The 288358-nt window shown below is 39.1% G+C and overlaps 3 protein-coding genes across 5 annotated transcripts; 1 reads left to right on the top strand and 2 right to left on the bottom strand.

The window, feature by feature from the left end:
* Positions 1-144877: 144877 nt before the first annotated feature.
* slc17a9b (solute carrier family 17 member 9b) lies at positions 144878-176201 on the bottom strand. 3 transcript variants are annotated; one of them, XM_052031240.1, is made up of 13 exons: positions 175459-176200; positions 169568-169765; positions 165718-165857; positions 160901-161000; positions 158719-158849; positions 158503-158599; positions 154272-154368; positions 153034-153121; positions 151908-151942; positions 151695-151810; positions 151311-151366; positions 150278-150307; positions 144878-146371 (listed from the first exon to the last, which is right to left on the bottom strand). In XM_052031240.1, the coding sequence occupies exons 1-13, from the start codon at positions 175578-175580 to the stop codon at positions 146229-146231; spliced, it is 1353 nt and encodes a 450-aa protein (XP_051887200.1). In that variant the 5' UTR covers positions 175581-176200; the 3' UTR covers positions 144878-146228. The 3 variants fall into 3 exon arrangements, with proteins under 3 accessions (XP_051887200.1, XP_051887201.1, XP_051887202.1); XM_052031241.1 differs by having other exon boundaries at positions 151926-151942; XM_052031242.1 differs by lacking the exon at positions 151695-151810 and having other exon boundaries at positions 151926-151942; positions 175459-176201.
* Positions 176202-191667: 15466 nt separating this feature from the next.
* On the bottom strand, positions 191668-210129 carry LOC127578791 (glucose-induced degradation protein 8 homolog). Its single transcript, XM_052031243.1, has 5 exons — positions 210037-210129; positions 201969-202096; positions 201182-201378; positions 199561-199758; positions 191668-192500 (listed from the first exon to the last, which is right to left on the bottom strand). The coding sequence occupies exons 2-5, from the start codon at positions 202084-202086 to the stop codon at positions 192327-192329; spliced, it is 687 nt and encodes a 228-aa protein (XP_051887203.1). The 5' UTR covers positions 202087-202096; positions 210037-210129; the 3' UTR covers positions 191668-192326.
* A 144-nt stretch (positions 210130-210273) lies between these two features.
* Positions 210274-253535, top strand: LOC127578792 (dnaJ homolog subfamily C member 5). The gene is made up of 5 exons (XM_052031245.1): positions 210274-210632; positions 234034-234150; positions 238308-238521; positions 241286-241460; positions 248431-253535. Exons 2-5 carry the CDS (start codon positions 234044-234046, stop codon positions 248520-248522), a joined length of 588 nt encoding a protein of 195 aa, XP_051887205.1. The 5' UTR covers positions 210274-210632; positions 234034-234043; the 3' UTR covers positions 248523-253535.
* Positions 253536-288358: the final 34823 nt, after the last annotated feature.

The following is a 288358-nucleotide window of genomic DNA, read 5'->3' as shown; positions in this document are numbered from 1 at the left end:
GAATTTTAAAACCTAGCCTTCAACTGATGTAAGGGGAAATAAACCCAAGTGAAGCAGTTAGTTTCAATTAAATCCTAATTATTTAGTCTTTGTAAGCTCCTTGCTCTGCCAAAATGAAGGTCTATGTCTAAATATTTAAGGCTGTCATGACAGAATTACTTTCCTGGTATAAATTATATCCCTTGTGTAAAAAATGACCTAACAATAAGCTTTTTCAAAATAATTTGTAGCAATTAATTCCTTATTCATTCTTTACTGAACCAAATAGAATTATTTGTTACCAGCAATGAATTGAAAAAAAAGATCAGTAGATTACTGAACATCATTAATTTTTCCTGAACTAATTAAGTGGAGGCACCGATTGTTTTCTTTAATGCTGTGAAAGTATTTAACCTTGTATGCCACCAATTTCTGTTTGTAACACTGTTAATGTTCAATCGATGAAATAATAATTTTTCTTTCACTTAACACTCTCACCGAATTTGTCCATACATCATGATTTTGTCTCAAGTCTCCATTACATACCGAAATGAAAACAGAAAGTACTAGGAATACTCAATTGGTCAGGCAGCATCTGTAGAAAGAGAAATGGAGATTGGTTTCAGGTCAGAGACCCTTCCCATCAGTATACTTGTGGACCCAAATGTAATACAGCACTTAGTGGCCAATACCTCGGCTTCCACTGTGGCACAGACAGGAGCCATGTATCTTCTGAATGTTGCAATGGAAGCAAAATGGGAAAGCTCAGACTGCTGCCACAACAGTGGTTTACAAGTGTTCAGAGAGACTTTCAGAATGTTACAGAAGTCACAGAATCATAGAATCATAGAAATAAACAGCACAGAAATGGCTCCTTTCAGCCCACCTCATCCATGCTGACTTTGATGTCTATCTATGCTCATTCCATTTGCCTGCATTAAGTATGTATCCTTTTCCTATCCAAGTACCTGCACAAGTACCTTTCAAAGTCCAGAAATCACTCCTTCAGAAGATTACTGAATTGTCACACCCAGTGAAGGTGCTGGCTTTGTAGGCAAGAACTTCCTGCTCTATATAGACTTTAAAACATCCATCCCACCAATGCCTTTGTCATTGCCTGTCAGTGAGTTAGCCCAGACCACTGGCTCCCTTGCCAGCAAAGAGCAGTGTGCTGATAAACCTTCTTTTGCCAGAGATGCATAATGCTGTTGTTCAAGGCCAAAGTGAGGCAGTCTTCCACTAACCCAGTCTCCCAGCCATGCCATCAGCAAGTAGTGAAAACAACGTGCTTCAATACAATTCACACCACTCATTTTACACTTAACTCCAGAAAGGATAGAATCACCTTGCAATTATTGCAACAGCCAACTCTTTGGTTTGATATTGTGGCCCAATAACAGGTAAAAGATTGCAGCAAAAAATAATCTGCTGGAAGAACTCAGCAGGTCAAACATCTGTGGAGGCAAGGGGATAGTCAAAGTTTCAGATCAAGACCCCGCATCAGGACTGAGTGTGGAGAGGGAATGATAGCTAGTGTATAGAAGTGAAAGGAAGAGGTGAGACAGGCTGGTAGGTGAAAACTGGGAATATCAGGTCAAGACCTTGCATCAGGATTCATTCAGATTCAGATTAGTTTATTGTCATATACAACAAGGTGCAATGAAATCCTTTGCTCATTTGAAGCTCACAGACTGAACAGTGTACATAGTAATAATAAATACAAAAATAAGTACAGTGATGAGTACAAAAACAACAGAATGGTGCAAAGTATAATAGAGCAAACTGAAGAAAGGCAGAAAGAAATGCTGAAGTGACAATATGGAAGAGATACAATTCAGGGTTCGAGAACGTGGCAGCACCACCGGGAAGGGGGATGTGAAAGAGGGGATTGGTTCAGAAGTCTGATAGCAGTGGGGAAGAAGCTGTTCTTGAGTCGGGTCGTCCAGGCTTTCTAGCTCCTGTATCTTCTCCAAGAAAGTAGAAGAGATAAAAAGGAATGGCCAAAGTGGCAGGCATCCTTGGTGATCCTTGACAGTTAGCCTTCCTGATGCAATGCACAGTGAAGATGGACTGGATGGAAGGAATGACGAGCCTGTGATGGACTGGGCAGTGCTTACCACTCTCTGCAGGTTCTGTCGGTCCAGGGCAGAACCATTGCCACACAGGCTGAAAATGCAACCCATCAGGATACTTTCTATCATGCATCTGTAGATGTTCAAGAGAATCTTTGTGGATAAACCAAATCTTCTCAGATGCCTCAGTAAGAACATATGTTGATGTGCTTTATTAATCACCGCATCAGTATGGAGGGACCAAGACCAGAACCAGGAGAGGTTCTGGTGATATGGCTGCCTGGGAACTTGAAGCTGTTGACCATCTCTACAGCAGTTCCATTGATGAGGAGAGGGTTGTGTCCACCACACCACCCTGAACCCCCACACCCCCCACCGTTTCCTTAGGTCAACAACTAGCTCATTCATCTTGATGACAATAGGACCTCGGTTGTTGTTCTGACACCATGACACAAGGTTTGCGATCTCTAACCTGTACTCTGTCTCATTATTGTTGTTGATTCGGCCTATAACAGTGGTGTCATCAGCAAACCTGAAGATCAAATTGATGCTGTATTTGGCCATACAGTCATGGGTATACAGGGAGCAGACCAGGGGACTGAGCACACAATCCTAGGGAGCACCAGTGTTAAGGAAGAGATTGGGTGAAATGTTATGACCAATTCTAACCGACTGAGGTCTGCCAGTCAGAAAATCCAGAAGCCAGTTACAGATGGGATCCCTGAGGCCAAGGTCCAAGGATTTAGTGATGAGGTTATTTGGTATTATGGTGTTGAAGGTTGAGCTATAATCAAAGAATAACATCCCGACATACTGTACATATTCTTATTGTCAAGGTGATCCAGAGCTGAACATAGTGCAAGAGAGAAGGTGTCCTCCATAGACCTATTTTTCCTGTATGCAAATTGCAGGGGGTCTAGATTGACCAGGAAGCTGGTGCTGATGTGGGCCATTACCAATCTCTTAAAACGCCAATGTACAGGAGTGAGAGAGAGGGGTGAGACAGAGGCTGATAGGTGGGAACAGATGAAGGGAGATGACGGGCAGATGGAGCTGGGTGGGGGAGGGGATAGGAAAGGTGAACCAACCGAGAAGGAACCCAGTTGGATAAGTGTGTGGATGATGGCCAGGTGGAACCAGGTGGGGGAAGATGATGCATCTAGAGAACGAGGGGAGGAGGGATAGAAAAGGTGAACAAAGGGAGAAAGAACCTGGGTGGACCAGTGGGAGTGGGAAAGGATCACAGGAGGTGTGGGTTACCTGAAATTGGAAAATTCAATGTTCACACCATTGGACTGTCGGCTACCCAAGAAAAATATGAGGTGCTCTTCTAGTTTGCATTTGGTCTCACCATGGCAGTGGAGAAGGCCGAGTACAGGTAGGTGGGTGTGGGAATAGGAAAGGGAGCTGAAGTAGCACACAACCAGAAGCTCGAGATGGCCATTGCGGACAGAGTGCAGGTGCTGTAAAATGGTCGCCTAGTCTACGTTCGGTCTCACCATTGTCAAGAAGACCACATCATGAACACCGAATACAATAGGTGAGGTTGGAGGAGGTGCACGTGAGCCCCTGCCTTACCTGGAAGGGCTGTTTATGTCCCTAGATGATGGTGAGGGAGGAGGTGTTGCACCTCCATGGGTTGCAGGGGAAAGTGCCAGAGGACAGGGAGGGAAGGGTGGCAAGGGATGAACTGACTAGGGAGACATGGAGAGAGTGGTCCCTGTGGTCCCTGCAGAAAGCAAGAAAGGAGGAGACAGAAACATATAGCTGGTGGTGATATCCCTTTGGAACTGGCAGAAGTGGCAAAGAATGACATCTTGGATGTGGAGACTAGTGGTGTGAAAGGTGAGGACCGGGGAGAGGGTAAAAGAATGGACTGAATCTGGCAGGATACCAGACTGATACGATTCATTGTGCTCCACTTTGGGCGACACGATGGCGCAGCCAGTCAAGCCATTGCTTCACAACACAGGTTCAATCCTGATCTCGGGTGCTGTTCATGTGGAGTTTGCATGTTCTCCCTCTGACCGTGTGTGTTTCCTTTGGGTTCTCCAGTGTCCTCCTATATCCCAAAGACCCATGGGCTGGTAGATTAATTGGCCATGGTAAATTGCTTGTGGTCTTTAAGTGAGTGGTAGAAACTGAGGGATATTGATGAGAATGTGGGGAGAATAATGTAGAACTAATGTGAATGGGTGGTACAGTCTTGGTGGGCCAAAGGGCCTCTTCTTGTGCTGTATTTCCCTATGACTCCACAACAGACTGTATGCTTGCAGTATCCCTTCAGTTTGCAGCTCTGAGTTGATATCTGGTGCAGAGTCAATGGACAAAACACCATGGGAAAACCTGCCCACTCCACCTGCTGTTCTGCCTGTAAAGAATGGAATACACCCAGCTGACTTTGAATAGAGAGCCAGCAAAATCCCTTATTCATCAATGGATGACAAGCTGTTGCAAATAGCTCCAGCTCCAACTTGTATGTTCTGGGTCACCTTGACAATCACCGACAATGTAATGCCCATTCTATGTTTATGGGGCATTTATGACAGTGGCAGATGCGAGATTTCAATGACAATGCCCTTACCGAGGTCCGTTTGCCTTGAGCACTAGTCATATGTGGTTCAGATGGAATAATTGATTCTTGATGCTCACGAACTGACTTAGCTTCCCTCTGGGAGCAGAAATTGCTGGACATTCTCAACAGGTCAAGCGTTACCTGGACAACTGAGTGTTTTTAGCATTTTCTGTTTTTATTTCAGTTTTCTAGCATCTGCAGTTTTTTGGGTTTTCCTCTGACAGCACTTCCCTTCATAATCAGTTTGTGCTCTTCCATCATCCCAGTGTTGCTGCACTCCAAGGCGAATGCCAACTAATGAATTCGTGTCTGGGAGAAACTGGTTTGTTCAGAAGGTTCAGAGTCAAGATAAGTTCCTTCCACATAAGTCACACCATGCACCTTAGACTCAAACTCTAGAAAGAACCAATCACCTATGCAACCATTGCAACAGCGACTGGAGATCAATCAGCAACTAACTTGGAGGAAATTGACTATTTTCTTGAACATGGCTTGGAAACTATCCTTTCTAAAACTGAATGTGTGTTCAGCTGCCTTGGCTTAAGAGGGAGCAGTAGCTGGAGTGTTGAGTTCCAAAATGGTGTTAAATTACCATTGCATCCTGATTGGTGCCATGGTCTTCTGCTGGATATTAGTTGCTTGCACACTTCTGCCCTTGCCAATATGAGGTCTTTGGGACTGGTGCCACAAATATGCATCCATGCATTATTTTGGAACCAAAATGATACCCGTAGCCAAAAAAAATTGTGTAATGATTTCAAAATTTGTATCCTCTGTCTCAAAACTTTTGCTTAGTATGGTGAAAGCTCTCTCTCCTCAAAATTTTGTAACCTTGCCAAGATTTCTCCTTGTCATCTGTATTATTTGCTTTAATAATAGATCCTCTGGCAGAGTTATTTAATTCATCCCCAAAGCAAACAAAATGCAAATGTTGATGAATAAGGATCAAAACATTTCACAGCATGTCAACAATTTACTTCTTTACTAAGCACTTCTAACAAATTGTTTCCAAAAACCTTTGAATGCCAAATCCTTCCCCTTGAAATATAATAAAAGGAAATAAAGTTTTATTTGATTGCACTGGTGTACAAAAAAACTATGCTCATCAGCCCATGAATGGTCAAGAACTCAGGGGAACATTCTCCACTAAAATATTCCTGGAAGCCAGTCATGTTATGAGGATCTTAGTGTGAGTGGAAAAATTCACCCCAAAATTTGTACTGGGAAAAAGAATATGCAAATGATTGTGAATTGACTTACCTCTTTAAAAGAGCTGCATCTTTTTATGAAGGTTTTATGGAGTAATATACTTAAACAATATCAATTAATGTACTTTCTTTCAAAATGGAACATTGGAGTCAAATCCTTAGTGGCAAATAAATTAGTTAAAGAATTAACAAATTGTTATGGAAAGAATATTCCTGTTTTCTCTGAGTAACAACCCCACCTCATCAGTTCTGCCAGCCAAGGTCTAACTTATGGCATTTCCAGTACCTCACTCAAGGTCATATGTCTTTGATACCTGAGCTGAAAGCTTCTGTGCTGTATCTACCCCACCCCACCCCACCATTCCACCTCCCACATCCACCCCACCCCCATTCATCCACACAGGAACAGAAATAGAACCTGGCCCTTGTACTGAGGTGTCAGAGGCAACATGTTTCATATGAGATGCCAAACTAAGGCCCAGTCAGCCCTTTAGGTGGAAATTAATGATAAATGTAGGACCTGCTATACATCTGAGCAGAAGATCCAGCATTGATGATAAAAAGTCAATACAGAGGTGATGAGGTATCAGGCTTATTGGAAGTTCATTTATACTCCTTTCTATAGGATGGGTCCATTGTTGGTATTAGGGACATTTACAGTGGTGGAGACACTGTTGCATACTCTGCAATACTGGCCCTTGGAGCACCTTTTTGATATTCATTAAAACATAAGGTTATTATGTAACACAAGAATAGGGTTCAGTGAAATCAACTGTGGAAGACTACAGCAATGTTCTTCTGGACTGTCAATTGTAGTTACCGGTATTCTGTACTTCGTGGCGCAATTCAATTGAAAGTACACGGATATGTAATAAAATTATCATTGATAGCAATGCAAAGAACAAAGACCATTAAAAAATGAAGGATGTTTTGGGCATTTTACAGATTATAATGCATTAGATTAGAATGAGCAGAAATCTTTAGCTGAAACAAATTATTATTCTCCACTATTTATGTTCTTGCTGAACATTCTCACAACATTTTATTTTTAAGTTTAACCTCACAGAAGCATATTCTTTCATTTTCTGATGAGAATTCAGGTTGTTCTGGTATGAATGTCTTCTGCTCCACTTACTGCACCAAAATTGAATCCTAAACTAAGGTTTTCAGAGAACCCAGCATCAACTGCCACCATGCAATATCACAGCAGCCAGCAAGAAGATTCAAATTTGGCCTCAGGTCAAATGACCCGTCCATGGGCATTTATGTTACAAGGTCTCACTGCAACTACTGAGAGTTATTAAACCAATTTCCATGACAGTTTCTAATCCTGTATTAATTTGAAAACAATCAAACATAGATTGTATTCCTTCATGGAATTATTTCCTCATTAGTACAATTAAACGTCAACACACTGATTGATGAATTTCACTATATTTTAAGAGTGTGAAAAGGTATCATTTCCTACAGCTCTATTAATAGTCACATGCCTGCTCAAAATTTATGTCCTATATATCTAGGATCAGTAATATGTGGATTTACTTACATTGCATTGCAGAATACATTCATCCTGCCTGTAATTTATATACTGGCAAATTCACCAATACAGCTTTACCTCCAGCTGACACTTCCTTTCCAGCAATCCTTCCTGTAGCTGTATATTATGATGCATTCTCAGGATATGAACATGACTGGTAAGTCTAGTATTTACTGCCAACTGTTAGTTATCCTGACTGAGATTATGGTCTGCATGACTTGTGTCATGCCTGCTTTTAGATTGGATCCATACCAACTAAGTGTTTCAAGTTATGTATTTTCATTTTACCCTTCAACCTTCACTTTAGATTAATTTTAAATTATCAGGGGGTCACTTATCACTTGATCCACCTGCTGGCAGTGGACCCAAAACTTGCCTTTTAACATCACCATTAGTCAGCAGCATTACACTGAGCACGGTCTGTTTCCAAAGATCAGCCCATTCCAATAGGTTAATCAGCTTTCTGTGGACAATGATCAGTGAATTCCCTAATCATTTCCACAGGCAAATGGAATAAAAACAAAAATAACCCAGGGTGTACACAATCCTAACTGCTTTGCCTTACACTTGGTTAAAAAAACTCCAACAAATTGCCTCTTCTGAAATGTTGTTTCTTTTTTCCACAGATGCTGCCTGACAAGATAAAAATGCTTAGTTTTTCCAGCATTTTCCATTTTCTGTTTTTTTTTATTATGTCATCGCGCTTTTTCTTTTCCTACCTTTGTAAGTTTAACCTGATGAGTAGATCCCACCACCTCACTATTAAAAACTCATTAGACACATAAAGTTGCTGGTAACTGTCACCATTAAGCCATTTCAACTTCTCCAATCACAGATATTCCCTTTATTCTACATATCCCACCCCCATCTCTTTCATTTCTTTCTTTCCCAGTTCTGATGAAGGGTCACAGAAAAGAAATGTTGACTCTTCCTCTTGTTGCCTGACTTGCTGAGATTTTCCAGCGTTCAGGATACCTATTCAGTGCCCCATTGTTTGGCAATTTGATTTAAAGGAAGCCAGTGCCTCAGAATCATAGACACTTCACTGTGAGTGTGACTGATTGACCAGTACACACCAGCATTATCCAAAAATCACGACTGACCCTGAAGAAAACAATATCTAGTGAGAGGAAGAAAACTGCAGGGAGTATGAAAAAATGAATAACCAAGAAGTTCCTGAACTGTCTTTGTAAAATTAGACTATTCTACAATAACTGAAATCTATGATTGTAGCAAAAGGCAGATCACACAACACCTTTTGGTCTGCCCACTGATCTTGCTGAGGACAACTCATGACCTATGCAGTGTCAGTGAATGGAAAGATCCATAACTTTGGTGCACAGACAAAAGAAGAAGAGTGGGTTTTTAGATAATCTTTTTAGAACCAAGATCATTCGAAAGATTAAAGTAAACCAGCCCTGCTTCTAAAATGTCTGTTTTTAGTTGCATTCCCTTGGTGATGATGGGTGCTTGGATATCAATTTGCATGATGGAACAGTTCACTGAAACTGGTCTCTGATGAATGGCCATTTTATCTGCCATTGTAGGTTCATACTGGATCAACACAAAACTCTTTCTTAATTTCAAAGCATTAGCAGTCAACATCATTTTTTGTTTGTGTGTTAACATCATTACATTGCAAATAAATTTGTGTTGATTGGTAAAGAAATCATATCAATCATTTCAAAAAATCACCTGGAGGCAGTGTTATTTTGTAATGGTGAGAGCAAAAATTTTAAAATGCAGATGGAAGATGTAATTGAGGATCAATACTATATATGCATAGACATTTTGACAGTTTTGTAAGCAGGCAATCAGCAATTACAGAGAGCGTGTTTAATCTCTTTTCATTTGTTGTGATTAATTTTTTATAAATCAGAACCCTCCTATTTACCTAAGACTCTACTACCCCTCTACTGCTTTTACAGGGAGGTGGGATACTTAAGATTGTTAAAGCCTAGAATTCTTGAGCACACAAATTAGATGTAAATGACACAACAAAGTGTCATTAGGTTAACAGTTTACTCAAGATATTCAGGATATGCATGTATTGCACATACTGTGAGTTCTCCTGGGGGCAGAATTTGCCAGAGGAAAACAGCTGACAGACATTTTAAAAGCTCCAAGAAACATTTGAAGGGTCACATTATCATCAAGGGAAGTTAAATAAATAAATTCCTACAGCTTGGAGAATTCTCAACTGTGTAGACCTAGATTCACTGATCTTGTGCTGAATTAAGAAGAGTTTGGCACTGAAGGGTACAGTTCATAGAGAAAAAAAGTCCCCAGGGGATATTTAATGAGGTGAATGCTGTCCTAGTCTGTTTAAGTGCATAAACTGGCATTGGATTCCCAAAAACCCAGCAAAATACTCTAGCTGGAGCCTGGGAAAGGTTTTGGATAAAGTCAATATTATCTCTTTGCTTTTGCATACCAACCTCTGTAAGTAGAAAGCTAAGCTTTACTTAACTTTTTCATCACCTCACCTATTTATGCCACCACTTTAAGTAACCAATTTATCTCCAAAACCCTCTGTTATCCTATTTCATTTAAAAACTTATTATTTTAGTAGCGTGTCTTACTCCTTTCTTCCAAAATGCATTCCTTTAACATTTTCCATCTCAATTTAAGATTTTTGCCTTTCTACCCAACCGACTAGCCTCTCAGCATACATGTCAAATTTGCCACATTCAAAATTTGGTGTCAATAGCAGAGTTCAATGTTGTCCCTTCATTTAGCTCATATGAATGTGGCATTCAAAATATGATGAATGAATTAATGGGACAAACAAATAACTGGATATGATCTAATAACTGTTACAGAGATGTGGTTGCAAAGTAAATAGGTTGGAGATTAAATACTCCAGGATACTTGGAACAGATAGGCAAAATGGAAGCCCTGATATTAAAGAATGGATTAGAGGCAATAGAAATGAAGGATCTTTATTTGGAAAATCAAGAAGTAGAATCAGTTTGAGTGGAGCCAAGAAACAGTAAGGGACATAAAACATTATCCAAGTGTATATACTGGACTCCAAACTGTAATGTATAACTGGGCATAGTATATACCAGGAAATCAGAGGTGTGCAGAATGAGTAATCATTTAGTCTTGGGGAACTTCAAACCACATATAGATTGGCAAGCCAAATTAACATTGCGAGTTTGGAGGACATATTCCTGGAATGTATAAGTGATGGTTTTCTAGATCAGTATGTTGGGGAACCAAAAAAGGAAAAGAATACTTTAGATCAAATATTGTGCAATAACAGGGGTTAATTGATGATGTAGTAGTTAAGGTGTCTTCAGGGATCATAACATAGAATTTTATTTAAAAAGTACAAGTGATTTAGTTCAATCTGAATCCAGGGTCTTAAGTCTGAATGAAGTAAACAATGAAAGCATGAAGTGCAAGTTGACAATAGTAGACTGGGAAACAATTTTAAAAGTTATGACAGTAAACAACCAGTATCTAACATTCAAAGAATTAATACTTTGTTCATGACATATAAAACAAAATAAGAGACCCAAGCGTAAAAGTGGTCCAGCTGTGGTATCAGGAGAAGTTAAAGATAATATCAGATCAAAGGAAAAAACTTATAATGTTACACAAAAAAGCAATGAGCCTGGGGATTGGGAAAAATTCAAAGTTCACCAAAGGAGGACCAAGGAATTGATAAGGGAAAATAGAATATGAGAATAGGCTTGTGAGAAATTTAAAAGCAGGTGGAAAAAAACTTCTACAAAATATGGGCCCCTTACAGAATGAAAAGAAGAAATTATAATAGGTAACAAGGAACTGGTAGAACAAGGATCTGCATCCAAGGGTATTTGGGGAGGTGGCTAAGAAGATAGTGTGATAAAATCATACATCACAGAAACAGGCCCTTCAGCCCACACTGCCTAGCATGACCATCAAATCCCAACCCATAGTAATCCCAATTTTCCTCTCACATCCAGATCAATGCTGCACCCACCACAACCTCCCCCCCCCCCCACACACACAAATTCTCCTGCCATCCATGCACACCAGGAGCAATTTACAGTGGCTAAGTATCACTTGCAGGCCTTTGGCATTTGGGAGGAAACTGGAACACCAGGGAAAGGAAAAAAGTGCAAGCTCCAGGTGGACAGCGTTGGAGGTCAAGATTGAACCAAGGACCTTTGATGCAGCTGAGCAAACTGTGTTTTCCATTGGTTGCATTGGCATCTTCCAAAATTCCATAGATTAAAGAACACTTCCCATAGGTTGGAGGTAGCAAATGTAACCTCTCAATTTAAGAAAGTAGGAAGAGAGAAAACAGAGAACTGTAGAGCAACTAGAACATAGAACATAAAACAGCACAGTGCAGTAGGGGCCCTTCGGCCCACCATGTTATGCCGACCTATGTAAACACCTACTCCATGATCAATCTAACCCTTCCCTCCTACACAGCCCGTAACCTTCCATTTTACTTATATCCATGTGCCTATCTAAAAGTCTTTTAAATTTCCCTATTGTATCAGCCTCTACCACCACCCCCAGCAGTGTGTTCCAGGCACCCACCACTCCCTGTGTAAAAGACCTACCTCTGACATCTCCCCTAAACTTTCCTCCTCTGACCTTAAATGGATGTCCACTGATATTGGCCATTGCCACCCTGGGGAAAAGGTGCTGGCTGTCTACTCTGTCTATGCCCCTCATAATCCTATATACCTCTATCAAGTCACCTCTCATCCTGCATCGCTCCAAAGAGAAAAGCCCTAGCTCGTTCAACCTATCCTCATAAAATATGTTCTCTAATCCAGGCAGCATCCTGGGAAATCTCCTCTGCACCCTCTGTAAAGCTTCCACATCCTTCCTATAATGAGGTGACCAGAACTGAACACAATACTGTGTGGTCTAACCAGAGTTTTATAGAGCTGCAACATTACCTCGCGGCTCTTGAACTCAATCCCCGGACTAATGAAGGCCAGCACACCATACACCTTCTTAACCATCCTATCAACTTGCATGGCAACTTTGAGGGATCTATGGACTTGGACCCCAAGATCCCGCTGTTCTTCCACACTGCTAAGAATCCTGCCATTGACCTTGTACTCCACCTTAAATTTCTTTTTTCCAAAGTGTATTACCAGATTGAACGTCATCTGCCACTTCTCCAGCCAAAATTCTCCCCCCATTTAGCCTGGCATCAGCAGTAGAAAAATGCTGGAAACTAATATACAGAAACTGGTGGTAGGGTATTTCAAAAATAACAATTGGGATAAGTGACTGCAGAGTCAACATGGATTTATAGAAGGAAATCATTTTTGACAACTCTGTTGGATTTTGTTGAGATTATAACTTGCAGAACAGATAAGGGCAAACCTGTTGATGTAATATATTTGGACTTTTAGAATGTCTTCAATAAAATTGCCACACAAGAAATTATCAAACAAAAATATGGTGTGTGTTATTGGGGAAATATAGTAGTATAGATTGTGGATTGGACAGAAAAAAACAGAGCAGGAACAAACAGGTCATTTTTGAGAGGAGGCTGTGACTAGTTGGGTACCATAAGGATTGGTTCTGGTACCATAGTGGCTCACAAACTTAATCAATGATTTGGAAGAGAGTTAAGTGTAACATACCTAAGATTACTGCTGATACATAGGTGACAACATGGGCTATGAAGATGATGCATAGCGGCTCCAAGGGGATAGAAACAAGCTAAATCAATGGGTGAGGATTTGACAGACGGACTATAATACAGAAAAATATGAAGTTATCCACTTTGGTAGAAAACATGCAAAAGTCAAGTATTTTTTTTAAATGATGAGAGTTTGAAAGATATTTGTACTTAAAGGGACTTGGGTGTCCTTGCACGCAAATGATTGACTGTTAGCATGCAATTGGAAGGCAAACAGAGTGTTAGGTTTACTTGGAAGAAAATTAACTCTTACTGCAATTATATAAGGTCCCAGTGAGACCACACCTGGAATCGTGTTTAGAGATCTCATCAGCCTACCAAAGTACTATATACTTGTGATAAAGAGAATGAAACCAAGTTTCACCAGATTGATTCCAGAGATGGGAGGTTTGTCCTTTGAGGAGGGATTCAGCAGACTGGGGCTGTTCTCCCTTAAATTAAGAAAAAATGAGAGGTGATTGCATGAAATTCTCACTTGCCTTGATAGGCTGGATGCAGGGATGACGTTTTCTTTGCATGGGGAGTATAGAAGCAGAAGTCACCACTTCAAAACCATTTGGGACTGATACGAGTGGAAACTTCTTCACCGAGAGAGTGGTGAATCTTTTGAATTTTCTACCCAACAGGGCTGTCAATGTTCAATCATTGACTATATTCAAAAAGGAGACTGATAGATTTTCAGATATTAAAAGAATACAGGGAAATGGAATCAGTGAAGGAAAAAGGTGCAGAGAAAAAGATCAACAATCATACTGCATGGCAAAACAATCAAAAGAGGCCAAATGGTCTCTCTGTACTTTTTATTGTGTTCTTATGTTAATCTGTAGCTAAATTCAATAAACTATGTGCATGAAACTGGAGATATTTAATGTTTTCTATTACTTACATAATTTCCACTAGATTTAAATGTATAATGAAGCTGCCACATTTCTGGTATGTGAGTGTTCTGCCAGTAGGGAAACAGGTCAGGAAAGCAGCAGTAAGCACAGAGCAGATGGAAAGTGGGTGTAATTCCCTGGGCTGAACTCATGCACAACTCTAATCATTTTATTTTCCTGAATTCCTCATTTTCAGAAAAAGAAACTAATGTTTGAATTCTCTGCTAATATCTTCTTCTCTTAAGAAAAAGAATGGAAATAGCAGATGACTTGTTGCTTAGTTTTCAGTGATTTCAGACTTTATGCAGAATTGCCATGCTCAGGCAAGAAGACGCATTGAATACATTTCTTGTAGAAGTTTATGGGTATTTGTTGCAGAGTGTTAACATATCCAATACACTATTAATGACACATTCTAGGCTGTCTCCCCTCAATTGTTTCAGATTTCCTTTTCCTCATGTGGCAGTCATGATCTTTGTTAGGAGAAGAAGTTCAATTTACATGGCCAAATTTAAATTTCATGTTCGATGGACATTTAATTTTACAGCCTAATGTATTGAAACCAGTATAAAAATCTTTGTATTAATACCGACTAACTGAGATGGAGAAACTATGGGTTAAGTAACATGCAGAGATTGTCAACAGCCTGAGATTGTTGCTGGGTAGGAACATATGATCACAAGGATTTTGCATGGAGTTCAAAGATGATGGCTTTGATCTGCCAAATGACTATCTGTAGAAAACTGCAGTTCACCCAGAATGTGATGTCTAATGCAGCACTGCAAGACAATGCTAAAATTCATTTTTAATATTTTATGTAATATCTGTTTATTATATTTAAAAGAAAACACAAAAGGCTTTGGAGATCTGATCACATTAACATCACTCCAGCAAATTTTCATGTTGTTTTTCAGCTATGAGGAAATGAAGATTGTAAATAAACTTAATAAAATAGCTAATCCAAACACAGGTGAAGGTATCACACAAATTTTTTTGCTCAATGTATGAATCCCAGAATAATACTTTGATCATATATACATTCAAATCTGGGGAGGAAAAGTAACTTCCCAGGAACAAAGATGCTGAATATATATGTAGAACTGATATGTCTTCAAGGCTTTGTGTTTTCACTGGATAGAGATCCGAGGCTCAAGTGATTTGATGTCAAAGAGATGTAAATATCAGTACAGCTGACAATCAGAAACAAATGAGTGGATCTGCCAGTTAAATACTTACAGGGTTATTGAGTCATAGAGTTTAACAAAACGGAAACAGGCTCTTTGGCCCAACTCGTCCATGCTGACCAGGGTGTCTTCCTGAGCTCGTCCCATTTGCTTGCATTTGGCCATATCCCTCTGAACCTTTCCTATCCATGTGCCTGTCTAAATGCCTTTCAAACATTGTAATTCTATCTATATCTACCACATCCTTTGGCAGCTCGTTCCATATAACCACCACCCTCTGTGTGAGAAACCTGCCCCTCAGGTCCCCTTTAATTCTTTCCCCTCTGATCTTAAACTTAAACCCTCTAGTTTTAGACTACCCTATCATAGGAAAAAGACTGTTACCATTCACCTTATCAATGCCCCTCATGATTTTATAAGGTCACCCCTCAACCTCCTTTACTCCAGTGAAAACTTTCACAATCTATCCAGTCTCCCCTCATAACTCAAGCCCTCCAGTCCCAGCAACAGCCTTGTGAAATTTTTCTGCACCCTCCCTAGCTTCATCACATCCTTCCCATAATATGACGACCAAAACTGCACACAGTATTCCAGGTCCAGTCTTGCCAATGTCTTGTACAACTGTAACATGACATCCCAACTCTGGTACTCAATGCTCCATCCAATGAAGGCAAATATGCCATATGCCTTCTTCACCACTTTCAAGGAACTATGCACTTGTACCACTGCCCTGTCATTTACTGTGTCCTGACGTGGTTTAATTTCCCAAAATGCATCACTTCGCAGTTGCCTGAGTTAAATTCCATCTCTCATTTCTTGGCCCACTTTCCCAGTTGATCTCAATCCTGTTGTAACCTTAAACAACCTTCTTCACTGTCCACTACATCTCCAATTTTGGTATCATCTACACACTTATTAATCATGCCACTTACCTTCTCATACAAATCATTAATATATATGACAAACAGTAGGGTGATGTCATTTCTCATGCAATACTGATTTGATGCTTGTCCAGGCAACTTTAGCCATACATTTGTACCTAATGCACTGCACAAATCACCACCAGAAAAGCTGGTCTAACTAGCAGGAAGAACCCCCACTCCTGAACTATTTAAAGGGAGCCTTAACTATTTGCAGACTTTTGGCAAATTATGTTGGAGGAGAACTCCTTCGACTTGATGGGGCTGAAGAATGGTATTGGCTTGATGTGTGCTGAAGACTGAAGTGAAGATGGACATCGTTTTAGGGACATTTATTGTATGCTGACCTGGTAGTGATCAGCACACCAGTGAGTGAATGGAAATAAAGGGGAACCTGTATCTCCAAAGCAACCGTGTCCTGGTTTTACCTTCACTTCATTACTGTTGAGTCCAGTATCTGCTTGGGCACAAACCATCATCAGCAATCACTGAACTGCTGCTGGCCACAGATGTCATGGCAGCTCTTCAGCAATGGCCAATGCCTCTCCTCCAGATCACAGTTCCTGGAAGTCCCTGCTACAACTGTGCTTTCATAGAGAGAAAAGAGAATGAGTGTTCTCTGCCTGTGTGATATGCCTCCCATGTTTGAATTGTGTAAAATGAAAGATCCATGTGTATGTGTTAGGATGCTCGTATGTGAGATGAAATGTGAAAGAGCATAACAATGTCAGCTAGGAGTGATGATTGACCGAGAGTGATGTTAGCTGAGTGATTGAGATGTATTGCATGGTGAAGTCTGTCAGTGTAGTATTGCAATTTTTGGCAGATGGTATTCATTTGTGCCTTCACTGACACTAACATGGACCACAGGTGTGAGATCAATCAGTAAGGATAGGCAGCAACACCTCTGTCACGATTATTCCCAACACTGGTTCCCCACAACACTGCATCCTCAGCCCCCTACTCTACTCCCTATACACTCATGACTGTGTGGCCAGATTCTGCTCCAAATCCATCCACAAGTTTGAAGATGATACCACCATAGTGGGCCGTATCTCAAATAACAATGAGTTGGAGTACAGGAAGGAGAAAGAGAGCTTAGTAACATGGTGTCATGACAACAACCACTCCTTCAATGTCAGCAAAACAAAAGAGCTGGTCATTGAAAGGAAAAGGAGTGGTGCACATGCTCCTGTCTATATCAACAGTGCTGAGCATGAGAAGGTCAAGAGCTTCAAGTTCTTAGGAGTGAACATCACCAATAGCCTGTCCTGGTCCAACCACATAGATGCCATGGCCAAGAAAGCTCACTAGTGCCTCTACTTCCTCAGGAGGCTAAAGAAATTTGGCATGTCCCAATCAACCCTTACCAATTTTTATCGATGCACCATAGAAAGCACCCTATCTAGATGCATCACAGCTTGGTATGGCAATTGCTCTGCCTGTGACCACAAGAAACTTCAGAGAGTTGTGGACCCAGCTCAGCACATCACAGAAACCAGCCTCCTCTTTGTGGCCTTGGGAAAGCAGCCAACATAATCAAAGACCCCACCCACCCCGAACATTTTCTCTTGTCCCCTCTGCCATTGGGCAGAAGATACAAAAGTCTGAAAGCACCTACCATAAGGCTCAAGGACAGCTTCTATCCTACCATTATAAGACTATTAAATGGTTCCCTAGTATGATAATATGGACTCTTGACCTCACCATCTACCTCGTTATGACATTGCACCTTATTGTCTGCCTGCACTGCATTTTTTATGTCGCTGTTACTCTTTATTCTGCATCTGTTATTGTTTTACTTTGTATTACCTCATTGCACTGTATAATGAATTGATCTGAATGAACAGTATGCAAGACAAATCTCTCACTGTACCTCAGTACATGTGACAATAATAAACCAATTCCAATTCCTGTCTTAAGAGGTGGAGCATTCAGTCAGTAGTGGTTGGATTCAGTTAGTGTCAGTAATTGCTGAAATTACACTCCATTCACAAATGCACAAAACAATGAAATTGTGTTGGTTGAATGTGGCATTTATTATAATGAGGTGCTCCCATAATTTCAAGGTGAGCTGCACCTTGCCAGTTTGGAACAGGTCCCTCACACATTGTGATTCTAATGCATGTTTACCAATGAGATCAAATTTCTGGGCCAGTGTGGCCCCTCTGGCCTGTTTCCTGGCAACTCTTCCAGCAAACTTCAAGGACCTCTGGAATGACATCCACCACCTGCTCCAGGTACAACACCCCACCCACCCACCCCACACCGCCTCTTATGGGGGCCAGCTAGAAAAAGAGCCTGTGGTGTGTGCATCAGGGCAATCAGCACTGCATTTATCACTGGCTGGATAGTGCAGTTATGATAAGAGTCAGCAGTGCTAAATTTGTGAACTCCCTGGACGGATTGTGTGGGTTAACAAATCACTTCTGCACCCATTTTCCAGCAATATCCAATATATTCCTTCTTGAATTTGCGACATAGCATTGGAGGTTCTGGTCAATGCGATGGAGAGGCAGAGTGAGTCCTCTATCTGTAGGGGCCCCACAGGGCACCCAGGAACCAATGATGTGGCAGTGGGAGGAGAATGCAAAGAGTGTAGCATGCAGGGTTTGGATGCACTGATGGTGAAGGTCAGTGAATGCATCTTCAACTGTTACCAACCACAGCACCAGCCTCAGATACTATGCACTACACCCCACACACCTTCCACAAATTATCTTGTCTTTGTGGTCAATCAGTGCCAGTAATGGTGAACAGCAGACAGTAGCTATGGTTGGAGGTGCTATGGAATGGGGCATCAGAATTGAAAGAGAGGCCTGATGACTTGTTCTCTGACTCACCAGCCAGGAAGGCACATCCTTCCCTTTTCTTTCAGTGGCCCATTTATCCTCCACTGGCTCTGCAGGCAGTGGGAAGGGCTGACTACCATAATTAAGGGGTTTCCATACCAACAGCAGATTAGGTGAATCTTGAGACATGCTCTGCTATTTATAGGAAAGCTCCTCCTGTGTAGTCAAGGTAGGGAAAATATCATTTGAAGATCCCAGTGGATAACTCTATCAGGTTGTAGGCAGCAGTATGGCTTTTGTTGTACACACATTGTCCTTTTGTGTGTGGGTTGCACACTGGAGACGAAAACCAGGTGGTAAGGTATAGGCTCTGTCTCTCACTGATTAACATTGTCTTTGATGTGGTGGTTTATGTGGGGGGGGGGTCCAGCAGACTGGTGCAGAATGAGCAGCATCAATAGTGATCATCATGAAGAATTGACTATGGTCACATACCAGTGGCACTTTCATGGCGTTGTACATCTCTGAATTTTTATATGGCACTCTCAATGCAATGAGAGCAGTCAATGGCACACCATTCCACCAGGAAGACTGCAATCTTTTCAATGCAAAGTGCTCATGCCATCTGTTGCTTTCTTTTTAAATAATTAAACATATCACTGGAAACATAAATAATTAAAAACAATGCCTTTTACCTTACTCCTACCTTTTTTCCCTGCACTGCAAAATCTGCATGAATAATGAATGGCCTTGCATATGCTGTCCAATGTTACAGGTCCAAATGGACCATAAACAGTTTCCCTAGTGTAAGACCCAGGGAATCTCAGCGTTTGTCCTCTCTCATTAAACCCCATTCAGTGGCCAGGAATGGAGCAGATGAATTTCTCCCTCTCGGAAAGGAGCATGTCTGTGAACTCCCTGAAGCAACAGTAAGTGCAAATTGCAAACTGTTGCAGACCCAGATGTGTAAATGATGATGATAACAGCTATTGGCTTTGTGCTTCTGCACCTACTCTTTGGCTGGAGTTGTCACTGCAGCATATAGCATATTTCTCTTTGGACCTCCTTCCTGATTCAGAATCTCTTGACATGTTAGGTCATATCTTTCAATTGGCCAGCATTTATCTGCATAACTGTGAGCAAGTCCAGGACTTCAGCACATTCCTGTCCAAATATGGAAATCCCAAACATACCAAATGTTGCTCTTGCTCACTGTGCTGCCAGGCTTTGCATATTCTCCGCTGTAAAATTCAGCTTTAGATCTGGGTCAGGTACAATGGACATTCCAGAATGAGAATCCAAATGGTGCATGTGGGCGGCAGAAACCACTCAACAGAATCTGGGCTATTGCATTTCCCATCAGTGCACATGGAGAAAGTTGCTCCCTGAAGATCCTTGTTGACGTGACCTCACAGCACCGGTTATTCTCCCCTCCTCACTTTCCCTTTTTTGCCAGATTATCCTCTCTTTTGCCCTCCCCTCAATTTACCCTTTACCCTACAGTCTTAGGGAAATAACAACCAAAGTATCAAAAGGAACAAAAGAGCCAGTAATTGATACACAAAAAGTGCTGGAGGAACTGAGCACATTTTGTATATTACTCCAGATTCCAGCACCTGCAGAATTTTTTGTGCAGCCAATAATTGATGACCCCTTTAAAAAACACAATTGTGATTTCCTCCTGCTGGTAAATGCTGAATTCTCTGAGGGACTTGAACAGGTTGTTAGCTACATCACTGAAGTCCGAATGGGCAGAGCTGGTGTCAGATCTACTTTGTGCACAGATTGACATCATAACGAGTAATCTGCATACCTCTGGCATGTGACAGGATCACACATGCTGATGCCCTTCCCAAAATGGTGACTCATACGATTTATTCTAGAAACAGATGCACACACACCAGACACTCTATTGGAACTAACCTGGCAGCTGGAGTGCTCTGGTGCCAGGCACTAAACAGCAAATTTTGTAGTTAGTTTTGATAAAAGTATAAGCCTTCTATTCTTACCTGTATCTGCATGGAGTAGACTTTAAAAATGTATGGTTTCACAGACCCTAAATCCAGTTCTTGGTGAAAGAATAGTGCATATTCAGCACACTTCAGTGCTTTCTTTTTTATAAGCCATCAAATTGCACCGAAATTGTCTAGTTAACATCTCATACAGGTGGCTACCAATCAAAGTCAGGAGTGTCAGGAGAGCTCACATCTTCCAATATCATCCTCAGGGATAAGATGGCAGTTTGGACTGATCTCGTCCATATAAAGAGCAGTATAGTAGAACTAGCAGCTTCATTATGAAGGGCAATTAAAATGAAACATACTTTTATTACCATACTTTCCATAATGCAGTACAGTAATTATAACAGCAATGTGGTATGCAGATTTCCTATGAGTATATGTGGCAAATAGGTACAATAGGCAAGATTTATATTTTCATCTATACATCCACTAAAATCAGAAACCTGAAAGTATCAAGTGAAGTGTTGATAAAATCCTATGCTAAAAATATCAATTGACTTTAACACATGTCTCTTACCATATGGAAGGCCTTCCTTTTAGATATTCTTTAGTCCTTCTTTTGCCTGTGCACTCCTTTCACCCACTTCCATACATGTAACATTGGGCCTTGCATCTCCTACAGTTTAGTATGGGGCTGATATCTTGCTCCAAACCACCAGCAATACTATTCTTGTGACAAGAATTTTCCTAGTTTTGTGTTGCATAATCGAATGAAAAGCTGCATTAGATGGACATCCAAGTACAGGCTAGAAATTGCTTTATAACAGTTTAGTGTTGTGGGTCACTAACATGATTTGTGGAAGTCCCATAAACACTGACATCTTCAGTTAAAAGTTTCACAGAACAGTGTTATCAGCTTTCCCTGTGTAATCCTGAAATTATGTCAGTTTCTGAATCTGTGTGATGTTCTCCATTGCAAGTTCTTACAGCTGCGGGTGTTTAGCCTCTCAAGTGTGACATCCACTGTCAACTCTTAAAGGGATATGTGTAATACAAGCAACACTCTTCCAGTTATGAGAGAATGTTGCTACTGAATAACTGGATAATGCAATAATGAGAGGTGAGTAGGAGTGTGCTCCAGTGCATCAGAGCAACCAGGCTGATGAATATCAGTGGCCACAGGAGACGTATACATTGTGCATTAGCTAGGCAAACTCTGCAAGGTTGCAGCCAGATATTCTTGGCAAAAACAAAAACAGAAATACTCATCGGGTTAGGCTGCATCTGTGGGAAGAGAAACAGAGTTAATGTTTCATGTCAAAGGGTCAATCCTGATGAATGGTCAGATTGTGTTTTTGTTTTAGATTTCTAGCATCTGCAGTTTTTTTTAATTTTCACATTTTTGGCAAAGAGTTGCCAGAGAGGTCTCTAGTAAGATCATGAGAGAAATCTATGAAAGCCTGTACTTTGGGAAAGTCCACAATGCAAATAAACCTCTTTACTAGCTTTGCCTTTGCCATGGGATTTATGTAATCTCCTGACTGTGGCAGTGAACAGAAAGGTGAGATTACAAACAGCAGCCTGGAATGATCCTGAGGCTAGGAGGCTGAGCATGACCATGACTTGACTACCACAGACAAATGTCAGGCCATATCTGAGGTGACAGAAGGTCACAGATTTCAGCGAGGGCAAAAAATGCAGTCATATTGAGCCTTCCTATGCCATTGCTTTAGGGGACACAGGGTTAGAATAATCTGGTAGTTTTTCATGTATATATAAACTGGCTTTCTTTTTTGCAGACCATTGAAGATGAAAAGTGTCCTGAAAGTGAACTTAGTATGTTTCGGTACTTTTGGCTGTTGACATCATTCCAGTTTTATACTGGAAACAGAAAGCTGATAGGACAAACTAAAATCCTTCTGAAAGTCATGAATTAATTTTTCCAGTGGACATTAAGTTGATCAAAAATGGGCAGAGTGTTGTTCTACTCTAGGTTAAGCCCATTTTTAACCTCACAGAACACTTTTTTTGGAGTGTGTGAAGGAATTTCTAAGTCACAATGTCAGGCACAGCTTCCCATTGAGAATTATGACAGCAGGTTCACTGCTTTCCAAGCACTTCCCAGTAAGGCTGGTTCTTGTAGACGAATAAAATAAATTTCTAATCTTGAACTGTAGTTCCTGCAACCAGCATTATTAGATCCATTGTACTTGTTATTGGAGGAGAACTGGCTGCTCATTGTACATTTTTTATAAATGCTATTGAAGTCAACTAAGAAAGAAAATTGGGTAACCTTCATGCTTGGCTTCTTTGGTATTACCACAAGTGAATATGAACCACTTTATATTTGCTTTGTAAAATACATAAACATGCATGTTTCTATAAGATTATGGAAAGTACATTTGCCTCATCAACTTTCCACCAGTCAACCACTTGCCCAAAACTTGGTGAAAGCAGCAGTTGGAAGGAGAAGGGAAGCAGAGATTCAGGCTGTCAATCAATGCTCTAACATAAGCATTTATCTCAGGGAAGGGGTTTTCACATGGGTATTCAAAGAGGTAGGGGTTGAATCCAGGCAGAGCCAGTCTTGATTTTACTTGGGAATCGAGAGAGACACTTCTATTCCTTCTGACTTCGCAACAGAAAGATGGTGACTTTGTCGTACCTCTGATAGAAATTTCCCAACTCTTTGAATTAAGACTCAACTGACACATTGCTATAATTCATGGTGCCTTCTGATTGAAGTTGGGTTCAGTGCAATCTCCAGGACAAGTTCTGCTGGAGGGCTCAAAGAGAAACTTCCCAAATTTTTTCTTCCAAAATGGCATAAGTTTGTTTTCTTTCCCTCCAAATGTAAGATAACATGTTAGGGACATGACTGCATTTCTGCTTAAGGCGTCTCAACTATGAAACAAACAAAATTGTCTAGCTGGTAGTTCCTGTCTTGTTTGCTCATGTGCATACATTTATGAACTTCCAATGAATTATCATTGAACTACAGTAAATAGTGAAATGGTGGTCAGCATAGTTCTGTTGGGATTGGGGTGCCAAGGCTTAATGCCTACTGTATTCCTCCTGAAAAGAGTGGATTAAAATCCTCACTTTCTTGTAAGCACAAGCAACCTTCAAACAACAAGAGAAAGAAATAAAGGCAGTCACTTTGGACTTTATGGTTGCAAAATATTATATATGTCTCTTGATTAACTTCAATATCTATAATTATGCACATTTGTTAAAAGTAAGGCAATGGTTTTGAAGGCACTGGGTATAATAGGAATTAACTTTAGAAGTCAGCTTAAGTACCAAGGCTACCTACAAGCCATGTCAAAGCAAATTTCCTCATTAGTTTTTTTTCATTTACTTCTTTACATGAGGTATCAGGTCTTCCTCACTTGTAAAATAAACTCTAGATTTTACAGCTTACCAAATTTGTGCACAATATTTAATTTTTCTTCTTAACATCCAAAATAAATTTTTGTTCCCTTACCGATATGAATGGCAATTATTATTCATTTTTAATTGGTCTTGCTGTCTCTGATCAGAATGCAAGTAAGAGTCAATCTTATTGCTATGGCTCTGAATTCATATGTTGACCAAACTAGGTAAGGAAGTGGATTTCCTTCCCCAATAATGAACCAGATGGAATTTTTATCATAATTGGTAGTTTCACAATCGGCACTACTAATACAAGCTTTTTTTTTAACTAGTTCTGTGTTATTCAATTAACTTTTTAAATTCCCCAGACACAATGGTGAGATTTGAACTTATGTCTCTGGATCATTACTCCAGGTTTCTGCATTATTAGTCCACTAAAAATCACCATGCTACTGTCCATTAGTCTTCCAGAAATTATATGCAATGCAAAAGCTTGTGTGGAATTTATCTATAATTTACTATAGAAACCTGCAATGATGAGGTTGCAAAGGATAATATCCTCTGTGAAAAGATTCTTCACTGTAACTCCTCTGCATTTAATTTCATGATGGCATTTTATGTGACTTAGTTATTCAATGTGAACCACAGTTGAAAAACTATGGTTTAGTTCCACGTCATTTAATTCTGTTTAAATATCCTTCATATTGTGCAGAGAACGTTAACTTTCTACCACAAAACAGCTGTGACTTTCACAATTTGATTGACTACAAATATTATTTTGGTGATTTAAATATATGATAGAAATAGTTTTTCATTACTTTCTTTACATATAAAGTTCTATTAAGGATAATACATTGCTCTTCATTACTATTTCTTTCATTTTTGTATCAATGGAATGAAATAATTAATCTTTGTGTTTAGAGAGAATTGTAAAAAGCAGAGCAGTTAACATTTAACCACATTGCTATGCCCTGCACAGATATAGATCAGATGAGGGAAGGATAGCAGATTTCATTTCTATAGGAAAGTAACAATCAGATAGAATCTTTACTACAATCCTGTAGTTTCATAGTCAGCATTACTAATACTATATTGTTATATCATATTATTTAATTACATGAATTTAAATTCTCACTATGAAGGGATTTGAGCTCATTTCTTTTGAAACATTATTCCAGATTTTTGGATTTATATTCCAGTAAGATAATCACCATGCTGCCCTGTACTAGCACTCTGGAAAGTATTACTTTTCATAACTTCACAGTTCTACAACTTTTAGCATATTGGTTTGGAAACAACCCTTTCACCATTGGGATTGGAGCTTCAATGCAACCCATCTAATTGGGTGAAATAATCTTTCTGCACACAGAACCATTAAATAATTAAAATGAAATGTCTTCAAGAAAACTTGAAGTAGCTTCCTGTAAGAGAGAACCCTGCCTGTAATTCAGCATTAATAGGACGAGTTATGAAAATAGATAGACCGGGCAGTGGACATATCGTGATGCTGAATTAGGAGACGCTCTTCAGTAAGTAGAATTGAGCGATTATAGGGTCAGAATACTGGGAGTTTCACAATGTCTCTGCTTGCATTAAACCTTGTCTGGGAGCATCCCATATTATTATAGGATGCACAGAGGAACATACGTATTTGCATTTGTTCTGTATTACATTTCACAATTTTAAGGCTAGTATTCAAACCTAAGCAAAGCAATGTTAGGTATTACACAATTGTAAAACCTTGCAGAATACTGTTGCTGTAAACATCTGGGTAGACCACACCATTGCTGCTATTGCAAAATCCACTCTTTCAAAAGATAAATCTGAAAGCTCTCTCTGCAATTAAGTTCAGGATTTCCCATTCATTATTCTTTTTAGAATGCACATTCAAGACTTGAATTTATTTTTATTTTTGATAGCAGAGTGAAGTAGATGTGGATTCTTCATTTTACAGATAAAAGAAGAAAAGATTCATCCTTTCCTTTGCAGCTATATTTAAAGATACAAACCATGGCTTAATGTGTGACATCACTGCAATTCTCTTTCTGAGCCTGCCATTGTCTAAAGAAATGAAGCTTTAGCCTGTTGGGTACAAATAGTGTTGTGATTTACTGTGACGTACGGTGAATATGTGCAAATCCATTTGGACTGCATTCGTTATTTTAATGAGACAGAGGCAAATCTGGGTTTTGGCCACAAACCCTACAAGTATCTGTAAAGCAGCCTGTTTGTCAATTGCCACAAGGCATCTGACACCGCAGATTTTAATCGCGAATGCTATGTGGCGAAACTTTGCCATGCCCGAAAATCGCTGAGCACAGAGTTCTCGCTGTAAGCAACAAAGTTGACAATGTAAAATGAGCCGAAGCTTTTCAAGCTTCCACCCATAATTCTTCAATATCATTCCAAATGTCAAAGGGTTATGAAATCAAGCAGAACTCATAAACATGCGGCAAACAAAACAAGAAGCAAGCGCAGATGCCTTGCAAAAAGGTCACATTCTATTGGGCAACAGCGCCTCTGGAAGCTCACCAGCCACTGTTTTGATGTAGTATCAGAAATGACAATAAGGCAGACATATCTTACACAAATAGTAATCATAGTAATGGTGTACTCAAGAATGTGCTGGTAGTTGACTTCTGCAGGTACTTGTATTTACAATCCCTGCCATACCAGCTAAAAACAGGTGATTTTGTCTTCCAGCAACTAGGATGTTAATCAGCAAATGACAGGAATAATGATTCATTTTATTAATAAGCTAAACAAAAGAGCCAGAGGTGGAGTGGGGAAGGTGAAGTGCAAATTGAATGCCTTCAGATGGAGGGAACTAAAAGTAAAATGCAACTTGGATGATATATAGAAAATTTCTCTGACAGAAAATCTATTTTCAGAAAGGAAAATTGGGAAAAGACTTGGACAATTAAAGACAGTATTAGATTTGTATATATATGACAGAATCTCACTGAAATTCATGTGGTACTTTTATTGTAACTGGCAGTAGAAGACCATGAAACAGCTAGTAGTGTTATTTATAGATAAACAAATTATTTTAGACCAGAATCTAATCTTTGCAAATATTAAATATGTAAACATCCGGTCAGTTGAGGATTACTGAATTAACTGATAGCATCAACAATCTTCATTACAGGATTTTCTGCTTCCAATTGTAAAGGGATGTTTGCTCTAATATCAACCATTTTATTTTATTTTAACATTATCTGGTCACTTCTGTGATGTTATAATGAAAATGGACAGCACGTGAACTGGATTTTACACTGGGAAAAGTGCTTTAAAAAGTGTAATTGAAGCAAAATAAAAGCTTTTCATCTGTTGGCAGAAAATTGTTACATTTAATCAAGAATGATCTATGTAATGACTTAGAAATTTATTTCTTGTCGATGTATCGGATACTCAAATGGAACTGAACATAAAGTCATAGAGTCAGAAAGTTACACAGCACACTAAACAGGCCCTTCGGCCCAACTCGTCCATACTGAACAAGGTGCCTTCCTGAGTTAGTCTCATTTGCTTGCGTTTGGCCCATATCCTGATAAACCTAATCTGTTCAAATGTCCTTTAAATATTGTAATTGTACCTGCCACTACCACTTTCTCTGGCAGCTCATTCCATATACCCACGACCCTCTGTGTGAAAAGCTGCCTCTCAGGTCCCCTTTAAATCTTTCCCCTTTCACCTTAAACACATACCCTCCAGTTTTAGACTCCCCTACCCTGGGAAAAGACTGAGTCCATCCACCTTATCTATGCTCTTCATGATTTTATAAACCTCTATAAGGTCACCCTTCAGCCGTCTCTGCTCCAGGGAAAACAGTCCCAATCTATCCAGTCTCTCCTCATAACTCAAGCCCTCCAGATCCAGCAACATCTTTGTGAATCTTTTCTGCACCCTCTCAAGCTTAATCACATCCCTCCTAGAGTATGGCGACCAAAACTGCACACAATACTCCAGGTGCAGTCTCATCAATGTCCTGTACAGCTGTGACATGACATCTGACTGTTGTACTCAATACGTTGTCTGATGAACATATCAATCATTACCAAAGATGAGTGAAACATTAGTTATGTCCACAATGAAATACTGACTTGCAAGAGGTGTTTTAGCAATTGACCCATCACAACTAATTACATGAAAATTTACCACAGACATGTTTTTCAGTAAAAGAACAACTGGGCCATATATCCTTTTTCACACATTGGAACATTATGAATTATCACTTCTCATCCTTCCTTCCTCAATTAGTGTACACTTGTTAAACACCCAGAACATGAGTTTAAAGATATTTCCGAAACTCTCTAAATTACAGACTTTTACATGTAAATTTAAATTTTAAAATTTTATTTACAGCGTGGTAACAGGCCCTTCCAGCCCAACGAGTCCGCGCCACCCATTTTAACCCCAAATTAACCTACCCGTACGTACAGCTGCCTAAATATACTGGTGTAATATTTTTATTTATGAGCACATCAGTAGCCTTCCTATGCTACTGCTAAGCTGCTAATGAGTGAAATCTTATACTTTGTAACAAGTAATACATCAATTGGAAAAATTATTGTGGCAAGTCAATGAATGGTGCTTGCCATTAGTTAGAGTTGCTTTTGCTCAATTAATCTCCATTGAATTAAAACAGAAACAATGTGGCATCTTTGCAAAAATCTGGGATCTGAATGGATGCCTGTGTATTTCCTTTACTAATTAGATTTCAGGATTGTGAAATTAATGGTGTAATCAAGGAAGTATAAGGCAGACTAGCTAAATTCACATTAGATATATAAAAAAATCGGGAGAGAAGAGGAAAGACTGGATTAACATAGATTAAAAATAGACTAAAAGAAAATTGAAATGTGATCTAATCTTTCCAACTTCAAAATAAAATAAGAACTCGGAGCATGAATAGGCCATATGATCCCTCAAGTCTGCTGCACCATTCAATAAGATTATGCTTGATCTGGTATAGCTTTCAGCTCCACTTTCCTGCTGTTCTCCATAACCTATGATTTCCCCTATGGACCAAAAATCTGTCTATCTCAGCTTTCAATATATCCAAAAATTCAGGCTCCAAAGCCCTGAGGTTAAGAGTTTCAAAAATTCACAAACCTTTGAGAGAAAAAGTTCATCATCACTGTCCTAAATAGGCAACAATCTATTCTCAAACTACCTCTTAGTTCCAGATCCTCACAGTATCTAACTTGTGAAACTCTCTCAGAACCTGAAATTAAAATCTGAGGGAATGGGATTCCCCTTCACTAGAGGTGTTGGCTGGCAATAATTAACACAGCATTTTGTTAATTAGGTGATTGAAATAAGTAAAATCAAAGTTTGTGTGGCAAGTTTACTTTGCGTTTATTTGCCTCCTGTTTAATGTATTTCACGAAGGAAACAATGGGTCACATGCCATTTTTGTGAAGCTAATAACCGAGCTGTATTCTTAATTTCAACTAACAAACAATCTGCTGGAGGAGTTATTGGGTTGAGCAGCATCCGTTGGGGGGGGGGGGGGGGGGGGGGGGAAGGAATTGCTGGCATTTCAGATCAACACCCTGCCTCAGAATTGAGAGTGGAGAGGGAAGAAACCCAGCACAAAGAGGAGAGGGGGAGTGGTGAGACAGGGGCCAATAGGTGATGGGTGGACTGAGGAGGGGTGAAGGATGATAGGCAGGTGGAACCAGGTAGGGAAAGGGGAGAGGTGGGGTTGGGAGACATTGACAGGTAGATGATAGGAGGGGCCTGACGAAAGAAAAAGGCAGATGGAGCCAGGTGGGGGGAGGGGAGGGTGAAGGTGGAGACGGCTAGGAGTGTGATGTGGGAATACAAAGGCTACCGGTGCTGGAATCTGATTAGTAAGGAAGGTGATAATGGGAACTATTAGGGAGAGATGAAAGGTAGATGGAACCAGATTGTGGGGAGTGGGGTGGGGTGGGGGCGGATGATCCAGTGGATAAAATGCTGGACGGATGTATGGGAAAGGAGATAAAAAGGTGGATTGGAAGAAGAGAGAGAGGTGGAGAGGAACGCAAGAGGGAAGGGTTACCTGAGATTGGAAAATTCAATGTTTATACATTGGGTTGTAGACTATACAGGCAGAATATGAGGTGTTGTTCCTCTAGTTTGCATTGGTCCTCACCCTGGCAGTGGACAAGGTTGAGGACGGATAGGTCAGTGTTGAAATGGGTAGAGGAGTCAAAATGGTATGAAACTTGGAGCTTGGGATGGCCATTGTGGACAGAGTGCAGGTACTCTGCAAAGTGGTCAGCTAGTCCGCACTTGGTCTTATAAATGTAGAGGAGACCACACTGGGAGCATCGAATGGTATAGGCAAGGTGGGAGAGGTGGACATAAATCTTTGCCTCACTTGGAAAGGTTTTTTAGGTCCCTGGATGGTAGTGAGGGAGGAGACGTACTGGCCCTATTGGCCCCTGTCTCACTACTCCACCTCTACTCTTCATATTGGTTCCCTTCCCTCTCCACTCTCAATCCTGATGTGGGATTTTAAACTGAATTAACAATTCCTTTCCCCTCACAGATGCTGCTCGACCCACTGAGTTCCTCTAGCAGATTGTTTGTTGCTTCAGATTCCAGCATCAGCAGTCTCTTATAGCTCCTTCTTAATTTAAATATTTGAAATTCAACTGCCTATACCTAAAGTTCTGCAGTACTTACAGTCAATATTAGTCTGTACTATTTAGCTTTCCCATGATTTTAGCAGCAACTTTTGAGCTTTTATTTTAAGCAAACTTAGAGTTGTCTTTAACCAGAATGGTTAATAGTACAAAATCTAATAAATAAGAGTTCTCAAGATCAATTAGAAGTTAATTGCTACTGGTAACTGAAGTTTTAGATTGGCAGATGTTTGTGAATTTCCAAATTAAAATTTACATTTACATGTTTTTGAAGAGTTTTTAAAAATTTGAAATGTAATGAACTCAGATAAAAATGTTGATTGCTACATAGCAGTTGTTTCCCAAGTAATTATGTACATCCCATTATTTTCCTGCTACATTTAAGGTCTCACTTTGGTTACAACCACATAGCACTATTGCCAAGCTTTTAGCAATGAAAATTATCAGTGCAAATTTTTAAATATTGGAAGCACATTTCAGGTCACATTTTAACTCATAAAATCTGCAAGAACAAATCATAAATTTATTTAAGATTGTAAGTCATTTTAGGACATTTACATGTACAAACATCGATTAGAGCACACTAAGTGTACAGTTCTGTTTGCCACAGTATAGGAAAGATTTGGTAGTAATAGAGACAGTGTAGAAGAGATTCACCAGGATGTTGCCTGGAATGGAGGGCTATAGTTATCAGAAGAGCTTGGATAGGCTGGGTTTATTTTCACTGGAATATAGAAGGGTGACTTCACAGATGTCTATAATATTATGACAGCCAGAGATAAGATAGATAGTCAGACTTTTGCCCAGGGCAGGAGAGGCTAGATCTAGAGGGTTCAAGTTTAAGGTGAGAGGGGAGAAATATAAAGGAGATCTGAAGGGTCAGCTTTTCACTTAGTATGTGATGAACATCTGAAACGAGCTGCTAGAGGAGGTAGTCGAGGCAGATAGAATTACAACATTTAAAAGGTGTTTAGACAGGTATTTGGACAGGAGAGGTATAGGGAGATACAGGCCTAATGTGAGCAAATGGAATTAGTGTAGTAAGGCATCAGAGTTGGCACGGACAAGATGGGCTGAAAGGGTATGTTTTTGTGCCATATGATTCTATGATTCTATGATCTACGAAATGATGCAGCTACCCACATATAATGAAGATGAAATCTACAATGGCTATTTTGTTAGTAATTGGTAGAAGTCATGTAATATTGAAAGTACAAAGAGAATTTTATGAACAAAAATTATAGGTGTCAATGTGGAAATTATTTTCCATTAAATGTTTTCTTAGAATTGTCAATTTCTTTAAATTTATCAATTCAAAAATTTGATCTAATTCTCACCACAGTATTTCAAATGATAACATAGCATAGAACATGCCTAAGCATATTTGTTTTGGCAAAATGTCAAATTAAATTTATTCTTTCTGTTGCAATTGCCAAATAAATGTGTGCAATCTTTTGAAAAATTGATTCCTCACTAAGCAGAGCTCTTTAGTATTTAAAGGCGAATAGTATTTATCTCTTTCAGAAGGTTACTAATGAATTTATCTGGTGGTTCCCTGTTGACTTATTCCTTGTTGTTTTCCACTTTGAAGTTGCTGATCAGAGAAAGTGTCACAATTCCCCATTCAGTAATGTTATTCAGTTTCACCTTGCTGACATTGTGAATGATATCTGCTGTTCAAAATTCCCTGTCTTTTGTTACAAAGCTCAAAGCAAATCTTCAACATGTCATTGAAAGGTGGGGGGGGTGGGGGGAGGGGGCAGGGGGAGGGGGAATTCTACACATAATGCCTGTCTCCATGCAATCATCAGGTATGAATCAAAGAAACTTCTTTTCTGCATCTAAACTCAATGCAGTTCAGGACAGTTGATGAAGATAGTTCATTCCATGGTGAAGTTCCTCCATATTACAACATTACAGAGGGGTGCCCATGGCCGTTAGTCCTGTACGTGATTAGGTTACGCCTTGCGTGAATCTATTCAGTCAGGTTTTTCAGTCGGGTGATGTTAATAGAGACCTTTCTGCTACTACAGTACCAGAAAAGTCCATGTTAACATCACTGATAATGTGCTGCATGACTGTAGTAGAAGTACTCTTTGATCACACCTATCAAGGCCAAAAATGGTGGCATCTAGTGTCTTCTATTATATTATCCTCTTCCCCTTTCCTGCTTCAGCTCATCAGATGCTGGAGTACATCCATACTTTTGATTTCTCTAGTCTTGACAATTCCTACATACCCCTGGTCAATCGCTACTACTTCTCTCCATTAAGTGTCATCCAAAACTCTGGTGCTGTGTCCTATTAACCTATATCCTCCATACCTGCTGAACTACACTCGGTAGTTAGGAGAAGTACTTTAGGGTGACAAGGTGGAACAGAACGTATAAATCTACCTGTGGATTAACTGAATGTTACAGCATAGAACAATGCCATTCTGTCCAATGTTCTTACGGTGATTCTTCAAAGACCTTCCAGTTTGTCTTAATTCTCAGTTATTCACACCCAAGTTAAGTCAAATCAAGTTGAGTTTATTGTCATGTGCACAAGCACAGTGAGGTACAATTAAAGACGTGCTTGCAGCAGCATCATTTAAAAGCAATATTTTCCTTTTCAAGTATTCTACTTATTTTTGTAAACTGCTATAGAATCTGCTTCCACCTCCTTTCAGGCTGTGTATTCCAGGTCATGACATCTCTTTTGTTTCCTCCAAGCTTCTTTTTTCAATCACCTTAATCTGAGATCTCCAGTTGGTGCCCTTCCTAAATGTGAAATCATTTATTCACTCTTTGTCTTATTGAAACCATTTCACACACATTTTTTAAAAAGTGGTGCATGGGGATTGCTGCACAAGAACAGCAGGAATTCTACCTACTTATAGTCAAGGTTCATTGGCCTGGATTTTACCACAATAATCCACTCACCTGCCCCACCTGTGGCAGAGACTGTAAACAGGCCTCATCAGCCGCATCAAAATTCACAGAACATGAATGAAAAGAAAGTCACCCTCAATCCCAAAGGGCAGCTTACGAAAGAAGGAGAACCTAGAATCACAGTGACATTATCAGCGCTCGCTATTGATGCAGAGAACCTGATACAATTGCACATCTGGACAGTGAGGAGCTATACATGCAAGTGTGGACATTGATGTCAACGATACTCTGCTCCTCCACAGGAAGACTTTTACAGTCCTTGTCAATAGACTTAGCAGCGAAATGCCCGCAACAGCATTTGTTGATTGCTTTGATCACTAATTCCCCACTAAATAGAATTGAAAACATTAGGCCTAGTACTATGGGGCTGTGTGCATTTTTAACGCTGTAATAAAATTTTTATTATTGCAGAACAACATCTCTAGCCCCAAAAATATTACAAATGTCAAGTCTCATTGCTTCAAAAGGAAGTTAATTTTGGCATTGAAATTAATTACCTTGTCCCTTGTACCTCCTTCATAGAGTCATAAACTCATAAAGTAATACAGCATGGGAACAGACCCTTTGGCCCAACTGGTTCATGCTGACTAAGATAGTCCCATTTGCCCGCATTTGGCTCATATCCTTCGAAACCTTTCGTATCCATGTACTTGTCCAAGTACCTTTTAAACGTTGTTAACTTACCTGCCTAAACCACTTCCTCTGGCAGCTCATTCCATTTACTGACCACTCTCCGGGTGAAAATGTTGCCCCTCAGGTTCCTGTTAAATCTCTCCCCTCTCACCCTAAACCTATGTCCTCTAGTTCTTGATTCATCAACCCTGGGAAAAAGACTCTGTGCATTCACCCTATTAATCCCGTCATGATTTTATACACCTCTATAAGATCACCCCTCATTTTCCTACGCTCCAATGAATAAAGTCCCAACCTGCTTAAACACTCGTCATAACTCAGTCCATCGAGTCCTGGCAACATCCTCATGAATCTCCTCTGCACTCTTTCCAGCTTAATGACATCTTTCCTATAACAGTGACCAAAATTGAACACAATATTCCAAATGCAGCCTCACCAACACCTTATACAACTGCAACATAACATCTCAATTTCTATACTAAATACCCTGAATGATGAAGGCCAGTGTGCCAAAAGCCTTCTTCACCACCCTGTCTATCTGCGATGCCAATTTCAGGGAACTATGTACTTGTAATCCTAAATCCCTTTGTTCTACTCCACTCCCCAGGGCCCTACCATTCACTGTTGAAGTCCTACCTGGGTTTGTCTTCCCAAAATGCAATACCTCACACTTATCCAAATTAAATTCCATTTGCCATTCCTGAGGTCCACTTACCCAGCTGATCAAGATCCCTCTGTAAATCCTGATAACCATCTTCACTGTCTATGACACTATCGATTTTCGTGTCATCTGCAAATTTACAAAACATGCCTTGCACATTCTCATTAATTGCATTTTCTAACCCTTATTCTATTAAATTTAATTTAAGTATCCTATCTTATACTGCCTGGTTTGGGCATTGTGTGTTTCAGTGGGGCTCTTTCATCGGATTAGCTGAGGGCCTTGTTGTTCCAATATCTGCTCATGCATTTCACAAGTGCTCAAACAACAGGCACAATGCAGGGTCTTGACCCAAAACATCAACAGTTCCTTCTCCCCGCCACACATGCTGCTCAAACCACTGAGTTCCTTCAGCAATTTGTTTTTTTGGAACAAACATTTGGAAGTTTCCTCACTATAGGTGTTTAAATCTTTATGAACAGCTGCCATCAAATTGGAATTGGAATTGGAATTGGTTTATTATTGTCACTTTTACCGAGGTACAGTGAAAAACTTGTCTTGCTTATCGTTCACACAGATCAATTCATTACACAGTGCATTGAGGTAGCACGGGATAAAATAATATAGAATGCAGAGTAAAGTGTCACCACTACAGAGAAAGTGTAGTGCAGGTACACAATAAGGTGCAAGGTCACAATGAAGTAGATTGTGAGGTTAAGCGTCCATCTTATCGTACTAGGGAACCGTTCAATAGTCTTATAACAGCAGGATATAAGCTGTCCTTGAGCCTGGTGGTATGTACTTTCAGACTTTTGTATCTACTGCCTGATGGGAGAGGGAGAAGAGAGAATGTCCAGGGTGGGTGGGGTCTTTGATTACACTGGCTGCTTTACTGAGGCAACGAGAAGAATAGACAGAGTCCATGGAGGGGAGGCTAGTTTCCATGATATACTGAACTGTGTCTACAACTCTCTGCAGTTTCTTGCGGTCACGGACAGAGCAGTTGCCATACCAATCTGTGATACACCTGGATAGGATGCTTTCTGTGGTGCATCGATAAAAGTTAGTGAGTGTCAAAGGGGACATGCCAAATTTCTTTAGCCTCTTGAGGTAGTATAGGTGCTGGTGAGCTATCTTGGCTATGGTATCTACGTGGTTGGATCAGGACAGGCTATTGGTGATATTCACTCCTAGGAACTTGAAGCTCTCAACCCTCTTTATCTCAGCAATGTGGACAGGTGCATGCATACTACCCCCCTTCCTGAAGTCAATGACCAGCTCTTTTGTTTTGCTGACATTGAGGGAAAAGTTGTTGTCATGACACCATGTCACTAGGCTATCTCCTTCCCGTATTCCAACTCATCATTATTTGCGATTTGGCCCACTACGGTGGTGTCATCTGCAAACTTGTAGATGGAGTTAGAGCAGAATCTGGCCACACAGTCATGAGTATATAGGGAGTAGAGTAGGGGGCTGAGGACGCAGCCTTGTGGGGGCAACAGTGTTGAGACTAATCGTGCCAGAGGTGTTGCTGCCTATCCTCACTGATTGTGGTCTGTTGGTCGAGAAGTCAAGGATCCAGTTGCAAAGAGAGGTGTTGAGACCCAGGTCTCAGAGTTTGATGAGTTTGCTTGGAATTATAGTATTGAAGGTGGAGCTGTAATCAATAAACAATAGTCTAATGTTGGTGTCTTTACTGTCCAGATGCTCCAGAGATGAGTGTAGGGCCAGGGAGATGGCGTCCCCCATTGACTTGTTTCGGCGGTAGGCAAATTGCAGTGGGTCAAAGTTTTCTGGGAGGCTGGAGTTAATGCGTGGCATGACCAGCCTCTCGAAGCACTTCATGATGGTGGATGTCAGGGGCACCGGGCAGTAATCATTAAGGCACGTTACCTTGTTTCTCTTAGGTACCGGAATGATAGTGGTCTTCTTAAAGCAGATGGGAGCGATGTCAGTAATCAGCCACATTCCTTCACCAATGATGACATAGCAGTTAGTGCTGCTTCCTCAACAGCTCCAGAGATTTGATTCCCCGGGTGCTGTCTGTGTGGACTTTGCTCATTTTTCCTATGATAGTGTGGGGTTTTGCCCTATATCCCAAAGATGTGGTGAGGTTAATTGAGCATGGTAAATTGCTCTTTAGTGGAGGTAACTGGCAAAAGAACCAAAAGGGGAGTTGATGAGAACGTGAGAGAGAATAAGTTGCAGGATATACGGGAAAAGGAATGTGACTGATGGGATTGTTCTGCTGGGAGCTGGCATGGACCCAAAGGTTGAATGGCCTCCTACTGTGCTATGATAAGTAAGTAAGTAATGCCAGCCAAGTCAAAGTCATTGCCTGGATAGTGTAAAGGAAGTCTTTCCTCTACTCTTTCCTTTATTTCTTAGTATTGCGATATTTGAGACATTGTTCATAATGCAAATTGTCTAAAGTAGTTTCTTAGTTGGAACTCCTCTTGAGTTCCATGGAAAAATTCTGCCAAAATACTTTCTATTTTCCTTTTACATGTGCCTTCTGAGCCCCCATGCATTTTCAGGAATATCTTGTTTTTATTTCAGATTTTCAACATTCAAGTTTTCTTTTATTTCTGACCTTGGCTGCCCCCTATGTGTGAATTTCACCAGACTGTAGCCAAGCTTCATGGAGGAACTCATACTGGCTTCAACACATAACTCATACTGGCAGAATGCTGAGTCTCAGAGGAGAAAAATTAACAGCGAAACCAAATGTATCCTGTGAAGCAAATTGCCTATGCAGTGATACTGCCTGCTGCTGATGGACACTGTGAGAGCAGAAATGATCTTGGCCTGAAGGAGCACAATCGTTTCCTTAAAACACAATGAGTATCAGAATTCAATTTTGAAAATGCACATTTTTTTGAAAATTCCTGCTACTTTTTTTTCAGAATGAATGTCATATACTTGTATATTATAATGCACACTGTTAAAATATGATTTAAGTTACTAGCAATGAAGTTTTGAAAGGAAATTGTTTTTCAGAAATAGAAAGAGCAAAAGTACTATGAATTAATAAGAAAGAATTTTTATTCACCATACAAGACTTTTAATTAGCTGTTCTCCCCTTTAAACTTTAGGGTTTTCTAGTTTTAAAAAAAGGCAAAGATAATCATATTTTACAATCAGGGGCAACATTAATTTGGATATTTAAAAGTATTCAATACTTCTGATTTACATTAACTTCTAGGACAAAGACCTCTTCATTAGGTAGAAATGGAAACAGAAGAACCTTGATATTTTAGAGTTGTTAAATAAAGTTGAAAATTATGTAATAATCCTACACGCATTTACTCATGATCAATAGCCAAAAGATAGGTAATGATGCAGATTATTGCTTACCTTTTAAAATTAAAATAAGCGTATTAAAACCATAAAGCCACAGTTTCAAACTTGTGAGATAGCACAATGCTGCTGTATAATATTTACTGGGAATATTACACTGGTTGTGGAAAGAAGGTTTTAAATTTGTGAATCTGAGCCAGAATGAAAAGTGTCTCATGGTCTTAAGAATATTTCTGCTAATGTTGCAATTTTTATTGAAAATATTTTCATTTAATGGCAAATTAAAGATAAAATATCCAAAAATATTTAATAAAACCAGCTTGAACATGAAAGCTTATGATATTTTCTTTAATATTTTAAAGGACAATAAAACTGACCAAATAAACCATTAAAATTTATGTTTGCTTTGAACAAAGGTCGAAAGCAAACATGAAAAAAAAATCTCATATATTGTCTGTAAGATCATACATTGCATGCAATTCCTATTTTACTTGGAATTATTAGATAAAGATTGGCACCTTGAGTCAATTACAAGCATTTGTATTTGTGCTATAATTGAGATTCTTGCCACTACAGTGCAAAACTTACATTTTTTTCTGAAGAACATACAGTATAACAACTTCGCAATTTCAATGTCAATAAGTGAGGTGCTTATATTTTAAGAATGTAACACAAATGATACATATTTGTAATTTCTGCAGAGAATTGGTTAAAGCAGTCATTATTCATCTGTTGTAAATACAGTGCTCAACATCCATCTTTTATCTCGGCTTTAATCTGTATTCACTCTAGATTAGTTCCACACAAGCTGTGGCTGAATACATCCTGAAGAGAATTAAAAGGCCAAGCTGAAGTTTGCGATGATCAAAAAATGGTAAGTGCAACCACCCTGTCATCTGTTCCACTGGACATTGGATCATTTAGTCTGAACTCAAAAACCCACAGGATGGGCAATACTCCAAAATTCTGTGTGAAATTGACCTTCTGCAGTTGAAGAAGGGAAAATATTCAAAAACATTAGCCAAACCTTTGCATCTGAAGTGAGGAAAGCAAAATTAAAAATGTAATAATCCTCATTAATAACATTTTCTGTGGTGAAATGCTTGGGCCAGATTTTGCCATAAACGTATCAGTGAGGAATGCAATCCTTAGTCTTGTCTGCAAATTATACAATAACATGTACTGAATATGTGCAATTAATCATGTAAATCATTAAAGTTGCTCTCTGAGGTTACCAGCTTTCCCAAAAGCATCCCAAACGTGTCAATGTGCTCACCAATTGTGAAGCTTGATTTTGCTTTACTTTCCTTATAAATATGAAACTCACCAAAAAATCGTTAGGCTTTCTGGATTGCTGTCTAAGTGCTTATCGAGAAGCTTGGTAAGTCTTAGTTGCCATGTAAGCTGGCTCTGAAGATATTCTTTTGCAAATATGGACTCCCCTTCTTCTGGTGTTTAATTATTTCCAAAGGTTGTTTTAAATTTTAAATTAGTACCTGTGTTTGTATGTTACTTTTCATGTGTTTGGAGTATCTTAAAACATTCTACCATTCCAGGTGAAGCAAAGGTTCATGTGCAACCTCATCTACTGCATTTGGTGCTCCCAATGTGATGTCCTCTACATCAGCGAGACCAAGCACCCACTACACACACACACACAGAGTTCACCCACGGGATCCCCCCCACCCCCCATTCCCCACTCCCCCATCTGGTTCCGGTTCCAATTGCCATTCACCTCTCCCCTGTTGGTTCCCATTCTCACCTCCTTCACTTATCAGAGTCCAGCACTGGCAGCCCTGCTTATCTCCCTCCAGCAGCTGTCTCCAGCCTTTGCACTCCCCTTCCTCATGCTCCATCTGCCTCTCCATATATTTCTCTCTCTCTTTGTCTATCTTCATCTATCATTCACTTACCACTGTCTTGCGACTCCACCCCTGCTTCCTCCCCTACCTGGCACAACCTGCCTGTCATCTTAACCCCCACTCAGTCTACCAATCACCTCAGACTCCTGTCTCACCACTCCCCTTCTCCTCTTTATACTGGCCATCTCACTCTCCACTCTCAGTCCTGACGCAGGGTTTCAGCCCGAAATGTTAGCAATTCCTTTCCTCCCACAGATGCTGCTCGACACTCTGAGTTCCTCCAGCAGATTGTTTGTAGTTAAAATGTAGTTACTGCTTTAACCAATTTGTAGACAGCAAGCTCTCACAAACAGCAATGTGATAATGACCAGATGATTTATTTTTAGGTATGTTAATTGAGGACTATATTTTGACAAATTCACCAGAATAATTTCCCATCTCAAATGTCCTGTAGAGGCTGTTGTGGTTATAAGATGACAGGCAGATAGTATATTCCCAGGTGTGAGTCTAGAGAAAGTCCAAAGCAAGCATGATACTAACAAATACTGATGTTGCCCATACATTAATAAAGGAAATATCTGACACCTTATTTAATGTTATACATGAATAAATGAGATCATCATTTTAGTGGAAGAAAGAATGAAAGATTTGCATTTATTTAGCACATTTTGATATGCCTCAAAGTGCTTTGCAGCCATTGAACTATTTTTAAAGTGCAGTCATTCTAGTAACGTAGGTGAGTATTAAGCCTCTTAAGGGATACTAAAATAAAAATAACATCTGTAAAGAGAAAGGGCAGGTAATATATTTCTAACATAAGTCTCTCATCAGAACTGGAAACTGAAAGATATGCCTGTTATTAAATAGAACACTAAACATAAAGGGAGCTCCAGGAAACAAGATGGAAATTAAGAATGAGAAATGCTGATGCTTGTACTGATAAATGCATTTCAGAAACTTGAATTTATTGGAGTGAATATTATTTGTAAAATATTTACCATAGAATATAATTCATATCTTGCTCGTTCTCTTTAATTGTTGGTGTCTTTAGACCAATTTTCAGACCAATTGCTCTTCAGCTTGGGAAATGAAATAATAACAGAGCAGACAGTCAAATTGCTGGTGGTGTGGTGTGGCTGCCCACTGTAGGAACTGGTATTCTCTATTTCTGTTGGAATAGTTCACAATGCCAGGTTTACATTAAGGTTTACATTCAAAATCAACCCTGGTGTTATAGGCTGGATGAATATGGGAGTTCACCTGTTAGCAGCCAGTGAAATAAGAACATACTCAACATGAACAAAACAATTCTTTAAACTTTATTTATACAGCATGGTAACAGGCCCTTCCGACCCAACGAGCCCGTGCTGCCCAATTACACTCATGTTAACCTACTAAACCATACGTCTTTGGAATGTGGGAGGAAACTGGAGCACCCAGGGAAACCCACACAGACACAGGAAGAATGTACAAACTCCTTACAGACAGTGGCAGGAATTGAACACCGATCGCTGGCGCTGTAATAGCGTTACGCTATCCACTTTGCTACAGTGCTATTCTGGTCACAGTATGAATAAAATGCATAATTCAAAGTCCATTTGCTAGATGCATTGCATTTTAAAAGGATTATGTTTAGTAAATTAACACAGAAGTACCTTAATAGCATAAACAGCTGTTATTAACGGTTCTATTTAATATGTGGACTACAGATTTAATATATTAACATTGGAGAAGAGACTGCTGACCCAGGATACTGAAAGCAAAAGTCATACAATTAGAAAGTTTCTGCAGTTAGTTTGGTGCCTCAATAAAAATAACTGTGTGCTTTATGCTGGCAGCAATGCTTCAACAACTTCTGAGCTGTAAACAATTCCTATATGGATGCATTCCTATATGATGTATCTACATAGATACATCAATAAAGCTTATTCTGGTGATACTAATAGACATGAATGGTGTTTCATGGAACCATGCCTAAATAAGTACTTTAAACAGTTTCTTTTTTAAAAAGCAAAATCATGTTCAACTTTCAATATTGATGATACCTAGATATTGCTAATCAGAGACATGTAGACTGCACAAATTCAAACAGATGGTGGAGGCCATTACATTCCCCTATACAATCTTTTCAAAGGGAGCTCCAGCACCATTTGCAAAGGATCTAGCTGCCTTTTGAACAATTACATGTCTCCATCCAAAATTCTGGTAAAATTGTGCTGCCAGACATCTGATTTGAACTTGCCTTTTGAACCAATGGGTAAAATGCACCCTAGGAAACTAAGAAAGGGTCTGCGTGATGAATAATTCTGCTATATCGCAAGTGAATTCCTGTGGCCACAGATTCTAATGTAAGCCCATCTGTGAGCATGCTGTTATCAAAATAGTTTCAGCTGGATAGAATTCATAGATCAGTACCAGAGACTGCTTCATTACATACCCTTTTTCTGTAGTCATAACTCATTGTAAACAGGAACATCAATAAATACTTTGAATTTCAAAAAAAGACAATTCCAGTTGTTTGATTTTGTCTTAAAAGGTCAATCTTGATTACTACATTATCCTTAATGCAGGGAGTTATGACCAAAATATTGAACTTAAAGATAAAATTATTAAAGAGATTTCATTTACAAATCTATACAGACAGAAGTTGAGAATTAAAATCTTTCAGAATTTTTATATATAATCATTTGTGAATGGAGTTGTAAGTTTACTTTCTGTGATACTTCTGCAAGGACAGAGAACAACACAATGAGAATATTGGCGGAAGAGTGTGTCTCCCTTAAGATGGCAAATTATATGCAATGAGAAAGTAAATGAAAGGTAAGATTAATAGCATTTATCATGCCAGTTAGACTTGCAGTTTGCTAATTAAAGATGTTAAGACATGGAGCTAGCCAAGGATCAGTGGATTTTAATGAGGACTTGTAGACTGATTTAGGTCTAATTTTCTCCTTAATAAGGATGGTTTGAAACTAATTTTGGGGGGATGTGACTCCACTAAATCTGATCATTATTGCTGATGCAACTTCACTTTACTACTTCAGGAAACATTGTGTTTAATTAGTAGACCTTTAGCAGAGGGATAAGACGACAGTCATAAAAAAATGAAGAACTTTCAAGGACATTCATTTCATTGAATAGCATTGCTGCAAACTAAATAACTAACAAAACTACACAAATTAAAAGTTAATAACTTTTTCCCCCTCAATTTTTTCCACTTTGCTCTTGTTCTTTCCTAAGGGCACTGCCGCTTGCATGTGGGCCTAGGAACACAAGATATTTTGCAGTACCTTTCCTAAGTATCTGTTCCTCATGAACAACCTGTTGGTGCAACATTTGGTTGTGCACTTTGGAGATGTCACAGCTAACCTGATTTGGGTTTTTATGTGGCAAGCACGTACAGAGACTTTACATTTGAATTTTTCACATAGCAATCAGGAGTGGGATACCGAGCTGATTTTCTCCTCCCTAGTGCAGAGATGGTAAAGACAATTATGGCACACCAACTGAGATCAGCCATCACAGTACAGATGGCCAATCAATATGGCTCAGCAGCATACAATTTCTTGTCATAGGTTCCTGTGATATGGATGATATTGCCAGTATAGTATTTATTGTCTCTTCCTAGTTTCTTTGAGGACATCAAGGAGTGAACTAGCTATCCTTAGCTGCATGTATTAAATGCACAATATCATGGCATATAGCATTAAACATTGGTTCCAGGATTCAGTTCCATTTCAGATTACCTCCATTATTCTGTTGCATGTACCAAAGGATGTAATTCTACTCTGATAGACTACTTCATGCTACAGTACTGGAGAACTGGAGGGCAGACTAGTGTGTGATATCAAGTTTACTTCCTAAAGGACATTAGTGAAATAGTTGCATTGTTAAATTAGTCCATCTGCTTTCTTGCTCATGCCTTCACCTGCAGATGAACATAGAAATAAAAGCAGGGAAGATGAATTCTATTGGCGGCTTGACCAAAAGTTAGTCCACAATCAGGATCGTGAAAAAGTATAATCACTCAATGTGCTTGTGAAAGCTTGTTCTTGGCAAACTGGGTGTTAGGTTTAACTACAACAATAGCTTGTTGACTGTGATGAGCTTTCGGACATCTTGACATTACAAAAGTACAGCATGTTCTTTCTTATTTTCTACAACCAGCTCACAAATGACAATATTTATTGAATTCAATTCTTAAAATAACATGTGAACTTACAAATTCTGGGTCATTAGTCCAGTAGTAACAAGGCATTGTTCTCTGACAGTGCTTGTTTAATAGTCCAATTTTTCCACACACAAAAAATATTTTATGAAGTAATTCTTGAACAGTTTGTAAACAAAATAGCCCTTAATAGTGAGGGAAGAAAGGAAGACTGAGAAGAAATATAAAGGATCTTGAAGCACATTTTTCAATCCTACCTTTATATGTAAAATGTAGAGGTGACAGGAGGATAGCCAAATATGCAAAAAGAGAAGGACTCAGCTATATAGAATAGTTGGTCTAGTGTAGGTTAACAGCATAAAATTTGTAATTCTATATCAGCTAAGTGGGCATTTGGAAATGTGTGTGACAACCAACTGGGCCTGACAAATTTAATCCAATTTTTTTTAAGAAATGGCAGATTAGATAGATAAAGTGAATGCAATAATTGAGGAAAAGAAAGAATTTCAGATGTTTGATAAGATGTAAAAGAGTGTGTTGTAAAAATTCAGACATTGTACGAGAAGTAGAAGCAATAGAAAGTTGGATAAGAAACAGAGACTCAATGTTCTGCCTGGAGGTTGGTGACCAGTGGTGTTCTGCAGGGATCTGTTCTGGGACCCCTGCTCTTGGTGATTTTTATAAATGACTCCGATGAGGATGTGGAAGGATGGGTTAGTAAGTTTGCTGATGATACAAAGGTTGGTGGTGTTGTGGATAGTGTAGAAGGTTGTTGTAGATTGCAACAGGATGTTGATAGAATGCAGAGCTGGGCTGAGAAGTGGCAGATGGAGTTCAACTCAGATTAAGTGTGAAGTGATACACTTCGAGAGATCGAATTCAAAGGCAGAGTACAAAGTTAATAGCAGGACTCTTAGCAGTGTGGAGGAACAGAGGGATCTTGGGGTCCACGACCATAGATCCCTCAAGGTTGTCACACAGATTGATAGGGTTGTTAAGAAGGCGTATGGAGTGTTGGCCTTCATTAATCAGGGTATTGAGTTCAAGAGCTGTGAGGTGATGTTACAGCTCTATAGAACTCTGGTCAGACCACACTTGGAGTATTGTGTTCAGTTCTGGTCACCTCACTATAGAAAGGATGTGGAAGCTTTAGAGAGGGTGCAGAGGAGATTTACCAGGATGTTGCCTGGATTGGAGAGCATGTCTTATGAGGATAGGTTGAGCTAGTTAGGGATTTTCTCTTTGGAGAGAAGGAGGATGAGAGGTGACTTGATAGAGGTGTACAAGGTGATAAGAGGCATAGATCGAGTGGACAGTCAGAGACTTTTTCCCAGGGTGACAATGGCTAACATGAGGGGACATAACTTTAAGGTGATTGAAGGAAGGTATAAGGGGGATGTCAAGGGTAAGTTTTTTTACACAAAGAGTGGTGGGTGCGTGGAACGCACTGCCTGCAGAGGTTGTGGGGGCAGATACATTAGGGACATTTAAGAGACTCTTAGGTAGACACATGAATGATAGAAAAAATAGGGGGCTATGTGGGAGGGAAGGGTTAGATAGATCTTGGAGCAGGATTAAATGTCGGCACAACATTGTGGGCTGAAGGGCCTGTACTGTGCTGTAGTGTTCTATGTTCTATGTTAATAAATATTGCTTCAGGCGGAGATTGAAGGGTCTTCTGACCTGTCTGTACCCATCTTGGAAGGATATGCAGGATTAGATGGAAGTTAAGGATGTAGTTAGTGACAAATGAGAGAATAAAGAGGTTGAATGGATCACTGAAAGTGAAAGAAGTTGTGTACACAAGTGGGAAGTGGGATGGAACCTAGGCAGGTGAAGTGATAAGGGAGTAAACTGTACAGTGTAAAGGGAGCAAGAAGGTAGAGGACAAGAAAAAAAATGAAAGGCGAAAAGGAAAGACGAGGAGGCAGTGAGGTTTATCACTAAAACCAAATGCAAAATATCACATGACAGGCGGTTTGTTTCTCCACTGTATCACAATGTACATCACCATACCTCACACCAGATCAGAAAGAAGTAAAAGCCAGGGTAAAGAGAAGATAACAAAGACAAGCACAAAAAGTAGTGAGTGAACAAATGCAGAAAGAAGTGAAAGAGTGAATCACATTTGGAAAGAGAGGGACCAAGGGAATCAGTTATATTGAAATATGAAAGGGGGTAGCCATATTGTCTAACATTGTTTCCACACCAGTTAGTTATTTTTTGTTTTTCATTACTTTCAGCTTTCCGATTGCATTGTACTGTTTTGCTTTTCACCTAACTGGTTATGTGAGGTTTTTTTTGTGAGAAATGTGGCAGTGGCTCTAAATACTCTAAATCTACATAGAACAGCACAGCATTGGACAGGCCATTCAGCACACGATGTTGTGCCTATCTTGTTGCCAATTTATACTAAATATCCTCCTCCTGTATACCATCCATATCCCTCCATTCCCTTCATTTTCATGCGTCCGTCTAAAACCGTCTTTAACTCCACTACTACCCCTGGTAACTCATTCCAGGCACCTACCACTCTCTGCATAAAAAACTTGCCCCTCACGTCACCTTTGAACTTCCCCCCTCTAACCTTAAAAGCATGTCCTCTGGTATTTGACACCTCTACCCTGGGGAAAAGATTCTGACTGCCTACCCTATCTATGCCTCTCATAATTTAAAAACCTCTATCAGGTCTCCCTTCAGACTCCGATGCTCTAGGGAGAACAATCCAAGTTTGTCCAACCTTTCCTTATACCCTCTAATCCAGGCAGTATCCTGGTAAACCTCTTCTGCACCCTTTCCACAGTCTCCACATCCTTCCTATAATGGGGCGACCAGAACTGCACACAATACTCCAAGTGCAGTCTGACTAAAGTTTTATACAGCTGCAGCATGACTTCCTTACTCTTATACTCAACACCCCTACCAGTGAAGGCAAGCATTAGTCTATATCACAAACAACAGAGGTCCCTGCACCAATCCTTATGGAACACCACTGGTCATGGACCTCCAGTCAGAATAACAGCCTTCCACACCTACTCTCTGCCTTCTATGGGCAAGCCAGTTCTGAATCCAAACTTGCAATTCACCCTGGATCTCATGCATCTCTACTTTATGAATCAACCTACCAGGAGGGACCTTACCAAATGCCATACTGAAGTCCATGTGGATAACGTCCACTGCCTTATCCTCATTAAGCACCTTTGCCACCTCCTCAAAAAACACAATCAAGTTACTAAGGTATGACCTGCCCCACACAAAACTATGCTGACTGTCCCTAAGCAGGCCATGCCTTTCCAATCGCACATAAATCCTCTCCCTCAGTATCCTCTCCAATAGCTTCCCTACCACTGACATGTGGCTCACTGGTCTATAGCTACTGGGATTATCCCTATTTCCTAGCATTTGCTATTACCCAGTCCCCTGGGACCTCTCCTGTTACTAGTGAGAAGGCAAAGATCTTTGTCAAAGCCCCAGCCATCTCCTCACTTGCTTCTTTCAATATTCTGGGATACATGCCATCAGGCCCTGGGGATTTATCCACCTTAATGCTTTTCAGAAGACCCAGCACTACCTCCTCCTTAATCTCAAAATGTCCCACCACATTAGCATGTCCCATTCTGTTTTCACTATCCTCCAAATCCTTCTCCTTGGTAAATACCGACGCAAAGTACTCATTTAATACCTCAGCCATTTGCTCTAGCTCCAAGCTCAAATTCCCTGCTTTATCCCAGAGTGGACCTACCCTCTCCTTAGTTATCCTCTTTTTCTTAATATAAATATAAAATGCCTTAGGATTCTCCTTGATCTGCTCACCAAGGACATTTCATGGCCCATTTTGCCCTTCCTAATCGCCTGCTTGAGAACTTTCCTGCTAACTTTATATTCCACAAGGACCCGATCTGATTTTAGCTTCCTAAACCTTACATTTCCTTTTTCTTCCTGACTAAATTTAGGACTTCTTAGGTCATCTAAGGTTCCTTTACCTTACCATCCTTGTCCTTACTCCTCCCGGAACATGCCAATCCTGAACTCTGATCAGCTGGTCTTTAAACAACTCCCACATGTCAAACGTGGACTTGTCCGACAGCAGCTGCTCCCAATCAATGCTCCTTCACTCCTGTCTTATTCTGTCATAATTTGCCCTCCCCCAATTTAGTACCTTCCTGCAAAATCCAATTTTATCCTAACCCATAAATATCTTAAAACATAATGAGTTGTGGTCACTATTCCCAGAATGTTCACCCACTATCAGGTCTGTCACTTGGTCTGGTTCATTTCACAAAACCAGGTCCAGAATGTTCTCTCCTCTAGTTGGACTCTCCACATACTGTTTTTCAGAACCCCTCTAGGATTCACTGAAGAAATCCCGTCCCATCTAAGCTTCTTGTATTAAAGAAGTTCCAATCAATACTGGGGAAGTTAAAGTCCCCCACTATGACAACCCTGTTGTTTCTGCACCTTCCCATAATCTGTCTACATATCTGTTCCTCCACCTCTTGGGGGCTATTGGGGGGCCTATAACTTAATCCCATCAGCATAATTGCATCTTTCCTATTTCTGACCTGTGGATGATCCCTCCAGTATGTCCTCTCTGAGTACTACTGTGACATTCTCCCTTATCAGTAGTACAACCCCTCCACCTCTTTGAACCGCCTCTCTATCATGTTTAAAACAATGAAACCAAGGAACGTTGAGCTGCCAATCCTGTCCCTCACACAACCAGATCTCTGTAATGGCAGTGAAATCGTAATTCCATGTACTGATCTAGTCTGGAAGTTCATTGTCCTTTCCCATAATACTGCTAGCACTGAAATGAACACACTTCAGCCCATCAGTCCCTCTGTGTTTATTAGCCTGTCCCCTGCTGTCCTTCCTCTCAGTCTTACTTGTCATACCATCTCTCTTGCCCTCAACCAGACCACCTGTAGCCCTGCTGCTGTGGTTCCCAACCCCCTGCCACTCTGGTTTAAATCATCCTGAATAGCACTAACAAACCTCCCGGTGAGGATATTGGTTCCCCTCCAGTTTAGACGCAAACCATCTTGTTTGTACAGGTCCCACCTGCCCCGGAAGAGAGCCCAGTGATCCATAAATATGAAGCCCTCCCTCCTGCACCAGCTCCTTACCCATGTATTGAACTGCACTGTGTATCTATTTCTCTCCTCACTAGCACGTGTCACGGGTAGTAATCCTGAGATTACAACCCTGGAAATCCTGCTTTTTAACTTTCTACCTAGCTCCCTAAAATCACCATGCAGGATCTCATCCCTTCTCCAGCCTATGTCATTGGTAGCAATATGGACCACAACCTCTGGCTGCTGTCACAAACCAGCAACAAAAGAAACACACTGAGCATGATTCAGTGTTAAAAACTATTTTATTAATCACTACTTATGATAATACGTAAAATAAAAGTTTAAAAAAATATTAGTATGTTAGAATTCAAGAATGTTAAACCTCGAACGTTAACCCCAAAACTAAACTCTTCGTGTGTGTGTGTGGCAAAGTCCAAAACTTCCAGTTCCTGAATGGTTCTTAAAGTTCAGTTCCGCAAGCCATAAGGTGAAACATGAGCAAGGGCTTCTTCAACAACCACCGTTGTCTGAAGATAAGATGTAGATGTAGAAAAACATAGAGAGAGTACATACGAAATCCAAATGTTCCACGATGGAACCCAAACGACACTCCAGTGTTTACTCGGTAGTGACTTCCTCACCCCGAAAAGCATCCGAACCGTGGTCGTCCACATACAAATACCTGTTTCCTTCTACAGGTCAGCAACAAAGTGAACTCCACCGGATTACTTCCAACTTCCATACATGGATTTCAGCGGCAAACACAGTTATTGTTTCTCATCCATCGATAGAGAAAACAAGCAGGCTGGTGTCTCTCTCCCTTCTCTCTCTCTCCTTCTTCTTCTTACTTCTTCAACAACGTCATTACGTCCTTTATCTTCTATTGACGTAAGCACGCCCCACACACACATACACACACACTCTCTATCTTAAAGGGACTTTCACTGAGTCCGTAACACCTCCCACCTAAAAAAAAATTTTCCCAAGAAAATTTTAACCGCGCATACAGTTAGTAATGTTAATAATTATCATGCTACACAACTACAGACTATCAGATTAGTACAGATACATGTTTCCCATTTAACATCGGGAAAGACAATCAGCAATCACATTATCTTTGCCTTTAATGTGAGTTATCATGAGATCAAACTCTTGCAAAATTAAACTCCAGTTTAACAGCCTTCTGTTCTTGTTTTTGACTCGGCTCAGAAACACCAATGGGTTATGATCTGTATACACAGTCAATGGTTTCTGAGCGGTGCAAACATATACACTGAAATGTTGCAAGGCTAAAACAAGCAACAGTAATTCTTTCTCTATGGTGGAATAATTCTTTTGATGCTCATTAAATTTCTTTGAAAAGTAAGCTACAGGATGGTCCAACTTCGTTTCAAGGTTCTCCAGGATATTTTGGTTTTTTAGTTTCGATGGAACAATATTTGGTCTAAATTGGCCTTCCTCAACATCAACATCAGGCATTCTAGAAACAACCTTTTCACCATCCACCAAGGCCACAACTGAATCCTTCTCATAATAAGGTTTTAGCATGTTTACATGACAGAGTTGTGTTTTCTTGCGTCTATCTGGTGTTTTGATTATATATGTTAGATCAGTCACTCGAGATTCAATAACATAGGGTCCAGAAAAGCGAGCTTGCAAGGGATTATTTTGGCTAGGGAAAAATACCAACACCTTTTGCCCCACTGCGAATGTCCTAGGCCGAGCACGTCTATCAAAATATGTCTTCATTCTTATCTGGCTTGTTTTCAGATTCTCTCTCGCTAGCTGGCAGACTCTCTCCAACCGAGTTTTAAATTTTTTGACATAGTCCAACAGACTCAAGTGCACTTCCTCATTAACCCATTGCTCTCTTAACAGCTCCAAAGGTCCTCTCACCCTATGTCCAAACACAAGCTCAAAAGGACTAAATCCGATTGACTCCTGGATCGATTCTCTAACGGCAAACAAAAGTAAATGGATACCTTCGTCCCAATCCTTGGTGTTTTCAAAGCAATAAGTCTTCAGCATATTTTTGAGAGTAGAATGAAATCTCTCCAGAGCTCCTTGAGATTCTGGGTGATATGCAGATGATACAATCTGCTTTGCTCCCAGCTCATAGACTATTTGTTGAAAAATCTTTGACATAAAATTACTACCTTGATCAGATTGTATTTCTTTTGGCAAACCAAACAAGGTAAAAAATTTTACAAGAGCCTTTGACACCGTCTTGGCCTTAATATTTCTAAGGGGTATTGCCTCTGGAAATCTAGAAGTGGCACACATGATGGTTAACAAATACTGATTTCCAGTCTTAGACTTTGGTAAGGGGCCAACACAGTCCACAATCACCTTCGAAAAGGGTTCATCAAAAGCAGGAATTGGTTTCAAAGGAGCCACAGGGGGTTTTTGATTTGGTTTACCTACCATCTGACATGTGTGGCAGGTTCGACAAAACATCACCACATCTTTTCTCAAACCAGGCCAATAGAATTGTTTCAAGATCTTCCCTACAGTTTTATTCACACCAAAATGACCACCCAAAGGCATACTATGGGCCAGGTTTAAAATCTCATCCCTATAAACTTTTGGAACAACAACCTGATGAATAACTTCCCATTCCTCAGTAACAGGAACATGAGGAGGTCTCCATTTCCTCATTAACACTCCATTTTTGACATAATATCCAATTGGCACTTTTTCAATCTCCTCACATGAGAGAGCTTTTTCTTTCAATTCTGTCAATTCAGGGTCCTTTGTCTGTTCCACCATAAAATCCTTCCTCGACAAAGACAAATCTTTAAATTCAGGCTCACTGTAAGGATGTTGATCCTCCAGTGAAGACAGAAAAGTCTCAGATAAGGCATCAAAATTTTCTTCCTGTTTAGGACTGTCACAAGGAACCACATCAGACTGCACCGGACTGTCTGTCTTGGCTAATTCTTTAGCTCTAGCTCGAGTCACCGCACATGATGGGTAAACATCTGAATCATCCTCAGACTCATCAATCCTTGGTTTGGTTGTTAACCGTACCACAGGATCACTTTCTCCATTTGCAAGGTCATTTCCCAATAACAAAGAAACTCCTTCCACTGGCAAACTAGGTCTTATCCCTATCTCAACTGGTCCTTCTACGAACTTTGACTTTAAAATCACCCTGTGAAAAGGGACAGACATGGTCTCACCTGTAACGCCTCGTACTAGATTTACTTCACCAGTGTCACTTTCTTCACCAAAATTTAAAACACTGTCCAGCAAGAGAGATTGACTAGCCCCAGTATCTCTAAGAATTTTCACTGGCACCTGGGGTGACTCATCATTCAGTGAAACAAAACCCTCTGATACACACCTCCTCCAACTTTTCCGCTTTTCCCTCTTGCAAGGACTGATCTTTAACAGCATCTCCTAAACCTTTTTGATTTTTAATTGCCTGAAAGCAAGCATTGGGCCCAGCTTCCTTCTTTTTCTTCAAAAGGGCACAATTAGATATCACGTGGCCAGGTTTCCTACAGTAATAACAAGTACGCTCAACAGATTTCTCCAGCCCTGGCTTCTTTTCATCTTTTCCTTTTTGATTACCTCCCAATTTACTCTCCGGTTTACCTGGATTGTCTTTGTAACTCTTTTGAAAGGTTTTAGGTTGTCCCCATTTGGATTTATGGGTTAAAGCATAATCATCTGCCAACCTAGCAGTTTCTTGTAAAGTTTCCACTGCCTTTTCATTTAAATATGTTGTTAATTCAGCTGGAACACATCTTTTAAAGTCTTCCACCAGTATCAATTCTGTCAATTTATCATAATCCCCATCTACATTTTTAGCCAGGCACCATCGTTCAAAACATATTCTCTTTCCATTGGCAAATTCCATATAAGTCTGATCTGCAGATTTCCTCAAGTCTCTGAATTTTTGTCTATAAGCCTCAGGGACCAATTCATAGGCCTTCAAAATAGCTTGTTTTACCTTGGTATAATCAGCTGCATCCTCAACAGACAAAGCAGAATAAGCTTTTTGAGCTTTACCTTTAATCACACTCTGTACCATAAGAGCCCATCCTTTCCTTGGCCAGTTTGAACTCACAGCAACCTTTTCAAAATGTTGGAAATACTGATCAACCTGATCTTCTTCAAACGGAGGGACTAATCGAACCTCCCTGCTGGCTGAAAAACCATCATCAGAATCAGATTCCGAACTCCTACGCTTCATTTGTAACTCATGCTGCCTCTTTTTCTCCTCGTTATCCAGCTCCATCTGCTTCATTGCTAGATCAGCCTCTATCTTCATCTGAGTTAGCTTTTGTTCGGCCTCTATCTTTAACTGGGTTTGCTCTCGTTCAGCCTCTAATTTCTTTTGTTCTCGTTCAGCTAATTTATTTTGTTCTCGTTCGGCCTCTAATCTCTTTTGCTCTCGTTCAGCCTCTATCTTTAACTGGGTTTGTTCTCGTTCAGCCTCTATCTTTGCCAGCTGCACCTGTGCCTCAGAAATTGCTATTTCACTGCCAGGAAACTGTTTTAACACTTCCTTCTCAAACCCCTTCTTTTCCACATAATGGCCAGCTATCAATCTCTGAATATCTGCCTTTCTCATAGACTGCTTTACTTCTGTAAGGTTTAGCCTTGTAGCAATCTTTATCAAATCATCCTTTTTCGCCACCTCCAATCCCTTTTGGGTTGGTGACTCCAAAAATGCCTTAATATCCATTGCTGCTGGTTTCCACACACACAAGCCAATTAAAAAGAATTTATCAAACCTCCCTCAAAAATCTTTGGATTGAATCCCGAACAAATCTCGTCAATCTGGGGTACGATCCCAGACGACACTCGTTAACCTTGGGAACTATCCCGGACGAGCCCCCAATTTTGTCACAAACCAGCAACAAAAGAAACACACTGAGCATGATTCAGTGTTAAAAACTATTTTATTAATCACTACTTATGATAATACGTAAAATAAAAGTTAAAAAAATATTAGTATGTTAGAATTCAAGAATGTTAAACCTCGAACGTTAACCCCAAAACTAAACTCTTCGTGTGTGTGTGTGGCAAAGTCCAAAACTTCCAGTTCCTGAATGGTTCTTAAAGTTCAGTTCCGCAAGCCATAAGGTGAAACATGAGCAAGGGCTTCTTCAACAACCACCGTTGTCTGAAGATAAGATGTAGATGTAGAAAAACATAGAGAGAGTACATACGAAATCCAAATGTTCCACGATGGAACCCAAACGACACTCCAGTGTTTACTCGGTAGTGACTTCCTCACCCCGAAAAGCATCCGAACCGTGGTCGTCCACATACAAATACCTGTTTCCTTCTACAGGTCAGCAACAAAGTGAACTCCACCGGATTACTTCCAACTTCCATACATGGATTTCAGCGGCAAACACAGTTATTGTTTCTCATCCATCGATAGAGAAAACAAGCAGGCTGGTGTCTCTCTCCCTTCTCTCTCTCTCCTTCTTCTTCTTACTTCTTCAACAACGTCATTACGTCCTTTATCTTCTATTGACGTAAGCACGCCCCACACACACATACACACACACTCTCTATCTTAAAGGGACTTTCACTGAGTCCGTAACACTGCTCACCCTCCCCTCTCAGAATGTCCTGTAACCGCTGCAAGACATCCTTGACCCTGGCACCAGGGAGGCAACACACCATCCTGGAGTCTTGATTGCTGGAGTCTACTGATAGATGAATAAATAATTTGACCCCAACACATGCCTGGTTATTGCTGACAAGTTGCAGGTGTCATTAAACAATAAATTCTTGTGTAAAGAAGCTTAAATTGATCATCCAAAGGCAACAGTGAAGAGGATGTTAACTATGACTGCAAGAAAACCAGAAGAACAGCCAATCAGATATTTTGTTCGAATGATGAAAGGTGGTTCACTTGAAACCCTCTCTCTGTTTCTCTCTCCACAACTGCTGACTGACCTGCTGAGTGTTTCCAAATTTTCTGCCTTTATTTCTGATTTCCAGTATCTGTGATTTTTTTTAGTTGTAAGTATTTTGTACAGTTGATTGACGTTCCTCAGTTATAAAGCCTTGATTTGTAAATTTCCTCTCTGATCAGCGATGTTAGATTGCCCTTACGCAATCTGATTGATGCAGACCTCTCACTGCCCCTCCCTGGTGTCAGATTGTCGCCTGACTGATTTATTCTTTCAGTGGATGTGGGTGTCACTGCAAAGGTCAACAATTGATGACCATTCCTAATTGCTACATACTTGAACTAGTACAGTTCTTGTCATGAAGGCAGTCCCAAAGTGTTTCACAAAAAAAATTCCAGCATTGGATGAATTAACATTTACACATTCGGGTAAACCGTGCAATTGTGGACACTGCCCTAAAAGACCTGATCATTTTCTGACCATTTTTCTGAGGCCCACAAAAGACCTGAATCAACCAACGTGGCCCAATCAGTAATTAACAGCATGGTGCCTGGATACAAACTGTGCACGGTTCATTGGGCCTGCCTTCTTTTATTTGATTTAGACATTTCCTACACCAAAAGGAAACTAGCTAATAGGAAAAAATATCCTGCCATGCCTAGAGAAGTTCAGAATGATATCGAGAAGCCCATTGCTGGGTGCTGGAGCCCAGCATTTTGCTCCTAGCATTATGAAAGAGTTCCCTGAAGCATCATATAGTTAGTTAAATGAGCTGACCTTGCTAATTTCAGCTATGTATTAACTGGCAAGAGTCATAGGGTTAGAGAGTGATGGAGTCTTACAGCACAGAAATGGGCCCTTCAGCCCACCATGTCCATGCTGACTTCTTTGCACATCTGCACTGATCACATTTGCCTACATTAGGTATATATCCTTCTATGTTTTGCCTATTCAATTGCCTGCTAAATCTCTCTTAAACACAATGATTATATCTGACTTCATCATCTTCTCTGGGAGCGTGTTCCAGAAGTCAAACATTCTCTGTGTAAAAAACTTTCCTCTCAGAACCCCTTTAAAACTCCTCCTTCTCACCTTAAACCTATGCCCTCTAGGTTTTGATACCCCTACCATGGGAAAAAGATTCTGGCTATGTATGCCTCTTGTAATTTTATATATCTCTATCAGGACACCTTTCAGCCTCCTTTGCTCCAGAGAAAACAAGCCTAGCCTATTCAGTCTCTCCCCAGAACTGAGGTCCTCCAATCAAGGTAATATCCTAGTGAATCTCCTCTGCACACTCTACAACACCGCCACATCTTTCCTATGGTTTGCTGAGTGGAACTGCACACATTGCTCCATGCAGTCTAAGCAGTGTTTTGTAAAGTTGCAACATAACATCCTAAATTTTATATTCTATGCCCAAACCCATGAAGACAAGCATGCCATAAGCCTTCTTCATCACCCTACCTACCTGTGTATTTGAACTATGGATCTGAACAAGGTCCCTCTGTTCATCAACATTGCTTAGCATCCTTCTATTTACTATATATGTCCTATCCCTACTTGACCCCAAAATTCATCACCTAACATTTGTCAGTATTAAATTCTATCTGCCACTCTGCCTAGCTTTCCATCTGACTTGTATCCTGCTGTAGACTTAGATGACCTTCCTTGTTATCCACAACACCACCAACTTTTGTGTCATAAGCAATTTACTATTCATACCTCCTACATTCACATCCGGATTGTTAAGATATGTCACAAACAACAAAGGTCCTGGCACTGAAAGCTGCCTTGGAATTTATCCACCCTTATGCATCACATGATATCTAACACATCCACCTTCTTAACATTGACATGCTCCAGGCTATGAACATACCCCTCCCTGAACTCACTGTCCTCCACATCCTTCTCCTTGTTGAACACAGTTGAGAAGTATTCATTTAGGACTTCACCCACAGCCCCTGGCTCCACACATAGATTAACCCTTTTATCTCTAAGGAGACCCATTCTTTTCCTGGCTACCCTCTTTATCCTGGCAAACTTACAGAATGTCTTGGGATTCTCCTTAATCTTACTTGCTAAGGATATTTCATGGCCCTCTTTTGCCCTCCTAATTTCTTTCTTCAGTTCACACCTCTATATTCCTCAAGAGACTCACACTCACTTGTTTCCAGTTGCCTATACCTTCCTTATGTTTCCTGATCATACCTTCAATATTCTTTGTCATCCAAAGATCCCTTATATTGTCATCTTTGCCTTTCACCCTTATCGGAAAATATTGGCCCTGAACGCTTCCTAACCCTCTGATAAAACACTCCCACTTGTCAGCTATCATTTTACCTACAAGCATCTGCTCCCAATCTACTTTCACCAAGTCATCTCTTCTGTTATTGAAATCAGTCTTCTGACACTTCTTTCTGCTATTAGCTTGTACATGTGTGGAAATCTGATTGTACATAAATGGAAATCTGTTAAAAGCAGGATCTATACTCCAGGAAAGATTCAGTGCACTACTTCCGAAGCTGGAGGCGATTGTAAGGAACCCATAATGTCCCTTTGTTTCCATGGAGTAGTGGAAGTTCTTTTTAAAGCCCAAAGTGGAAACTTGGCGCTGGAAATTTAATACTGGAAGGAACCAAATCTTATATTAACTGAGATAAGGAGATGGAAGGCTGAAGACACTTCCAGTGGGATTTTTCTCTTTAGACCAATTTATTAATTCCTGATCCTGAAGGGATAGTTGACAGAGGCCAGGTAGGAAGAAGCTGCAAATCTAATGTCTCAGAAACAGTGGCCAGATGACTTAGCTAATCAGGTAACTAGTAAAAGATTTTAAAGAATTTTTATTTTTCTCACATTTAGGTCACTTTAATTAGAAAATGTGATTTGTTTTATTTTTAAAAATACTGAAACGTAAAGTCTCATGTAAAGTCTTGCCTTAAACTGTTCTTTTAAAGGTGTGGGTAGCTTTGGGGTGTTAAGTGGTAATTCGCTCAAAGTGTATGGTTGCTTAGACCCCTTTCACCTTACATTGTTACTGTCAAAATTACAGCTGTAACAGCTGTGAAGAATCACTTGCTTATGATTAATAATTATTATCATTTGCAAGTAATTATTTTTGGGTTCATCTGAAGGTCACCTACACAGGAAACTTCAGAATTTATTGGGCTGTAATGAAACACTGGTGAACTATGATTGGGGAGTAGCAATATTGATGGCATGTTTTCAGTTTAAATGAAGAATGCATAGTTGAGTTGGATTAGGCATTCCTCCTACTTCAATATCCAGCTACTAAACAATGCCATATCTCCCTGCATACTGGTGAATGAGCAAATTTTTTTTGCACTTCAAATAAAGTTGACTCCCACAGAAGATAAATCATCAAGTGATTATATGCAGCTCCTTAAATCAAAGCAATGCTTAGACTTTAATGGCAAAATTATACATTTCCTGTGGTAATGAATGACTAGAATCAAATTAACTATTTTCATTCAGGCAAATCAACTCAATCTATTAATTGTAAACACTGCCAGCTTAAGTGTGCAGGTCCAATAAGTATATTCAATGTTTTTTGAGTAGAAGTGAGTACATTCAGAATACGTTAAGTAAATGCAAGTATTTCCATAGAACCAGACAGATTTTGGGAGGGGAAACATCAAAGTGCAATGGGGGGAGAAGAGTGGGAAATAATTGAATAACTGCTTCAAAGAGCAGACACCTTGAAAATGAGTGAATTTCTTCTGTATTGAATTAGAATCTAAATGTTGGCTAAATGTTACTTGAGTTACATGACATATTCTTCTATAGTATCTTCATGTTTTCCCAAGCATTGCACAACTGAGGAGTTACATAATGAGAGGAGCAGAAATTTCCTCCAACTCATCACTGGGAAGGACAAATCCTTTCTTTCAGTCCCTGTCATAAACTCTGTTACATCTGCAATGGCACAGCTTGAGATGAGATTCAGACCACATATCTGCAGTATCACATTGGTTACCTATTTCCACCTCTGCAGCATCACCTAAGCCTGACCCTGTCTTAATTCATTTCTGACTGAAACTCTCAGCCATGCTTTGCTTACCACCAGACTTAACCACTGGGCTCTTGATTGGTCTCCCTTATTCTACTCTCTGAAAACTGCAAGTCATCCATCACTTTGCTGCCCACTCCAACTTACACCTAGTGCCATTTACCTGTTGAATTTTAAAATTCAGGCATTGTTTACCAAGGGCTAAGGTCATGCTTGCTAACTGACCTTAGCCCCTGATTAAACAATGTCTGGATTTTAAAATTCTCTCTCTTGTTTTCAAATCCCTGCATGGCCTCACTCCTCTCTACCTCAGTAATCCTTTCTAGTCATGCAAGCCTCTCAGATTCTGCACGTTTCCAGTCTTGGCTTCATGACCATCCCTAAATGTTTTTTTTTCAAGATCCTAAGCTCTGGAGCAATAAAGAAACTGCTGGAGGAACTCAATGGATCAGGCACCATCTGTGGAGGGAAAGGAATGGTCGAAATTTCGGGTCAAGACCCTGCATCAGTCTCCACGGGTCCTTATGCAGGGTCTTGACCTAAAATGTCCACCATTCCTTTCACTCCACAGACGCTGCCTGACCCATTAAGTTCCTCCTACAGTTGGTGTTTTGCTCCATATTCAGAATGTGTGGTCTCTTGTGTCTCCTAAACTCTGGAATTCCCTCTCCTTCTCTGGCTTTCCTATTTCCTCAATGACATTCCTGAAAACCTTCCTCTTATGTACATCTGAGATAATACCTCCCTCTTTGGCTCATATCATTAAATTTGATAACACTTACATGAGTTGACTTGTGATATTTTGTTGTGTTAGGCCCAAATAAGTATAAGATCCTATTGTTAAAGCCACAAATTCTTTTCAGCAAACATTACATGTGGGCCAATGCCACCAAAAAGAGACCTTTTTTTGAGCAAAATAGTTTCCGCACTTTGTTCACATCCAGACAATAACTACATTTTAAAACTGTTTATTATATATGGAACAATTTTGATTTTCTTCTCAGATGATAAAATTAAGTTCCTATAGTAAGGCCTCTTCTTTCAAAACTATTTCATATGTTTGTCTGTTAGCTAAATTGTATTCTAAGTCATATCCATCTTTTGATATAACACATATAATATTGATTATATTCAAAACAAGAGTATGGTTTACAGTACTGTGACCTGAAGGTGCAGCTGAATAAAAAGTCACTATGGGGAGCATAATTCAAACTGCATTACAATTCAGAAATATGTTAAGATTCAATTGAGAACAATTTCTTTAAAATGAGAATTAGTAAATGTAAGTTGGTCTAATGTAAATCTACCTCAAATACAGTTCCTATTTAATCAGAACAAAATCTGTTCTTTAATCTGAAAGGGAGTGAGATATTCAACCTCACTGTTACAGCCCAACTTTCATTTTATTGTTGTAATATCAATGAACAAGAGGTTTTAAGAAATTAAATGAATGTCCTAATATGATGTGAGAAGATAAATGGGTAGCAATGAGAAACTTAACTTTGAAAATGACAATGTGTTTGTGGCTGTACAGCTTTTAATGAAACCTTCTCATCAAAAATTGATACATAACGCTGCAGGAGTCTGAGGATAGATTCTCCCTAAGAAAGAAATAGCAGCAGGAGTGGGCCATATTGCTCCTTAAGTCTGCTCTGCCATTCAATAAGATCCTGGCTGATCTGATCTTGGCCTCAATCCCACTTTCTCCCCTTTTTTCCAACTCTTGACTCTCCTACTGACCAAAAATCTATCTCAATTTTGAATATATCAAAAGATTCAGCCTTCACAGCTCTGGGGTATAGAATTCCACAAACATTCTTCGGCAACTCCATCTTAAATATCCTTATTCTGAAACTATACATCCTAGTTCTAGAGCTCCCAAAAAGATTAAATTTTTTCTCAGCACCAACTGAATTTAGCCCCCTCACAATGTTATATTTTTTGTTCTTCTTCCCTTCATTCATCAAAACTCCAATGAAAAGACAAGTCCTTCGTCCCAGAAATTAACTTTGTGAAACTCCTCTGAATGGCCTCCTATGCCAGAAAAACTATCCTTAAATAAGGAGACCAAAACTGTACTCAGTACCCGTGGTGTGTTTTCAGGTACAGTGTAGCAAGACCATCCCACTTTTGTTCTCCATCCCCCTTGTAATAAAGGCGAAATTTCTTTTTGTCTTCTTAATTACCTTTTTTTACATTTCACAGTTAAAACCATTTTTGGATTGCAACATAACAGAAAGTTCAATGCTATCTCACTTTAAGAACTGACTACATTTTCCCCATTCCCAAATGAGTTGGTCCATACACACATTCAACTAGCATTTCAAATTTGGTTCCCTGGAAATATTAGATCAGAGGAAGAGGGTGAAGGTGGAAGGGAGGAAAACATTGGTAACCCCTATCTGCTGGAATAGTTGTAGCACTATGCTTCCAGTAAATAGAAACCTGAAGTGAATTGCCATTTCTCAGAGAATGGCACAGTTCCTGTCCACATTCAGTTAGAAATAGACAACATTCCAAGCACATGCTTATTGGTGGGAAGTAACTTCTGCACCACAGAAGTATCAGGTGATGACCATTGCCATCAAGTCTAACCAATCATCTTGACATTCATTGAGAGTACCTTTGCTGAATCCCCATCTCTCAATATTCTCAGAATCACCAAAGTCTCAAGGGTAATTATGGATAACCAGTAAATAATGGCCTTAACAATATCAGCCAATCTGCAATAAAAGTAAATTCTCCCCTACACCACTCATCCTATCTCATCTTCCCTCTATTGTTGATCATCTCAGCGTCCACTTGTCCAAAGTAGATGAGTACAATACCAAGTTAAATTAACATTCCAAATCACATGTATGATCAAGGCAAAAAACATTAAAACCACAATATATTCATCTGCATGCATCCCTTTGGAGCCACTCATCCATGTGCCTTTCTAAGTGCTATTGCACTTGTGTTCTGTTAACTACGTGTGACATTTTTCCTTATGGATTTACTCTAAGAGCAGCAACAGTGCTGATTGGACATTAAGTATATGATAATGAAGTAGGACCACTAATTCTTCGTGCATCTTGAACTGGGTAAGAAGGTTTAGGGTTGACTGTGCTTGATAATTCTCATTCATACATTTTCTCCTCTACATTTATTTCTCATCTTAATGTCTTAAGCCTTACTATATTTTTGTTAGGATAGTTGACAAAGAATGAAAGCTTTTGATGTCTTAATTCTTATCCAGGTTTATCTGTATCTTAATCAATTAATGATGTGCTTTGTACAATTATGCCTTACTCAGAATCCAAACAGAGTTGATCATAATTACATTCAAGAAACCATTGCAAGAGCTCAGGTAGCAGACTGCTTATCTGTTTTCTCAACTGGGGATTGCACATTATGTAATTCAAGGTGACGTGGAAATGAAACAAACAATCAAGAATGGAATGAGAAATTTAGACAATGTGAAAGCGACCACACAAAGATTTTAAATATTAGTTTTCTTCTAAGCATTGTATTGCAGTTATTAACCAATCTATTCTGAAATGACACGAGTCCTGATGCAGGGTTTTGACTCAAAATGTTGACAACTCTTTTCCTCCCACAGATGCTGCTCAGTTCGTTGAATTCCTCCAGCAGATTGTTTGTTGCTCCAGATTCCAGCATCTGCAGTCTCTTGTGTCTCTATTCTGTAATGTACTAGTCTTAGAATAGCATAGCATAAAGAAGGATGAAGGCAAAGAAAGCCACTAGTTTCCATAATTATATTACAGGAACCTGCTTATTAAAGACTAGACATTTCATCACGTGTTCCTCTCATCCCATGGGCAAAATAATAACAGGTGCATATTTCTACCTTTGGGACAAATGCAATGCATGACTATACTTTTCTCAATAAGAAGTGTAAGTTAATTGAGAGTGGACCATCACCAAATCAGTCTGTTTGTGTGTGTTTGTTTGTATAACTTCTTTTTTAAAATGTAATTACTTCAAATAAAGTAAAAACTACATAAAAGGAACATTGCAATTTAACAGCATTCAGAAACAGCAAACACATTTAAAATCTGAGGCCACATAGGATGAACATGATTCAATGTATCTGTTTCTGGAAACTAAGATGAACATTTTTTTCAAGTACTTGCATGAAATGCATTTGCATTGGATAAAACTGGAAAAATTTGCTGGGCACAGCAAAACCATGGTGTACCACGTACTGAAATATGTCTCCTTCAGCCAGCTGAATACTGATTAGAATCACTCTCAGAGCTGTTAATAGAAATCTAAAAGTGAAATTGGCTAGCATAATGAGAAATTAAATATCATAATCTGGTAATAATTGTTATGCTGCAGGGACCAGTGCTGTACACCGGAGTTTATTGTATATAATCATTAATGTGAGGAAGGCAATGTTGCTTTTTGTATATGTTGAGTTTGGTAGTGATTTTATTTACAGGCTGTACATTCTAAAGTTAGTTGGAATTTAGTAGAGTAAATGGGAAAGCCATAGCATGGTTCAAATCAAAGGTATTCAAGAGCTGACTGCAGTAAATGGTCATTAACAAGTGCCCTAATGACCATCATGACCTATACATGCTACAGACAGAGTCTTTCTGAAGCTTATTTTGTTAACTCTTTAAGTGGAAATTGAGCACTATTACTAGGAAATGGATATTCTAAGTATGCCCAGATCCTGTATGTTGAGAACAGATCCCTGTACTTTATTTATTGCCTTTCAAGAACATGCCATACCACACAATTTCTCTCTCTTCCGTTCATTTATCCAATTGAATACTACTCCTAAGATAGTGCCATATTAGATCTCAGATCTGTATGACTAAACAGATTCATTTCACATGTGAGCCCAATATCCTGGCAATACTTTCGATCCAGTGTGGTCTAGATGCAAATTAGTTTTCAGAGTCTAATCCACTGCAATAGTCAGAGTCTTAAGCATAACTAGTTATGCCTGTTCTGATGTCATACTGCACCCTTGAAGCTCTGCAATACTCTTAGCACATCAGTAGTTTTTGTTTTTAAATTTCACACATAAATATGCAGTAATAATTAACATTCTGCCACATGCTATAAGCTGCACTAAAACTCAGCTGCTCTTCACCTAAACTGTAAAGATATTAGAAATATGCATTTTAATGCACAGTTAAATATGTAATTTATTAAGTCCAGCTAACACGTGTAAAATGAATAAATCTAAATTTAACATTGCGCCTATAGATTAGAATCAGGCCACTGATCTGGCACCGTCTTAAAGGGTAATGAAATTCAATCACTGTAATGTTATGTCTCCTGGTATGTTTTAACTGAATTTATCAATGTAGAAATAAGTTATATTAGGTGAAGTGCTAAACATAGATCTTGTTATGTGCCCCTCTTTTCAAGATAAATGTAAAGGTCAAAAAGCAAAACTGTCACTATAATAAGAAAGAAACTTTCCAAAGACAAAGAAAGCTAAATAAGGTAGATTCAGAACATTAATGCTGGAGGGAAAGTTGAAGGATGAGCAAGGATGAAACTTGGAACTGTTAAATGATTTTGCTCACAAACCATTACATGCCTGTGGAAGTACAACATAGTGAAGATTAATGCATGATCCCTGAGCTGTTTGTGACAGCTCAATAAAGTGATATTTGAACATTGTAAGAAAGAGGGAAATAGTAGGCCGTAATACAGGAACAATACAGAACATTACTGCTATTGACCAACTTTAATTCTGCAATTGATCAATCAGATTTTCTCATATTGTTGAAAAATAAAGCTTTTGGATTGGAAAAGCTATCTATTGTATTTAAACTTAACTTCTAATTACTATCTCACACTATGAGTGGCTGGACCTAAAAGAAACTGATGATGAGCAAGGGGCCAGTCAAACAAAGCAGCTAAAGTCAAAAGGAGCAAAGGAGACAGATAATGAATTACAAAATGTTTGTATTTTATTTTTACTTCAATTCACCATTTTAAATGTTCAAATATATGGAGTTCCTTAACTTGCTCGTTTTATGCTCATGGGATTTTTTGGCATGCTAAAACACTGTATTTCATACATAGTATTATTAGCTGTTCATTGGTTAATCTCTATTTCACTTTGATCCTTGTAAGAAATGAAAGTGTATAGATTTGAAGCTATTAGCAAGTGAATTGTATTCTTTCTTTGCGCTTTAGCATATGGTGTTGGCTATCATTGCCAGCACTGCACTGAAAGAATGCTACATTGTCAGAGATGTCCTCTTCTTGATGAAATATTAACCTGATGTTTCATTTAGCATTTTTAGACTAAGATATCCTGTAACACTATTTCAGAAAGAACTCAGTTCTCTAGTTCGCCCAGTGTGTGCATGTGCATGCATACATACTCACGTGTATGTATGTGCATGTTTCATGGCAACAGGCAAAACAAAAGGTAAAATAAACTGCTAAGGAAAACAAATAGAAGATTGTCTATCAAGGTTGGAAGAGGAGCACACATTTGGCCAGATTCAAGCTGAATTCTGAATCACAAGCCTGTCAATGTCATATCAGCTCTTCTTGTTTTTACCTTTCTTCCAGACCCTTCTCAGCACTTGGGCTCTGCAGAATAAAGACATCTCAGGGACAGAGAGGGAGAGAAAAGTACGCACACAATGATATTCCATGTACATTTGAATGCCTTGGTCAAGACCTGCATATTGTGCAACATCCAGGAGCAGTTCCTAATGAGGTGCACTTGGGAGGACAATCTGTACTCAATATTTGCTAGGCAATCTGAACCAGACTGCAAGCTCAATCTTCTGAATGAACTACTGGCCCCTGTTGTACTATTTCCGGTGCAGTGCACTGAAACATGGATGACTTTTACTACCAACCTGCTCAATAAAATATTAATAAAAATTATGATTTTCCCAATGCTGCTGAGTCTCTTTCAGCAAATCATATCCATGAAAGTTTCACAAGTTTTGAAGTAATTAATGATTTAGGAGCAAAAAAAGGCTCTAAAGGGGGATAGGTAGCATATAGAGATAATGTGGTTTCTAACACTCAGCATATACAAACAGCTGGAAGCAAAACAAAGAAGAGGAGCTAGGAACAGACTGGAGAGCATTCAAATTAAATTAATTAATATCAATAAATTGGACATGTCATTCTCATTATAAAGGATTTTACTTTCAGTTAGCACCTTGATGTCACTTGACATCAATGACCATTGGCAGGAGCAGGAGAGTTTTCCAGATCTAAGTGAAACTATATGTTCAACAGAGTCTTCACAATAGTTTTTACTAAGAGAGCTGCTTACTTTGTCCCTGCCATCAGTAAATAAAATGTAATTCCTCTAAAACTCTACCTGAGCGAGATAGTGTTTTACCATCTTGAGTACTAGAATGTATGATGTACAAAATGCAATGGAATGTATACTAGTGCAATACTCATGAGCAAATTTAATCTGCGAGCTTTCATATCAACATCAACATCCATTTTTCAAATTTTATATTCAATATAGATAGTGGATTTAATATTCATATTATGATGTAAAATCAGGTTAAAGTCACAGATTAACATCAATAATTGTAATGAGAACAGATGTTTGTATCCATTTGTGAAGTAGCTTTAATATGTTCAGTTTATAGATTATCCTGTGCATCTTAATCATCAGATGTTTAGCAGTACCAATCTATTGAAAAATTTGGGATTAAGGAGATCTTGCAGAGCGGGTATGATCTATATTAAATCTCACTAAAATGAAAATTGCGAAGATTTATTTTGGATTATTAGAAAGGGAATTTAATCATGACCTCTAGCATCCTGCCCTCAGTCTTCAATTTGATAATTTAAATGTCATGTATGGGATTATAAATGGCTTCCTATTAAGCATTATGCCTTTCTCGTGAGCTTTGACAATCTCCCTTCTGAAGAAAACACTGCCTGAAACTGTGTGCAAAACCTGAAAAAATAATGCATTCACAGTTTTTCTTCACCCTGCTACACTGGTGAGATATTCTTCCTGTAGCCTCAGCCCACCTAGTGGAATGCTACTGCTACACATTTTGGAACTTTTTGAAGTTTGTGACCATGTTCAAGCCGCTGAGGGTTCAGTTAAAAACTGCTGCAATTCAGCTTCAGATGGAGCAATTCGGCTCAGCTGATATGAGGATGTGGTGAAGAGGTGATCTGAGACTCAACTGCATGAATTGCTGCCATGGTATCACAGCCACTGCCATGGAACAGAAGCTCAGTCAGGTCTGGTGGTCTGCAGGAGAGCAGCTTTGCATAAGCTGAGTGGTACTTTGGAAGCCATTGCCCATTTATTCCATTCTGGTAGCAGTAGATGTGATAATGGTACCCAGCACTAAACCCCTGCCCCAGAATTATGTACAAATTTGACTAGCAGAATGTGCAGGACAAGGTTTAGTGACTGACTGTTTAACAAGTCAGCAAAGTTCCATCAGATTTGCACATTTAATGCATGTGTTGAAAAGCAGAGAAGATGCACGGTGGAATGAAGATGGCGAGATGATGAAGGTAAAGCCAAGCGTGTGTAGTGAGAAGTGAGGAAGATGAGCTGATGGCTGTTCAAGTGTCAGGATGTAAAAGGAAATGCCCTTAGTGTTGTGGGAAGAAGGCAAAGGAAGAAGTTTGTGCAATTGGTGGGAGGAGGAAAATGACTGTGATTCAAACTTTCATGATTAATAGCCAAAAGATCAGTTGATATATCAAGTTACCTTTAAGCAGTACGATGTTATAAACGAATGCCTGCAATGGAGATTGTTGAGGGAATTGAAGTAGAGAATGAGTGTTGTGATTTGCTGTTGAAAGATGTGAAGAAGAAATGTGCTCACCCTGGGATATCACCACATCTCTTCCTGCCCAGAGGCCAGGTCCCAGGAAGAGACTGATGGATCTGATCCTTTCAGCCACCTCTGTATGAGCCTTCATTATAATGGCCTTGCAAATGCTTGGTTATCTCCTGAGAAAACAACCCTTCCTCTTTCCCCTGACTTTGTCCAAGGAAAACCTCCCAGGAAGTATCATAGATTCAGTGGACTCATTCCAAGAGCAAAAATATGTTCAATCAATGTTGAAGCAAAAATTAAACCATTAGATGCAACTTTGCTTCAGGAAGGTGCATTCATACTGCATACAGATTTTGTGGACGATGCACCCCAAAATTATGTGTGGCCTAACTGAAAAGGCAGCTAAATCAAATGGAAGTGAGCTCAGAATGTTAAAATGGCCCAGGGTCCTCACTAAGAATATTGAGAGGGATTTGATGCACCCCTTTATATCTCAAGTTAATATCAGGCCCCGTGCTTTCGTTTTGATATGGTTAAGCTATTTTTCCATTGTTTTCATTATTTACACTCTACCTCACAATCAATCAACCAGAGGCCTGGTTAAAGTCTGTAAGCTGTTACAAAATGACCAAGGATTTGCACAGTAAAGATTACATTAATCAGTTAACATAGATCTCCACCATCCTGCCTAATAACATTGATAAACTGCTTAAACAAAGTACAAAGTTGAAATTTGGGAAGAGAAAATCATTTTGAAATTAATTACAAATTAACCTTTCAGCTAAGATTTTGTATAAGGAGTTGCAAAATCTTATTTGATCATTCCAAGAATTGCTTTGATTTAAGGAGTTTCTGTAAAATCCCAAATTTTTATCCATCTTGCTCTTTCTTTGAATTGTAAACTATTAAATATTCCCTCTACAGACTTGAACCTACCATATCTATCCTGCATCTTATAGTCCTTGTGACAGTATCACTCTCCTGATTCTGCTGGATTAATCTTTTTTGCAATTAGAAAAGGAAGTTATATCAATTATTTCCTATCAATGTGCATAAATTAGGTAAATCCCCTAATACAGCAATTTGAGGACTCTGTGGAATATCTATTTTGTTGATTTCAAAGTGATGCTTATTATTTCTTTCAAAAAAAATGAAACACCATAGGACACTCCCAAAGCAAATGAATTAATGAACTCATTTCCATTTGAATTTCCGAGATTCACAAGATGATCTAATAACTGTGTCGACCATTCTTCAGGGGCTAGAGTGCATCTGTTAATTATTTTAGAATCTATCAGGTGAAGTTTAGTGTTCTGAAATGCTTTTTCTTGTACTTTTCTAGACAATGCTGTTTCCCTTGAATAATAATTCAATTCATATTTCTATCCCAGTGTATTTTTTTAACATTCTCTTAATGTTGCAAATATTTTATGCTATATTAAAACTGACGCATTAAGTCCTAAATCTAAAACCAATAGCAGGAATTTGGTGTCTGACCAGTTAAGATCCCATTTAGGCAGACTGGCTGGAACTCAGTTCTTCTGAATGTGTACATGCATAACACTGTTAATCAGAGTTATATTTACAGAAGTGTATGGTGAAAATGTTGTCATTAATTCTTTGCAATTTAGCTACAAAAACTGAGATCTAGGGATGCAGATAAACCACTGAGATTGGATTTACACTATGCAAAGATTTTCAGAGTTTCAGCCAAAATCCCACCCAAATAGTAATCAAAGTCTGACAGAAACATTCAGCAAATGGAAGCCACCTGATTGTCCAAGGTCTAATCAATTCTGCAATTCGCCAATCAAGCTTCAAAATCACAGAACTTCAATTACAAGACCAATAGAAGGGGTGGTTCCAAGACCCAGATACAGCAAGGACTTCATCTGCAGGGTGTTTCCGGATGATAGACTTGGGTAGAACGTGGCTTCTAACTGGAGATTTGTATACCAAGTTAAAAAGGTATACCAGTGACCAGAAGAAATAAAAGGGTCATAAAGGGAGGAACTAATGGTCAAGGTGAATAACCAAACCTGCACAAAGTGTTCACATTGAGCCATTTCCTATAGGCTTCATACTATGTGTTGTTGTTTTCAATAGGTGATAAAACATTTACTCTGTTTCTCTCCGCACAAACACTGACTGCCCTGTTTGCTATTTCCAGCATTTTCTGCATTTATTTCAGATATTCAGCATCTGCAGAATGTTACTGCTGACTAAGTATTAGACAATTTTTTATTGGAGAGGTAACCGAGAGGATTGATAAGGGCAGGGCAGTGGATGTTGTCTATGTGGATTTTAGCAAGGCCTTTGACAAGGTCCCACATGGAAGGCTAGTCTGGATGGTAAGATCACATGGGATCCAGGAAGAGCTAGGTACCTGGGTACATATTTGGCTTGTTGGTTGGAAGCAGAGAGTGGTGGTGGATGGCATCGGACTGGAAGCCTGTGACTAGTGGTGTGTCACAGGGATCAGTGCTGGGCCCACTGTTGTTCTTCATATTTATGTATGATTTGGATGAGAATGTTCAGAGTATAATCAGTAAGTTTGCTGATGACACTAAAATAGGTGGTATGGTAGACAGTGAAGAAGGTTATCAAAAATTACAGACCATCTTGATCAGCTAGATAAGTGAGCCTAGAGATGGCAAATAGCATTCAATCCAGATAAGTGCAAGGTGTAGCATTTTGGGAAGTCAAACCAGGGTAGGATCATTCCAGTGAAGGGCAGGGCCCTGGGAAGTGTGGCAGAACAGAGGGACCTAGGAGTACAAGTACATAGTTCACTGGCATCACAGATAGACAGGTTGGTGAAGAATGCCTTCATCAATCAGGGGATTGAGTACAGGAGTTCGGACATTATGCTGCAGCTGTGGAAGATGTTGGTGAGACCACATCTGTAGTATTGTGTACAGTTTTGGTTACCCTGTTATAGGAAAGATGCCATTAAGCAGGAAAGAGTGCAAAGAAGACTTACAAAAATGTTGCCAGGACTCAAGGGTCTGAGTTATAGGGAGAGGTTGGGCAGGCTAGGACTTTATTCCTTGGTGCGTAGAAGACTGAGGGGTGACCTTATAGAGGTGTATAAAATCATAAGGTGCATAGTTAGGATCTTTTTCCCAGGGAAAGGGAATCAAAAACTAGAGGGCATAGGTTTAAGGTGAGAGGAGAAAGATTTAAAAGGGACCTGAGGGGTAACTTCTTCACACAGAGGACATATATGGAAAGAGCTGCTGGAGGAAGTGGTTGAGGCAGGTACAATAACACCACTTAACAGACACTTGGACAGGCACATTGATAAGAAAAGTTTAATGGGATGTGTGCCAAATGCAGGCAAATGGGAGTAGCTTAGATGGGCATCTTGGTCAGCATGGACGAGTTGGGCCGGAAGGCCTGTTTCTGTGCTGTATTAGTCTATGACTCTATTTTTTCTAGTTATATAATCCAATGTTTCAGAAATATAAATGTCCTGATTGGCCAGTTTGCATTCTGCAATATTAGTTAATTTAAATTGCATAATAACTGTGAAAAGTAAATCAGTCCTAACCTCCTTCGTGATATTGACTTGTTAATTGCTATGTTTTAAGAATAATTAGTACATTGTACCCTTTAATGAATCAAAGAATCATAAATTAACTTCAGCAAACATATCTTTAATTTTTCATACATATATTTATCTGTCAGTTTGATATCATTTTAGCCAATGATTTGGAAAGATATTACTTTAGTTCTGTAACCCTGGACTTTAGCACTCTAAAGATTTACTGAACAATTATTCCTTTGGATAAGACATTAGACCAAGCCCTTGACGGTCTTTTTCTGCAATATGTGCAAGGATTAAAGAGCCCATGGCACTGTTCAAAGAAGTGCATCTGGATTCAAGCCAATTTTCTTTGCTTAACCAATATAACTACAATCAGATCAAGATGTCATTCATCACACTGGTGTTTATGATACGTATATTGGTTTGCACAAATAGCTATTGTATTTACCTCCCTAACAACAGGATAATTTCAATCACTTCAATATAAGTGAGATGCTTCCAAAAATTAGACAAATGCAATGTTATTTTTTTCCTCCTCATTCACCCATTTTTTAACTTGTAATGATACTTTTGCTCTTAAAGAGGAAGGAAAGTCAATGGGAACGCTTATTGAAAATATTTCCTAATCAATAGATAAGACTTATATACTAATGAATACATTCTCTATTATTCATTAAAAGTACCATTCAATTTCCCAACTAACCTCCTACTTTTCATATTCTCTGTTGGTACAGAGCTAGAGGAAGCCATTTGGATCCCAGGAGCAACCCCATTGTTTTTAATGGAACTGCAGCTTCAAATTGTCTTGTGTGTTGGCCCAGAGCAAAACTGACAAAGAATGTATTGTGCCTCATTATTTGCTTACTTACAACAAAATGATTATTCCTGAACTTCAGGACAGATTCCCAGTGCATAAAATATACAGACATTACCTCAATCCTAGGTAAATGTAACAACTGAGATCATATTTTCCATTGAAATGCAACTTCTTTGTTTTTGAAAAAGCTTAACCAAAGGGCATTTGGCCTATTGAATGGCTAACACTTTAAAATCATCAGTTAAATGTCATAACTAATTAAGCAAAAGCACTGTTAAGATCCACTGACTGAGTCATGTTCCATTATTTATAGTGAAAGATATGGAAGGTTGCAATTGAAATTAGGTGATCGTGTTCAGTTAACTGATCATGTCAGGGTCCATTTGGTATAGAATTGAATTTGATGTTTAATGATTATTTTAAACTGATGCTAAATTTTTCCATGGGAAAATGTTTTCAGCATTCCAGTCTAACAATTATGTTGTGAGTTATTAGATCATTATATTCATTTTAACATATATTCTTCCTGTTAATAATTTAAGTCATCAGCTAAATAACTATAGAGCATTGAACACATCCTAGTGCATCCATTGAGAAAGACCACATTCTCATGTTATCAGGGCATCCAAGTTATTTTCTTAAACTGTGTCCAATATTGGTGCCAACCTGTCTTCGCCCCAAGGTCGATCACTTCCTGAGTGAAAACCTTCCTCACGTCACCCTAAATTTGTCTTAGCTTGTGCCTTCTTGCCTTACTTTCAAAATTAAATTTGAATATTTCAATATTACTTTTTTCCCATATTACTTACTTTCATACAAACCCTTCAGTCTCCATTCTAAACTCTAGAAATTAAGATGCTATGGATGCTTAAACAATTCACTTTTGTCATTCAGACTAAATAGAAGCAGTGTATCATACATCTATGCTCAGCCTAAGCAACTGAGGATATAACCTTAGCTTCTGCACACAAATCAGACCTCTGGTCCTGAGGATTAGGCTTTTTGTTCTCTGAACTATTCCAATGCTTCAGTGTCCACTTTGTAGTTCAATGATCTCAATTGGTGTGAGCATTGATTTTTCTGACTTCAGCTCTACTATTTTGATTAAATGGTCCAATATTCCACTTGTGTTAACTCCTACTCTGCAAAAATTTGAACATTTCCTGCATCAGTATTTCTTCCAATCTGGCAGTTAGCTATTTTATCAAATGTCAAGAAATTACTATTATTTCCATCTTCTTCCATTGTTCATATTAAGACCCTTCTGCTGTTATTCTGCCTTCTTAAGTATATTTTGTCCAACTCATTTTATAACTCCTGTGTTATCTCTAAGTGTTTCTCCTAGTGTGAGAACTGTCCATCTATTTGGTGTTTTATCACTGAGGTTTTGAGTTCAAATCATTGCATCAACAATAGTCGCAGTTCACACATTTCAATCAGCAGCTTAAAATTAATATACTGCAGGTGCTGGAAATCTGAGATAAACACTCAGAAAATAAATTATGGAAATGTTCAGAGGGTCAGGCAGCATTCATAGACAGAGAAACAGAGTTAATGTTTCAGGTCAATGACATCATCATTTCTCTCTCCTCACCAAGATTATTCTTTTCATTCCCCAAAGTCAACGCCATGTCCTGGGTCTGTCATACACAAGGTATGGCTGAAGTATTGACAATGTGGTCCTGAGGAGAGGGAATGGCAAAGGGAACTATCAGAGACCCTTTTGCCACTGGCTACTATGATTATTATTGAACAGAAACTGCTCCATGCAGTTGCTTTTGATTTCATTTGTTTCTGCTAATTTCCCCTGTTTTTCATCTTACCACTTGGTCAAGACAATGGATAGTCAACCTGCTTCCAGGCCCCTGCTAAAGATAAGTAGATGACACAGGAGAGTTTAGGTATGCAGTGGGGAATTTATACTCCAGTCTGTGCTCATCACATTACAGACCATTCATATCATTACAGTCTGATTTCCCCTTTAAAAATTATTGCTTTCTTATTGCTTATTCTGAATGTTTACTTCAATTATTGTGATAGAACCTGGACAGTAACAATCATGAAATTAGAATCTGAATAATTCTTGCAATTTCACCAAGATTGTTTTGTATAACAACAATCTCACTTCTAGAAAATCATTGTGTATTTTTCCTCACAAATGTATTAGAAAAGTACCTTGGAGTTAATTGAATAAATACTACATCATCCACGGTGCTCCAGAATTTATAATTCATATACGTTGTATCCTGTATGTCAGCCTTCACTAAGTCCCAGTTTATGGGCGTAATTACTTGACCAGACAATTTAAACAATACATGCCAACACTCCAAACACCACCTAATGTATTCTAACACTATAATTGAAATTCTCACTTGCAGCAGCACAGATTTTCATTACCTTTTGATTAACAGACCAGAAAATGTTATCCAGATTAACATCAGTCTGGAGTGATGATGTCTCATAATTGTCATTTTAAAGGTTGATTGTGACCTTCAGGTATAGTACAAGACACAGTCAGAATCCAATGACAGAACGTTAGTAATAAGAATGACATGGACTGACATGGACTTGCCATAGAGTTCGAATGCATGGAGAAAAAATGCTTGTCAGTATATATCCAGAAGCACTGCTGCTATTTTTCAACATGTCTCCCAATTAACAAAACCACCAGCCCACAGCAAACCTCAGGGCAATGGAAAATCTATTAAAAGGAAGAATACAAGGTCACTGAAAGAAAAAAAATCCCTTATCTGGAACAGTCAATACTTCATTGTGATTTACTGTTTTATGTTCAACTATAAAGCTTGAGTTCAGGTGCTTTTATTGGGTACACACAGATAATGACAGTATTACCAGCTCTTCTCAGTCTCCTTTTTTATTGGTGGTGATTATAAATGCCCTTTCCTCATGAATAAATTGAATTTAACTGCCTTAATGACACCGTGTTACAGGCTCATGTTTAAGATACAAAGCTTTAAGTTTTACAAAAAAATAGGCATGATTAAAAAGTATGACAATGCAGGACTTTACTCCTATATCCACATAAATGGAACACAGTTACAGAGACTAAAGGCTTCAAGTTATTGAACAATAAAAATACAGAGACTAACTTCAACTGCGTAGTCCACTAAAATGTCCTGGTGATCATACTTAATTTCTGCTCCTATTAAAGTCAATTCACTGATTTATTGCCATGGGTCTTCATGTTAATTTTCAGCACTGTCAGTAAGTAGTCTGTCCTCAGCTCTAAAGATGTTGGAGTAGTGACCAAATTTCTTATAAACCCACTGAGTAGCATTTCTGGGCTGAAATTAGGGCTATCAGCTATTCAAATAAATAAGTGTTCTCTCTACATATGTTGTTATTTTTAATTAAGCTACATGGTTAGGAGAAAAAAATGCGCAAGTTTCAAAGTCAAAGTCAAGTTTATTGTCATGTGCACAAGTGTATGTACAAGTGCAATGAAAAGCTTACTTGCAGGACCATCACGGACATTGCATTAGATAAACAGCATTCGCTAACAAAAACAAATAAATACAATTTTTACAAGAAAGGACACAATTAAATTAAAGTCCATTTTAAAGCAAATTGGTCATAGTGTTGCTATACTGTAGTAATTAGAGGTGTGCTAGTTGGTTCAAGAACTGAATGGTTGAAGGGAAGTAGCTGTTCCTGAACCATGTTTAACTAAAACAGGGTCTAAATTCAATAGTTGCTAAAAGAGGGTGTGGGGATCAACTACTTGATTCCTGAATGCAGCTGGTGTCAACTATGCTGCTTGTTGGCAGCACACCTCAGCAGGAGGCCAATGTTAGCCTGTACTATGTAAGCCAGCCTCCTCTTAAAGAAGAGGCTGTATATAGCTGCATCAGGTGCCTGCTGGCATTCCTTGATAGAAGCAGACCAGGGAGAATGAAGAATGATGCATTATGGAAGAGAGGGCCTATTTCCAGGTGCCACACTCGAGCTCTTGTGGAAGAGTCGCAAAGTAGGACATGTGTCCAGTGGGAGGGGGTTTCCACAAAGACAGTGAAGGGGAAATACTGCAGGAGCCAGGCTTGGATCCGAGATGTCAATGTTCAGTGTTAGTGAATGCATTTTCAAATGCCATCTCTCACTAACTGCACAACTGGTATCAGGCAATGCAATCTGTACCTCACTGCTGACAATGAACTCTCAATGGCAAATTTTGTACATGAACTATCATCCAAGTACATTCCATGGCACTCACTAATGAACTACATTCTTCCTTACATGAAGAGGTGGCACCTAATCACAGCCCAGAACAGTTAACCAGCGGGGAATTGACAGCTGTATTACCAAACTGGAACAAGTGAAGCAGCCATTCCTCTGACCACAGCCAGTATTGACGATGAAACCAACAAAGATAATGTTATCTCCATAATTAATCCCTTTCCTTAAATCTACCTTCCCTTTCCTCCTACAACCTCCTCTGGTTTACAGAATGATGTGACGGTACACATGCACAACTTACTTTCCAAAGGTACCCACTTCCCAACAAAACACCCCTATCTCCATCACCACAACAGTTCTATCATTGTGTCTTTCACCTATCAACATGAAAGTATTCCTAACTGGTCTAAAGGTGGTAAAGGTGTGACAGAGTGAAGATAGAAACATACCATTATTTGACGACATCTCTAGACACCAGCTGGTTTAGAAGGATGATCTCATCAGGAAAGACACTGGGTATAATTACTCTAGTACCAAAAAAATCAATGCACATGCCAGTGTCACACATGAAATCTTAGATGAGGACTTTGATGGGAGAGGCTGAGGAAAAAAGTAAATGGGTGTACACAATGAAATCATTTGTGTATTGTCAGAAAATGTTCTTGTAATGTCCAGGAGCATGGAGGAGCCTGATCTGACCTTGAAATGAATTTATCCTGGAGCTCATCTATTCCAGTGTGCAAATGGAGGTAAGTTACATCAGCGCACTAGTAGATTAAATCATAATACAGTCTCCAATAACCAGCATTCCAGCTCCTATTGCCACAAAAGCTGAAGCTACCGAAGCACTGGGTGCTGCAGTGGGAGATCAGCATGCTGTCATCGTGCTCTGGGTACTAGTGCTCAAAAGAATTTGCAGAGAGCATCAACAGTCGAGCAATCTGCTCTCCAAGGGAACTGACGAGGCCCTGCTAAGGAGAGTTGCTCCAGGGAGCATGAATCAACGTTACAGCATTACAGATTTCATGTTCCCACTCATTCCACTCTGCCATTGTCTTGCTGGGGGCAATCAGCCATCCAGTCCAAAGCTGCAGTGCTTGAGCTGAAAAAGTACAGTAAAAAAACAAGGCTTTCTAAGCCCAGCCCTCCTACAGATCATCCAGCAGTCTCTCCACCAAAGATCAGCAGCTTTCCAACAACCTTGCGGCAGCCACTAGGTTAGAACTGTGTAAGATCACCAGGAAGGACAAGCACCTGCAGAATATAGGCACTAGGAATCTACAAGAGTCATTAACTGATGTTTCAACATAACTTGCAATGCTTTTATTTGTAAATGAGGTTTGCAGTACGTATTGTGTGGCCTTGAAAGTTTATGCAAAAACAAAGCAATTCACAGTTTGCTGTCAACTGCTTTACAGGTATAGGCTAGCAGGGCTTACTATCAACGTGCTGAAGCAACACCAGTGCTTTGACCACTCCAGAAATTAAGATGCCATGGATCCTAAGACAATTCTGATGAAGAGTCTTCAACCTGAAATGCCACAGATACTGTCTGACTTGCTGAGTATTTCAAGCACTATCTGTTTTTATTTCAGATTTCTGGTTCTGCAGTTATCTATTTTTCAGTTGCTAGTTAAGTTTTTCAAGATTTGTAGCCAGCTGCTGAATACTGCACCTTTTATTGTGGCCAAGCAGATACTGCGGCATCAAGAAGGACTATTGGTGAATGGGAAATTAGGGTTGTATTTACATGCATTATAGTCAGATGAGTTATTCACAGCGTTCTGATCAAAAATGCATACTCTAGTTTCTCTGTTTCTGCCACCTTCATTTCCTCTGGAGCTGCATACCTTGTAGTTCTCATAATCGGGTTGTCAACATTGGAAATATCCACTGCTGGCAAACATGTGTTAGCTATCCGAAGTTAAAAAACTCTGCGTTATTTGAACTGTGAATCTCTTACCATGGCACACAAGCATCAAATCAACACTGGATGCTGATTGATCTCGCACTCTTCCTACTCTGCCAGCTTCCAACAGTGTATGTATTAATACTCTCACCAACATTAGTGATAATGCTAACATGTATGTGTGCATCAGGCACAACTGTGATGCCCAAAAAACACATGGTCTGAAGCCAAATATTGCAGATAAATCAAAAGACCAGGATATTCATTATTCAATTGCAGGAAGTTATGGACTACATATTATCTCCCAGGTAGATCTCAGTTAAAAGTATCAAATGTATTTAATTGTTTAATTGCTAATGCTAACTAGTTGGTTATTATGATACTCATTATCTCACAATTGTGGATCACAAGTGTCATAAAATCATCGAAATTTACAGCACAGAGAGAGACAGACCATTGTTTTCAGTCTGTAGCCTTGTGAGTTACAGTGCATTAAATTCTCATCCATCTACATTTTTGGAGATTGAGTTTCTGCCTCCTCCATCTATTCAGTGAACTTCACACTTCCACCAATCTTGCCTTAACCACAACTGATATCAACTTCATCCTTTCCCCCATGGCCCTAAGCTCCAATCTCTCCAACAATTATTCAAATCTATACACCACTGTTGTTGCCTCTCTGCTGAGGAAACAAGTCCTCTTGTTCACATTATCTATGCCTCTCATAATTTTATATAAGTTAATTAAATCTCCCTGGAACTTCTCCATTCTAAAGAAAACAGCCCAAACTTAGCCAATATTTCCTCATAATTAAACTTCCCCAGCCCCTGAGAACATCCTAATAAAGTTCCTCTCTATACTCTCCCAAGTGCTAACATATCCTTCCTGTAATCACATTACTCTAGCAGTGGTCCAACTAATGTTTTATACTGTTTGAGTAAGACCTCCCTGCACTTCTATCAAGGAAAGTATCCCAGATGCCTTCTTTATTACCTCATCTGCCTGCCCAGGGTCTATGTAGATGAACCCCAAAGTCTCTCTGTTCCTCTTCATCTCATCTCTCAGTGTTCTTTGCCTTGTTTTTCTACCTCAACTATATTACCTCACAGTTCTTGAAATTAAGTTCCATCTGCCACTTTTCTTCCCAATCCAATGATATCCTTCTGTTGACTGTGGTTTCCTTCTTCACTATCAAGCTCACAGCCAATTTTTATACCATCTGCAGACTTCTTTGTTAGTATGTGTCTGCATTACTGAATCATACCACAAAAAGCAAGGGATCTAGCACTGAGCTCTGCAAATCCCCACGGCAAACAATCTATCATTCACAATGGTGCAGCTGCCACCTCACAGCTCTAGCAACCCAGGTTCAACTCTGGCATCTGGTGTTGTCTGTGTGGAGGCTGCACATTGTACTTTTGACCTTCTGCATTTCCTCTAGATTGTCCAGTTTCCTCTCACGTGAGGGTTGGTAGGTTAATTGGCCGCTTTACATTGCCCCTAGTGCGAGATAGAATCTGGAGGGAGCTGATGGGAATTTGGAGAGAATAAAATAGGATTAGTGTAAATGGATGCTTGATGATCATTGTGACTCGGAGGACTAAGGGCCTGTTTCCATGCTGTTTATGCTTTGTACTACATCATGGCCCTCATGAAATATAAGAACGTTTGGTAAATTAAAGTTAATTTCTCTCTAATTTTCTCTAACAAATTCTCTGACCCTTCTGAAGTTGAGTTTGTTGTCATGTGCACGAGTACATGTATATACAAGTACAATGAAAAATTTACTTGCATCAGCATCACAGGCACATAGCATCAGATAAGCAGCATGCACAAGAAAAAACATAAATTAAACAGAAATTATACTCACTTTTATTACAAGAAGGAAAACAATTAGAACAAAGAAAAACAAAGTCCTTTGTGCAAAGTGATCAAAGTGGAGATATTATTCCCTCACTGAGGGTGCACTTCAAAATTTCATCCATTGTTCAAACATGAACACTGAAGCAGTGATTTTCAATGGTTGCCCACCCATTTACATCAGTAGAATGGGAAATAGGAAGCTGACAATCAATTCTGAGGTTATCTACACTTTCCATATTGGAAATGCTTACAGTTCTATTTCATCTTAAGTATCCAGTATGTCCTCATGAAATTGGTAGGCATCTATTTAGTATGCAAATATCAGAGCGCTACAACATGTTTGCAGATTCAAATGGCATTTTCAACAGCTCCAGCAACTTATTCAGTATTGCCACAAGAGATCCATAGTTCATGGATGGGAACAACCTGGACAATACTTGCTTCTTTAAAAGGACCATCAACAGCTCTCAGAAAAATTATTGGTTTGATACTCTAGACTGGAAGTATTATGCATTTGCTCTTTTGGCTGCCTTGACTATTGCATCTGGTATTAAACTAGAATTTTGACCAGGAGCTTCTAATGAACCTCAGGAGTAGTGATTGGTTACAATACTGTATTAGTAGGATGAAAAAGTGGGATGTAAAACACACAGCACATAAACCTGTGCCAGATAGCTTTGTGGATATCATGATGCTGTCATCCTTCTCCAGTCCTCTCCCTTTCTTACACCTAAACTATTAGGTCAGATGCTTGCAATTTACAGGGATGGAGCTATCGTCATCTATACATTCCTCATGACACCCATACAGATACTGAGATGATAACTCACTGCAGATGTGCCTCCTCCATTACCCTGATAGTGGAGAAATTATCAGCATACTCCAATTATTTCTATTACTAGCGGAAGACTGGATGCTGCAGTACAGTCACAGACAGACCAGGATCTGTGATGTGTAATGGATTCTCCACAACCTGCCATGCTGAGGGGTGATCCACCAAAACTAGGCATTGGAATGAGAAGGACAGGAAGATACCAGATGATAAAAAAAAGCAGGGCACACTGATAGAGCCTGCTGTGTGAGTATGTGACAGCCAAGATTAGGTAAATCACAACTCAACCCTCTGCACCTTCAGTCCTGTCTAGTTTTCACCATACGTAAGTACGTGGTCAATCCAGATCCTGTCATGGACTTTCAGTGAAGTCATATTACCAAATGAACAAATACTCACAAGGCAAATATCACATGCCACAAATTCAATAGAAATTTGTTATTGATAATGTGCAATTGCAGATCCAGAAAGTGAAAGTCATCCTGGAGACAAAAACAACAATAGGCATTGGTGCATTTCTACTTATTCCAGACTCCTCCAATGATCTCAATGTGAAAAAAATGGTAAGCCCATCAAGGTACATGAAACAATGACCTCGACGTGTTTTGACCTGAGAGACCCTGACTGCACTCTGCAGCATCTCATTTATGATTCAGATAATCTGGCATTAGGACTGGCATTGAATGAACAACTTACAAAGGAGCAATGAAAGGACAGCAAGGGCCTTTCATGTGAAACTATAATGGAAAGAAAAATAAAGAGTTAAAAATGTTAACAGGCTTCAGATTGGCTTGAACTATCTCACATACAGGGAACTCAAGATTTACCCCATAGAGTCTGAAGCTTCCATAAACTAATGTCTTTGAAAATTTGCAGCACAAGCAATAGCTTGCATAAGAATGAGAGAGGAGGACAATTACCAGCACACAGCAAAGCGCTGTCCTTCGTGAGAAATGAGAGTTTGCTTCCTTAGAATTACCACCATCTTTCATTCACAAACAAAATAGGCCTACAGATTTTACTCTTTAGTTCCCACCTAAAAAAATAACAAATATTTTTAATCATTGAATGATCAGATTTGGCTCTCTGCCAAAAAAAAGAACACTGTTGTTTTCAGGACATTAGTGTTTAACTGTTGATATATTTTAAAGGAAAATGAAAAGGCTGAACACTTAGTGCAGCTCACCTCTTGAGTTAGCTGGCAGTATTTCTATTTCCTTCAGGACTGTTTAAATTCTCTTATATTTTTATTGGCAAAGTAGTGTGAGAAAAAGAAAATCCATCGATTTAGCACCCGAACAAAGCTTTTTACAATGTTTTGCTTTGTCTGGTATCTGACCTGAATATGTCTATGTACTAAAATGTTACTGAGAATATTTTGCCTTGAATGTTTTTTTATTTTGCTTTAGCTGTGCTGAGAATGTGTTGCTGACATAAAATTAATACAAATCTCTCTGAGAGATGTCTATAAGATGTGGTTTAATTATTTGGATAAAAGTACTATTTCTTAAAGAACAAAGATCAACATTTATTCTCAATTGCACTTTGGAAATCTCTAACTAGTTCATTGCGATGTGCCTATAAACAATTAAGCTGCAAGGCATGAGAAGAATATTAGAACATTGTGATTCCAGCTGTTTCTAAATTACTATGTCAATCCTGGCCAAGAAAATAATGTAAGAGACCTGAATAATGGCTGGAACAGGCAAGTTCAGCATACACCATTGGCATGGAAACTGCTGGACCCAATCAACTGGTGCTAGGATCCATCTTTCAACAGTAATGAGTATTTGTTTTGCAAGTTGGTATGAATTTGAAGCCCAGCAGCACATATTCTACTGTCCTGCTGTAACTCAAACTGAAGACCAGTGGAAGTTCCAAGGAGACCACTAGTATAGCCTTTCACTCTCATCCCTCTCAATACCTCAATGCCCCTCCAATTTGTGTTTCTTCCACATTCTACATGCTCAGTTTTCATCCCTTTACCGCTCTCTGCTGTGTTGTCAGCTTCCTAGACCCTAGATTCTGAAATCTCCCTCTCCTCCTACAAAATGTTCTTTGACCAAATTTTCACCATGTCCTATATTTCTTTACATGATTTGTTCAATGTTTGTTTTGACAACACTGTTGTAAAGGTACAATAATAATTGCAAGGTGCCCTTGTTTTCAGCTTTTAAGCCATTTCCCTGGACATTCACCCAGTAGACCACATCCACAGTTTGGTATCTTTTAGCAAAGTTAAAGTTAATTTTTGAAGGCTCATTTTGTAAGTGTAACATTTGGTTCAGATATTTCTCAGTTGCAATAAAACAAGCATCCCTGTTGCTTTACTTAAAGTATCACATTTGCACCAAAATGCACATTGCCATTGATTCACCCAATTGCTTTGTCTTGACCCTTTTGTAATTTCCTGCTCTTTTCACAATCCATCATGACTTCTACCTTTAAGTCATCTGTAAATGTATAAATTCTCCCTTTCATCCAAAGTAAGGACACTTGTACAGATGGGACCCTAATTACATTCTCTGAGAAACACATGTTGTAATTTTCTGCCAATCAAAGGAAGTGCCTTTTATCTCATTGGTTGCCTTCTGCTCCCTAGTATTATTCCAATCCATAGCTCAGGGTTACTTTTAATCCCCTTGGGTGGAGCTTTATTTATGTACTCGTGGAACATGGGCAACTCTGATAAGAGTTGACTCTGACGTGTTGCCTTGCTGCTATAAGGTAATTCACCTTGATCGGGGGTGGGAAGGGAGAGGGGGGTTCAAGTACATTGAACACTGGTACCATTTCCAGGACAGGAAAACATTGTACCAGTGGGGTAGGCTCCATCTGAATGAGGCTAGAAACAGGATCCTGGCTGTTCCCAAGATCTTTAGGCTGATGCTAGTGTTGGAAGAATGGCCCAAAGTTTTTAAATATATACATTGAACAATAGAGAAGGATTCAAAAAAGAGAGGAAGCATTAATAATAGTTCTAAAACAAATGCAGGGGAGGAGGATGGAATAATAGACAGAAGTGGAGCTGTAGGCACACAGATAAAGGGGGAATTAAAGTCTGAGACATTGATGATTGCCAGGGAAGGCATTCTCTATGGTCATAGCATGGTGTGAAGCAGCCACCTCAGTCATAGCTCCACTGTAATAAAGGCCAAACAAAGGCAAGCTACAAATTAGTCAAACATGTAGCAAAGGTAGATTGGTTTAATGCGTGACTTTAACTTTCATATAGCTTGGGAATAGCAGAATAACTCTTAGCTGAAAAGCAGTAAATTTCTGGAGTGTAATCAGAATAGTTTTCTGCTAGGATTGGTCCTTGTATCAACAATCCGTTTTTAATTTAGTAAAGTCTCAGCTGTGCGGCCAGGACTGGAGGTCAAGAGTGTGCACCTGGTGTACAGCCCGAGCTGTGGGGGCCTGGTATACAGATAGGGCTGGGAGCTGGAGAACAAAGTATAGGCAGCAGTGGGGACAAGAGGAAAGTGCTGGGAGAGAAGTGAGGAGGGAGGCAGTGGGAAAAGGCTCCCATGCCTAACTCTGTGCGTGTGTATGTGAGTACACGTGTGCATGTGGGTGTATATATGTCCGTGCGTGTGTGTGCATGTGTGGAAAAGCAAGTGCACACCATTTGCCAGGTAGCATCCATGCAAGTGCCAACCAACATGTGATTGTTAATACACATGGCATAGAGCCCAGTCTCTGTTTATTCTGGTCCCACTTACCTCTGGAGCAAGGCATTGATCTGCGAAACTTGTGTGGCTACAGCCACTTCACATTTAAAGAACTGCACACAGGCACTTTTCATTCCACAATATGAAGTTTGGGACCTGGAATGTCAGGATCCTCATGGACAGTGCAGTAGTGACAGACCTGTTGCTGCTCTGCTCTCATAGCTTGGGAATCATAGCCAGGCTCCAATCCTGGAAGCTTTGGATGAAGCTAAGGAGGACTTTGACCTAGAAAAAGTCATGGTCTATATGCCATAAAGAGACCAACTAATAAGGTAAGATAAGATATCTTTATTAGTCACATGTACATTGAAACACACAGTGAAATGCATCTTTTGTGTAGAGTGTTCTGGGGGCAGCCTGCAAGTGTCACCACACTTCCGGTGCCAACATAGCATGCCCACAACTTCCCAACCCGTACGTCTTTGGAATGTGGGAGGAAACCGGAGCACCTGGAGGAAACCCACGCAGACACGGGGAGAACATACAAACTCCTTACAGACAGTGGCCGGAATTGAACCCAGGTCTCTGGCGCTGTAATAATGTCACGCTAGCCGCTACACTACTATGCCTGCCTGAACGACTTCAATGCCAGGATGGATAGGGATGGAATCCTATGGCAAGGCATCATCAGCAAGGAAAAAGTAGAGGTCATTAATTCCAATTGTGTTTTTCTCTTAAATAAAATGCTTGGAGAACTGTCTTTTCAAAATGACCACCTTATTTTGTCAGAGGGACAAGCACAAGACTTCATGAGAACACTCCAGTCCAGGCCCTGGAACCTGTTAATATCATTATCCAACTGATAAACCACCAAGGTATCAACATCACTCAGGCCACAACAGGTACCAAGTTCTGATGAAAGTCAATTGACTGCTCTGCTGAATGTTTCCAGCATTTTCTGTTTTTAAACTCTAGTACTGCCTAGAATGTAACAGCTGCAATGTGATATATAAGGAGTAAGATATGGAGTGTTCATAACTGCAGTCACACATGTTGTATGTAATTGGAACATGCTGATGTACTGTCTGTAATCTATTAATAAGCATAGCTATATATTGCAAAAGTGATCCATGTCATAGACTCACAACCAGAGATATCTGTTACTAATAATGTGATTCTGACATGCCTGCAAAACACAAACAATAGCACAGGGCATATCTTTATGAAATAATGAATGCTGCATAATATGAAATGCAGGCAAAGGAAGTAGCATCAAAACTAATGTGTGAAGTATCTGACACATAGGATAGGGTAATGAAGTTTAATGTTATAAGAAAAGATACTTGCATGTACCATTGCTTTTCATACCTGCCTTGCAGTATGTCACATTGCTGGATAGCAACTGATCACAGGTGATTATGAGGGAATATGGTATACTTATTTTTATCAATGAACATGGAATACAAGAACATGGAAGTCATACTGGAAATGTATAAAGGACCAGATCAGGCACAACTTGAGCACTGTGTATGCTTCTGGACATCACACCACAGGGTGAATGTGATAACATTAGAGAAGGGCGGAGGAGATTTACAAAGATCTTGCTGTGGCTCTAGAATTATAGTTATGAGGAGAGATTGATTAGTTTTTTTTAATGAAATAGAGGTGTACAAAGTTATGAAAAGCCTAAACTGACTGAATGAAGAGGGCTTATTTTCCCTGATAGTATTCTGAGGTAGGGAACGGAAGTACATGGATTTAAGTTCATAGTTAGAAGGGAAGTTGGGTGAAACAGAGTGATGGAGGCCAATGAGGGTCTGTTACTCATTGCTTTGAAGGGTGGTGGTGGCAGCAAACCTCATCACATTTAAAAGGTGCCTGGATGAACACATGAAGAATCATAACCAATAAGGCTAAGAACCGGGAGCAAGGAAGTGAAAGTAACATGAACAGCTCCATCTTTGTCTGGCATGGAAGCAGTAGGTCATGCGACCTTATGTGGCATAAATACTAGAACTTTATGTACCAAACGATTCAACTTTAAAGAACTGAATGAATTAGAATAAAAATCATTTACTTGAAATAATTACTATTTTATTTGGAGGGTGGCAAAATGTGGAATTTTCTGTCACAAAGTATCGATGAGTAGAGTCAATAATTTATTTTTAAAATTAGCTAATACCTTGAAAAACGTGGAATATTAAAAGGGATGGAATTGATAAATGCTTGATGAAATCTAGAGGGTTGTGTGGAGTAAAAACCTCGCCAGTCTTCATGTGCTGAACAATGTGTGTGTATGCTGTGAGTTTTCTTACCACAAAAACACGAAGATCCACAGCTTTGGCAGTAATACATTAAATTTATCCAGTGAGTAGCTAAGATATACAGGACAGGACAGGAAAGTCCCAGGTTCCATTGTTACTATGTGTAGATTACCTGATCTCAGCTGTGTTGATAGTAGGAGCTGTACAATTAGCCTCAGTGCCTTGTGTTAAAGAGGTGAAAGACAGCCAGGGTTCCTGTTCATTATTGTTATCCAACCATCCCTGCTGCCATCAGGTGACTGCAGGATCAGCCTTGTTCTTATGTTTCAATAGCTGCCAACACTTATAACTCAAAACCCAAACATAAATAATGACCCTTTAGAATTGGCACCTGAGTCATCACATCCAGCAGACCAGATAACGACAGGAAAATTAACAAAAGAGTCAGGTGATAAAGTATTCAAATATGCTGCATAGCACAGGAAGTTACATCACAACGAGCCCTCCAGATATACGATCCAATTTGTTAGTACTAACTGATTAAGTGGGCAATGTCCCATGGTGATTCCCTCAGGTCTTAGAAAAACAGCTATATCATATTTCCTCAAGCCAGTGCATTGGTTGTTAATGTTTTGAGCAGGAGTAAAGCAATGGTATAATGTTGTCCATGGAAGCAGCAGAAGGCAATGGAAAGACATTTTACAAATTTTACAGTTTCCACTCTATACCCTATGTATAAAAGTATATCCATAGATTAATTCTAATAAAATGTTTATTTATCATATTTGAGACTCAAAGGAAGTCTAGTTTTAATTATTCATTGACGATAAAATACAAATGATAAATGAAAGTAAAATATATATAACCAGCAGCTTACATTCAAAGGTTTCCACTGGGCATAATCAAAATTTCAAACACTTACCTAAGCTGTTCTGGTTACACCTAGGCTGGTTCACTGACACTGTTAAGAAGTATTTTAGTTGTAAAATATTAGCACATTTGCCATGTTGTTTTGGGTAAATACAAGGTAACAGATGGCCCATCTGTCTGAAGATATGGTCCGACTGAACGTATGCAAATCTTCATATAAAACAGCCCAGGATGTTCTTTAATAGATACTACAGCCTTAGGACACATTTCCAAATCCTCATTTACTATCAGCCAATGCTTTTTATCAGCCAACTGCCTAGAGCATTATGTCAGTGTGGACATCTGGGTGAATATTTGAACATTTTCATTCGTTAAAATATTTAGTGCGACATGCAGGCATTAAGCAGGGAACAGCAGGTCACTGAACATATGATTAAACAACCCATTTATATGCAGCAAATAGACAACTACCAATGGACAGACTGGAGTAAGCTGGAAATCATGTTCTTTTCCTTTAAAAACAATGTTATTCCTGTTTAGGTACACAGAATATCATCATGCACTCTTCATATCAAAACTGATTAAAAACAATTGCCTGTGAGAATAAATGACACAATCATCATTTTAGACAAGACAGAATTATATTTCTCAGTTACATAAAAAGAATTGTATTCTTTTGTAATACGAGAAAATAAGTATAAGTTTTAGAGTTACACTAAATGGATATTACTTATTCTGGTTCCCCTTCTGTCTCTTTGGCAAAACCAGCAAAGAGTGAAATGTGCAAGGGTTAGCTTCTGAATGGGCATCCTTGTTTACACTGATAATTCCAGGGCCACCTATATCCCCCACCCCACCCCCCATCACCTCCATCACCAGAGAGAGTACAATGACAGTTTTGAAATATGACAGCTGATTTTATATATTTATTATTTTTGTTTATTTCATTATTAATAGCTGTTTGAAGTATTTGAGTAGCAAAACCTCCACAACTTTAAGATACATCAAGGCTGGGGCTGGGGCTGGGGCTGGGACTTTGCTGCACTCGCTCTGGTCTGTTCCTGTCATTCAATTACATCGGTCAAGACTCTGTTGCCACTCAGGACCTTGCAGCTACTCTCCAGGAAGATCAACGCTCTGCATCAGAAGAAGTTTGGGGGAATAGTGAATGCAGATGTAGGCAGTGGACCCCACCAAGAATAATTGGTATTGGTTTATTATTGTCACTTTTACCAAGGTACGGTGAAAAGCTTGTCTTACAAACCGATCGTATAGGTCAATTCATTACACAGTGCAGTTACATTGAGTTAGTACAGAGTCCATTGAAGTAGTACAGGTAAAAACAATAACAGTACAGAGTAAAGTGTCACAGCTACAGAGAAAGTGCAGTCCAATAAGGTGCAAAGTCACAACAAGGTATATCGTGAGGTCATAGTCCATCTCATTGTATAAGGGAACCGTTCAATAGTCTTATCACAGTGGGGTAGAAGCTGTCCTTAAGTCTGGTGGTACGTGCCCTCAGGCTCCTGTATCTTCTACCCGATGGAAGAGGAGAGAAGAGAGAATGTCCCGGGTGGGTGGGGTCTTTGATTATGCTGGCTGCTACACCAAGACAACGGGAGGTAAAGACAGAGTCCAAGGAGGGGAGGCTGGTGTCTGTGATGCGCTCGGCTGTGTCCACAACTTTCTGAAGCTTCTTGTGGTCCTGGGCGGAGCAGTTGCCATACCAAGCCATGATACATCCAGATAGGATGCTTTCTATGGTGCATCGGTAAAAGTTGGTGAGAGTTAAAGGGGACAAACCAAATTTCTTTACCCTCCTGAGGAAGTAGAGGCGCTGGTGAGCTTTCTTGGCCGTGGTATCTACGTGATTTGACTAGGACAGGCTGTTGGTGATGTTCACTCTCAGGAACTTGAAGCTCTCAACCCTCTCAACCTCAGCACCATTGATGTAGACAGGTGCATGTACACTGCCCCCTTTCCTGAAGCCAATGACCAGCCCTTTAGTCTTGTTGACATTGAGAGAAAGGTTGTTGTCATGACACCATTCCACTAAGCTCTCTGTCTCCTTCCTGTACTCCGACTCATCGCTGTTTGAGATACAGCCTACAACGGTGGTATCGTCTGCAAACTTGTAGATAGAGTTAGAGCAAAATCTGACCGCACAGTCATGTGTATAGGGAGTAGAGTAGAGGGCTGAGGATGCAGCCTTGTGGGGCACTAGTGTTGAGAATAATCGTGTCGGAGGTTTTGCTGCCTATCCTCACTGATTGTGGTCTGTTTGTTAGAAAGTCAAGGATCCAGTTACAGAGGGAGGTGTTGAGTCCTGGGTCTCGGAGTTTGGTGACAAGCTTGCTCGGAATTATTGTATTGAAGGCAGAGCTGTAGTCAATAAACAATAGTCTAACGTATGTGTCTTTACTGTCCAGATGCTCCAGAGCTGAGTGTAGGACCAGGGAGATGGCATCTGCTGTAGACCTGTTTCACCGATAGGCGAATTGCAATGGATCCAGGTTTTCTGGTAGGCTGGAGTTGATGCGAGCCATGACCAACCTCTCAAAGCACTTCATGGTGGTGGATGTCAGAGCCACTGGTCAGTAGTCATTGAGGCATGTTACCTTGCTTTTCTTTGGTACAGGGATCCAGGCTATAGTGTGGAAAAGTGCAAGGAGGATTCCTGCTTTTTGCTGGGAACTAGCTGAATGTAATAACCTATACATTTCCATTGAGCCAAGGAAACACTGAAAACCAAAATAGAAATTGCTGGAATTTTAAATAAGACCAGTTAGTATTTGTAAAAGGGGCAAATATACTGAACTTCTTTAACTAAAACCTCAGCCTGTACTCTATCCTTAAAAACACTGACAATATGCTGTGTTTTCAAGTGTCTTCAAGATTGCATTTGCTACAGTTCTCTTGGGATTTAACAAATGCCTTATTTTGTCAATGATTTTGAAAAACTTAACAGGTGGCTATATGACAATCTGATGCACAATGATGTCATTTCATACAATGAAAGATAGGAAACCTAGACTGTGTTGCAAGATACTTCTTCCTGATGATATTGCCCCTTAAATACAGCACATTGAAAGATGTGACTTAAAATCACTACATGTGATACTTCTCCTGCATCATAAACGTTACTTTCTATTTCTTCTGGGTTCATTCAGATGGTAAGTATTTGAAGTGGCACATTGTTCAAGCGACTGATTGTTTCCTGCCCAGAAGATTTGACCTGTCATTCAAACTTATTTGACTGAGTTGAGAGGAGTTCATCACTTTTCAGTGCAGCAGTCAGTTGGTACACTTTATAGAACCAAATATCTGGGACACATGAAGCTGGTAAGTCAATGTCTGGGACAATGGGTATAAGCAATCCTTTATTACTTGCCTTGCCTTTAGCTAAGCTAATTTTGAAGATCTCTCTGGTCACCTTTTCACCTTAAAGCAAAACAGAATATGCTGGAACTACTCAGCAAGTCAGGCCACACCAGTGGGAAGAAGTATTTTCTAGATGAGCAGTGCAAAACTATTTTTATGCGGAATGCCAAATTTACAATTCACAGCAGAGCTGAGGATCATTCACAAGGAATAGGTTTAATGTTCACTGTACAGAGCCAGATGCTGATATTTTAGTGATGTTTAAAACCATAGATGCTGCAATCACTGCTGCTCTACTCTCTGCCATTCCTCTGCTTCCTTGTTGACACTCTGCTATCACCTCAGTACAGCCTTACAACCTCCCTGCCACCTTTTCACTTCTCCACTGACTATCCCTTCATGACTCTAGACATTCCCCTCATTACTCCATTTACCAGCCCTCACTACCCCCCCACTACCTCACTCACTGGCCTTCACTGCCCCCTCACTACCTCCCTCATTGGCCCCTCGTCGGCCCCTCTCCTCTACAGTCACCATATCACCAGTGCCTCCTTTCCACCTTCCCAACAACCTCTACATTTACCATGAAACAGAAATAGCTGGAAACATTTGTGGAAAAGAAGCAGTATCCATATTTCAGATTAATGGCTTTACATCAGAACTAATGAAAAATCATTGACCTGAAACTTTAACTCTGTTTCTCTTTGTTCAGATGCTGCTTGACCCGATGAGTATTTCCAAAATAGTCTACCTTATTTCAGGTTTCGAGCATCAGCAGTATTTTGTTTTTCTGTGTTGGTTCCATTTTGGGTTCTGCTCACCTCTGTCCTGAATAGCAGAACCCTCACTGTGAGATTGTGATATCTGGTCATACATACACTGGCCAGGGAAACATCAACTCTGCATATACCTTGTCAATCCCTTGGAGAATTTTGTATTTTTTTGCTGAGATCACCTTTCATTCTTCCAAACTTAAGACAGCAGAGGTTCAGTTTCCTTAATATCTCCTGATATAACAAACCTACCATGCGAGGAATCATTCTGGTGAACCTCCATTGCTTTACTTTATTACAAGTATATCCTTCTTTCGGTAGGGAAACCATACCTGTAATCAATATTCCTGACATGGCCTTACCAGAGCCCTATATGATTAGAGCTAAAGGTCTCTACACTTGTACTCAAATCCTTTTGGTCTGAAATCCAACATACAATTGCCTTCCAAATTGCTTATTGAGAGTGCATCACATTACTTCACATCTTTCTCTTTAAAGGGGAAATAGTGTGATGTGCTACGACAAGCAATCAGGGAACAGATTGATACTTGAGACGTCTGTGCACTGACAAGTCAACACAGATAATATATTTACATTCACAAACTTACTCTACATAATAATTTAACACCTTCAAAATTGTGCTGAAAATTTGTAACAAACTCTAAAATACGTGTATTCAACATATCTACAAGCATAAACTTTAAAGTGTTAATATTCAAGAGACGCTAAATATTACCATCCTAACACAAGCCCTTGAGGCTACTTGGAAGATTTTTGAAGAAGCAAGAACCGCTAGCACTTCCATAGTCTGTGAAATATTCCTCTACAACCATTTTATTTCTTTTGGACTTTCCAGATCTTTTTGTGTCATCTCTCTTTTGCATTGTGCTTTATCTTTGACTTGTCTCTCCAGATTTTGTGCTTCTTCTAATCTTTAACTTTTCTTTTTGGAATCTTGCTGTCAACTTTTCCTCTTTCTCTTCTACCTTCTCTTCTATAATGAAAGGCGTAACACAAGAGGAGCAGTTGATGTCTCTGGGCCTGTACTCAATGGAGTTCAAAAGGATGAGGGGGGATATCATTGAAACCTACTGGATACTGAAAGGCCTGGATAGAGTGGATGTAGAGGGGATGTTTCCATTAGTAGGAGAGCCTAGGATCCGAGGGCACAGACTGAGATGAGGAGGAATTTCAGCCAGAGGGTGGTGAATCTGTGGAATTTGTGCCACAGAGGGATGTGGAGGCCAAATCATTGGTGTATTTAAGGCAGGTTTTTAATTGATATGGGGATTAAGAGTTATAAGGAGAAGGCGGGAGAATGGGGTTAAAAAAATCAGCCATGATTGAATGGTGTAGCGGACTCGGTAGGCCAAATGGCCTAATTCTACTCCAATTTCTTATGGTTTTATAGTCTTATAATCTGACTTTGTCTTGCTCAAGCCGCTTTGTACTGAACAGACAGCATCAAAATTAGGTCTATATCTTCAGATAGATTGGTTAAAAGGTGCCAGGTAATGACCATCACCTACGAAAGTGAATCTAACCACCTGTCTTTGACAATTAAAATCAATACAATCAACAAGTCCTCCACCATCAACATCATAATTGACATAATAGAGTCATAATAGAAACTCAATTGAACCAGCCACATAAATACTAACCAAAAGCCTAAAAGCCTTTCTGCCACCTATAAGACACAGGTCAGGAAGTGATGGAATACTCTCCAATTGCCTGGATGAATACAGCTCTAACAATATTAAGAACATAGACATTACCCATTGACACGCCATCCACCACCCTAACTACTCATTCCCTCCACCACTAGTAGACCATGGCTGCAGCGAATGCCATCTATACACTGTACTGCAGTTACTCACCTCTGCTACTCCAGTAGCACCTAACAAAACTTTAGTCTGTACCACCAAAAAGAATGAGGGCCACAGATGCATGGGAATGCCACTAACCACAGGTTCCCCTCCAAGTCGCACACTCTCCTGTCTTGGAAATATGACACCAGTCCTTCATTGTTCCTGGGTCTAAATTCTGGAACTCCCTACTTCAGCACTGTGAAAGTATGGTCAGCAGGGGTACCATAGCCTTCAAGGGCAATTAGGGATGGGCATTAATTCTGCCCAGACAGCAATGTCCACATCCTAAAAAATAAGGTAAAAAAATAACTGACTCTGTTAAGACTTTGAAGTTGTCTCCATTTTATTTATTCTCAGCATCTGGACACTTGCCAGCAGTTATTGCCCATCCACAATTGTCCCTGAGAAGGTGGTGGTGAGCTGCCTTCTTGAAGCCCTGCAGTCCCACGGTACTGTTGGGCAGGGAGTTCCAGGATGTCGACCCAGTGACAATGAAGGAACAGCGCCATATTCCCAAATCAGGTTGATGTGTGACTTTGTGAGGAACCTGTGGGTAGTGGTGTTCCATGCACTTGCTGCCCTGTCCTCCTTGGTGGTAGAGCAGGCAGGTTCAGGAAGTGTTGTCAGAGTAGCTTAGGCAAATACCTGCCATGCATTTTGCAGATGGTACACAATCCAGCCACTCTGCACTGGTGGTAGAGAGACTGTATGCTTAGGGTGGTGGATGGGATGTCAGACAAGTGGGCCACTCTGTCCTGGATGGAGTTTTGTTTCTTGAGGATTGTTGACACTACTGTCATGTAGATAAGTGTAGAATAGTCTATCACACTATTGACTTGTTCCTTGTAGACGGTGAGAAAACTTTGGGTGTCAGGAGGTAAATCACTCACCAGAGGTTACCCAGCCTCTGACCTGTTCTTGTAGTGAGAGTATTTATGTGGCTGGTTCAGTAGAATTTCTGGTCAATGGGGAATTCAGGATATTGATGGTGAGGGAACCAGTGTTGATAATATAATTGAATGATGAAGGTAGGTGGTTATACTCTGTTGTTGCAGGTGATAACCAATGGATATTTGTGTAGAAGATTCTTGGTGGAGTATGTTCTGTATCCACTCCCAGCATTGGTTTTCTCACTGTGTGTCTCCGTCTGCTTCTTTCTATTTAGTTTTGCAGCTTGAATCTTGTTCTTGGGCAGTTCCCTCTCCATCATTGTATTTACCTATCGCTGGGACTTCTTTTTAACTTCTTACACCAAAGCATTAACTAGCTTCTCCACAAGACCATGCTGTTGGAAACTGTTGTCTAAAATATTAGTTTGGAAACCCCTGAAGTTTACATTTGTAGACCTGTTCCTACTGACGAGACTGGGACAGGAGTGGTAATTCAAAGAATTTTACAGCCATTTGTGCCAGTACCAGCTATTTAAAAAATCTCTTTGAAATTGTTGTTAGTACCAGTGGGAGACCTGTATCCAACATTATTCTACCTCTGTGTTAAACAATCACAGTTCTGTGCTCACAAGCTTTGCATCCCTGCATTATAAAGTGACAGATCACTGCTCACCAGTACCAAACTCCAGTGTTATACAATGACAGCTATCCCCACCAGCATTGTGCCCCAGGGATATACAGTGACGCACCTGTGCTTACCAGTATTGTATACTGGTGTTATTTCGTGACAGACCTGCGCCAACCAATACTCTACCCCAGTTTTAACCCTAACTCTAACTCACCACTACTGTACCCAATTTCATAATGATAACATTGTGTCCATCAGCAACACACATAAATGCTGGAGGAACTCAGCAGGTCAGGCAGCATCTATGGAGGCAAATAAACAGTCAACGTTTCTGGTCGAAACCCTTCATCAGGACTGTGCCTCTTGCACCCATCGACATGTCCATTCTAACACCAGTCAAATGCTTGTGCTCCTCCCCCTACCTTCTTATTCTGGCTTCCGTCCTCTTCCTTTCCAGTCCTGATGTAGGGTCTCAACCTGAAACGTCGACTGTTCATTTGCCTCCATAGATGCTGCCTGACCTGCTGAGTTCCTCCAGCATTGCGTGTGTGTTGGTCCAGGTTCCAGCATCTGCAGAATCCATTGTGTCCATCAGTACAATATATCTGGCTCTAGAGATAGATATGGACAGGCCAAAAGATTACCCTGAGCATTCATCATCCCTGGCTCTCTTTATGCGGGGTACCTCATCCCTGGTTCCTAGAGCCAGTCTCAGAAATGTCCCTGGTCCCAGGCCTTGAGCATTAGGTGAGCCACCAGGACAGTGAGGGGATGCAAGTCTGACCTCCAGTGTGCCACTGCAGCTTCCACAGTGCTCCAGATACCCATATGCTTCTGCCTCAGGGGCCATCCTCTAAAGGAGTTAAGGCTCTCTTGGGATTCCCAGGAACTCTTGGTAACCCTACAGAAAGGACAGTTAGCACAGCAACTGGCTAAAGGGAACAAAAGATGACCTCATTTGTGGCCCACGACTCTATGTTTTGTATTACAGGGTTTATCAATGATTTTCCTTCCTTCATAATGTCAGACCAGGGTATGTTCACTGATGATTGCACAATGTTCAGTAAAAGAAACAGCTTATGCCTCCATGCAACAAGACCTAGATGGCATTCAGACTTGGGTGAATAAGCAGCAAATAACATTTGTACCACAAGAGTGCCAGGCAGTGTACATCTCCAACAAGAGAGAGTCCAACCATGTACCCTTGACATTCAATGGCATTACCATTGTCAAAACTCCACCAAGGGCATTCAGTGGGGTCACCATTAACAAGAAACCCAACTGGACCGGCCACATAAATACCATGGCTTCGAGAGCAGGTCAGAGACTTGGTTTCCTGTGATGGGTGATTTAACGTCTGACTACCCAAGTCCTTTCCAGGAATTACAAGGCTCAAATCAGCAGGATGGTGGAATGCCCTTCACTTGCCTGCATGAATGCAGCACCAACCACCATCAAGAAGCGAAACAGCATGAAAGACAAAGAAGCCACTTGTCATCCCATCAACCAACCTAACACTCATTTCCTTGATCGTCAGCGCAGAGTGACTGGAATATGAACCAACTACAAAATGCCTCTACCACCAAGCAGGACAAAGGCAGCAAGCACACAGAGCACCACCACCTGCAGGTTCCCCTCCAATTTACACAGCATCCTGACTTGGAAATATGTTGCTGTTCCTTTATTTGTGCTGGGCCTAAATTCTGGAACTACCTGTACAACAGCACTGTGAGAGCACCTTCATTTGAAGGGCTACAGCAGCTCAGCACCACCTTCTGAGGGACAATTAGGCTTGGGCAATTAAGGATGAGTAATAAATGTTGGCATTGCCAACAATGATGAAAAATGAATAAGTAAAAAAAAATTGAACAGGGCTGGACCCACACTTAAGTCCTTAAAGAGTTGCATAAGGTGTTAGAGCTAAAGGTTTGTCGACTGTGGTCTGCTCTTTCCTTTCGTCAATGGAAAAGGAAAATCGTGCCAGGTAAATAACAGGTGGCTGGTTCCATACTACCTGCTTCTGTCAAAAGAACATTTAAGTTCAGCTCCTATTGAACCAGACTCTAAGTGCAGCTTTGTATTTTTAATGCACAGTAGCCTTTCATACACCACAATCAGAGGTTTATAAATTCCTGTATGTAACAAATATGAAGCAGAACATCAAGCTTCATAGACATTAAGAATGTTTGCATCTAATTTGAATCTTCCTCCTGTAATTATCTATAATTAAATATTTAACTTTAGTCTCCAGGATAACTTTCAGTACATTTTACAAGTAATAAGAACAAATCAATTCAGAGAATGACTTGTAAGATACTGTTTTATAATTTAAGTACTGTAGGATACTTTCCTAGAGGACTTACTTGCATTGTAAAAATTGGAAAACACTTTAAAAGAGGACAAGGTTATTTGTTTTCAACAAGTAATGGCAGCAAACTTTGACAAAGCACTGTATGAAATTCATGAAATGTAGCACTGCTTCTACCTCAGAAATACAGATCATCAGCTTTATTTAAAATTAATCCCTTTGGTCTGTTCATTAATTAACTGCCTTGGCTTTTGAATTTCAATCTGTGTCTGCTGCATCCCTCCAGACATTGTTTTGGTTGCCCAAACTATGTGAAAGATTAGTAGGAAAGCTCAGCCAAAGACCTTGAAACCTCACAGTGATATTTATCAGGCCAGATAAGAAACATTGTACTGTTAGAAGTTTGACATCATGAATATTCTAAATTCTGATTTAGAACTAATTTGGAATTCTTGCTCCCTCAGGGGCTTCAGTTGCTTCCAATTGCCTGAAGCAACGGATGATTGACAGGGGAACTTTCAGAGTCTAAAAAGAAAATTAGATATTGACAGACTAGTACATTAAGGAAAAATTAGCTACTGATTGGTAATGACCTATAAGGGAGAAAGTTATTAGCATCTGTTTCCCATATGAATGTGAATACCTGTCAAACAAAATTATTTTGCTTTGAAATTTCACATTTTTGCTTTTAATTTGTTAAATGAGTTATGGCTGTTGAATAACAATCAGGCATGATAGATCTAAGCTAGTGGCTTTTACGCATCTATGAATAAATACTTGCTTACAAAATCTTTGTTTATTCACTTCTCCCGCAGGAATGCGGAATGCATGCTCTTGCTGGCCAGGTTCAGACAGCAAGCCTTCGGCTTCACTCCACACAGTGTCCAATGGTGGAGCAGTAGCTTGGTGAGATTCCACAGCATTTATGATGGGAAATCTGATTTTGGATCCTGTACCAAGTTACACCTGGCACATGATCCACAAACCCATTCATTTTAAGGTCAGTCACAGGGCTGCAGGTAGGAAAGTTACATTTTTAATTTGATTATTGTTTTTTAAATTATTGTGTTTTACATGTTTTAGTTGACTTCCTTCACTTAAAAAAAAATTAAAAATTTTGTCTATTAATTGTTTATTCCATTTTTGATGTTTCAGGGATATTTAGAAGCATTCAAAGACCTTGGTGGCATGGTTTTACTAGCTGTCAAGGGCTTTCAGAAGAGGGTGGGGTTTGTTCTGGTCTCCCCACAATTCAAGTTCTTTAAAACAAACAAAGGAGAATAAAGGTTGGCATGGCAATATTGCTCAGGATATTATTATATTATAATGCTTTTTTATTTTGCCAAACAGCTGTGAGCTGTGGGGTGACATGATGGTGCAGTGGTTGGTGTTGTTGTCTCACAGCTCCAGGGATTAACATAGAACAGTACAGGCTCTTCAGCCCACAATGTTGCGCTGACCTATATAAACCTATTCCACAATCAATCCAACTCTTCACTCCAACACAGCTCATAACCCTCTATTTTTCTTATATCCATGTGTCTATCTAAGAGTCCCTTAAATACCCCTATTGTATCAACCTCTACCACCACCCCCAGCAGTGCATTCCAGGCGCCCACCACTCTCTGTGTAAAATACCTACCTCTGACATCTCCCCTAAGCTTTCTTCCACTCACCTTAAACAGCTGTCTTCTGGTATTAACCACTGCCGCCCTAGGTAAAAGGTGCTGGCTGTCCACTCTATCTATACCTCTCATAATCTTATACACCTCTACCAAGTTGTCTCTCATCCTCCTATGCACCAAAGAGAAAAGCCCTAGCTCATTCAACCTTTTCTCATAAGACATGTTCTCTAATCCTGGTAAATCTCCTCTGCACCCTCTCTAAATCTTCCACATCCTTCCTATAATGAGGCGACCAGAACTGAACACAGTACTCTAAGCGTGGTCTAACCAGAGTCTAACACCTCACAGCTCTTGAACTCAATCCCCTGACTAATGAAGGCTAGACTATGCTTCTCCAAATGCTCGTAAATCCTATCCCTAAGAATCCTCTCCAGTAGTTTTCCCACCACTGACATATGACTCACTGGTCTATAATTCCCAGGATTATCCCTATTACCTTTCTTGAACAATGGAACAACATTTGCCATCCTCCAATCCTCTGATACCTCTCCTATGATGAGGGAGGATGCAAAGATCATTGTCAATGCCACAGCAATCTCTCCCTCACTTCCTGTAGGAATCTGGGCTATATCTTGTCTGGCTCCGGGGACTTATCTATCCTAATGTTTTTCAGAAGCTCCAATACTGCCTCTTTCTTAACCTCAACATGTTCCAGCACATTAGCCTGTTCTACGCTGACCTCATATGCATCAAAATCCCTCTCTCTGGTGAACACTGAAGCAAAGTATTCATTAAGGACTTCCCCTACCTCCTCTGCCTCCAGGCACATGTTTTCCCCCTTTATCCCTGAATGGTCCTACCCTCACTCTAGTCATCCTCCTTTCTTCATGTATGTTGAGAACTCCTTGGGGTTTTCCTTAATCCTACTCACCAAAGCCTTCTCATGTCCCCTTCTAGCTTTCCTACGTCCCTTCTTAAGCTCCTTCCTGGCTACCTTACAACTCTCAAGAGCCCTGTTTGACTTTGTCTTCCTAAACCTGGGGTGATTTCTGCAGGGAATTTTCACATTCTCCCTGTGACCACATGGATTTCCCCGGATGCTCCTGCTTCCTCCTATTGTGCTGGTTAGTGCGTTACTTATTTATTGTAAATTTCCCCTAATGTAGGTGAGTGGCAGGAAATTCACAAGGAGAATAGGAGAGAGCAGGTTACAGGGTAATAATTAGAGTGATGAGATTGCTCTGGGAGCTAGTGTGGACTTGATGGGCTGAATGGCCTCCTTCTCCATCATGAGAAATATTAAAATTCTTAACACACCATAAAAAATTAGTGCAATCTTTGTCACATAGCTCATCAGGGTTGTAGCTCCAGCACTCGAATAGGACTGAAACTCTTAGAGTAACAGTCCTACCCTCTGAAATGACTTTGACTCTCTAACTGGCTTAAATTAAAGGAGATTTACAAACATATATTAAGTGGAAGGAATTTGAATAACTGAATGATAATTAAAAATCCATTGAACTGTGCAAGATGTTACAGATTAAAAAAGAATTATATCTATAAATGAGATCCAGACCACATCCCACAAGTACTCTTTTTTCTTACACTAACAATGTTTAATTTAATCTGACCTATTTACACACACTAAATTTGAATCGTAACTGTTAAAGTTCCACACAGCTGGCAAAGCATTTTTTTAAGGTGTCAGCTCCAATATCTGGAATAGAAGCTGCAGATGCTTATTTAAAACTATTTCAGGAATTAGCTTTAAAAGTGTTCACACTTCAAGAACTGATTGAACTCAATCACAATGCTATTTTCATTATCGATTGATGAACTAAGTGTTTGCTTATAAGACTGACCAAACTAACAAAAGGAAGCATGGGTCAAAACTCACTGAACAAGTCTACTTGATTAAGCAAAAAGAAAACAGATATTGAAAATCTGAAATAAAACAAAAAGTATTTGTTATGATAAAAGGTGATTGATCCATTTTTTTTCCCACAGATGCTGCCTGACCTATTATTTCCATCTTTTTCTACATGATTTCAAATCTATTTGATAACCCGTCCACTATTTCCAATAAAAGCTTATTCATGGCAGTTCCTGTTCTTTTAACAACAGTAAATTGTCTTTAAATTACTCGTCTCTTAATTTAATCTTTCCATTGCTGGATACATTTGGTACATGTATGATTCCCAGTACACCTGCCTCAGAGGTATTATAACAATGGAAGGCTATTCAGTAACAAAGTTCAACCACCAATTGTTAAGATCAGTGCCTTTTTCAATGGCCAAATCTGAAGAAAAAAACATGTTCATCATTTTGTGATCTCCATTTGTATTAGAATTAAATGGACAACATTTCTGTTGGGGACATATTAATAAAACAAAAGGATAACATTTGACAGAGTAACAAGCCTTGATATAGACTGGCAGTATCAGATAAGTAAGAGTAAGATCTACTTGGGTGACATTAATTGTTTCTTTTATTTGTGACTAAAACAGAAAAAATTTGCATAGTTTGGCTTCTACATTAGGATGGCACCAGTGTATTCTCAGAGCAAATTCTTTAAAAGAAAACAAAAGGGAAAATATAAAACATTGAAAACTTTAAGATATTCAAGTACAAAGGAGAAAGAAAACAAATTTTGAAAATGACCATTGCTAACAAAGATAAATAGTAGGAAAAATCAAGTAATATGTGCACAATAACATTAATCAATGATTATCAAGGTGCTAATGACAACAGGATAGTACAGCAGTCAGAAATTATGAGTTCACATCCAATGGTAATAGATCAATAAATCAAGTATTCCTGAAAGTTAAAGCAAACTGATTCACTAATATTCTTGAAGGTAATGAACCCGTACCCCTACCTGACCTGTGTATGTGACTTTCCAGCCTTGCATTATGTTGCTGGCTCTAATGTCCTCAGGGCAGCTAAAGATGGGCAATTAATGCTCCCTTATCAATGTTACCAGCATCCCAAGAAAAAATCAGAACCAATGTAAGTTACACCACATCATCCTGCACTTTATCAAAAAAGGACAAAATTATTGTTAAAATACTGAGCTGAAATTATATTAAGAGCTACTTCAACATTTCTAGAGTTACCCCTGATTCCAACCACAGTCTGTAATATATTCCCTATGCATTCACAGTGAGCTGAAGTCAAATTGAATGTTGTATGACTTGGTCAAGCATGGTTTATTTCCCATGGGAACAATTATATTAATAGAAAATTCTAACATCTATAATAGATCTCTGTCATACATTGGGAGGTTATTCAAGTTGTTCATTCAATTAAATCTACCAAATTGTTGAAATTGATTAGGTCAATGAGATGTGTTAATACTAAATAGAGTGTAATATTTCAATTTTTCTGATTGAAAATTGTGACTATTGAAGAATTTTAATATACCTGGTGTTGAAATTCTAACACTTTACTCTTTATGGATAGTCTATCCCAATGCCATATGCAAACTGTCAGCAAATTCAATTTTGAAATTAAGCATAATAATTTAAGTTGCTTTGGCTTAATGATGGCTGGTGGGTGTGTCGGATTAAAAGCACGTCCCATGAAATATATCAAAAGTAAAACCTATATTTGTTAGTATGCAAGTCTGAGAAAGCTGTACATCTCTAATTGTGGCATCTTGAACAGCCCTGATTTTAATCATTCTACCATTGCCAGCCATGCCTTCAGCTGTCAAGACCCCAAACCCTGGAATTCCATTCCTAAATCTCTCCAACTCTATATTTCTTTCTTCCTTTAAGATGTTCCTTAAAAACTACCATACGATAATACTTTGGGATATCTTCCTGTTATTTCCATGTGTCAACGCTGTCCAATATTGGCTGATCCTGCAATGTGTCCTGAGATAGTTTACTAATTTAAAGCCATTTTATAAATACAAAATTCTTGTACATAAACAAAATCTTTAAATCTGGGTTTAAAATGAATAATTTTATTTATTTTTTCATTTCAATAAATTTCAAAAATACTTTAGATAGATGTGAAATAATGTGAATTCCCTACATTTTAAATTGAATTGAATTAACTACAATATGTGATATCATTAATGTTGTATTTTCTCAATTCGTATTGTTGGGGTAACATGCTCCATGGAAGGATAAGAGAACCAACTTCACTGTCCTCTCCCAGGCCCAGCATCGAAGGTCTACAGTCAGTCAGCAATGTTGAGCAGGCGACATTGCTCACATGCCCAATGCCAGACTCCCAAAACAAACCTCTATTCTAAGTTCTATCATGGGAAAAGATCACCAGGCAGACAAAGAAAAACGATTCAAGGATGTAATCTAAGCCTCCTTGAAAAAAATGTAACTTCCCTATTGACTGCTAGAAATCTCTGCCCCTTAACCACTCAAAGTGGAGAAGAAGCTTTCGGGATGGTATTGAGAATGAGTCCATGCACAGGGAACACACAGAAGCCCTGTATAAACAACGTAAGAAATTCGCCACTGCCTGTCCCATCAGCGGTCTTCTGCCCCAACTGTAGAAGGGTCTGTGGTTTCCACATTGGTCTCATCAATCATTCACAACCACAAGAATCAGGATAAATGCAAGTCACCTTCAATTCCAAGGGACTGCGTAAGAAGGAAGAAAATTAATGTATATCAATGATGTTTTTTTTCTCTATTTCAACTGTCAATGTAGGGAGATATCCCTGATATTTAAATATGGCTTTTTGTATCTATTAATCCAGCATTTTATCAAATGTATTAATGTTGAAGTGATTTTACAGCCATTACTAACCTTTGTCACATGCACAGTAGGATATCATAACAGTGAATTCTTTCAAGTCTCATTAAAAATTATGTGGAGCAGTGTAAAATGATCGGAATCAGCCTTAAATCCACTCAAGCAGAAATTTAAGAGCACAAGCCCTATTTCATATACTGGATCATGCAATCTAGATGAGGCATTTCAATGCAATAGTGAGGGAGCCCCGCAGTGTCGGAGATGTGTATTTCAGAGGCATTATGTTCCACTCTCATTCAAACATTTCAGTAATATTAACAGCAAGTATGTTCTTTCGGTGCCTTGGACAATATTTATCCTTTAACCAGCATTACTAAAACAACTGGCCTGGTCATTAGCTCATTGAGGATTGTGGAATTATTGCAGTGACCAAATTGGTTGTCAAAGTTTTCACATTATAGCAGTGAATGCTTCAGTGGCTGTGAAGTGCATTGCAGCATTGAGGTTGTAAAAGCCAACAACATAAATGGAAATGCTTTTCTTTATATATCCACTTGACTACCTAAAGTAGTGCTGAATTCATTTTTCTTAGACAGGGAAAACTAATACTGAAGCTAATACTGTGGTTCTGACAAAAATTGCTTTAGTGTTTCCTTTCAGAACTACAGGCATTTTACGCTGAACAATATATATGTGTGTTGGTTATGTTTCAAAAGGTCTGGCATCTCTGAAAATTGATCCTGCTACCCACCGATAAATGTTGCCTGCAGCTTGTGACTAATGTACTAATAAGGCCAGCAGACCAGCACAATGGAATCCTGCTGCAAGGACAGCAGATACAAGCAATGCAGGTTGCTCCTGAATTATGCTCCAGTTCAGGCTTAATCTATCTTCTTGGTGTGTGTGTTTCCACTGAGTAAAGCATAAAATTATCATTCGTCGCCTTCTCAAAGTTTTAACTGTTTTTGGGTACTAACTCTCTAGTACTTGCGACAAATGGCCAATTTCATCCTTCTAAACCAATTTTTATAGATGCACCATAGAACATAGAACAGTACAGCACAATACAGGCCCTTCGGCCCATAATGTTGTGCCGACCTTTAAACCTCGCCTATCTCACCCCTTCCTCCCACATATCCCTCTATTTTAAATTCCTCCATATGCTTATCTAGTAATCCCTTGAATTTGACCAAAGTACCTGCCTCCACCACCGACCCAGGCAGCGCATTCCATGCCCCAACCACTCTCTGGGTAAAAAACCTTCCTCTGATATCTCCCTTGAACTTCCCATCCATTACTTTAAAGCCATGCCCTCTTGTATTGAGCATTGGTGCCCTGGGAAAGAGGCACTGGCTGTCCACCCTATCTATTCCTCTTAATATTTTGTACACCTCTATCATGTCTCCTCTCATCCTCCTTCTCTCCAAAGAGTAACGTCCTAGCTCCCTTAGTCTCTCCTCATAATGCATACTCTCTAAACCAGGCAGCATCCTATCCGGATGCATCACGGCTTGGTATGGCAACTGCTCTGCCCAAAACTGCAAGAAACTGCAGAGAGGTGTAGACACAGTTCGGCACATCACAGAAACCAGCCTCCCCTCCATGGACTCTGTCTACACTTTTCACTGCCTCAGTAAAGCAGCAAGATAATCAAAGACGCCTTCCAACCTGAACATTCTCCCTTCTCTCCCTTCCCATCAGGCAGAAAATACAAAAGTCTGAAAGCACATACCACCAGGCTCAAGGACAGCTTCTAACCCGCTGTTATAAGACTATTGAACAATTCCCTAGTATGATAAGATGGGCTCTTGACCTCACAATCTACCTTGTTATGTCCTTGCACCTTATTGTCTGCCTGCACTGCTTTTTCTCTGTAACTGTAACACATTATTCTGCATTCTGTTAGTTTATCCTTGTACCACCTCAATGCACTGATGTGATGAAATGATCTGTATGGATGGCATGCAAAACAAAGTTTTTCACGGTACCTTAATATATGTGACATAATAAACCAAGTTATCAATTTATCAGTATGACTTTCCTGCACGATCAGCATTATTTCAGGTTCTCCCTGATATCTTGAGCTGTTCTGCTGCACTCTTATGTGGTCAGACAGTAGCTCTATGCATCATTATAAGCATATCATAACCTTTAAGGTGAAGTAAGGGATCTTTCATTTCGTCAGTTAAGGCAAGTTTGAATTCAGGCAAAAGATGTAAAGCTGGTTAGGTAAACCACTGACCCATTCATCTCTTGGGTCATTTCCAACTGCTTTAGCTATTGTGACACGTATTCTTAATGATGCTTAGAGATTTCCACTCACTGCCAAATTAGATGCAGCTTTGCGTTATAGACCAGCATCCATTGGGAAATGATCAGCTCCTACCCAAAATAATTTCACTTAGAAACCAAACAACATTCAGAGAAAATGTTTATGCCATCTGGCTGGGCTGAATTCTGACCCAGGTCCCAAAGGTGAAAAAATTGTGTTCCAATCCACTGTAGTCCCTTACTTAGTCTTAATAAAGATTGTTCTAAATGCATTTGAGTCTCTATGTTTCACTCTCACTGATTGAACACTATAGTTAATTAATAAAGTCAGAAGCACATGAATTTGCATTTTTGACTTGTTTTCAAGAGCACTTTCCAGCTTCTTTTCCTTCCCTCTCCGTGTCCACTTACTAAGTGCTGATCCTTTGGTTTGGAGATCAGCCAAGAAGCCCATAATAACTGTACGTTGTTAGATGGCTAAACCACAGCACCATAAAATCTGCTCGAGTAGGAACCAGATAACTGTTAACAATTCTGCATTTGTTATCTCACTGTTGATTTCTCCACCAACTTATATCAGAACTTAAACTGGCCTCAGATTTCTGAAATGTTAAATTACTTCAACTTTCAAAAGCACCCAAAAAGAATTGCTGATTCCTTCTGATCTGCCTGTAATATTACCCTTGGTGTTTCTTTTGCCTCTCATTGAACTCTAGACCCTCACTTTCAGCTTGAGTTTTCTATATGCCTGGCTAATTATCTACATAAAAATGTTGATTGATCATACTTGTCAAGAATCATTAATCCTTTGATGGGGAGGAACTGTTTCCTTTTTCACTCAAATGCTCAACATTGAATTTACATAATATTAGTTAAACATCTCAATGGTTTAATGTTAAATCTTATCCATGAATACTTAAATTCTGTAGCAGCTGAACATATGCCTTTCTCTACAGAAGGTACTCAATGATCAAAAAATAATATGCACATGGCATAATTCTGTATCGGTTATCAGTGTATTGATGATCAACCAGACTTTTCCAATTTTCTATTTGCTTCTTTAATCCTTACTGGTTTTCTCTACCCGTTTGATCAATTAACATTGACTTGAACACAATTCTTATCATTTTTACATTGTCCCAACATGCCCTCTGATCCTCATAACTTTAAGCACCAAAGAGAGTTGACAGACCAATACAAATACCTTTTAAAGCTATCAGGTATGTATAAAGAGCAATCAAAAAAAGCTGATGGAACATTGGCCTTTATCAGAAGAGAGGTGGTTTAGAAAGGAATAGAAGTTATGCTTCAGGTGTATTAATCCTTGTCCGATCCCCTCTGGAGTACATTATTCAATTTTGGCCACTACACTTCAGAAAGGACACCTTGGTCTTGGAGGAGATACAGCACAGATTTAATGGAATAAAACCAGCACTTCAAAGGCTATGAGGACACTGCTTAATCATGACCTGTATTCTTCGGAGTTTAGAAGAACTGCAACTGATGTGATGAAGGTGTTTTAAGTATTAACTGGATTCAATAGGATAGTTACAGAGAAGATATTTCTTTGGTGGAGATGATGTAGTCCATTAATGGGATACTTATGTGGGATATTCATTTACACAGGCTGGGAAAAAGCAGGGGAATGATATGCTCTACAATGATGGAACAAATAGCTGAATAGCCCTTCATTGCCATAACAATTCTATGATTCTAAATCTAGAATAATCTTTCCCAAAGACTGTGCATGACAGGGCAATTGGAATTGTTAGGCCTGAAATAAATATATTTTGCTAAGCAAGTATATTACATGATGTAGAGCAAAGATTGATAAATGGAGTTGATACAGAGATTAGCCAGAATCAAAGTGAATGGCAGAACAGGCTTAACCGGCTGAATGGCCTGTACTGGTACCCATCTTCCAAGGAGAAGAACCAAGGACCCTCTAATCGGATTCTAATGTTGCTACTCTGTAACAAATCGCAAAAAGATGTACAAGATCATTAGATTGTGTTGCCACAGAATGTTCCCACCTTCTTAGAGCCTGACTATCTTCAACAATTTGATCTGAGTGAAATTACCTTGGACATTCATTTTGCCCTTTTGCGCTGTGCTATAAGTACTATTTATTATTCCTGGTCAAATCCACAAAGCCATTTACATTGCTAAGGAATAATAACTCAAGGGCATATAGACAGGATGTACACAGTAAATGGTAAGGCCCTGGAAAATGTTGTAGGACAGAGGGACCTAGGGGTACAGGTACACAGTTCCCTGAAAGTGGTGAGACAGGTAGACTGGGTGGTGAAGAAGGCATTTGGGATGTTTGCCTTCATCAGTAAAGGCAGTGAGTACAGGAGTAGGCATGTCATGTTCATTGCCATAACAATTCTATGACATTGGTGAGACTGCACTTGGAATACTGTGTGTAGTTCTAGTTGCCTGGGTATAGAAAGGATGTTATTAAGCTGGAAAGGGTGCAGAAAAGATTCACAAGGATGTTAACAGGACTGCAGAGCTTCAGTTGTGAGGAGAGACTGGATAGGCTGGGACTTTTTCCCTGGAGCATAGGAGGCAGAGGGGTGATGTTATAGAGCTTTATAAAATCATGAGGGCATGGATAAGGTGAATGACCAGATTCTTTCTCCCAGAGTAGAGGAATCTAAAACTAGAGGGCTTATATTTAAAGTGAAAGGGGAAATATCTAGAAGGGATCTGAGGAGCAACTTTTTCACACAGAGGATAGTGGATATATGGAATGAGCTGCCACAGGAAGTGGTAGAGGCAGGTACCATTACAACGTTTAAAAGACATTTGGAGAGGTGCAGTACATTAATAGGAAGGGTTTATAGGGATATGAACCACATGTGGAGAAATGGAAGTAGTTTAAGTAGACAACTTGGTTTGCATTGACAAATTGGGCTGAAGGGCCTGTTTCCATGCTGTATAGCTCTATGACTATAACTCTTAAGCTGAGTGGGTTTGCTATAACATGGCAGATGTAATGTGATGTGGATAACTGTGAAGTTATCTACTTTGCAGCAGCAAACAGAAAAGTCAAGTAACTTTTAAATAGTAACAGATTGGATAATGTTATGTTTAAAAGGACCTAGGTGTCCTTGTCCACTGAAAGCCAATATGCTGGTGAAGTAAGCAATTAGGAAGACAAATAGAATGTTGGCATTTATTATGAGAGGATTTGAATACCAGAGTAAAGATGTCTTACTGCGCCTGGAGTATTATGTAAAGTTTACCTGAAAAAGAAAATAGTTGCCATAAAAGGCATGCAACAAAGATTCACTACACTGATTCCAGGGATAGCAGGTTTGCCAAAAGAGGACAGATTGAGTATGTTAGTCTGAAATTTTCTGGAGTTTAGAAGAATGAGGTGAGATCTCATTGAAACTTAGAACATTCTAACGGGGCTCAACGGGATGAATGCAGGGAAGATATTTCCCCCTTACTGAGGAATCTGGAACCAGGGGTCACAATCTCTGGTTCACAATCTGAGATGAGGAAAAATTTCTACATGCAGATGGTGGTGAATATTTGGAATTTCCCACGCCAGAGGGCTGAGCAGGCGCAATCATGGAGTTCAATCCAAACAGAGATTAATAGGCTTCTGGATATTAAAGGAATCAGAGGATATGGGGATTATGCAGGAAAATGCCACTGAGCTGGAAGATCAGCCATGAACTTGATGAATGGTGGAGCAGGCTTGAAGGGCTAAAGGGCCTACTCCTGCTCCTATTTCTTGTGTTTTTATGTTCTTATGTTTGGAGGTGGCACAATGGTGCAGCTAGGGGAGCTGCTGCCTCACAGCTCCAGCATCCTTTTACATTCCTGACCTCCAGTGTTGTCCATGCGGAGTTTGCACATCCTCCCTGTGACCGTGGGGGTTTCCTCCAAGTGCTCTGGTCTCCCAAAGGCATGTGGGTTAGTTGATTAATTGGCCACTGAAAATTGCCCTCATATGTAGGTGAGTGGTGGAACCGGGGTGAGGCAGGGAGTCGATGGGAACGTGGGGAGAATAAAGTGGTGTAGGTTTAGTATAAATCGGTACTGGATGGTCAGACCCAATGGGCATGTTTCCGTGCTGTGTCTCTCTCTGACCCTCAATGAAAATTAAAAAGGAAAATGTAAAAGGTAAGGGAGAGAGACTGAATGTATATTTTAAAAAGCTGCTGACACGTAATGTTGTGTTGACTTACTGTTGTGGTCATATTCTGAAATGAGATGGTCAAGTCAGACTTAAGGTAGAAAGTGGGACAATGAAACAGGATGATAAACACGTTGCCATATGGTATTTTGAAGGGAATATCTAATATATGATACTCTTGCTTACAGTAATACTTGTAATGAATTAGTAAAGGCAGCCTTTATAAAGACAGAAAATTATCTTTAACAATTTGCAGAGAAAATCAGAATCAAAAATATAGACCATGGCATGACAGGGGAATACCATTTATTCCTCCAGCTCAAAGACCCCTTGCATATGTCTGGACTTGGTAAAACACAGACTTGAATGTCTTACAATACATACATCCGGCAAACCCAGTGGCTTTGTTTTAGAAAATGTTTGACTGCTGCATTTTTGTAGGTTGCTGAAATCTTCCATGTGTCATCAGCTGAGCTATATTTGCTTTCCATCTGGTTGGTTCTAAGTACCACCTGCTGCTTTTGTACAGGCTTTATCTGCTTTGTTTCCATCTCAAGCTTCTTCAGGGTTGACCTAAAGCTTTTCTGACAACGTTTATTCTTGCAGGCTAGTTATCTGGTAGTCAAGACTTAGTTGACTGAAATATTTCACATTTACAAGTGGTCTGCTCAACTATAACAGACAGTGGTGATATTACATTGATTTCTCTTTTGTTTCCATCACTAAATTTAAAAGGCTCATTGTGTACATTTCAAGACATCAAAAAATGGTTCTCAGATTTTTTTATGGCTTTAATTTACATGAACAGAGGACATCTAAGACTCATAGAGTCCTACAGCACAGAAACAGGCCTTTGGCCCACTGAGTCTGTGCTGACCACTAAGCACCCATTTACACTAATTCTACATTAATCCCATTTTATTCCTCCCACATTCTCATTAACTCCCAGACCCAAATTTTTACCACTCATCTACACATTAGAGACAATTTACGATGGCCAATTAACCAACCAACCCACATGTCTTTGGGTTATGGGAGGAAACCAAAGCACTGAGGGGAAACCCACAGAGTTACAGGGAGAATGTACAAACACCACACAGACAGCACTGGGGGTCAGGATCAAACCCAGGTCACTGGAGATATAAAGAGAAGCTCTCCTAGCTGCACCATTTCTTCTCCCACCTGCCACGTCAGCAAGAACATCTCAATTTCCACCTTTTTTAAAAAATATGCTGTGGGCATTTATTATGCAGCTCAAATTGACAAATAAATTTTTCCCAGTCCTCATGATTTCCATCTTTGGCTGCTGCTACTTACAAGATGCAGCCTCAACTGTACAATAAAGAAAAGAATGTTCAGTCCTGAAGTAGACTGTATCTTCCAGCCCTAACTCACCCATATCAAGGGAATGTGGTCCCTCTGCAACAATGATACAACTAACAATAGCACTAGCATAGCTCAGATTTGTGCAATATAATAGAAAATATATAGAAAACCATCTATTATTAATCTTCAATGCACCTGCATTGGTGGCTTTTGGATGCTAGGCACATTAAGTGATTAAACAAATGTCATGTTTCATGATTCATTGCCTAATTTTCCACATAAGTAGAATGAAAAATGTTTATTTTAGTAATATATTTTGAAAGTATAGTAAATTCTCATAAGTTAAAAAAGGAGCGTTAATATGTTAAATAGTTAAGAAGCTCATTAGTATTACTTCCCTATCAATACAAATAATTAACAAATGTTAGGTTATCTTGATAGATAATGAACATGTATTAATGTCACAGAGTCATACAGCATGGAAACAGGCCCTTCAGCCCAATTGATCCATTCTGACCAAGATTCTCATTAAAGCTAGTCCCATTTGTCTGTGCTTGGCCCATATCCCTGTAAACCTTTTCTATCCATGTACCTGTCCAGGTGTCTTTTAAATGGTGTTAATGTACCTGCCTCAACCACTTCCTCTGGCAGCTTATTCCGTATACGGACCACACTCTGGGTGAAAAAGTTGTCCCTCAGGTTCCTATTAAATCTTTCCCCTCTCACCCTAAAGCTATGTCTTGATTCCCCAACCCTGGGGAAAAGACTGCTTACATTCACCCGACCTATGCCCTTCATGATTTTATACACCTCTATAATGTCACCCCTGATTCTCCCAAACTGCAATGAATAAAGTCCCAGTCTGCTCATCCTCTCTCCATAACTCAGTCCTTCGGGTCCTGGCAACTTCCTCTCAAATCTTCTCCCTCAATATATCAATTTATTTACTGATCTGTTTCACAATTTGCCCACTTGCCAGTATAGAAGTCTGTTGATTTATGTCTTGGACAATTCTTCCAGTTATTTATTTATTTAACTATCTATCTTTCAATTTATCCATCTATCTATCAATGTATCTCTCCCCCTCTCTCATTCTATCTTCCTTTATTGCCCTCTATCTCTCTCTCTATATCTTTCTTTCTCTGTTTCTCCCTCCTTGCATCATTCTCTCTCTCTCTCTCTCTCTCTCTCTCTCTCTCTCTCTCTCTCTCTCTCTCTCTCTCTCTCTCTCTCTATCTCTATCTCTCTATCTATCTAGCTCTGTATCTCTCTCTCCACATTCATGAGATGTGTATCTGAATTCTGTGTTTGGCGTGTTAGTTGACTTTTTTTAATTTTAAAGAGCCTTCTTAAATTCAAAATAAGCCTTCCCTTATTGACCTTTTTTCTTGATCTTTCCATTAGTATTTTATGATATTCAATAATATGAAGCAGGTAAAAAGTTCGTTTATTTTGTACATTGTATTTTTGGAAAGCCTCTCTTACAACACATTTTCTGTTCACATTTAATATAAAGGGTACTCTGTTGACATCCTTAGTTAGTTGAATGCTTGACATTTGGAATATTTTATGCCATACACATGGTCTCAATTAATTTGTATCAGGGTTATTATTCAGTTTTCTTCTTTCTCAAGTGAGTAGAAATTATTATCTCCGGCCCAGATCCAAACTGTTCTCTTTTCGATAATCTGCGTTAAATCCCAGCAGAGCAGGTGTGGTCTGTCTTTAGAGAATTGTTCAACAATACAAGGCATGTGCAGCTTTTTACAGTTTTAGACAAGCCATATGTGGCAGGAAAGCATATGATGTGTTCTTATTTCTAAAATTAAAGTGTTTCCAATCATATTGTCAAGCTTCCACACAGAACTCATACTTGCAAAACTGAATGCAACACAAGCACAATAAGACAATTAACTGTATCTCTGTGAAATTTCAGAACTCCTGGGAACTGGTAATTCCCCAATATTTACTCCAAGTCAAAGCTACAGCCTCATACTCAATGTCAATGGTTTACAATTGACCAAAGGTGACCAATAGAACATTACAGACTGTAGAAGTGAAAATCTACCTCAGATTGCCTGATCACACAAGTATCAGACTCCCAATGCCATAATCCAGACATCATTCTAACGCCACAGATGCAGAACATGTCTAAAATATCATTGCTTCCAATCTGCAACCTGAAAGTTAAAAGCACATTTCAATTTAGAACATTCTATAACTAAAAAGCATTTAAACTTTGAATGACCAGAGGCCTTGTTTACTCAGAGTAAACCAGGTTTTGGGCCTTGAAGAACTGCATTTCTCCTTATCAAATGAATAATGCATTGTGTGGGTATTTCATAATACAACAGTAGTCCTCTCTTACTTGTAATAAAGTAATTTCCTTTTCTCCTTATTGGAATGTGTGGACATTATTATTGGCATTCCAGATCTAAACAATCCTTTTTTGGATAATCTATATCATTATGCCATTGAAAGTACTATCAGAAATCCAGTACATAACTTCCTGTGATGCCCGTGTACAATTCCTGGTGTCCCATATGAAACACACAGAACATTTGACATTTCCACAGTTCACTTTCCATTGCATTGGTCCAAGTTATCTTTTTCCCAAATAACAAATTGAATTAAACAAATCAAAATTCAACAGGAAATATTAAATAACGAGGAGCAGTCAATAAAGAAACTATAAGTCGAAGCATTCCAATAAAGACGAAGCATATCAGGTTATATAAAATAATTTTGTAATTACCTTTTAACCACCATAAATTGTTCTGAGTGGTCAAAATATAAACTATAAGAGTTATTTAATATACTTTAACACAATTGAGGTATCATTTAATAAGATGTTATAGATCATTAGAACTTTTTTCACAACAATGTAATTAAACTCAACACCAGAATTGTCTTTTTTTATTATGGGACTCTTCCGTTGTTGCTTTCCTTCAATGTCTTGGCCTTTCTGAAAAGTTTCAGGCTTAAATCCTTCAGCTTGCCTTCAGTCCCAGCTGATGAGTCAACAACACCTCCCAGCAAGCACCCATACCTACAATAACCAGCATTCAGCAATCAGAGCTCATGCACTATGAGAAAAGCTCATGACATCTATTAATATGATTCCCTTCAGTTCATCTGTGCAATATAATTTGAAGACTGTCATTTGTCAGCCTATAACTGTAATTATGGCTTGAAATTTAGCCTGGAGGTGAGTTCTGGAGAGTGGGGCTGCTGTGAGGTTAGGAAATCTGGAAAAGAAGCTTCTTGAAAATCCAGCTGCATTTAACAGAAGGCATCCTTTAGGTTAAATGAATGACCACAGATCTTACTGGAAGTCTGCTTTAGAAGGCCACAACCTACCACTGCAGGTAGGCATCCATTTTTTTGGACTTGTGATTCAGCTCCATTAGTTTGCTTTTATTAATGACATGAACACTGGAACCTCTAGGGTAAGTTTTGGTAGGAAAATACTTTAAGCAGATATCCAGTGTAACATTGACAGATGGCATGGCTGAGGGTGGTGCCTCAGTGATCCAACCATTAACAGTGTTTTCTAATGGATGAGATGGTGGTGCATAATATAGCTGCCTTAATGTGAGAGAGCATATTCTAATTAACTGTGAAAGAAAGGACTACATTCTCTATGGTATCTTTTATCTTCTGTGTGCTTGCTGTGTAGCTGGCTTGACCCAGAGGCCAAGATCACTATAAGGTGCATTAAAGGCTTGAGTAATTCAGGCATCAAACTTAGTTTTAAATGGAAAATTGCTTTTAAGAAGGGCTGTGGTTTATTGTAGGTTTCAGTGATCTGGAACCTGTGTTTGTTTATTTTTTTGTGGCTAGTTTCAACATAGCAAATGCACACACAGAAACAAATATTTCCAAATGAGGATGGTGTATGACTGGGAGTCAGCCTTGCAGGTGCTAAGATACCTGAGCAACAGCTGGCCGTGTCTTTCTACATGTTGCTGGTCAAGCTTCTCCTTGTGATCTGGAGGGAGCTTTCATGAGTTGGCCGTGCTACCTGCATTTTAATCAATGAGCAAGGTTTAATTAAGCGCTCTGTGTATTTTTGGTGGCTCTTGGACTTGTCTCTTCTAATACAGCATGAAGAGAAATTTTGGACATAATATGTAAATAACCTTTAGTACAACTGTAGAAGACATTGTATAAGAAATAAAATATAACAAATACTGGAAATTCACATTGACCAGCATCTGAAAGAGAACAATAAGCTGCTGCTGTGGTCACTAATGCTAGTTTATTCATTTATTGAACAAAGAAGTCTTTTGAATATAGAAAATGGACTAAACTAATTGCAGTAGAGTAGGTGGGCAAATGCACTATACTTCAGTGTAATTTTTATATGAGAGCATAAATAATCAGATTGACACAGTACTCCAAGTAATGACCCTGAAAGTAGATATATTTTAATACTAGATTTAAAAGTGTTGCATTTGAGGATTTACTTTATCTCTGAGCTTGCGATTTCTAAGGATAGTACTTCAATAGTATAGATAGTTCATTCATGTATTGCTTTTAATTCATACATGGAAACCATTTTACTGATAATGTGTGAATTAAATGTTCCAGATATTCACCACCCTCTGTGTGAAAAGCTTACCCCTCAGATCTCCTTTAAATTTCTCCAGCCTCACCTTAAACCTGTGCTCTCTAGTTCTAGGCTCCCCTGCCCTGGGAAAAAGGCTCTGACCATCTATCCTACCTATGTCCCTCATAATTTTATAAACCTCTATAAGGTCAGCCCCCAGCTTCCTACATTCCAGTCAGCATAAACCCAGCCTATCCAATCTCTTTTTATAACTACAGCCCTCCATTACAGTCAACATTCTGGTGAATCTTTTCTGCACTCTCTCTATTATTACCACATCCTTCATATAATGTGGTGACCAGAACTCTGCACAGTACTGTAAGTGTGGTCTAAGCAATGTTTTGTATAACTGCAACATGATGTCCCAACCCTTATACTCAATGCTTTGTCCCATGAAGGCTAGCATACGAAATGTCTTTTTCATTACCTCACCATTGTCCATATTAAATTCCATCTGCCACCACTCATCCCAACTTTCCAGCTGATCTATATCCCTCAATGTACTTAGTCTACCTTCTTTGCTGTCTATGGCTCCACCAGTTTTTGTGTCATCTGCAAACTTACTAATTAGACCACCTATATTCTCAAAAAAGTCAATTATATATATTACAAACAACAAATGTCCCAGCCCCTATCACTGCAGTACACCATTTTCCAGTTAGGAAAACAGCCATACACCTTTACCCTCTGCATCCCATCGCCAAGCAAACTCTGGAGCCAATTTTACCCCACACCTCAGGTCTCTTGTGCCTTTAGCTTCTGGACCAGCCTACCATGCAGGACCGTATCAAAAGTCTTACTGAAGTCCATGTAAACTATGTCTACTGCTCTGCCATTATCAAGGTAACTTTTTCTTACTTACCTCCTCAAAAATCTCAAACAGATTTGTAGACACAATCTCCCTTGTACAAAGCCATGCCGACTTCTCCTGATCAGTCCTTGCATTTTCAAGTGAACATAAATCCTGTCCCTCAGAATCTTCTCCAACAACTTCCCTACCAATATTGTAAGGCTCACCAACCTATACTTTCCAGGCTTATCCCTACTGCCCTTTTTGAACAAGGCAACAACATTCGCTACCTTCCAGTCTTCTCGTACCTCACTCATAGCGATCAAAGTTGCAACAATCTCTGTTAGGACCCTCACAATCTCCTCCCTTGCTTTGCTTAGCATCCTGGGATAAAACCTGTCCGGCTTTGGGGATTTATCCACCCTAATGTGCTCCAATATTTCTAGCACTTCCCCCTTCCTGATACAAATGTGCTCCAGAATATGAGCATGCTTCTCCCTTAACTTTCTAGCTTCTCAGTCCTTCTCCCTGGTTAATACCAATGAGAATTATTCATTTAGTATCTCACTCATATCCTCTGGTTCCACGTATAGATTATCCCTCTGGTCCTTGCCACCCACTTGATTCCAATATACTTATAAGGTTCTGTGCCACTTATAAGGTTCTGTGCCAATCCTTCTTGCCAAGGTCATTTCATAGCCCCTTTTTGTTCTCCTAATTTATTTCTGAAGTTTTCTCCCATATCTTCTATAAATCTTGTGGCTCATTCGATACCAATTTCCTATATCTCCCATAAGCTTCAGGCCCTGTTTCCCCAACATCCCCTATCCCAACCTCCAACTGGAGTTGCTACTCTACCTCCCCGTCCTTCTGTATCCTCTCATCCAGTAGTGTGGTCTGGAAGGTGACAGAGTCTCAGGTGGTGCAGCAAGGAGGGGCCCCCACCTTCAAAACTCTCTAATAGAAGACAAAACTGAGTCACAGAACTTCATCTTCTCTCATTTTAAGGTATTTAAAAACTGTTGAAATTGAAGTAAATAAATTGAACAAATGATATTTTAAAGTTAAGATACATGAAAAACACAGAAATTATCAAAAAAATTAAGGCAAAACTATTTAAAAGACATATCCTACCCTCCCATTGCCTCCTAATTATGTGTTCTCCAAACCCCACTGAAATCAAAGGGGTTTTCAATCCTGCACCAGATATGAGTGGTATCTGCAGCAAGCCTGGGTCACAGCACTGGACTCCATGGGCTTTCCAAATCCATCAGTAGGTCCCATACCTTTATGTTTCACAATGTGTACGCAGATGCTAGGGACTTACAGAAAGTTTACAGCACAGGAGCCAATCACTCCATTATATCCATGATGATCAAGAAAGCTACCCAACCCCCCAACACTTCATCTGTAGCCCTGCAGGTCACTGTTCTTTACAGACACATCCAGACACGTTTTAAAGCTGGCGGAGGCTTCAGCCTCCACTAATCCTTCAGACCATGAGTTCTGAACCCCTTCTATTGTTTGGGTGAAAAACATTCTCTTTGCCCCTTGGTTTTTGACCCATTTGCTAAGAGACAAAGATGCTTCCTATTTACTCTAACCTGGCACTTCAACATTTCATACATTTCAAGTCAGTCTCCCCTCAGCTTCCTCTGTTCTGCAGACTCCAGTCTTTCTCCATGTTTGAAGACTTTCCAGTCTTTCCCCATGGCTAGAATTTTCCGGTACTGGCACAGAGGCCCAGGAATACTACTGGGAATATGGACCATTATGCTGAGTGATCATCACTTAGCTCTTACATTGAGTCAGACCTGGTGCAGGATCTAAAACCCGTCATAGCCAGAGTTTTCCATTTCCGGCAACCTATTAATTCAGTGTGAAAGGCTGAACACCAATGGTTCCATTTGGTCACAACCAGTGACCAAAGTGTGTATAAAATCATGAGGGCCATAGAGAGGGAGAATGCACACAGTCTTTTCCCTAGGGTTGGGGAATCAAGAACTAGGTTTAAAGTGAGAGGGGAGAGATTTAATAGGAACCTGAGGGGCAACTTTTTCACCCAGACGGTGGTCCGTATATGGAATGAACTGCCATAGGAAGTGGTTGGAGCAGGTATACTAGCATTTAAAAGACACTGAGACAAATATATGGATAGAAAAAGTTTAGAGGGATAGTGGCCAACACAGGCAAATGGGACTAGATTAGATGGATATCTTGGTTGGCACGGACTGGCTGCATTGAAGGGCCTGTTTCCATGCTGTATGACTCTATGACTCCAACCAGCACAATATGCTCTTCAAACTCTGTACTTCTCTCCATATATGCTGCCTGACCCATAGAGAATTTCCTGCATTTTCTGTCTTTTATTTCATATTTCTTGCTTCTGCAGTAAGATCGGGGCAATGATTGTGATCTGAGAATATGGCGCTGTTTTTGAATCAAAACAGATGGTCTGGAAGAGATATACCAGAATGGATCTAAAAATGTGAGATTAAGATTACAGGACTACTGAAATAATTAAACTGGTGTTAGAAGAATTGTAAATGTGGGTTGGAAGAGGTGAATCTAACCTCTACCTCCAAGAAATGTAGTTAAAATTTAAAACACTGGATAAATATTGTCTTAGCTTTTACTGAGTTCTTTCCTACCTAAGTATTTCAAAGAATTCATAGTTTTATGGGATCTTTGATTTTGACAAAATAGTCTCAATTTAACTCAAATGTGGTAAATCAAAATGGTTTCAGCTATAATGTAGATTGGTGTTGGTAAGATTCCAAACACCAATGAAGCAATGCCTTGTCTTGCTGAAAGCCTTCATTGGTGGCAAAGTATTTTCATACTTTTAGGCAAAGTAAAATTACTTTTAAAGATCATAAAACAAAGTGAGCTTGGTGCACTCCAAAGGGATTTGAAATCATTCAAATTTACTGTTGGTAATGTTCTGACTTTGGTAAATAACATAATCATTTTTCTACATGACATTGAAAGGCAGTGGGATGCAGGTATGTGGTAATTATGGACAAAATGGACTTCAAATTCATGAAACTGTCATTACGAGTAGGGGAATTGGGGGAAATAAGATCTTATTTATATAACAGCAGTTTTGCATTTAGAATAAAACAGCTGTGATTTTGCAAATATTCCAGACACCTAACCTTTAGCATGGTTTCAGAAAAAGAAGGTACAAGAAATTTGATCTGAGTTTTCAGTTGATCTTAGCAAGATGTGATTGCATGCACAGGTATGTAGTTTAACGCTGTGCATTAAAAGGTTTTCAAAACCATTCAATACTAACTCTGGAGCATCAAAAGTATAGTATCGTATTTTGTCAGATCTGTTTACTGTAATAAAATTGAAAGGTTGAGTGATCTAGTGCTTTTCTCTTTGGAGAGAAGGAGGATGAGAAGTGACTTGATAGAGGTGTACATGATGATAAGAGGCATAGATCGAGTGGACAGTCAGAGACTTTTTCCCAGGAAGAAAATGGCTAACACGAAGGGGTATAATTTTAAGGTGATTGGAGGAAGGTATGGGGGGATGTTAGAGGTAAGTTTTTTTAAACACAGAGAGTGGTGGATGCGTGGAACACACTGCTGGCAGAGGTTGTGGGGGCAGATACATTAGGGACATTTGAGAGACTCTTAGGTAGCCACATGAATGATAGAAAAATGATAGGGCTATGTGGGAGGGAAGGGTTTGATAGATATTAGAGCAGGATAAAATGTTGGCACAACATCATGGGCCAAAGGGCCTGTACTGTGCTGTTGTGTTCTATGTTCTGTGTAATAACAATCACCAACGATTCATTTAACAAAGTCAGCTATTTCCTTATTGCTGATTACATGCACCTACATTAGGGAGCTGTCTATAGTTTTTTCTAACTTTCTTAATCATGGACTGAAAATGTGGAAGTTAGAGTTAGTGGATAGTCATGTGAGAAGAAAAGTATTGTGTTAATTTATCGCAGCAATTGTTTGGAAAGACATTCTATATACCAGGTTGCCCAAACATTTGTGCTTGGAGGGCCACTTTCAGATCGGAGATGAAGAATGCATGTTCACATTTCTGCTGGCATTTCCATGCATGTGATGTGCTAGTGCACAGATGCCATTGGGTATGTGTGATGATGCCAAATGCATAATATTCTTTTTAAGTAATTTGCACTAAATTCTACCAAGTACGAGTCCTGTAAAAAAACTGAAATGGGTCTTAACCAATTGAAGCCTGCTTCAGTGGGAGTTATTTCCCCCAATGCCCTTACTCATAATGATGGTTTAATGAATTTGAACTTCAGATTGACCATAATTACCTATCTCTGGTCCTCCACTGCTTTCCCAAGCCAATGACTCCATAACTCAACTCATTTCCACTCTCCACAATGGTGGAAGAACATAGAAGGACCTTTTCTACGAGGTTCAAGCATGGTAAAGTATCTGAGCCACCCTTCAACCATCTCCCTTTCAATGAACCAAGCCATGAGTTATCACAAGCTAAGTTTGACTGGTGGACTACAGCTTGGTATTCCATGGGACGAATGGAATTCCTCCCTCTCCCACTCCTCACACACTTTTCAAATAATCATATTTCATACTTTGAGATCGTGGTCAGAATGAGAAAACGTTCAAGAAATCTGCCAGCTTTGTTGTAAAAACCCAACTGTCTCAATAATATCCTTTAATGAAGGAACACTGCCACCTTTACTGGGTCCAGCTGGGTCTAGTGACTATTCATCAATACTCCTCAACCCCCACCCATCACCACCTCATTCCTCTTTTGTGAGGCGTCCCATGAAGACTAATGTCATTGGGTTTATACTTTCACTGTTTATGTCCTTTTCCTAATCTAGTTTTCTTGTACTTGTCCAAATTAACTGCAAGGTCCCAATCTTCAGTCCACCTCCCCGGTCCAGCCAGATCTCAGGGATATTTGCTTCCCACATTATTTAAGCCTTCTTCTTTTCTTATGGCATCATCTGAAAATTGTTTTGCTTCTGTCCCCAGCTTTAGCTCATTTTGGATGAACATGTTTATTTGCCATGGCTGAGGACAAGAGAGGATAAGTTGTCGGGAGAGCACTGGCAGGGAAGAGTGAGGAGAGCACTATCACCTCCCTCAATTAAGTAGAGTTAGCAGCATAACCAGAAAATGTGACATGAATATAATTGTCGCACTGATGGTAAATGGGTATTATATTCAAAGCTTTTAAAAGATGACTGCATAATCCCCAGATTCCAGTAGGATACTGTAATTGCACTGTATAGGAGCCAGAGAACTGGATCCTGGAATACTTTCTTTAATGTATTTATTTTATACTTTAACAGATAAAAGCAAAATTGGTGACAGTGCTATCAGCAGTTTTACAGCCATTCGCAGTACATTAAAGGTGTTTGCCAACTGGGATCCTTCCATTTATGAAAGTTTTTCTCAGCTTCTTCACGTATGACTGCAGCTACATAATCCCTCTCCAGTTATTAAAAGGCCATGCTTCCTGTGATCTATCAGTTTATAAACTACACCACAGGGAACATCACAGGAATGCAAATTTCACCGATGTTCTTTTTCCAATATTTGATGTTATCTGTGTTTTTTGGCTATTGTAGCATTCTTCACTAATAACAGGCACAATAAGATGTATGGATTAAAAAAAAGAGCATGTATCTGCTTGAAGCATTAAGTCTAATCCTTTTGTCTGTCTTGCTGATTTTCCATACCATTATATGGATATAGACATCTCATTAATCAGACTTGATTTAAAGAAATTTCCTCCATTATGAAGTACATGAATTAAGGTGGCCAAAAGGGATGCTGTAACTTCAATTAACATGCATATTAGCACATCAGAAAGGCACAAAATTAATGAAGGACATTTATTGAAGCAAAATAGCTGTTATTGTCCTTTCACTGGTATTAATTAGCTTGGTTTCAGCTGAGAGATTTCATTGGTCAGAACTTTGATTTGGAGGCCAGCTTTGTAAAGTAGTGTAATAATTTTCAAGATCACATTTAAAGCAGATATAGTGACAGATCTGCAATCTGACATTCTTGTTTTAATTTTATTTAAGATTCTAGAAAAAAATAGTAGTTTTAATTATTACTCTGTGATGACTTTGTAGTAGGTATAATTGGGGTGTGTTATTATTTATCCACCTTTCCCAACTAAATGATGAGAATGCAAGAACATCAAGAAACTCATTTCGAGGAATGGAAAGTTCGCATCAAACTATGATTGAATTGAACATCAGATCTGAGGGACATAGGAACTGAACTGACCAAGGTAAAGTTGGCTGAATGATGATTGGACAAATGTACAGGTAAACAATGAGAAATAATCAAAGAACTGTTTGATGTGATACAAAACCAACAGATATCCCTTAAACAAAGGTTTAATTAAGCAGCAATGAGATAAAAGCATTCATTTAAAATGTTAATGGAAGAAAAAGTGAAAAGGGAAATATGAAAAATAAACACAGGAAACAACAAAACTAAAAGAAAAATCAGGGTAATAGAAATAAGTTGGATGTGTATATTCTGCACTAACAGTGAATGGAATGGTAAGTTTAACCTTGGGTGGTGATGTTGGAGTAGCCAAGGTAAGTAACTGTTGAATGGAATTCATTGCAGACATGAAAGGACAATCATGCCAGTACATTCATGGCTGATTGTTAAATGTGGGTGCAATGATCAGTATATGCATCAACAGTGAAGAAAATTCAAAATAAATGTGGATGCAGTAAATCACATAGAAATCAGGAATAGTCCCACTCTGACCTATCTGTGTGTGGCCTTATATGATATTAGAATGAGTTCAATACAAGCTTGAAGAACAGCGCCTCATCTTCCATCTCAGCATGTTTGCAGCCTTTTGAACTCAACATTGAATTTTCCAATTTAGGTAATTTGTTCTTTCTTTCTCTTGTTATAAGAACTAACCTTTTCTGCCAGTCACCCTTCTGTGATTTTGGCTCAGTTTTTCTACTTCTGTTATCATTGCCTGGCCTACTGGTCATATCCCACAGCCCTGCTATTAATAACACATAACAGACAATGTAACATAATCTGATCTAATTGCCACATTAACTAATTTGTTCTCTCCTTATCAGAGCTTTTCACTTTGTTCTACCTGTTCCTCACTCACCTCCTCTGCTACAGAAAACCATTTTTTTCTTTCTTTCCCAGTTCTAATGAAGATTCTGAGACCTGAAACATTAACTCTTTTTCTCTTTCCACAGATGGTGTCCAACTTGCTGAGTGCTTCTAGCATTTTCCGTTTTTTGTTGCATATCAATGCCAAGGTATCTCATTCTGTTTTAGGTCAGGAAGCATCTCGAAGTAAAATGGTGCTTAGGTCAGGAAGCAAATGAAGTAAAATGGTGCTTAGATGATGCTGCTGCGGTGAATGAGATTGTTGTGACTTTAAAAGAGCAACATGGAGTCTGGAGCTGTAAACGCAACAAGATACACAGCACATTCTGACCAATGAAATCTCTCAGCTGAAACCAGGTTAAGTAGCAAAATTGCTGGTCTGGATATTCTCTTGATTTCATTGTGGTGTTGGAGATACAGGACCTTTTTACCTTTGTCACAATGGTACAAAATATCTTAGCTCAAGGTAATTCAACTATCAAAGCCCGCTGTCTGGACATTTGGCCAATGCATACAAGGATGTCTCATTGCCATGTCACTGTCAGAGGTACAGTATATCTGTAAGTAGCATCCTATTGTGAGCCAGTAGCCTGCTCCCTTGACGGACAGTGGTGTTTGTTTATACAGCTGACCCTGTAATTTCAAAACTGATTACTACTTGTAAGTTATATTTGGAAATAGTTCAAAGGCTGGTTCTTGTTTCCATATATTTCTAAATTCTCTGACTATGGCTTGATAATCTCTAACAGATATTGCACAAGTTTGGAGAAAGAATGTGCTGCCTACAAAATATTGGTTGTTCACAATGTTATCACAATGCCTGAATCAAGCCTCAAGGAAAGATAGTGTTGTGCTGAAGAGGGAATCTAAAAGTTCTGATGATCACATGAATAAGGATGAGGGGTGACCTAATAGAAGTGTTTAAAATTATGAGAGGCACAGATAAGGTGAATGGTAACAATCTTTTCCCCAGGGTAGGGGAGTCCAAAACTAGGGGGTATAGGTTTAGGGTGAGGGGCAACTTTTCGCATGCAGAAGGTGGTGATTATATGGAATGAGCTGCCAGTGGAAGTGGTTGAAGCAGGTACAATAGTATCATTTGAGAAGCATTTGGATAGGTACATGGAAAGGCAGGGCTTGGAGGGATATGGGCTGAACACAGGAAATTGGGACTAGCGGGAGGGCACCGTGGTCAGCATGGACTCGTTGGGCAGAAGGGCCTGTATCCGTGCTGTATTGCTCTATGAAGGATGTTACACATAGCCTTAGCAAAACCCCACCACAGTGCAACAAGTGAGGCTGACAGCAGTTGGTTGATCTGAGTTGTGTGCATCAACCCAGAGTGGGAAGGTCAGAGTGACAGATTTCTATCTTCAAAAAGGATCGATACCGAGAGAGGTATTAAAATTATGAAGGTTTTGGAGTTGAAAATAGGGTAGAAATTACATCTCAGTAAACTAGAACTAACACATATTTAAACAAGACAAAAGAACTAGAAGGAGTAAATATGGTACTTCTTCACAAAGAGGTTTGTTGAAATTTGAAACTGGTTTGAAATGAGAAGCTACAGAAGCTTCAAAAAGACAACTGAACATTTACCTGCAAGATTACGTGCAAAACGTTGGAGAGTCGAACTACATTGTACCGAACTTTCAAACAGGATCAAGCATGATAGGCCAAATGGCCTCATTCTTTGTTGAGAGGTTCCCTGAATCCAACAAGATTTATTTGAAATTTATACAGAACTTGATTTAAACATAAACTGTCACTTCTCCATACTGCAATACAACTATAAACATGCTTCCCTCAATAACTCCTCACCCTGTGTTCCTGACTGCTCATACGCCTGCCAGCATGTTCCACATTAAGGAGACCTTGTTGCCAATATGTCTCAGTAAGAATATGCATTAAACATTTTGGCAAACACTAAGACATTATATTTGCAAATTTGTTGAAAATGTGTAGTCAGTCACTGAAGTGGGGGATGACACACAAAGCTTTATAAACACTTGATGCACATTGAATCTTTTTAAGAATTTTAGTATAACAATCCAGATTTATGTTTGCTGAAGGTGATAGTGATCTTGTCTATAAGGCCAGAGCAACGTTCATGCCATCTGTCACCTTGACTATATGCAGTGTCCTCTGGGGAGAGCCCGCTGGCTCCTGACCGCTTACAGATTGTACAGCCTGCATCTCCATAAGGCTCACAAGTACAGAACCAGATGGCAAATGCATGCACACATTATGGGTCTTTATCTCCGTGCAGGAAATGTAGAAACCATTAGAGTTCTCAGTTGGAAAAATCAGAGTTCCCTGTTAGCTCTGCACTTGCTGGCATTACCTGATTCATTAACTGTTGCAGCAGTGGATGAATAAATAATTCATAGGAAAAAATAATAAGATTGTAAAGAAATTATTCATTTTGTTCAATTAATTCGGTTTTAAATTTTTCAACAAGTAAATTTACATGAGAGCATCTTCTGCATAATTAATCTTCATAAATTAGGCTAAGCCACATTTTGACCATTTTAATGTCATACAATATATTATTAGTGTAATGAATACAGTGTTATTAAAGAAGAAATTAATATCATAATTACATTCTAAGAAGCTGAACGAATCTTATAAGCTTTGTGAAAAGTTAACCAAATTTAGTTAGTTTAAAAACTAACTACTGTAACACAAAAAATGTAAACATAATATAAATTATCCAATCATTTGTCTCAATTTTTTTTACGTTAAAACCTTGAATACCAACTTTCCTGAATAATGTTCATAACAGGTCAGTTCCACATTGTTGCATTCTGTTAACTTCATCCCAATGAGTTCTCTAGAATTAAAGACCATAGGTTCCTCTTTACTAACAATATTATGTTATCCTCTTTTTAACTCTGTTTACAATTGCAATGTGCTGTGGTGTGAAGGATACAGTCAGTGGTGAAGGATTAATGGGATATATGTTGCAGGAAACAGTTTTACTTTTTGGAAGAAGCAAATAGAATGAAACAAAATTAGATTGGCCATGGTGCCAGGTGTACTGGCCCTTCCTCACTCTCCATGGGCTCACTGTAACACAGAGGTCAGAAAGGGTCAGGATGAGTTAAGCACCCTTGGTGTTCACTATGGGATAAGAAGCTTATTTCATCTTTCAATGCAAAGAGTAAAAACAATATAACTGGTGACGTTGCAGCTCTCATTCTTTAAAACCATTCAATTGAGAAAGTGTGCAGATTAAGACTGAAAATAATGCTAATTTCTAGCATTAGCCTGAAAACACTTTGAAATCTAGACTCTCGGTTCTATCACAACTGGATCTTTTATATAAAGCAAAATAAGTCAACCTACAATTCAATGCAAATTCAAAATATATACTGTATTGGATAATCACTCATTTGTACATCATACATATAAACTTAAGTTGATGCAGCTTTATTTGTTTTCTTCACAACCATTTACATGTTATTTTTTTTCAAAAGTCTGTATTTGGAAAATGCACAGGTATTCAAAACAAGTAAAAATAGTGATTAAATATTAAAAATGAATTACCTTAAATCTAAAATAGAAACGATAAACAGTTGAGGAAAGGCTTTAAATTAACAAATTAAGCTAGCATTTTTATTCACTATTTTCAGTAGTCAGTAGCAATCATTTTTGTACATAATGCAGAACTTTTTCAAAAATCAAAGGACTGAATATCAAAAAAATACTAGTGTGTAAAAAATGTTATCTAAGTCTTCTCTCATGGTATTGCCCAAGAGGTTGGAATGTCTGATTCTGAACAGACAGCAAGTCAGAAAATTTATGGGTTACAATTCGTGTGCATTCCAGGATCATGCACACTACAGCCTGCCAGCATTGGTCCTAGCCTAGAGTTAGGACCTTGCTAGTTCCTTCAGTTTGATCCTATTGTTACCGACACTCCCCAGTCGATAAGACCACAAAAATACAAGTGGCTTTATATGCAAAGATGCACATGGTTTAAGTGACTAAATCATGAGCATTATTTTTTGCTCTATGTTTGAATATATTGAATAACACTGCCATAATATTTGACAACAGGGATGAACAAAGAATAACCAGGATGTTTTCAAGCAGAGGCGATGCATGCCTCTCGTGGATTTTTGGTGTTCTTTCTCTGCAGCTGTGAAGCAACATAGTTTATTTAGATCAAACTAAATCACCTTATTCTGAATGCATTAGTTGTGATGATATATTCAAACCAATTGGTGCCTTAGCTTTATTCTATAGTTTGACTGAGTTTTGGATTGAACATGAAGAAAGGAGGAAACAACTTTTCTCTGCAAATAACTTTGCAAAAGAGAAGTTGTCCTTTTTACTCTCAGCTGAAGGTGCCAAGGCATACAAGATAAAAAATAAGCCTTGCTGGCTCCAGCCAAACCAGGAGACTTGACATTTGAAGAGTTGGTTAAACTCGTTAAACACATAGAATGCCTCAGCCCTACAACTTTAACAGCTGGAGTCAGCATCCAGATGAAATGATCGTGCATATGTGGCATATTTAAGACAGCTTGCCGAACACTGCAAGTATGGTTCACAGTGTTTCAAATCAAGTTGCTGGATCGCATAGTTGTTGAATCAAAGATATATGCTCACAGGAGGCTGCTCAGTGAGAAGAAACTGAATTTCAAGCAGGCATTTGATATTGAAATGGAGGCAGCAGTCAAGCACACACAGGAATTTCAAACAGCACCCAGCAAAGGCTCATAGTTTGGACATGTTGGGGCAGAGCTCTATGGTGTCTACAAGTAAAAAGGGAACAACTACCTGAAGGAGATGTGACAGAGCACAACATCAAGGTAATGAGTGCAGGCACAAAGGGTCTGTTGGCTGTAATTGTGATATTGAGAGAGATTGGTCCACAGCTTACTTGAAAGCAAATCAAAACTATGGCAAACTCAATCAACCAAGCAGCGTTCAGCCTTTTGAGAAGAATTGGGTGAAGGGGATCATACAAATAAACTAAGTGGAGAAGTGAGGATCTGGATGGATCATATAGGCTGTTTGCGCTAAGTCAAAATTCTTTTGAACCTTTTCATATGTCAGCGTACATTGACGGTAAAAGAGTGCCAATGGAAATTGGTACTTGTCCTGTAGTATTGTTGCGTATGAACTGGATTTGAAGTCACATTGGCCAGAAACTACAGTAAAATTGAAGGAGTTATCTGTCTTCCTTCATAATTACATGGGGAAAGGATCAAGGTGACGAGGATAAATAAAGTTACAACAGAAACAGTGAAAGTAAAGCAAAACTCCCTTTTTGAATTGCCGCAGATAAGGACCTAATTTGATAGGTTAGAACTAGCTATCAAAGTTAAAGCTAGATTGGGGAAGTGTTGAGAACATGAAGAGAGGATCTGCACTTTATGGGATCTCTGAAGTATTTTGTGATGAACTTAGTCGCTTTCAATATATGGCAGTTGAGGTTCACCTGAAAGAGAATGCTCCATTTTAGTTCTTCAAACACAATTTATATTTTATAGTTTGAGGGAAAAGATAGGGAAATGCTGAGGGAAGTGAAGTGCTATTGAAATAGTTAAATTTTCTAATTGGGCTGTTCCAATTTTTCCCGAAATGAAGACAGTTGGCACCGTTGGGATCTGTGGAGATTATAAGACAACAATCAACAGAGAAACAAAGGTACACAGATACCCCTCAACCTGGAGAAGGATATGTCTTGTGCTTGCTAGCAAATCGAGTCAGTCACAAACAGTCTTTCCAGGTGAAGCAGCAATTCACTTGCAATTTTTCTGATTTAGTGTGTTGCATTCATTGCTCACAATGTGGTCTCCAAATGCAGACTGGATGCCTGCTTTGCAGAGCACCTCCATTCAGTCCTCAAGGGTGGCCCTGACTTTCCAATTGACTGTCACTTTAATTCTACACATCACTCCCATTCTGACCTGTTTGTCCTTGGCTTCCTGTACTGTTCCAACAATGCCTTACGTAAGCCTGAGGAGTAGTGCCTCATCTTCTGTCCAAGCACAATGCAGCCCTAGGGGTTCAATACTGAATTCAACAATTTTGGTGACCACGTATTCCTGTTTGTGTCAGCACTGGCCAGGTCTGATGTAAGGTCATCCACCAATAACATCCACTCAGTTTTACTTGCTCCACAGATGCTGCCTGATCCGCTGGGATTTCAAGCATTCTCTTCTGTTTCACATTTACAGAAAATGCAGTGCTTTGAATATCACATTTCCAACACCTTCTTTTACTTTGTTTCCCCCTTTAATTGCTAACACCTGAAGTAATATAACTGGGACAATATTGGGCTCCAACTTCTCACAGATATTCCTCTGCTGCTCCTTCCTACAACCCAGACGAGCTTGGTTTCTCATTCTTCCAATTCTAATGAAGGGTCATTAATCTGAAAAGTTGACCCTGTTTCTGGCTTCGCTGCTGCCTAATCTGCTGAGTGTTGCTGGCATTTTCCATTTTATTCCAACTTAGTCATAGAGAGATACAGCTTGGAAACAGGCCTTCGGCCTACCAGGTCTGCACCAATTATTAAGCATCCATTTTAACACTAATCTTATGTTAACCCATCTTATTCTCCCCATGCCATCAACTTCCACCCCCCCCCCCACCTCCTCCCAGATTCTACAATTCATTTACACACTAGGGGCAAGTTACAGTGACCAGTTAATCTATCTAGCCACACATTCTGGTGATGTGGGAGGAAATCAGAGTATGTGAAAGAAGGGCAGCATCCATGGAGAAAAGCTTTTCTCCATGGATGTTGCCTGGCCTGCTGAGTTCCTCCAGCATCATCATGTTTTTCATCTAGATTCTAGCATCTGCAATCCTTTGTTTCTCTATGTGAAAGAAACCTGTGTTCACCAGGAAAACATGCAAACTCCACATATAGACAGTGCGAATTGACAGGATTTAACCTGGGTCTCTGTGAGGCATCGTTCCACCAGCTGTGCCACTGTACTTTGATATTTAAGTGCAATGAAAAATCCAAATGTATATTGATCTATATAGTTGAAACAATAAAATATAAGCCAAAGGAAACAGTGACGTAGCTGTACCATATTCCGGTCAGGCCCACATGGTGTTCAATTCCAAGAAATAAATGAGAGAGTAAAAGTGCCAGAGGAAGTGCAAGAATTGTGTTAAGGCCTGTCCTTGGTGTCAGTGGTTTGAGCTTTAAGGAAAGTCTGAAGAGACTTATGATTTGCACCTTGAAAAAGTGTCTGAGAGTTAAATGCTCAGAAAAGGAAGGCATTCCAGAGAATGAGGAGGAATTAAAGTGAGTGACTGAGAGTTAATTCAGGTGCAGAAAGAGAAATAGACCAAGGGAAAGGATTGAATTAAGAAAGACGATTACGAGGCAAATACTTCTTTAAAATCTTGAACAACAGTTCACTACATGGATGAATAAAACCCAACACTTTAGACTTAATTATTCCAATTTATTTGTTATTAATTAATTATCGTGTGATTATCAACATATTGTGATTTCAAGTATGATTTAACATAATGTAGTTAGTAGTACTCTTACCTTTTTGATTCATGTACTCTGTATTTTCTTTGCGGAATTAATAAAAATATTGTAATGTAGCGGTTCCTACCGCGGACTAAAACAAGACTCACTCGGAGGATTGCCAAACAGAACTGGTTTATTTTCCCGCCTTGCGCGGGCCCTTTAAGGGAGAATATTCCCGCCCAAAAAACCGGCAATGACGTAAGTCCTACGTCATCAGGACTTTCCCGCGCGTGGGTTCTCCCCGTCGCTCGGAAAGACGAGGCCCGCCGCCATCTTGGGCCTCGTCGCTCCGACACCGCGTGACCCGACTGCCGAGCCGGTTCGCCCGACTAGACGGTGAGTCGCCACACAACCCCCCCCAGAACCGGCGAGACAGTCCCCAAGGTCCGTGGGCTGTGCCAGCTGCCGCTTAGGGGGGCGGCCTCTGCGTCGCGGCGTGGCAACCTCGACAGGCTGTTGCAGATCCAAATGGGCCGGTTTGAGGCGGTCCGCCGTGAAAACCTGTTCCCTGCCTCCAATGTCCAAAATAAAAGTGGATCCGTTATTCCGTATGACTCGGAACGGTCCCTCATATGGTCGTTGCAATGGCGCCCGAGGTGTGCCCCTGCGAACGAAAACAAACTTACAGTCCCGTAGTTCCTTGGGCTGGCAGGATGGGGCTTGACCGTGCCATGAGGTGGGAATCGGGGCCAAGGCGCCAAGCTTCTCGCGCAGTCTTTGTAGGACTGCTGGGGGTTGTTCCCCTTGGTCCCGAAGGGCAGGTATGAAATCCCCGGGGACAACTAGTGGCGCCCCGTATACAAGCTCAGCTGACGAAGTGCGGAGGTCTTCTTTGGGGGCAGTGCGTATGCCAAGCAGGACCCAAGGCAGCTCGTCAACCCAGTTAGGACCCTTCAGGCGGGCCATCAAGGCCAATTTTAGATGGCGGTGAAAACATTCCACCAACCCGTTTGATTGAGGATGGTAGGCCGTGGTGGTGTGCAGCTGCGTCCCTAGCAGGTTCGCTAATGCAGCCCAGAGACTGGAAGTGAATTGGGTGCCTCTGTCTGAAGTGATGTGGGCCGGAACGCCAAAATGTGAGACCCAAGTTGTGAGCAGCGCTCGGGCGCAGGAATCAGTTGTGATGTCAGTCAGGGGGGTTGCCTCAGGCCACCTCGTGAACCAGTCCACGATAGTAAGGAGGTACCGGGCTCCTCTTGAAACCAGCAGAGGGCCCACGAGGTCGACGTGTATGTGGTCGAACCTCCTACGGGTAGGCTCGAACTGCTGTGGTGGGACCTTGGTGTGTCGCTGGATTTTTGACGTCTGGCAGTGCGGACAAGTCCTGGCCCACTCACTGACCTGTTTGCGCAGGCCATGCCAGACAAACTTGCTGGCGACCAGTCGGACAGTAGATCTGATGGACGGGTGCGCCAACCCATGTACCGAGTCAAAAACGTGTCTCCGCCAGGCTGCAGGGACTATAGGGCGGGGCTGACCAGTTGCAATGTCGCAAAGTAGGGTCCGCTGACCTGGACCAACCAAGAAATCTCGGAGCTGTAGACCCGAGACTGCAGTTCTGTAGCTGGGCAGTTCGTCGTCGGCTTGCTGTGCGTCAGCCAGGGCCGTGTAGTCGACACCCAAGGATAGGTTGTGGATGGTTGGTCTGGAAAGTGCATCAGCAACAACATTATCCTTTCCGGAGACATGTTGGATGTCAGTTGTGAACTCGGAAATGTAGGATAATTGTCTCTGCTGACGAGCTGACCAGGGATCGGAGACTTTGAAGAAGGCAAAGGACAGAGGCTTATGATCGGTGAAAGCGGTGAAAGGCCTGCCTTCTAGAAAGTATCGGAAATGCCGGACCGCCAGATACAGCGCTAGAAGTTCCCGATCAAAAGCGCTGTACTTCAGTTCGGGCGGTCTAAGGTGTTTGCTGAAAAATGCCAAGGGTTGCCAGCGGCCTTCGTGTAGCTGTTCCAGTACCCCACCCACCGCGGTGTTGGACGCATCTACCGTGAGGGCAGTCAGGACGTCAGTCCTGGGGTGTACCAGCATGGTGGCGTCTGCCAGGGCGTCTTTGGCCTTAACGAAAGCAGCCGCAGCCTCGTCAGTCCAGATGATGTCCTTGCCCTTACCAGCCAGCAGCGAGAACAGAGGGCGCATGATACGGGCTGCTGCAGGGATGAAACGATGGTAAAAGTTGACCATCCCAAGGAATTCCTGTAGGCCTTTGACTGTGTCGGGGCGGGCAAAATGGCGGATAGCATCCACCTTGGCGGGTAGGGGTGTTGCCCCGTTGCTGGTGATTTTGTGGCCGAGGAAATCGATAGAGTCAAGTCCGAATTGGCACGGACGGGTTAATCGTGAGGCCGAAATCGCGGAGGTGGGAATACAGCTGGCGGAGGTGGGAAAGGTGTTCCTGGAGGTTACGGCTGGCAATCAGTATGTCGTCCAAGTAAATGAACACAAAGTCCAGGTCTCGGCCTACCGCGTCCATCAGCCGCTGGAAGGTCTGCGTGGCGTTCTTAAGGCCGAACGGCATCCGAAGGAATTCGAACAGGCCGAATGGGGTGATAATCGCAGTTTTGGGGACGTCATCCGGATGGACCGGGATTTGGTGGTATCCCCTAACGAGGTCCACCTTGGAAAAGATGTGGGCCCCGTGTAAGTTCGCTGCGAAGTCCTGGATGTGAGGGATGGGATAGCGGTCCGGGGTGGTGGCGTCATTCAGCCTGCGGTAGTCGCCGCAGGGCCTCCACCCTCCGGTGGCTTTGGGGACCATGTGCAGGGGGGAGGCCCAGGGGCTGTCTGACCTGTGAACAATCCCCAGCTCCTCCATGTGACGGAACTCTTCCTTTGCCAGGCGGAGCTTGTCTGGAGGTAATCGCCGTGCTCGGGCATGAAGGGGTGGCCCTGTGGTAATGATGTGGTGTCGTACCCCATGTGTGGGCCTAGAATTTGTAAACGAAGGTGCCAAAATCGATGGGAATTCGGCTAGGAGCTTGGCGAAATCGTCGCCAGAAAGGGAAATGGAGTCCAGGCGCGGGGCTGGTGGGCTGATTTCTCCCAGGGGATAGGTCCGGAGACTGCTAGAGTGAACTACCCGCTTCCTTCGCAGGTCGACTAACAGGTTGTGGGCCCGAAGGAAATCGGCTCCTAGGAGTGGTCGGGCGACGGTGGCAAGGGTAAAGGTCCAGGTAAAACGGCTGCCGCCAAAGTGTAATTGAAGGGTACGGGTGCCAAAAGACCGTATCGTTGTACCGTTGGCGGCATTGAGTAGAGGACCTGGTGGCCTGTCACGAGTGTCGCGGCCTGTCGGGGGCAAAATACTGACCTCCGCTCCAGTATCAACGAGGAAACGCTGTCCAGATTTCTTGTCCTGAACGAAGAGGAGGCTCTGTCGGCGGCCAACCGCCGTAGCCATCAGCGGCGGCTGGCCCTGGCGTTTCCCTGAAACTTGCAGGGTGGGCGGCATCGACGGGCCTCCGCACCCCGCCTCTGATGGTAGAAGCACAGCTGGTCACCCATGTCGTCATCTGTGTTCCTGGGGCGTGGCTGCTCGGTTGCTGGGGCCGGGCGAGGCGGGCGTTGGGCTCGCGGCCTGGTGATTTGACTGACGGACGAACCGCTCTCGCGCTTGGCCCTCCACAGGACATCTGCCCGGGCGGCCACCTCACGGGGGTTGCTGAATTCGGCGTCAGCTAACAACAAGTGGATGTCATCGGGGAGCTGTTCGAGGAAGGCCTGTTCGAACATCAGGCATGGCTTGTGTCCCTCGGCCAATGCCAGCATCTCATTCATTAGGGTGGATGGGGATCTGTCCCCCAGGCCATCCAGATGAAGCAGGCGGGCGGCGCGCTCACGACGGGAGAGGCTGAAGGTCCGGATCAAAAGGTCTTTGAAAGCCGGGTACTTATCTTCCTCCGGAGGCGACTGGATGAAGTCTCCAACCTGGGCGGCTGTCTCCTGGTCCAGAGAGCTAACCACATGGTAGTACTTCGTGGAGTCGGAGGTGATCTGCCAAAGGTGGAATTGCGCTTCGGCCTGGTCAAGCCAGACGCTGGGCCGAAGTGTCCAAAAGGTGGGCAGCTTGAGGGCCACTGCGTTGGCTGCTGTGCTGTCGTCCATTTCGCGGGTCCAAAAGCCGTTTGGACCGTCGGGGTCACCAATGTAGCGGTTGCTACCGCGGAATAAAACAAGAATCACTCGGAGGATTGCCAAACAGAACTGGTTTATTTTCCCGCCTTGCGCAGGCCCTTTAAGGGAGAAAACTCCTGCCCAAATAACCGGCAATGACGTAAGTCCTACGTCATCAGGACTTTCCCGCGCGCGGGTTCTCCCCGTCGCTCGGAAAGACGAGGCCCGCCGCCATCTTGGGCCTCGTCGCTCCGACACCGCGCGACCCGACTGCCGAGCCGGTTCGCCCGACTAGACGGTGAGTCGCCACAGTAAAAAGGAAAAACTTTTACCAGAGAAATTGAATGACTTTGCATTAACAGTTTTCATGTCATTAAATGGTTACTTCACCATTTTATTACACCTAACTGGTAACAATTCTAAAGACGTACGGGTAGGTTAACATGGGTTTGAAATGGGTGGCAGGGACTCATTGGGTTGGAAGGGCCTGTTACTGTGCTGTATAAATAAAGATTTTAAAATTTTAAAGTTTAACTCTCTTTGACCTGTTTAATGGGCAATTAATATCCAAATATGCAAATTAATACAATTATCAGAGAACATCATGTACAATATTGTTAAATGTATAGAAATAAAACTTTGAGTAGCATGAGCAGGATCAGAAGACACATGTTCATATGAGTAAAATGTAAGATTGAAATCAGGAAATTCTTCATACAGTAATTGTTATGTAAACTTCCAGGTAGTGTAAGATAAGGAGTCATTTAAGGAATACTGATAATTCCACAAAACAGGTGCATTCAGATGCGTCTCAATAGATTCTCATCCAAAGTTATTGTGTGATCTGTCTTGTAGATTAATATATTTTCCTGCTTTCCTGATTTTGGGTTCTGAACAAAAAGCGCCCTCTAGTGACAAAATCTATGCAAAGTACCTGAATAAATTATTTTCTTTGGTATGGATTTCACAAATATATCCATTAAAACAACAGAGAGAAATTTTGTTATGCCTCCAGGTAATAATATCATAGTAATTTCTGGATTAATATCTACATTCTCTCTCAGTACAATTTAATTTGAACATGTTGGACAAAAGATTTTGGGGGAAGATGTAAGAAACAGGAGTAGCAGTATGCCAGTCAACTCTTTGAGCCTGCTATGCTATACAATAAAATCCAAACTCGGCCTCGAGAACATTTCCTGGCCTCTCTCCATAAGCCGTGACTTATTTGTAGTGAACATGAACATCTATCTCCACCTTCAATATATTCAATGACTCCACCTCCACAACTCTCTGGGGTAAAGAATTCCAGAGATTCACAAAGCTCTAAGAGAACAAATTCTTCCTCATGTCCATCTTCAGTGGGTGACCTTTATTCCGAAACTGTACACCCCAGTTCAAGGTATTCCAATAGGGGAAACATGCTACTAGCATCCACTCTGTCAATCCCCCTTAGAATCCTGTATGATTTAGTAAGATCACCTCTTCTCCTCTACTCCAATGAACTTAGGCCCTGAACCTGCTCAATTTATTAACATACATAAACCCTTCATCCTAGGAATCAACTGAGTGAACCTACTCTGTACTACCTCCAGAGCAAGTATATTTTCCCTTAAATATGGAGACCAAATAAAATCCAGTAAACAATGCAACATTTCAATGGAGAAACCTGCCAACAATTCAGCAGGTAAATTATTTTTCCTCTGAGGAAATGACCAGGTTGCACCAAAATATTCACCCAGGTTAATCTTCGTTAAGAAGAAGCAATGAGTAGGGATAATCAGGAATAATTTTAAATAGTTCTATCAAACCAGACACAATATTATTTTAATAAACAGTTTTTTCATGTTTCATGAAAATTGCACCATTTTAGTTTTGGACAGAAAATGGCAATGTCGGTGGATGATGTTTGGAATAATTGCGTGCAGTAATCTGTTTGAACACAGTTCAGCATGCACACCTTCTAAATTATATGCATCTTACTTGTTTGCAGGAATTGGTTTTACTTAGCACCCAGCAGCTTCATTTGACTTTTCCATTGGACAGATTCATCAACAGGCAACTGACCTACAACAATTAGTTCCACACTCTGCTATTGATTGAAAACTAATCACTACCTTTCTGAAAAAAGATCAGATTTAAAAGAAATTGATGTTAATGACTCCCAACCATTCTGCAAATCACATAATTGTGTAAGATGCAAAATACATGAGAATTAAAATACTGGTGTCACGTAACACCAGTCAGAATTAGAATGCCAGGCATTGAAGCCTACTTTTACTCCAGATAGCAGACTGCATGAGGTGCACCTGTTGACTGTCTAGTGGGTAAGGAGGTAACTTGCCACATTGAGCTAAGAACTCATTTCAAAACTTACCAGAAAGCTGATTGATCCAAATGAGCTTCCAGCAGCTGCCCTGGGTTCTGGGCTTAAGCAACATTGCACAGCCTAAGTAATGCACTGACCCATGGTGCACCCGTGAAAGGACATACCTGGGAATTCTTCAGATTTCACTGCGAACCTCCAGCAATTCGAGAAAATTATCGGACCTGGAGACTTCATGGCTGGCTCTGGGCCCAGAATATATCTTGGTTTCTCTGACTTTTGTCACAGACAGAAAAGTGCCAAAGAAATGAGACATAACACTGAGGACCCCAAGCATTTAAGTGGGAGGCTAGATCTCACTTTTGCTGCTCCCATATATTTAGCATAATTTTTAAGTCCTTTTGTTTTATAGTTTGTGCATTGATATCATGTCTAAGTCATATCTGAATAACTGTACTTAATTATAATATGCCATATTTCATAAGATTTGTCTTACTTTGTATTTTGTACAATGTGAAGACAACTCAGCACATTAATTTTAAAATTCATCAACTTCAATGGGACTGAATATGCAGAGCTTGAGTATAAATGGAAGACAATACACCTGCATATACTTAGCATTACCAACCAAAGATGAATTTCTCCCCCATTATTGGCTGTAAATTTCCCAGTGCATTGAATACATATTCTGAGAGAGTGGAGAGATTCATGACTTTTGTGTAGAATCAAATGTGGAAAATGCATCTGAGAGGATTGTCAGGTCTCAGCAGGTAAGCCTGGGAACTCACTGGATTGGGCTAAATTGTTGAGAGGCCTATACTAATGGAAGTAGTTGTTGTTGTTGTTGTAGCTAGCACGGTAGTGTAGTGCCAGCGACCCAGGTTCAGTTCTGGCCACTGTCTTTAAGGAGTTTGTATGTTCTCCCCATGTCTGTGAGGGTTTCCTCTGAGTGCTCCAGTTTCCTCCCATATTCCAAAGATGTACAGGTTAGGAAGTTGTGGGCATGCTATGTTGGCGCCAGAAGCGTGGCGACACTTGTGGGCTGCCCCCAGAACACTCTACGCAAAAGATGCATTTCACTGTGTGTTTTGGTCAGCTAAATGCAGGCATTCTCAGGTACGGTAAGGGAGTAGAGCAAGAGGACATGGTAGTGGCTCAGCATTTGCAACCTGCTTTTAAAGTAATTGTAACCTTGATAACTTTGTTCTGTGTCCTGCAACAGGCATTCACTCTGTCCTCTCCACCATCTCCTCTCTGCAACTTAAAGGTTGTTTGTCCTCTTATTTTTCCAATTCTAAATGTTGACTATTTCTCTCTCCACTCATGATGCCAGACTTGCTGGGTACTTCCAATATTCTCAGTATTTATATGGAGCCAGAAAGAATAGACCCTGCTTTTACTGGCTGCCCAAAGAACAACACCTTAAAATTGTGATTGGATTACCAGCAATAACAGGACAAGAAATCTATCAACCCTGTTTTGAGCTTAGATTTTAAAAAATAATAATAATAGGTCCAATTGTTGCAATATTATTGCAACAGAATAAACTGAAGACAGTAAATGGGAAAACTAGATGTGAAATTTCACACTCTTGTATTTTTGACTCCAGAGTCTGCACAAAGCCTAAATGGAATTTCTAAAATGTTTTATTTACCACAGAAATTTTTTAGCAGAACCAAAATTCATATCCACGTGCAATGCTGAAACAGATTTCGTTAGTTATTTCTCATGAACCAGGTTATCCGACTTATTTGAAAACAGGTCAGATCCCATTAACAGGATGTATATTTCCCATTACAGATATTATTTTTATTGTCATTCAAATCATATCTTTGATCAGTGTTGAATGAAAAATAAACTCCATTTGCAACTTTTACTCATTTTATTCATTCTAGTTAATACCTGTATCTGTCTGTATTGTTATCAAATGCTAGATATAAATATAAATACTTGCTCCAAATTGCAATCATTATGGAATAGAAATGCAGATAAGTCTTTGAAATAATCACTGAGAAAAATGACTTCCCATAATTAATACTAAGAGTTGATTTCCAGCTGACTATAGCTAGGGGAACAGTTCAGTGTAAAGAATTAATTGGAAGCATGGCAGTCAAAGCAGTTTCCTTCTGGTTAGACTAGTCATTCTCTGACAGCCAAATGAAAATGATCTAGATTCTCTGTGTGGAGCACTTTGTTAATGTCTGGCATTGTTAAGTTAGAGGGCAAACATAATTCCCTCCAGTCAATGGAACTGATTTAATTAGTGACTTGAGCTGGTTAATCAGAAAAGACAATTACCTTGATTCCCTCCTGAAATTGTACTGTAGCAAAAGAAGCTGGAAACATCTTAAGAACTCTTTCCAAAGTCAGAAATATTTTCTTTCACAAGATATTGCTGCTGCTGGCAAGGCGAGTATACTACTCTAAATGTTCCACAGTAGTTTGTAAGGCAACTTCAGAGGGCAATTGACTCAACCGCCTTGTTTTGGACCTGGGGCCAAATATAGGGCAAGTCAGGTAAGGATGGTAGATTTCCCTTGGTAAAAAATGTTAATAAGCCAAATGAATTTTTAAGGACAAATCTGTGGTTTAATATTCAGCATTACTAGTACACCTTTTTCTCTTCCAGATTTAAATTTATCAAATTTAAATTTCCCAGCTGCTGTGGTGAGATTTGAACTGGCACCTCTGAATCAATTGACCAGGCCTCTGGGTAGCTCATTCAGCAAATGAACAACTCTGCTACTGCTTTTCAGTCACTTTTATTAACATAAGTGTTTTATTTTTCAGAATTTAAATACTCAAATCTGAATTTATGAGCTGCTGTATTATTAGTTTTGTAGCAATACCTGCAAGTGGCTGATTAAGGGGTCTGGAGGTGGTGCTGGTTTGTAAAATGTTTCAGGAATTGGCTGAAAAAATGTAGTTCCCCTTCCTATCAGAAGCAAACTTTTAGAAGGCTCTGAATTCCGAATGCGGGTTGTGAGAAACAGTACTGCTGCGTAACTACAAGGAGCAACAAACACTACAACCTGGTGTGTGTATTTAGCCAAAGAGCCAGCCTTTGCAACACTGTTCTAAAATAGAGGCTACATGTCCGACTTTTGTCCTCAGTAACTTTTAAAAATCCTAACATCCACGAGTTGTTTGCTTACACAAGGTAAGGGTTTGGCTTGGCTCAACAACAGAAACTAGTGCTGGGTTGTTTAAAAAATTCTTCTTTCATTTATGATGTGTTCCCATTGCAACTACTAAACTTGTGTTGATCAGCTGACACAGGAACCAGATAGATAAGATAAAGAAATCTTATCTTATTAGTCACATGTACATCGAAACACACAGTGAAATGCATCTTTTTGCGTAGAGTGTTCTGGGGGCAGCCCACAAGTGTCGCCACGCTTCCGGCGCCGACATAGCATGCCCACAACTTCCTAACCTGTATGTCTTTGGAACATGGGAAGAAACCAGAGCACCCGGAGGAAACCCACACAGAGACAGGGAGAATATATAAACTCCTTACAGACAGTGGCCAGAATCGAACCCGAGTCACTAGCATTGTAAAAGTGTTACGCTAACCGCTACACCACTGTGTAGGGAAGGGGAAGAGAGTTGAAGTAATGTTTGCTCAGGCCAGCAAGGAGGGGAAATGTGAAAATGGCATTAGAGTCAAGGGAATCCTCCATTAGTCGTGGCAGTGGGGATTTACATTAAAAGTGGGAACTCTCAGCCAGAGTGATATTACTGACAGGAGGGGTGAACTGGTCATTCACCAGATGTCAGCAGGCAGTCAGGACAAGGGCTGCACTAGGAAGATCTAGTCACTTCTCAGATGACATGGGCAGGTGGCCCACTGTAACACAGGTTGCAGTCAGGAAGAGGGCGAGTTGCTTCTTCACAAGAAGTAGTTCCTCGTGGGATTGTTGGCAAATTTACCATCTTAATAGTCATGAGTATGACCCAGGGGTTTGTTTGTAGCAAGAAGGGGTGTCCTACTCTCAGCCATTACATTAAGATTACTGCGATCTCTTAACATCGAATAAAGGCATTTCACTACAGAGTAACAAATTCTGGTTTGTTGTCATTTAAAAAATTATCCTCATCGAGATTTCTGCATAATTAGTACAGGTCCATGCGTCACAGAATGCAAGCTCAAAACATTTATTTATTTATTTATTTATCTATCTGTCTTTTCACATAAATTTTCTGAGAGTGAATTTTTATTCTGTATCTCAGATTTCTGATAGTTATTTGTGAATTTCCATAAGCGCAAATTTCCGTTACCAGCCCGTTGTAAACATTGTAAACAAATATAAGTCATTGGTGAGACCAAATTTAGAATATTGTGTGCAGTTCTGGTCGCCAAACTACAGGAAGGATGTCAGTAAGATTTACAAGAATGTTGCCGGGTCTTCAGGAGTTGAGTTATAAGGAAAGATTGAGCATGTTAGGACTTTATTCCTTGGAGCAGAGAAGAATGAGGGGAGATATGATAGAGGTTTATAAAATGATGAGGGGCATAGACAGGGTTAATGCAAGTAGGCTCTTTCCACCTAGATTAGGAGAGATAAGTACGAGAGGACATGGCTTTAGGGTGAAAGGGGAAAGGTTTAGGGGGAACATTAGAGGGAACTTCTTCACTCAAAGAGTGGTGGGAGTGTGGAATGGGCTGCCATCTGATGTGGCAAATGCAGGCTCGCTCTTAAGTTTTAAGAGTAAATTGGATAGATACATGGATGAGAGAGGTCTGGAGGGGTATGGGCTGGGAGCAGGTAAATGGGACTAGCCGAATAATGTTTTGGCACAGACTAGAAGGGCCGAATGGCCTGTTTTCTGTGCTGTAGTTTTTCTATGGTTCTATACAGGGAAGTGGAAGACTCCAGTCCAAGTCTAACACCTTGCATTGCTAGTCCAGTAGTGTAACACTACATCACCTGTTCTAATCATGAATAAAAACCCATGTAACAGTGATTATATATTATGTTATCTTCAATGTATTGCTCTTTTTGACCATTTCATCCATTTCCAGTATCATTTATTTGCTATTCCCCTTCTAGGTACTGCTCCCTCTTAATTCAATCATGCTATCACAAACAAATTCATCACATTTTTCCAACCTATGATCCAATAACTTCTGTAGTTATATACTAGTGCAGCGATTGCCTCATTCTGGGTGCCCTCTCTGTCACCGATATGCTGTCCCTCAGCCAAATCATGCAGAAGGATGGAGATGAAGATAACAACTAGATTCACCTTGTTGTCGCCCTCAATGATCCCAGGGTAGTTGCAATACTTTAAGTGCTTGCCTAACATTGAGATGAATGAGATGAAAATCCTCCAGACTAATGCTGCCCTTTCATAACAATTATTTCAGACTCCCAGCAGTACTTAGACACCTCTGGTCTTAATCTCTTTGATACCAAGAATTGTTTGCATTAGGAAGTACTGCAAATTGTGAGCGAAGTTGCAATTCAGTATCAGCCGTGAATCTCTGCTTGCATATAGGTGTTAGGAGCAGAGAACTGAGATGTAGATTTTGGGAAAAGTAAATGAAAGAAGAAAGTTAAATTCAAACTGAACAAGGAGATCAAAGAGATCCGCTACGAGGATTTTTTTAAAGATTCGGGGTCAGGTTGAAAAGATAAAGAGGGTAAATGGATACAAGCCATTGCAATATAAACTCAAGGAAATGTTGAATTTAGTCAAAATATTCATGAGCTACAATTGGATACCTGTGTCCTCCCCGTTTCAGGAAGGATATTAAGAAATCAAATGGGGATTCCTTCGTTTAATAAGAATTAAAGATTGCGTTTTGAATAGAAATAAAAATGGAACAGGGTAGCATAAGTTTTCAAAAATAAAAAGCTTTAAGACAAAAAGTAAACTCAATCCTTATTTGGTGTGTTACATTAAATATGACAGCAGCATTATTGTATATTTGATGTCCTGAAATTTGTTTCTGCAGGCTTGATATCTCTGTGACAATCAGCAAATACCCCAGCATTCTCATACAGCTGGTGATGACACGGACAAGGGTGGACTTACTATCTGTGCAATGTTTCTAGGTGAGTGGTTGACTCCACTCACTCTTTAAGAAGTGGTTTATAATGGGATATTACATACTTTCCCTTGATTTTAAGATGATATTTTTGTTGCATTTTAGTATTACCGAGATTTTAAATATTTATTTCATCATTAGATTTCAAATGTAAAACATATTCCACATCTACAAATAATAGATAGCCCTTCTGAATGAAACAAAGGATCAGTTACAAATTGTCAACACTTGTAAATTTTAATATACACTTCAATGGAATGAGAACGTTGAACACACCAAAAATATTTATATTACAAACTTTATTGCCATAATTTATAAAATAAGCATGATTCAAAGTTTTCAACTCAGCTCAAAGGGAGTTTTTTAATTCTGCATACCTCATGATTTAGAAAGTAAGCATCAATATTTAAGCATCTTATAATTGCAATGAAACTTAAAGTTGAATAATATATTTATGTAAATATTAAATATTTCAGATTCTGAATATAGAAGAATTTATGAATACAAGTTTTGCTGATTTAAACTAATTAAATTTTATGCAGTAATTCAATAAGTGCTTTAATGATATTTAAATTGAACGTCTCAATGATTGAATTGTTGCTCACAATGTAAAAGCTAAAGATGATGTATGGCAAAATAAGTCCAAGAAGTTGGACATCTTTTGAAAGTATTGCAAGTCACAAAACTGATGTACACATTCCATTTGTACAATGATGCACCACTCATCTAGCACAAAAATAATAAATAAATTGGATTTCACTGCAATAATAAGCTGACAGTAATAACACACCACATGCAAAGGCCAGTAAAAATTTGGCTGAATAATTGAATGCAGCTTAGTTTAAGCCAGTCATTCTTAACATCAGAACTATTCAACTTTTATACAGACATGTAATACATTGCATAAAAATATGCAGCAATGTAGAGGCCTTTAATGAAAATAAACTACATAATTAGACTTTGGACATTGTGTTTAGAAATTTGGTCTGAGCTGTGAAACTAACAACCAAGATAAAAAGATAAACAATGAAATGACAACTGTGCTGCTATTATTAGAGAAAATGGAATGTTAAAATATACATCTGCCTAGTAACTAACAACTCTTGTTCTAACACAAGTTACTAATATTAGATTAAATATGCTAACTGGAAAAAAAGGTGCCCACTGCAAGTCTTTGGTCAATGATGAAACAGCTGATAAAATGAAAGGGCAAAGGTTAGACCATCTACCTTCTTTCTGAACTGAACCTCGATTCCCTAAAAGTTGGAATCCTCCTTTTCCCTTTAAGAAAACATATGTATCTTGTCATACGGACAAGTCATTTTATTTTTGTCATACATTCATATTTTTACATTCAGATAAATATTCATGTAAAAAAATGTCCAACAAAACAAAATCACTAAAAAAGCATAAACATCTGTGTGCACACAAAGTACTGCTCTTTTCTGTCAAAGTTGCATTTCAGCAGCAAATTCTTCATAAACAATAGATAACAATGATAAAATTAACTGGTCCTTGTTTCTGGTAAACAATAATTAGAAAATTAACATCTTAAAAGCACTTTCTTGCCTTGTTCCCTTGAAGGTTACTTGTGAATTACTTTAGGATTCAATTTCATCTGAAATCATTGCTTAAATGTCTACCCGTGTTGCTTGACCAAAGAATAGAAAGACAGAAAGGCCAAAAGTATTCATGATACTGATTAAATTGAAAACAGACGGCCAGGATCCTGACGTCTCTATGATGTAACCTGCGAGGTACACAAAGGCAACCCCTGCAATGAAGGAAAGTAAAATTAACACTCCTTAGGTCTGTGGAAGCACGCCAAGTAGCCCTACTTAATACAAGACTTTTTAACTGTTTGTTCTCTAAACTTTGCATCAATGGGATGATGCATTGATGCAAAATTCATTGTCAACACTAGAAGAAAATAGAAGCCTCTCAAGACTGCCTCGTCATTCAATGTGATCACAGCTGATCTATCCCAGGGCTCATCTCCTTCTCTTGACAGTTTCCCACAGCCCTCAATTCACTGATCATTCAAAAAAATTATCCACCTCTTCTTTAATATCTCCAGTGACCAAGCCTCCACAACCCTCCATGGTAGAAAATTCCAGAAATACAACACTGCGAGAAGAAATTCCTATGCATCTCAGTTTTAAATAATTGCCGCCGTATAACTATGTCCCCTCATTCAAGACTCTTCCACAAGTGAAAACATTTCAACATCTATCCTGTCATGCTCCCCCCTTGGAATCTTCTACGCTTCAATAAGATCATGCCTCATTCTTCTAAACAAAGAATACTGATCCAACTTCTTTAGCCACTTGTCGTAGGACAAGGTTCTCATCCCAAGAATTTGCCTAATAAATCTCTTCTGTACTGCCTTCAATGGTAGAATATCCTTCCTTAAATAGAGTGACCAAAATGTGTGTAGTACTCAGGTGTGGCCTCACTAATGCCCTGTATAGTTGTCATAATAGATCCCTGATTCTCAAAATAAAGCCCAATATGCCAATTGCTTTCCTAACTATTTGCTATAACTTTATGTGATTAATGCACAAGAATACTTCTGTACTTCACTCCTCAGCAATCTGTTTCCATTAAGATAATAGCCTTTTGATTCGTCCTACTAAAGTGCATAGCCTCATACTTTCCACTCACTTAACCTATTTATATCCTGATGCAAGATCACAATATTTTCATTGTAGCATGTTCTCCCGCTAATTTTGTCATTGCCAAACTCTGATACCTTACCTTCTATCTGCTCCTCTAGATCATTAATATAAATAGTAAATCATTGAGAGTCAAGAACCAATCAAGGCGTTTCACCAGTTACATGCTTCCTGTCCCATTTATGCTGACTCTTTGTCTTTTACTCTTTGATCCATGCTAAAACACTTCCCCAATACCATAAGCACTTATCTTGTTCATTATCTTTTTATGTGGCACCTTGTTAAATACATTCCGGAAATCCAAGAGCACTACATCAAACAGGTTCCTCTATATCAACTCTGCTTGTTATACCGTTGAAGAACTCTTTATCAAACATGATTTACTTTTCATAAAACCACAATGACTTGGTTTGATTACACCATGCTTTTCTAAATGACTTGCTATTTCTGTCTTGAGCACAGACTCCAGCATGTTGCCAACAATAGATGGTTAGCTAACTGGCCTATAGTTTCTCACATTTTGTCTCCCTCCTTTCATGAACAAGGAAGTCACATTTGCAATTTTCCAATACACTGATGTTATCCTGGAACTCAGTGAGTTTTGGAGAAAACTGTAGAAGCTCATTCAACTTGTTTTGATATTACTTCCAAGTTTTCTCTCATAACCAATTTTCTCCCTCCATATTAGGTTTTTAGTCTCTTCGTGCCAGTTCCTGAAAAAAAATCCCAGTCCTGTGGTCTATCACAGGCCTTGACCTCCTTTGTTAACCACAGATGGTTTCTCTTTCCCATGGAATTCCTCTTTCTAATTGGGATACATTTCTGCTGAGCAATATGAACTAGCTGCTTAAATATCTCCTACTGTTCATCCATTGGCCTATCCCTTAGTCTGTGTATCTGGTCCACTCAAGGGAACTCTACCTTCATACCACACTAATTGCCCTTACTTAGGTTGAGGACACAAGAGACTGCAGACACTGGAATCTGGAGAAACAAATAAGCAGCTAGATGAACTCGGCAGGTCAGGCAGCATCTGTGGAGGGAAATGGACAGTTGACATTTTGGGTCACCCTAGTCTACTCCTCAATTAGCATCAATGTCCCAGTCCTTCCCAAAGTACCTGACCATGCCACACAGGTGAGGTACTCTTCCTTTCCTATCACCCAGGACCCTAAACACACTTTCTGTGCAGTATATATTAACTCTTTCAATCTAGTGTACTGTATCAGTGGTAACCATCACTGGCATGCATAGTCTTGGCCCAACATTGAAAATGGGTAATATAGGGTGAAATTTGTTAATAACTACAAGTATTAATAACTATTGGTTTAATACTAACGTGTGTTAACTTAAGATAAGATTTCTTTGTTAGTTACATCAAAATACACAGTGAAATGCATCTTTTGTGTAGTGTGTTCTGGGGCAGCCGGCAAGTGTCGACATACTTCCGGTGACAACACAGCATGCCCACAACTTCCTAACCCGTACGTCTTTGGAATGTGGGAGGAAACCGGAGCACCTGGAGGAAACCCACGCAGACACAGGGAGAACATACAAACTCCTCAGACAGCGGCAGGAATTGAACCTGGGTTGCTGGTGCTGTAATAGTGTTGCGCTAACCACTAAACTAACTTCATATGGATAAGTAAAACTAAGTACTCTGAAACATTGTTTTGGATTGATCCACTGGACCTGATCAAATCTCCCAATGGTATTTTGTTTTACATTGTGTCTCCAACTTATGCAAATGCCAGGGAATTTTCCTAACATTAAGAAATGTTAAACTTACCAGGAAGTCACACTTGTCTGCAATTTCCAAATATTGCTATGTAACTGCTAATCTCTATATACGTGAATACACAGAACGCACATTCTGAAGGCCACAGAACAGGGCACCCAATAACTTGGGACTATTATATATGCTTACAGAGTGTAATTCTCCAAATATTGCAAATTTAGCCATTGCTTAAGATTCCCTCCAAAACTGAGAAAGGATTTGTGTAAAATAAATACTGGGAATGCTGGAAATACTCAGTAGGCCAGCTAACATATGTGGAGAGAGATGAAAAACACGATGATGCTGGAGGAACTCAGCAGGCCAGGCAGCATCCATGGAGAAAAGCAGACGGTCAACATTTAGGGTCAGGACCCTCCTTCATATGTGGAGAGAGAATCTGTGTTAATGTTTCAAGTCAATGACAATTCATCAGAACTCCACTTGAAACATTAATTGTGTTTTTCTCTCTCAACTATCACTTGACCTGCTGAATACTTCCAAAAGTCACTCCAGTAACGGTTAAATATTTCATGAGAAAAATATATTACATGACACATGGCTGATACTGAAATCCCATCAGACTACAACTTACAGTGGAAGGTATTAGGTAGAATTTCCAGAGCAGCACAATACATCTCAGAAATGGTCTTTATTGCATTTTACTCTAACCAAAGCATATTTCAATTGCATAGTGCTGAAAAAAATGCAAAAATAAATCGAGGCCACGGTGACTACTTCTGGATGAGCCTAGAAAAAGGAGTCATGCATATGATGGGGAATAAAATATAGCATCTAGGAGGCATTTTGTTTTAAGTCCATAAAGCAGTGATGTTGTGAACCTTGAAGTCCTTCAGTACCACTGTCACTTATAAAAAGCTGGATGAAAGCACACATGACACAGACCGATGTAGAGGCAGGATGGGAGTAAATGAGACTGGAACTTTATGTGGGATAGAAACTGTGCCACCTGCAAAACTGGTCTGAATTCCACTTGCAGCACTGTGGATTCTAACTAATCAGAGAAAGCACAAAACTGTACTTGTCTGCTGAGAGTTCAAATTCCAAAACCATAATGATAGGTGAATCAAGATAATACATAATACAGCTCTTATCTGAATATATTTTTGTTATGTACTTATCAGGTATTTTTCTGTTCTGAAATATAAACATTGTGTGCATGTGAAACCTACTGTGCCAAGCCAACTGTGAAATAAAAATTCATACTAACCAAACAAGGCTCCACCAGTATTCATAATACCTAAGTAAATGGAAAACAAAAAAGTAAAAATTCACAAACATTAAATTTACTTCTCAAGGACTGGAATTAACAATGGTTCACTAAGTAGCTAACTACTTTACAATCATTTTGCTCATTCAGGAGGAAGGCAAATATCAGGAAATCCCAATGTTAGTAAAAGTTCACTGTGCCATAATTTCTGGTACATGGTGGAGATTGGGATAGAAGCTGCTTTTTTAAAAACAATTTCACATCAGGTACTACAACCATTTGGATGTGGAAAGATTTTACATTATACAGAAGTGTAAGATTATGGAAAGGTCCAAGCCGGACACGTGGAGTTTTGGAGCCAACAGTAGGCAAAAATCCAGAACCAAATCCAACTGGTAGAGACAGAAGGATGTTAAATGCCTTTTATTTTTGTTTGATAACACTCCTGCGAATGGCCAGGTGATGTTTCTGCAACATTAAAAGGTGTTATATGAATGGATGTTGTTGTCCTGAGAGATTCCACTACCATTTGCAGGCAGTCGGATTCATGTGTTGGGTCTGAACAAAGTGATGCAGTACATTTTGTGTCAGTGTGGCTGAATGCAAACTCTCACCCACCATTTCCTGCACAAGTTCACAGTCTGGAACCATGGCAGGTGTTCAAGACAAACAAAGCAATCCTCTTACAATGTTGGCTGAGGGAGCAGCCTCACCATAATCATAGATATAGAGCACAGAGACAGGCCCTTCAGCCAATTCATCCATGCCGATCAAGTTGCCTGAGTTAGACCCATTTGCCTGCATTTGGCCTATATCTGTCTAAACCTTTCCTATCCATGTACCTGTCCATATACCTTTTAAATGTCGTAATTGTACCCACCTCTGCCACTCCACTGGCAACTCAAGCTGTCAAGCTTAGGTACCTTATCATTTGTTGATAACAGTTGTATGTTAACTCTTGTACTTTAGCCAACCTATGGCATAATAAGGGGTTTCTTTTACCTGTGTAAACGTAGTTCTACTCACTACTTACCAAATAGTGAGCCTGCGCATGACGGTGCCAAATCTTGAACATTTACAGAAACACCACTATTAAAACAAAGTAATTTTTTAATGTTTTACACATTCATTTTTATCTGGAGTAAATATTAGTTCTGTGCAACACTAAAACAGATCAGATAAATACAACTTGATAGACCTTAAATGGAATTTTATAGATGATTTAGCCAGCATTTCAAACTTAGAAGGATAATTTAAGATTTTAACCCCTCTGTGAGTACAATTTGATATACAAAAGATACCATAGTATGTTTATGCACAACTGTATTACGTTTTTAGAAGTTTTAAAGTGCTTTACAAAAACTGGTTATAAGCTGTAACAGATGACTCAAGACCTGCAAATTTAATCTCAGCTTACCTGTGACTGAAAGTCTGAAGTCCTAAACTAGCAGACAGAAATATTAAGGCTTGATAATAGTTGCCTGAGTAACTCAATAATTTGGTAAAGATACTGGATAATCCCATGGCAATCACCTATGCGAAAAGAAATATATATTGCTTTTACTTCTATTCTCTTATGCAGCTGAAATCTTTGCAAAATGCTTTACATAAGGGTTTTCAGTCATCATACCTGCATTAACTTACGCACCTTAGCGGTGTCAAACCCTGAAAAATATAAATAAAAGGAAATATTAAATCATCAGTATTGACAAATTATTGTACAGGTTTCTCACCTGTATGAATGTTTTGTTCGTCCGAAGTACTTGTTTAGCTAACTTTAACAGAGGAATAAATTATAAATTGGGTTGTCTTTTGGTTTTCCACATCAGATTTTTTGTATTTGCAGGCTTGTATTTTTATTCAGTGATTTGTACTCCCAATGACTCAAAGCACTTCAGAAACAAAAACTTTGCCATAATCAATTCCAACATTTGCAAACGTAGTTAATTAAGGAAGCTACAAAATGATTTATAGACCACCATTTTATCATCTTTTCAAGGTAAATTGGAATGAATCAGAGCTGTTTATTAGAATAATAAGTAAGGCACTTGCTTATCAAATTCTGTTTTTGAAATTAGTATTTTAGGGTAATTTTTAAATGTTAACAGTTTGTTAAAATGCATCATTAATAATTTGAGACACAATGAGAATTTTCAAAACACAACAGAAGTGGCATTTTGTAATCCTTGTTTTGTGTCTAATTGCTCCCTCTTGTCAAATGGCTTGAGATGTTTCAGGAACTAAAGAGAAGTGTACATTGTCTGCAATGGTCCAAATTAAATTTTTACTGGCGATATTGTGCACAGCCTGAGGTGCTGTGTCTGAGCGGGTTAGGAGTGTGGCTAGAGATCAGAGTGAAAGGATCGCTAGCAAATTCAGATTCAGATTTGGGATGTGAGAATACTAGTTTTGTATGCTGGGAAACTTTACTCCAGGAGGAAGATAAATTATTTTAAACTACTGTAATTTATAATCACAGCTCTATACAGGTAATCTCTGCTTCCAAAGACACTTTACTCAATGATTTTGCAAAGTAGCAGTTCCTATCAGGAAGCTTTGGATTTAAATCCCTTAATTTAAAATTAGGACCACTGATTACTTTTATATCAAGATTGGAAGATCATATTTTACAATTCTAATCTTCCATGCAAACCTATAAATATGATCCTCCAATATTTTCAATCGAAGACGATGGTTTTGTTTTACACTTCGTTGTCTTATATAGTATGATAAGTCAATGTAAACTAGTTTCTCACCAAGTCTGATCAGATGATCAGTCAGCAAGCCACCAAACAAGGAAAAAGGAATGGCAACAGCCCATGGGACCACATTGAAAACCCAACCCTAAAAGACAGAAGAGAAAGACAGCTCTTAGCAAGAAAATTCTTCCATTCCTCTTCGAATGAAACTCACGAAGCTTAGTTGGAGCCTTCAGTATGATATCTGAACATCCAGGATATTGGTCAAAATAAAATCTCCAATTTTGTCAGCAGCTCAATTGTTTATTATAACATATTCTCTTTATCAATTATAAAAGAAGTGGAAGAAAGACTATATAAAATTAATGTTCATGTCAGGATCAAAAAAAATCTGATGAATTCCAAAAGTATTCTCAATTCAGAGTCTGGTAGCTGAAAATCTCTACTGCACGGTCAGGGGTAATTTTTCCGCTGCTGGAAGCCTCGACCACTGGCGATGCACATCGCAAATTTAATGTACCTTACAAGTAATGTTTGCACACTTATGTACAAAGGATGCACCTAATGCCATGTATCACACAGGGAAGTTTATAAGAGCTAGAAGCGAGAGTAGGCCGTTTGGTCCCTCGTGCTTATTCCATTATTTGGTAAAATCATGGCTGATCACTTTCTTTTAATATCCAATAACCCAAACGACATTGATTCCAATCCTCCCACAGATGCTGCTCGACCCACTGAGTTCCTCCAGCAGATTGTTTATTGCTCCAGATTCCAGCATCTTCAGTCTCTTGTGCCTCTCTCGAAAGATTAATACTTTTACTTAAATTAGTGAGCATATTAGATAGTGCACAAGTCTGTATTAATTGTTGCCTTTCTATTTTGCTCTTGGTTTCACCATCATTTCCTATGAACTATACAATATTCTCCAACTGAGGTAAATCATTGGTTTTGGTCCTATAACTGCACTAAACCAATGTTCAAGAGCAACCCACAGAGTTTTATCCTCTCTGTAGGGCAATTGCCAAGGCTCTAGTGACCGCTTCCTTTTGATGTCATGATCTAGATTGGAATCACATCACCATGCCTTGGATTTAGAGTTGGCACATATCAATGAATAGAAGCACTATATTTGATTTTGCTTGGATACTCATTCAAAATTGCATCTCGAAGAACTAACTTTTAGTGAGAACATCATTTGTTGCCAGATGGAAACACAGAAGTTCTGAAAAGATTTTGCTAACATAAACATTAATTAAGTAAACTAGATTAAGATTCACAGGGTAGAGGCAACATACCTTAGACTCAGGAAATAAATCGTGGAAGAAGGTTGGCATCCATGACAAAAGGCAGAAAAAAGTGCCACCCATGCAAACATGGGCTACAATGACAGCCCTGTTAAAGAAGAAAACAAATATCAAAAGAATTACATGTTGTAGACCAATTAGTACAAATAAAGAAAACTAGGAGCAATGAAATGGAAGAAGCCAAGAATGTTTAGATAACTGATACTGTGTAGAAAAGCCCTCATTAAAAAGAATATTAAGGAATCTCTCCAGATAAAGTGGTCACAACAGGGCATTGTGGGTGAGTCCTGGTAAGGAAAGAATGATTTTCCTCCCATGACAGAGAAAAAAAAAGTCAAAGACTTCTGTTCAAAATTTGTGGTACTTGTTCCAATTGGGGGAAGAGTCATGATTGAAGTCATTAAAGATTTGACAAAGTAGAGAGACTATTTGTGTCATAGATAGAGAACTGCAAGTCATAAGCATAATGTAAACAAGTGCTCTCAGGGACTGGGTAAAAAAACACCGATTCAATGTTCTAGATACAGTGGCATGCAAAAGTTTGGGCACCCCTGGTCAAAATTTCTGTTACTGTGAATAGCTAAGTGAGTAAAAGATGACCTGATTTCCAAAAGGCATAAAGTTAAAGGTGACACATTTCTTTAATATTTTAAGCAAAATTACTTTTTTATTTCCACCCTTTACAGTTTCAAAATAACAAAAAAGGAAAAGGACCCGAAGCAAAAGTTTGGGCACCCTGCATGGTCAGTAATTAGTAACACCCCCTTTGGCAAGTATCACAGCATGTAAACACTTTCTGTAGCCAGCTAAGAGTCTTTCAATTCTTGTTTGGGGGATTTTCGCCCATTCTTCCTTGCAAAAGGCTTCTAGTCCTGTGAGATTCTTGGGCCGTCTTGCATGCACTGCTCTTTTGAGGTCTGTCCACAGATTTTCGATGATTTTTAGGTCAGGGGACTGTGAGGGCCATGGCAAAATCTTCCACTTGTGCCTCTTGAGGTAAATCCATTATGGATTTTGAGGTGTGTTTAGGATCGTTCTCCTGTTGTAGAAACCATCCTCTTTTCACCTTCAGCTTTTTTACAGACAGTGTGATGTTTGCTTCCAGAATTTGCTGGTATTTAATTGAATTCATTCTTCCCTCTACCAGTGAAATGTTCCCCATACCATTGGCTGCAACACAAGCCCAAAGCATGATCGATTCACCCCCGTACTTAACAGTTGGAGAGGTGTTCTTTTCATGAAATTCTGCACCCCTTTTTCTCCAAACTTTCCTGCATCCTCACCACAAAATTCAGCATCAGAAGTTTGCAAAGGAACATCTAAACAAGCCTGATGCATTTTGGAAAGAAGTCCTGTGGACTGATGAAGCTAAAATAGAACTTTTTGTCCGCAATGAGCAAAGGTATGTTTGGAGAAAAAAGGGTGCAGAATTTCATGAAAAGAACACCTCTCCAACTGTTAAGCACGGGGGTGGATTGATCACGCTTTGGGCTTGTGTGGAAATGAAAAAGTAATCTTGCTTAAAATATGAAAGAAATTTGTCATCTTTAACTTCATGCCTTTTGGAAATCAGGTCATCTTTTACTTGCTTAGCTATTCACAGTAACAGAAATTTTGACCAGGGGTGCCCAAACTTTTGCATGCCACTGTAAGTGGAAGGGATTACCAGTTCTTTTGTTGATGAACACTGAAATAAGATGGATAAGTATCTGGTTGAGAAACATTGCAAGATTGTAAAATGGATTTCTGTTACCTGGCTAATTATCTGTGGAGGCTAACTCACCAGGGAATGAAACATTTACAAGTTAAATGGATAGATACAGGCCCTCCCCAGGTCACGACAGGGTTCCGTTCATGTGAACTGTTCATAATCCAAACAGTTCACAAGTCAGAACCGTGTTCCCACACAGCAAAAGATGCCTGCTGCCTCACAGCAGCCGGCAAATCCATCCCGCTGGTCTCCCAAACGCTCGTTCGTATGTATGCAAGTCAGGCGTTCATAAGCTGGGGAGGATCTGTATCCTCAAAATTTACTGGAACATCTTAACTAATTAGGGAATACAGGCCATCCCCAAGTAACAAATGGCTTCTGTTGTTACAGACATCCATAAGTTGAATTTGTCCATTAGTTAGAAAATACACAGAGAAAAATCACTCACTATGATATCCACACCTCCACAATATTGCTATGAGTGGTATCAAAAAGATTACTAAGCAAGAACAAATACTGAAAGTGGAGATAGAAAGGAAACCAGTTCTGCCGTCGTAGGAACAAATGTATATGTACATAGATTGGACTTTAGAATTTAAAAATATTATGGGAGCTCATGTACTGGTGTCTGTATGAAGGGTGTTTGTAACCCAGGGATTGCCTGTATTTACACGGAGGCTTTTGTGAGGAAACTATTTGGATGTGGTGTTTGCCTGTGACAGATTGGGGCTGTAATTATGCAAGATCAAAGCTTGACGGACCCAAGGCACTTCTTCTTCCGGAAATGAAGCCAGTGCATTCACAAGCAACTTATCAAAAACTTGGGAAGGAAGCTACTGGGCAAACAACTAGATGGATTGATAGCCTGGGTTAGAAGGAGAGGAGCTGGGGAAGGAATGAAGATAGTATCCATAGTACACCATCTATAGTATAATACAGCACCTAGGTATCACCCAATTGCTCCAAAATTCAATTTAGAATTCATACATGACAACCAATCAATATGTACACTCAGCGGGAGAAGTTCACTTTTGGTCACCATTGAGAAACATGTGGATGAGTACAGGTCACCCACTGTACTCCCACACATTCAATTCACTTGAAATCAATAAAGCCAGTTGTGCACAGCACATGCAACTAGCAGCCAATACTCATGTATCCACAGCGCTGGTAAGCCCATCTCCCACAATGGTGCTCCTTACAAACAAAATAAGAATTAAGTTAACATTGTCAATAAAACATTTCATACTGGAGTTTCAATCTAGAGTTTTTGTAATTCATCTTTCACAATCCATGCTGCTTGGTAATGGTTAGATTTAATGCTTTTTCTAATTATTCCCCTGAGATGTGAATTGGTGGAGCACCATTTCAAGCTACTAGACTTGTCCCTAGATCATTGACCTGAAATGTTAACTCTGTTTATCTTTCCATAGATGCTGCCCGACTGGCTAGCTAATTCCTTCGTTTTCTAATTTTATTTCAGAATTTTCTTGTGTGCTTTGCACTCTGCCATGATGTACTTGTTTAAAAAAAACTTGTGACACATGGTAGAAGATTACCCATCTGCATTATGTCATTTTCCTTTTCATAAACAGTTACTTTCATGTCTAAAAATATCTCAAGGCAAGCAATCCATTCCAATAGTCTCTATGCACTCTAAAACCAATTAAAATATTTTTCTTGACAACAGAGCCACCTTTGTCACTGCACCAACTTTTCCTATAACAATTCCAAAACTACAAAACAAAAGAAAGTGGAAAAGAAAAACATTATATGAAGAATCAAAAGAATTCCAGTAAATATACACTCTGAGCAGTAATAACAAATGAGGAAGTCCTAGGCTGGAAACTTTAAAAATATAATGTTCAAGACAGAATTTTAATAATTTGCATAATGCCTCCCAAATTTAAAATTTAATCAAAATATCGTTAGTTGTCAAATACCAAGTACAGAGGTTGATTTTGCTATAATCTATATTTCACCACATACTAAGTTTAGACCTTATGTCGCATTACCAAGTTATTAAAATAAAAGTAGCAATAACACTCACTTTTGGAGTGCTTCCCACCTCAGTCTTGTCACTTCAAAGCAGGAAAAGTAATGTGTCACAAATACTTTCTGTAGGTAATACATCTTGCTGCCGGAATTTAACGAAAGTCCTGCAGGCAGTGAACATACCAATCCTTACAAATAACTTGTTGCACAAGTCATATGTGTAGGCTACATTTAAGTTTGCGTTCAAGCCCCACCCCAAGGCAAGAGCACACAATCCAGGTTGATTCTTCAGTGAAGAAGTGAGGGAGTGCCCTCTGCTGAAGTGTTCTTTTGCAGAAGAGAAATTGAACCATGACTTTTAACATCATCCAGTCTGTTAGAAGGACATTAAAGAATACATGGCACTACTTGAAGAGCAGGAGAGAACTCCTGGTGTTCTCAAGCAATGAAAGGAGCAACATTACATTCTCTCTCTTTCTTTCTTAAACCTCTAGAAAGAATACTGCAGTCACTTACCAGACAGGAGCGCTTCTAAACAATTTTCTCCATGGAACTTTATTGTTCTTTGAATTCACTAGACTGTTGCCCAAACTTTCCAAAGATATTATCTGGTCTATATGACATAAATTGTTACCAGTGTCATAAAAATATAAATATAATTGCATAAAGGAATAGTAAATCTCACTGAAGAGAAAAATTGAAAGACAGCAATCATAATTAATGTATACTCACCTTCTCCTTTAAGGAAATATTTCCACATGCAATAGGCCCACAATATGGAGGGGAGACCAGAGAAGTAGAAAACACTCTCCCAGCCATATCTGTGCAATAAAACGGATCCTACAGCTCCGATTAATAACGTTCTATAGAAATAAAAATGTTTCAGAGTCATTAGATTACATTGGTAATCAATCACATATCATATTCAAAGATCACATCTCTTGTCAGAGTACTGCATCCTATTAAATGGACCATACAATGCAGCAACTAAGGCAGTGATGCTTTGTAAATAATTACCAAGATTATGTTATTTTCATGGAATGTTTTTCCAATTGAGCAGCAGCAATTCTTACATTTCAATGCAAAATATTGTTTTCATGCAGCTCACTGTTATACTGAAAATAACTATGACTTGAATTTGTATAGTGCCTTTAGGGTACTAAAACATTACAGGACCATGAATGAATGAAAAATGTCATTGAACTAAAGGAGAAATCAGGACTAAGAAAATTTAAAAAGACTAAAAAAGATTAAGACTACGAGCTTAATTAAATTGGTAAAACCTAAGGACTTTTTTCAAAGAAGGAAAGATTGATTGAGAAGTTTGGAGCCAAGGAACTCAATAGGTAAAGGCCTATATAACTGTGGTGAGGTGAAGGATATGGGGTATGACCAAGAATTCTCAGAAGTTTTCAGGGTTTAAGGAAGTTACAAAAATATGGAGAGGGAGAGGGAGAATGAGAGGGAGGGGGAGGGGGAGACAAACCTATGAATTGATTTAAAGAAGACAATGAATTTTAACATTTGGCATAGGTCAGCGAATGCAAATGTGAAACTTGGAAGGAGGAGACAGTTTTTGGATGTTTGTTTATAGGAAGGCGAGAGGCCAATTAGAACAGCATAGGAATAGTCAAATCTACATGTTATGAGGGAAAGTGTCTGGGTCAGTAAGATACCTCCTTATAGCCTTACTCCACCTCTGCATTGAATAGCTTCAGTGAGTGGTCTTGGCTGCTACTCATGGTGCAGTACTGAGACCATGCCACACTGTCAGAGGTGACATCTTTGGAATAAGACATCAAACTCAGGGGCCCTGTGCATTCTATTAAATAAATATAAAGGATCCCTTGGCACTGTTTCATAAAAGAACAAGCCAATTTACAATTATCCCGACAAATATTTATTCTGAATGCATTTTACCAAAACAGAACCTTCAAATGCATGCCCTTTTCTTCAAATTAGTAAATAGCTTTATTCCAAAGTAAGGAGAAAGGAAGGAAGAAATTAAAATCCACAACACCAAATAAAGGCTCATGTACAAAAGTAAACAGAATCTGACAGGAATCTATTATTGGATGTGTAGCTTGATTGCTTCCCTAATGATGTCCATGTCAATCAATTAAACCCTGGCCCACTATTAATCCAGTGCCAGATATAACACCAATTAGGTACTACAATGACATTCCCTCCTTTACTATCAGACTAAATGCTGCATAACATTTACTTTTTCCACCAGAGCCATTCTTATTGCATGGCTAAAGCATCAGAGTACATGTAGGTCGTGTGCTGTGATGTGCCAAACCAAGGTAAAAACCAGGCAATTCTAAAACTTTTAGCCAGCATGAATACTCTGAACGATATTCAATACATATCAAGTGTAACCTTCCTGGGCCACATCTTAAAAATAATAAGTTTAATGCAAATGTAAAAGAACAATTAAGGACACAACTTCAAGTTTGCCAATTAAAAGTTGTACAGACTAAGACAGAATATCACAGAATTGCATCAGCAACAAAAGTTACTGTTGGTAATGGGAATTCACTTGTGTTACTTTATTCATTATCTTGGTAGATCTACTAAGAAACATATTTATTTCCACATACAACAAAATCATTAACAGAAATGGCCAAACAAAATATTCAGTTCAATAGGCAATTGGGAATGGACGATAAAGGTTGGCCCATCCAACAATGTCAGCATCGCTCAAACTAAAAAAAATGCAATAATGCTCTTTCCACAAATAAGAGCCACAGTAATTTCAAGCCTGCAAATGTTTAAAATACATGCAGTGGTAAGTTTATGACTTGAATTCTCAGTTACTGGTAATACACATAGTATTGTTATCCATTAGTAAAACTGGGCATTTTTCTCTTGGTCCCAACCTCTTGCAATCTGTCTCTAAGGTACAACTTACCCAACTTGAGCACCTGTGCAGACAGTGCTGGAGGTAAACGCTCGATCACTTTCTCGCACTTTATTGGAGAATAAACTTGTTAGGGATGGATAAAATACACCTAGAATCCCCACAGAAAAAGAGAGATGTTATCATCCATTGTAAGTTTATTTACCTTGAGGACAATTGTCATTGTTGAAGGAGTAAAAATTGCTCTCAGGATTAAAATATTTCAAATGTTTATAAGTTTTGTGGTCCAAAATGTCAAATAGTGGTATTTTGACAAGAAGGAATACTGTGAAGCACTGCACCCATAAAGACTAATGTGCTTATCCTGTAAAATGAGCTCTTTCTGCAATTGAGATTTGTCAGTTTTGTGACAAACTACAATCTTGCTGTTAATATCCACCAGCAAAATACACACCAGGTCATAATCTATTTGTCCTTTTGAACTTCCATAATTCTGCCCTTTTTCCACTATCAACATTCAAACAGAATCTTATTTTATGAATGTGCATATTGAAAGTAAATAAATGACCGATTTGGTGTTAATTCACATCATTACTGTACCGCAGCTAAAAGTTGGGTTCTGAAGTATGGAAGGGGCATGACAAGAAGGATTTTAAATTGCACAATGAAAATGGAACCAAAAGCAAGGAGGAAATTGGTACAATACTAACCACTGTTTTGCAGAATAATGACAAATGCTGATCTTTTTTTAATAATAACAAATAAATAAATGCAAAAGCAATTCTCCATTTACTCAGTAGAAGAATGCTTCTTGCATTATATTACTGGACCGTAGGATAATGTAAGTTAAAAATAAGTTTATATTCAGTTTAAAAATTCCCTTCAATAGACTTCACTTTTAAATAGACCAAAATATTTAAGTTATGAAACCTAATTATTTGTTGGTGCAATTTCCAAACAGTTACTGTCTTGTTTTCAGCTGTTTATCATATTAAATAGTCCATTTACACATAATAACCAAAGCTCCAGTGCATAGTATTTGAAAAAAAAATCCTTTACTTCACACAGTTACTGATACTTTCAAGCTTTTCAATGCGGCAATCTGCAACTAATAGAACCCCCTGCTAATATCAGCCATACTACAAAGGATACTATCCTCAGTTGTAAAATATGGGTGCAACAGCAAATTAATGTGGATACTGAAAATATGAAATAAAAAGAGTGGATGTTGGAAATATGAGGAAGGTTAGGCAACTGTGGAGAGAAAAATAAGTAATCAGCAAAAATAAAGGAGAGGAGATCTCATTGAAACTTACTAAGTTCCGACAGTTCTTGTCAAGTTCAATGCAGGGAGGATGTTTCCCCTGGCTGAAGAATTAGAACAGGAGCCATAGTTGGAGAATAAGCGATAGGTCATTTAGGACTGAACTGAGGAAAAAATTCTTCAGTCAAAGTGCGATAAATCTCTGGAATTCTCTACCCTGGATGGCTGTGAAGACTCAGTCACTTGAGTTCATTCAAAACATATATTGAAACATTTCTGAATATTAAGGGAATCAAGGGTTACGGGGATAAGATAGGAAAACGGCACTGGGTATTAAGATAAGTCAATATCTTGATGAATGGCAAAGCAGACTCATAGGGCCAGAAGGCCTACCTCTACTTCTGTTTCTATATAAGAAAATAAGAAATAGAGTTAATGTTTCATATTAACTACCTTACATCAGCACTAGAATAGCAAAAAAAAAGGGAAATTTTAAAATGCAGATAAAGTCAGAAGGAGAGGAGAGAACAAAAGGGAAAGCCTGTGAAAGGCAGAAAGCCAGCAGAGATTAAATGACACACCGCGATAATAGAAGGTGTTGTTTGCTAATAAAAGGTCTGTCTGGATAAGATGTAAATGCAGAATAATTATCTAAAATAACAGAGGAGTGTGGTGTGTGCTGGAAATTTGAAATAAGAATGCTGATTATCTGAAACTGTTAAACTCAGATGTTGTCTAGAAAGCTGCAATTGCCTGGTTGGGTTTGTTCCTCAAGCTTCACTGAAACAGTGTATGAGGCTGAGGACAGAGAGGTCAGAGTGGGAGTTAGATGAAGGATTCAAATGATAAGCAACTGGGAGCTCGGAATCATGCTTGCAGAATGAACTGGGTAAGGAAAGAGTTAAGTTGAGAGGTCAAGCAAGCTAAGTTTACCCAAGGTCAGTTGAAGATAAATGGAGTAGTTAATTAATTGAGAGCACACACAATTTATAGACATTCCACAAACCATGATCAACTCCTAAACTGTAGGAATAACAATGTGCACCTAATACTTTTGTGATATGATAAAGGATGGAAAGGAAGGCAAACACAAGAAAAGCATTTAAGCGTGCAAGCAAAATTAGTTTGAAATAAGCAAGGGATTAGGACATACAAATGAACTTGATACTTCCGAGGGACAAATGCTGGCAGTTTGCCTTACCCGATGTAACATGAGAAGAATATGAATGGGGCTTTCCAACTGAAACTGGCAACATTGTATCTAGTCGTAATTTATTGCTCTAGAACTAGCATGTTTTTGCCAAAGGCTTTGAATAAACCTGATTGCACTTTATAAAAGTGCTGTCACACAAAATCAATTCAATATATTAAGATTACAACTTCTAGGATCCTCTATCACCTAGCAAACATTTCCCTTGTCCAACAAGAGCTTTGGGTAGATCTAATCACGTTTAATCGCCAAACCTTACTCTTTTACTACTTATTACAACATCACCATTGACATTTTTTCCACAAGTGTCTCATTTTACTGTGGCCATATTACCAACTCCTTCCCTTCTTACCATACATGATAAGGCACTGTAGCAAGAGTGTTGTTTAACACTGAAGTAACTGTAACACTCATATAGAGATAAAATTAAATGAAAATAATCCTTATTGATATCAGTATTTTATTTACTTATGATTTTTAAATGCATAACGTGTTGTTTACGGGAGCTTAATTAAAATTAGAGGATTCTTCACGAGCAAAACACTAACAGTGCCTTGGTAGAAGGCAAACTCAGGTTTGATGTTAAGAAGTGTAGTTTCATACCACAAGTGATAATTACCTGAGGTTGGCTTTTGATGGACTGCTGAAGAAAAAGATCTGCCACTGTTCAAAAACAGAGGCAGCATGGTGTTGTGATTGAATTTTTGGGATTTCTAGAAATTATAGTTTATCCATTTCCTCATCTCTAATTATTTCCCAGGTTTTGTTGCTAAAATTCTATACATTGCTTGATTGACAATATGATTTTATCTCTGTTTTTCATTAATGCTGCCTAGTTTTTAGGAAGGTATTTAATTATTATGTCCTATACCGTCTTCTGTACCCTAAGGTTCAATACTGACCTCGGGAGTTGTTTGTGCAAAATGTTTGTGTTCTTCCTGTGACTGTGTGGGTTTCCTCCAGGTGCCCCAGTTTCCACCCACATCCCAAAGACATGCTGGTTGGTAAGATAACTGACTGCTGTAAATTATTCCTTGTGTAGATAGGTGGCAGAAGCATCAAGAGTGCTGATGAGAACATGAGAAAGAAGACGTTTCAGGGAAGGTAGTGGGGCAATGGGACTGAAGGGTTTGCTCTGAGAGCCAGCACGGACTCAAGTGGACTGAATGGCCTCCTTCTGTGTTGTAAGGAATTATGAGGAATATATTTTTTTCTTTTGGTATTCTGGACTGTGAAAGCATCTTCCTTTGCTTATTCCTAGTGTGCTATTTTATTTATCCCATATCTCTGGAACTTTGGATGTTTCAAGCTTGTTCCCATCTATCCATTCTACTCAGACTTTGCCACCAATCCAATTTATACATCTCATCCAAGCATTGCAGCTCCTTCCTCTGAACTACTAGTGACAGGATCCCAAGAATCGCACTGCCACTTCTACACTTTCCAATATTGTTTTGAAAACGTTCTTTGAAGCTCCTCTTTTGCATGGTTGGGTATATGAAGAGAAAAGATTTTAAAGGTTTTATGATGAAAAAGCAGCAACTAAGGATTTGGCAACACTTCTAATTTGTGGTGACATTGTATGTCCATTGATGATTACATAAAATTTGAAGTTTGGGAAAGGAATCCAAGCAGTAATCCATTCCAATGTGCTTGAAATAAAATGACCAGATTTAGTGATCAGTGCAAAGGAATGGCACTCATGGCTGACCTCAAGGAACTCACATAGAAAAGGTTAAGACAGGAGGCTGATTTGCTGCTTTGCTGCTTTCCACAGTGATTTGCAACCAGGCACTGCTTACTGGGGATCAACAATACCCAACAAAATGATACCATCAACCTGGCTGAAAAATTCTCAGCAAATCAAGACCGCAAATCAAGAAGTAAAAACGCAGTGATGTTACTTAACCTTTTTACAACCAGTAAATCAGAGACTGAACATACAGGTGTGACTAAGAAGATGAAATATTATAAACTATTTGAAACTATGGAACACTTCATCACAAAATGGAAGGAATGAAACACTTAAATAATTAATTTTTCAGGATCCAGGGGGATGCCTAGCAACAATTTTGGCCTACTTTGCGATTAGAAACTCAAACTCACATCATTCCATAAGGCTGAGCACTTTCAATGTTTATTTAGAGTAAGAAGAGTACATAAAATCCTAATCCAAATCTATATAAACTTCACAACAGTCTAATGTATGAAGGAACAGAGAATCAATGAGACCAACTCACGCATTTTTATTTTTAACCTCAAGACCTGTAGAAGACAAAAGTTGCTGGGGTAGTTTTACAGAGAGTAACAACAATCGTTTGTTGCTCCAACCACAAGCTCTGAGACATAAAGAAAGACACCTCCTTTCCCTTTCCCACCATTGTTGTAACTCACCCTGTAACAAGCCCATAAGGAATCTGGATGCTGTCAAAAGAACAATCGGCGCAGAGCTCCTGTGCACGACGAGTGGAGTTAAGATGATTACTGATCCCCAGGCACAAGTTGAAAGCATAAGTATTTTGTCTCCACCCAATCTGTTTAAAAAGAAATGGATAATTTTGAGTACAAATTCACCTGTTGTATGCGTTTAAATATCAGATTTTCACTGAAAAAATAAGTTGCATTCTAATTGGTCCTCTTCACCCTTATGCACTTATTTATGCAATACATTGTAAAAGGGGTTATAATTATATGTAACATATTACAACAGTGACATTACAACAGTGGGCTGTATAGTTCAAGTTCTTTCTCATAGATGTAAGAAAATGAAGCAAATCTGAATTAAAATCAGAACATGGTACATTTATTACTATTACTAAAGATCAAAGGTAGATCAAGAACTCGTAATTCAGGGCTAATTTGTTTTTCCTTACAAAAACGGCACCAATCCTAAACTTTTATCCAAATGACTGAAGCTAACATTCAAATGGTCCATTCCTTGGAGGTAAATGAAAATGATCTGTTTTCTTCTCCACCCCACCCCCACTCCACCAGCTATAAATTAACCCCTGCAACACCAAATACAATGCAATAGCAGAAGAACAGCAGTGTTACATCACCTTTGAAAAGTTTCACTCAGGTAGATTATTATTTAAGAATGACCAGCCACAGAAGTTTCAACAGACTTCATTCGACTGAAAACAGGAGAATGAAAACTATACTGGATCTATAAGGAGAGTGCATCCTTTTAACCGGATTTCCATTCTGCCAGTGGGAATTAAAACTAATCTCATAGTGATGCTGTACAAAATATGTCATATGAAAAATATCATAACAAGCACAGAACATGAGTACACTGTGCTATTTCAGCTATACAGCATATAAACTGTTGCCTAAATACAATGTTTTAATTTGTAAATTGAAATTCAAGGGCAAGCCTTAATGCAGTAAATTTAAAGTTCAGTTCAATCTTCTCATCTTGCAAAAATGGGAAGAATTGCAGCATTTGGATTTCCATTCAGATCTATATCTCTTACTCCTGCAATGCAATCTTCCCCGTCCACCTCCCTCCCCCACCTACCTGAATGACCATCTGCTTCTACACTACCATATTTTGGGATTTAGTTACTCATTTTTTACATCATCAATACCTCTTTATTTCTGCAGGTAGTTTATACAACCAAGTTAGGAAAGAATATACTGATGTAGTTTCACAATAAAAACTGGTAGTCTAGGTAAGCATAAAAAGAAACATTATATTCTATGTCAAAACAAACAAAAGTGTTGATTTGGCAAACTACACAAACACTGAAAATATTAATTTCAGCAAAAAAAAAATTCCTGGAAAATAGCTGTTCCGACTCATTTAAGTACATTTTTTAGTTGAAATGCTCATCTTATTCTGTAGATCTAATGTCTTTGCATAATCCACAAAACGGAAGATCATCAAATTCAGTCTTAATAACTTTGCTGCCTCAAAGGAAAGTTAAATCCTGGAACAAAGGAGTGTGGATTAAAACTGAGTAGCAAACACTTGGAACACAAAGCCACCTCAGGTGGCTTTCACTTCGATGCACTACAGAGAAATGGTGGACTGTTGGAAATTTGTGTTTCAACAAAGGTGTTAAATGGAGGACTGGCCTGTCCTCCTCTTCTTTGGCAGTTTCTCAGGGATGAGGACAACTTGCTTCTATTCCATTTCTGTGGATTCTGAGGTAACTGATGGGGCCAATGTGGAACCTGCAGTCTCTACCTCAGATGGAGATAGTAAGTAGCCGACAGAATGGGCAAGTTGGTGGTTTGTGATCCTTTTGCTGTTTGCTCAGGGTTTCCTAATGCAAGGGATCAATATTCTCAGTGCCAACTTGCCCATCCTGTCAGCTCCTTCTCCACTTTGAGTGGGTATGGCCCTAGACTCAGTGGAAATCTTGCATTTCTTCAATAAGGCTTGGACCTTTTTGCACTATTCACCTGGTAAAATTGGCTTTTGAGGTTGTGAGAAATGCTGTACAATGCAAGTTCTTTAAGAGCCAGTTAAATGCAGCATCAAAATAAAATTTTTCAAACAATGAAGATGATGAACTTCTTAAAGAACCAATTCTGCAACCAACTGATCAAAATAAATACATTTTTATTGTTTGGCGCTAGTTGTTTCTACATGTCCATATACATGGCGGCATAATCATTAGAAAAGATTTCACTGGTGCTTGGGAGGTACGCATTCTGTGATGGAGGGAGAATCGCATAGAACTTATATATAAGTTCTTCTATTTTTATACTTTTTATATCTTTTTACTTTTATTTTACTTTTATTTTTATATTTATATAAGTTCTATGCAATTCTCCCTCCATCTATATATATATATATATATATATATATATATATGTATATAAGAGAGAGAGAAAGCTATAAAACTAATTAAATGGGCACTGAATACATCCATAAAGTTATAAAAACACATAATTAAAACAAATTAATTTCCTGATATGTACTTTTTGATCATTTAATTAAGCTTCCCGCTCATTCTCTCTCCACCATATCCTGACAGATGACATATCTACTACTCATATCTATGTAATGCCATTTTTGTACCAACTTTTTTTAAAACTTTATTTATACAACACGGTAACAGGCCCTTTTGGCCCAACAAGCCTGCGCCGCCCAATTATCTCCCTTGTTTCCTTTTATTAATGAATACAAAGGAATTACAATCACGATTCAAAATGAAATGTATAGAATTAAAATGTCTATGAATTTATAGAATAATAGATTGTTTGACTGGTAAAAAACAAGTACCAACAGGAGGCCAGAGCAGAAAAAAAACCAATTCCTAATGTCTGTTTGCTTTCTAAAACATTTCACTGCATGTAGAACAAGAAGCTCAAGCCAAGTAGCTGTCAGTCACATTTAGAAATGAAAGTTTTGTAATCAATGACTCATAGGTATGGTCAGCTTCATCTCATTCTCTAACACCAAGCATATGGTGATCTGAAGCAGATTGAAATGGTATGCACAAATCTTGCTTGACTGTGCTCAACCCATTTTTTCCTTCAGCCACTTGTGGCTCTGCTGTTCCAATCAAGAGCGACGCCTGGGACTACAGACATGCCACTGGTGGCAAGACTCAACTAAGCCTTAGGCAGCAGATGCCATTTATGAGCTGTTTCAATTGACCTTAGACAGTAGATGCCAATTAACCTTCAGCTCATTTCTGACTTCTACATCTCAATGCGCAGGCACTGATTTCACTGACCAGGAAAGAGAACATGGCCAGTGATTCTCTAGGGAACCACCAGTCACAGGATAGGAGCGCAAAAACACAGTAGCTGAATTATTGGTATGGTCACCAGTAGCCTGGACCATTCATCCAGGCATCCAACAACAACAGCTTGGGGATTTAAATTCAGTTCCTTAAATACTGTAGACCTTGAACTAAAAGCTTGTGTTAGTAATAATGACCATGAATCTACAGTGATTTCTATGAACCTACAGTGAATCCACTTGTGATTCACTAATCTGCCAGTCCTACCCAGTTTGACCCATAAGTGGCACCAGACCCATAGTAATATGATGGACTCTCAACTGCCTCCTGAAATGGCCCAGTTAGACCCAGGCTTCAGCACAATTAGGAACACACCCTGCCAGCATCACACACAGGCTGTGATTGAAAAAAACAATAGAGAAGTATAATTTGGCCCATTATCTTTTGCATAATTGCAGTACATGAAACATGATATATTGCAACATAAAGAAATTATTGAATATAACTATTAAAATATGAACTTTTTAAAATTTCCTTCTCACCTGTCACTGATGTAGCCACCTAATATTTGCGTCAAACAGTAGCCCCAAAAGAAACTTCCAAGTACAATACCAGACTGTTTCTTGTCCCAGTCGAATTGTTCTGCCATGGCAGATACACAGATGGGCAGCGTCACTCTGGCACAGTACAGTAGGCATGTGCCAAAGAACAAAAAGGGAATCCATGACTTAGCTTCTAACCTGTAGGAATCAAGAAGTACAATGTGATTTTTCTGTTGTGGGGGCACCACAAAATACCATGAGCACAACTGTGCAAGCTATGTCAATTGTTTTCCAAAGAACACAACCGTGAAAAATTAACATAAGAAAAATTATAAGATTTAATTCTACACACTGAAAATAGAACTAATGTTGTATATGCTAAAATGTGCATTGGCGCATGCAGGAACATCTCAAGGGCAAAACCTTCCATTCTTTACTCATATCAGTCATACTACTTCCAGTTTTCCTAGTCTCGCTATAACTTCCACAGAGTGGTGTACCCATTCATCACCTTCTTTTTCTTAATTCATTCAAGGGATCTGGGCTTTGCAGTCTGAGCCAGATCTAATTGACCATCCCTCATTGCCCTTGAGAAGATGGTTGTGAGCTGCCTTCCTGAACCGCAGCAGTCCTTGAGGTGTGGGTATACCCATAATGCTGTTAGGGAGAGAGTTCCAGGACTTTGACCCAGTGACAGTAAAGGAATGGTGATATACTTGATTGATGAAGGTAGAGCTGTGGATGTTGTCTACATGGATTTTAGTAAGGCTTTTGACAAGGTCATGGTAGGCTCAATCAGAATATTAAGATGCATGGAATCCATGGTGACTTGGCCATTTGGATTCAGAATTGGCTTGCCCATAGAAGACAGAGGGTAGTAGTCAATGGGACTTATTCTGGCTGGAGGTCCGTGACTAGTGGTGTTCCGCAGGGATCCGTACTGGGACCTCTGCTGTTTGTGAAATTTATAAATGATCTGGATGAAAACGAGGATGGGTGGGTCAATAAGTTTGCAGATGATACAAAGATTGGTGGCGTTGTGGATAGTGTAGAAGATTGCCAAAGGATACAGTGGGATATAGATCAGTTGCAGATATGGGCAGAAAAATGGCAGATGAAGTTTAATCTGGCCAACTATGAGGTGCTGCACTTTGGGAGATCAAATGTAAAGGGACAGTACACTGTTAATGGCAGGACCCTTAACAGAGTTGATGTACAGAGGGACCTTGGGGTCCAAGTTCATAGCTTCCTGAAAGTGGCTGTACAGGCTGATAGGGTGGTAAAGAAGGCATATGGCATGTTTGCCTTTATTAGTCAAGGCACTGAGTTCAAGAGTCAGGAAGTTACGTTGGAGCTTTATAAAACTCTGGTTAGGCCCCATATGGAGTACTGCATTCAATTCTGGTCACACCATTACAGGAAAGATGTGGAACCATTGGAGAGGGTGCAGAAGAGATTTACCAGGATGCTGCCTGGATTAGAGGGCATGTGCTATAAGGAGAGGTTGGACAAACTTGGGTTGTTTTCTCTGGAGAGGCAGAGGCTGAGGGGAGATCTGATAGAAGTTTATAAGATTATGAGAGGCATAGATAGAGTAGACAGCCAATATCTTTTTCCCAGGGTTGAAATGTCTAATACTAGAGAGCATGTGTTGAAGGTGAGAGGGGCTAAGTTACACAAAGAGTGGTGGGTGCCTGGAATGCGCTGCCTGGGGTGGTGGTGGAGGCAAATACAATAGAGATATTTAAGAGGCTCTTAGATAGGCACATGAATAAGCAGAGAATGGAGGGATATGGGCATTGTGTAGGCAGAAGGGATTAGTTTAGTTAGGCATTTAATTACTTGTTTAATTAGTTTGGCACAACATCATGGGCCAAAAGGCCTGTTCCTTTGCTGTACTGTTCTATGTTCTATTGCCAGCTCAGGATGGTATGTGGTTTGGATGGCAACTTCTAGGTGGTGGTGTTTCCATGCTTTTGTTGTCCTTGTCCTTCTACCTGGTAGAGGTCATGGGTTTGGAACGTGCTGTCTAAGGACCACTGGTGAGTTGCTGCAGTGCCTCCTGTACATTTTACAAACTGCTGGTACTGTCTGTCAGTGTCGGAGTGAGTGATTGGTTGTGGATGGGGCACCAATGAAGTGGGATGCTATGTCCTGTATGGTGTTAAGCTTCTTGAGTGTTGTTGAAGGTGCACTGATCCAGGCAAATGGAGAGTATGAACCTTACAGATGGCTTTGGGGAGTTAGAAGGAGAGTTATTCCCTACAGGATTCCTAGCGTCTGACGGGCTTTTGTAGACTGGCTACTCCAGTTTCTGGTCAATGGGAACCCCCAGGATGTTGACAGTGGGAGATTCAGTGATGGTAATGCCGTTGAATGTCATGAAGTGATAGCTGGATTTTCTCTTGTGTGGCGCAAACGTTACTTGGCACATAACAGCCCAGGCATTGATATTATCCAGGTCTTTCTGCATTTGGACTGCTTCATTATGTGAGAAGTCTCCTCAAATCTGTACCTACATAATGATACTCAATGGGTTTTTTGACAAGAAACAATGACACTGTGAAGCCAAATTCTGTTTTCACCGATATCCACATATTGCAGTGGTTATAAATGAGGATCAAGAATAAGAGCCAAGGCCAATGTTCTTCCTCTTTTGCTCAGGGGATGCTCAAATGATGTACAGAAGAAATAGGCTAACAATCAATACAGGCCATATTTCAAACTGAGAATCCTTTGGTCTGAATAGTTACTCACAATTGATTTATTTTTTTTCAGCCAGTAAGAGAAATGGGAATGCAGTTGGTGTGCAATCATTCACAAGAACATTGGGGTCCTCTATAAACAGAGACACCTTTTAAGCTGTAAAATTATTTTGTGCATGTGATTATACTGGTATTCATAGTTTGCACACAGATGCTGAAAATTTCCAAATCCTGGGTCAGTTGCATCCAAACCCTTGACCAACTGAGATTGAAGTAATCACTGGAGCTGTGCTGCCACACTTATCTAGTGAGTCCATGAGGTTGCACTAGAATATCCAAGCCTACTAATGAACCATAAAAGTTCAGGTCAAAAACAGTTATATTGAAATGGGAAGAGAATTATGGAGACACAAAGGACTGCAGATGTTGGAATCAGGAGCAACAAACAATCCACTGAAGAAATTCAGCGGGTTGAGAAGGATCTGCTGGGGGGGGGGGGGGGGGGGGGGGGGGGGGTGGGGGGGGAATGGGCAAGATATAGTTGACGTTTCAGGTTGAAACCCTGCAGCAGGTCCTGATGCAGGGTTTTGACCCGAAATGTCAACCAGTCCTTTCCCCCCCACAGATGCTACTCAACCCACTGAGATCCTCCATCAGAATGTTTACTGGGAACAGAATTATGTCTGGTGCAATTATTCCTCCCATCCTTATTCTCACCACTGAAAAATCAATCAATTTTGGGAAAACTGGAGCAAAATGTCTCCCTTGTGAAAACTGAATATGTTTAAACTGAGAATGGGCCAGTGGAGAATAGGGAAGTAAATGAAATCAAGTGACTGCAGAACCCATTTCATCTTTGTCTATTCCTACTATCTGAATCAAAACTTTGGATTGTTCAGGTGTAAAAGATAACTGGGAATGCAAGGGTTAATGACTGGCAATGTAAGGGTTAATGGTGTACAGCTATTCTTCCCATGGTGTGATAATGCCTCAACCATGGGGTGATTATAGTTATGGCTGTAAAAATGTCCAGGTGCGGGTGAGAAAGAAAGAAGTTTTTTTAGACGTTTTGCTAAAAGCTTGCTATAAGCAACTGCCTTACTAAGTGCAACTTCCCACAAAGGTTTCTCAAGAAGTGGGTTTAAGAGTAGGGGCACTGACCACAGATCTCCGAGTGGGATCAGTACAGAGCTTGGGTTACACTGTTTACTCTTTCTCTGCATCCTTCACCCCCGCTAGCATTAAACTAATAAAGTATTAGTCGTATATTCTTTGGTGCTGCTATTGTCTGATTTATTACAGTGCGGGTTGACTTTCACACAGGTGGAGTTTCCCCAAAGGTACTGCTACTAGCAACATGGGAAAACATTGCACTTTAAATTTTTCACCTCAGGGCTGGGCACCTTGTTCTGTCCAGTCACTAAAAGAGCATAATCTAAGGGAGAAATACTGAGGAGTCAAGAGGAGGAAGAGAGAAGTGAAGTGAGAGGTAATCAGAGCTGTGTTGGAAGAGGTACACTGAGACCACAAAGTATGGAAAATGGAAGTTGGGTATTGGGCTGTTGAAGAGATTTGCAAGAGAAGAGCAGTATTTAAGACAAGGTGGGAGGGAGGAAGGGAAAGATGCTGTGGAATGTACTGAAAATACAGTCCAACTTTTTTCTATACAGACATAGATGAAGCAGCATCAATGTGGTCAGTGAGGGCAACAGCAGAAGTGAAGTAGCTCGTAAAGGGATGATTAAAGCCTAGATTTTACTAATGAGTATAGGCCACACAGGCTGAACATTCTCAGTGAAACAGCCAAGGGGAGAAAAAAGGACTTTACTCAAACACTAATTAGACCATGGGATGCTTCATCTAGAATGTCTATAGAGGTGACTTCTTAAAAGGAACTGAATAAATAGCTTTCCAGCAAAGGAGAAAAAAATCAGGTTATAAAAGAGTGTACCGGGAAGAGAATGTGATTCACCTCATTTTCTCATTCCATGAAAATTCTCCTATGAGCTCAGAGAACAGTTTAGAACTTCTATTGCAAAGTTAAGATTGGGAGATGATGCCTTGTGTAAAGCAATCCAGATGCCAAGTGTGCTCACTGTCTTTGTATGATCACTCGTCCTAGGTTAGATTTGTCTGTGAGAGTAAGTTTTGATATGTGAGTTTCAAGAATAGATTCATTCTGATTCCAATTCACACTAAGCATCCCAGTTCAGAGTTTTGGCCCTCTCTTCCCCAAAATTTTCCCTAATGTTTGCTATCTATGTCTGGCCCTCTGGATTATGGGGGAATAACCATATATTATCATTGTGGTTTAGTTTCATTTTAAAAAGTTGAACTTTTTTTCAGAAACTCTAGAATGCCACTTTGATTACTTATAAAAGATAACTTTTGTCAGACGTTGAAGCTCCTCATCAATGCCTGAAGAGACACTTCAATCTAATCGTTAAAGGAATTTAGTAAAATATTGACAATCTAGTAAACCGAGTCATGAAAAGTAATCTCTGTCATGGTTGTCATGATGGAGTTTAACCCCCCACTTTCTGGAGACAGAACAAATGGAAAGGTAAAGACTCAGAAAAACAAATAAGATGATTGAAAGATGGATTCCATTTGAGTCATACAGAACCTGCACTACAGAAACACCCTTTTCAGATCAATCCATCCACACAATTTAGGCTCTTCATAAACATTGCCCACTCCACTGCATCTATTCCTTTCTCCTTCATGTGGCTTCCCGTCAAGTCCCTCAAAGCTATTCACTTCCAATAATCCCCTCGGCAAGTGAATTCCACAATCTTACCACTCTTGGAGTAAGGGAGTTCCTCCTGAATTTGCCACTAGACTTAATGGTATCTGCTTCATTTTTATGACCTATTACTCCACATCTGCCCTACAGAACCCTTTCCTAATTCTCAAGTCACTCTTCAGCCTTCGTTTTTCCAGGGAAGAGTCTCAGCAGCTCAGCCCTTTCTGATGAGTATACAGTATACTTTTGGTTCAGGTACAAATCTCGAGAACCTTTTGCATCCTATAATCCTTCGCATTGTCTGGAGATCAGACCTAAAGCAATGGCGTTTTCTTGTGAACAGACTTTGAACAGACAAAGAACAGACTTTGCCTGCTATTTACCGATAACCTTCTGAGTAAATAAACATTCCGTTTCAGCTATGTAAGTGCCTTACTTACTTTGACCAGTATGTCCCATTGGGGTGAGTCCTGTTGATTGTTAAGTCAGTCTGTGAGTTCCCAGGACGGCTGAAGCCCATGCTGGCATTCTTCTCGCCATTATCATACACAGCAAAAGCCATCAATTGAACTTTTCAAACAACAAAAACATCACAGTTTTTTTCGTGGGAAGCTAATTATTGGTTATCAGCCACGAAGTCACTTTTGCTTGAGTTTTTTTTTACAGAATTACAAAATACAGAAATTCAGTTCAACTTAGCTTAAATGTTTCGATTCCCATCTGAAACCAAACATGCCTGTTCCTCCTCCGATCCGGATCTGTTAGTCATACGTGTCACTTTAAAACCGAAATCAATTTCAGGACTTCCGGGTACATCTAAATCAATTTCACGACTTCCGGGTACTTTTTCCTTAGCTGGCAGGAAGCCAAAGAGAAGCCCAGTGCGAAAGAGATCCTCGCCTACAGGCGCGGCTTCTGGCCATCGGACCATTGCTCACAGTCCCCCCGTCTTATCTTGAAAGCGCGTTCAGGCATCAGCTAAATCCAAGCCCAGGCTGATGCAACTCGGTTGTTTGCTTATTCGAATAGTCGATGCCACTGCGTTTTGCTCAGAAACCTTAGGAAGAAGCTCATCACTTAATAAGCAAACTCGCAATCATGAATGTATCGAAAATTGCATCGGTAGAGCTCGTGGAGTTTGCAGCAACAATCGCTGTGCAGTGGCGTCCATATACTTGAATATAAAGCATAAATCTGTTTTCCCACTCTTCCTGCGACATAGGGAAGTTCCTGTCACATGCAAAAATGCAATGCCCAATAACTCTATGAAAATATGATTTTGATCCTTGAACTGTAGTAATTAATCTTGAAAGGCTATAAAAAGGAAAACAAAACAATCTTTCCACTGGTTTAAGTATATCACTTAATCAGCCACTGCACATCAAAAGCAATTGTTAGCTTCAGGTGAATGTTTGAGAACGGGAACCACTTGGGGCACAGATGTAATCCCAACCCCATTTTAAACGTGTTCAAGTTGTTCTTTAATTTTTATGGGCAAGTACCAAAAACTGGGTGGTGCACATTGCCAAGGCAATGCAGAAAGGATTGTAGAATGGTGCTTGCCCTCGTTTATGGCAAAAGCTTGGTTGTCATGTGCAAGTTGCTCTGTGTATGACACAGGTGTGGGCCATAAGTCGGTCACGCGGTATAGCAGTGTCCTGCGGTGTCCTTGCTATGTCCCGTTTCACCTGGATGTAGAAACTGGATTGTGATTGCAGAGTCATTATGTACAAATCTCCAGCCAACGTGGAGAAATGGGGAGAGTTTTGTGGAATTGTATGCAATGTGGCCCTTATCCTGATGTCTACCTGTATATGTTGCTGCATTAAGCTGTGCGTAGACCCCATGTATGCAAATACCAAGTGTCACTACGTGCTAAGGTTCTATCTGGCTCTGCAATTGCGAAAGATGTTGAGTCATCCTGCCACAGAAGCTTCCATTCAATTGGACTATGCTGCACCAACAATTCCTTGTAGAAAAGTTTGCGCAGAAGAACACTTCTGAACACAAGTCCATCAGGCAGTGGTTTGCACAGAATGTCTTTAAGGCCCTGTGGGGAAAGGAGATCATGGATCCATTCTTCTCCTTCTGGAATATGTGTTGCCAAGAAACTTTGGGATGGGATGCAGAGTGTTTGTTGAGGTTCATCCCATACATCTGTGTGGTATAGGCCTCTGATCTGCAGGCTACTCCCAGGGATGCACTGTGATAGACATCAAATGCTGCTGGAAGATAATCAATGGTGAAAGATGCATGTTAAGCTGCGTGAAACATGTTAGTCTTCGAATGCAAGCTATTGTCCACAATTGAATGTTTCAGGGTCACCTTCCAAGGTCCAGGAATATGAGCTGAGAGACACGCTGAAGCTTAGCAGATCAACCACAAAGGCTCTAAGGACAAAGACCTTTTGACTGGAACCTATATACAAACCTCTCAGACATCACTCATGGAATGACTGTGAAAGAAAAATTGATGTCATAGTGATTTAATGTAAATCTTGTAAACAAATGGAATGATACGCATGGTACAATGACTATGAATGTCCAATAGTTTTGCAAATTTTATGAATAACGTGTATTCTAGGGGGAAAAATCTTTATTTTTTAGGATAAGTAGAGATAAACTGTTATCATTAGAGGGTGGTTCTGGGGACATAGATATAAAATTTTACTGAAAGATAGAAGGGAGATGCAAGGAAACATTTTCTGTAGAGAATTGTTATATCTGGAGCCCATTCCCTGTAAGGATGGTGAAAATAGAATGAAACGGGCTTGCAAAAAGGAACTGGATAGCTGCTTATGGGAAAATAATTTGCGGATCTATGGGAAAGAGCCAGGGAATGAGGCAGATAGATTTGCTCTACTAAGAGTCAGCACAGACTTAATGGGCCAAATGAACACCTGCTATACCATAATAATTTTATGATTCTCATCCATCATTTTATAAAATTTTGATGTGAAGTTATTTGCAGTTAGTTGGAGCATCTTGTGAGCTATGTCTAGAGGAAGTCCTTCGTACTGGACTTGAAGAAACCTACTAACAACTCTTCAGCAGACTCTGTTAAACTTGTCAGTGCCATATGTTCATATTTTTATAATGAGAACAGTTTGTAAAAAATCTGAACATTTTGGCAATTCACTGATTCTCTGCTGACAGCTTCAACAAAGTGGAGGAGCAGGGAACCATTGATAGAATTTTTGGATTTCTGAATTTAACTGCATATTTAAATTTGATATCAGATTTCCTGTATGATGAGCATCATTATTTTTATCATAAATTCCAGCCTTTATAGTTTAGAGAGCAGAGAAGCAGGGTTGAATGGAGTAATGGATTATCTGGAAAGTATAAATCTATGGCAATACCATTAATGGCAAGGGATAATTCCAGCATCAAAAGATTGCTCATATTATATATGTGGAGATAGCAATTTATTGTTGAGAAAGTGAAGAAAAATGCAATAAAAGTAACAGGATTTTCTAGATAGGAAAAAAAACCAGACCATTTTCTAGTATGAAAATCAAGGAATTTGCATTTGCTGGAAATCTGAAACAAAAACAAAAAATGCTGGAAAAAAACTCAGCAGTTCAGGCAGCATCTATGGAAAGAGAAACAGTTTATATTTCAGGTCCAGGTCAGATGCTCAGAGGCCCTTCCACAACACCTTAGGGTCCATCATGTCTTGAAAACATTGATGAAGAATTTAACCTTTCAGGTAAAAGATTTCACTGTTTGTGAATGAGTAAGAGAAAGCTTCCTAGCTAGGTATCTGCAAAGTCAAAAAAATATCCAAGCCAAGCATCCTACCAAAAGTCAGGACAGCAGAAGAAGATATGGAGAGGATATGTGGGGACAGGATACTTATTTTAATTAACACAATATAAACCAGCTAAGTATTTCAGGACTGAAGTGGATGGAGTCAATGCACAACTGTTTCATTTCATTAGACATTATGTCAAGGCACCAAAAAGGAGCTGACAAAATGATGACCTACAGTTCCAAATAGGCCAGAGAAACTGTGGATATCAAAGTTGCATTATTCTTGATACTACAACTTTTATTATGATGAAACATAGAAAGTATCAGGAGTAGGCCATTCAGCTCCTGATTGTTCCTCTGTCTCAAAATCATACTCCCACTCTCTCATAAAACCGCTTGAAGCTAAAAATCCATCTATCTCCTTAAATACATTCAGTGATTTTGCCTTCCACTGCTTTCTGCACTGAAGGATGCCACAGGTTCACTATCTGCTGACTGAAGAAATATCTTTTCATCTGTCCTAAATGTCTTACCCCATATCCTAAGACTGTGACCACAGGTTCTAGACCAAGAGCACCCCCCCCACCCCACCTCACAGCCTCCCACTCCTCCCAACAGAAGAAACATCCTCTGGATTCAGTCTGTCTAGCCCCATCAGAATTTTGCATATTTCAATGAGATCCATTCTCATTCTTCTCAACTCTAGTGAAGATACATTTAGTCAGTCCAATCTCTCTCATACAACAGTCCTGCCAGACTATGAATCAGTCTGGTGAACCTCTGCTGCCATCCCTCTAGTGTAAGCATAGCCTTTCTTGGGTAAGGTCATTAAAACTGCACCCAATACTAGAGGGGTGATCTCTTCAAGGCCCTGGATGTTAACATAGCATTCAGGCATAATTTCATGGAAATAAAAACTACTTTCTCCCACAAAGTCAAAATCTATTCACTTAAATGGGCTTTCCCTGGATGATTTGGTAAAAAAACATAAATAACTCATTCAGTAGCTTGAAGGGTAGCTTACTAAGAATCAGTAAATTTAATTCATTTTGATAAGAACTAGTTTAAATGTAGTGAAATCAGAAAATGCTAGAAACACTCAACGGGCCATGCAACGTCTGCAGAAAAAGGAATGGAGTTAATGTTTTGGATCTGATGAAAGACCTTTGACCTGAAACATCGATTCTGTTTCTCTTTCCACAGATGCTACTTCACCTGCTGAGTGTTTCCAGCATTTCTGTTTTTTTTTTAGATTTCCAGTATCTTCAGTTTTTTGATTTATCATTTAGTTTAAATGTAGGACAGATCTGACTTTATTCATCCCTCAACCTATGTCAGGAGGTAAATTTCCAGATAGTTCCATAGGAAGAGTTCAAGGAGAACACTAAGGATTTGAAAGGTTCCTTGGCTTATTGAAACCCAGTATTTTTCCGCTAATGAAGCAAAAGCTCAGATGTTAAGACAAGAGAAATCAAGAGTGAAAAACAAAAAGTTACAAATGGCAAAACAGAAGGTGCCAAAAACAAAAGGAATTGGGAGAGCTGGAGATGGGCAAGATAGTTACAGCATGGTGTGAGCTCATTTCTTTGCCCATAAACAAAAGCTTAGACAACGTTTGAAAGTCATTTGCACAGGTACTTAGACAGGCATAGAAGGATATGGGCCTAATCCAGGCAAATTGGTTTAGCATATAGGTATCACATTCAGCATGGACAAGGTGGGCCAAAAAGGCCTGTTTTTGTGTTGTTTTATTCTGTGATTCTATGAATCAGCAGGAATAACACAGGACTGAGTTTCACATTACAACCATCCCACTTGCAACTCAAAATAGTACAAAGTCAGAGCATGATCATCAGGTACTTCATTGTTTTGATTTTCAGACTTTGACGTAGATGGCCAGGAGCCTCATTAATAAATTCAAATTGGAGTCAGTCAATTGGAAAAATGTCAACAGCATGCATTTAGTACAGCACCCTCTGAGTGCAGCATCTATGGAGTTTAGTGAGTAAGGGTCTTCAGTGAGGTTAGGGCAATGGGGATAGAATTAAGCAAATTGACTACATTAAGTAAATATTTAAAGGCAGGCAAGGCAGGGCAGGTATTGCAGCGTAGCAGCATTATGTGATAATTGATGAAAACTATTGGGAATGATGACAGCCACATCTGCAATAAGTGTTCACAGTGTGAGAAACCTCAGCTTAGAGTTGAAGAGCTAGAGTCTAAGATTCAGATACTACGATGTATCAGGGAGGGGGAGAGATACCTGGATACTTTATTCCAGGAGACAGTCAAATGCCTTAGATTAAGTACTATAGAAATGGAGTATATGACCGAAGGTGAAGCAGATACAGAAGGTAGTGTTGTAGGAGCCTCTGCTGTTGTGCTGTCCAACAACTACAAGGTTCTTGCAGCTTCTGTGAAATGAGAGCAGAGATTGTTGGGTAGATGAGCAATCTGACCCCTGGGGCTGCTCAAGTTGGAGAAGTGAAAAGGAATGAAGTGCTATAGTTAAGCAAACCATTACTGTTCTGTGCAGTCTTGAGTGTGAGTCCTAAAGGATATGTCACCTGCCCTTTGCCAGGACTAACAAAACTATATGTGTGCTAAATAGCAAAAACAGCCATGCAATGGACAAAGCTAAGTGATCTAATGGTCAAAAATCAGATTGAAGCTTTGGAATCCATCCACATCCTCAATGATGGTGGAACCTAGCATGGGTGTGCTAAAGACAAGGATGCAGCGTTTGAAACCATACTTAGCCAGAAATGTTGAATAGATGATCCACTTTGGCTTCCAACTTCATCCTAAGATCACTACCATCATAAAAGCCAATATTCAGCCAAGTTCATCCACTCCATGTGATATCAAGAAATGGCTAAGAACACTAGATACAGCAAAAGCTATGGAACTAGGAAACATCCCAGCTCTAGTACTGAAGAGCCTTTGCTCCAAAACTGATTGCACCTCAAGACACGCTATTCCAATACAGTCACAACAATACCTGTCAATATAGAAAATTGCCGAATAATGTCCTATTCACAAAATGCAAGACAAATCCAATCCAGCTAATTACCATCCAATGTCTGTCATTAGCAAAGTGATCGACAGTGTCAAAAATAGTGCTATCGAGCAGCACTTAGTCACCAATAACTCAGCAAAAAAGGCAGGGAATTAATCAAAGATAGCCAACATGGCTCTGTCAAGGGCAGATCCTGCCTGACCAATCTGACTGAATTTTTTGAAGAGGGAACAAAGTGTATTGATGAAGTTAGTGCAGTAGATGTGGTTTACATTTACTTCAATATGTCTATATCCCAAATGGGAGACAGGATGTTGGTAAATTGGATTCAAGTGGCTTGGCAATAGGAGTCAGAGGGTCATTGTAGAGTGTTGTTTTTGTGACTGGATGCTTGTGACTAGTGGTATTCCACAGGGATCAGTGCTGGGACCCTTACTGTTTGTAATATATGTGAATGATTTGTATGTGGATGTAGGAGGCATGATCACTAAGTTCACAGATGACATGAAGATTGGTGGAGTTGTTGACAGTGTGCAGGATAGTCTTAGGCTACAGGGTGATATTGATGTGTTGGACAAATCACCTGAGAAATGGCAGATGGAGTTTAAATCTGATAAATGCTAGGTGATGCATTTTGGGAATACTAATGTAGCTAGACATACATCATGGATGGTAGGGTCCTAGGGAGTATTGTGGAGCAGCAGGACCTTGGTGTACCAGTCCAAGGATCCTTGAAAGTCCAGTGCAGAAAGATAACATAGTTAAGAAGCCGTTTCTGATGTTTGTCTTCATTAGTTGGGGCATTAAATACAAGAGCAAAGAGGTTATGGTCCAACTTTATAAAGCATTGGTCAGACCTCAGCTAGAGTACTGTGTGTAGTTCAGATTATCACACTATGGGAAAGGTGTGCTGGAGAGGGTGCAGAGGGGATTCACCAGGATGTTGCCTGGGATGGAATGTTTCAGTTATGAGGAGAGAGTGGAAAGTCTAGTTTAGTTTTCTCTGGAATAGAGGAGGTTAAGAGAGGACATGATTGAAGTATATAAAATTATGAGGGTTTAGGTAGGGTAGACTGCAGGAAACTATTCCCCATGTTTGAGGTAGATAAAACTAGAGGACACAGGTTAAGGTAAAAGATTTAAACGGGATCTGATGGGCACTTTTTACACCCAGAGCGGTGAGTATCTGGAATACACTGCCTGAGAGAGTGGTGGAAGCAGAGTTGATGATTGCATTTCAGAAGTGTCCAGATGAACTCTTGAGGCGCCTAGTCATAGAAGGTTACGGCCAAGTGTAGGAAGATGGAATTAATTACGGATGGGTCCCCAATAGTCAATGTGGATGTGGTAGGCTGACTGGCCTGTTTCCATGCTCTATGATTCTATGAACTTGCTTACTGATGCCCTGTTTGAGTTTGGGTTTCACTAGAACCACTCAACTCCAGACCTTTTCACAGCATTGGTAGAGAGAAAAGCTAAATTTTAGAGATGTTGGCGCCAGAAGCGTGGTGACACTCGCGGGCTGCCCCCAGAACACTCATGTAAAAGATGCATTTCACTGTGTGTTTCGATGTACATGTGACTAATAAAGAAATCTTATCTTTTCTTAGATGAGGTGAGACTGATAACCCTTAACATCACCCTGGTAAAACTGATAAAGGGAAAAATCTCCAGTGGTTGCAATCATACCTCGCATGAAGGAAGATGACTGTGATTGTGGGAGGCCAATTATCCAGCCCAGGACATCACTGCAGGAGTTTCTCAGGGCAATGTTCTGGGTCCAACCACCTTCAGTTGCTTCATCAGTGACCTCCCTACTATCATAAGGTGGAGATGTTTGCTGATGATTGCACAATGCACAATTTCATTTGCAACTCGTCAGCAAACCAGTCCATACCTGTATACAGCACAATAGCAACATTCAGGTATGAGCTAATAATTGGCAAGTAATATTGACATGCAGTGACCACCTCCAACAAGAGAAAGTCAAACCACCTAACTTTAACATTCAATTGCATTACCATTGCAGAGTCCCCACCACCACCAATCTGGGAAAGTCACCATTGACTGACAAACTCAATTGGACCAGCCACAGACATATTATAGGTACAAGAGGTCAGAGACTGGGTACCCTGCAGCAACTGACTCTCCTTATAACACCACCATCCACAAAGCACAAGAAAGGAGTGTGATGGAATACTTACCACATGCCTGGTGGTGTGGAGCACTAACAATTCCCAACACCAACCAGGACAAAGCACCCCTCCATCACTCTAAGCATTTATTCCCCTCACTGTCAACACACAGTCACTGCAGTGTGCACCATCCACAAAAGGGACTGCAGTTATTCATCTAGGTTACTCTCTTCACCTCCCAACCTGTAGCCAATATTGCCAAGAATGACAAGGGCAGTAGGTGCAAGGGCAGGTTCCCCCTTCCAAGTTGTACTGACTTGGAAATATTTTGATAATCTTTCAAAATCATTGGATCTAAATCCTGGTACTTCTTACCTAACAGTAAAAATTCAAGGTGGTGGTTCATCAGTACCATCTTTCAAATGCAATTTGGGATGAACAATAAACACTGGCCTTGCCAGTGACGCCCAGATCCTGTAAATGAAAAAAATAATTCACAATGTTCAAGTTATTTCATTTGATTGTGGCAGAAAAGGTTGCAAACAGCCTGTGGCGAAGCACCGAATCACAAGCAGCAACTTTCCATGTTTGAGTAGGGACCTGTGGAAAATACCAAGTTTCTATCAGTTTCATGGTAATTGCCAAAACTACCATTGCATCATTCAAGCCAATATCTTCCTTAAAGGTGTATAAAATTACTGGCCAATAAGGAGTTGTTAATGATCTTTTGAATGGCAAAATAAAGCAGATTTCAAGCAGGTCACTTCCCTTTCCTGCTATTCATCCTTTCCATCGTTTTTCTGTTCTCATATCCACAGATCCCTGAAAGTTGCCTCACAGGTGGAAAGGGTAGTTAAAAAAGCTTATGGGATGTTACTGTTCATAAATCGTGGGATTGAGTTTAAGAGCCACAAGGTAATGATGCAGTTCTACAAAATTCTGGTTAGACCACACTTGGAGTACTGCGTCCAGTTCTGATCGCCTCATTATAGCAACGATGTGGAAGCGTTGGAAAGGGTGCAGAGGAGATTTACCAGGATGCTGCCTGGTTTAGGGAGCATGCATTATGAGGAGAGACTAAGGGAGCTGGGGCTTTACTCTTTGGAGAGAAGGAGGATGAGAGGAGACATGATAGAGGTGCACAAAATATCAAGAGGAATAGATAGAGTAGACAGCCAGCACCTCTTTCCCAGGGCACCAATGCTTAATACAAGAGGGCATGGCTTTAAAGTAATGGGTGGGAAGTTCAAGGGAGATATCAGAGGAAGGTTTTTTACCCAGAGAGTGGTTGGGGCATGGAATGCACTGCCTGGGGTGGTGGTGGAGGCAGGTACATTGGTCAAATTCAAGACATTGCTAGATAAGCATATGGAGGAATTTAAAATAGAGGGATATATGGGGAGAAGGGGATAGATAGTCTTAGGCGAGGTTTAAAGGTCGGCACAACATTGTGGGCCAAAGGGCCTGTATCGTGTTGTACTGTTCTATGATTCTATGATATTATCAAAGGTTACTTCTGTTTTGCATCCCACCATGTCTCCCAGTTTACCTTGTTATATTTCCTTCATTCACGGACCAGGCCACACAAACATTTAATGTCAAACTCTAATGTTCAAGTTGTTCTTATATTGTAACTATCATCAATACATAACAGGTTTCAGAAGCAGGGCTTGGAGCTGGAGGTGGCTGGGTGATGGGGGCACTATTAACAATATAATCAGGAGATTAACTGGACATCTTGCGTTTAGGGGTAGGTTAGATTAGGATTTGGGAGAGGAACGTGTACTGATAGGGTCAGATGAAGGCGAGAGAAGGCTCCTGGGAATTATAAACATTCGCTGAAATCAGTTGGAGAGCAAATAACTCGTGCTCTGCTGTAAGTTCTATCTAATTAACGGGGCTGCAAACTATAAATGAATAGCAAGAACTGCATATGTAAAAACCAGGTTTAGTCCAGAGGAGGGTTAGATATAGAACGCAGCAAAAACCAATATGCACCAACAATCTGCAAACAAAAAGGAATGCAGTGAAATCGGAGTCCTGGAATCAGGAATGCGAACAAACAATAAGGGCTGCAAGCGTTAGAAAGCATCAGGGTACCCAGGGCATGGAGAGTGCTCTGTGTCAACAGCTCCAATCGGATTGAAAATATCAAGGCCGCAACCGGAACCAGATAAGGACTATGACCAGAGGTAAATGGCTGAGAGAAACAGGGGTGAACAACGTTGTATTTTTTTTAAAATTAATTTAAAAAAACTCTTGTTTACCTGAGCCCAGCGGTCAGATCGCGGAAGTTCCCTAGCCCCACCTTGTGGTGTACCTCTACTTTGTGGTACGGACGTATGGGGTGGTTTTACATCGCCATCTGGAGATACAACTAAACTCATTAACATTCAATAATAGCTTTATTAACGTCGTAGCACTCCTCCAAACCCGCTTGTTGAATATATTGGGATTCGTAAATGTGTTACTAAATACTTCTGTACTTTTGTCTCCCAACCCAAACCGAGTATTGTGCGCCGTGACTGGCTCTTGGTAAACCCCAAAGGTCATTGCTTCTTTAAAAAAAGACTGAAATCTCCTGTGAAACTTATTTTAGGAGCAAGAAAGGTAATCAGAATTGATCAAAACGCCCAACTAAATATTGACAGTTCAATTTTCACTGAAGTAACTTTATTTAAAAATAACTTATTCGGAAATCAAATTAAACTTTGAAATGTTGCCAATTGAACTTTTTTTAAAAAATATATTCAAAACGATTACGGTTTGTATTTCAATGTGTTACATACGGGAAATAGAACAAAGTGGTGTGCGATGGAAAACATGGTAGGAGATTCCAGAAATACAGTACCAACATTCACAATTTGTCAGGTTTTAAATTAGAATATAGACATTTAATTGGAATTTTTTGGTAACAGGGAGTTCTGTTGCTAAGATATTTGACAAAGTAATGCAGATTGGTTTGATTCTTTTCCCCATTACAATATCATCACATTTTATGAAAATAGTACCCCAAACAGAAACCATTTCTGCTTCCAACTGCTACATTAACCCGTGTTGTCTTGCTCTATCAGAAATATTCTCTTTATTCTACCCATCATTCCTACACCTTCTCTGCAATTGAAAACTTTTCTCTTTCCCAGTTCTGAGGGGGGTCTTGATCCTGAATCAGAAACTCAGTTTCTCCTTACAATTTGGTGCAGCGGCACAGCCAGCAGAGACACAGCCTCGCAGCACCCGGAGACTCAGGTTCAATTCTGACCTCAGGTGTTGTCTGCATGGATTTTACGTGTTCTCGGTGTGACTGTGTGGGTTTCTTTCGGGTGCTCCAGTTTCCTTCCATATCCCAAAGACATGCAAGTTGGAAGGTTAATTGACCACTCTAAATTGCCCCCAGTGAGTAGATGAGTGGTAGAACTAGAGGGGGTAGTTGATCAGAATGTTGGGAGAATAAAATTTGAAATTAATGTAGGATTAGTGTGCAGACTCAGTGGGCTGAAGTTGTATCTTTCTATGACTATGCTTCCTGGCCTATTGAGGGTTCCTAGCATTTTCCGTTTTTATTTCAGATCTCCAGCACCTGTAGTTTTTTTTAAACCTAAGAAAAGTTGATTTACCCATGAGATCTGTATTCACATAACAAATTTAATTCCCTTTACATATCATGTTGAGCCATCCACAACGTTTATGGAAAATGTATCACATGTCCATCCATTCACCTGGGACATTTCGAAATCACAGCTCCTCTTCACAGTCAAGAGAGTGACCAAAATGAGTTTTCTTAAAACAATGACATAGGTTTTGAATTTGCAATACACAGCAATTCCTAAATCAACATATAAATAAATTTTCCATTGGCTGTTCAGCACAAGTTTGAGATTTTTTTTAGAAGCCAAAATGTCATATTATGCAATACAGTGCATTATTCTGTTGCTTTGGTGGTACTCTATGGTTTATAGGCAACAAAAGCTAATTGCTGTTAAGTAAACATCATCTCAGTTTTTTTTGTACGGGAATATTACTGGATTTGGAAGTTTTTTTGCACTTTTCAGTCTTCCAGACAAGATTTCGCTCTATTATGAACATTATTTTGCACATGAAGTACAATATCCAATAATTTAATCACATCCCATGAATCTTCAATGGGCTCAAATCATATTAAATTTAATTATCCAACTGTGCCAATCTACAAAGATGCTTTAAAGATATTTCAGGTTAGTCAGAGTCATACAACAGGGAAACAGGCCCTTCAGCCCAACTCATCCATGCTGACCATGATCCCCAACTATTTGCCCGCATTTGGTCCATATCCCTTAAAACCCCTCCTATCCATGTGCTTATCCAAATGTCGTTTGAATATTGTTACTGTACCTGCCTCACCATCTCTGGAAACTCATTCCATATTCGCACCACCCTCAGCATGAATAAGTTGCCCCTCAGGTCCCTTTTAAATGCTTCCCCTCTCACCTTAAAGCTATGCCCTCTAGTTTTTGGTTCCCCTTCCCTGGGAAAAAGACTATGCATATTCACCCCATCTGTGCCCCTCATTTTACACAACTCTATAAGGTCACCCTCTCAATCTCCTATACTCCAAGGAATGAAATCCTAGCCTGCCCATCTTCTCTCTATAACTGACACCTTGAGTTCTTGCAGCATCCTCGTAAATCCTCCCTGCACTCTTTCCTGTTTAATGATGTCTCTTGTATAACAGGGCGACCAAACTGTACACATTACTGCAAGTGCGATCTCAACACCATCTTGTGCAACTTGCCTACAAGCAATACCATATATATCTATTAGAGTGCTAATGTCACTTAAAGGTCCTCTACTCAAAATTAGTCAGCAATAAGTTGAATATGCATTGTCAATTCCATTCAGACTCTGTGACTCCCATGGCTCTCAATGAAAGTTTCTGTAAAAGAACCACCTACAGAGCAAGGAGCTTGAGTGCCCTCCTAACATGCATTGCAGGTGGCTTCAAAGGAATGGGCCAACTTGGGCTTCAGACTGATGTACAGGAAGTAGGCTCATGCACAGAAAGTGCAAATCTGCTAAGTGTAGAGGGAAGGCTTACTGTGGATCCCAAAGTATTATTTACAGAAAATAAGATGTCACATTGCATCAGGGGCTTGATCCTTGAGCAAAGAAATTTATTTGCATCCTAACCTTGCATCAGAATGTGAATGTAGTAGTAAAGCATTATGGTTATTGGCCAGTCAAACATAAATTATTTGAGTTCTTATATCCAAATCAGAGATTATGAAATTCAAAAGAAGATTGTGTGAATTTTAGATCTTTTATTTACTTCTAAAATTTGAAGAATTTTGTCACCAAAATAAACATAACTTTTTTTCCCCAAAAACATTAGCTCAGCAGTTAATAAGGATGTTGTTTCTAATTGTTGAGATCATGCGTCAAAATATTCTGCAACATAAAGATTTATAACAATCTGCTTCAACCCGCTCACCTTTCAACTTGGTACACAGAAACAAATTCATCCACCCAGATGATTTTTTTTATATATATATATATATGTATGTGTGTGTGTATATATATATATATATATATATATACACACATACATACATACACACACATACATATATACACACACACACAATGCACATATCCCACAAGTTCTCCATCTCACCATTGAATCCAAAGCTTTTCGCCTCAATGAAAACGAATGAACAAGGTTCCAATGTTTCTTGTAATGAGGCCGCTGAATATATGAAAAGACTGCTTAGCGAGATACTAGTATTGATAAATTCACGAGGAAACTGGATGGTTTAGTGGACAGGTGATTAAGAGACTTAAATGACGTTCATCAACTTTGTATTTGGAAAGATGGGGGTTCTAACTTGATCAGTGGAAAGAACCCAAATACAAAATGTTAAGAGGAATAGATGGACAGCCAGTGCCTCTTTCTCAGGGCACCAATGCTCAATACAAGAGGGTATGGCTTTAAAGTAATGGGTGGGAAGTTCAAGGGAGATATCAAAGGGAGGTTTTTCACCTAGAGAGTGGTTGGTGCATGGAATGCACTGCCTGGGGTAGTGGTGGAGGCAGATATGTTGGTCATGTTCAAGAGATTGTTAGGTAAGCATATGGAGGAATTTAAAATAGGAGGATATGTAGGAGGAAGGGGTTAGATAGTCTTAGGCATGGTTTAAAGGTCGGCACAACATGGTGGGCCGAAGGGCCTGTCTTGTTCCATGGTGGTTCATACTTCTTAAGTAAGTACATTGTATATATTACACATAGCCATTTCTAATTGGAGTACTTGGAAATAAAATCTTAGATTCCTTATAATATTCCATTCAAATAAGTCCCTTCAAAGAGTAATTCACCATTTATTGATATTTGCACATGCTTAAATTTTTTGTAATTTTAGAATTCATACTTCTACAAAATAGTTACTATATACAGAGAAGTTCCTTTAGAATAAAAATTATCAGAAGACACTGATAGATAATTATGGGGCAAGAATAATAGAGTACTGAAACTAACAATGTCTCCCGGATTTTGTGCATCTTAAGGTACTATTTATGGAAAGAAAATCCCAAAGTTTATACTGCATTGAATGAGGCAACTTTATACCAAAAATGAGAACCACATGGATGATTTATACTCTCTACTGGATGCAGAAGGGATTTGGAGCTGATGGGATTTTCTATTGACCTGTATCTGAAGTCTCAATATCTGCCATTACTATAGTAGGGTAACACACAAAGGAGCTGAAGGAACTCAACGAGTCAGCAGCATCTATGGAGAGAAGTGAACAGTCAGCGTTTCAGGTGGACACCCTTCATCAGGCTCTCCAGCTCCCTTGTGTTGCTCCAGATTTCCAGCATCTGCAGTCTCTTTTGTCTCTACTATAGCAGGGCAACTGTTATCACATTTGATTGGTATTTTCATATCTAAGGAAATGGCAGAATTTTTAGATTGAAGAGGAAAGTACATAAAAGTAAAAAAAAAACTTTAAATTGTTCAGAAAGGTTTCCAATAAAACTCAAAAATTTTAACAGCTGCCCTACAGGATCATATATATTTACAAGTGTTTACCAATGATGTGATGTAGCACTTTCTTACTGTTGTGTGAAGCTGATCCAGATGTGAACTCCTAAAGTACTAATCTATTGCCATGAGACCTTGAAAACAAATGGGGTGGTGAAGAGGAAAGTAAATAAATGTTCACATTTATTTTTGTACAGTATTTTCATCATTCTTGGACCAGCACAAGTTTCATTCGTACCTCAGTTATTTTCCTGAAGTCCATCTAGGGATTATTTACAGAAGATTGCATATGGAATTTTCCTTCTAAGCTAATAATAAAAAGTTTGGAAAATTAAATAAGTATGCTAAACTCTTTGTTTAAAAGATATTAGACAGAGTCTGCATTGAGCTATAAAACTAGTAGATATCAATGACTTTCATTTGTGGATTTTCAAAGTATTTGCTAATATATGCAATGATAAATTAACATTAAACAAAACACATCTTAACACACAAGTTATGCACAAATGGAAATGTTAAAGCACATTAGATGAATTTCAAAGTGTAAAGCACTTTTGTATTGGGGAAATCATTAATCTATTATTTTCTGCATTATATACAAACAACTCATTTCTAAGTGAGTCATTCCCACAAAATATACAAAATTGAGATTAAATACTATGACTTACAAGCTTGTGGATTTGAGTTCAATACAAGGCTACTTAATGAGAATTAACAAACATGTGAACTTTTTCCTCGACAAGGGAAAATTTTAATGAGACTGACAAAAGTAAGATGAATAATTATTTTCTACTAATTACATTCTTAGTATCCATACTGCACTCACAACTGGCTCCAGAATAGTTTAACAGCAGTCAGATACCATATTAACAGTAACATTTCTGATGATATTCATAAGAAATGAAGTACAAGGTTAATCTCAGCTCTAAGATGACTAATTAGAGAAAAGATAGGTGTCTAGTAAAGTTGTTCTGAAAATATATAAACATACAGTTAAGAACCATCAGCATATGAAGCAAAAAAAACTGCAAATAGAAACTCTGTACAACAGCCAAAAGTAAATACCAAATAATTTGTAGTTTCAGTCCAACATGCGAAGTTGGTAAAGTTATAAGTTACCATAAAAAATGAATTTAGGACTGGGGTGAATCTTGCAATCCCTTCACCTTTCAGCAACCATTTGATGACGTTCCCTGATGTACTGCGTTGGTAATGCTTTGGACTTCATCCCAGCCTTAAATGTGATTATTCTTAACCATAGAGTTGTTTTCACATGTTCTGTCATTTATTAGTGAATTTATTACAGTCCTTTCTGATACACTGCAAGTAGTTAACGTACAGGAAGACACTCCATAATCCTGTTCATTCCCTTCATACAGCCTTTATTTGGGTTCCTCAATTGTTCCCTTACTGAGGTCTGTCATCTTAGGATATTTAACTTTCTTGTGGTCCAGTTCATTCTGTGCCCATAATAGAAGCTTTAACAGTTTGGCTAGCTTGGGTGTTGATTCACGATTCTCATAATCCAAAACAGCCTGATTCACTTCACTCCAAACCTAAAAAAAAAGACTCCAGTTTTAGAATTATTCATACTCAATTCCACACCTCTACATGGAGACCATGGACTTTATATTTAGAAATTATGGGCGTGTTGAAATAATTTGTGGATTCCATCAATGAGCAGACTGTATCCATTGATACATTGAAACAAGAACGAAATAAATTATTTAGCTTCACATTGATTCAAGTACTAAATGAGCAATAACATAACCAAAAAATACTGCATCCACAACTGGCTCCAGATAAATTTAGCAGCAGTCAGGAGGATACCATATTAACAGTAAGAAATAGACAGTAAAATACCAAAGATTCATTAATGATAGCAAGAACATGCCACTCTGAAATGCAAGATTATTGAAGAAAACAATTCAGGGATTCATCAATACAAGAAAAAAAATTACATTTTGAATTCAATTTTTCTCCCTCCGATAACAGCCCATAAAATCAATGAATGATACAGCATGGAAAAATACCATTTACCTACCCCATTCTGAGTGTACCAGCTCTCTGGAAGAGCTACATAACGGACACACTCTCCTTTTACCATCAGGCCAACACATATCCCCCTATTATACAAAGATCCAATTCCCTTCTCAAAATTAGTAATGAATCTGCTTCCACCATCCTTTCAGTCAATGCATTTCAGATCATAATAGCTTACTGAATTAAAAAAAAAATTCTTCTCCACTTTCACCAATTACTTTAAATCTGTACCACTTGATTGCAGACTCTCCTGCCAGTAAAAGGAGCAGGAGAAGGCGTATGTTTAATCTTCATATACCACTACTGCATGCAACTTATGGGGGTGGAAGTACAAATAAAGCCTGAAATCCATGTTATTATTAAATTATGCAAATCCCAAGTTATCAGTTGGTGGTAATTCTTGTATCAGAACAATGAGGTTAGGAGCTGTGAACAGCTTTTGGTGATCAGAAGTTTAAACAATTTAAAGAATACAAACATATAAATGGAGAAGTCTGAGATTTGTGGATAACTAGTAATAAATTATACCAAGTTATAAGAATTAACAAATCATAAACTCATTGTCTGAAGATGTGGAAGACAAAACCATTTGTAAGTTCACATTTATTATTTCTGGACAAAACTGCCATTTGATTAGCTAAAGAACAGCACTTCAGCAAATTGTGCAAGGCTGATACAGAAACCTTAAAAAGTGGCGCAGGATGGAAAAATATCATTAAGCTAAAACCTTATAGCTACAAGTTGGCAAACAGAAATTGTTTGGAAATGTTAACACATATTGTGAAAATGCTGTTTGCAATAGCAAATGATAGCAATCATCTTAAGGCAGTCAAGAGAACACAAGAGTAATATTCAGGTCTGAATGAACAAGATTTGCTGAGACAAAAAGGAAATGAAAGATAATTTATTTATTGCATGTTATTTATTGGGATGTCAACATTACTGGCAAGGCCAGCACTTACTGTCCACTCCAAACTGGCCTCTGAAATGCGTAGCTTGCTAGATAATTTCAAAAAGCAATTACGAGGCAACCACATTTAACAAGTCTATAGATACAAAGATGAGACTAGGCAAAGACAGCAGATAACGAACATTAGGAAATCAGGTTTTTCTTTGCTACAACCCAGTAGGTTGATAGTTATGATTTGTTGCAGAAATATTTTGTTAATTATTTAAATTTAAATTCCCTAGCTATGGTACAGAAATTCAATATCCATTTCTGGATCAACAATCCAGACGCTGGGAAATTATGTAACTTAGATACAATAAAGTATAGAACAGTCAGAATTCCTCCATCTATATCATTAGATAGTAGGGAAGAAATAAATATGATGCAAGAGTGCGAGAACCCACCATGGGCAATGGAATCAGATAATCAGAGCCTTTTAAGTGTTTTGGAACCAGAAACTTGTTGATTGGTCTCAATGTTTAGAGCTGTTGTTCCCAACCATTTTGAATGAAAGTTCCACTTGCTTGCACTCCATAAAATATGCACACTCCAATACCCACAAACACCAGGAAATGTCATAAGCTACTCCTTTTAAGGAACTTAGGCTCTCCTAGTGGCCACTAGCATCCCTGCAGCCAGGAAAATTAGCAAGTGGAATTTATTTTTGGGAAATTTTTCTTTGCAACCATTGTACCTAAATTACCTCAGTACCACTAAAGCCTCATAGTCCTCTCTGAATCTTTGCTTTACCCTTACTTTATTTGCTCTTCCTCAGTCCTTCAGAGGACTGCATACCCTAAGTGGGAATCTGTTTAGGAAAATCTTAGTGTTTTAGGCTCATCACCTGAAAGACACAAAAAGTCAGTGCAGAAGGTATTGATGCCAATAGTCATTTAACTCTTTCTCAGACATAGCTTGAAGATGAGTGCCAGGTATCCAATGCAGAGCAGTTCTTTAACCATTCTTTTGCAACATAGCCCAAGAATGCTAGCCACTTCAAACCAGGTAAGATGATGTGTACGCACGAGATTTATGTTATCACTTTACTAGAAGGGAATTGTAACTGCTTGAAATAAAATCATTGAAATTCTCTTACAAGTATGGTTTGCGCTCAATTTACACCGAAATCTAATTATAAGTCAGGATTTAGAAAAGGGAGAATATCAGGTGCTGTATTCCAGCTGTAACTGTATGTCACGATAACGTAAATAGTCAAAAGTAAATAATACCCTAAAATGGAAAACACAATCAAATTTTTTTTTTTACAATTGATGTACTTAAGCACAAGCAGGAAAGGACAAGGTACTCAAGGCAGTCAGAGACACAATCAGCAAAAATATATATTATGATTACTTGTACATTTTGTGCAAAATAAGTTTAAACATTTTGGTATCTACCCTAGGGTATTTATTCAATACATTTTTTCCACTAAAAGAAGTGCCTTTTTGTCTGTATTCCCTGCCCTTCTTCTCAATTTTCTAAAGTTACCTTTTCCAGATCCAGAAGGTCAACTCACAGATCTAGATGATACAGAGGGACTGAGTGCTAGCAAGCCCTGTGGCAAATATTGCTGAGCCACATGGGCAGGACAGAACAGGTTTCACCCACAAAATTCTTCTGGAAGCCTTTGACAACCGGAAAAGAACCACCTCCAACTTTCCCATTGCCCTATACTCAGAATCATTTAACTAAGAACAATTAAAAAGTGTTAAACAACATATGTATTATTAAAAATAAAGCAAGTCATCATTTCTTTCCCAGTGCTCTACAATCCCCATTCAAGTAAGCCGTCTTGCATATCCTGTACAAGGTCTAAGAGCATAAATGCCGAGGCATTTAGACCATAAGACATAGGAGCAGAATTAGGCCATTCGGCCCAGAGTCTGCTCCACCATTCAATCATGGCTGATTTATTTTTCCCTCTTAACCCCATTCTCCTTGACGCCCCTACTAATCAAGAACCTATCAACCTCCACTTTAAATATACCCAATGACTTCCACAGATTCACCACCCTCTGGCTAAAGAAATTCCTCTTATCAGTTCTAAAAGGACATCCTTTTATTGAGGCTGTGTCCTCCGGTCCTAGACTCTCCCACCACTGGAAACATCTTCTCCACGCCCACTCTGTCCAGGCCTTTCAATACTTGGTAGGTTTCAATTAGATTCCCCCCTGCCTCATTCTTCTAAACTCCATTGAATACAGACCCAGAGCCATCAAACACTCCTCATGCATTTCATCCCCAGAATCATTCTCAAACCTCCTTCGGACCCTTTCCAAAGCCAGCACATCCTTCCTCAAATATGGGGCCCAAAACTGCTCACAATACTCCAAATGTAGTCTGACCAATGCCTTATAAAAAGCCTGAGCATTACATCCTTGCTTTTATATTCTAGTCCTCTCAAAATAAATGCTAACATTCTTACTACTGACTCAACCCGCAAGTTAACCTTCAGGGAATCCTGCAGTAGGACTTCCAAGTCCCTTTGCACCTCCGACTTCTGAATTCACTCCCAGTTTAGAAAATAGTCTATGCCTTTATTTCTTCTACCAAAGTGCATGACCATATACTTCCCTATGCTGTATTCCATCAGAGACTTCTTTATCCATCCTCCCAACCTGCCCAACTCCTTCCGCAGACTCCCTGCTTCCCCAGCGCTACCTGCCCCTCCACCCATCTTTGTATGATCTGCAAACTTGGCCACAAAGCCATCGATTCCATCATCCAGATCATTAACATATAACGTGAAAAGTAGCAAACCCAACACTGACCCCCTGAGGAACACCACAGCTAACCAGAAAAGGCCCCCTTTATTCCCATTCTTTGCTTTCTGCCAGTCAGCCAATCTTCTATCCATGCTAGTACCTTTCCTGTAATACCAGGGGCTCCTATCTTGTTTAGCAGCCTCGTGTGCGGCACCTTGTCAAAGGCTTTCTGAACATCCAAGTAAAAAACATCTTTGTCTATCCTGCCTGTTACTTCCTCAAAGAATTCCAACAGATTTGTCAGGCAAGGTCTCCCCTTAATGAAACCATGCTGACTTCGCCCTATTTTATCATGTGCTTCCAAGTATCCCGAAACCTCATCCTTAATAATGGACTCTAACATCTTATCAACCACTGAAGGTCTAACTGGCCTATAATTTCCTGTCTTTTGCCACCTTCCCTTCTTAAAGAGTGGAGTGACATTTGTGATTTTCCAGTCCTCTAGGACCATTCCTGACTCTAATGATTCTTGAAAGATCACTACCAAATGCCTCCACAATCTCTTCAGCTACCTCTTTCAGAACCCTGGGATGTAGATGCTTAGGAAGCCGAAAGGTCTGAAGGTGGATAAGTCACGTTGACTTATCCACCTTCAGACCTCTCAGCTTCCTAAGGACCTTCTCCTTTGCAATAGTAACTGCACTCACTTCTACCCACTGACTCGCTCGAATTTCTGGCACATTGCTGCTCTCTTCCACAGCGAAGACAGATGCAAAATACTTATTCAGTTCGTCTGCTATTTCATTGTTCCCCATTACTACTCCAGCAGTCAAATGTCCACTCTTACCTCTCTTTCACTCTTTACTTACATGAAAAAACTTTTGGTATCCTCTTTTATATTATTAGCTAGCCTACATAGATATTTCATTTCTTCTCCTCCTATTGCTTTTGTAGCTGCCTTTCGTTGGTTTTCAAAGGCTTCCCAATCCTCTAGCTTCCTGCTAAGTTTGGCAATATTGTATGCCCTCTCTTTTGCTTTTATGCTGTCTTTGACTTCCCTTGTCAGCCACAGTTGCCTCATCCTCTCTTTAGAATGCTTCTTCTTCTTTGGGATGAAATGATCCTGCATCTTCCGAATTACTCCCAGAAACTCTTGCCATTGCTGCTCTACTGTCATTCCTGCTTGGGTCCCCTTCCAATCAATTTTGGCCAGCTCCTCTCTCCTGCCTCCATAGTTACCCTTGCTCAACTGTGATTACGATACATCTGATTTTAATTTCTCCCTCTCAAACTGCAGGGTGAATTCTATTCAATTATGATCACTACCTCCTAAGGATTCCTTTACCTTAAGTTCCCTAATTAAATCTGGTTCATTGCATAGCACCAAATCCAGAATTGCTTTTTCCCTAGTGGGCTCAACCACAAAATGATCTAAAATGCTATCTCGTAGGCATTCTACAAATTCATTCTTTTGGGATCCAGTGCCAACCAGATTTTCCCAGTTTACCTGCATATTGAAGTCCCCAATGACCACCGTAACATTGCCTTTACTATCAGTTGTAATTTGTACCTCATGTCTTGGCTACTATTGGGAGGCCTGTATACAACTCCCATCAGGGTCTTTTTACCCTCGCAGGTTCTTAACTCTGCTCAAGGATTCTAAGTCTTCTGATCCCATGTCACTTCTTACTAAGGATTTGATTTCATTTTTTACCAACAGAGCCACCCTACCCCCTCTGCCCACCTGCTTTTCTTTTTGATAGGATGTGTATCCTCGGATGTTGAGCTCCCAGCTGTGTTCTTCTTTCAGCTACAACTCTGATGTCCACAATGTCCTACCTGCCAATTTCTAATTGCGTTTTCAGCTCATCTACCTTGTTTTGTATACTGCGAGCATTCAAACACCTTCAGTTCTGTATTCACCACCCTTCTTCTCAAATTTGACTTCATGTTGCCTGAAGTTAAGTTCTATCCCTTTCTAAACTTTCTCTTATTCTTTATTCTGGAGACTTCAGTAACCGCTCCTGCACTCTCCTTCCCTTTTACTTTATCCATATTTTTCCCATCTGTTGAACCCACCCTCCTACTATTTAGTTTAAAACCCTATCCACAGCCTTAGTTATGCAATTCACCAGGACCCTGGTCCCAACACGGTTCAGGTGGAGCCTATCCCATCGGAACAGCTCCCTCCTTCCACAATAATGGTGTCGATGTCCCACGAACTCAAACCCACTTCTCCCACACCAATCTTTGAGCCATGCATTTAACTCTCTGATCTTATTGACCATGTGCAAATTGGCACATGGCTCGGGTAGCAATCCACAAATCATTACTTTTTGGTTCTGCTTTTTAATTTAGTCCCTAGCTGCTCAAATTCCCTCAGCAGAACCTCTTTCCTTGTTTGACCAACATCACTGGTACCCACATGGACCACAACAACTGGATGTTTCCCATCCCACTCCAAATTCCTCTACAGGTCAGATGAGATGCCCCGAACCCAGGCACCAGGCAGGCAACACAGCCTTCGGGACTCTCAATCTTTGTGACAAGAATTGTGTCTATTTCAGCAGCTCCTGCTCAGTCACTGGACTATATGGCAGAGCTCAACCAGAAACGTGTTTGCACAGAAATCCTGAAACTTGCTGTCAATTACCAATCAGAATAGCTGGCAAATCCCAAAGTCAAGATTATTGATGTTCCCTATTGATTTATAGACATTTACTTTCATTCTTCAATGCACAGGAACAATTTTATTAAAAATTTTAACCACACAATTTAATTAAGCAAGACAGGAAATTAAAAACTTTGAGTGCTTTGATAGATATTTATTCAACGTGCCATTGGTTTGCAAAATAGCAAATATATTACGCAAACTTTTACTAATAATATCCAATTATCAAATACTGAAAAAGAAGTTACCTTTTGCCTCTGCATCATATTAAGCAGATCCCCAAATGGTGATTCTTCTGGATTATCAAAAGCTAATAGGGCCAGTGTACGTTCCATCTCAGTAAGACATTCTCGACTCTCCTCACCCTGCTCAGCAAGCTGAGTTTGAGCAAATTCCAGAGCTGCTTCTGTCTCACGTTGGCGAATCAACTCAATCAAATGCTGTTGCTGCAGAATCCAGATTTACTAGCATTAACTTAATTATTCAACAATCAATAATGCAACACTCCAGTTGCTTCCCACTTTCATTACCCCTTTAGAAATATGACAGAAAGCCAATAACTAGATTTGATTTACTCAATGGCTCAGAAATCACTAATTTATTCACTTTTAGTTATGAGTAAGTGGTAAAGAGACATTTGACAAAAAGGGGCACATATCCAACAGTTGTTTGTGCTGCCTTGAGCTGTCCTGCTCTGCCACTGAATTTCAATAATGCCTGATATTCAGTCTTGAAGCTCCTATATTTATATAGCAGACATGAAAAGTACATATACTGAGCTAGTAATTAGTAGAACATTTAACAACCTGATCATTTGTGACAATCAACCTCTTTGGCACTGATTAGGATTATAATGTGTGGAGTCTCATTGCTTCAGATTTTGAATTTTGGGGGAGATTTTTTTTAAAAAGTCAGCATCCTCCCTTTATATCTCTATTATCATGTTCCTTTCTCTAAATCTGCTATAACTTTCTATCTTTATATTCTTTTTGGAACATGATTTGACATTGAATTCATCCATTATTATGCCCTCTGTCTCAGTCTTTAAACTTTTATTTCCCCCAAGCCTTAAATCTCATTTATTCAGGATATAACCAATTGTTTACTGAGTTCATTCAAGTCCAAGTGCCCCATTTTACCTCAGTTTGCTGTTATTCGTCATGATGTCAATGGCCTTGTAAGTAAAACTTGTTTTGAGCTGAAGTCTAGGCAGGTGTCTAGTTGCCAGTGAACACTGCTACAGCACAATCCCGGAATTGAATACTCTACCCTCTCAGACAGAACAATGCATTGTTGGACGATTGCAATAATATTTTTATAAATGGTCGATAATTTTCTGTACGTGAATTATCAGACATTATTGAAATCTAAACAAGTGTAATTGAATTGCAACAGAAAACAGAACCTAAATTTACCAACAGTACTACCATTAGCTCAGACAGAACTTTCCACTCCCCAATCCCTTTCATTCTTTTTGACCAGTTACAGTATATATATTTTATATATAAAATAATTGCTTTTTGTTGATTCAGCTGATAGAAAGACAAAAAAGAATTGCCTAACTTTAATTGCCGTTTTACTTTTCTCGTTAATGGGCATATATCAGGTTCAAGATGCTAAAGGGCCTATTCCTGTTTTTATTAAACTATAATCTTACCAGCCTAATCCTCACCTTTACACTTTGCTGAATGAGATCAGGTAACAAACATGAATTACTTAAAAATGCATAAAATGAATTGCAAATGCATATTTCAACCAATAGTTTATAAAATGCTAATTATGATTTTCAAACAAAATATGCTGAGTTTTCCACATTACCCTTTATTTTTAAAATTAAGTACATTTTGTATACTTGGATGACTTCTTTACCTGCAAGTGGAAGTAGAGATAACGATTTGTGTCCAACAGCTCTGGATGGAGACTGTTTATTAACGCAATGGCCTCTTGAATCTGTCCATTCAGTATCACCTCACGAATTTTAATACGTTCATCAAGAGTGTCCAAGTCAACACTAGGCTCTATTCCAGATTCCACTCTAAATTTTTCTGCTGCTTCCTTAAATCCTTCTAAAACAAAATTATGCAGAAACAAAAGAAAGTTGTATTAAGTTTCGCATGACTTGTGTCAATGCTGTCAATGTTATCTGTTAAGGAGCATTAACTGAAACAATATTTGCTCCAATTATAATTTTAAGTTATGCTACTGCCATTATGATTTGTTACATTTCCAAATTCTATGGCATTTGTTAGTTCCAAAATTATGTCGTACACAAACTATATCGGGCCATGGTGTGTCGGAGGAAGTGTGCTCCCTTGAAAAGTACCTGGCCTGTTTCCTGGCTTTGTTTTTTTAGGAAAATATAATATGAAACAAAGAAGATAATTGTAACTCTATCCGGAACAATTCTGATAGATTTGTATCATCTGTTTTATCTTTCTTTCCTGTATGAAATAGTATTCATTTTTAAGTTTAAAAAATAAATTCCCTTCTTTCAATATAAAAATTGTAGCTGCCTCAAATTATTGTGTAATCACTATATTCAGAAAATTAATTTCCTGTTTAGATGAACTAATTTTTGGTAAAGCATATTTCCTAACAAAGCATGGTCTTCCAAAACCATGTGCAAACATTACATGTTCTTTAGTATTAGTCTTACCAGTAACTAAATAGTTCATGATGAGACGATTCATGTCAGCTCTTTGTATATGTAAATTATTGAGCTTTTCCATCCATTCATCTTTAGTAATTTCATCAGGCTTTTCTGTATAACTCATTCTGAAAAACCTAAGGAACACAATGAAATCAATGTAGAATGTCAAAATGATAAAAACAAACATGAATGGAAAATAAAGGAGATATGCAGCCATACAAATCTATTTCCTTTATAGACACTTTAATTTGATTTTTTCTTTGACCTTTTACCAAAAAAAAGTGATTTTGGAGAACGAAATAATGTCTTTAACATTAATAGTTCAGCAACACTGATAAGAAAAAATGTTTACTGTTTGTATTAAGTTGGAATAGGTCATTCACAAAAATTAGAATACAAAATGCTAAATATAATTGTTAACTCAGTAAATAGATTGTCTTTGGAATGTTGATTTAATAATTATTCATGTATTCATGTAAGATTATCATTTGTCTACCTGCAATGCACTCTGTAACTGTAACACTATATTCTGCATTGTTTTTTCTTTTTACTACCTCAAATGTATGGCATGATCTGTCTGGATGGCATGCAACCATAAGCTTTTCAATGCATCTCGGTACATGCAACAATAATAAAACCAATACCAATTAGTAGATCTAAAAACATTTACTCAGTATGTTCAATCATTGGAAAGTTATTTTTGCACAAAAATCTACCAACTAAAAATTTCCTCTTCATGCAAGTGTACTAATTCTTGCAATACATATTAAAATTATCTTCACAGAGGGGGTGTTTCTTTACAAGTGCAAATAAATTTTCTGTTTGTCACGACAAAACTCAGTAGGAAAATCTCCAGCTGACTGACACCTGGTGTTCTGCTTCAGTTGTGTTCAATCTCTTACAATGCATCAGTGGCACACCACTGAAGGTCCTGAAAGGGACAGCTACAAGACTGCGTCCAAGGTATGTGGTGAGAGAACCAGAGGGGAAAATCCCATTAGACTTCACCACGCCAATCTGTCATGAGTGCACCTTTTATAAAAGTAAATAGTGTACAATCCTTTTGAAGACTAAGGACATACTTCATCATGTTAAGTGGCACAATCAGTATTAAATAGGATAAATAATAAGTCACAGATGGCCAAAAACTTGGCCATCCATGAGGCACTATCAGTCTTCAAAAAATAGTACTGCATTCCACGACAACTGTGTAATCTAATGACATGGCATGGCCTAACTCTACCATCTCAAGCCAGGAGACCAACCCTGATTCAATATGGATTGTAGTAAAGCAGGATCAGTAACAAACATCCCAGAAATGAAAGGTTTGCAATTTGTCAAGTTTTCCAAACCTGTACTTCCACATCCAGAACAATAGGTTCATGGAAATAGCAATAGTTGCAAGTTCATCTCCAAAATCACACATCATCTTGACTTGGTAAAATTATTTCATTGTAGCTTCGAAATCAGAGTACTCCTCATCTAAAGGTACCACAGAACCATCACAACAAGGACTGCAGCAGTTCAAAGAAGTGACTCACCAGCTCCTTCTGAAGGTACAACTCATATACCTTTATGACCTTTAATGCTGAGATGGCAAGTTGGTTAATTATTGTCACATGTACCAGGGTACAGTGAAAAACTTTATTTTCTATGTCATCCATAAAGATCATTTCATTAAAATCATGCATTTAGGTAATACAAAGGGAAAATGATAACAGAACACAGAATGAAGTGTTACATTTACAGAGGAAGTGCAGCACAGGCAGATAATAAGGTACAAGGCCATAACGAGGTAGATTGAGAGGTCAAGAGTCCATTTTATCGTACTAGGGAATTGCTCAATAGACTTATAACAGCGGGATAGAAGCTGTCCTTGAGCTGGTGGTACCTGCTTTCAGGCTTTTGTATCTTCTACCCGATGGGAGGGGGAGAAGAGAGAATGAGCATTAAAAGCTGATCTTGCCATAACAGTATAAAAAGTTCAAATTAGAATGATTAATTCCATGTCATATCATGTAGCGATAGATAATAGAGGATACAGAGAAAGATAAGACATAAAACAAGTAGAACCATTCAGTTATAAATTGCTTTGTCAATTGTTTCTCTTACTTTTTGCCAAAATACAATTGTTGATTCTCAATGTGATTCTCTGAAATAAGTTACAGAAAGCTTATTTCTAACTCTTTCACTATCTTACATAAAAGAGACCTCATAAACCAATGATGGACAAATTACTAGTTTACTACCAAAGTAAAATTTGAAGGGTTCATTCCTTTAATTTGAATTGCCCATGCCCTTTCTGATTTTTATAATAGTGATGGTGAAATTTACAACTACTTTGGATCCTTTTATAAAATGTAAGCAAGATTCAACTTATTTTCCCCACATTGCTCTTTCATGTTCAAGATGCATAGTACCAAAAGTAAAACAAATTTCAACTTTTTTTGTAGAAACACACACGTTCCAGCTCCTCAGTATATAATGGTCAGAGGGCACTAAACTGAAGCCTTTACCCACAGATGCTTTGCTGCAGCCTCATCGGTCTTCAGTATGTTCCCAAGTAAGTAGACCTGGAGCTTAGAATGTGCCAACCTGTGACATTCAGTTGTGGACTGCCAGGTTTGAGCAGACCAAAGTGCATCTTTCACAGAGTTGATAATCTTCCAAGCAGTTGATGTTTGTTTCAGTATACTTGCCAGGAACAAAATGTAGAACACAGAATCCTGTGTTACATAGCTGCACATCATAAACCTCAATAATGACCACCTTACCAAACATGTTCATCCCCATCATAGCCACAGTGAGGGCAGCATGCTGTGGCACAGGATACTCTGGCTACGCATGAAGTATCTGACAGGGAGGGCCTTTTGCACCATCAGCCAATCAAACTCAGTGTTTATTTGAAATTTCTGGGGATATGGCATTCTATCAAATAATTAACAGTCTACTTAATTACTGCTTATGTACATTGTTGAAAAGAATTGATCATGCCAACTAGTACCCGCAACACAATATGCAACATGAAGTTATTTACAGCCAGAACTGTATTTATTCAATAATAAGCAAGATCCACACGTAGCACAAAATCACCTTAGTGTAGCAAAATCAATCTTATGTCACATGCACATCTTGGAATTTATTACTGTATTAAATGACAGAACTTTTATCTTATTCCATTTTAAATTGCTCACAATAGTACATGCATTAAACTTAAGATCAGAAGAAACAAAGTAAAACTGATCAAAATTCTAAACAAACATGTTTTCTACAATAGCATAGGAGTCAAAAATACTGGTATTATTTCACAAATCTGCTAAAAACTATTCTAGGTGTAGTAAAAGTAAACAACCACATGAAACATCTACAACACTTCATTTTGTAAAGTGCAGACGACCCTCACATTACTGGGGGGGGGGGGGGGGGTGGTGTTGTGTTCCCAGAAAAACATCCATATCATGATGTTCTGTAACACAAAGCCACATCACCTGCACGTGTCAAGAGGTGAGAGTTTAAAAAAAAACTGACAAAAATTCTGAGCAAATTTTTATTGCATATCTGGTTTTTTTGGGTAGTGATGTGTGAATTCTGGAAGGGCAAATTTCCATTACCCAAACTGCTGTAACGCGGAGATCACCTGAACAGAGTTGTTTTAACAGAACTACTTATTTAGAAACTTCTGGCTCATCACAAATTACCCAAGCCATTACCAATATTATTAGACCTTAAGGGAATGACAAAAAAGATCCAAATAACTGCAACAAGTCTATTTTACACAGCACTCGCTGCTCCTGATTCTTTGAAGAGTGGATATAATGTCTGCTTTAGTTATTTGGATATGTTTGATTTTCTAGCTTTAATCTTGAATTCTAACCAATGCCTATACAAGTAGGATTCAATCAAGTAGGTCCCTTATTGATGAAATATTTAATGTCTGTTAGCAAGAATTGGTGATGAGTCTACACTAGACACCATCATATCCACATCCCAGGCAAATGTGTAAACATGTACACTCTCAGTTAGTGTTATATCAAGTTTATTGCACATTGAGGGGGGTGCAGAAAAAGAAATTTTATATTTAAATGAAAGCATCTGAGATTCAAGGAGAGGTCAGAAACACTCCATTTGTTGGTTCTAGCAAAGTCTCAGGGGACATATCCGTGATATTCAATGGATCAAACTGAATTCCTATAACATATTTCAGACAACCATAAACTCATATTTAGGCTAGGGAAAGTGCACAGGTAGCTCAGATTTATTTTTTTCAAAAAAGGTTATTTCTCAAGATGTAGGTGTTGCTAATAAGGGTAGATTGTACGCACATCTATATTTGCCTTAGACACTATGGAGCCGCTTAATAGGCCACTTCATAGCTAAAATTATTACATGTTACTGGATTAAGAATATAATTTTCAAAACCTAAAACTATATTAATTTTGGTTGCAAGTTGTCTTTGTATTGTTCACAATCAGTTTCACTTTATTTTTTGAGAATTTAAAATTTCAACATTTTTAATGCAGTAATCCAAAAAGTTGTGTCTTATAAACTAAATTGTGATACTTAATTAGGTGTCAAAGGTCAGGTACTCCAGTTCTATCCGTGTCTTATACCATTTTTTTTTGGCTCTGACCTCTGTGTAGTTAGAAAGAACTACTCTGCAATAATACCTCAGTGGTAACTATATTTTACATCAGAAAGCCAAGTTGAGAAACATACAAATTAATAGGATCATAGACTTGAAGGATATCTAGTTTGATTGTATTTATATAACAAAATATCTAATGTTCTTAAAATATCTGACCATCTCTATTCTTAAACTGACAAGATTTTTTATATCCTGTCCAGATGTCAGCAAAATATACCACAACAACCTTTCTTTTTTAAAATCACCTTTTCTTAAATCTTTGCCTCAAATTAGCTTCCTCATAACACCATCTGAAAGCCCTGCTAACAGTCAGCAAGGAAATGATGGAAAACGCCTTACATAGCTGTAGATCGGCTATCCGACTGATTAAAAAGACAGGAGATGCAGGGAAATGCCACTTCTTGATGCAGACATCATAGATACTAAGCATCAAACAGGATTTAGATATATTGGTCTTTTGAAAAATTAAGCTTCATAAAACAAAGTCATTTCTTTTGGCTGCTATGGTCTCTAACAAGTTTGGTTGCATCAACCTCTAAAGTGGAACCTTTGGTTTGGCAAAAAAGCCAAATTCTTGACAATGCCTAAATTAATGTAGTTTTTTTTCATGCTCTCCAAATTACTTCAAATAAGTTTTGGCCATTTAATCCCCAAATCTCTCGAAAAGGCATCTCAAATGTTCTCACCTCCTTCCTTTAGAGGACATGCATGAAAATCAAACATCCAGTCTTAGGGATGTCATCCTTCACTTCCTTTACTTATTTTTATTTTAGTGACCCACTAATACTTATTCAAATTAATTTCCTTGGGAAGTCTGACATGCTATTCTCTTCCTCTCTTATATATACTGATGGAAAGTAATTATTCAACGTGCACACATTTTCTAATTGTCATCATAATAAACATTCCAAGTGCCCATGTTGCTCCTCACCACCGCATTTCTCTTAATAATAATGAAAAACGTAACTGCTGTTTTTGGTATCCTTTACAGGCTTCTTTTCCTGCATCCATTTTTTTTTATACTCAACACAAGAGATATCAATTAGGTCTATGCCCGCTCCAGAAGAAACAATCCCATTAGACCCATTGTCCCTCTACTTCCCAATACCCTTGCAACTTTTCTCTCACACATGCCCATCAACTTCCCTTAATTCTGCCTGCTGTAAACCTATACCAGCCAATTAGCCAAGCTGCATATCATTGAGATGAAGGAAAAATCCTGAACACCAAGATAGAACATGGAAATGCCATGCAGACTACACCAGAACCAAATCCAGGTTCCAAATGATGTATCATTGAGCCACTCCATCTGTTTTGTTACCTTTTGTTATTCTTTGTACTTCTTTCCATCACCAGTTTCTATGCTAGTGCTGCCTTTCTCACTAGTTTTAGCTTTGGTAAACTGTGACTTCTTTTGGCATTTACATCACTTGCTGCTAAGAGCATAAACTGGTTCTGCTGCACATCAGTTTCTTTTTTGAATAGTTCCCACTGATCGTTTGTCACATTACCCATTAGCAAATTTGTGCCATCACTATCTTGTCTCAACACATGAAATGTGGCTTTATCGAAATCCAGAATCTCAGCAATTGTTTCACTTTTCTTTCTTTCCAAGTTACATTGAACTCATTTGCATTGGTATCACCATTACCATTAAAACAATCTTTACCAGCAGTTAGCCAACTAATTAAAAATAACTAACAAGATGCTGAAGGAATTCAGCATGTCAGACAGCAAATGTGGAGGAAAATGGACAGACAACGTTTTGGGTCAAGAATGTCAACTGCCCATTTACCTCCACAGACGGTGCCTGAGCTGCTGAGTTCCTCCAGCATCTAGTTTGTTGCTCCAGATTCCAGCATCTGCAATCTATTGTGCCTCCAGGCAATTAAGTCAGACTCAAATAAAGTTAATATGTTGGCTGCAGAAATCTATCCCAATCTCAAGAATTTCATTCTCTTTATGATACGTAGCAACCAAATTATCCCAATCCATGTGAAAATTAAATCTTCTCTAAAAACCATGCTCCCTTTGCTTGACAGGTTTAAGCTACATACTACCAATTCCAATTCACTTTTTTAAAAGCCGTTGTGACCGACATATTTTATCTTTTCTACTGGGACCTTTGCCCTGGTAAAATCTTATCTTGTGAAATGGAACTCCCTTCTTTATTGTTGGTCCTAACGTAAGCCACATTGAATAGATCCTCTCCCTCAAAAAAAATTTATTATTCTACTAATAATTATCTCCCATCTTCACATCACCACATTCTATCTTACTAACATCAAAACTATTTTAAATTCCATTGATCGTTAGCCTCCCCTTAACCATGAATTACAACTCTAATCACTATATATACAAACATCAGCAAGTCTTGCCAGGACTCCAGCAGTACACCAGCATCTTCTCAAGGGCCACTGGGGATGGGTAACAAATACTGGTGTTGTCTAGGACACCTATTTCCCAGAAAACAAAAATGAAAAATTCTACTGGTAACCTGTGCACTGATATCAAGAACTTCATCCTCAGTCCAGCCCATTACAGCAATCTGCTGACTGAACACTCCATAAATGCCACACTATTCATTGACCCCATCAATCGTGCCCAGTCTCTTCTTTTGCACTTCATATACTTTATTGAATTCATTTCACTTTGACACCGTGCTTTTATATCCTTTGGAATAAAACAAACAAAAAACAAATTGTACAGTACGTAGGATCTCACAGACATCTGGAAAATGTTAACAAACATTGCTATAATAGGGTAATGTTCGCCTATTTTTAATACTGCTGCTACAACGAATTTTCTCGCTTCCACACACAACCCTTACATTCCTACATTATTAACATGTGCGAACTACAAGCATCGCTAAGTTCCATAAATGAAACCACTGTTCAACAAAAAAAATTGCGTTTCCACAAAATGTAATGGAACAAGAACGTTTAAACTTCAGAAGACTGAAACTGCACTTTAAAAATGACGCATAAATGTCTTCACTTGATGAACAAGGTCCAGTGTTTTCATTTACATTTCAACAAACTACCACAAGCAGCAGAAATTATGAGCCCTGGAATATGTAAATATATTCAAAAACTGACAGATTTCCTGCTTCATAAAAGCTCGCGGTTCCCTGCACCGGGTTATAATAAAGTTTCAAAGTAAAATGCGATATAATACCGGTAATTTAATCATGTTTGTTTAAACGGTGAAAACACAAGTGAAAGGACATGAGTGCTCGAGAGTATTTTTATAATGCGTCGCCGAGGCCTATTTGTAGGGCACAACTTGGCCCTCATAAACAAAAACATTAGCGCAAAAAAACAAAGTCGCGGGAACATTCAAATTTTCGGAAAATGTCACGTCTACACAATGTCCTAGCGTGGCTCCTGTTCACCGCCTGTAACCAGGCTTTAAACTAAAAGAACGTACCTCAAATAGAGAAGATTTTGTTTGTACCCAGACCCGACACCAGGAAAGCTCGCGATCTTTTCGTCAATGAAAGTTTGGTTGTACCGACCACGATTCAACCGAGCTTGCCTTACCATCTGATTGGTGATCTCCTGTAGGAAGGCGACCGACTATCGCGTCTGGACCGGTTATGATTGGTGAATTGGACTGTCAATCACCGGCCCTCCACAAATTACGAACCTCCCCCCGCTTCCCAGTGAGAAAGGCGTCGGGTTTGAAGGAGAGAGTCCCTGCACATGCGCGAGTGGCTCGGCACCTGATTGGCTCGGCGCGACTTTCCCTCCGGCTGCGACGGTCGGCGTTCTAATTCCCGGGGCGCGGCGCACGCGAAGTTTCTCCCCAGCGGGAACGCGCGCGTGCTCGCGCCCGTGCTCGCGCGCTCGTGTGTGAGGGGAGGGGAGGGGAGGGGAGGGGAGGGGCGAGGGGAGGAAAGGAAAGGAAAGAGGAAGTGAGGGCGACGCTGTGCGAAAGGTGAAGTGCTGACGGGAACCTGTCTGATATGGTCCATGTCGTGAGCGGCTGACGGAGACCAATTAACCAGAAAAGATATATAAAAGGTGAAAAGCAGCGAGTCGGCAGCGAATGTTTCACTCGGCGCGCTCCTTGTCGCCGCTGCCGCCTTGTCCTTGTGCCGGTATTTAATGCGCGGTCTCGGCGATGCATGATGGCGTTGAGTCTGATCCACTGCCGCAGACAGCGCTATAAATCTGTGGCGCTCAGTGGATTTGGAAAGGATTTAATTCGCTTAGTGTGTCCTACTTGGGCGGGGTGGCTGAGGGTTGGCCGCTTCATTTTCCAGTGTATCTCGTTAATGGGGGGGTGGGGGGTTGATTATAGGGAAGTAGTGGAAAAAGCAGCGGTTAAATGTCACAGGCTTTTTGAATGGGAAGCCCCAGGGTTTCGATCAAACGCAGCAGCAGCATTGCAGATTTTTCATGCATTCACGCAACCAGCGAGAAAGAATGCAATTTTCCACAGTGCCTGGGCATAATTGGGTTACTGTCGGCACTCGCTAATTGCAAATTGTGCATGATGCGAATATTGTGTTATATTGGTGAGGAAATTCAAATAATAACGATCAAAATGCGTCAACAATCGGATGAGTCCGGTACCCCTTATTTCTGCAAGCAGTGAACATCAGAGAGCTGAGTAATCCCTGCTGGATCCAGTTTGGGTTGGGGAGGCTGGGAATGAGTTGTTTTTCATCATTTGCTCTTAATAGTCTATGAAATATAATAGTTTTTCTTAGCAACTCTTGTTTTCGGGTTTGTTTATCCCATTAAAGGATTTTTAAAAGAGATTTCAATTACTCTTACTGTTAATACAATAACTAGCATAAATTCCAGATTAAACATTTTGCTTTGTATTTATATTGAGGGTGGTAGCATAATATGCCTTCAGTGCTTTCTAGATGATGACGCGAGAAATGGCTTTCTAAAGTAAAACGTTTAACTATTAAATTGTTCGCGTTAACATAAAATATGTATGTCAATGCATCAGGAACTCAGGCTGGTACAACGTGTATTAAATTTGTGGTCTAGTTGCTAAATATTTTAAACTTCAGTTGCAATATGTAAGTTGGTTACTGAGCTGAAGTAACAGGTGTGGGTTTTATGTCGTAATGTTCAAGGATTACTCTTAAATTTGGCAATATAGAAATGCCAGAAATCGCAAATGAATATGTTTTGCCCCTTGAGTCTGCTTTGCCATTCAATAGGATAGGGCAACACCATCTCCCTATCCTTTGATTTTGTAATATCCAGTGATCAAGAGATCTATTTTCAATTAACTCAATGACCAAGTCTCCAAAGCCCTCCAGGGTAGGAAATTCCACAGGCTTACCACCGATAGAGTGGCAAACTGTCTTCTCATTTAAGATCCAAGTGGCTTGCGCCTGAGTTTTAGACTGTAACCCCTGGTTCTAGACACCTCAGCCAAGCAAAACACCTCTTTGTATCAGTCCTGTCAAACTAAGAATTTTTTATTTCAGTAGGATAACCTCTCTTTTAAACTAAAGAAACCTTGCCTAGTTTATTCAAATCTCTGCTGTCCCAGGAACCAGTCTGTTGAACCTTTGTTGCACTCTCACTATAGCCAGCATATCCTTTTTAAATAACAAGACTAAAATTGTGCACAATCCTCCTGATTAGTCTCGCTAAGGCCCAAATGATTTTAGTAAGATATCTTCACTCTTGAACTTGTATCCTCTAGCTATAAAGGCCAATGTACCATGGCTCATGTTGTAAGCAGTTGACAAAGATCAATTAACCAGAAAGAAAATATATAAAAGGTGAAGAGCAGTGGGTTGGCAGTGTGTGTTTGGAACTGCCGACTGCAGCTGCGTGTCAGCTTTCAGTGACTTGTCTACTTGTGCACTCTGGTCCCTGTGAACATAAATAGTTCCCAATCTCTTACCATTTTAAAAAAAAAACTGGTTTTCCGACTGAAGTGGATAACCTCACATTTTTCCACATTGCGCTCCATCTGCTGTTTTGACCATTCACATAGCTTGTCTATTATCTCTCATGAAGTCTCTCTGCATTCTCATCAGTACTTGCATTTCTGTGTGGTTTTGAACAAGACTGAATTATACAGCATGGAACTGGGCCCTTCAGCCCAACTTGTCCATGCCAACTGAGTTGCCTACCTGAGCTAGTCCCATTTCATTCTATCCATGTACCTGTCAAAATGTCTTTTAAATATTGTAATTTTACCCACTTCTACCACTACCCACTTCCTCTGGTAGCTTGTTTCCCATACCCACCACCCTCTGTGTGGAAAAGGTTGTCCCTCTGGTACCCTTTAAATCTTTCCTCTCTTGCCTTAAATCTATGCCCTCCAGTTTTAGATTCTAGAAGGGAATGAATTTTCAGTGATATGCGAACTAAATTGTTTTAATCGTTTTCATGATTAATATGCAACTAACATGGAAGCCATGTCTATTTATGTATACAATTTACATTAATCATTTAGCTGAGTGGATCAAATGTCATAGATTTCCAAGTTTGCTGCTGATAGAAAACTAGACAGGATTGTGAGGGAGATACAAGAGGTTTAAAAGAGATATTGACAAGCTATGCCAAATGGGATATAATGTTAAAAAATGTGAGATCAAATACCTTAGTAATTGGGAAATGTGTACCATGGCAACAAGTTATCTTTGAATATCAAGTCATGTAATATGACTTATCTATTCTTATACTCAATAAGTCATACTACACTTGTATATGCCTTGGTGAGACTACACCCTGAGTTTTGTAGTTTGAGTCCTTGCCTGGGAAAAATATATACCTGCAATTGGGAAACATTAACTAGACTGGTTCCTGGAATAACAGGTTTCTGGGTGCAAAGCAAATACCATTAAGTCCAACTGGACCTCCAAGACGATCTATCAGCAACTTCACCTTGCCACTAAATAAGATTGTATCCACTTTGTTCCTCTTCACCAAGTTTGATAATTTGTTTGATTGTTTTCCTTCATAACATCCAAAATTTGTCAGTTTCTGTTTGACTATCACACAACAGCGTAATGACCTTGGGAGGCTTTATCTCTCCCATGGACTTGAAACAAGTATGATTGCAAGGCACAAATTAAAGCTATGAAACAAACTGATAGAACTATGAATAGCCTTCTCCAGCATCAGAATTTAGATGCTTACTAATGCAGTAAGGAATGCACATTTTGCACAAGACTTTCACAGTCAGCAGTTTCTAAACAAATCTTGAATCTGGGGTGCAAGGCTAGTGTTTAATACTGTATCTGCATAATTTTGAAATTATTTCTTAGTCCAGCAAACAACTTGAATTCCAGTTCTTTTGAATATTGCTGCTAAAAGTTGCTTTGTAAAGTTGATCTGCATTTGCTGAGTAAATAGAACATGGTGTTGTGAAAAGTATCTTTAACCATTTGGGTTCTGAATAATCTCACAGCAAAATTGTAAATTAGCATGATTTCAAAGATTTCTGTTGAGAAGCTGGTGTACATTGTATGCTGCTTGCTTCAATAACCTGTGTATGCTCTAACCTTTGCCTCCTTTGCAATACAATTGAATGAATTTTTTTTTTGAAAAAGGGAAGCAATTCTGGGTTTTATGCTGACAATTTTGAAAATGTGTCAGTAAATGGGTAAAAATCCTAAATGTGCTAATTGTGCAATGTTTATTCAACACTCATTTACTGTAGGACTGGTTTGGTTGGTTCAAGACTTAAATTTCTACCTTGTAATTGTGCTTGTTTTAAAACCTGTATTTAAAAACAATGTCTTTTAGTTATCCAAATGTGTTGTTATTTCTTGGCATTTTGAAGGATATTTTTGTGTGGTTATTTACACACATTGTCCAGGATAAGAGCTCAAATCCCATTCTCTGGTTCAAGTGCAGACAACTGTTTCAGTGCAGTAGTGATGGAATGTTGTCCCTGAATACGGAGCTTTAACTGCCTAAACTACCTTGATTCAACACAAATTTTCTTTGGTTATAGATGCTTTAGTGTTGAACATTTTTCCTTGGCATTTTAGCAAATCGTAAAGTTTGATAATTAGTTTCCTTTTAGCACTTAATATATTTTGAAAGTGAGTATTGCTAATGTCTGACCACTTTCTCCAAGCCACCACCATTGGAAGTGTTTTAATTAATCATGTCGTCGCAAGCTTTGTGTGACTATTGAATTTGAACCCTGAGGTGAGATGGTGAAGCATGAGGAAACTACAAAGTGGCAGGTGGGTGGTAAGAAGTGATAGATATGAGAATTCATTTTGATAGGAAAATAGCAAAATAATATTCTTTAACTGGTGAGAAACCAATAAATTTTGGCATGCAGAAGATGTTACATTGCTGAGATTTGAATCATTTATACCAGTACAACTGGAAATTGGGAAACCGAATTGTATTTTGGCCTTTATTACTAAGGGATTAGAGTAGAAGACTTCAGCTGCTGCAGACCTTGAATTCACACCTGGAATACTCTGCAATTTACGTCTCGATATCCAAAAAAGGATATATCTGGACTAAGTGCAGTATAGATTTACTGGAATAATTTCTGAGGTGGTGAGGTTGTTTATAAAGAGAGATTGAGTAGGATTAGTCTATTGGATTTGGGTGAAAGAAAGGTAATCTCATAGACATTCACAGTTCAGAGTAGATGATAATGTGTGTACTTGAGAGTCTGTTTCCTCTGACTGGCAATCCAGAACTAAAGTCATTGTTGAGGGAAGCACAGTGACCAGCAGGTAAAGCTGCTGCATCAGCTCTAGTTCAATCTTGACCTCCTGGTGTTGTCTTTAGGTAGTTTGCACATTCTCCTTGTGACCCTACAGATCTCTCCCAATGCTCTTTTTTTTAACCCATGCCAATATAGTACAACTTGGAAGGCTAATTGGCTACTGTAAATTGCCCGTAATGTAGATGGGTGATAATGGAATCAGTGGACTTAATAGCCATGTGAGGAAGATTAGGTTACATAGAAATCAGGGATTGCTGTAAGAGCCAACTTAGAATCATTGGATCAAATGGTGGCTTCCTATGGTATAAGGAGAAATGCAAGTATGTTCAAGGATAGGATCAAGTTTTTTGATAAGGGAAGATTAGGCAGGGACATTTTTGAGGTAGAACAGCTATGATATTAAATGGCAGAGGAGGCTCAAAGGTCTGTTTGACCTAGTACTAATTATATCTGTATGTCTGTGTGGCTCCACAAGTGTAACTAACTGAAAAATTGAAAATAAGATGGTGGGTAATTCCTTCTTTCCTTGACTTTGAACCTTGCCCAAAACTTTTTCTCTACCTTCTCCATGTGCCACTGCATTGGACATATTTACTAATTTGGAACTGGGGTGATGAAAAGAATCACTTTTCTTTCTTTTTTTTTGCTTAATGTGGTGGTGGTGCACATGCTCTTCTGGGGCTTGTTTCTTTGTCTTTGTTGCCCTCATCCCTATCCAGTCAATTCCACTCCTCTAAGTACGTATAAATCTTTTACCACTAGCAGGTACATGATTCACATCGATCTCATTAAGTGTCAAGATGTTATGCATTCTTAGCTCTGCTTGAAGGTGAGTCCTTTTCTGCATGGTGATCCACCTTCTCAAACCTCTTTTCCATGGGCTTACTGTAAATTTACAAAACCAAGTCCTCATTATTTTTATTTTGTCATTACATTTGCTTCAGAAATGGAGTTTTCTCCTTAAGTTCCAATATACAAAATCATTAATATTAAAACATCTATTACACACTGTGGTTCTGTGTAATGGCTACAAATTTGCTTGCTTCCAATAGGTCAGTATAATTTTCCATCCTGAAGGAAAATATTGCCTCCATTCCAAATTTTACTTGGCACAATATACTCTGCAGAAAATTAATGTAGATTTTAAACACATTAATTCTCTGTCAATAGACATGCTGTATTAAAAGGGAAGCATTTAGAATTGATTGCAAACTAAGTATTGAAGCATTTTTTCAGTTGTTTCTCAAAGTGCTAAAGGGAAGAGTCAAACAATTACTAACTATTTCCTATGATTTAATGAATTTCAGTATTTGAAGATTAGCAAATTGAATTATATGGTTTTCCTTTTTTTTTGCTAGGATCCATAATGCTTGCTAATCTGTACTGTGACCAATGTGGATATCTGCTGTGCTTTCCCCCATATTCATTTCTACAGTAATTTAGGAAACCAAAGTGTTTATTAAAAATTTGTGACATTTATATTTTCTAAATTCATAAGTTCTCGTGTGGAAAAAGTAAGTGCATACGTGAAGTGTTAATGTGATTTCAGGGTAGAAACTGGGATGAAACTTTTTCATGAATGAGCTATAAATATTGACAATTTGTTATTCGGCGGGTTCCTAATCTAATCTGAATTTGGGTGTTCTGGTTTAAGGAAAATAAAAGCTCTTGGGCAAAGTTGAGAGTGTAGTTATCCTGCATTACTGTTAATTAAATACCATCTAACTCAACAATAACTTTGAGAACTCACTGTATTTGAGTAAATGCTACACATGAACTGTGTACCCAAAACTGGAAGTATTTGCTACATGGAAAGGCATTGGAAATCTGGATAGAGGAGAAAGAAGTGCTAAATTCTTTGAACCAAGAGAACAAAAAGTAAGATTTTGGATCTTGAGTATTTTCTTTTAAACAGTTATCAAACTACACTTGACCAAGCAATATAGTGAAATTGGATCAGATGACCGAGGGCCAAATGGGGTGATTCAGAAGAGGAAAGAGAAGAGAGTTGGGAGGGAATACCAGAGTCAGTGAAAGGATTATTATATTTGTTTTAAAAAAAAATGTGGAGAGGAGGCCAGAATTAAAGTGCAGAGATCTAAAGGTACAAGTCAAAGGGGATTGCAGAGGCAAAGTGGTTCACAATTATTGGATAGATTTGGAAAAAAAAATGGGAATTTTAAAGAGTGTTGCTTGTGTAGGACCATCTTCAGCAGAAGAGTCAAACATGTGATCCATCTCTGCTTCCACCTAAGATGTCCACCATCACATGAGCCAGTCTCAGCCTCTTCAGCCTCAAGAAAGTACGAGATAGGTTATGGGAGGCCAACACATCTTGCCAAGCTGTTCCAGTACAATTACAACACTGGCATCTACCTATTAATGTAGAAAATTGCCCAGGTATGTTTTGTTCACATTAAGGAGGACACATCCAATCTGGCTGATTATTGCCCTGTCTGGCTATTCAGTTATCAGCAAAATGTTGGAAGTGGTCATTAACACTATCAAATGGCACTTACTCACTGATATCCAGTTTGGGTTCACCTGGTCCACTTGGCTCCAGAATTTGGTCCAAGTTCTAGAAGTGAGATAAGAGTGACTGCCTTTGGTATCAAGGCAGCATTTGATTAAGTGTGGTGTCAGTGGGCATCAAAGTGAGCCTCGCGCAATACTCAATTCTTGTGAATGAATATTTTAAATTAAGTTTATAAGCATAAGTTCCAAGGAATGAGACAGCTTAGACACATTGCAATTCATATGCAATGTGAGGCTCTAGGCTGTTTCATGTGACCTTGGTAACCACATCTCCAGCTGTTCAAATTGTAGCACTGTTTCTGAGCTTTAGGAGAAGCAACTTTCCCTGCTGGGCGTTTAAGAGCCTTAGAACTTCTAGTGGCTCACAGATCTGGAGGTGATCATCCTTCAGCTTGGAGGACAATAGGGGCCGTGAATTGAACTGGCAAGCAGTACAGGAATCCTCTGGGCATGTGGCATTTGAAAGTTTTTTTTGTGCGTCTTTATGAGCAGGGGTGATATCACCTTTTGAGTGTGATCGAGAGTGATTCATGGTAATATGGGGAAATTATAAGCCAAGAACTTTAATGTTATTTGTGGAGAATCTTCTAGCAACAATAAAAAAATTACCATTTGGACAAGCATAGATTAGTAAAAGAGCTACTTCGTGAAAGAAAAATTGATTCACTTGAATTCTTGATGATGATGAAAGTAGATGAGGGATGCATGATTGATTTTTGGCATGTGGATTTCCTAAAGACTTTGACAAATTATCCACTTAACAGGCTCGTTAGAAAATTAAAGCTCATAGAATTTAAGGGATAGTGGCAGCATATATATACAAAATTGTTGAAAGGGCATAGAGCAGACAAATGGTGATAAGTCCTTTTTAGACTGGAGGAAAATAGATGCTGACTTTTAGATCAATCCTTAAGATCATTAGTCTTTTAGATATTTAAAGACCTGGATAGGTATTAGCAACTTCAAAGTTTGAAATTGATACAAAAAACAAATCTAGTAAATTAATGAATAGAATAGTAGTAGACTTTAGGAGGGCACTTAGGCAGATGTGTTTAATTTTAATGTTGCAAAGTGACATATTTGGGACTGAAGAGTAAGAGATGATCTAAATTTTACAATTTAAAGTGGTTGGGAAACAAACTTGAAAATTCACAGACATCTTATGAACAATGTATATGAAGAAGCAGGACAAAGTGAATAGTATTATAAATAGGCATAAGTACTTACGGAAAAGAAATACACTTCACCTCTGCAAAATATCAGCTTCGCTGCCACATTGACTCGAGGACGTGAAGCTCAGTGCAGAAGAGATTTATAAGAATGGAACTAGAAATGAGGGACTTGAGCTTTTAAGTGACATGAGCAAAGATGGAGTTATTTCGTTGGAGTTCTTCAAACTTGAGGAGAATTTTGATAGAAGAGAATAATGGCAGATGGGACAAAACTTATGAACACATTCCCTCTGGTTCTTTCCGCAATGTAAGGAACCTTTGTTGTGCACAAGTTGTGATCAGTGTACACTGCCTAAAAGGGGAGTGAAAACTGAAGAATATCTTCCCAAAACATTTTGTGGGTAAGGGTAGGATGGAGCTGACTATCCTCCTGGGTTGTATTATTTGTTAAGGGGGAAGAATTAACTTTCCCAATTGATGAAAGCATGAATAACTCAAATTTATGGATTCTGCCAAATGAGTTGCTGGACATGGAAAAACCAAGAAGGTAAACTGGGTACAGTATCAAACATATCTTTTTAATCAAATCAATCTGATAACTTCCATATACTTTGCTTATATTCACAATTTTTAGGCTGTACTTTGCAGAGTTTGGATCTATTCCAATTGCATTGATTTGTTTCTGCAGAAAACTAATGCAAATATTTTTTTTAAAACTTCTGGATGTCCATTTACTAATCAGTTTTAAATTTGTAACAGTATGTTGATATACCCATAATTTTTCCCTTGCTAAATTAATAGTTTGGGATTAAATTTGTATAAATGCATAGAACAAACTGAAATATGCACTTTGGCCACCATTAGCTAATCAAACTGCGTAAACTGTTAAGAGAGCTAGAGCTTTCTGCATAGTTTTTATGTGATCTATGGTGGATTGTATTACAAGGCAGAAGAAAGGTGAAAAACAAGCATGCTGAAATAAGTGAGCTGTGTTTATGTGAAAAATCAGTTAAATTTATTCCAGCTATGCAAGTTGATGCTCAGTAACATAGAAGATTGTGGAGGGAAAAAAATCCTGTAGTTTATTTTGTTTTCTTGACTTTTGTATTAAATTCCCCTACATTCCAAATAAATAGGTAGTGAGAGCAAGCCATGTTAATTGTTAGTGAATTGTTACTATTTAACACTAACTTGTACTTGTGACTGTTATTTTTGTATGTGCTATGTCTCTGTCATAGTTCCAGGGCACACTTCCTCCTTCATAACGCTTCGTTCCACCTGCTTCCTGTGAGGGGGCAATTTGGGTATCAGCCTGTGGCTGTTTCTCTCTCCACAGAAACTGCCTGTCCTGCTGGATTTTCCTAGCACTTCCCTTCATTTCTAATTTCCAGCAATTGCTGTGATCTGTATCTCACAGTCCTAGCAGGTGTTTTTACCTTTCTCCACTGATCTCTATTTACACCACCTCCATTTAGATTATCTGCTATTAACAAGCCTTCAGTACCCTCTCCTATTTGACATCAATCTTAGTCATCCATATACTTTTGGACTCCATGTTATCAAAAATATTTCTTTGTTCTCTCCTGTCACCTCCTCTGCAAGTTTAAACATGCCTGTTTTCTGATTGTTTTTTTTTTACCTCCACACTGGAGAAAGATTATTGACCTGAAATGTTAACCTTGCTTCTTTTTGGATGATGTGACCCAAGTATTTCCAGCATATTTTGTTTTTATTATGGTTGCAGGACACTTCCAATCTACTTCATTCTTGATCTATTTGCAATTTATTACTTGGGATCCTGAGGTCAAGTTTTACCAATTTACACAATTTAAACATTTGGGAGCTGTGGATTAAAGATCAATATTCTGTGCCACGGCCACTAATCCACCACATGCACATTACGTCCTACACCTGCTCTTGATGTAATCAATGATCCAATATGTTATTTTTTTTAACAGAGTTTGTCTTTATTTTTAGGCTAGCTTGATGTTTACATGCTACTGTGAATAAGGTTGATTTTACAGCAAATGTAAATCCTCCACTTTTAATTGGTATAACTTTCTAGTGAAATACATTAAAATACTGAATTTTCTGAACACACTTCAAGTGAAGACTGACTCTAACCATGCACATCTCAGTTTTTATCTAAAAGCAAGTTTGTAATTTAGGAGAAGACTTTTTATTATTCGACCACCATAGTGGTACATGGCTGGAACAATATGAGAAACATTTTAGAAGTTGTTTGCTATAATTTTTGATAAACTAGTTGTAAATGAAAGGCCAATGGTGAGATCCATAAATTGTGGATAATTGCTACTTGATTCTATCTTCCTAATTCTACCTCCCAGTTTTTTTTCAGTGGCTTTGTTTTGAAAAATTAACACCTTTTTGCACTGATCAAACTTAATTGGGTATTTTTGACTCCATTCTTTTCCCCACTAATTTGTGATTTTAATCAAAAAATTAAGCCAGAAAGAACACCTCTCTCCCTATTCAGTTTTTAATGCCAATTTGAACTTTTAAAGTTGGGTTTATTGTCATATGCACAAGTACATGTATGCAGATGCAATGAAAATCTTACTTGCAGCAGCATCACAGGCACGTAGTATCATATGAACAGCATTCACAAGAAAAACATAAATTAAACATAAATTATACACAATTTTTAAAGAAAAAACAAAAATTAGAAAAAAAAAGTCTATTTTAGTGCAAAGTGATCAGAGTGATCATAGTGTTGCTAAACCGTGGTGGTGATTAGGGGTTTGCTGGTTGGTTCAAGAACTGAATGGTTGAAGGGAAGTAGCTGTTCTTGAACCTGGTGGTGTGGGACTTCAGGCTTCTGTGCCTCCTGCCTCATGGTAGCTGTGAAAAGGTGGCATGGCCTGGATGGTGGGGATCTTTGATGGATGTTGCCTTCTTGAGGCAGTGCCTCCTGTAGATACTACTGATGGTGGGGAGGGATGTGCCCATGATGTATTGGGCAGAGTCCACTACTCTCTGCAGCTTCTTAAACTTCTGCACATTTGAATTGCCATACCAGACCATGGTGCAACCAGTCAGGATACTTTCAGCAGTACATCTGTACAAGTTTGTTAGAGTGTTAGGTGACAAGCCAAACCTCAACCTCCCTTTTTTAAAAAAAAGTAAAGATGCTGACGAGCTTTCCTTTTGATTACGTCCGTGCTGGGCTCAGGACACGTCATCCGATATGCTAACAACCAGGAATTTATATCTGCTGACTCTCTCTGCCACTGATCCCCGAATGTAGACTGGCGCATGTTCGCCCTTCATCCCCTTCCTGAAGTCAACAATCAGCTCTAGTTTTGCTGATGTTGAGTGAGACCATTAATGACCTGTGCTTGTGTTCCATAGGTTGTGTATTTGTTATATCAGTGAGATCGTGCTATTGTCAACACCAACATTGCACAGGGATTGTGATTTTTGAGTTCTGTTTTTTTCTTTTTGTTGATTTGATTAAATATTGGTGGAGTGTTGAAAGGTAATTTTAATCTAAGTAAACTGGGATAGCTGATTAGATCTGTTGGTCTGCCCATTTCATTCATCCAATTTTCCAATGAAGTCGATGGATTTGTTTTAATTGTAAATTAATACTGATGTGAATGTCAAATTCCTGCTGGACAGGTATAAATTATAATCTTTTTTTCTTTTGTACCATATAGTGGAAGCTCTGCAACAAAAAATTAAATTCACTTCCTCATGATTAAATGATAGACTGAAGAATGTTCTATAAACCAGCAGGAAAAGAAATATTTATTAGATGCTGATTTGTGTCCACTACTATACAATTAAAATGATCAACATCAGTAAAGATTCTTTTAAGCCTTATCACCCTTGGTCAGGGAGTATATGAAGCAGTCTTATTTTTTTTATTTGCTATCACTTTTCCATTCTGATTCAATTGCTTTACAATGAAAATTGCACTGTTGCTTTCTGCCTTTTTTACTTAATGTGTTAAACACAGACTGGATTTTTTTTTTGTAAAAGTTAATTAACCAGAGAAGAGTAAAATCAGTTTTCTAATTGATCAAATATTTTTTTTGGAATACAGCTTTGGAGAGGCAAATCCATTAGAGTTTGCAAGCTGTTGAAATGTGATAAGCAAATTTAACCAGTATTGTCCTTCTGGTGTTCACACTTTTGTTTATCTATGACCTGCTGAGCAAGGTTATCATGCTTGTTTTCTTGTATATTTAAAATGTGGAAAAATTGTATGCATGAAGACCATTGAAATCATTTAAACAAGCTACATATACTATGATTTGCAAATTGAACATATAACAATAATAATTACAATAAACTAATGGTCCATGAAGTGCAGAACAGCACCTAGAGTGGTCAGAAAGAAGAGAATTTACAATGTCACTGCCAAAAATTTGTACAAATTTTGGATATGGTGATCCTAGTCTTGATGCTGTAAGTCCTATATTACTTCCACTGTTAATAATGTAAGTTTGTGCTTGGTGTAAGGGAACTGGAGCATTAATCAGACAGATTACTAGGTATTCAATATTTGTTCCCTCAATTTTGACATGTATTACAATTTAATACAAAATGCTAATTTAGACGAAATAAAAAGGGTTTGCAGAAGAGTAACAAGGATGTTCTTCTAGCCTGTTCTGTAACTGAAACTGCTCCGGAAGTTCCCTCTGCTCCTTTTGATGTTTTGCAGTTCAGCTGTTTGTATGTGTCCCTGCTCCAAGCAGAACTTGATCTAGCTCTTGCATGAAGTAATTCAGCAAAGTTTCATCTATTGCAAAACCAGTAGCCTGCATGAGCAAATGGTTCTCCTGTATGAAGCAAGAGCAGTCCATGTGACTCATCGGGCCTGCTCTGCCATTCAGTAGGATTATAGCTGATCTGATTGTGATCTTAACTCTTCAGTTCCATCACTATCTACATAACCTTTCACCCATTTGCATATCAGGAATCTATCTCTGCCTTTTATATAAAAAAAATCAAAAGACTTTGCATCCACAAACCTTTCAGAAAGATTTTCACAAATTCATGACATGTTCTTAATGAAGGGGGAGCCCAGCACATCAGTACAAAAGGGAAAGCTGAATCAGAAGTGCCGAGTAGATGGTCATCTCTGCCTCTTCTAGTGGTTTCCAGCATGATAGATGCCAGTCTTCAGCCAACTCGCTTCACTGCACGTGATAACGAGAAGTAGCCAAAGACATTGGATACAGCAAAGGCTATAGGCCCTGACAATAGCCACGCCCTTGGCCAAGCTGTTCCAGTAAAGCTACAACAACAAAAATTGCCCAGGATATCCTGTTCACAAGAAGCAGTGCAAATCCAACACAGCCAATTACCACCCCATTCATCTACTCCCAATCATCAGCAGAGTGGTGAAAGGGACAGTTGATGGTGCTACCAAGTGGCACTTGCTTAGCAACAACCTGCTCACAGAAGCTCAGTTTGGATTATGCCAAAGTCGCTCGGCTCCTGACCTCATTACAGCTTTAGTCCAAATCGACAAATGAGCTGAACTCGAGGTGAAGTGAACTGTTGCTGTTGATCGAGTATGGCATCAAAGAGCCCTGCTCGGGGTGAAAACCCTCTGCTGATTGGAATGATACCTAGCACAAAGGAAGGCAGTTGTCGTGGTTGGAAGTCACGGGCATCTTTTCAGGGTATTAACTTTGGCCCAGGCATCTTCAGCTGCTTTATTAGTGTCCTTCTTTTACTCATAACATCAGAAGTGGGGATGTTTGCTGCTGATTGCACAATGTTGAGCACCATTCATGACTCCTCAGATAATGAAGCAGTCCATGATCAAATGCGGCAAGACCTGGACAATATCTAGGCCTGGGCTGATAAGTGCCAAGTAAAATCTGTGCCACACAAGAAAATCCAGCTATCACTCCCTGATATTCAGTGGCATTGCCACCATTGAATCCCCATCTGTCAATTAACTGGGGGTTACCGTTGACCAAAAACAGAACTGGAGTAGCCATATACACAATGTGGCTATAAGAGCAGGTCAGAGGCAAGGAATCCTGTGACGAGTAACTTGCCTTCTAACTCCCCAAAGCCCATCCAGCATCTACAGGGCTCAAGTCAGGAGTGTGATGGAATACTCTCCACTTGCCTGGATGAGTGCAGCTTCAACAACACTCAAGAAAATGCAGGACATTGCAGCCTGCTTGATATGCACCTCGTCCACAAGGATTCACTCACTCCACCACCTAATGCACAGTAGCAGTCTGTACCATCTGCAAGATGCACTGCAGCAACTCACCAATATTCCTTAGACCATGCCATCCACACCCATGACCTCTACCAGCTAGAAGAACAACAGCAGCAAAAGCATGTGAACACCACCACCTGGAAGTTGCCCTCCAAGCCATACCACCATCCTGTTATTCTCTCCCTAACAGCATTGTGGGTATACCCATACCACAAGGACTGCAGGGGTTCAAGGACGCAACTCACCACCACCTTCTCAAGCCCATCTAGGGATCAACAATTAATCGCTGGCTCAGCCTATGGAGCGCACATCCCTTGAATGTGATTATATGTATGCAGAACAGCACAGTGGCACATTTAGTAAAGCTGCAGCCTCGCAGTTCCATAGGCTCAATCCTGCCTTTTGGTGCTGTCTGTATGAAGTTTGCAGGTTCATTCTGTGACTGTGGGTTCATTATGGTGCTGCGATTTCCTCCCACGTCCCAAGGATATGCAGGTTGGTAGACTAATTGGCAACTGTAAATTACCTCTTGTGTAGGTGGCTATAGAATCTGAGAGGAGTTGATGGGAATATTGGGAGAATAAAATGGGATGAGGGTAGATTTTCCATCTGATCTATATGCTGTTCGAAACTTAGACATCCTTCCTCGCTATCCACAACACTACCAACTTTTTTTATCCGCAAACTCACTAATCATACCTCCTACTTTCACGTCCAAGTCACTCGTATCACAAACAGCAAGAATCCCAAACCTGAACCCTGCAGTACACCACTGGTCACAGCCTCCCAAACAAAATTACCTTTCCACCACTACCCACTGCCTCCAAACACCAAACCAATTTTGGATCCAATTAGTTTTCTCACCTTGGACCCATGTGCTTTAACCTTCTGGATCAGCCTACCATGCAGGAACTTGTTAAATGCCTTCCTAAAGTCCATATAGACGATGTCTACTCCCCTACCTTAGTCAGTTTTCTTCGTTACCTCTTCAAAAATCTCAGTCAAATTAGTGAGGTAGAATTGCCCCCACACAAAGCCTTGCTGGGTATCCTTGATCAGCTCCTGTCTTTCCAAATGTACATAAATTTGAGAGTTTATCCAGTAATTTCCCTACCACTGATTGGCCTGTAGTTACCTGGTTTATCCCTACTACCCTTATTAAATAAAGAAACAACATTAGCTATCCTCCAGTTTTCTGGCATCTCACCTGTAGCTGATGAAAGTGCAAAAATCTTGCTCAGGGCCCCAGCTATCTCTTCCCTTTCATTTCATAGCAATCTGGGCTAGATCTCATTTGGCCCTGGGGACTTATTAACCTTTATGCATCCCATGACATCTTAACACCACCTCCTTGATATTGACCGTCTCCAGATTATCTACATACTTCTCTCCAAACTCGCTATCTTCCATATCCTTTTCCTTGGTGAATACAGATGAGAAATATTCATTTCGGACCGCACTAGCATCCCCTGGCTCCACACACAGATTACTCCTTTGTTCCCTGATGGGACCCACTCTTTCCTGGCTACTCTCCTGCTCTTGATGTACTTGCAGAACATCTTGTAATTCTCCTCAATCGTAAGGATATTTCATAGCCATCTTTTTGCCCTCTCAGAAGTTCTCGCAGATGCTCTATATTCCTTGAGACTCCCTTGATCCCAGTTATTTATGCCTGCCATATGCTTTTTTTTAAATCCCCTCTTTCTTCCCCCTCAAACCTTCAATCCAAGATTCTCCAATCTGCCATCTTTGTTTTTTATCCTTACTAGAATGTGCTGGCCTAACTCTTTTAGAAGGCTCCCTTCTGCTTATCTGATGTTGTTTTAACTGCAAGCACCTGCTGCCAATCTACTTTTGTCAGATCCTCTCCTACTCTATTGCAATCAGCCTTCCCACCCCCATCCCCCAATTCAAGACCTAAACTTGACGACCAATTGTATCCCTTTCCATAACTATATTGGAACTTACAGAATTATGGTCACTGTTCCCAAAGTGTCCCCCCCCCCCCCCCCCCCCCCCACTGACATTTCCACTACCTGCTCAGTTCCATTTCCCAAGATAAGGTTGATTACTGCCCCATCTTTAGTAGGAGTCTCTACATGTTGACTCAAAAAGACTTTCTTGGATACATTTAACAAGTTCTGCCTCATCTTAAGCCCTTTGCTGTGAGGCAATCCCGGTCAATATTCAGAAAGTTAAAATCCCCCACTACTATAAACCTATTGGTCTTGTGCCTTTCTGTGATTTGCTTGCATATCTGTTCCTCTAATTCCTACCAACTATAGTGAGGCCTATAACATAATCCCAGCAAAGTGATCACCCCTCTCATTCCCAAGTTTTACCTATATGGCCTCATTGGACGATCCCTCCAGAATATCTCCTCTAAGTACCGCTGTTACTTTTTTCCTAATCAGTAGTATGACTTTCCCTCTTTTGCATTCCCCTCTGGCACGTATGAAACTTCCATACCCCAGAACATTAAGTTGATAATCCTTCCCTCAACAAAGTTTCTGTGATTGTAATAACATCATAATTGCAAGTGCTGATCCATGCTCTAAGCTCATCTGAATTCCCTGTGAAGTTCCCTGCATTAATATAAATACATTTGAGCCTGACAGCCCTCCCATACTCCCTAACCTGCTCTGCCTACTGACTTGCATGATTTATCATCTACATTTTTCTCCCTACCTGCTGTACTGCTATGTTTCCCAATCCCCTGCCAAGTTAGTTTAAACCCTCCCAAGTAACATGAACAAACATCCTTGCAAGGATATTGGTCCCCTCCAGTCTGGGTGCAGCCTGTCTTCTACTGGTACCACCTACCCCAGAAGTGATCCCAATGTTCCAAGTACCTAAAGCCCTCCTTCCTGCACATATATTCATCTATCCTATTCTCCTTTCCTCACTAACACGTGACACTGTGAGTAACCTTAAGACTACAACCCTAGAGGTCCTGCTTTTTAACAGTTTACCTAACTTCCTACGGTCACTTTGCATAGCCTCATTTAGAAAATATGCTGCTCTTTTTATTTGTCCTGCCAGAATGAACAATTTCACATTTTCCCACATTACACTCCATTTACCAGCTCTTTGTCTACTCACTTAACCCATGTATGTTTCTTTGTAGCCTCCTTGTGTCCTTTTCACAACTTGCTTTTTCTACATTGAGGTCATCAGTGAATTTAACAACCATACCTTTTGGTGTTTTCATCCAGATCATTTGTATAAATTGCAGAAGTTGCGCTCCAGCATTCATTGCTCTGGTATGCCACTCGTTGTATATTGGCAACCAAAAAAACTATCCATTTATGCCGACTAATAAAGACGTTACATTTGCCAATTTCTAATATAAGGGGGCCTTCCCCAAATCTAGGGAATTTGGAAAACAAAATCCAATTTATCAGCTATCACACTTGCCACTTCTTTTAAGACTCCAGGATGGCCCATCAGGACCCATAGCTCAACTCTTTGTATTGACAATTTGCTCAGAACTATTTCCCTAGTGATTGCAACTTCCCTGAGTTTCTCTCTCCCTGCTAATTCATGATCTACAGCTATTTCTTGGTCATTACTTGTATTCTCCAGAGTGAAGACGGATGCAAAAAAATCCATCAGTTACTTATTATCCATTATTAATTCCCCAGATTCTTTGTATCAGACCCTTTTTCAAATTTCTCTAGAAAGCTTTGTCTTGTACTCTACTTTTTCCTTTAATATTTTAGTTATTCTTTGCTGTTTTTATATTCTACCCAATTGTCTGATCTCCCACCCTTTGTGCAATCATATGTTTTTTCTTCTTTGTTTGGAACCATGACAAATGGTAAGCTAACTGGCCTGTTGTTTCTTGCTTGTTACTTAACTCAGCTACTCTGACAGCACTTGCTGAATCTGCTGTTTCTACTACAAGAAGGACAAAGGCATCAGGTGTAATGGGAAGACCATTACCTACAAGGAAATATGTTGCCATCCTTCACTGTTGCTGGTCTAAATTTGGAAATTCCCTCCCGAGCAATATGTGATATTACCTTCACCAGAAGGACTGCAATGCTTCAAAAAGCTGGTTCCTTGGTGCCTCATACTGCCTTCACAGAGGTCATGAATTAATCCTCTCATTGCGCAATACCAGATTTACTCTAGCCTGTTCTCTGGTTGACTCCCGAACATGCTGTTCTAATAAACTTTTGTGAAAACAGTATGAACTCATCTTGGTTACCCTTGCCCCTGATTTTCTTTTCCCAGTCTATATTTAGATTTCAATTTCTCTTGATTATCGGCTTACATTTCTGATAAATTCTCATTATTTCTTCCTTTCTGCTTCATCTAATCTCGTATTTACTGCTAGGGAGGGCCTGTACACCATTCCCTCAAATGAGTTGTTGCCTTTTTTTATTTCTCATCTCCATCCAAATTGTTTTTGCATCCTGGTTTTCTGAATATGGGTCGCCCCTCCCCATTTCACTAATACCACCATTAATTAACAGAGCCACTTCTCCATCTATTTCCGCCAAGTTTCCTGTACTACATCAATGGAATCTGTACTATCTCAGTGTAACTGCACTGTGTAATGAATTGACCTGTACGATCGGTATGCAAGACAAGTTTTTCACTGTATCTCGGTACAAGTGACAATAATAAACCAATACCTTTCTAAGCGTTGTGTACCCTCAAAATTCAGATCTTGATCTACGTGGTTCTGTAGTTATGTCTCTGGTTATCCAGTCATTTATTTCTACTCTCGTTTTCAGTTCATGTGTTTTGAATGTTGTATGCATTTAGATACAGCCATTAATTTTATCCTTTAATTTTCTTCGTTTTATCTGCTGATTTTAAATTTGTACTCTATCCCTTCCTATCAATCTGTTCATCATTTCCCTCTTTCTCTAGCCTTGTCTCCATTCTTTGATTCACCACATCATCTCAACTTTAATCCCTTGCCCTTCCTATTTAGTTTAAAATTCTCTCACCTTCCCTAGTTTGCTGGAACACCAGTCCCTGCATGCTTCGAATATGGTTTGCCCCACTTTCTGTAGTAATGGTACCAGTGGTGAAGTGAAGTGATAAGCATACCTATTTTCTGCTTGCGTTTTAGTGATTATGGTATACTTGCCCTTTACTCATTGCATTTGCTACTTTGATGCACAAGAGGTTAAGTAGACCTTTTGCTAAAATATTACTCAATAGCTATTCAGTAGGTTGCAGTTAGACAATGGCAAAGGTATTTGGGAATTTGATTATTGCATATTAATTAAATAATATTGTTATTGCCTTTAGTTCTAATTAAAGGTAAGCCTGTTCTATTTTAGGTTAAGCCACTCCAACAGAGAATTACACTTAACTAATCAAGTGTGTTATGTGGCTACAGATTTTGAATAATTGCAAGGTGAAGATTTCAAGAAAAGCAAACACAGTGTTAACAGTCTCTTGCATTTTAAAGACTTTCCTTGGCAATTCTGTTATGAGTATCACTTCTGAATTTTGTCAATCCAGACATCTGGCCTCCTGTGTCAATTTGTGTTGGCATGTAAGGGGGAAGAATGGTGCATTATTGCTTCCACAACAAGCAATGTAATAAGCTTTCCTGATGATTTGTTTATTGCAGCTTTGTTTTCTGTCCATTGACAGAAAAGTTCAAGCCAGTTTATTTAAACCTCCCCCCCCCCCCCCATTTTGTGCACTGTAATTTTAATTATCTTTAATGATAGCTTTCAGCATTTTCCCTTTCACCAATGTTAGGCTAACTCCTCTATCGTTCTTTATTTTCTTACTGTCTTTTCCTATAAGGTCAGGTTACATTTGCTATCTCCCAATCTGTGGGAAATGTTACAGGATCCATTGAACTTTGAAAGATGCCAACCACTGCTTTCACTATCTCCATACCCACCTTATTCAAAACCTGAGGATGCAGGTAACAATGTAAGATAAAGTTGTCCTTGGTGACCTGTGCGGTGAAGTTTGAGGGAACGTGGTGGTAGTGCTCTGCAGCATTTCCATCTGCAGACTTATTCTTCTGTTCTGCCACTGCCAAACTTTATCCCCCAGTATTTCATTCACATTATACTCATTCTCACTTTGGGGAATTTCATGTTTTTTTTTACTGTTTCTGAAGATGTTGCTTCAAATTGTCAGTGAGAGACTGAGAAAGAACTCTAGAAGCACTACTGCCTAGTGCTTTCAAAGTAGCTAAGCTAAAGCAACTTTTAAGTGGCTTGAACTTGCAATACGGAAGTTAATTCTGAATGCCTTGTTCAGAGTTGCCTTGCTCCCTTTATTGTCTGCAGGCCTTTTAATGATCTGATGCCTGGCTGTTCCATGTGTGAGGCATGATTTGTTCAATCAAGAGCTATTTTGTTCCATTCACTCAAATTATTGCAAGTTATAGATTTTGCCCCTGGGATTTGTTGAAAGCAGTGCCTCTATTTCTCAGCTGTTGCTACCCTGCTGGGTGTTAGCTCTTTGGCAGCTCAATTGGAAAATGAACCACTTAATGGCTGCTTTAAATTCTATAACAGCATACAGTATGTTTGGCCTTTACTTTTGTATTACTGAATACCAATAACTAGAATAGAGATTTGCTATGTTTTTAAGTTTTTCCATCTTTTGTCAATCTGCTTTAATACAAGATCCCGCAATTGGAAGTTGTAATTAGAGGTTAAACAGTGTGTTTGAATGAGTTTATCTTGTATCTTGGTCGCTGGATCAGATATTTTCCTTAAATTATCTAGAGGATTTTCCTCCAGTGTTTGTAACTTCTGTGTTAGATCTAAAGCTGCTTATTTATTGTCTTATTTATTAGCAATGATTATGGCTTATTGGAGATTTTGTTTGGACTGTCTAGCATATTGTGGTGAAGAATCAGTACTAGCTTTGTTTGGGGAATGCAGATTTCAATGAGAACACATCAAGCATGAAATATTCCAGGTTGGAGGCTGCTATAGAACTCTAAGGACAAGATAAGGTAGTTTAATTTCCTTCGTGTGTTAGATTAAAATTAAAATCTTAATAATATACACCTTTCATTGAAAAGTGTTACATACTGTCTTGGAGGCCATTTGGCCCATCAAGTTCATGCTGGCTCTCAAAGCACTACCAATAGCCCCATTCCCCCACTTATTTCCCCGTAACCTATTCTCTCTCATATCCATCAACTACCCCCAATTTTCCCACTATCCCACTAACCATCTACACCAGGGGTAATTTGCAGTAGCCAATTAACCTACCAGCACATTTGTAGGATTTGGGGGGTGGGGGACAACCAGATCACTTGGGTGATACCTATATGGTCACAGAACAAATGAGGTCTGGATCAAAACAGGGTCACTGGAGCTGTCTGGCAGCTGCACTACCTGAAAAAAATGTTGATGCGATTATGGAGTAAGTCATATGTTGTATCCCACATTGCCTGATCTGTTCAGGTAGAATTTCATACTGGTGCTTTTGGTATTGATGTAGGTATGGTGCTCACTGGTTTGTGTTTGAAGCTGTTGAACAAAAGAACAGATTATTGTTGATTTGCTTGTGCGGTAGAAGGATAGCAGTGCAAAGCTAGCAGCTCCATTTAAAGGCTAGTAATCTGCTGCTTTAGAGGAAGGACTATTTCTGATGGGCCAAATGATTTATTTGACGTAGCCTGATGTGCACTAGTAAATCCCACTTTGAAATAAACTGTTCACCCTCATCTCTTATATTGATATTTTTAATGTTAGGGCCATATAAGTGAAATTCTGTCCAGTGCATACAGGTTAAGTTTCCTGTCTAAATGATGGCTTTCAAATTTGGGCCTTGGTTTACATCACTTCCTGACTTTTCAAATGTGTTACAGGCAGGAAGTTGAATGGTAATTTGCATGTTAATCTATCAAATATTTACAAGGCTATTTTTCCATAAATGGGAAGGTTGAAATACAGTAACAACAAATGTTATAAATATCTGACCCTTGTAGTGTAATGAGTACATTGCCTTCAGTGATGTATGGAATGATGCAATTCTCATGTATTTGATGCTACATTAAATGTGGCATCATAAATTTGTAAACCTGGTGACAAGTCACACAAATTAGTTAAGAGTAACAGAACGGTGAGGTTAAAAAAAATACAATAATATCCATGGTCTACTTTTGCTAAATAAAAGTGATGGGTTGAGTTACACCTACATCTGTAAAAACAAAAATTGGTTAACAAACTATGTCTTTATCAATAGCAGCTTGTTTTATGAGCCTTGTATATCAAACTATTTCATGGGAGCATTGACAAATGCATTTTCAACAGAGTTAAGTGAGGTATTGATACTGTCAACTTTTTCAGAGCTCCATTTTAATTAGCATTTCATAGGAAAGATATGTGGAGAGATTTAGTGAGGGGAATTTTGTGTGTGGTTTTGGCAGCTGAAGGCACAGCCATCCATAATAGAATTATTTAAAATCAGGGGTGCTCAGGAGACCATAAATGGATGTGAGTAGATATCCCAGAAAACTAGATGACGTAGGGAACAGTTTGAAAATATCTGGAGTTCCTAAAAAGATCAGCATGAATTTAAGACGTTCAAAAGCTTTAGAGGGTAGTGAGATTGATGCAGTTAGCTAGGCTTCTTTTTAAAGAGATAATATGGAGGAGTGGGGCTCAGTTGTTGTGAGAGCTGTTAACCAACACATGAATGTTGGGTAACTAGCATTTCCTGCACTAATAGCCCTTGATTGCTTGTATCTAAAAATCTATTGATCTTGTGCTGTGGAAAACAAAATGTTAATTTGACTAATTCTTTGTGCTGAAAAACAGCCTCTGGGTATTCAGTCACCAATTTGTGTTTTTTTTCCTTTTTTAGTTCGTGCAACATGGGTGACCAAAGGCAGCGTTCACTATCCACCTCGGGAGAATCACTCTATGTTGTTCTGGGACTTGACAAAAATGCTTCACCAGAGGATATTAAGAAGTCCTATAGGTATGCGTTTAAATAACAGAAATTCAGTGAAGATCTTGTTGCAACACACATCTAGCTATGTATTTGCTGACCATGATATGTCTTTTAATACCATTTTACCTAATAGTTTGTCCTCTGATACTATGTTTTGTGAGTAACTTTGCACCTCTAGCAGCATGCATTTAATCTAGTTAAAATGTGTACCAATTATAAAAGCATTATGCAAGCAAATCGCTAAGTCAATTCATTTGGTAGGACACCATGAGGAAGGAATAAGAGTAAAGAAATAAGAAATCAAAAACAATATCTTATGGATGCCAAAAACTGAAATAAAAACATTGTTAAATATATTCATTATTTGGATTCTTGTGCTTCATCCTATAATGGAGCAAGGGAGTTATCATTCAAGTCCATGACCTTTCAGCTGAATGCAAGAAAGCGAGAAATCAATAGGTCACTTATTTTCTTGAGGCTACTAATGCTGAGACAGAAAATAATTACAAACTGAACATTTTTTCTTCAACTAGGACGAAGGATTTATATTATCAAAATTCCATTTAATCAGAAGTGTGGTAGGACAGAATGTAGCTCTATAATCATGCTAAATGTGCATTCATGAGGCACTGTAGACCAGCAGCAGCAGAAATGCTCCAAGCTGTTTTACGAAATTAACGGAAGCTGTGTAGCATAAAGCTTTCAATGAGTTTTGGGCTGGTTTTGTGAAGTGGTAATATAATGATATTCCAGTTATATGAGTGACCCCTGTTTAGCCAATGAAAATGTCAGTCAAATGCATTGCTGCAGAGGCATCTCTGTAGAAGTAAGGCAATAGGTTCCTAGTAGGGAGCAGCTACAGTTTAAAGGAGAATGTTTGGTTGTTTTGGGTAGAGAATTTGTTATTTCTTTCTGATGGGCAAGAGGAGGTACATGCATCTTTCTGCTGCTTTATAACGTATCATTTGTTGGGGAACATTGTAATTTGAGTCATTTTCTAAACTTGGAAGTGAATAATTGTGGTTGGCCAGTGGCAAAACATTTAAAAATTAAATCAAAATAAATTAATTTGACTATGTTAATTAACTAACTGTATATTTAGGTTTTTCTTGGAGCAAAAAATGTCATTATCAGCTCGTATTTAACCAGGACCTTTGTGGTTTGGCATAGAGGTTTAATATTTGAAAGAATTAACTCAAACATCATCTTGGAATAGAGATACAAGAGACTGCAGATGCTGGAATCTGGAGTAAAAAATGAGCTGCTGGAGGAACTCAGCAGGTCAGGCAGCATCTGTAAAGGGAAACAGACGGTCAACATTTCGGGTCGAGACACTTCACTCAGACTGAATCAGTCCAGAGGAAGGGTCTCAGCCTGGAACATTGACAATCCTCTTGGAATAATTGTTGCGGAACTGAACACAAACCAGGAATGTCCTAGTGTCTTTCCCTTAAGTATTGAGTTGGGTAATCACAGCCGATAGATGATAGCATGACACACGTCCAGATTTACACTCAGGAAAAAGTTGAGGAAAGTTCCAATTGAAATTATATTGCCTCTACTAATACACAAATGTCTCACAAAACATCAGGCAGTACCTTTGAAACCACTTTCCAGCCTTTGCAAGATTTTAAGAGGATTGAGACAAATGACCACAGTAACACTCTGACATTGCACCATTTAATTGTTTGGAAATCCCAACGTTCCCGTGCTCCATTTAACCACACCAGGGCTCTTGCAATTCATTGTACTACTGTGTAAATCTTAAACTGAACCAAGTATGTTGTGTTACGGACTCAGTGAAAGTCCCTTTAAGATAGAGAGTGTGTGTGTATGTGTGTGTGGGGCGTGCTTACGTCAATAGAAGACAAAAGGACATAATGACGTTGTTGAAGAAGTTAGAAGAAGAAGGAGAGAGAGAGAGAGAAGGGAGAGAGACACCAGCCTGCTAGTTTTCTCTATCGATGGATGAGAAACAATAACTGTGTCTGCCACTGAAATCCATGTATGGAAGTTGGAAGTAATCGGGTGGAGTTCACTTTGTTGCTGACCTGTAGAAGGAAACAGGTATTTGTGTGTGGACGACCACGATTCGGATGCTTTTCGGGGTGAGGAAGTCACTACCGAGTAAACACTGAAGTGTCGCTGGGGTTCCATCGTGGAACATTTGGATTTCGTATTTACTCTCTCTGTGTTTCTCTACGTCTACGTCTTATCTTCAGACAACGGTGGTTGTTGAAGAAGCCCTTGCTCATGTTTCACCTTATGGCTTGTGGAACTGAACTTTAAGAACCGTTCCGGAACTTGGAGTTTGGGACTTTGTCACACACACACGACGAGTTTAGTTTTGGGGTTAATGTTCAAGGTTTAACATTTTTTAATTCTAACATACTAACATTTTTACTTTTATTTTACGTATTATCATAAGTAGTGATTAATAAAATAGTTTTTAACACTGAATCATGCTCAGTGTGTTTCTTTTGTTGCTGGTTCATGACAGTTGGAATATTATTTGGAATAACAAACAATGTGAAAAATCTACCAGTCTGACAGCACCAGTCCTGAGCTTGCTAGACTAACAGGATTGTACTGTATCTCTGAAGTTTCTGAAGTAATTCATTAATTTTCTAGTTAATCAACTAAAAATCTGATCTTCCAAAATAAATTTTAATTTAATATCTATTTAGTGCAACTAAGAAACCTCAATTTCTGCAAGTTTTTTTGCAATGTTAAATATTGTAATTATTAAACGTAACACCAGAGGGTGCCATTTGTTCAAATGAAGATACTCTGCCAATTTTAGAAATCATAGTAAATTCTGTTCCATGTTCTTCAGTGTTAAACTGCAGTGAAATCTGGAATTGCTTTGGGTGAATTTTTGAAGTACTGCTGTGCTGAAATTGCAGAATGTGAACATATCAAGAATTTTGGACTAAGCTTAAAGCGTAATTTTCTTTTTGTATGCTTTCTCCCGCACATCTTCCTCTACCCCCTCTCCAATTTAGATGATAAGAGGTGCAAAAGATTGGAATGTCGGACCAGTCAACATTAATATAGCTGGAAATATAATTCTTCAGTTACAATGAAGGTGCAGTTAAAGCTGATCTGTCAACTTGAGGAATAATTCAATTATTTGTTGTTTTCCAAGAAGCTTATAAATTGAAAATGTTTGCACATTTCTGATGAAATAAAGTAGCATGAGAAAAACAGCCTCTTTAATACTTTATTTCAAGCAGGTCTTGAGTATAATATATGCTAAATAACTATAACATAATATACTGAAGCAAGTGGGAAATATCTCTGGGAACATATTAGTCTTCTTTCCCTGAAAGTGCAAATTCATATGCTTGTTTCCTTGCAGGCTTTTGCATGTTGTTGTGACCATTCTTGGAGCCTGGATTGTGGATGTTAACAGCCTAACAGCAGAAAAATAGGGGCAAACAAGTCACCAGTTAACTTTGCTATTACTTGTGGTTCCACAACTCCTTGTGGTCCTGATCACTACGAAAACCTCGCCAACAACTTCTTTATAGTCTCACCACATCACCCTTCCCTCCTTCAACTTCATTTTCTTCCACATCTGTCCTTGTGGATAGAGGATGGGAGTGGGTGAGAGAGAGCACCACAGTGTCTTTCAACTGCACTCTTTTACCACACTGCCCACCTTCAGCCTCCATCTACTTAAAAATATAAAATCAATTCCTGGATAAGGTCCTTAACTCATTCTGGGCCCTGTATCCTTTACAGTACAAAGCTGACCTTTTATCTTCTCTCTGACTCATTGTATGCCATTAATTGGAACTTATTCATGCCAGTCCCTTTTAAGATTTTGCTTGTTCAATTTAATTTTCTTCTCTGAGAAGCGCACAAGGCATTTTTACTCAAAAGCATTATGTAAATGCAAGTTGTTTTGTTTTCCGATTGCATCTGCCACAGGACCCTGACATTACCCATTCCTGCGTGATGTACTGTATGTTGGATAGTAACAAAATCTTTGCCAAAATAATCTTGAATGTGAAGTAAAATTGGATATTCTGAAGTAGTGCTCCAAAAAGAATCCTAAACATTACATTTCAACCTATAAGGCACTTTGACAAAGAACTTTTTAATTATAGTGACAAAGCTGATTTGACTTGGAAATTTTCCATTTTTGAGCATTCTAACATTGTTTCCTTTTTATACAGAAAACTTGCTTTAAAGTACCACCCTGACAAGAATCCAGATAATCCTGAAGCTTCAGAGAAATTTAAGGAGATAAACAATGCTCATGCAATTCTGACTGATGCCACAAAGCGGAATATTTACGATAAGTATGGATCATTGGGTCTCTACGTGGCAGAGCAGTTTGGTGAGGAGAATGTAAATACATACTTCGTCTTGTCCAGCTGGTGGGCAAAGGTGAGGAGTTCTGATAGTACTGAGATATTTAGCAGAAGCAAATTATTTTTTTTCTGATCATGGGACAAGTGATAACTGAATTACTCGGGTAACTGTATATACAGGAATTGGGACTTGAGCATAAAGTCAAGGTTGACAGATTCAAGGGCACTCATTCTGATGACGCATTAAACTTGCCTGCCCTTAGAAACAAAATTCTGTCCTACTTTATTAAGAGGTCGGGGAATTCTCCTGGCTATTATTTGTCAACCAATAAGGAAAAATTGGATCTATTACAAGCAGATAACCTATGTAAATACAACCTTCCTTCCCCTGCATGCTCTCTTCCCCTTCTCTCCACCCTGCCCTTTGCTCCCAACCCCACCCTCCCCCCAACTTTGCAATAAACATAGATTTTACTACCAGTATATAATAACCCATTTCATATGTTGGATTTTCTTTTTCACTGGTTCTTTTCTCTTACATTCTCATGGGTCATTTAGACCCCTGTACCCATTTAAGTACCTAACTTCCAGTGAAGCAGTTAATATAAATTTAATATGTATTGATTGTCTGAGGGATAATGATTCATCTGGAATATTTAATTTAAACTATGTAAACAATCTGTGTTGTTTAACCTGCTTTGATAAATAACTCGAAACAGAGGACAAAGATCATCTTTCAGTCTGGCTGACACGTCTGACATCTAAATGTCCCTTGTTTCAAGTTTTAAATTTATGCAGATCACAAATTATTCCATATGTATAACTTGATAGTATCTAATTGTTCCATTGTGACTAGACATTAGAATTTGTCAGTCTGTAAACATTTTATGGTGTAGGTCACAAATTCATATTTTCCTCTCCTTCTGTACAAGTTCAACCCTTTTGTGCTGTCTACTATGTAACTGGCATAGATTGGCATTTGTGAACAAAACTCACAAATTGCTTGGATCTACCAGCCACTCATAAAGAATATTTATTTGAATAGAATGACTGTACTTCATTTCTAAATATTCATTTGGGACTTGCATTCGGTACTTAATACCACACAGTTCTTTACAAAAAATCAATATTCAAACTTGTGAAAATGTTTTTAAAACAAAAAGCATGTGAACCGAACAGCAAAATTTGGGCTTGCATTTCAAGAGCACTCGTCAGCATATTAATCTCTTGATTTGCTGTTCCCATGTAGTCATCCTCTCCGAAAGATAGGTGTATGCAGCCTTCTGCAAGTCATCTCACAGTTCATTTTAACTGGTTTTGGCAGCCTTTTCAGCAAAGGGGATCTTCTAAGTCAGCACCTGTACTTGGGTACTCTTAAAATGGTCTGAAATATGATTTATTTTTGCCTCCTGTCCCATTCCATAGTAGCGTTACTGCTACAAAAGATGATATGACCCTCTGACCTGCTCTTGTAGTCACATTGTATGCGTCTATTCCACATAGATTTCTAGTCAGTGGTGATCTCACAGGATTTTGATAGTGGGGGGACTCAGTAATATCACTCACATGAAGTCGATTGAATTTGCTGACGTCTAGTTTATGTTATGGTATGTACCTCAAGAGGAAACAAAGAAAAATCATCCACTTGGCACTTCCTGCTGAGCTTGATTGTGAATGCTTTGTCTTCACCAATCATTCTTGGTGATGCAAGTGTTGAGGATGGTGCTGCTATTGAAACCATTTCATCTCCTTGACTAGGTGTGGCAGGACCACAGAGATTTGATCTGATCTGTTGTGTAATCATTTACTTCTATCTATGTTTTCACACTGTGTTGCAACTTTAGGTTGTTTCCTCACTTTTATATGTGCCTGGTACAACTCCCAGCATGTGTTTCTCCATTCCTCGGTGGGGATTAGGATTGATTATAATGGTAGATTAAGGGATGTAATATTCCATTAGGATATGGATTAGGAGAAGAAAGAAAATATCTGCACTGTGCTGTTTGATTATCAGTCAGGTTTATTATCACTGACGTATGTTGTAAAATGTGTTGTTTTGCGGCAGCAGTACAGTGCAAGACATTAAAAATTACTATATGTTACAATAGTGCAAAAGAGGAATAGCGAGATAGTGTTCATGGACCGTTCAGAAATCTAATGGTGGAGGGAAAGAAGCTGTTCCTAAAATGTTGAATGTGGGTCTTCAGTCTCCTGTACCTCCTCCCTGATAGTAGTAATGAGAAGAGGGCATGTCCCAGATGGTGAGGGTCCTTAATGATGGATGGCACCACCTCTTGAAGATGTCCTCAATGGTCTCCTTATTCAGTTTGTTATTTTATCTGATATTTTCTGGCTCCTCTCCTCAACTTCCACCACTGCACCTCTAAGAAATGGCAATATATGATATAGTAATAGAGCACAGAAACAGGCCGTTCGCCCAACTGGTCCATGCCAACCAAGATTCCCATCTAAGCTAGTCCTATTTGTCCGAGTTCGACCCATATCCCTCTAAACCATTCTAATCCATGAACCTGTCTGAGTACCTTTTTTGTTGCCTCTCAGGTTACTATTAAATCTCTTCCCTCTCACCTTAAACCTATGCCCTCGAGTTTTTAATGTCCCCTTGGGGCAAAAAGGTCTTGCGTTGAATCTTGGTCATGGCTTATCTATTGTCTGAATTTATATTTGCTAAACTTTTTAATGCGACTCTAAATGGCCACACTTGTTTTCATATAAAATATGTCAAGAACATTGTCCTACAGAAATACTTCAGTTAGCATTTTTTTTTGAAATCCTATTTAAATGGAGTTCTCTGCTGACAAAACTTTTTATGATTTCAGGCATTGTTTGTCTTCTGTGGAGTGATTACTGGTTGTTACTTCTGTTGCTGCCTCTGCTGCTGCTGTAATTGCTGCTGTGGGAAGTGTAAACCAAAGCCTCCTGAAGGAGAAGAACAAGAATATTATGTCTCACCAGAGGATCTGGAGGCACAGCTACAGTCTGACATGGAAAAAGGTAAATGGAATATTTAATTTGCATCACATCAGGTGTGGTCTTTCTATTAATGAAAAACTTAGTCTGGCATTTTTTTTAAATACTGCATTATTACATCAGTTAAAGCATTTAACAAGTTGTAACTGATTTTAAGCAACAAATGCGATTGTTTGAAGAGACCTGGATAGTTCTTGGCACTGATTTTGAAGAAGGTTGCCCATAAAGACCTAATGACCTCTATGGGCTTAGGCTCTCCAACATCAGTTGTTGATGTTGTGTGCAGAGGATCTATTGTATCTAGTAGCCATAATGTCACCAAACTTTTTTTTTGGAGCAGCCAGACTCGTGAATGAATTTATACAAACAGGAACAGTTAAAATTGCACATTTAAATATTGAAATAAACAACCTAAAGTTGTTGAAATATCGAACTTTCAAAATAATTTTTTAACGTACAGTGCACTCGAAGCAAATTTCAATCTATGCACAAAGATTTTCAGCGATAGCTTGCTGTCCAGAAGTAATGGCATGGCATGCCTTTAAAAACTTTTCAGAGTACAAGCAGCAATACATATATCTTAAGGATATCTTTCAGTGGGATCAGTTTAGAAATATCTGAATATTCTGTCAGTTCAATTAATTTTCCTTGATTGTGTTGAAGGTTGCGAAGTAGCACTGTAGAGGGCTGAATCACCATCCTCATATTTCTGCATTAAACTATGTAAAAGTGAAGACCCAAAGATGGTGTAATGACAACAGAACGTGATGGTTTTGCCACTGTGCTTTCAGAATCCAGGCTATGATATTGTTGCCAATTGAAGCTTGGGAATTTAAGAAATGTTAAGCAGGCCCTCAACAGAAAATATATGATTATTGTTATTTTGAATGGATGATTCGTAGTTTATTGTTTACAGTCATCCACTCTCACTTCTAACCTATAATAAAAATTATGAGAGATTCTTTTGTTGAGCTACACATGTATAATACTAGGACATTCTGTGTGTAATTATTTTTTGTATATATGGATGCCAGAACAAGCTCTGCTCATGAAATGACTGGAAGAATTGTGACATTCAGGGAAGCTACACTGCTGGCCTTTGCCAGCTATCAAAATCTTAAAAATTTTTGATGCTTCTAACATTAAAACAGTCACCGACTTCCCAAAAATATTAATTACATGCTTCAGCAATTCATTTTTCCTAACTTGCGCACTTTCTTGTTTGTGTGCCACTCTCAATTCATTTCTGGAGTCCAATATTAACTCTGATTAAATGTAAATTGTTCTAAAATGCTGGTCAAAAGGAGTTACTGGTACAACCTGCAGAATTGTAAATAGAGGAAGTCATATATCAACGAGAACTCAGCATTTTGGTGGGGCTTGCATAACTATAATAACATGACTGGTTTAGTAACCCTTTGCCACGCAACTGCTGTCAGTATTGGAAGTAATAAAACTTGATTAGTTTGTTAGTTCTATTCTTTAAAAGCCTATCAAGTCTCACAGTTTGATTGCAGGTTTACTTCAGTTTATTAAATGTCACTAAGCAAGCACTTTAGCTTTCCATAATAGGTGTTGATGACTTTACTGTTCCAAATCTAAACAGTACCCGAGAGGTGGCATATTTAAATATTCTAACTTCTATTGGACCACCATGGGAGAAGGAAGGACAGTCATTTAGTGTAGTTTTACCATTACCATTTCCCGGGGGGTACATTAAACTATGTTGCTTGATAGAAACTGAACTTGAGTAATATCCCTTTGGAGCTGCTGCATTTTGAAAATTTGACCATATACCCAAACTTTGGGTGTGAAAATTTCTACTGAGACTAGAACGTTCAACATGTCACTGATGCAAGTTGTGGAAACTGAAACCTAATGGTTAATTACTAATTTCAATGGTTTTTGAGTTTCAAGGAAACACCCTTGAGACTAATTCCTCGGATACTTGGATGTTGAATTCAGTGTATATTAATGTAAAGAACTAAGTCTGGTTTCCGCAAATCTTTTGTTGTACTACATCTTGAATGCAATGGAATTTTTTTTTGGTGTGCTGCAGGGTTCAGTGTTGGGATCCTTGTTATTTATATAAATGATTTGGATGCAAATGCACAAGGCTTGATCAGTAAGTTTGTGGTTGACACGAAATTAGCTGTTGTTGATAGTGAAGAAGGTCATTGTAGATTACAAGGGAATCTTGATCAGTTGGGGAAGTGGGCTGAGGAGTGGCAAATGAATTTCAATACAAATAAGTATGAGGTGATGCATTTTGGAAAGTCAAGCCAGTGTAGGACTTGTACTATGAACAGTAGGCACTAGGGAGTGCAATGGAACAGAGGGACCTAGGAGTACAAGTGCATAGTTTGTTGAAAGCAGCATCGTAGGTAATCAGGGTGGTGAAAAAGATGTTTAGCACACTGGCCTTTATTGGTCAGGGCATTGAGTATAGGAGTTGAGACATTATGTTGCAGTTGTATAAGTCGTTGGTGAAGCCACACTTGGAGTACTGTATACAGTTTTGGTCACCCTGTCATAGGAAAGATGTGGTTAAACTGGAAAGAGTGCAGAAAAGATTTACAAGGATGTTGCCAGGACTAGAGGGCCTGAGCTATAGGGAGAGGTTGGCCAGGTTAGGTCTTTATTCCTTGGAGTGTAGGAGAATGAGAGGTGATCTTATAGAAGTTTATAAAATCATGGATGGTTAGCAATCTTTTTCCCAGGGTAAGGGAGTCCAAAACTAGGGGGCATAGATTTGGGGTGAGGGGGAAGATTTAAAAGGGACTTGAAGGGCATCTTTTTCATGCAGAGGGTGGTGAGTATATGTAACGAGCTGCCAGAGGAAGTGGTTGAGACAGGTACAATAGTATCATTTAAGAAGGACTTGGATAGGTACATGGAGGGGCAGGGCTTGAAGGGATATGGGCCGAATGCAGGAAATTGGGACCAGGTGAGTGGGTACCGTTGTTGGCATGTACTCGGGTCAAAGAGCTTGTATCCGTGCTATATTTCTCTATAACTCTATAACCGTGTCATGCAGTGATATTCCAGACTTCTGGAAGTTAGGAATGCCCAGGGAGAAGGAGCAAATTTTAAATGTTTAAATACCACAAGTGAAATACATAGCAAATTGTCATAAAATCGTCATAAATTCGTACAACACAGAAACAGGACCTTCAGCCCACTATATCCATGCAGACCATTAAGTACCCATGAAAATTATTCCATTGTTTTGTACAAATCTTTCTTCTTAAAAACTTGTAACCACAAAAGCATCAGATCCTAACTTGAATTGGGCAGACAGACTGAGAACAATTGGATCAATGCATCTTTCAGTACTTTAGCATCTGCTGTCTCTTAAGCAGTCATTCGTGAACACTAAGTCTAGTAATGTCATTCTGCATCTGTTCCCTTCAAAAGAAAACTTGACACGGAATCCTGATGTATACACCTCACTTGTCATTTGTACATCCTCACATAAAACATTAAGAATTGTAAATACAGACTAAAAAGCCGTTAACTGTATCTTGTGTTTTTCTATAGCTACAGTTTGTAACTTAATTGTGGATGTATGGTGAAAGCTTGAAGAATTTGAAAAATCAGTCTCCTTCATAATCACTCTTTCCACAAATGACAGCTATATTATTTTCTAAAGTGTATTAATCAAACTTGAATATTGATGTTTACGTAGTTTTTTTTGGGGGGTGCGGAGCACTTAAATGGCATTTGTTCACTTTGAATAAATTTTAAGCACAACAGCAATGATTTTTACTGCTGGTTGCACTAATTCCGAAGGAACTATCAGATAACAGCTTGCTATTAAGCCTCAAATTAATATTCATTTCAAGTCCATCAGTATATTCAATATAGTAATTTGTAATGTTGTCTACTTGCCAATTTCTATCATGTTAACTAACTTTTCAGTCAAGTATAAGAATCAATATTCTCGTCATCACTAAGGTATAAACATAATCTAGAATGTTAACATGTGGTGTCGTTTGGAGTAGTTTTCTAGAACAATACATTATGGAACCAGCAAGGCAACAGGCTATTTTGCTTCTCATGCCCTCCACCACTTTGGCAAATTCCAATTACCTGGCCCCAACTGCCTCATCTTCACCATGCACATGCAATATATACCTCTATACCCCATCAGGAAGGTCTTGGGGCTCTCTGTTTCTTTCTGGAACAAAGGCCCAACCAGTTCCCCTCTACTAATGCTTTCAGCCACCTGGCAGGACTTGTTCTGATCCTTACAACTTCTCTTTCAATTCCTCCTGCTTTCTACAAATCAGGGGTGTAGCTGTGGGCACTCGTATGGGTCCCAACTACACCTATCTTGTTGGCTCTGTGGAACAGTCCTTATTCCAAACCTACTCTGGCACCGCTCCACAACTCTTTCTCCACTACATCAACAACTGTGCAGAACGCGTCAGTGTTAGCACCTTTACTACTAACTTCCATCCTGCCCTCAAGTTCACATGGACCATTTCTGACATCTGTCTCCATCACAAGATGACCTATCCACCAATATCTACTATAACCCACTGACTCTCACATCTACCTTGACTACATCTCCTCCCACCCTGCCTTCTGTTAAGGGTGCCAGCCCTTTCTCTGTTTCCTCATCTCTGCTGCATTGGCTCTCAAGATGAGACTTCCCAATCCAGAACTTCTAAAATATCCTTTTTTCAGGAAAAGTGGCTTCCCTGCTACCGTAGTTGATGGAGCCTTTGCTCCAAATGGTTTCTCCATTTCCCAGATGTCTGTTCTTGCCACAACCCCTCCTCCAGACAGAAAAGAGAAAGCATTTCCTTGGTCCTCGCCTTTCACCCCACTAGCCTCCACATCCAGGATATCAACATCCTTTGCCATTTCTGCCACCTGCAACAGGATCCCACTGCTTCCTCCCCTTCCCTTTCTGAATTCCGCTGGGACTGTTCTCCCATGACTCCTGGTTCGCTCATCACTTCCCTCCCATCCCTCGCTGTCCCCTGGTACTTTCCCCTGCAAATGTAGGAGCTGCAACACTTGTCCCTACACCATTGCCCTCCCCACCATCCAGGCACCTAAACAGCCCTTCCAGGTGAAGCAGAGATTCACATTCACCTTCTCTGACCTTGTTTATTCTGTTTGGTGCCCTTTGTGACCTCTACATTGGTGAGACCACACATTGACTAGGCAACTGTTTGGCAGCGCATCTGTGCTCTTTCCACAGTGGCCAACTTGAGCTTCTGGTCATTTGAACTCTTGTTCCCACACCAACCTGTCTGTCCTCTGCTGCCTTTGTCACAGTGAGGTCAAATGCAAACTAGAAGAACTGATGCCTCACATTCCACTTGGGTAGCCTACAACCTAATGATCTGAAGATTGAATTTTCCAATTTTATGTAACCCACATCCCCTGCCTTCCTTTCCCACTCCTACCATTCCACCCAGGTCTCTCTCCCTTTGCTCATTTTTTTCCATTCCCCAGCTAGATTCATTACTGTCCCTCATCTGCCTGTCACCCACACACCTGTCTACCTGGGTTTCTTCTCTCCCTGCCTACCCTTCAAATCCCCTCCCCCATTTGGTTCCATCTGCCTGTCGTCCCTCCCTTCACTGGTTCTGCTTGTCACCTTTTAGCATCTGCAGTCTCTTGTGTCTCCAGCAGGCTATTTTAGGTCTGGTAATATGTAATGCCATGCCTTTAGTAAATGATCTTGGATTAAGAGATCTCCTAGGAAGTAGTAATCATAGCGTGATAGAATTCAGCATTCTCTGAAATAACTATGTTATACTTTAGTGGGATTTGCAAAAAATGAGAGAGTTGGCTGACATGGATTGGGCAAATAGATTAGCAGGTAAGATCACAAACCAGCAGAACCATACATTTAAGGAGGTAATTTATGGCTCCATTTGAAACAAGATTCCTATGGAGTAAATGCTGGGAAGATGTTTTCCCTCATGAGTATGTCTCAAATAAAAGGTGCCCTTTTAAGACTGAAATGAGGTAGAATTTCCTCTGTCAACGGGTCAAGTCTCTGAAATTCCTTGATCCAGAAAGCTGTAGAGGCTGAATCCTTAAATGTATTCAAAGTTGAAAGAGACTGATTTTTAATGTAGGGAAATTGAGGGTTGTTGGGGATAGGATGGGAAAGTAAACTTGAAGACAGAGCAGTCATGATCTTACTGAATAATGGAACAGGCTCAAGAGGTCAAATGGTATATTCCCCTACCTATTGGGTGTGGCATTCCTTGAGAGAACATTTTTCATAATGTGTTTTGGCCCATAATTTATGAATTATTGTGGTCTGGATCTTTCTGCAGCAAACTGGTTAAATTTACTTTAGATTTAGCCATCTAGCAGGTCTGACTTGCTCTTAAAACTTTCTCCACATTTTTCTGCATTTCATCATGAGAGAACATTGGGAATGGCATGCTTTTCTTGGTGGTATGCTGCATAAATTCTATTTTTCCACATGACAGGAGAAGTATTCTAGTCCAGGCAGGACTTCAGAATGTGTTGACGGGTTACTCAGGGAAGTGAGATCATCCACGTGGTTTATATTCTTCTACTTGCAAAATTACTCTGCATACTAGTGCCATGTACAAATGTGAAAGTGAATTTTCTGCAAACAGCAGTAAGCTTGAGTATTTGCTTTGTAGTTCCCTTTTCTATATACATCATTAATTTTCCCTTTATTTGTATACCCATGGTAAAATATTTTGAATGTGGAAACAAACCTTGGTTTTTGGTGTTTTAATCATTTGCTTTAAATATTTTAAAATAGCTAATTGGAACCAAAATGGAGTTGCTCGTCAATGAATGAAATGTTGTGACACAAAACGATTGTAATGAACATAAGATTATTTTGATTAGTAATAAGCAAATTCCAGAAAGATCATATTTCTGAAATTTTTTAAAATAGTTTGGTTAATGTTTTTTTTCTCTCTTCTTCCACCCTTCCTCCCCCCACCCCCCCCCCTCCCCCTGCCTACCCCACTTCCTCCAGAGGGAGACGGAGCAATTGTGGTGCAGCCAACATCAGCCACAGAAACAACCCAGCTGACCAGTGACAGTCACCCCAGCTATCACACTGAATGATTTAATTTTAACCAAGTTTGCTCTTGTAATTAAAAAATATATTTACAATTCATTTCAACACTGGGATAGTTAAAGCTATAGATAGAACTTTCACAAGATTTTCTGCCAAGGTGAGAGCAGCCACCAACATTGAGAAGACCACCTTCCCTTATCTTGCCTTTTGCCACTGTAAATTAACTTCATTACAAAGTACTGTAGTGAACAGTATTTAAAGCCATTTGACACTTTTATTTTATTTGCATATTGTGATGTGTGAATGGAATGATGTCATGTAATTGTTGATTGACAATAGAATCAGTGCACATAAACTACCACATAAATATGGCTAGAAATCCAGTGATTGTCATGCTGACCTGTAGTTTTATTGGCTTTTGTAGAATGTTGCCAATCATGAGTTTGTTTATAGTGCTTTTTTTTGATGGGGAGCAGGTAAATATGGTCAACTTTATCTTTGTCATTTATGACATGTTTTGTGGTTGAGATTAAAGGAATTTTGTTGTGCAATCACAAGATGTACATAACTGGAATCAGTGCATTATCTATCCAAATGAAAGGAGTTTTCGGTTATTGTGAAATATCAGATGCAGCTCAAAATTACTGTCCATTGTTGGTATAATTCAATGTGGTATTTTGAGATGGTGTCCAACTGCCAGTTTCTGACATCCATCTAATGTTCAATTGAATAGCTCCTCAAGTGTGGATTTGTTCAAAAGCTGTGCTGCAGCAATCTTGTAGAAAAATCAGAACTTTGGACAAAAAAATTTAAATATTACAGTAAAATGTTTAACAATGATAGTTCAAGTGATTAGTGAGCCAGTACAACCATTGTAAGAGGAACCGATACAGGACAGGTTGCTTAAAAATTGTTTACACTTCAGCAATTACCATTTTTAGAAAATATGTACTCCTCTAAATGTGCATTTTCAGATCAATTGTTTTCATGGCAAATATAAATTCAAAGAGATGGCTCTTAGTGCAGTATAAATCACTTCTGTAACCAATTATAAAATTTTGTGTTAAATTTTATTTGCTATGGCACACTCAAGTATTTGTGAACCTTAAGATGCAAGAACTATAAAGAAGAAGCAATTGACCAAAGGCAGAAAATTGCTAGACAGAATCCAGAACTGGCTTACATCATTTTGAGTTAACAGTCTTCTGTCAACAAATGAGATATTTTGCAAAATCTTTTAAACTACTTCCGTAACCTGGGTTTGAATCCTGCCCAGTGTGAAGATAGCATAGCCATTTTCTGCCTTTTGCAAAAGTCCTGTGGCTCTTTTTTAAAATGTAACTAAATGAATTATAGTGGCATGGTCCTAGAAAACTGCCCAGAATGCAGGAAAGAAGAAACTGAATTGATAATCTGACTTGACTACAGAAAGTACATAATTTTAATTCCTGCCGAAAATTGTCTTAAGGGGCTGTGGCTGATTGTCATGGCAGTCTTGAGAGAACTGGGAATACTAGTTAGCTGAAATGCAAAATTACATCGTGATTGAGTGGCCATCAAGTTTTGATAATTGAAAGGTTCTAATTATATAATCTGGCAGTTTCATAAATGGACCAAGCTTTTTTTCAAGAGAAGAAATTAATTTAGAGTTCCTTCTCCTTTGTGCTACATTTGAAATTCATTTTCATGTTTGTTTCTGTGTAAAATGTTCAGTTGTTCGAATTGAAACACAAGCCTTGTCAAAATTATAATGAATAGTTGTATTTGAGCATCTTGTATTGAAAGAGAAGGTAATGGAGAACTGCTTAAACGCTTTTTTGTAAAGTCATGAAGTTGCATTATGTTAATCTGGTCAATTTTAGTTTACTCTTGTTAGACTGCATGGTTCCTTTTGTTACATTCACTCATGTTTCCCTTCAAATCTTCTGCTAACATGCATGTTGTGATCATAGGCTTTAATGTCCTTCAGACTGTTCAGTGTGTAAACTATATTTTTTATTTATTAAAAGAGACTCATTATAATTGAAAATTGCTCCTTAAACATTGTTAAATCATATGTACTTTTTAAAGAGGTTTTCCCAGGGTGACCAAATCCCATTCTATCCACAACCAGTGCTCCAACATTCCCTGATTGTTGGATTTGTGGCAAACAAGGTAGGAAAGCCTGAGGTCACAAACAAGTTTTCAGTCAGTATAAAGTGATCTGAACAGAAGGATAGCAATTATTTGACAGCAAGAGGACAAATGCAGCTCAAACACCTAAGGTGATGTGAATTTAATTTTAATTTATGAAGAACTTGCATGCTTTGAGTAACAACTTGGATAATTCATTGTTATCACACTGGATAGTTGCTTAATTTATGTAGAATACTAAATAGACAATCATAATTTGTGCTACAATGAGCACTTTAGATGGTATGCTGGATAAATGTGAGATTGGTTTACTAAAGTTCATTTGTTACAAACCCAAGTTTTATATTTTTGAAGGATCCATTATTTGTATATCAGTACTTAAATCATAAGAACTCTATTTTACAGTAAGGAAGTAGCAATGATTAATTATTTTTCCTTTAACATATCCCGAAATGTAATATTGTTCCTATGGTTGGAAAAAGTACAATGAATGACTGAATTCTAATCCTAACCTCCATTTATTTACTTGAATTGAGCCTGATTTAATATCCAGTTTATTTAACTGTTTGTAGTGATACCATAAAGTTTTTCAGAAGTAGTTTTGGTATTTAGGCCTTTCTTCAACATTAATGCAAACCTCATGAGCTGATACTCAGATTACTGAAACAGTTCTGCATGAGTGTGCAGATTTAAAATTTCTGGATTTCTTATGACTGACATCTGGATGAATACCATATTGAATTTTAATGAAGGAAATCAAAAGCAGTTTGGAGAAATTACATGAATTTGTAATAATGTTGATCGACCTAGCCAAATTGCTTGATTCTTTGCTGAAGAGATTCTCGGTAAAATAGCATTTGTGAGCATCACACCATTGGAATTTAAAAATGGATATTACCTGATCCAAGGAAAACTTAAATGGAATTAATGCTCAAGGCCAGTAGAGGATATACTTAACCTAGCTCACCCTTGCTGGTGAATAAGAATCTAAAGCTTTCCTTATTTGATTATTCTACTGAAAAATTACTTCCTTCTCTTCCCCCTATCCCTTCATTGGTTCTTGCTTCAATCTTATCTGCCATAAATTGATTGCTGCAAACTCCAAATATCTTTGGCACTGCTGGCTCCAAGATAAAACATTGTTTCCTTTTTCTATGCTTCAGAATTGTTGAAATAGTTGGGGCATGACAGTTGACTAAAGGTATTTCACGTCCCACTTTCAGTTTCAAATATCAACAATGAACCTTCAAAGCTATGAATGCAGAATTGTGAATGCATTGTCTCCAAAATGCCCTGTCTCAACTTTTACATACATTCCTCTATGTTCTGATATTTATCATATTAAAACTGGTATGGAAATGTGGAATTCATTTTTTGGTACTGTGTTAACTGTAATAGAGGTTTTTATCCATAGAATTTGCATTACTAGCATAGCTTAGGTTAACAAGTAATTTAAGTCTGGTAAGTAAGTTTGTCTGGTCAGCCATCACAGTAATACCTGTTCCAATAATGTGCAAATGTAATGCTAATGTAAAAATTAATTTTGTTCTCTAATGAATTGGGATAACTTGCACACAATATAGGAGTAATTTGATTTTTTAATAGTACCTCTTGTAAATTATGTTCCACTTAGTTTCATGAAAGTTTATTTAGTATTATAGTTTGAATTGAAGTATAGGTTTTGAATAATTATAGATACACTGAAGGAGTATAAGTACTTAAGTTCATTAGTCTATCAACTGAAATGATCTGCAAAATCTTGCAATACATTTAATGCATTCCCAGTCAGAACTAAATTATATATGGTGATGAGTGTCTGAATAAAGACGCTGCCTGTAGTTTTAGATTTTCTGGCAGTTCTGTTTCTGGTAATAGTAAAACAGTGGCTCAAGGTATTCAAATCCACAGGATGTAGAAAACCACCTGATTTCTCCAAAGGTCAAGCATTCAGATGGTGTGCATGCTATTAAAATAGTCTTCAGTTTGGTATATGTATGTATAGTTAACCATTATTAAAAAATTGCCATATTTAATTTAATATTGTTTCAATGTAATGACCTCTGCTGTTTCTGCAGTGCTATAAAGCTGAAGTTAGAATTCAGACTTCCCATTTGCAAACAGAATTATTTTACAAACAGTAACAGTGCAAGATAAATGCCCTATTTTGTTATGCATTTGCATTACAGTGACTAATTGAGGAAAAGCCAAACTGGATAGTGAAACTATTGTTTCTATTATATTGAACTATAATACTTGATTTGTTACCCCACTGCACCAATGAATTCAGTGAAGCCTTTCAAGCTCCAAGTCAGATTGTAAAATGTGTTGTCTAAAAGTATGTTTAACATACCAGGGTTTAATTTTGTCTGTCTAAATGCATAGTTTTCAATTGTAATGCAGTGCCGAATTTGCAACTACAGAAATGCTTTTCATCAGTCAGTAAATTTTTGTTGTGCCAGTCATCAAATGAGCTTGTATTATTATTTAGAAACTACTAAAATGGAATAATATTGCAATTTATTTAACACACACTGCTCTCGCATGTTACAGGAATAACACTAAACAGACTGAATAACAAATTATTTGAGATATTGTTGGATTCGGCTGCAGATAAAATATTGTAAAGCCAGAATGCATTATGTGAACTGTCTTCAAAATTTGATAGATCCTTTAAAATTCAGAGTATTGGTGTAAAAATAGAATCAAACATTGTTATGCAACCTTTTTGGTATTCTTAAAAGGACCATAGTTGAAATTATATGTAAGTAGATGTGGTTATGTTAACTACAGGACTTGAAGCCCATGGACTCCTGTACATACAATAAACTGTAATGTTTTTAGCATGGTTATTTATGTACTGTATTGCTGAAAATCATTGGTAATTTATTTGATTTGCAGTTGTAAAATAAATGTTTCCAATGCTTAAATCACTGGCTGTGTACATTTGCTTTATTTCCTGTATAAACCAGTTCCAGTTCTAAATTGATTCAATTAATATTTTGATGTAAAAATAATAAAAAAAAATTAGGATTTAAAAACAGCAAACTCTGACTTGAAGCATTGCAGATACCAGAAATCTGAAATCAAATAGTCCAGGAAATATTTAACAATCAGGTAGTATCTGTGGAGAAAAATTGTTAACTTGAAATGTTAACTCTTTTTCTCTCCGCATGCTGCTTGACCTGTTGAAGATTTATAGTACATGGCTTTGTTGTTTTCAAAGTCCAGTTTATTATAATATGCACAAGTACATGTATGCACAAGTGCAATGAAAATCTTGCTTGTAGCAACGTCAGGCACATAGCATCATATAAGCAGCATTCACAAGAAATAAACATAAATTACATACAATTTTTACAAGAATAAACACAATTAGAACAAAAATCAAAGTCCACTTTAGTGCAAAGTGATCAGAATGGTCATAGTGTTGCTATGGGTTTTGTCGGCTAGCCAGCTGGCTCAAGAACCATATGGTTGAACCTGGTGGTGTGGGACTTTCAGACTTCTGTACCTCCCTGCCCGATGGTAGCTGCAAAAAGATGGCATGGCCCGGATGGTGAGGATCTTTGATAGATGTTGCTGCCTTGAGGCCTGTAGATACTACCAATGGTGGGGAGAGAAGTGCCCATGATGTAGGCAGAGTCTACTTTCCTAATTTATCTATATTTTGCCTACATACAGATGCCATGCCAGTTTGTAGCAAATAACCTTTCATGGAAAGTTTTAAAGAACCACATTAGTGGTCTTTGCTATGAAGATCAAGCTGCAGGAAGTAATCATGAATAATCATTCTGCATACTGAAATAACTTTGCCATTAATACTTTATAACTGCCTAAAATTTCAGGTTTGTCGGTTGGAAGTTAAAATGTCAACATTTCTGTAGTATCTTTCACAATATTAATGTGACCTGGTGGATTTTAAAGTGGAAGGTTGCCAGCCTTAAACTGCTTGCATTTAATCACTAGGTTAACGTACCTCCTGATGGAATTATGCCTTCAAGTCCTAAAAGAATCCAAATTCAGCCCCTCTCTGTTGCCTATAGAAAATTCTCAGCATAAAATAATCCTTGGAATTAAATTTAGTAAAGGCATAACACTGGCTAGAAATTAACTGAGTAGCGGATATAGCTTCAGGGGTTAATTGATTTGTTGAATAGCCTACAGATCTTATTTAAGATCATGAAGAATGTTCATTTGAGCAAAGAATTAGTGATTCAACATTAAGAGAAAAGGAAATGAAAAAGATTAAAAGCTCCAGTTCTGCAATGTATATACATAATTTCAACCTAAGACCTCCATGGCAGGCACGGTAGTGTAGTGGTTAGCATAGCTCTATTACAGTACCAGTGACCCGGGTTCAATTCCCACAGCTGTCTGCAAGGGGTTTGTACGTTCCCCTCGTGTCTGCATGGGTTTCCTCTGGGTGCTCTGGTTTCCTCCCACATTCCAAAGATGTACTGGTTAGGAAGTTGTGGGCGTGCTATGTTGGCGCTGGAAGAGTGGTGATACTTGCAGGCTGCCCCTAGAACCCTATGCAAATGATGCATTTCACTGTGTGTTTTGATATACATGTGATTAATAAAGATACCTTATGTCTTGTCTATGGATTTAGACAGGTTTTTCAAAGATGACACAGTAATGCAGCACATAGTGCCAGTGCTTACAGCTCCAGTGACTCAGGTTCAATTCTGACCTCTGGTCACGTCTGTGTGGAGTTTACATGCTCCCCCTGTAATTATGTGGGTTTCCCCAGGTGCTCATGGTTCCCCCTTCATCCCAAAGACGTGTTGAGTAGGTTTGCTGTTTTAAATTACCCATTCTGTAGGTGGGTAGTTGGAAGATCATAATGGGATGAGAGAGAGAATGGGTTACAGGGACATAACTGGGGGAATGGGATTGCTCTGATAACCAGCATAAACTGGAAAATATGAGAAATATAAATGGCGAGAGATTGCAGAGAAACTTATGTGTCCTTGTACGTGATTTGCAAAAAGGCTGCTGTGCGGGTGCAACAAGCAATTGGGAAAGCCAACAAATGTTATTACTGTAAAATACAGAAATAAGGGGGAAAAATGCTTCAAGTAGATAGGGCACTGGTGAAGTCACATCTGGAGTACTGTGCACAGTACTTGTCTCCTTAAGGAAAGATTGCAATGTGTTGTAAGCAGTTCACAGGAGATTTACTAGAATAATACCTGAAATGGGCAGATGGTCTTATGAAGAAAATATTGGTCAAGCTAGGCTTGTACCTACTGGAGTTTGTAAGACTCTTAAGTGACTTGATTGAAACATACAAAATCCTGAGGGATTTTAACAGGGTGGATGTGGAGAGGATGTTTCCTCTTGATGGACAATCTAGAATTGGGGATCACTGTTTATGGATAAGGGATAATGAAAGACAACTGAGCAGATTTTTTTGAGGGCTGAGTGTCTTTGATTTCGGCATCCTTTGAGGAACAGTATCTTTGACCATTTTTAAGACAGAGTTAGACAGATTTTTAAGCAAGTGGGTGAACAGTTACAGCAGGTAGATTGAAATGCAGACTTGAGGTTACAATCAGATCGGCCAAGATATTGAATGACAAAACAGGCTCCAAGCGCTGAGTTTCCTGCTCCTAATACATTTGTATTGCATTTCCGAAAGGAGGCTTGTTTTGAACATTATCATGCAAAGGTGTTTAGATAGAAGAATTCTGGATTTACCCGTACAGTAAAACTCCAACCTGGAATTTGATTGTTCAAAAATCCTGATGATCCTTAGAAACTTGGTATTAAATTTAATAAAAACATAATCCTGGCTAGAAATTAACTGTGGCTAGAAATTAACTGTAGCAGATAGAGCTTGGGGGGCTAATTGATCAGTTGGATAGCCTGCTGATCTTGCTTAAGCACATGAAGAATGTTTATTAGTCTGGAGTGTGAGTTGGATATGCAGTCAGAACCAGGGATCCAGTGCTTGTATTTTGCACCTCGTTTTAACAAGCTAAAACATACAAGCTGAAATTCACTATTTTCTATTTCCTGCTGCCTTTATATTTGGTTCACTGAAAATTTTATTATACTATTGTGTCATATATAAAAGGAAAGGGAAATAAAATTGTGTTGGGGTATTAATAGCAGTCTGCTAGTCCAGCACCACCAATGGCTCATGTGTGCCAGACTAGCTTAACTTTATTTTGGAAAGATCATAAACAACATTTCCAAAAGTCTTTTGGGGTTAATCCAGACTCGGAACCATAGTTGCTGCTACTTTCTGCATTTGTGTTATGAACTGGTAGACCACAGGGGATCAGAGAAAGAAACAAGATAGAAGATTTCCTTTAGATCACAGCCCGATTTTAAAAGTTCATTTAAAAAGTTCCTTGGTTCTTCACAGTACGCTGGAATTTAAAACATAGTTAATTTTTTTGTGAAAGCTACAAAACTGCCTATATTTTACAAGTATCTGACCCCTTTAATGTTGGTTTCATCTGGTGTTAAATGCATTCTTAATGTAGGTCTGGTTAGGATCTAAAACCAGTAAGCTACTAGTCATGAAGTTAAAATTTTGTTCCCTTGTGACATGAATGGAAGTAATATGAGCAGAGTGTTTCTTAAACAAGATTCTAGACTTTCATATATGGGCAATGGCATGTCTTCTTGCACAACATATGATGCCTGTGACTTAAATATAAACACAATGACAGCTTGAGGCATAGCAACGCACAACAAAGCTTTGAATTCTGTACCTTTGCTAAAAATATTTTCTTACTGGGAGAATCTGAAAAAGCGACAGGAAATTTACATGCTGAAGTCTGTCTTGGTCTTCCTGCAAAATCAGTTCCTTGACATGTCTATCCCAATGGAATACAGTTCAATATACAGAGATTCACAAACTATGGATAATCTGGAGAAACAGTTAATTTGTCCTGTATGTTTGGAAATGTTTACCAAGCCTGTTGTGATACTGCCTTGTCAACATAACCTCTGTAGAAAATGTGCCAATGATATTTTTCAGGTAAGATATAACTCTGCATAAAAAGAAATGTGTAAAATTAACAATTTTCAGGAAGTTGTCTGTCTACTTAAGACTAAACTACACTTGTCCATGTCCGATACCATTCTGGAGGGCAAAATATTCTTCTTTCTAACATTAACAAGTATTCCACTCTATTATCCTTCATAATAAAAGTTCAGAATTTCTTAACTCGCTCAACACATTATTTTAAACTAATGGAGTCAGTACTAACAGACCTTCAGAAAATGACCATCTTTTTTGAATATTTGTAGATTTAACTATTTCCATGGATAGGATCCCATCTTCTACAGTTATAAATCTGAAGTCATTTGAAACTGTCCTGAACATGTCCTAATTTGCCCCTTTCATCCATCACTTTGCAGCATTCTCAGTCAAGCAATGACTTTTTTCCTTTAAAAAAATACTCACTTCTTGTACATATATCTCCTAGTTCTACAATAATTTGAGATATCTCTTCTAATATTGGGTATCTTGATCATTTCAGGATTTAATTCTCCAGCAATGGTTATTATGTTTCCAGCTAATCCTAACTCTAGAACTTGCTTCTTAATCCTTGCTGCTTCTTGACCGTTCTTCATGAAACTCCTTCATACTCGCCCCTCTAACTAAGCTTTTCTTTTTAATTTATCCAAATATCTGCATATGTTCCGCTTGTATTTAATTGAAAATTTTCCTATGTTTTGCTGCAATTACAGCAAGCAAGCTACATTTTAGCTGGCTTTTATTATTTTGTATTCACTTACTTTGAAGTACAAATATCTATAAACTATGGTGAGTTTAACATATTTCAAGCATTTTCTATCCCTGGTTTACAGGATGTAATTGTCTTTAGTATTAGTGAAATTGAAACATGGGCTTTACAGCAATTCCAATTACTTTCGGGGCCCCTTGTTTATCAAATGGAGGAGAAAACATAAGTATGTTATTTATAGACCAGTCAGCATAACCTCAGTGGCTGGGACACTTAGAAAAAGGAAACAAAATTGCATCTTGGAAGAACATTGCGTTAGTTATCATTTATTAATCTGTTTTATTAAGTGTAAATCTTTTGCTGACAATTTTTTTCAAAGAAGTAACAGGGTGGATGTATGAATTGGCATTCAGAAGATCGTTAATAATGTGCTATGTAACAGGCTTGTTTGCAAAATCAAAGCTCATGGGATTAAAGGGGCAATAGCAGTGTACATATGAAACTGGTCATAAGATGGAAAGCAGAGAAAGGGTGAGCAGTTGTTTATTGGAATGGAGAAAAGTATATAACGCTGCCCCCAGAGTTTGCTGTTAGGATTGCTGCTCTTTTCACAAACTAGTGACTTGAACTCGAGGTAAAATTTCAACATTTGCGAATGACGCAAACTTAGAAATGTAACTAAGAATAGGAGCACACTAAGTACCCAAGAGCTTCTACATAACGTGCTTGTGGTGTCTTCATTATTTCAAACAATATCAAATCTTCAGATAATTTTTTTCCATATGAAATTCAAAATAATTAGCATTTAGATAATTTTTGCTTTCCAACCTTGATTAGAGATCCTTAATAGGTAAAAGAACTGCTATGAGGTATGCCTTTGTTTCATTACATTCCATGTCCAGAATGAACAATGTTTATAAATTAAAGGTCAACTAATTTTTTAAAGATTCTTTACCATTAAATAAATGTTGTATTTTACAGTAGTAATGAGTTTCATAACGCCAGCTGTGTCTCAGTTGTTAACATGCTCAGCTAACTCAATATGTACTGAATTTGAGTCCCATTCCAGTAACCTTAATACAAAGATCTTGGCTGACATGCCAGTGCAGTATGGGAGGTGTGCAGCTTTCAGAAGAGCTTGCCTTTGGATGAGATGTTAAACCAAGATACCATCTGTCCTGCCAGATTGATGTAAAAAAATCCCATGGCACAACTTCAAGGGAGAGCAGTAGAGTCATCTCTAGTGTCCTGGCCAATATTTATCCATCAATCAAGACTTCTGAAACAGACTGGCCTCCACCGTTACTTCTTGGGAGAGCATGCTGTGTGCAAATTTGCTGCTGTTTCCTTTATTTCAACAGCCACCACATTTCAAGATTGTAATTTTTAAACTACATTTGGGTCTTTCTGAAATGCACATGGAAATGCCATACAAATGCAAGTCTTTTTTTTTATTTTAAGGGCCAATTTTGTAATCCCGACAAAAAGTAAATTGGAAGTATGCCTGGGATTTAACCCTCATCAGTGAGATACATTTGTCAGCACCTTATCACCATGGTGATCCTGGCCTCACTCTATCGGAGATATCCCTTTTTATTCTGTCCATTCCTCCTCCTCCCTCTCTGCAACTTAAAGCTAACTTGTTTTCTCTCTATTCCATTTCTGATGAAGGGTCTCTTGCCACAGATGCTGCCTGGCTTACTTAGTGTTTCCAACATCTGTTCTTATTTAGGATTTGCCCTTGCCTATTTGTCACACTGGCTGCTAAATCTTTCAATCTGCCACCTTTATAAAGTCCAGGAGTACCAGACTACCAGTGTGGTGGCTGGAAATCCAGTTAGCTGGTAATACATAAAAAGGAAGCAACGCTTCTGACAGGCAGACTTGTTATTCACTTTGCTACAGAAAAGAACAGGGTCAATAATTTGCTTAAGATGAGCATCTGGTGATACAAGTTGGATTGGTATAAGGCCATCAAGATATCATTTGACCATTACATGAGAACCCCTATTATATGTGATAGTGGTTTAATGAAATTGTAAAATAGAATGCAGTAGGTCTGTAATTAGTGGTCATAAGGCAGTTTTAAAAGGTTACTTTTGTGTTTTTTTTAATGGATTCATTAAGTTGCTGCAAGGTAACCCTTGCAGATATAGATATTCACTTAACCTCTTTTCCTTTCTTGAATTCCAATTAATGGTAACAAAACAGTGCAATATTTCAGCAAAACCACCATCATAAATGTTATTTAATGGTGAATGTTAAAATTGGGCATTACTTAAAAGAGTGAAGCACTGTTAGAAATGGCCAAAATTACTTACAAGAGGCTGCTAAATAAGATGTGAGCTCATGGAATTACAGGAAGGATATTAGAATGGGTGGAGTATTGGCTGATAGGCAGAAAGCAAAGGGTGGGAATAAAGGGATCCTGTTCTGGTTGGCTGCCAGTTACCAGTGGTGTTCCGCAGGGGTCAGTGTTGGGGCCGCTTCTTTTTACATTATATATCGATGATTTAGATTATGGAGTAAATGGTTTTGTGGCTAAGTTGCAGATGACACCAAGATAGGGGGAGGAGTAGGGAGTATTGAAGAAATGGAAAAGTTGCAGAGAGACTTAGATAGCTTAGGAGCATAGGCGAAGAAATGGCAGATGAGATTCAATGTTAAGAAATGTACGGTTGTACACTTTGGAAGAAGAAATAAGTGGGCAGGTTATTATTTAGATGGGGAGAAAATTCAAAGTACACAATTGCAAAGGGACTTGGGGTTCCTCGTGCAGGATACCCTAAAGGTTAACCACCAGGTTGGATCGACAGTAAGAAAAGCGAATGCTATATTGGCATTCATTTCGAGAGGTATAACGTATAAAAGTAAGGAAGAGTTGATGACGCTCTATGGGGCACTGGTAAGACCTCATTTGGAATACTGTGTGCAGTTTTGGGCCCCTTATCTTAGGAAGGATGTTCTGATGTTGGAGGGGGTTCAGAAAAGATTTACGGGGATGATTCCCAGAATGAAAGGGCTTACATACAATGAGCGTTTGTCGGCTCTTGGACTGTACTCACTGGAGTACAGAGAATGAGAGGGGACCTCATAGAAACATTTCAAATGTTGAAAGGACTGAACAGAGTAGATGTGGCTAAGCTGTTTTCCTTGGTGGGTGAGTCCAGGACTAGAGGGCACAGTCTTAGAATTAGAGGTACTTATTTAGAACAGAAATGAGAAGAAATTTCTTTAGCCAGAGTGTTGTGGATTTGTGGAATTCTTTGCCACATACAGCTGTGGAGGCCCGATCATTGGGGTTGTTTAAGGAGGAGATTGATAGGTATCTAATTAGTCAAGGTATCAAGGGATATGGGGAAAAGGCCGGAAATTGGGGCTAGATGGGAATAGTTTAGCTCATGATGAGGTAGCAGAGCAGACTCGATGGGCTGAATGGCCTACTTCTGCTCCTTTGTCTTGTGATCTTGTGTGATCTTCAGCCATGAAACGTGTTTCTCCATTCAGTTGAATCATGGCTATCATTCAACATCTTGCTATCACTACTGCTACTTGGATCCTGCTTTAATGGAAGAGGTGTGGTGGCAGGGCATGCTGGCATTGGGGTGCAATTTTGGTCAGTCGCATTCAGTCAGGCAGATGGTTATTAAACCAAACAAGATGGATATACCTATTAGCTAACCTCTTGAGTTCCTCAGAGAAGCATCAAGCCTAATGTACTCTTCGCCAATGTACACAACTGTCAATAATTATCTGTACTGTCATTGACAAAGAAGGAATATCATCACCTGAACATCATTCCTCAAGTTAAAAACAACAGTTCAGTAGATTGAGAATTGTTAACGGATGTTTCACCTTTAATACACAGCAATCCATTTTCTATAATAATGTTTTTTTAATCATTGACATGAAATATTATCACTGGTATTGCTGTTCACAGGTCCCTTGATTACTTTCCAGAAATGATTCAAATGATACATAATGTACAGATATTCCATATTTCCTTATAACATAGGAGTCGCTTTTGGTCCATCAAGTTTATGCTGGCTAACAGACCAATTCCATTCCACCACTGAATTTCCCTGTAACCATTTCTCCCCACATTTCCATAACCTTCCCTCTGATTCTACTGGTCACCTACACTACAGGCAATTTACAGTAACTGTTTAACCTACCAACTAGAACATCTTTGGGTTTTGGGAGGAAGCTGGAGCACCAGGGGGAAACCCATGTGGTCACAAGGAAAGCATGCAAACTCCACACAGACAGAATTGAAGATTAGGGTCAAACCCAGGTCACTGGATATGAAAGATTAATTTGGCAATCAACTCAACTTTGACTTTGAGGAGGTGTGTGGGTGGGGGATGAATGTACGTTTCTGTCCATTGTCCATTTAGCGTCATGCATTAGGGACTTCTAACTACTAAAATAAGTTTCCACACAACCTTTTTGCACTGCTGATCCCATCGATTCTGCATCACAACAGGCTTATTCCAGCTTTATTGCCAAGTATCATTGGGATAATCATAACTGAGTCGTCAGGCAACATTCATATTGCTTCTTTTTAAAGCATCATGACTCCATATATGAGCAGCCTTGTGTAGAACAAATGCATCAAAACTGCATTCAGACCACTTTGTAATTCTAATTCAATTTCCTGTTTCTTCTTTGCTGTCACTTGACAGACAGCATCTGTGACTCATTCACATCTCACTTAATAAAGGAACCTATGAATTGGACCGTTGCACCAGAGATGCTTCATCATGATATTTCAGTAACTTAAACAAAAGAACATACACACTTGCATTTAGGCTGGTAAATTAATTCCTTTAATACAGTGACAGAAAAACCATTTTTTTAAAATGTTCCTTTGTGCTCTACTATTTTGGTTTCTCAATGTCTGAAAAATGGCTTGCCTAATGTAAATTGAATTTTCTTTTGTTGAAAGTCTCGTGGCACAGCTCTGGGCTCAGGAGGTTGTTTCCGGTGTCCATCCTGTCACCAGGAGATTATTCTGGATAGACATGGAGTTTATGGACTTCAAAGAAATTTATTGGTGGAAAATATCATTGACATTTACAAACAAGAATCATTGCGGTAGGTTATATTGTTACATGTCAATAACACTGACGAAAAACGCTAAATTTTTGGTGCTACGGTCAAATCAATGATGCAAGTGTAAGATTATTTTTGCTGGTACTGTATTGTACTGTAGCTGAATTTTTGGGCAGTAGTTTTCAGCGTCAAAGCTGTAACCTGTAACTATGGGGTCAATTTTATTAATTGGAATAATATTTATGCAGATTTTTTTCAAAAAATCTGCAATATTTGTTAACGGATGAAGAAGTCAATAGGATGACCAAAATATATTGGGCTAGGTTGTGCCTAATCCTACCTGTCACTCCCCACTTTATTCCCACAGATGCATTTACATTTTGTGGTTTAGCTCTGGTTGCCACAAGTGTCACATATGCAGAACAGTCCCGTGAACAGTGATTGGGCACTAGGCAAGGATCCTGAGGCCTCAAACCAAACTGCCCTGAAGCCTCTTGACAGGGGAAGCTGCTGTCAATGGCCACTCAACTACTTTTAAATGTCACCTGAACAGAGACATACAAGAATTCTTCAAAATGAGTTAAATAATTAAAACAAATAAACAATTAATTTATTTGAATACACCTTTAAATATTAGAAATTAACAGTAGATGTTAAAATTAAGTAAAATTATGAAAAGCTTCAGACCTATTTTAAGGAATGGGGTTCACTACATAACTAGGGTGTTTATGCCAAGATGTTAGTGCTTGACCTCTGGACTCAATGGAGGGTCTAGTGGCAGAGCAGATCACACACGTTGGCCTTCAGCTCGCGTTTGATTTCCCCACTACATTACATGTATGTAGAAGTCAGAGACAATCTGACATGTAAGGTGGTTCACTGTGGAGCTACCAGCAAAAACCAAGTATATTTCAGGCTTTTGTCGTAAATTTTACCATTATAATGATAGAAAAACTCTCAGCAACTTTAGAATAAAATATTCACAGTTAAACTTGGAAAATTTATGTTTATTGTATTCAATTTCTGCTTAATCTTAAATGTATGTTCCAATCTTTACTTCAAAAGCAATTAAAAGTTAGTTAAAGTATTATGCTTTATATTGCTTGGTTTGCTGTCAATGGCAATAGCGTGAGAATTACGGTAATAAGTGACATCAATGAAAAACTGCCAAGGATTTTTTTATTAACCATTAGCATACTTTTTCAATATTTTGCTTGAATAAACTTTGTTGCATTTTTGATGAGCTGTTTGCAATAAATAATTTTTATACAATTAATCTAGGTCTACATCAAAACCTGAACAACCAACATGTGAGGAGCATGATGAGGAAAAGATTAATATTTACTGCATTTCATGTGAGACACCCACCTGCTCATTGTGCAAAGTATTTGGTGTACATAAAGCTTGTGAAGTTGCTCCTCTTCTAACTGTCTACAAACAACAAAAGGTGGTGATACATTTTAAGCATTGATTGCTCCAGTCACTGAATAGTTAATCGTGTACACCAAAAATTGAATTTAAATTTAAAGCTGATTTATGTTGCTTTCATTTCCTAGTGCCAACTTGGTGATGGAATTGGAGCACTTGTTGCAGCCAACGACACAATTCAAACATTTATTACTCATTTAGAAGAAATGAACAAAAATATTGAGGTAACAATGTATTTAAATTGGTTTTCTAGCTCAGGCCACTTTTGGTTTCTCATCTATGAAAACAAAATAAATGAAACTGAAGCCGTCTCCATTCTTCCAATATGGCTGCACATGGGAAAGAGCCAACACCCCTTCCAACCAAGTCAACCCCTAGACCAAGATTAAAATGACTGCTTAACTGATCTTATCAATTACTAAAATGTGTGACTTAAGGCTTTCAAATTATAGCTGGACCTTGCTGGAAAATAATGTAATATTTATGTCATAAACAATTTCTTTTTAGGGTCAGTGAGGAATATACTGCAATTATAAGTAATATATCATATAAAATCTCAAATACTACTCATTCAAAGAGGTGTTACACTATCATCATTTTTGCAGCCAGGATAGTTTATAAACAGCTGAAATTCAGTAATTGTGACTCAGTGTGATTTCTTCAAAGAAGAGAATGGAAAAGCAGGGCATCACTGACAGCAACTTCTGGATCACTGTGATAAACTGCATTGCTGTTGCCTTCAGAATTCCTCTGATGAGATTGCAAGTTCAAGATTGAGTTCATGCAAAATAGATTTGTGTTACAGAAGTAAAAAACAGAGGAAATTGTGGCATGGATGAGATTTTCCATGATAGTTGGGTAAGAAATGAAAGTGAGCGTAATCACAAGGTTGGTCTAAAACTGAGATTTGAAGTTCAGCTCAAGGTCTGGCAGAAAGTGAGAGTAAGAGTGAGGGGTAACACATTGGTGATTGAGAACTTCAGGATGGCAATAACCCAAATGATAACGTCAATGGGATTTGAATGAAGGTGGATGGGGAACTATGCTACAGGACTGCACTAAGCACAGGAGAGGGAGAGGGCTAGGATGTTTATTTGAGGGTTAAAGTCACTGAGGGTTAAGGAGTCATTCTGTAAAGAGGCTCAATGAGGGAGGTTTTGGGATGAAAGCCACTGGAAGAGTAGTAACACTTCATGCAGTGAGAATTGCAAGATGGTGGGTGAGATGTTTTTATAAAGATATCAGGGAAATGCAGGAACGTGTGACCGACTGTATGTGAACCAAGCTGGTGCTACAAAGATTTCATTGGGACAAGTGGTGAAACATGTCACTGAAAATAATGGCTGGATTGTCCCGACAGTTAACCAGCAATTCCATAGACAACATAATCAAAGACCCCACCCACCCGGGTCATTCTCTCTTCTCTCCTCTTCCATCAGGCAGAAGATACAGGAACCTGAGGGCACATACCACCAGGCTCAAGGACAGCTTCTATCCCACTGTGATAAGTGAACGGTTCCCTTATACGATGAGATGGACTCATGACCTCACAATCTACCTTGTTGTGACTTTGCACCTTATTGTCCCTGCACTGCACTTCCTCTGTAGCTGTGACACTTTACTCTGTACTGTTATTGTTTTTACCTGTACTACCTCAATGCACTCTGTACTAACTCAGTGTAACTGTACTGTGTAATGAATTGACCTGTATGATCGGTATGCAAGACAAGATTTTCACTGTACCTCGGTACAAGTGACAATAATAAACCGATACCAATACCAAACTACTGACCAGTTGCATAGTGTACTGCAGCAGGTTCTGGACTTCTGCTTCTGCACACTGCACTACTGAACTGGAAAATGCACTGGGGATTCAGGTGCATGTACATCTGATTTTGCTGTCTGCCCCTGCTCACCAGTGAATCCAGGGGCATTCTGTAATTGGCTGAGCCAAGGCCCAGGTATTCTTCATATCTGGTGTCTCAGCTTTACACCAGCCTTAACTTGTGCATTTAGTGTAGCCTCATTCCTTTGAATGGGACAGCTGACTTTCATTTAAAAGCTAAGTGTATGTAAGTTTCTTTGTTTTGACATATATTTATGTTCTTAATTAATTAACATACGTTTTATGTTTTCAAAAAGATAACATTTTAAATTTTTTGTGAAGTCAAAAGGGGGTATGGTATATACAGTAAATGATAGAGCACTAACAGAACAGAGAGACCTAGGAGTCCAAGTCCATAGTTCCCTGAAAGTGGCAATGCAGGTAGATAGGGTTGTGAAGAAGGCTTGCCTTCAAAGGTTGGGGCACAGAGTATAATAGTTGGTTCATCATATTGCAATTTTACAAACCACTGGTTAGACTGCACTTGGAGTATTGTGTGCAGTTCTGATCACCACACAATAGGAAGGATGTGGTTGTGCTGGAGAGAGTTCAGAAGAGATTCATCAGGATGTTGCCTGGATTGGCGGACTTCAGTTTTTGGGAGAAATTGATAGACTGGGCTTGTTTTCCCTGGAGAAAAGAAAGGTGACGATAGAAATATAAAAGATTATGAGAGGCACAGATAGGGTAGATAGTCAAATTCTTTACCCCATGTTTAAGGTTTCAAAAACAAGAGGGCATAGGTTTAAAGTGAGTTTTGAAGGGAACTGAAGGGTAAGTTTTATCACAGAGAGAGACGTTGACAACTGAAACATGCTGCAAGGGAGGTGATGGAATCAAAGAGTTAGTATGTTTTAGAGGCTCTTAGACAGACACTTAAATAGGGAAAGCATAGAAGGATTCGATCCTAATGCAGGCAAGTGGGATTAGTGTAGATGGGCAAAAAGGTCACCATGGACATGGTGGGCCAAAGGATCAGTTTCTGTGCTGTATGATTCTATGACTCTATAGCCTAATTCTTTTAATTATTTATTCATCTTTCAACTGTCTCTAAAATTCATGATCATCAGAGACATTTGGAAACAGTGAAATGGCCTTTGACAGCACAAGATGTCAGAGGCAATAAAGGCAGCCTGTCCATGGCCTTGCCACTACTCATAGCCTAATGCATCTCACAAAGGGCTCCAGCAGTGCATTGGGAGCTTGAAACTAAGGCATATGGCAACCGTGAGATATCAGCCTGCATCGGTGTCACCTGATACAATCTCCTGAGAGAAAGTATTTCCACGAATGAGTTAGGACAATTAGGGTATCTCAGTGATTATGTTTCTGAGCCAATAGGGCCATTGGTCCAGATATGGGAGTTTGAATCCCACCAAATCAGCTGAGGGTTTCAAGTTTTCTCTGCTGCAATGATTCTCCAGATAGGCACAGGAGAATGATGTATTTACCCTGGATGAGGCATCAGGCAGAGAGACCCTGCCTTGTGAGTGAGTGGACACTTACAGGATATACAAAGGGATGAATTGCAAGAGATCAGCTGAAACAACTGTGGGCATAAAATAGTGGAAGAGGAGCAATTGAACATGATGGTCTGGAGGTGTGATGGGAGAAGGAACCAGGATTATTTGTGTCACCTTAGAGTAAGGTATTAGGAAGAGAGTTTGAGGAAAAGGGTTAAGAAAGTATGTTGGAAATAGTCAGAGAGATGAGATGATAAATCAGACCAAAGAATTGCCAGACAGACAACCAAATCTGCAGTCAATAACTCTGAGACTATGCCTTTAACTCCCCATAACCTACTGCCCCTCCTCACTTAAGCCAAAAGTCAACTTCCTTCACTTTTGCCATGCTTATGTTGCTTTAATTCCAGTTAGTTCATTAAACAAATATATAATTACCTGTTGTGTAAATACCATGCAAATGTATACAGGAAAACATGTACGTGCCTATGTTATTTAAAGTAAAATTGAAGTTCATGTATTAGTGCAGATGGAAATGGAGCAGGCACAATAAAAAGGCAATCCACTAATTTGAAATCTGAGTTTTCTTGCATAACCAGGTCTCAGCACATCATCCCACATTAATAACAGGACCAATGTAATACAGATGATTTGTTTCAGTTCATCAACCATTCTATTGAAATGTTAAACTAACGTAATCAACAGGGATATATCAAAGCTGCTTTTCCCAGATGGGATTGCATCAGAACTACATTAATGAACTTGTATTAGTATGTATTCCTGTCAATCTACTAAAACCATTCTGTCTTTCAGGACAACTGTAGAAGCCTAAAGCAAACAATGTATGAAAAATTTGATTCCCTGTTTGCAGTTTTGGAAACAAAAAAACAGGAGATGCTGCAAATAATCACGAATGAACAAGATGAGAAAATAAGCCACTGCAAGTATTTGATAAAAACATACAGTGAACACATACAATCCATGTCCAAGCTTGTCAAATCTGTGCTGCAATCAATGGAGGAACCCCAAATGGCAGTCTTTCTACGGGTACTAAACCATTACATTTAGTTTCAATTTTGTCTGCAGGGAAATTCCTAAGTTAATTTTCAACGTTTTTTTTATAGAATGCAAAGAAGCTGACAGCAAAGTAAGTACCCATGACTATTTAATATTTAACAATTGAAGGAGCTAACATGGACCCAATTAGTGAAGTTTCTCATATAATTAGAGTTTCAGAGGCCACTAGAGCATCAGTTATTGAAGAACTGGAGCATGGTTATGAAAATATGGATCACTATCATATAGATCTTGAGAAAGAACAGAAACTGCTCCAAGCAATTAATTTCCTCAAAGGTAAAGATACCTTTATTCTTATTGGAATTAATCAGTGCCCGTGTTGTATAAATTGCTACCCAATTAAAATATATATTTAATACAATATAAAATAACTAGTCAGTATATACTAACAGTAGATCCCCTATGACATTGCCCACACTGGGGTCTGGAAAATGAGGTGGTATAATCACTTAAAGGTGGATGAAATTTCCTTTTAATACTTTCTATTAAAATTAATTAGCTCTGTGTTCCTCTTTTATAAAATATATGGCACTTAAAGCATAATAAATGCTTGCTCAATACTATTATATGAATGTTATTAAATAACCCAAGCTATTGTTGATGTCAGGTATGAGATAGCAATGGGGTTGCTGGCAAGATTGGAATAAATATACCACAGAGCTGTCTAGTAGCCAGAGACTGCAACTAATACAAAACTAGTGTTAAGTGTTATTGTTTTAATTCACAGTGACAAAAGCTGACTAGAAGTCTTGGCAAAATATGAATGAACATTTGTGGCAGATGGGAAAAGACCTTGCTCTATTTAATTGTGATGATCTATGATTTAAAATACAAACACTGTGCACCCTTTTATTACAGTCATCTTGATGCCAAGAAAACTTTGTCTCCCAAAGGGATTCTAATATTTCATTAGGACACAGAAAGTTGTGAACCTTTATTAAAAAATGTGTTTCTTAGGTTTCTTCAGATCCTAATATTTTCAAGATTTCTAAATCTAATCATCAATTATATGCTCAAAATTGCAATGGGAATCAGTGAAAGAGCACTTAGTTGGATCTCTTTGTGGTGTAGAGTTAGTGGAAATAGCTGAAACAATTGAAACCTTCAAAAGAAAAGCAAAAACTATTTCAGATAGGATGAATATGATACCATGGTTATTCATAAAGGATTAGCATTAAATTATAATTCTTATGTTTTCCATCCAATGCATTAGATGATCAGATCCTACTGAAAATATTTAATATTGTATTGTAAGATTATCGATGTATAAATTCTTTGTTTAATAATTTATTAAAATTCTGACTATGTAACAGCAATTGATTGCAGCTTGATAGATCTAGGCAGAATCGGTAATAGATTGACAGAGGCAGAATGGTGTCTTCATTTCAGCATTGAAAGCAAACTAGTTACACTGATGAAAAATCTTGACCTTTGTTGTCCATATATCCTGATTCTAAATGTTTTCAAATGGTTATTAATTTAAAACTATTCTGTTCCATGAATTTGGGGCATTTATGTACAAGAGACAGCAATAATGTGAACGTTCTCAAGAAAAGTAACCATAAGGGGGCATTCAGATGAGCTACTTCCAGGTCTCTGCCAAAGACGTTCAACATTTAAGCAAAGAGAACATGAGTAAAGCTTAGGAACTCTTTCCAAGGACCTTCAGATACTTGTTACAATACTGCTAAGTTCACAAATAAATAGCTAAGTTATGTATCAGAAATTGTACAGAGCCCTCATCTAATCATCTGCAGATACTGGAAGTATGAAATAAAAAACCCAGAAAATGCTGAAGGAAAGAAGGGATAAAAGAAAGGATGAATCTTTGTTTGTATTTCATCCAAGAACATCCCAGAGTGCTTAATAGCTAAATTATACTGTAGTTTCTATTGCAATACATAGAACCAGGAAGCCAGTTTACACTCAGCAATGTGATAAAGATAATGATTAAATAAGCTGTAAAAACCCAAACTCCACTCTCTTGAGGTAACAGATACTGGTTAAACAGTACAATGCAACTGAAATTTAGGATAAATAGTATCATTAACATTCCAAGGATGACATCTTATTTATTGCTTCAAAAAATGAAGCAATGATCACTGTTTAATTAACATTATTGCTACAGATTTTCACTAAAGCTGATACCTGTTAGTTGGAGCACTTTGTATTACAATTCCATGGACGTAGTAACAGGAGTTCATCATATATTGTCTTAGTCTAACTCCTTTCATTTAAGGGTAAATGCTATGCTAGATCTCAAACAGGATGGCAATCATGGGGAACAGAACATTTCATTAGTACAAATCTACCCAAAGAGAATCAAATTGGCTTAATCTATTATTAAAAATGTTATCATAATGACAAAGCTTATGTACATATGTCTGGGAATAGTTTGCTCCAATAAATTCATTGATCTGGTTGTCTATGGATTATAGTAGTCCTAAATATAATTTATTTAGGACCACAGCTTTATGCTGTATAGATTGCTTGACAAGCAACTGGGTCATGTTCCAGATGATTCATGTACTTGTTAGAAGAAATGAATAATGAACATTCATTATTGTCCTTGAAATATCTGTAAATATTACTCATATAAATAATTGCTTCTCCATCAATCAATCCAATTTATATTTTTCTTGTTAAACCTCAGAGCAAAATTTTTGAAAATGTGCATCAAAAGTTTTAAGTATTCATATATTCAAGTAATCAGAAGATAATTTAATTGATTTAATTTTTTAGTAGAACAAATAAAAAGAACAGGTACATAACTACTTATGTGGTACAAACTTTGTTCTCTTAATAAGCTTGGTTTATCTGAATCTTATGAGTGCTAATGCAGTTTATTGGTTTAAAGCCAAAGAGAAGTCAGAAGTAGGAGTTGAAGAAGCTGCAGCGGGTGAGAAACAAGATTGTGAAATTGAAGCTAAACTTTCACAACTGTCTGCTACTGGAATTTCAGAAGTTTTTGTTGGAGTATCTGCCATAGAAGGAAACCTTTCTTCATCTTCAGAACTTTCTGATATTGTGAGTGAAGTACATGAAAAGGAAGATCTCAGTGCTAAAGACTGTAGTATTGTGGATGATGTTGCTGAAAATGAAGAGCTGCGTTCTGGATCATCGGGAATGGTGGTTACTGTAACTGAGGAGGATCCCAGAGCTGAGCCCTCCAATACTGATGATGAAGTTTCTATAAAGGATGAGCTCAGTATGGAGTCTAGAGATGCAGGGGATGAACTGCTGGTAGAAGATCCCAATGCTGAGTTATCCAGTGCTGTTGATGACATCTCTGAAAAGGAGGATCTTAGTACTGAGTGTTCAAGTGCTGGGATTGAAGTCCATGACAAGGAAGACCCTAATGCTGAGTCTCCCAATGTTATTAAAGTCCTTAGGAAGGAAGAACCCAAGGCTAAATCCTTTGCTGTGGATGAGATCCCTGTAAAGGATAAATTCAGTGCTGAGTCTGATGGTGCCAGGACTGAAACTCCTGAAAAGCAGACTGGTGCTAAGTCTTCAGTTGCTGAGGCTGATGCTCTTGAAAAGAAAGAGTCCAGCATTGAGCCTTCAAGTTCTGTGATTAGTGTCCCTGAAGACCATCCCAATGCTGAGCCCTCCATTGCTGTGGATGAATTTTCTGTCCAAGAAGAACTCGGTGCTCAGTCTGATGGTGCCTGGGATGAAACTATTGATGAGCACCCCAGTGCTGAATCTTTGGCTACTGTGGCTCTTACTTTTGAAAAGGAGTCCAGTCTTGAACCTTCAGGCTCTCTGGTTAATGTCCCTGAAGATAATCCTAGAGCTGAATCTTCCACTACTGTTGGAGAAGGTCTTGTTAAGGAAGAACTCAGTGTCAAGTCTGACGATGCTGTGCCTAAAACTCTTGAAGAGCAGTTTAGTGTTGATTTTTCAGATGCTGGGTCTGATGCTCCTGAAAGGAAAGAGTCCTATGTTGAATCATCAGGTTCTGTGGTTAATGTACCCGAAGGTGATTTCAGTATTGAGTCCTCCACTACTCTAAGTGAAGTTCCTGTAGAGGAAACACTCACTGCTGAATCTTTGGCTGTGGTGGCTGACAGTCCTGAAGAGAAAGTGTCCAATGTTGAGTCTTCAGGTTCTGTGGTTAATGTACCTGAAGTCAATCCTAATGTTGAGTCCTCCAACAACATAGATGACATCCCTGAAAAGGAAGAACTTGGATCTAAGCCTTCAGGTGCTCAGATTAATGTTCCTGAAAGAGATCCCAGTGCTGAGACCTCCAACACTGCAAATGAGGTCCCTCCAAAGGAAGAGCCCAATGTTGAGTCTGCAAGTATTGTGAATGATGTGTCGGGAAAGGAAGAGGTTAATACTGAGTCTGAAGTGACCACTGTTGAGGTCCCTCTAAAGGAAGAATCGAGTGCTGCATCTCCTTCAGTCAGTGATGGGGCCCTAGAAGCACGTGCGTCAGGTGCTGTATTTCCAGATATTGTGGACACATTTCCTGGAGTAGAAGAATCAAACGAGACACCATACAACACTATAAATGCCAATTTTAAAATGGGAGAATGTAGTGCTTCTACACCAGACACCAGACCAGCAACAAGAAAAGAATGCATTCCCAGAAGTCCAGATCAAATTTCTGAAATAGAAAAACTGATGGATAAATCATCAGTTGCTATAAGCCCAGTAACTATGATACAGGAACTCATTGCTGCACCTTCAGGGACTGCCAATGTTAGTGTTTCAGTGGTAGAGTCCATCACTTCCCCCTGCAGAGCCTCTCTGGAATCAGTGGCGGCATCTCCAGGGCCAACAGATGGAATCTTCCCAAGTGGAGAATCCAAGATTCCATTTACAGATATTGAAACTGGTAAAGCAGCACAAGAGAAAACTAATGTCGGGCTCTCTGAAACAACTGCACAACAGGTATGTATTTCTGAATTCACATTGTTATTTGAGGTAGGTTTTACAAATAGATATTGTTTAGAAAGAACCACTTTGAATACCAATCTGAAAACTTTGTCTTCACAGATGCATTAATATTTTCACAATCGACAAAGTTTCCACAAAATGTGCTAACCAGTTACCTCTCTTAAACTATCCTCCACCTAAATCCTTCCTTCTTGTCTGCCTTCCATTGGCTTCTGGAATTCGAGATTTACCCTAAATTATTATCATCTGTATATTATCACAGCTGAGGACCAGAAACCCATACTCATACTTGTCCCCTTTGGATAACTCTGAGTCTGTTCCATTCCATTGTCTTCTTCATAACATTCAATAACACTCCTTTAATCTCCTCTTTCACCAGCAATATATCTATCCTTTTTACTTAACGTGTCTCCTTACTATATCTCTGGAGATGTTAGCAAGGGTAGTGAATTCAGTGGAGGGTAAAGAGTGCTTAAATGCAGATTAAAATGTGACAAGAACTTGCTTAATGCAAAAGCTCATAGGATGTCATCAGAGTTAAATCCTTATAATTTTGTTTGTCACTTGTCTCCAGTTCTGTGACAACCTCTGGCCTTTTGCAATTGTCTGTTCCCTTTATTTTCCAGTTGTTGTTTCCTTTAAGTCCTCTGTTTCAGCAATAATGGAAAAGCCTGCATTATCCTATTCTGAAACTCCATCTCTCAGCAAATCTGCCTTTAAGTGCTTGCTAAAAAAAATCTATTCAATGATATCTGTAAATTCTTGATATTACCAGATGTGCATTTCACCTACTGCAAGGCTTTGAGATATGTCCTATTTTGGAGCATTAGCATAAATGCTAGTTGTTGTTGACAATGCTTGTCATTGTTCATTGTAAAGCCCCAGGTTTTGATGTTTCAAAATATCACCTTACTTTAAACTTAGTCCTTGTGTTCATCAACTTACCAAGATAGTACTTCTACCATAAGGATTTATAACTAAACCAACTGTATGCATCAACAGAAAAAAGATGTTATCTTGTCATTGATGATTGCTGATACTTTGCTTTTTGCTCTTATATTTGGTTTGCCAAGGGTAAATTGTTAAGTGGAAATTGCAACGCTGGTGATTTAAAAATGCCACAACTGTTGGCAGTGGTTGAAGATGATACCAAATTGTATCCAGGTTGGCATAAGTGTGGATCCTGGCATGTTCTAAAATCCACCATGCTGGTTACAAGTCCAAACCCAGGTGCTGCCTCTCATGATCTTTCTGCACCATCATCAGTGACAGAGAATCTGATGCAACCAGAGGCCAGTTGTGTCGCAATTGCTGCTGGCTCACCGACTGTGATAAAAACACCTGGCTGTGAAAACACTGTGCAATCACCTATAACAAAGGTCAGTAAAATAAAAGATTTTAACATTCCTTGTGTTAAAGGAATGATCATTATAAATTGCAGAGTTAGTTTCCTGTTGCATCATACATTTCAACGTCAAGCTCAGGCATTCACTTGTGCTTTTCACTTGTTAAATTTGTCTGAATTCCTAGCAACAAAGAGCACTACTTGATTATTGGAATTTTTCATGAATCTTTCAATCCTACTAAATTAGTATTTGTAGCAAAATTGGACTGCCAAAAAGAAAGACTTGCATTTATAAAGTACCCTTACCTGTTTCACACCATCCCAAAGTACTTCATAGCCAATGTAGTAATTTTGAAGTGCAGTCAGGATTTTAATGTATAAAATGTAGCAGCTAATTTTCTACACATCAAGGCCCCACAAACAGAAATGTGACAATGATCAGATAAAATGTAAATCCAGTCACCTGACTTGCTGTATATGCAATGGAAATTTGTTTAGGTTCATGCAATAAGGAGTTGAAGCATTAATTAGCCATTGAGAGAGAGGTCCTATCTGTGCATCTCAAACACATTATCATAATTTATATCATGGGATGTCATTCTATTCCATTTGGGCAACAGAAGTTCTGCCAGCTGGACACTTGAAAGCCTTCTGGTCCAAATTAGACTCCTATTGTGGGGTAGTGGGTATAATTGATGGATTTCCCACCTCATGGGAACATTGTTCTTTCCTGGTTCTTTCTAGGCTGTAGCAAGTTTTAAAGAGTTAAGTGGTGGGTACGCTTCCGCATACAACCCATAGTTAAAAAGAAAGCTACATTTTAATTTTCAGAAACTATGAATTATAGATAAATCTATGAATTTTGGCTTTGACTTAATTGTAGCACACTTGCTCGAGTCAGAAGCCTGTGGATTCAAGACCCATTCTAATATTTGAATATATAATTTTGGCTAATGTTTCAGTATAGCCTTGTGAAATTGGTTGATGCATGGCGAAACATAATTTAAGAAACAGTAGCTGTTTATAATTTAGCACAATGGAGGGTGAGATGATGCACTTTGATAGGAAGAACGAAGAGAGCGTGAACACGAGTCCTTGGAGGTGACAAGTCAAGTTAAGAAGGCTGTCTCAGGCAACAGCTAACTCATAAAGTTCTTCGAACCTGTTCAATTTCATTGTAGTTGATTTATACCTTAATTTGATGTCATAGAATCATACAGCACAGAAGCAGGCTCACACCAAGTTCACACCAACCATCAAGTATCCATTTACACTAATCCCACATTAATCCCATTTTACTCTCCCCAGGTTTTAGCACTCGCCTACACACTAGTGGCAATTTACAGTGGCCACTTAACATACCAACCTATATATGGGAGGGAACCAGAGTACCTGGAGGAAACCCATACAGTCATATGGAGAATGTCCGAGCTACATAGACAACACCAGAGGTCAGGATTGAACCCAAGTCTCACAAGGTGTGCACCTATGGAATCCACCTTCATTACATATCCTTTGATACCCTTACAGGCCATCCCTGGGTAACAAATGGATTCCGTTCTTACAGACATCCATAAGTCAATCTTGTCCACAAGTCAGAAAATACACAAAAATCACTGGACATGGTAACCATACCTCCACTGTATTTTAAGGAATGGCGTCAAAGGCACACAAAACTGAGAAGAAAGAAGAATTACTAAAAGTGGAGAGAGAGGAAACTAGTTCTGCTGTTCGTAGGAACAAATGTGCGTGTGTACATCAGACCGTTGAATTTTGTAATAATAATGGGAGCTCGTTTGTACATCAGGCTATCTATAACCCAGGGATGGCCTGCACTTAAACAAAAATCAAATTGATAGTATAGTGTGATAGTGTGATCTTAAACAGAGTGCTAAAGTTGAGAATTTCTTTTTTGTGGGAATTTGGTGCATGGGGTGAAAGAAGTTATTGATTTGTCCCGATGGTACATACAGTGTACAGAAACTTCAGGCTTCTGTAAACTATAAAAGCTTTGCTGCTGCTTTGTGCAAGTTGCCTTTAGTTTAACAAATGAGCTTACAGTCGACTAAAATGTAGTCATAAACACAACAAATTAATTTTTAATTGTAACTAGAAAGAAACAAATTAAATAGCAAATGCACAGAATCTTTAACTAAGTGAACATATATTCCCCCAGCAATGGGCCAGTCAGGGCGTAGGGTGGCGGTGAGCCCCATGGAGGGGGGAGCGGCCTGGGCCTGGGGTGGATGTTGATGTGGAGAGATGAAGAAGGTGCCGACTGTATCAGATGGGCTGCTCCTTGTTCTCTGCCATTCCCATGTGGATCTGTGACCTGACTGGTGGAGTCTTGTGGGCCTGACTGCTCCTCCCTCCACTGTAGGCATCGTCCTCTTCTCTTCCTGCCCGCCAGCCAGTGAGCAATAAATGTCTGTCAGTGCCTTACACCAATGGCTCCCTGCCTCAGGTTTACTGTTCTCATCCTCGTGTTCAAATCCCTCCTTGGTTCTCACCCCATCACTCTCCCTGTAACCTCCTCCAGTCCTGGGACCCTCTGACATCTCTACTCACCTCCATTTGTGGCCACTTTCTCCCCCAGCTCTGAGCTTGTCTCACTGAACCCCTTGTCCTTCGAGATGATACTTGGACCCTCCGATTGTGACCAACCTGTCAGCCATCTCTCCTAATATTACCCACAATGTGCACCAATATAACACATACAAGGAGAATTATAGATACAGCTGCTTGTAACACATTCGATGATGGGGGATGGGGAGATTTTGGTGTCCATTGGGAGGGAAGTAGTTCATTCCTTCACCACTAGGTGAACAAGGAAAGAGGTTCTGCTGAGGAAATTTGAGCAATTAGGGACTAAATGAAAAAAGCAGAACCAGAAAGGTAATAATCTCTGAATTGCTACCTGAGCCACTTGCAAATTGGCACAGGGTAAATAAGATCAGACAGTTAAATGCATGGCTCAAAGATTGGGGTTGGAGAAATGAGTTTGAATTCGTGGGACATTGACACCAGTATTGGAAAAGGAGGGAACTGTTCTGATAGGACAGGCTCCACCTGAACCGTGCTGGGACTAGGGTCCTGGCGAATCGCATAACTAAGTCTGTGGATAGGGCTTTAAACTAAATAGAAGGGGGGTGGGTTCATCAGACTGAAAAAATATGGATAAAGTAAAAGGGAAGGAGAGCACAGGAGAGGTTACTGAAGTCTCCAAAATAAAGAATAAGACAGAAAATTTGGAAAGGGATAAGAATTTAACTTCAACAACAGGAAGAGAAATTTGAGAAGAAGGGTGGTGAATACAGGACTGAAGGTGTTATATTTGAAAGCTGGCAGTATATGAAATAAGGTAGACAAGCTTATAGTGTAATTAGAAATTGGCAGGTATGACATTGTGGGCATCACACAGTCGTGGCTGAAAGAAGATCACAGCTGGGAGCTAAACATCCAAGGATACACATCCTATCGAAAAGACAGGCAGGTGGGCGGGGGGTGGGGGGTGGCTGTGTTGGTAAAAAATGAAATCAGATCCTCAGCAAAAGTGACATAGTATCAGAAGATATACTGTAGAATCCTTGTGGGTAGAGTTAAGAAGCTGCAAGGGTAAAAAGACCCTAATGGGAATTATATACAGGCCTCCAAATAGTAACCAGGACATGAGGTACAAATTACAACAGGAGATCGAAAAAGCATGTAAAAAGGGCAATGTTACAGTGGTCATGGGAGATTTCAATATGCAGGCAAATTGGGAAAATCAGGTTGGTACTGGATTCCAAGAGAAGGAATTTGGAGAATGCCTACGAGATGGCTTTAAGTTCAGGTTGTGGTCTAGCCCACCAGGGAAAAGGCAATTTTGGATTTGGTGTTGTGCAATGAACCAGATTTTATTAGGGAGCTTAAGGTAAAGGAACCCTTAGGAGGCAGTGATCACAATATGATAGAATTCACCCCGCACTTTGAGAGGGAGAAGCTAAAATCATATGTATCAGTATTACAGTTGAGTAAAGGTAACTGCAGAGGCATGAGAGAGGAGCTGGCCAAAATTAATTGGAAGGGGAGCCTAGCAGGGATGATGGTAGAGCAGCAATGGCAGGAGTTTCTGGGAGTAATTTAGAAGATGCAGGAGCAGTTCATCCCAAAGAAGAAGCAGCATTCTAAAGGGAGGATGAGGCAACCCTGGCTGACAAGGGAAGTCAAAGACAGCATAAGAGTAAAAGAGGGCAAACAATATTGCAAAAATTAGTAGGAAGCTAGAGGATCGGGAAGCTTTTAAAAACCAACAGAAGGCAACTAAAAAAGCAATAAGGGGAGAAAAGATGAAATATGAAGGTAAGCTGGCCAATAACATAAAAGAGGATACCAGAAGTTTTTTCACATATATAACGAGTAAAAGAGAGGCAAGAGTGGACATCATACCACTGGAAAATGACACTGGAGAGATAGTAATGGAACAAGGAACAAAGAAATGATGGACAAACTGAATAAGTATTTTTCATCAGTCTTCACTGTGGAAGACACCAGCAACATGCCAGAAATTCAAGAGAGTCAGGGGGCAGAAGTGAGTGTAGTCGCTATTACTAAGGAGAAGGTGTTTGGAAAACTGAAAGGTCTGAAGGCAGATAGGTCATCTGGACTGGATGGACTACACCCCAGGGTTCTGAAAGAGGTACCTGAAGAGATTGTGGAGGCATTAGTAGTGATCATTCAAGAATCACTAGAGTTAGGAATGGTTTCAGAGGAGTGGAAAATTGCAAACATCACTCCACTCTTTAAGAAGGGAGGGAGGCAAAACACAAGAAATTATAGGCCAGTAAGCCTGACTTCAGTGGTTGGTAAGATGTTAGAGTCCATTATTAAGGATGCGGTTTCAGGGTACTTGGAAGCTCATGATAAAATAGGGCGAAGTCAGCATAGTTTCCTTAAGGGGAGATCTTGACTGACAAATCTATTGGAATTCTTTGAGGAAGTGGCAGGCAGGATAGACAAATGAGAGTCAGTGGATGTTGTTTACTTGGATTTTCAGAAGGCCTTTGACAAGCTGTTGCACATGATGCTGCTAAACAAGATAGGAGCTCATGGTACATGAAAGGTACTAGCATGGATAGAAGATTGGCTGACTGGCAGAAGAAAAGTGTGGGAATAAAGGGAGCCTTTTCTGGTTGGCTGCTGGTAACCAGTGGTTTTCCACAGGGGTCGGTGTTGGGTCCGCTACTTTTCACGTTATATGTTAGTGATCTGGATGATGGAATTGATGGCTTTGTGCCAAGTTTGCAGATGATACAAAGATAGGTGGAGGGGCAGGTAGTGCTGAGGACGCAGGAGGACCTGGACAGGTTGGGAGAATGGGCAAAGAAGTGGCAGATGGGATACAGTGTAGGGAAGTGTACAGTCATGCACTTTGGTAGAAGGAATAAAGGCATAGACTATTTTCTAAATGGGGACCGAATTCAGAAATTGGAGATGCAAAGGGACTTAGGAGTTCTAGTTCAGGATTCCCTGAAAGTTACCTTGTAGGTTGAGTCGGTAGTAAGGAAGGCAAATGCAATGTTAGCATTCATAGCGAGAGGACTAGAATATAAAAGCAAGGATGTAATGCTCTGGCTTTTTATAAGGCCACATTTGGAGTATTATGAGCAGTTTTGGGCCCCATATCTAAGGAAGGATGTGCTGGCATTGGAGAGAGTCCAGAGGATGTTTACAAGAATGATCCCGGGAATGAAAGGGTTGATGTATGAGGAGCATTTGATGATTCTGGGAATGAAAGGGTTGATGTATGAGGAGCATTTGATGATTCTGGGCCTGTACTCACTGGAGTTTATAAGGATGAGTGGGGATTCTCTTTGAAACCTACCGGATATTGAAAGGCCTGGATGGAGTGGACGTGGAGAGGATGTTTCCAGTAGTGGGAGAGTCTAAGACCAGAGGGCACAGCCTCAGAATAGAAGGACATTCCTTTAGAACAAAGATGAGGAAGAATTTCTTTAGCCAGAGGGTGGTGAATCTGTGGAATTCATTGCCTTAGATGGCTGTGGAGGCCAAGTCATTGGACATATTTAAAGCGGAGGTTGATAGGTTCTTGATTAGTAAGGGCATCAAAGGTTACGGGGAGAAGGCAGGAGGATGGGGTTGAGAGGGAAAAATAAATCAGCCATGATCAAATGGCTGAGCAGACTCAAAGGGCCAAATAGCCTAATTCTATTCCAATGTCTTATGGTCTTATGTCTTATTAAGTAAGATTTGACAGAGATGGCTGATGATCAATTGTAGCTGCAGCATTTGGGAGTTGGTGAAAACATTGTCATTTGCCAGAAAGTACATCGAGAGTAAGTGTCTGGAGCTCAGATTTTCTCACATCTCTCATGACAAAGGAGTAGGCCATTCAGCCCATTGACCCAATGTTGGTTCTCAGAGCAATCTCATCCCCTGTAACCCTTTCCCACATGTCTATCAACACCCCCCCCCCCCCACTGATGCTCCTGCTGGCCCCTGACACTAGAGACAACTTACAGTAGGCTGTTAACTGAACAGCATTTACAGTCAATTATTAACCAATAGAAACTGGAGCATCAGGGAGCACCCCATGCAGTCACATGCAAATTTCACACTGACACCAGCCAGGTTCCTGGAGCTTTGTGGCAGCAGTACTAACTGCTGCATCACTGCACAAGTTCCTGAGCTGGATTCTGAGTTAAAAGAATTACTGAACACTCGGGAGGAGCGGAGTTATGTGGATAATTTTGTCAGCCACACTGCTTAGGTTAGGTGGTGGTCTGGATCTGAGTTGTAGTAAGGGACAGAAGGACATAAATGCCAGGCTGCCAGGGATGGAAATGCAAGGTATAGTGCTACAGGGGCCTCAGCCTTTTTAACTTTTTCCAAAAGATATGAGGTACTTTCTTTCTGTATGGATGTGAAAAGGACTTTAGGCAATCTGAAGATGGGACTATGTTGACTATTCAAGTGGACTAGAAGACTATTCAAGTGGGCAGAATGAAAAGGAATGTAATAGTTCTGGGGAATAGTACAGCTAGGATTGACACTGTTCTCTTAGCTATGGCTGGGGATCCCAATGGCTGAGTTGCCTACCAGTTGCCAGGGTCTGGGATATATCCTCGGAGCTGGAAGAGAACAGAGGGGTCAAGTGGGAGGGTGGGTGGAGGATACACTTGTCATGGCCAGTGTCGGAACCTATAACAGAGTAGGGACACAAGAGACCGCAGATGCTGGAGTCTGGAGCAAAAATCAAACCCCTAGAGGAATTTAACAGGTCGAGCAGCATCTGTGGGGGAAGAGGAACTGTTGATACTTCGGGTTGAGACCCTGCATCAGGATTCCTTCCTAGATCTACCCAAGAGACTTTGAACAAGAGACCAAACTAAAGTTTGGAATATTGGGAATATTGCCTGAGCATTGAACAAATTGGCAGAGGTTTGAATAGACCAGAGAGCTAAATGCAATACTCAAAGGGTGGGGTGGGAGGAAGGGGCTTTGATTCATGGGACATTGGTATCAGTATTGGGGCAGGGAGAACCATTCCACTGCCTCAGGCCCCACTTAAGGCAAGCTGGAGCTATTACAGAGGAATCAGACAATAATCCATGAATGTCATTAGTTCTGATTGAAGGCCATTAATCTGAAGCATTTGCTTGTTTAGTCTCACTGCATATATTGCCGGTGTGCTGAGTACTTTTCCATTTCCAGGTTTTACTTCAGATTTCCAGCATCAGTATTACTTTGTTTTTATTCTCCCGTCCTCTTTGGCATCTATTTGCTCTTGTGTGTAAGCTTCTACTGATTTATACATCTGGACACCTAAATTCATTTGCTTCTCTGCAGTTAATAGTCTGACTTCATTAAGAAAATATACTAATTATTCTGCCAGAGATCCGGAGCAGTCAGCTGCACACTTCCCCATATTCAATGACATCTGTTCTGGGTTTTGTCAACTCAGTCTGTCTATGCCTCTTTGTGACTTCCTGCTTCTAATCATACAACTTCCTGTTTGTCCTGTGTTAGTGTCATCCCCAGACCTGGATGTACAATTCTCTATTCTTTCATCTGAATTACTACAATATATAGTGAGAAACTGAGGCACAAATACAAATACTAAGGAAAAACTTGTTCCATTCAACATTGTCACTACTCTGTCTCCTTAACAATTTATCAATCCATGCCATACTAACTAGATAACAAGAAACCATTGCCATGACTCTGGATGGTTTCTAAACACAATTTTGTTTTAGTAATTATACATGGCCTTGGAAGGAAATGACAATTTCAAGCATTGTTATTTTGGGGTAGATATTCCTTTCCTAAACTCCCAAATGAAGTTCCATTTTCATTAATCTGATCTAGTGCTGTATCACACCATATGCTCATCGTTTTAAATGCCATTTACCAAATTCCATGGCATTCTTAATGCTGTGGATGGAAATAATAAACTGCTTCTTACAACTTACAATAAATTATCTCATGCAATAAAGGATAAAGATGGCTCTATGGTTTAATATTCCATGCATTCGATTTTTTAAAAATATCTTCTATTCTTGTGTGGGGTGGAAGCATGAATGTCCAAAGTGAAGCCAAAGACTTTGGGGAAAGAATTTAGAAGAGCCACTTCAAATCATTATGTATTCCTCCAAGATTGCTTGCAGAGCAAGTTTAGTGGAAATTTTTAAACAGTTTGCCTGCCCACAATAACTGAAAGAAAAAAATGAAAGCTTTCAAATATGGGACACCAATATGTTTTCTTTGTAAAATTGTCCAACATTTTCACATTTGTCAAAGAGCGCTTTTTGATGCAAGGATTGAACAGTCTCTATCCTGTCATTTGTCTTCATTCCAATATATGTAGTACTGGTCTGTTATTCTTCAATAGGCACTAAGCTTCTGCCTTTCTTTAATGGCAATGATGATCATACTTCTCAACCTTTGGAATAGGATTGAATTCATGGCTTGTACATGGAAGGGTTGAATGGACTTTTAATGAAGAAGGTAACAGGACAATTATTCCAAATTTTTAAACAAATCTTAAATAGCAATGTAACAAGTATTACTGATATTACACTTCATAAAATAAAATGTTCCATTCTATCTGTCCTGGTTGAATGTTAATGCCTGTTGTTTAATGTTCATGTTACTCTTTGGAAAAATGTCCTTTACCAATTCTCCTGATGTTTAGATATTAATAAATGTTTCATCAGCATCATTCCATGCTGCAAATTTCACATAACATACCATTTTAATACATTAAAAGATATGAATTGTTAAGCTATGATTTGATATCTTTCAACATGGATGGTAAGGTAATAAATATTTTGTGTATCTGCATTTGTTCATTTGATGCAAATAGTTTAATTTCAGAAAGTTAATTTCCTTGAGTGCAGTATTATTTACAAATCTAAATCATGCAGGCTTTAAACATTTCTTGAAGCTACATTGCTCTCTCCCCCAGATGGAAAGCCTTGACTCTGCTACAGAAACCACAGTGCAACAGACAGCAAATCATGAACTGAGCACAACTGACTCCCCCCGCCATACTTTTTCATTTTCATGGCTGAATGCTCTTGCGAAGTAGGGAAGTGGAAGAATCTTGCAGTGGCTGAATGTGAATTAAGCAGTGACTGTTGTTTCAATATTTGTTGCTTGAGATGACATCTGACATTAATAATGAAGAGTCATTCTGAAGAAAACAGCTGGTTAAGAAAGTAAGAAATTGTAGCAGGATTAGACCATTCAGACGCTCTCTACTGCTACACAATTCAATAAGGTCATGTGTCATCTTTTATCTCCATAGCATTTTTCAGTATTAACTCCATATCTCTTTATTCCATTAATATCTAAAAAAGATCTCTCAATCATGATCTGGAATACATTTAGTGATGAAGCCTCCAGTGGACTCTTGGAAAAAGAATTTCAAAAGGTCACTACCCTCTGAAGAAATTTTGTCTTAAACCCATCTTGAATGGCCAATCCCTTATTTTGAGATGGTGACCTTTGATTCTAGACACCTCAGCCATCCAGGAGAAACACCAACTCTACATTTACTCTAATCTGCCAAGACCCTTAAGATTTTTGTATGTTTTAATGAGATTACTTCCCACTCTTCTAAATTTGAGCGTATATGGCCAGTCTGCCTAATCATTCTTCATACAACAGACCTTTCATCCCTGGAATCAATTTGGTAAATGATATATAGTAGTCCTTGTCCTTTATTGTTTGTCCCATAAGTAAAGAATGGACAATTAAATATAAATCCTCAACAAAGCTACAAGTCTTTTGACTTTCTCTTTCACAAAATGTTCATTTGTTATAAACACGTTATCAAAATGCAAGCTACATAAACAACAAAAGATCACACACTGCTAAGCCTGCACATTCTTCATTTTTTCATAATATAACAATTATTAGCATCGTTAATTTTGATCTACATACCTATGGATCAATTTCACTGAGTATGATCTGAAGTTATTTGTATTACTGTGAATATTACTTGTTATTATTAAGGAGTAATAGTTTAATTATAATATGATAGTAATAAGGAGTTAACAAATGTTCCATATTTGATGAGGTTTTATCTTAAGTCAAAATAAGTTTGCACTCTGACTAGTGAATGGCATTCTTAAAACTATCATAAAAATATATTAATGTGCATATATATGAATTATCTACAAATCAGAGGAAAAATAACATAAATTTATCTAGAAAAAGATTTAGAATTCATGTACAGTAATTGAAATATCAGTGTGTCTATCTATCATAATCAAGTTAGCAGTTATTCAGAATTACTCAGCACATTAGAATTAAAGCATTTTAAGAGTAAAGAGCATTAACAGAAAATAGTGCATTGCAATTTAGAAAATAGTGCATTGCAATTTAGTTTTTTAGTTTTTTTAAATAATGCATTGCAATTTAGTTTTTTGCCATTTGTTTCCTGTGAAATAATAACTCTGTATCCATTACGATTTAAAACTATTTTTGGAACTTTACCACAATTTGCAAAACATCTCAAATATTATTATGAACACAAATGTGGTGATGGTTTATTTATTGAGCACACAATTTCTTTAGTTAGGAGTGACAAAAACATTTGATTTCCCTGAAGTGTTTTGTTTGAAAATACAAAACTATGTCTGAGCCACCTATCCAGTTATTAATACAGACATGTCAATGATGCTCATTACCACAGGGAACTCAAGATTATAGAAGGTTTTATTTTTTCTTGATATAGAATGCACAACACAAAATCTAATGATCTGCTCCACCACACACAACTGCTTCTTCCAAGCCTAGGTGCTTTCATTTTCTTTCCTTCATTAAAAAAAAGTGATTTCTCTTTGGAAATACATATTTTATTATCAAATTCAAACATTAGTTTTGATGCTACAAATTGGATCAACATATGAAAATATGAAAGTTTTAGGATGATACTAGAACTTTGTGTTCTGATGTGGGTTTATTCATCAGTGATAAAGGAGCCTTGTGGAAATTAGCAGACTCAGATTTGAATTAGACAACAATTTGGATTGAACAGTTATTAGATGCATAATGAGAATGGTTAAATGTGGACAGTTCACTAAAAGATCAGAAGAGAAGTGGCCTATGTGGAGAGAATTAAATGAAAACACAGGTATGAAGTTTATTACCTGGAAGGCAGAAAACATGACTGCCAGAGCATCAAAGGGAGATGGGGGCATACAGAGGTCAAAGTTGTTCAATGCAGAGTTTGTGTATGGTTGTAAGATAGGAGGAGCTTACTGAAGGAGGGAACAATGAAGGTTTGAAGGAAGTCACAGACGAAAATGAGAAATTTAAGCTCAATGTAATGGTGAACTGGATCAAAGCATTGAGTGGTAAACTAGGTAATCCATGAGTGGGACTTGTTGCATTTGGTTGGTTGGAAGATATGAGACAGTAAAGCAAAGAACAGGAGTAGTTAAGTGCCGAAGTAACTAAAGAGTAGTTGAGGGTTTGATCAACAGATGGGCAGAGCTGGCTGAATCTACATAACTGGAAGTGGGTAGTTATTATGAGAGAGAAGATATGGTAATAGATGCTCAGCTCAAGGTCTTACTCAAGGCTGAGGAAGTGAACAATTTGGCTCAGTTTGATGAAATGGTTAAGGATGCAGATGAAATTGGTGGTGAATCATAGTTTCTACTTTAATTTTAGTACTTGCCAATATCTAACAAATAGAAAGTGCAGTCCATCCATGGGATAGTACATGAATAATCTATACAAAGGGCTAAACCATACCAAAGAAAACAGTGTGAAGAACAGCCACTGCAGAAGATTTTCTGGCTCTGCCTTAATGATTCTCACTGAGCTGGAGGAATGGCATTAGAACTGATGGTGTGGTCAACATATTGAAGACTGCAGAAAACTCTAGAAGGGTAAAAACAGGCAAATTGTTTTTCATTATTTCAAAGGATGCCATTGTGACTTGGCTTAGAGATGTTTTGCCAATGTGGAAAAGGTGGAAAGTTAACTGGAAAGATTCAAACATGGAATGTTTGGGGACATTCAAGGGGAAGCAAAGGAGACGAGGTGTTAGTTTGGAATGGGGCAAAATGGTTTTAAAGAGAAAGAAGATGATAGCAGAATATAAAGAGGGGAGAAAAGAACAGTTCCCGTGGAGAACCAACTATTTACAATATAATCTAGGAAAGTGAATTTAATATGAGAGGGAAGGCAATAGGTTTCATTGTCAAGGTGAGCTCACTGAGGGCAAATGAGAAATACAAGGGAAATAGAAATGTATTTGTTGCACTTTTGAGGAACAGGTTGCCAGAGTTGAAGAATAAAATGGCTTACGTTATTGAAGTATTGATACTGACTGAGACTTCCTTATCAATCCTTTGCATTA

The sequence above is a fragment of the Pristis pectinata genome, chromosome 16, assembly GCF_009764475.1.
Source record: "Pristis pectinata isolate sPriPec2 chromosome 16, sPriPec2.1.pri, whole genome shotgun sequence".
Lineage (NCBI taxonomy): Eukaryota > Metazoa > Chordata > Chondrichthyes > Rhinopristiformes > Pristidae > Pristis > Pristis pectinata.
Note: the sequence above shows the minus strand (reverse complement) of the source record. Positions and strands in the feature narration are given on the sequence as shown.

Bases quoted from the DNA above. Each gene is read 5' to 3' on its own strand.
- LOC127578792 (XM_052031245.1), top strand. From the start codon at position 234,044: ATGGGTGACCAAAGGCAGCGTTCACTATCCACCTCGGGAGAATCACTC. The intron at 238,522-241,285 runs GTGAGGAGTTCT...TTATGATTTCAG, and splicing joins TGTCCAGCTGGTGGGCAAAG to GCATTGTTTGTCTTCTGTGG. The intron at 241,461-248,430 runs GTAAATGGAATA...CACTTCCTCCAG, and splicing joins ACAGTCTGACATGGAAAAAG to AGGGAGACGGAGCAATTGTG.
- LOC127578791 (XM_052031243.1), bottom strand. From the start codon at position 202,086: ATGAGTTATACAGAAAAGCCTGATGAAATTACTAAAGATGAATGGATG. The intron at 201,379-201,968 runs GTAAGACTAATA...ATTTTGTTTTAG, and splicing joins CATGAACTATTTAGTTACTG to AAGGATTTAAGGAAGCAGCA. The intron at 199,759-201,181 runs GTAAAGAAGTCA...TGGATTCTGCAG, and splicing joins ATCTCTACTTCCACTTGCAG to CAACAGCATTTGATTGAGTT.
- slc17a9b (XM_052031240.1), bottom strand. From the start codon at position 175,580: ATGGCTTTTGCTGTGTATGATAATGGCGAGAAGAATGCCAGCATGGGC. The intron at 165,858-169,567 runs GTGAGAAGGAAA...CTTTTTAAACAG, and splicing joins GGTGGCTACATCAGTGACAG to ATTGGGTGGAGACAAAATAC. The intron at 158,850-160,900 runs GTAAGTTGTACC...TTATTTCTATAG, and splicing joins TGCACAGGTGCTCAAGTTGG to AACGTTATTAATCGGAGCTG.